This window comes from Microcaecilia unicolor, chromosome 5 (genome assembly GCF_901765095.1).
Source record: "Microcaecilia unicolor chromosome 5, aMicUni1.1, whole genome shotgun sequence".
NCBI lineage: Eukaryota > Metazoa > Chordata > Amphibia > Gymnophiona > Siphonopidae > Microcaecilia > Microcaecilia unicolor.
In genome coordinates, this window is record NC_044035.1 from 53,185,614 (window position 1) to 53,473,971 (window position 288,358).

A 288,358-nucleotide genomic window follows, 5' to 3' on the forward strand; every position below is an offset into this window, starting at 1 on the left:
GTGGAGTTCTGCTCTTATATTCTGTCCACAATGGCACAAGATCGGTTTTAAAAATGAAGTTTATCCTCTTGAGATACGTATGGCTTAGTCATCACAAGCAGACTACAAAGGAGCCAGTATGAAATTTAATTAGATACAAACACATTCAGCTGTCATGAAAATGGGAAACTTCTTTCATGAAGAATTCTTAGCAGAATTCTCCCTGAGCTCTTTACTTACTTATTTTCTTTAATTATTTTGCACAATTTAACTGCAGTCCATATTTCTTGGGAATCTGTACCTCACTTTCACTGTTCATGACAACTTTCTTGAGTAAGGCTTCTAACTTCCTTCTCGCAAGTGTTTTTGAAATGAAAATGCAGACCAGACCCACTTTCTCTAGGTTCCAAATGTACTTTCCAGTGTCTCTGGACATAATGTCAGGGTTTTAAACTTTATGGACTCTGAAAATCTCTAGGGCAGGGCCCCTCAGGTTCTCCTCTACTGGGCAGTCTTCTTTTTTCCTTTGCAGAGCAGCTCCATTCCTGGGCCCTCTGTGTGGCTTGCTCTACCCAGCTCTCATAGTTGTCTTCACTGCCAGGCACTGGAATGCTTTCTGAAAAGGTCTTTAAATGCTTATATACATTGTTCTCTCCAGCAGTTTTTAAAGTAATCTCCAGCACTTTTACCATAACTGGAATCGGGAGGCGGGGCTGATGGTTGGGAGGCGGGGATAGTGCTGGGCAGACTTATACGGTCTGTGCCAGAGCCGGTGGTGGGAAGCGGGACTGGTGGTTGGGAGGCAGGGATAGTGCTGGGCAGACTTATACGGTCTGTGCCAGAGCCGGTGGTGGGAGGCGGGGCTGGTGGTTGGGAGGCGGGGATAGTGCTGGGCAGACTTATAAGGTCTGTGCCAGAGCCGGTGGTTGGGAGGCGGGGATAGTGCTGGGCAGACTTATACGGTCTGTGCCCTGAAGAACACAGGTACAAATCAAAGTAGGGTATACACAAAAAGTAGCACATATGAGTTATCTTGTTGGGCAGACTGGATGGACCGTGCAGGTCTTTTTCTGCCGTCATCTACTATGTTACTACTATGTTACCAGACACTCAGCCTTATTCTTTCTTGCATCACAATTATGGAACAACTTGCCTCCTCTGTTGCACGCAGAACAATCCTTTCCTAAATTTAAAGTCTCATTGAAGACTCATTTTTATGAGTCAAATTTTAGGCACATGTTTTGATTTCCCCTGCTTATTCGCAGCTCTCCTGGTTACCTCCCCTTAGTATCTTTTGTTAGCATGGCTGATTGATTCTGTCATATATACTCAAAACTGGCATTCCTTTCTTTACTCTTTGATTTTGATTATGTGAACTGCCTTGACCTGTTAGATAAGGTGGTATATCAAATACTCATAATAAACATAATTCTGTGTCTGTAGGAACAGTTTCTGTTTGGCTTCACATTTCTTTCATAACGTTCAGTGTCCAGCCTTTTTGTATTTAGGAAGTTTGTAAGCATTTTCACTAAAGTGCTGCCACCTGGTGACAGTTCAGAGGTACCACTAGCTTCTTTCATCACTTGAGTTTTCCAGGGATGGCCTTAGTTTCTTGCATAGTCTCTTCTGTGAGTGTTTGAGGATCTGTAGTATGAATGCACACGTGACTCTTCCTGGATTGCAATATCATAAGTGCAATGGTTTTAACTGAGAGACCAATGGGTCCTCTATGAGCATATTTGGAGCCCGACATTCAGAGTGATTTAAGCAGACAAGAGAGGCTCCCGCCCATTTAAATCACCTGAGGCTGCCTAACCCCCGATATTCAGCGGAACTATACTGGGCAGTGCTGCTGAATATCGGTTCTGAGTGCCCATAAAAATGGACAGTACAGGGGGTAGCGTTGGGGCGGAGCTACCATAGCTAAGAAAGGGAATTTAGGACAACTTTGGAGCACAGGCACTGGCACTGAATATCCAGGGCTAAATTGTCCTGCAGTGTCCGCTGGATCTTATGTGGGTCCTCACATAAAACAGTTATGCGGGCCCCAGCAGAATATTGCCCGCATCCACATAACTTTTGTTTGTTTTTGAAGGCCTGTGATCCCCCTCTCAGCCACAATAAAAAGTCGACATCCTTCCCTCTCCCTCCCCCAGCCTGCGCCATGTAGAAGACACCCACTGTCCTGGAACATTCCCCTCACCCCCAACCTCCCCACAGTATGGGTAGGTCCTCTGGGCCTAACTTTGCTCCCTGGTTGTCCAGTGGGGCATTGAGCCCTTGTGGCTAGCTTGAGAAAATAGCTACCACAACCTCTCACAGCAGCCTTGTGGCACTACACAAGAACCGCAAGCTGCCGTGGGAGGTTGCAGCAGCCATTTTCTCAAGTCAGCTGCAAGGAGCAGGAGCAGGGAAGTTTGTTCCTGCCCCCAATGACCCACTGGACCACCAGGGAGCATAGGTAGGCCTACGGGGTTGGGGTGGAGGAATGATGTTCGGGGAGGGGGGAATTGAGGTCTTTTACATGGTGTAGACTGGGGGGGAGGGAAGGAGAAGGGCTTTTTCAGGGAACCAGGAGGGGAATCGTAGGCCTTCAAAAAGAAAAAAAAGTAATGTGGGTCCAGCTGATATTCAGCCGAGGCCTCTCTTTTATGCAGGGCCTGGCTAAATATCAGCTGGGAACCACATAAGCTCTGGCAGGCACTACAGAATCGCCTGGCACTGAATATCCATGGCTAAATTAGCTGACAATGGTCAGCATTTACAAAACTGCTCACCATCACCAGCTGAATATCGGTCAGTTGGACTTTAAATAGATAATTATCAGTACTTTTCATCAAAGATTCTTTGCATATGAATTCTATTTTCTGTCGACGATAGAATTGAGTCAGACATATAAGTCCCTTAAAACTTGGCTGTTTCTTCAGGCTTTTGGTGCACATCCATAATCTGGGCCCATATCTGCTTTCCCATTCCCCAAGTTGCTTAAATATCTCTCCCCTCCCCTCCCTCTCTATCCTGAAATGAATGCCCTCTCTCTACTATCTGACTTTGTATTTCCTTTCCATGTGCTGGTTTTTATCCTGTAAACTGCTTAGTTCTGCTAGTCAGAGGTATAGCAAATATTCTTTATAAAGAATAGCACACACAAAAAAAGAAAAGAATGGCACCATCTAATGGTGCCAGTATGGCACTGTTCTCCCACAGCAAAAAAACTCATGTAAAATTCTGAGTATAAGTGGCCCTTCCCATGCACAAGTCTCTTCAGAATCCTTGGTTTTGTTTCTTTCTTCCACACTGCTGAATGGACATACAACACAGTTGTCTCAAAAAATGCATTCCTTTGTTAATTTATTTCTACCATCAAATTTTGTCAATGTTTATCAGTACTGCAGGTACTTCGACTAAGTTTTGTTTCCCCCCAAAATGTTGTCTTTTTGTTGGTGCACCCTCTATGTAGAAAGCATCCACCTTGAGGACCTATATCCATTCTACATGGGCTGCAGGGGACCCAAAAATGACCTGGAAAACTGTTATGTTCAGCATGTGTCATGTCCCCTACCTCAACGCAAGAGGCGACCTCGGGCTGCGTGGGGTCCTGTCGACACACACACTTGACTGGCACTGCCTGAGCCATGTGTGTGTAGTCTTCTCTGGGTTTGTTCAGAAAGCGGTGGTTGCAGGCTCCTTAATTGCTTTGCTTCCATGCACCTGTGTCTGCTCTCTCTCTCTCTCTGCCTGGCTTCCAGGCTCCTTAATTGCTTCCACCCACCTGTGTCTGCTCTCCCTCTACCTGGCTTTTCTTGCTTCTCTCCTATTGGTCTTCTGGTTCCTCCTTCCCCTGCTCTTGTCCTATGGCTGTGCCCCTTCTCCCTGCTGATGTCAGATGCCAGCACTTTATCAGCTGAGCTCTCCCTGGACACCATGCTTCGGCTTCTATTTTGGTAGGTGTTTCTAACTCTGTAGTCTGCTTCTAATCTACTGGTCCCTCGTTGCTGACTTTGCCTGCACCTGGATTACTCTTCTGCCTGATGCCTGCCTACTGACTTTCGCCTGTACCTGGATTACTCTCTTGCCTGCTGCCTACCTACTAACTTGCCTGTACCTGGGTTACTCTCTTGCCTGCCTACTGACTGTCGCTTGTACCTGGATTACTCTCTTCACCTGCTGCTTGCCTGGCTGATACATTCATCACATCACCCCGCTTCCAGCTCCATCCCGTAAGTCCTGCAGGCCACCCGCACCTAGGGGCTCAACCTCTGGGGAATGGCGGTCAGCGCAGGTGAAACCCGGGGTTGTCCAGCCGCCAAGCAGAACCTGGTCTGAGTACCAGGCTCAGCAGCGCTCTACTTGGTTCAAGAACTCACACGTCTGACAGCATGGTCCATGGTCATGTTCACAGCCTGTGGAAATATAAGGATTCAACTTCTCTGTTGCATCGGGACCATCTTTATGACTTTCTTCCTGCAGTGGTAGTACACTAGACTATCTGAATTATAAGGGGATCAACTCTATCTCTCCCTGGCCTAGGAGTGGCAGCTCAGGTATACACCTCATCTATGCAGAGGCCTAAGAGGTCAGGATAGAAAGGAACATTTTACAGATTCTACTCCTTGCTCTGCTTCTGACTTCCACTGCACAGTCAGCTTCCTCATGCCCTGTGCATGCTCAGTGCAGTAATCTTACACACGGGCAGAGAGTCTTCCGTATTGTAATGGTGCTCTCCATGATTGTGCATCAGCATCCATCCACGCACGCAGAGGTCCAGACCTGAATTGAGTCTCTGTAACCTTCCACTGCACACGTCACTATTTTTGATGCAGCCATTCTGTGGAGATGCTACCAGCTTATCTCTTCTTGCAGGACATGCTGATTCCTCAAAAGGAGAACCTTCTTTCCAGTTTTGAGGAGGATTATGATCATTTGAACACTTGTAGCAAGACTCATTTTCCTCAGAGCTTGAATCAGCAACTATAAAATGAAATTACTGTACTAGAGATCAGAAAATGATAGTCTTTTATTGAGAGTTGCTTAAGGTATATTGTTGACAAGGAGAGGAATTTGGAGGAAGAAAACGCTTTGCCCTAAAAGTCACAGATCAGCATGACCAAGGTAGACATTAGGTAATCAATCAGTCTATACAGAAATAGCAATATATCTGAAATATGACTGAATATGTTGATATCTGGTATATGTGTCTTTAAATAAAGGAAAAAGGTTTCTAAACTAAACTAAAAAATACTTTTATACCACAATTGACCATATCAGTTCTATGTGTGTTTCTTCTGCTTTGTGCAAAGATTGTTCCCTCCCCCCATTTTTTTTGCCTTTTCATAAATACCTGAGTACCTATGTAGAAATGAAGATGTGTCTATATAATTATCCAAAGGGTTTACCTGTTTGTGGCACTTTCCTGTACACATTGGGGCCAATATTCAGACCATGGGAGGCAGCCTGGCTAACTCTCGCGGTCGGCAGTGAGCCCGAATATTCAATGTCGGGCCATTTCCGGTAACTGGCATGGAATATCCAATTTATTTCTAGCTGCTATAAACATATCCCAATTTGGAAAGTACAGGAAAAACAAGAAGAATATCTCAGGGATTCAAAAGCAGTCCTGTAAAATCATCCAAATTTTGACCAACAAAATTCCATAATGTCAGAAGTTTAAAGTTGTGTTTGAATTGCGTGGTATTAAAATGAATGCTATTATTGTTGCTATGAAGTTACTGAAGGAATTTGTAAGTAGCTGTAGGATCCCAGCCATCCCTGGGAATTTGTATAAATTGGATGTATTATCTCTGTGCTAACTGAAATTTAATTTTCTGGCAATGTCTCTCTCCATTTTTAGCTTTTTCCCCACTTGTGATTCTTTAACAGAACCAGATAAGTGAGTTTGAGAGTTTCAGAAAATTGTACAGAAAGAAATTTCAGGTTTATTTATTTATTGGGATTTATTTATGAAAAGATTCACCAAAGGTTGACAAGAAGGCATGCACACTGTAAGCTAATATGAAGGTAAATGAAGAGTGTGTATGTAAAAACTTTATGCAAACTATAATAAGCATTTTTCAGGATGGGTAAGAACTAAAACTGATTCTATTACAGATAGCAAAGCCAAGTTAATTGGACTTTTGCATCTAATGATTTACAAGTTATGAAAGAGTTGTAAAGCACACAGATCCGATAAAGCTGATCCAACAGAAAGCTTATACTATTTTAGCTACTGGACTGATACAAAGGTCAATAAGGACACTAAACAGAAAGGGGATAATAAAGCTTGCTAAACTTTGTGCACAGACTGTCCTGTGATCTGCCCTTGTATGAGATCCACATGCAATAAATGCTGGTGCATTTTAACTGATTAAGGGGCCCTTTTACCAAACTGCAGTAAAAAGTGGCCTTAATGCATCTTTATGCAGGACATTCCCAGACACTAAGGTCATTTTTAATGCAGGGGTAAAATAGCCAATTTTTCTATTTTCTCTATTAATGGCCATGTGTTAATTTTCCCATTAGTGCATGAGCCTCTACCACCACCTGTTTTGCAGGCGGTAAAGGCTCATGCACTAACCACATGCTAATTGGTTAGCACATGGCAATATACCTGCGCTAACCGATTAGTGTAGAACATGCCCACTCTCTGGCCCCAGACCTGCCCCCAGTGCTAAAAAATAATTTTTATTTTTTAGTGCGTATGTAGCACACACTGATCCCAAAATTACCACGGGGCACCTGCGGTAAGGCATTTCTAGCTGCAGTAAGCATGTGTTACTGCTTACTGCAGCTTAATTAAAGGGCCTCTGTTTTAGAACTATTGCTACACATTATTGCAGAACCTTCATTTAACGTTTGTCAAGGCCAACATTTGTTAAGGACTTCCATTCACAGTTCATCCCAAAGAAGGCCTAAAATCAGGACATGTGCAGGAACAAAGCAGACACAGAGTCCAGAAGAAGAATCTTGTCAAAAAGGACCCAAACGGTCTTTATTCAAAAGGACCCACTGGGGTTTAGCGCTTTCGTATTTTGTTTTTCCAAATATTAGTCTAGCTGCGGTGCTCTGAGTTGTTTGGAGTTTCTTGATGATATGCTCCTTGCAGCCAGCATAAAGCGCGTTGCAATAGTCTAGATGACTTAGCATCATTGATTGTACCAGGTTGCGGAAGATGGCTCTTGGGAAGAAAGGTTTCAATCTCCTGAGTTTCCACATTGATTGGAACATCTTCTTCGTTGTATTCTTTGCATGGCTTTCAAGTGTGAGATTTCAATCTATGGTAACTCCAAGAATCTTCAGGGTGTCAGAGATAGGAAGGGAAAAGTGTTGATGGAGGAGAATTTACTTGTGTTATGTTGTGACGTAAGTATAAGACATTGTGTTTTTTCGGTGTTAAGCTTTAGTTGAAAGGCATCTGCCCATGCATTCATAATTTGGAAGCTGTGATTGATGTCGTCCATAATTTCCGTTAGGTTATGTCTGAATAGGATGTAGATCGTGACGTCGTCTGCATATATGTATGGATTAAGGCCTTGATTGACTAGCGTCTTGGCCAAGGGCATCATCATTAGATTGAAGAGGGTCAGTGAGAGTGGAGATCCTTGGGGAACCCCGCATTCCGGTATCCATAAAGCTGATGTATTTGAGCTAGTCTTCACTTGGTATGATCTTGTAGTTAGAAAGCCTCTAAACCAGTTGAGAACGTTGCCTCCAATTCCAAACTATTTCAAAATGTTTAGTAGTATATTATGGCTTACCATGTCAAATTGTCCAAAGTGACTCAAAATGAATAAGAAAACAGCATTTAAGCAATCAAAACAAAGGTCCATCAAGCCCAGTAACCTGCTACTTATATTTTTCTATTACCATTTTCTTAAATTTCCACTCAATTTTGCATGTGTGTTGTTTTTCAGCATTGTTGTGATGTCTTTTCACATTTATTTCCACCATCCTGTGCAAGTGCATCTTCCTTCATCTTGAGTTTTTTGGACTTGAAATGGTCCAAAATTACAGGTCTATGGTCATGATTAAGAACAACACTGCAGGATTTACAAAATAATTTGTCACCATCCACACATAATTTTGCTGGACATTCTCGAGCATGAGTTGCAGACGTAGCTGTTTTTGATGCATGATGTGCAGGCAGCTCACGATGTGTAAAAGAAAGAATATCTCTTTGTCTTTTAGTAACTTGACCTGGTGGCTACATTGAGAAATACTTGGTCCTGACATTTTGTTTTACTGCTTTGTAAAATGACCTGTCATGATGAACTTTATGTTAGTACTCCAATTAGACGGTGATTCTCAAACATTTTTTATCTCTTATCCCACTGGAAGAAAAATACTTATGCTGCCTGTGTCACAAAGACCATTGACCATTTTTTTTTAGTAACCACCCTCTAAGATCGATTCAATCTCCTCCATCCCCATCCATCCCCATAACCTTCAGAAGTTACTTTTAATTTAGTTTTTGAAACTTTTTAGTAGGTTAACGTAAGCTTGGGCCTGCTCAGTAACAATCTAGGACCGGGAACAGAGGAGTGGCCTAGTGGTTAGGGTGGTGGACTTTGGTCCTGGGGAACTGAGGAACTGAGTTCGATTCCCACTTCAGGCACAGGCAGCTCCTTGTGACTCTGGGTAAGTCACTTAACCCTCCATTGCCCCATGTAAGCTGCATTGAGCCTGCCATGAGTGGGAAAGCGCGGGGTACAAATGTAACAAAAAAAAAGGCTATGGAGAATGGGACAATTTCTAGAAAAGGGTAAAACACAGTCCTTTGTGAGAGGGGGGTAAGGGTGAGCAGGGGCGGCCAAAGACAAGATGCTGCCCTTCCCGGGCTGAGATGCTGTCCCCCTTCTTTGCTCCACTCCGTTCACAGCATTTACCTTGTTGTTTTGTCACATTCCAAAAGCCAGAGATGGCAGGGATTCCTATACACTGCCCTGCCACTGGCACCTGCCTCTTCCCTTTACTCTAGCTGCCTGAGCCTTTGATGAAACAGGATGTTACATCAGAGAGGTGTCTGCAGTAAAGGGAAGAGGTGGGTGCCAGCAGCAGGGCAGTGTATGGAAATCAGTGCCACCATTGGCCTTTGGAACCAGGGGTGTAGCCAGACCTCATGGTGGGAGGGGCCAGAGCCCGAGGTTGGGGGCACATTTTGAGTGCCATCCTGCACCCCCCCCCCACTGCCTCGCCTTGCCTCCTCAGCCCCCCACCGCCTCGCCTCCTCGCCCCCACCTCGCCGCTTCATCTCACCTCCTTGCCGCTTCCCCTCACCACCTCATTGCTCCCCCCACAAAAACAAATACCTTTGCTGGCGGGGGTCCCCAACCCCCGCCAGCCACAGCCTTCTTCAGCGCTTGTCTCCGGTGCGGCCGCATTCACTGCCCTGTTCTTCTTTCTTCTTGCTCCTTCTGTGCACGTTGACGCTCCTCGGTTTCACGTAAAGGAGCGTCAGCGTGCACAAGAGGAGCAAGAAGAAAGAAGAGCAGGGCAGCGAATGCGGCTGCGCCGAAGACCGGCGCTGAAGAAGGTGTTGGTTGGCAGGGGTTGGGGACCCCCACCAGCCAAACCAGAGGCCCAGATGAAAATTGCGGGCGCCCAGGCCCCCGTGGCCCTCCATAGGTACGCCCCTGTTTGGAATATGACGAAACAACAGGTAAATGCCATGAACAGGGTGGAGAAAGGGGGAGATGCCACTCCCCTAAGAGTGCCGCCTGAGGCCCCGGCTGCCCCTGAGGGTGGGTATCGGGGGAGGGAATGAATTTTGAACTAGCAGAAATTACTGAAAGACTACTGCAGGACAACATTACTATAATTAAGACAATTGCACTGCACAGCTTTAACAGATTTATTTAATTGAAAGTAATTTGCTGGATTGGATTTTGAGTTAAAAGCAGTGCAATAGCAATGTCTTAATTTATAGACTGCAGCAGTCTTTCAGTAATTTCTGCTTGCTACTGCAGCCTCTGCCGAGGTAGCTGCAGGCTTTCCATGCAGTGCTGGGGGGGGGAAGTGTGTGTGTGTGTGTGGAGGGGGGGGGGGGGGGGGGACAAGGAAAGCAGACACAAGAAAAAAATAATCTTGACTGGTACTTTGAGGGCTCTATACCAAGAGGCTCATTTTCAAAGCACTTAGCCTTTCAAAGTTCCATAGGTTACTATGTACCTTTGTAAGTCTTTGTCCCTCTGAGTGCTGCATGCTGGTAAGCAAGGAGATGCCACAGGCACATGCCACTGGTTCATGTAACCTCTGATGCAACTGGTCTGTGCGTGTGTCATCAGCTCGAGCAGAGAGGATTCCCGTGTAGGATTGGCTATGGGCTCGTCACCTGGATTTGCCTGCTCTTCTGCTGTGATCCTCCATATCTCCAGATTCTGCGCACAAAATGTACAATTCTGCGCAAATTCTGAATTGTGCAGTTGTGCAGAATTCCGCCCATAGTTGTGTGATTCTGAGCTGGTTTTCAAGGGTCTTGGTGCCACCAAGTGGATTATAATAAATAGTGCAGGGCTTGAAAAGACGTCTTAAAAATAAAATAGATCAGCAGTTGGATTCTGTAAAAGTATAATTTGCCTATTTCTTATCTCAGAGATGCCAAGTTACCCAGTTCCAGGCTGAAGACATTTTGGCCAGTTCTGATTTTGAACTAACATCCCAAAGCAGTGTGGGATTTGTAGTACCTGATCCTGCACATGGAAATGAGTGCTGTAAGTCCCAAAATGCACCAGGATGGGGAGATCAGAAATCCAGGACGGTCCCAAGATTTCCAGCTTAGAAATGGGTAACTTGCCATCAGTGGCGTTCCTTGGTCAGCTGCCACCCGGGGCAGATCGCGGCTGCACCCCTCTGGGGTGCAGCATCATCCATCCCCCCTGGGTACAGCAAGATACCCCCCCGGGTGCAGCGTCATCCATCCCCACCTGGGTACAGCATGATAACCCCCAGGCACAGCGTCCCCCCTGGCGCATCACCCCCAAGCCCCCCCCCCCCCCCGGGTGCATTCTTCCTACCTGCTGGGGTGCTGGAAGCAGCCGTGCGGCTGCCGACTCCACTGGTTCCCTGCTCCCTCAGCCCCGGAACAGGAAGTAACAGCAGAGGGAGCAGCCGATAGCTGCATGGCATGGCTGTTCCCTGCACCCCTCCTGCAGCATGCACCCGGGGCGGACTGTCCCAACCGCCCCGCCCTTGGTACACTACTGCTTGGCATCTCTGCTATCTCTGTTGTTTCCTATTCTGATCTTTTCCCTAGGTCTCTTCAGTGGCGTACCAAGGGCGGGGCAGTGGGGGCAGTCCGCCCCGGGTGCACGCTGCTGGAGGGTGCAGAGAGCAGCTGTGCGCCTGTCGGCTCTGCTGGTTCCCTGCTCCCTCTGCCCTGGAACAGGTTACTTCCTGTTCCGGGGCAGAGGGAGCAGGGAGCCGACAGGCACATGGCTGCTCTCTGCACCCTCCAGCAGCCAAGAATGCAGCTGGGGGGGGGGGGGGCTTATTGTGCCGGGGAGGGGGGTGTCATTGCGCTGGGGGGGCTTGATGCACCGGGGAGGAGGGTGTCATTGTGCCAGGGGGGGGGGGTGTCGTGCTGCACCCTGGGGGGAAGGACGACACTGCACCCGGGGGGGGGGGGGGGTGCGCAGCAGCGATCCGCCCCGGGTGGCAGCCGACCTAGGATCGCCACTGGGTCTCCTTTCTTGGTTTATTTTTTATTTTATTTATTTTTGTTACATTTGTACCCCGCGCTTTCCCACTCATGGCAGGCTCAATGCGGCTTACATGGGGCAATGGAGGGTTAAGTGACTTGCCCAGAGTCACAAGGAGCTGCCTGTGCCTGAAGTGGGAATCAAACTCAGTTCCTCAGTTCCCCAGGACCAAAGTCCACCACCTAACCACAGGTCAACATACAAGGTGTAGATGATATCTTTATATTGGACTAAGGGGCCCTTTTATTAAAGCTTAGAGTGCTCTAAATGCTAAGAAGCCCATAGGCATATAATGTGCCTCGTAACATTTAAGGGCCATTTTACTAAAGGGTTGGTGCACGGCAACAGGCTTGCCATGCGCAAATCTGGAACTACCGCCAGGCTACTGCAGGAGCCCAATGGTAGTTCCCACCCCGAGCACGTGTCATTTCTGGCACTACAAAAATATTTTCTATTTTTGTACAGCCGGTGCTTACCTGCAGACTTGGAGGGGATCCCTGCCATTCCCGCTCCTGTGCAGCTCTCTAATTCACACCCAGGACAGACACACATTCATACCCACACCCAGAACCCCCTTACCTACAGACCTTCTTTCTCAGACAGCCATTCCATACACATCCCACTCCTAAGCCCAACAGAAGGACAGACACACATCACATTTAGAAACACACACAGAATCAGAGGGACACAGACCCTGAGACACACAGAAACAGTGCTGCAATACCTTTCTGCCCTGCTGTAAGCCTTTTCAATATAAAATACCCTTTTTCAAGCCACACCTGTGTGTTGTATTATTGTGCTACGAAGCCACTGCCCGTAAGAAGTGGACCTGGGACCAAAAGGAAAGGAACTCAGAACCAGACAAAGCCAAAGGCTGACATCCAACTTCTAGTGACTATAGACCGTAAGGAACAGTCAGCTCCCGATCTGTTTATCAATTGCATACAATCATACTTGTCCTTCATGTTATCGAATGGACTATTCCATGAAAATGATGGCAAAATAATTCTAACACCTATCCCAAGGTCAGTAGAAGCGAAGCATCTAAATTATAGACCTGTAGCCTCTATTCCTTTACTGGTAAAAGTGATGGAAGGCAGTGGCGTTCCTAGGGGCGCTGACACCCGGGGTGGATCGCCAATGCGCCCCACCCCCCCGGGTGCAGCGTGACCCCCCCCGGCGAAAGGACGCCCCCCACCCCGGCAAAAGAACCCCCTCCCCCCCGGGTGCACGCCGCTGGGGGGGGGGGGGGTACCGCGCGCCGGAACAGGGTACTTCCTGTTCCGGGGCAGAGGGAGCATGGAAACAAACGACACTGACTGGCGCGCGGCACCCCCCGGCGGCGTGCACCTGGGGCGGACCGCCCCACCCCCTTGGTACGCCACTGATGGAAGGTTTAGTAGCTAGTCAGCTCATGGAGTTCCTACAGGCCTTTTTCATCCTTCATAGTTCACAATCAGGATTTTGGCCATCTTTTAGCATGGAGACAGTACTCACCATCCTTACTGCAAATTTCAGAAAACAGTTGAGCATGGGCAGAAAAATCATAGTTTTACAATTTAATATGACCAGTGCCTTCGACACGGTTGACCATAATATATTGTTATACTTATTAGACCACTTTGTGTGGGACTGTCTTAAAGTGGTTCCACGGTTTCCTAATATCAAGATCCTATCAAGTAAAACAATCAGGTCATATCTTCTCACCCTGGGACTCTATATATGGGGGTTCCATAAGGCTCTCCTTTAACACCCATATTATTCAATATCATGATGGAACCACTGGGTTACTTAGTGAAGGCTCACAGATTTAATTCCTTCATCTATGCTGTCACCATTTATATCCCCTTCAAAAGGGAATTACTAGAAATTATACATGAGATTAAAACCAGTTTAGGTCTGATGGAATCTTGGGCATCCAGTTTCAAACTCATATTAAATCGGGAAAGATTAAATTCCTCATACTTACCAATTCTATCAACCCATTTCATTAAAAAACTTCATTAAAGACAACATATCATATGCCTTACTACTACTTATCATTTCTATAGCGCTACTAGACGTACGCAGCGCTGTACACTTGAACATGAAGAGACAGTCCCTGCTCGACAGAGCTTACAATCTAATTAGGACAAACAGGACAAATAAGAGATAAGGGAATATTAAAGTGAGGATGATAAAATAAGGGTTCCGAACACGTGAATAAGGGTTAGGAGTTAAAAGCAGCATCAAAAAGGTGGGCTTTTAGCTTAGATTTGAAGACGGCCAGAGATGGAGCTTGACCTACCGGCTTAGGAAGTCTATTCCAGGCATATGGTGCAGCAAGATAAAAGAAACGGGATCTAGAGTTAGCAGTGGAGGAGAAGGGTGCAGGTAAGAAAGATTTACCCAGTGAACGGAGTTCCCGGGGAGGAATGTAGGGAGAGATGAGAGTGGAGAGGTACTGAGGAGCTGCAGAGTGAATGCACTTATAAGTCAATAAGAGGAGTTTGAACTGTATGCGGAAACGGATAGGAAACCAGTGAAGTGCCTTGAGGAGAGAGCTAATATGAGCATAACGACACTGGCGGAATATTAGTTGTGCAGCAGAATTTTGAACAGATTGAAGAGGAGTGAGATGGCTAAGGGGGAGACCTGTGAGAAGCAAGTTGCAATAGTCTAAGCGAGAGGTGATAACAGTGTGGATGTGGGTTCTGGTAGTGTGCTCAGAAAGGAAAGGGCGAATTTTGGTGATATTATAGAGAAAGAAACCACAGGTTTTAGCAGTCTGCTGAATATGTGCAGAGAAGGAGAGGGAGGAGTCGAAGATGACCCCAAGGTTACGAGCTGATGAGACAGGAAGGATGAGTGTGTTATCCACAGAAACAGAGAATGGGGGAAGAGAAGAGGTTGGTTTAGGGGGAAAGATGAGAAGCTCAGTCTTGGTCATGTTTAGTTTCAGATGGCGCTGAGACATCCAGGCAGCAATGTCAGACAGGCAGGCTGATACTTTGGCCTGGATTTTGGCTGAGATTTCTGGTGTGGAGAGGTAGATGCCTTAGATCAATTGATGAAAATTATGGCTTCACCATTAACCAGCATTTATCATTCGAAGCTCAGGTCTCAAAAGTGGTCTTGAGTGTCTTCCCAAGTTTGCGGCCTTTCTTCCCAAGCTCCACAGTTCGTACTATCACCCAGTCTCTAGTACTATCTAAAGTTCCCACATGCCATCTTTTTCTTTTGATGTAGGCACAGGAAATAAAAAAATGATTTTAAATGCCCTCAGGTTTCAACCTAATTCATGTTTAATGTGGGATATAAATGTCATAAATAAATAGGTAGAAATACTGAATGTTGAGCACCTGATTCTCATAAACATGAAGTCTGTTTTAGTATCCCTTTACCAGGAGAAAAAAAAAATCTCTGCACGAATATAAATAACAGTGCTAGGGTGTCCTTATAATCAGACTCTCCAAATTGAGGCAGCCTGGACAGAGAAATCATATTTGTTAATTCTGTTTAAGTTTGGTTCAGTCCTGCAAGTGATGGAATGCCATCTGGGTTTAATTACTCAGAAGTCTAGCTTTTGCTAGACTAGAGGTTAGAAAGGTCAGTGAGAAATGAAACTTTCTTTGTCCCTTTGTGAGTGATGGATTGTTCATAGGTATTATTTACCACATCTGGATGCCATTCTGAGCAAGGCATACTGGACAGTTTCGCAGGCAGTTTAAAAGATTAGGCTGAATGTTGTTTAGAAGAAGATAGTTTAGATATAGATATTCTTGATAATTTAGATTTTGTCTTATAAGGAATTCTGATTTCTGCATATTTTAAAATATGTTTTATTCTGTTTAATAAGTTCTATCTCTATGTAAAATATCTTTTCAATTCAGTGTTACATCTTTGTCTGACTTTTCAAGTGAGATTTGTCTGCAGTTTAAGAGGTCATCATCTGGTTTGAATTATCCACAGTCCTAGCTAGGTGAAAGAGGTCAGGGAAAGTCAAGTCTTCTCCTTGATGGATTATAACTAAGTGTAGGACTGGTCTTCTGAAAGTAATAACAAACCATGTCTGTGTGCCATTAAGCAAGACTGGCCCCTTAGCCCCTCAATGAACCCAGTTTAAGCTATAACTGGGAATCTGAGAATTTAATAATAATAAAATGCAGGAGATAGGTGCCACATTGTCTAGTTTGAGAGGCCCCAGGTCATAGGTCAGTTTAGGAAATATCTCAAACCTATGTAACTGATATTTTTGAATAAATGTATAGAGATAATTAGTTCAAGACAGGGTAATCAATCTATTCCTTACCATCTGGTGAGAAAGGGGGGCTAGAAGGGTGTAGGACCCTATATAAATGGGAACAGAAGCAGTTTACGTTAGAAGAGAAGGAGCTGAGAAGAGAAGGAGCTGAGATGAGAGACACAGAAGGACAGGACACAGAGAGAGCTAGTGCTGATGTCCTACTTTGTTTGCTGGCAAATAAAGAAGATTCCTCTCTCATTCTGGTGTGTGGTGTTTGACTCCTGAAGTACCACAGATTCTGCTAACAATAGTGGTAATTCCTGCAACAAAATAACACACTGAGGGGGTCTTTTACTAAAGCTTAGCTTGAGATATCTGCAGCAGGGCCCATTTTATTCCTATGGGCCCTGCTGCAGATAATTTGAGCTAAGCTTTAGTAAAAGACCCCCTCAGTACGATGTATAACAAATTACTACCTATGAAAAGTTATTCCGTTATTATACATCCTCTGTGTACATCCGTAAGCTGCACAAGCCGGCATGTCTGAAAATTTAAGTGAGATTAAATAAAAATGCTACCAACAATAAAGAACAACAACAACATGGATACAGCAGCTCATATGTTTGCTTGCTTTGTTTTGAGTGTACGCAAACGGCTGAGCGGGGAAGGGGCTTCAACTTTTTGAGGTCATCCCGTCGCCTGTTCTTATCTAACCTCCTTGCCTTTGCTCCGGACCAGCTTCTACATTTTGATGTCATGCCATCTTCAGTCTTTATTAAACCTCCTTGGTCACATCAAGGTGGTTTAATAGACAGGAGATGAAGTGACGTCAGAACGCTGAAACCAATTAGATCAGTCTAAGTTTCCCCTTCCCAGGGCAGCTGTCATCCCCGTTCACTCAAAACAAAGCAAGCAAACCTATGAGCTGCTGCATTCACCTTGTCATTCTATATTGTTGGCAGAATTTTTATTTATTCTCACTCATTTTTTCAAACATGCCAGCTTGTGCAGCATACGGATGTATTTATTAATTTATGGTTCATTTGTATCCCACATTTTCCCACATATCCAGGCACAATGTGGCTTACAGAAAATTAGAAAAAATTACAAATTGTGAAGATACAGATAAAGTGAACAAAGGATATACAAGGGGAGCATTAACTAACAGTGGAAAACTAGGCAAGATGGGGAATGTATTGGGGAATATTAATCACACAGAGGAAGTATAATAATGGAATAACTTTTCATAAGTAGAGTAGTAATTTGTTATAAATCATAATCAGTGGTCATTTGGAGGGGCTGGTTACAAGGACACCCTAGCACGTGTTATATTCCTGCAGAGATTTTTTTTCTCCTGGCAATGGGCCACTAAAACAGACATCATGTTATGAGAATCAGGTGATCAACATTCAGAGTTTCTATCTTTTTATTTATTTATGACATTCATATCCCACATGTATTAGGTTGAAACCAGGGAGCATTTGAAAGTTTTTTTCCTGTGCCTAGATCAAAAAAGAAAGATGGTTTGTGGGAACTTGCTCCTTCTGTTTTGAAGAATGCAGTGGTATATTATAAAAATGCACTTAATATTGTTTATTACTATTATTTACTACTGGTTGATATATAGCAGAAGGTAACTATGATTGTGGTCATAACCCCTCTGAAGCTTACCTTTTTCCTGGTGGTCAGCTTAGCTGGCTTCTGTTTCTTTTGTCTGTCCTTTCTGAGCTGGCTCTCTCTCTCTGTGCTGGCAGCTTCCAGCAGCATGACTCTAATTTACTGCAGCTGTGGGGGTTGCCTGAGTTGCTCTGCTCTCTTTGGGTGTACTGGCTTCAAGTGCTTCACGGTGCTGCATTGGTGTGGGTTGGGCCTCTCTGGGTTTCAGTGTGCTCTCTGGGTTTCAGTGTGCTGCCTGGGTCTAGGGAGTGTGACATCATCAGGGAGGGCCTTGATAAGGAAGTGGTGTTCTTTCCTTCAGAGCCTTTGCAACCGTTGTGTTTGCTTTAGGTAGGGTGGTGCAGTGTGCACTTCTGACTTTGTGTCTACTTTCCCTGCTTGCTTTTGCTAAGGTCCAGGTTAGTGTTAGTGCAGTGTGCACTGGTGACTGTGTGTTTAGCTTTCCTCCTTTTCCCTTGTGGTTCCCCTGCTTTTCCCTCTTGGTTTTGGAAGCATTGCTGTGTGTAGGGCTTTGGAAGCTCTGTTGCTATTAGAAGTACTCCTGGGTTTGGTGTTGTTAGGAACACTGCAGAGTTTGCTGTTAGAAGTACTTCTGGTGTTTGTGCTGTTGGGAGTATTGCAGTCTTTGCTGTTTGTGTTTGGTGCTTTAGAAGCACGGTTGGGTCTGGTGCTTTGGAAGCACTTTTGGCTTATGTGTTAGCTTCCCTGCTTTTTCCTTGTGGCTCCCGTCTTCCCTTTTAGTGCTAGGAGCTCTTCTGGTTGTTTGGTGCATAGGAGCACCTTAGTTAGAGTGGTAGAGCACTGCTTGTAGCTTGGTGCTTAGTAGCACCTGTGTTAGCTTTGTGTTTAGTTCCATGCTCTGTTGGTTTAGGGCTTAGGAAGTCCCTTTGTTGAACAGGGCTTAGGAGCTCCTGTTTAGCAGAGGGCTTAGGAAGTCCTTTTGTCAGTTTACTGTTAGGAACACTTCTGCTGGTTTAGGGCTTGGGAGCACTTACGTCAGTTTAGGATTTAGGAGTACTTCTGTTTCCAGTCCTGGTCCCTGTGTCATCCGGTTTCCGGTAAGTCCTGCCGGCCACTCAAACCCAAGGGCTCAACCCTTGGGGGGGTAGTGGCCAAGCGCAGGTGAAGCTGTACGGACCAGTCCAGTGTGGTCCAGTGTGTGTTCCAGTCTGGTGCGCTCCAGTCCAGTGTGTTCCGGTCCAGTGTGTGTTCCAGTCCTGTGTCCTCCAGTCCGGGGGATTGCAGTCCAGTGTTCCAGTCCTGTGTCCTCCAGTCCGGGGGATTCCAGTTCGTGTGTTCCGGCTCGCTGTGCGGTGCCTGCAGTCCCTGCCGGTGCCGGTGTGCTTGCCCAGCGTTGGTTGGTGGGTTTTGCCTGCTGCTGTCGCTCCTTGTCAGCAGCCCAAGGGCTCACGTTTGCTCCAGAGCCCGGACCCGCGGGCTCTGAACCTGAGAACCTGACAGTAACCAAGTCAACTTCATGCTTTGTAATATAATTTTAAAAAGCATTTTCTCAGTTATTACCCAAATACAAATAAAATTATAATGTTAATTATACAACCTTGTGTCTGCCTCTTATGGTAAGGGAAGGGAAAGGGAAATGCCTTTGTGTGGTATTTTGCAACTACATTCAAAGTGGTTTACATATATACAGGTGCTTATTTTGTACCTGGGGCAATGGAGGATTAAGTGATTTGCCCACAGTCACAAGGAGCTGTAGTGGGAATTGAACCCAGTTCCCTAGGATCAAGGTCTGCTGCACTGACCACTAGGCTACACCAGGATAACCTGGTCTTGGAGTTACCCAAGGCAGTCAGGTTTGTCAGGATATTGACAATGAATATTCATGAGAGAGATTTGAATACAGTGGAGGCAGTGCTTGTTATGAAATACTTTGAGTCCTACTGATTCGTACATCTGTTGTGTTATTCTGGTGGGTGGGAACAGTCAGGTGGGCTTATAGGGAGGGGTTCTTGGGGTATGTTCTCTGTAAAAGATTTTATTGTGCCATGTTGGATGGTTTACTGTTTTTTCCTTGTTCTGTATGAAGCTTGTCAACCAACATGTTTTGCTTTTAATAAAGATGATTAAAACATAAAAAATAAGTTTGGGATCTTACTGAATTCTATTATTCTGTCTCACTGTATTTCCAGTTTTGGCACAATATAAGCCATCACAAGAACAAAATATAAGAAAACCAATGGACTGCATTAGGGGCTTATAGCACATTTAGTTATCTTTCAACAAATTGAGGCAGTGGGCAAAAGAAATTGATTAATTCTGAGAAATCATATGAAGGGTTAATTCTGTTTAAAGGTGCTCAAATACTATTTTAAATTCTCAGTCCTGCAAGTGAAGGAATGCAAGCTGGATTTAATTTACTTCAATGTCTAGCTTGGCTAAGCTAAAGGTTAGAAAGGTCAGTGAGAAATGAAACTCTGTCCCTTGTGATTGATGGATTGCTAATGCAAACACATATGTATCCTATTATGAACAAGGTATATTGCAGGCAATTTAAAAGGATTAGGCTGAAATGCTGTTTAGTTAGATTCTAAATAATTCTAGATATAAATGAGTTAGATTTTAGAAGTTCTTAATATGTAGATATGGCTTATAAGGAATACTGATTCTGCTTATTTTAGAATATGTTTTTCTGTGTAATTAATATGTAGAATATCCTTTCAATCCAGTGTTACATATTTGCCTGACTCTTTAAAGTGAGCCTTTGTCTGCTGTTTAAGAGGTCAAGCATGTGGTTTGAATTATCTGCAGTCCTGGCTGGTTTGATGTATGGAGCTGATAGGTGAAAAGAGGTCAGGACTAGTCAGCTCTCTTCTCCTTGATTAATTATAGGTAAATGTAGGAATGGTCTTGAAAGTAATAACTGATATGTATGCCATTAAGTAAGATTGGCCCTTGACCCCTTTAATGAATGCCAGAGTTTAGTTAGCAGTTAGTACTAGGAATATGAGAAATTAATCATAATAACATGCAGGAGTTCTGGAGCCCAAATGTCTGGTGTGAGGGGCCCAGGTCACAGGTCAGTTTAGGATGTCTGGAACCTATGTAACTGATATTTTTAAAGTAATGATTGGCTGAGGCAAGGTAACCAATCTATCCTTTACCATCTGGAAAGTAAGGGGGGCTAGAGCTTAGGACTGTATTTAAGTGGGAGCAGAAGCAGCTTACGTCAGAAGGAGAGCAGAAGGAACAGACAGAAGAGGGAGAGACAGCAGAAGAAGAGAAGCAGCTGAGACAGAAGCCACAAAGACACAGAGAGCTGAGAGAGAGAGAAAGAGAGCTAGAACTGATGTCCTGCTTTGTTTGCTGGCAAATAAAGAAGATTTTTCTCTCATTTTGATGTGTGCTGTTTGACTCCTGAAGTACCACAGATTCTGCTAACAATAGGGGTAATTCATGCATCCATTCCTGCAACAATTCTTGGTGGCAGCAGTGGGATTCGAACCCACGCCCCCGAAGAGACTGGAGAACATTCGCCGGGTATGTATTCTGTATTCTGTATTGTAATCCTAGCTAGGAAACTGTAAACCAGCCCCTCAAAAATTGAGGGAAGGGGAGTCTGATCAACTCTCAGCGAAGGCCCTAGTAGCTTCTAGTCGTGGGGACTAGCAGTGAAACCGCTTGAGCTTATCTGTATCTGAGAAATCTGAAATTGTTGGGTGGGATTTTTTGTGCAGAATGTGTGATGCGTGAATGTTAAATGAGTGCGGACTTCTTATAACTGCGTTTCCAATTAACGCGAGTTCAATTGGCCAGTGACCGAAGGAAGCGATTGTTGTCTGTCTTACCTTGTGTCTCGAGAGTGTGGACCCCTTACTGCACTCTCAAAAACTCCCTCCCTTTTGTGTGTTGTAACTGTAAGCATTATGGGAGGGAAATCGTCTAGACAAATTGATACTCCCCTAGATTGTATGCTTAAGAATTTCAAAAAAGGATTTTTAATTAATGATTATGGACAGACTTTAAGCTCAAGTACTCTAAGAAACTTGTGTGAAGTTGAGTGGCCATCTATGGGAGTGGGGTGGCCCCCTAGTGGCAGCTTAGATATTGAAGTAATCCGGAAGGTCTACAGCATAATTGTAGGAGAACCAGAATATTCTGAACAACTCCCCTATATAGATTCCTGGGACAGCCTTGTGACTGACCCTCCCTCTTGGTTGAAAATTTATATGGGTTCCCCAGTAAAATTCATGTTAGGCCGTGCTCAAAGAAAGATTAGAAAATCTAAACTGGAAGAGGGAAAGAGCCCCAGGAAGCCTACCACCCAATCGGTGGCTTCCGCCCCTACCCTGTCTGAGAAACCTATACTCTCTGATGACCCCTCAGATCTTGAGCCACCACCTTATGGCCCATTGTTGGGGTTCCGTGCCACTCCCAGAGATCCACGCCACCCAGCCCAAGCCTCTCCAGCACAGGCTTCTCCGGATAGCTCCTCTTCTGTGCAAACCCCGCCACATCCTAGGTTGGACTTTTCATCCTTCCCTGCTAACCTCTGTAGACCCGCTTTGGGCTCCACTCCCTGACTCCTCAACTCCCGACAGCCCAGCCTCTCCTTCTAATACCCCTCCCCACTCATCAGGGGCCCGGCATCCCTTTCAATGGACTGAATTACCTGTGACCACCTCTCAGTCTATGAGTACCCCTCCCCATCCCTCAGGGGTTCAACACACCTCCACTGAATGGGTTAGACCTGCTGCAATCACTTTTGAGCATGATAGGAGGGTAGCTCCTAGCTCTACCTCAGATTCCATTCCCACCTCCTCGAGAGTTCTGCCACTCCGACAGGTAACCATCACTCGACCGGATCCTAATAATGAGGGTCAGGTTATGCAGGCACAGGCCTACCAATATGTACCCTTCACAACCACCGATCTCCTGAATTGGAAGACGCATTACCCCTCTTATACTGAAAAGCCTCAGGCAGTAGTGGACCTAGTGGCTAGCATTATGGCCACCCATAACCCAACCTGGACTGATTGTCAACAACTTCTCCTGACCCTCTTCACAACTGAGGAGAGGCGGAAGATTTTGCAAAATGCTGAGGCCATCACGCGAGCGCGTGCCCCCGAGGGGACACAGAACCTAGAGGAATGGGTTAGAGCTCGGTTTCCTCGCGCAGCTCCAGCTTGGGATCCAAATAATGGGCAGCAATATAAACTGTTGTCTGGCTATTGCCGGGACTTGCTGGAAGGTATGAGGAAAGGCATAAAGAGGCCCATTAATCTGGCAAAGGTCTCTGAAATTCTCCAAGGGGCAACTGAATCTCCTGGGGCCTTTTTAGAGCGACTAATTGAAGCCTACAGAACATACACCCCATTTGACCCTGAGGCACTAGAAAACCAGAGAATGGTGAATAGCGCATTGGTGGCCCAGAGTATGCCAGATATCCGGAAGAAGTTGCAGCGTCAGGAGGGATTCGCAGGGATGAATACCACCCAGCTAATTGAGATCGCAACCAAGGTTTTCATTAATAGGGATCAGGAGGTGCGCCGAGAGGCTGACCGGAAGATGCAGAAGAAGGCCGACCTTTTAGCAGCAGCCATTACTAACTCCACCCTTAACCGAGGTCGACCTCTAGCTAATGGGAAGCCCAAGTGGGACCCCGGACCACCAGCCAGGCCCCGAGATTCCTTCAATCAATCCCGGCCAAGGGGGGAGAATCCCAGACCAAGATTGGAGAGGGACCAGTGTGCCTACTGTAAGGAAAGAGGGCACTGGAAAGATGAATGCCCCCAGAGGCGCCAGGGACTGAGAAGGGGACCAGGAGATCGAGGAAGCCGAGGCCGAGTTCGAGAGGGAAGATATGAGCCTCCTGAATCTGACATCATCGGGATAGCCGAGATGGCAGAATGGGACGAATAGGACAGACCGGGTTCCTACAAACTGGGCTCCCAGGAACCTATGGTCAAGTTAACTATAGGGAGCCGCTCAATTCCATTCATGATTGATACAGGAGCTGAACATTCTGTTGTGACGGAGCGATTAGCGCCTGTGTCTGGAAAAACTGTCCGAGTGGTGGGAGCCACGGGGGTGCAGAACCGGAGGCCCTTTCTGACGACCCGTAGATGCCAATTAGGCTCACACACAGTCACTCATGAATTCCTGTATATGCCAGACTGTCCAATCCCTTTGTTAGGTCGAGACCTGCTGTCCAAGCTTAGGGCCCAAATTTCCTTTGACTCTGATGGCCAGACTTCAGTCTCCTTTCGGCCCCCGACATCTAGCCCTAAGGGTATATTGAGTTTCTGCTGCCCCCTTGAAGAAGAATGGCGGCTGCATCAGTCGCAGGGCCAAGTTGACCTACCCCTGGCAGATAGCTTTCAGGTCAGTGGGGTATGGGCAGAAGATAATCCCCCAGGGTTGGCCCGAAATATTCCTCCTGTCCATGTAGACTTACTTCCAAGTGCCCGGCCAATCCATCTTCGCCAATACCCAATTCCCCGAAAGGCTCTGGAAGGGATCCAAGCACACCTGAATCGTTTGTTATCCCATGGAATTATTCGACCTTGCCAGTCTCCATGGAATACGCCACTATTGCCAGTTCAGAAGCCAGGGACTGAGGACTACCGGCCAGTCCAAGACTTACGAGTGGTCAACAAATCCACTATTTCATTACACCCTGTAGTGCCTAATCCATATGTCCTGCTAGGATTGATACCTTCTGGAGCTACCCATTTCACGACACTTGACTTAAAAGATGCCTTCTTTTGTATTCGGGTGGCCCCCGCCAGTCAACTGCTTTTCGCCTTTCAATGGGAAAACCCAGTAACAGGAAGGAAGCTTCAGTATACATGGACCCGCCTGCCACAGGGGTTCAAGAACTCCCCCACCATTTTTGGGACAGCCCTAGGGCAAGACCTTAAGACTTTTAAATCTGAGCCTTCCAGGCGAGTTTTACTCCAGTATGTAGATGACCTCCTGATTGCAGCAGTGACTCAGGAAGAGTGTTTTGAGGCTACCAGAGAATTGCTGGAGCTACTCTTGGATGCAGGCTATAAGGTCTCACGCTCAAAGGCCCAACTTTGTCAGTCAGAAGTGAAGTATCTGGGCTTTTGCATTTCCCAGGGAAGTCGGAGACTGGATGTCAGTAGGAAGCAAGCAGTTGCTGCAATTCCCCAACCCAAGTCCAGAAGGGAAGTTAGGGAATTTCTGGGAGCAGCCGGATTCTGTAGAATTTGGATTCCAAATTTTGCATTGATGGCGAAACCCCTTTACCAGGCCACAAAGGGGGGTGAAAAGGAACCATTTGAATGGGGACCTACAGCTCAACAATCCTTCATTGCCATAAAGAAAGCCCTACTCCAAGCCCCTGCGTTAGGCCTTCCTGATGTGGAGAAACCTTTCTCATTGTATGTCCATGAGCGACAGGGGGTTGCTCTGGGTGTGCTGACCCAGATGATGGGATCCTTGCAGAGGCCTGTTGCATACCTGTCTAAACAGCTGGATGGAGTGGCTAAAGGATGGCCAGCCTGCATGAGGGCTATTGCAGCAACAGCCTTACTGGTTCAGGAAGCTGATAAGTTGACCTTGGGGCAAGAACTGGTTGTTAAAGTCCCCCACGCAGTTCTCACCCTCATGGAGTATAAGGGCAACCATTGGTTTACAAATAACCGCATGGTTAAGTACCAAGCTAGTTTGTGTGAGAATCCACGGATACACCTGGAAACAGTGGCTACATTCAATCCCGCCACTCTTTTGCCAGCATCTGAGGGACCACCGGATCATGACTGTATCCAAACCATGGATGAAGTGTACTCCAGTCGACCAGATCTTAAAGATGTTCCTTGGAGGGACCCAGATGTAATTTATTTCACAGATGGAAGCAGTTATGTGGAGAACTCCAAGCGATTGGCAGGCTATGCTGTGGTGACAGAAGACAAGGTGATAGAAGCAAGAGCCCTGCCCCAAGGAACTTCAGCCCAGAAAGCAGAACTTGTGGCCCTCATACGAGCTCTGGAGCTAGCAGCAGGACTGGTGACCAACATTTATACTGATTCCAAGTATGCCTTCACAACTCTACATGCTCATGGAGCTTTGTATAAGGAAAAGGGACTCATAAATGCCGCAGGCCAACCTGTTAAGTATGGACCTGAAATACTTCAGCTGCTAGAGGCTGTTTGGGCACCTAAGAAGGTAGCTGTCATTCACTGCAGGGGACACCAAAGGATAGATACTCCAGTGGCCCAAGGGAACCGCCATGCTGATCGGGTGGCCAAGGAAGCTGCTCGAGGACCCCCAGCAAGTACTGTGACTCCCCTGTTCCAAATTCGACTGCAAGAATGGACGCCTATGTATACCCAAATGGAAGAGAAATGGGCTCAAGAGGAAGGTGCAGTAAGGAGATCTGATGGCTGGTTACATCTCCCTGATACCAGAGTTCTGGTGCCACGCCACCTAGCTTGGCCTGTAGTGTCTCAAGCTCATGACCTATCACACTTAGGGAAAACAGCACTAGCCCGCCTACTCAGTCGAGTAGTGGTGCTGGAAGGATTGGATAGACTGGTTGCCACTGCTTCTGCCCGATGTACTCTCTGTGCCCAGAATAATGCTCGTCAGGGACCCCGTATTCCACCAGGAGTTCAGTCTAGAGGACTAACACCCTTTGAGTCTCTAGTTATAGACTTCACAGAAATGCCCAGGAGCGGTAGGCTCCGATACCTTTTGGTCATGGTCTGTACCTTTTCTGGGTGGGTGGAAGCATATCCTACAGTCACTGAGAAAGCCACAGAAGTAGCTCGAGCCCTCCTTAGGGATGTCATCCCCAGGTATGGACTGCCCCTTGCCATAGGTTCAGATAATGGTCCCGCCTTTGTTGAAGCCACACTTCAGGCCCTGTCCCGCGCATTGCGCATTACCTGGAAATTGCATTGTGCCTATCGTCCTCAGAGTTCAGGGCAGGTTGAGCGGGCAAACAGAACCTTGAAAAATAGCCTAGCAAAGATTTGTCAGGAAACCCAACTGAAATGGCCACAGGCACTGCCACTAGCCCTCTTCCGCCTCCGATGCACCCCAACTAAAGGAACAGCCCTCTCTCCCTTTGAAATTGTGTATGGGAAGCCCCCAGCCATTTTGCATGGAATTAAGGGAGACATAGGGATTTTAGGGTCTGCCCAGGTGCAGGAGCAGGTAGCCCTCTTGGGCAGGATAATTTCTGAGCTTCAGTCTTATGTGAGAGAAATAAACCCTGTCCCCTTCCAGGCTCAGGTACATTCCTTCCTGCCAGGGGATAGAGTTTGGGTGAAAGACTGGAGGCTCCAGCCTCTGGGGCCCCGATGGAAAGGACCTTTTACTGTTTTGCTTTCTACCCCTACAGCTGTGAAGGTCGCAGGGATAACTCCATGGGTCCATTGGTCTCGAATCAAGTCTGCTGACCAGACTGAGCCCAGCACGGATCAGACGGAGCCTAGACAGTGGAGAGCAGAAAGAGATCCTGCGGAGCCATTGAAGTTGCGCTTGACCCGAACCAAAGAATCTACTAGCTGAAAAGAAGGGTCAACTGCATACTGCAGGAGTTGCTGAACTTCGGCTTCACACTGAGACTCTTTCTGTCCAGATTCTGGCTTTCTTGGAATTTGAGAGCTTGATCCTTGTCAGTTGAGGGTCTATCCCAACTGGTATAAGAACTCAAAGACTGAGAACATTATATGAGAATAATCTGTGATTAGCACAGACTGTTGAAATATTATTGCTTAATTAGTTTGCTGTATTTGTTTTAGATTAGGAAGAAAGAAAATGTTAGTAGTTTGGATGCTTTTGTTGTTTTCTACTCCTTGCCTCCTTTTTCCTAATACCCCAACTCGCTCCAACCTTTGGTTACACTCAGTCCAGGAACTAATTAGCCAGGCAAAGATTACTTCCCCTTGTATTGTGTGTTCCCGATTTTCTCCTTATACTACAGATGTCCCAGCTGTACCTGTCCCTGTGCAGCTCCCAGCTCTTATACCTCCCTACTTTTCGAGTTCAGGCCCTTGGAGCCAGGATTATACTTGGTGGTCCTTTTATAATGCTACTTCCCCCTCTGAATCTTCTCTAAGGCCAGTCTTTACGTCTCCCTATCCAGCTTCTGGAGTGTTTTGTTTAACAAGAGACATCTCAACTGTTCTTCCCATTCCCTGTAACTATACTAATGTTCTCCCAGAAAAAGGGGAATCTGTGTGGGTAGTTTCTCCAGGTACTCCTATGTGCCCTACTACCATACCTGCAGATTATGACCAGGGTGATTATCTGGCTCCTAACCTTACTACTGAGAAGACTATAGTGTCCCGGCCTATTTTCTACTTTCATAAGTCCCCGGGGTATGAAGGGGTTGCATCATATGAGCGGTCTGTCACAATTGGGGATTGGCACCTATGGTGTACAAAGTCTCCATTTCTTCTTAGTTCCCCCTGGGATAGGGGCTCGCATTATGGGCATCCTAGTGTCCATCCTGTGCCAACATTTATTGGGAACTTTCCTCGCCCTCTCCTTGGTCATTACTGGCTCTGTGATAATGTCCTCCACATGATTCTTCCCCCCAAATATGAATTTTGTGTATTGGTAACTTTGAATTATTTTCCTAAAGTTATTCCTCTCCTCAGGCCACCATCCCCGCACCGCTCTAAGCGAGAGGCCTTGTCCTTACCTTCCTCCGTTGCCACAGAGGATGAGGCGATTGAATTAGCCCTCCAGTATATTAACTCTACTTATCCTCTGACTAAAAAGAGACTTGTAGCCCTTTCTGCTACGGCCTGGATTCCAATTGGGGGCCCGGTAGCGGGTATTACTGAACTGGGCATGGCTACCCGGAGACTTCAGTCTCTACTCCATGTTTTAGTTCATGAGCTGAATGTGGTAGTCAATGCATTGCAGGATCAAATTAATGAATTAAGTATAGTTTCTCGGTATAACCGTATGGGTCTTGACTATCTCTTTGCAGCCCAGGGTGGCCTCTGCACAGTGCTAAATTCTTCAGAGTGCTGTACCATTGTCATAAATAGGACGCATGTAGTTAGGCATGCTATGGATAAAGTCCTACAGTTGGCCAGCCTTAATGTGGAGGATTACCGAGGAGGATTAGACCTTACCTCCTGGTGGTGGTCATTGACTTCCTGGATACGTCCCTTGTTCATTTCCCTAATAGTCTTAGTTTTAGCAGGGTTGTTGTTTTGTTTCCTGGCCTCATGTGCTTCGGCAGTATGCCGTCGAACCTTAACAAGTAGGGTAATGGTGGTTCATAAGTCTATTCCTAGTTAGGACCACTATAATCTCCAGAGTTTGAGTAGTGAGACTTATCTCTGCATAAGCTGATTTTAGTCTCAAAGGGGGGAATGAGGCAGTGGGCAAAAGAAATTGATTAATTCTGAGAAATCATATGAAGGGTTAATTCTGTTTAAAGGTGCTCAAATACTATTTTAAATTCTCAGTCCTGCAAGTGAAGGAATGCAAGCTGGATTTAATTTACTTCAATGTCTAGCTTGGCTAAGCTAAAGGTTAGAAAGGTCAGTGAGAAATGAAACTCTGTCCCTTGTGATTGATGGATTGCTAATGCAAACACATATGTATCCTATTATGAACAAGGTATATTGCACGCAATTTAAAAGGATTAGGCTGAAATGCTGTTTAGTTAGATTCTAAATAATTCTAGATATAAATGAGTTAGATTTTAGAAGTTCTTAATATGTAGATATGGCTTATAAGGAATACTGATTCTGCTTATTTTAGAATATGTTTTTCTGTGTAATTAATATGTAGAATATCCTTTCAATCCAGTGTTACATATTTGCCTGACTCTTTAAAGTGAGCCTTTGTCTGCTGTTTAAGAGGTCAAGCATGTGGTTTGAATTATCTGCAGTCCTGGCTGGTTTGATGTATGGAGCTGATAGGTGAAAAGAGGTCAGGACTAGTCAGCTCTCTTCTCCTTGATTAATTATAGGTAAATGTAGGAATGGTCTTGAAAGTAATAACTGATATGTATGCCATTAAGTAAGATTGGCCCTTGACCCCTTTAATGAATGCCAGAGTTTAGTTAGCAGTTAGTACTAGGAATATGAGACATTAATCATAATAACATGCAGGAGTTCTGGAGCCCAAATGTCTGGTGTGAGGGGCCCAGGTCACAGGTCAGTTTAGGATGTCTGGAACCTATGTAACTGATATTTTTAAAGTAATGATTGGCTGAGGCAAGGTAACCAATCTATCCTTTACCATCTGGAAAGTAAGGGGGGCTAGAGCTTAGGACTGTATTTAAGTGGGAGCAGAAGCAGCTTACGTCAGAAGGAGAGCAGAAGGAACAGACAGAAGAGGGAGAGACAGCAGAAGAAGAGAAGCAGCTGAGACAGAAGCCACAAAGACACAGAGAGCTGAGAGAGAGAGAAAGAGAGCTAGAACTGATGTCCTGCTTTGTTTGCTGGCAAATAAAGAAGATTTTTCTCTCATTTTGATGTGTGCTGTTTGACTCCTGAAGTACCACAGATTCTGCTAACAATAGGGGTAATTCATGCATCCATTCCTGCAACAAAATGAGAGATCTGTTTGACAGAAAATATTTTTATTATTTTGACTTATAAACCACTTGTCCCTGAAACATGCTTGAACAACAGAATAATCCATTTGTGTATCTAAAAGGTAAACTTAGAAGCATAGAAACATGATGGCAGATAAAGGCCATATGACTCATCCAGTCTGCCCATCCTCTGTAACCCCTAATTCTTCCTGTTCCTAAGCGATCCCACATGCTTATACCATGCCTTTTTAAATTCTGGAACAGTCCTTGACTCCACCACCTCCACAGGGAGGCCATTCCACACTTCCACCACCCTTTCTGTGAAATAATACTTCCTTAGGTTACTCCTAAGCCTATTACCTCTTAACTTTGTCGTATACCCCCTCATTCCAGAGCTCTCCTTTATTTGAAAAAGGCTCTCTTCCTGTACATAAATGCCCTTGAGATATTTAAATGTTTCTATCATGTCTCCTCTCTTCCAGCGTATACATGTTGAGGTTCATAAGCCTGTCCCTATAATTTTTGCATTCAAGACCGCTTACTAATTTCGTAGCTGCCCTCTGGACCGCCTCCATCCTGTTTATATCTTTCCGTAGGTGCGGTCTCCAGAACTGCACGCAGTACTCCACATGAGGCCTCACCAGAGACTTATACAACGGCACTATCACCTCCTTTTTCCTGCTGGTCATGCCTCTCTTTATGCACCCAAGCATCCTTCTGGCTTTGGCCGTCGCTTTTTCTACCTGTTTGAAAGCTTTAAGGTCGTCAGGCACAATCACCCCCAAGTCCCGCTGTTCCTTCGCACACTGTACCGTTCCCTCGGATTTTTGCGACCCAAGTGCATGACCCTGCATTTTTTGGGATTAAACCTTAGTTGCCAAATATTGGTCCATTCCTTTAGCTTCGCTAGGTCCTTCCTGTCATTCATATAACTTCTACAAAACAGGTGGAGATGTGATTCCATGTGCCACAATGAAAGGAGAGTCTAATTCTACTTCCATTTAATTTCAATATATTCTATCATCTTTATAACACCAGGCTTCCCAAGGCAGATTACAACAACATTTAAGATGAACCCAAAGGGAAACAGGATATCCTCACTGAAATTTGGCCATCTGTATTGTATACAATTTATTTATTTAGTTAGTTATTTATTTAGTTTTCAGTGTAGAAAAATGAGCACAAAATACAGAGTTTAAAATTGCTGTTTCCTTCAGCTATAATAATTTTTTAAGACGTTTTAGTGATATTCCAATTATTTCATGATATTTATATCTACATATGGGAAGCTTTCAAATAAATTAAAAAGCTGTCCAATACGTAAAAAAACGTTTTGTCCTCCACCTTTTAAGGCACTGCCTATCCAATTGAAACAGCTTTAGACCTGTTACAGATGGAGCAACAATAAAAAAAAAATATGACAATGTGGATTCAGCAGCTCATAGGTTAGCTTGCTTTGTTTTGAGTGAACGGGGATGACGGCTGCGCTGGGAAAGGGAAACTTAAATTGTCCTAATTGGCTTCTTTGCTTACAGGGTCACTTCGACTCCTGTTTTTTTAAACCTCCTTGGGTCACACACCTTACAATTTCTCTTTGACATCGCCTACGACGACCACAAGTCATGACAACCAAGGCCACAGTTTCCCAGCCTCCTGCCCTCCTCTGATGCAACTTCCTGTTTCTCCAGCAGCAGGGCGGAACGCCGCTGAGGGTGAGGAGTTGCGTCAGAGAGGGGTGGGACGCTAGAGAAGGAAGTCGGCGCAGGGCCGGTGGCGTACAACCTCAGGCATGAGTTTTAAGGTAGGGGAGTGGGTATGGCGGGGGATGGAGTGTTTGAGATTTAGGGGGAGGAGTGCGGAAGAGTTGGTAGGGGCCACGGGGAGGGGACGGGATGGGTCCACCGGTCCCCAGTGCATGTGAAGGGGGTGGTCAGCGTGTGACTTGATATCTCTGTTGAATGAATATACCTGAGGTTTATTAGTCAGGGAAAAAAGAAACAAACCTCAATTTGATATCTTTTCTAGGCATGTTCTCCCCTGCATTGATTGCTTTCTCTCATCCCTTCCTTTCCTGTAGCACTCCCCCCCCCCCATCTCTGTACCCATGCTATACTTTTTTTATTCTCGTCAGCGTCGTTCATCACCACTGGACTTCAGCGCATATTTCTCCCCAGTTTCACTTCACCAGGGGCTATTCCCATCTCTGTTATCACATTTGCCAGCTCTGAACGTATAAGGCATCTGTGGAGGAACAGCCTATTAATTGAGCTGCGGGCTTGGAACTAGAGAAGTTAGGGTTTAAATTTCACTGATGCTCCTTGTGAGTTTGGCTAATAAGTCTCTTCACCCACAGTTGCTTCATGCACAAACTTAGGGATTGATGCAGAAAGCCACACAGTAGTGCAGCACACCAATGGCTGATCCCTTGTAGCTTTTACTACATGATTAACAAAATATTATGTAGCAATGCAGTAAGCTAATGAGATGCAAATTCAAAGTGCGCAGAACTTGTGCACTAATTGGGGATAGCTTGCCTGATATATACACATGTTCTGTACAAAAATTTCTTTTACCTAACATTTTTGTGAGGCTAATATTTATGCACAGAACAGCGTGCACAGATGTACGCTAGTAACTTGTTTTCTTCAGGCACGAGCAGAGTGTAACTGCTATTACCTCCACACACCCTTGTTAACTTTTATTCTGTCTTTTAAAGTTGCAGGTACTTGCTATGGTCATAGAAAAAAACCCCCACTCTTAATAAATCCCCAAAGCTTTGATTACATCTCTTACACTACCACTAACCCGGTGGTGACTTTCTTGAGTTGTACATGTGTTAAAATCCTGTTCTGTGCATTGCAGAAGAATACTTAATGGCCTCATTACCATTTATTTTAATATACTATGTACCCACATGTACTGTACAGGTTAACTGCTGCAGTGAAACCCTTTCGGCATCATGTGGACAATAATATAGTAAATGTCGGCAGATAAAGACCTGCAAGGTCCATCCAGTCTGCCCAAAAGGGTGGCCAAAGCTGAAACTGGCACTCTGCACAGATTCCACTTCATGATAAAACACTGACACCTATCAATTTTGAAGCACAGGCCATAGAAATCTGTTTGGCACTGGTCCTACTTTCCTCAAAAAAAGACAACCTTTTACCCGCTGCAGTAAAAGGGGGCCTCAGCATGCCTCAAAACCACGAACTGATGCTAGCATAGGCCCCCTTTTTACCGTAGCTTAGTAAAAGGGCCCCTAAGTGACTTTGCCTAGAGCCACAAGGAGCAATAATGTACCATTAATCGCAATTAAAATTTTAATAGAAATGCAGCCCTAATAGGAATGTGTTTTAAAAAAAAAAAAAAACCAATAAGGGCAATTAGGTGCACCCTTCCATTGGCTCAGATGTTGCAGAAGTGAATTTCTGTTACCCTAGGGGAATAAGAGATTGAAAGTCTTTGGGAGAAAGGAGATTTTGAACAGATGCAGTGAGAAAGGGATGGTATGGATGAGGAAGGATAGTTCCAGTCACTAGGAATGGAAGCTAGATGGCCGCCAGAAATCATCCTATTCAGGTAGGTTGCGCTCTTGGCCTCTCAGCAGAGTGCTTCAGGACAGGGTAATTTTTTTTCAGCCATATTGCCTTCAATACAATTATTGTATAATATTCATTCCATACTAACTTTGGTGACATTATGATCATTCTGAAAACAGAAAGGTTTGATTTCCACCAGAAAATTAAAGTAACAGAAATGTAGACATGTGAAATGTACGTCCCGTGATGTGAAAGTTTTTCCCTCCTTCCTGATTTTTTCTTTTATTGTGTATATGTCACACTGAATAGTTCTAATCTTTCAACAAAATGTAATATTAGACAAAAGGGAACCTGAGTAAACACATGACCCAGTTTTTATTATTATTAGTTCATATATTTTAGAGTCAAAGTTATCCAATACCCCTGTCACCCATGTGAAAAAGTAACTGCCCCTTTAGTTAATTAATCAATTGACCGGATTTAATTGTTAATTAGATTCAGCTGATTGAACACAGCCAGGTTTGATTGCAGCCAGCCCTGTTGAATGTAAACCTCACTATATATTGAACATTACCATGAGAGTGAAGTGGTTAGCACAGGAACTTTTCCCTTATATGGCAGACTGTCCCCACCTGGAGTTAGCACGCATTAAAATCCACATTAATTGCTTGGTGCACTCCATAGAGTATATTTTGGGAATCCATGCTTTTTGGCAAGGAAGAGGGGTCTGTATAACATGGAGGTTAATGCCCTGTCGCCTGCAATGACTGATATATGTTGAGAAAACTTGTCACAATGTAATTTTTAGAAACCAGGAAGTTATTTTTCCTTACTTTCTTGTTGCTGTAGCTATTTTGCCTGACTTAGGGGTCCTTTTACTAAGCAGTGTTAAGCTCATTGCGGGCTTACCGTGCGCCAGTCCAGAACTACTGCAAGAACCTGGGGTTAGTTCCCACTCATAGCGCTTGCCATTTCCGGCGCTACAAAAATATGATCTATTTTTATAGTGCCTGAACTTAACCGGTGGTATTTGGGTGGCGCAGTGTGCTGCCCGGCTAGCACCGGGGTAGTGTGGGAGCCCTTACCGCCATTTCAGTGAGTGAAGGTAAGGGTCCCCCTCCCCCGAATTGGCTGCGTGGTATGTGTTTCACTTACGGCACGGCCATTTCTTTTCCTAAAAAAAGGACATCCTTTTACCCGCTGCAGTAAAAGGGGGCCAAAATGCGTGTCAAAAATACATGCTGATGCTTAGCGCAGGCCCTCTTTTACTGCAGCTTAGTAAAAGGGTCCCTTAATTCTTTATTATTTTTTTGTTTTGCTTTTATTTTTCAGTCTACTGAATTTTAAACACTGGAGGCCAGATTCTATAAATAATGCTCAAAAATGGACATGGGAAAAGATCACTCATTGTAGAATGGTGCTTCATGCCAATTCCCACATCCACATCCTAATGGACGCCTGCTGAAACCTGGTGTAAATCCTGGCACGATGATCCACTTTTAGGAACATCCCTGACCGCTCGTACATACCCCTCCTAAGGCCACACCCCCTTTTGACATACGTGCTATGGGAGTTGGGTGCCCAGCGTTATATAGTAGCGTGCAGCCAGATATGCTCAACAATCCTAATTGGTGCCAATTAACATTGGTAATTGGTTGTTAGCGTCCAGTTATTGATGTTGATTGGCTCATAATCTGTGTGTCAAAGCTAAAACCATTTGGACTCTGACCAAATGCAGAGAATTATACCTGTAAAAATTAATAAAATAATAATAAGAATAATAAAATTGCTGGGGTGATCCCCATAGGGTCCATTTATGTACTTGCTCTTATCATATCTGCACTAAACCTTTGAAGGCATTGAAAAAACTAAATCCAGTAGTGATTTTTTGAATCTAAAAAGAGAGCGGGAAAGAATTCTCAGGAAAGCGAATAAACACGTTCCTTCTTTCTCTAGTATTACAATGTGTTACTTCCAGTCCCAATGATCTGGAATGCAGAAGGGCCGTTTTTAATTTCCTCTGTGTCACAGCAAACACTGAGAGTTCCCCCAAAAAATCACATGATGTTTTGAAAAGCATTTTGAACACCACAGTAGAAAAGAGAGGCAAAGTTAGCAGGCTACAAAAACTTCAGAGTAGACCATGGATTTTTTTTAAAGGGAAAAGATAGAAGAAGCAGTCACCATTGTCTGTCATGTATTTATCTTTGCTTATGCATAATTTGCCCAAAAGCCACAACATCCTTTTGTCTACAGAAGTCAGATATCAATTTTTCAAATTTCATTAAATATAAACAAGTTTGGAACAGATTGATCCATTAAATGCATTCCCAGCCATCTATCCTTAATGTGGTCTTCACTATTGCACAAAGAACACATGACTGCTCAGAAGTTTGTTAATATTACGCTTTTTATGTCTAATTTACCTTGGGCAGTTAACATTTTAGCAACAAAAAAAGCACCAAGGGCCTTCAGGACTGAGGAAAGCAAATAAGTCTTTATTTTCAGACCTGACATGAATTGTATTGCGCACTTCGGTCTGTGCAAACCGGACTTCTGACGCACCCGGAATTGAATATTGAACTGCATCTTTTGATCAACTTTTAGATATTCATTTTTTCTGATTATCTACTGTAACGACCCCTGATGCGGGCATATTTGCTGAAACACAGCCTGTGTTGGGTCTGAAAATAAAGAATTGTTTGCTATCCTTAGTCCTGAAGGTCCTTAGTGGGGTTTTTTTGTTGTTGTTGCTGTTTATATTCTGTTCTTTGGTTTTCCTCTCTTTTGCGTTTAACATTTTGTACAGAGTATTTCATTTTCCTCAGTTTAATACTTGGCACAAAAATGGGCATAAACCCCCAGATTCTATACATTGCACCCAAACTTGCATGCGCAAATTTGGGCGTGTACCCAGTTTGGGCACACATTTGAATTGTGTAACGAGCCGATAACTACCAATAATTGGGCACTAACATCCAATTGTTACAGTTAATTGACTTCAATTAGGATTTCCGCATGTATCTTGCTAAGCTCAGTTCTATAAAGATGCATGCTCAAATCTTTCAGCACACATCTGAAAAGGGGGCATGGCCATGGGAGGTCCATGGGTGGGTCAGGGGCGTTCACTAAAGTTGCGTGCAGTTGTCAAACTTCAGGTGGATTTGAAAGAAGAGAGATTTCTCTTCCAGGCTTTCCTCCTTGTTGTCAACAACAAATATTATGCAGCTCTAATAAAAGACCAGTTTTACTGATCTCTTGTAGTGCAATGAATTTTATTTGTCAAAATGTATTTCTTTCCACATAGTATTGTAGAATTCAGGGTATCTGTCACTAATTTATGAGCTGGGATTTACACATGATTTTACTTGGTGTAAATCCTCGCGCCCAAAGAATAGCGCTCAGTGTGGATTTCTGTTCAGCGCCCAAATTTGGGCATCATTTACTGAATCTAGTCCAGAATGTGGGTCTTCAGTGGGAATTTTTAACAAAAATAATGGTACTAGGTCAGATCTAGTTGCAATTTCCACCTTCTACTCCATTTACATTGTGGAATACATGTCAAGTTCATTAAAATCTAGGCAACCGATGATGAAAGCCTGTACGGCAAAACTCGCTTCAAAAATACCACCGTATGCTATAAGCAGTGAGCGTGCAAATTACTGCTACATTAAAATCACGGCAGCTCATTGTGAAATGTTACCCTTCCTGTCAGTGCCTGAGCAGTGATTGGCTCAGACACTGACAGGAAGTGTGACATTTAAAAATGAAAGTTGGTGGTGGTCTTCATCGCCCGTGATCTTCCTCCCCTGCTTTCTGACCTGCCCCTGTTCCCTCCTAACCCCCGTGATATAAAAAAAGAAAAAGAATTGCCCTGATGGTATAATAAACATAGTAAACATAGTAGATGACGGCAGAAAAAGACCTGCACGGTCCATCCAGTCTGTCCAAGAAGATAAATTCATATGTGCTACTTTTTATTTGTACTGTCCTCTTCAGTGCACAGACCGTATAAGTCTGGCCAGCCCTATCCCCGCCTCCCAACCACCAACCCCGCCTGCCAACCATCAGCTCTGGCACAGACCCTATAAGTCTGCCCAGCACTATCCCCGCCTCCCAACTACCAGTCCCGCCTCCCACCACCAGCTCCAGCACAGACTGTATAAGTCTGCCCAGCACTAGTCCCGCCTCCCAACCACCAGCCCCAGCACAGACTGTATAAGTCTGCCCAGCACTAGCCCGCCTCCCAACCACCAGCTCTGCCACTTCCTCCCCCTCCTCTCTCCTACCCACAGTTCAAAACATTTCCTCCTCCCCTTTCCCCAACTGCATTCTAAAACAGCCAGTGCAGTCAAAATCCCATACTAATTGCTTAGCATTGAATAGGGTGGGAACTAGGTGGGGTGTAGTTGGAGATTAGCGTGTATATTGTGATATGCGCAGTCCGTACCCAATCGCTGTGAAATGTGCAGTTAATGCTGGTGCCCTTAACCCCACTTTTAAGAAATGGCATTAGGTGCATCTGTCCTGCCTTTCTTTCCATTTACTCCATAATAGTTTTTGCACCTAAAATGAGGTAAGTGCAAAAACCTATCACACTTTAGTAAAAGACACCCTAACGTTCTGATTTGCAAAGTCTTTCCTCCTGTCTCTTTGAGAAAAGATTTTGAAGAATCAGGCCTTGTGTTATCGTGAACGAGGGTGACAGACACAGGCAGACAAGGGATAAGAGTGAACAGAATAATTCTTTATTACTGTGTTCTAATATACAAAAAACGGTTGCATCACAGCTCATTGCAGTGCTACCAGTGTTCTTGTAGAACCCTAAGGGGCCCTTTTACTAAGCCGCATAGACGCGTCCTACGCGTGTCAATTTTGAATTACCACCAGGCTACCACGTGGCTAGGGCGGTAATTTAACTTTTGACACGTGTCTGCTATGTGCGCTGGCAATTGTTTTAAATTTTCCGATGCGTGGCGCTAACCACACAGTAATCGGCATTGTACGCACGCTGACGATTACTGCCCAGTTAATGTGTGAGACCTTACCGCTAGGTCAGTGGGTGGCGGTAAGGTCTCAGGCCCAAGATGCCCTCATGCCAATTTTCATTTTGCCACGCGTCCATTTTCGGCCAAAAATGAAAAAAGGGCCTTTTTTTGCAGGCGCGCTGAAAAAAGGATCTGCGTGCGCCCAATACGCACGTCTACACCAGCACAGGCCATTTTTCGAGGCACCTTAGTAAAAGGATCCCTAAGGGAGTAGTCTTACTAGGGCTAGCTTCTGGCCACATCCCAAACACAATGTTACTGTTCCAAACAAACAGTCCAACACAGGTTTGCCTTCAGCTTGGACACACAACATATGAGTCTTCAAGGTAATGACAGAAACTTCCTACCTTGATTGTCTTTCCCACATAGACTCTGGAGCTACAAGCTTGAGGACCACTCGGCTTCCCTGAGCCTCCCCAGGTACTATAGCCCAGCCAATTCCATGGGAGGATTCCTTCTTTTACAGTCTTTCTCCAGGAGACCTCTGTATTTCAGCTCTCACTCCTGGAGACCACTTGCCTTGGGGCCAGTGGCATAGCCACAAGGGGGGGGGGGGGGCTAGTACCTCAATTTGGGTTCAGGCCCCCCAAAGTTTGCTGGTTTCCTGCTGTAATATTTGCCACCATGCTGCCTGCCCTACTTCCCCCTCCCTCTTGTGAATGCTTGGTTTTAGTGAAATTGAGCATGCACGAGCTTTGCGCATGCTCAATTTCACTAAAACCGAACATGTGTCCTGAGGTGGGAAAGAAGAGCAGGCAACACTGAGCCGAGTATCGCCACAGGAAGGCTTCAGCTGGTGGGGACCTGAGCCAGCCCAGGTACGTGGGGGTGGAGAGTGGCGGGGAGGCAGGGCAAAATATGCCACCCCCTCCCAACAGAATCAAGGTCTGTCTATGCCTCTGCTCAGTGCCTCCCTGAAGAACTCAAATCCAAGGTGTTTAACCACTTCCTGGCCTGAGACCTGCCCCTCTGACTCAGCCTCTGACACGGCAGATTAGCACCAGCTGCCGTAAGGTGGCTAAACTGCAGCCTCAGTGAGGTAGTGTTCTCGGCCACCTACCGTTATATCACTCCCTCCCTCACAGACCTCTATGAATTCAAAATAAATTATACAAGTTTTTAGTGAGAAAAGATATTAGTTAAAAGTGCTAAATCAACAATTCTGAACCAGTCACTGCATATGAGGTTTAAAAGGCAAGAGGAGTGAGAGGTTTTTTTTCACTATTGCTATGTGCTACATTGTAAACCTTCAGCCCTTTCTCTCAGCTGCTGTATATTTAGGGAGAACTGTTAGACAATAGTTACAAATGTTTTGTCTTTGTTCAGCCTATCTAAGTATGTTACACATTTGAATATTTGCACAGCATGGCACAAAGGACAGGAGCATGCGCTCATTTATTCACATGAGACTTGTTCAGGAATAGCTTCTGAGACCACAGTATGATGATATTTTCCACAGTCACAAATGGTTAGTCTGCAAATTATTATGTACTTGTTTAATCTATTGTTAGAAACATTCATACAAATCAGAGCATGGAAAGGGAGCTCTGCTCAGTAGAAATGAAGTTTGTTCAGATTTGGTAGAAACTCGATTTCTTGACTTTTCCAAACCCAAACCACCAGGATTCTTAGTCCATACAAGCAGAGGCAATAAACTAAAAATGTTTCCATATCATCAAGCTGATCAATCCATAGACTGGTGGGTTGTGTCCATCTACCAGCAGGTGGAGATAGAGAGCAAACTTTTGCCTCCCTATATGTGGTCATGTGCTGCCGGAAACTCCCCAGTATGTTCTCTATCTCAGCAGGTGGTGGTCACACACAGCAGCAGCTCTGGCTAGGCCTCCAAGCCTAATCCTTAGGTTTTGTTGAGGCCTGGGGTTGAGGGCTCTTTTGAGCAAGTGCAAACCTGGTGGTGCCAGGTCCCTCCTTTTCTCCCCCCTCCCGCTGGCTCCGTTAAAAAAAAAAAAAAAAAAAAATTTTAAACGTCCTTAAAGGCGTTTATTTCGACGTTTATTTAAACGTTCATTGCAGCTACTCACTGGGACACCAGTTCGTTACAGCTCGGAGCGGCAAGCAGGTAATTTTACCTTTTTATAGCGGGCAGGGGGTTCCCCGATTCTTCTCCTCGTGGCATATGGCGTCGGAGGGCGAGGGCGCAAAGGGTCGCTCCCCGGATCGCTGGAGCGCTTCTAGAGGGGATGCGGGGGTTTTACAGCCTGATTCGCCCTTGATGGGTGACAGTTTAGTGACCGATGAATGTCCCGGTCCTTCCTCCGGCGTGGCGGTTTTTCCCGCCATAAACGCCCATCCCCCGCTCCTCGCCTCCGCCATCTTGGCCGGCCACGCGGCTCGGACGGCTTCTTCGTGGGCCGCCCTTGAGGTTGGAGACATTAATGCCATGAACGCCCTTAATTTGGGCGACGGCACAAAAGCGGCTAAAGTTAAGCGCCGTTCTTCCCGCGCGGCTCCTTCACGGAGTGTCGCGCCGGACGCCATTTTGGATGCGCAGCATGTCTCTCCCCCGCTCTTGCGAGCGCCGGTTGAGGGTGCGTCTAGGGCTGTTGCCCAGGCTGCGGAAGTGCACAGTCTGGGGGGTTTCTCCCCCGAGTTTGTTTTGCTGCTGCATCAGGCTTTCCTCATGCAAAACGCTGCCCCTGCTCCCTCGTCTGGTAAAGAGGTTGAGGTTCCCAGAGGTAACGCCCTCGTGTTGATTCCCAGGCCTTGGAGGACTTTGTCTCCTCCGATGTAGATGAGGGCAGCGTGTCTGAGGTCTCCCAACGGTCCTTTGTGGATTCCTTGGAGGAGATAGATCCCCGCTCGGATGGAGCGGATGACCCCTCTGCAGCGCGGCTTTTTAGCCCAGAGGATTTGCCCAACCTGTTGTTACAGGCCATGGACACTTTGAAGATTTCCTCTCCGGAGGACGTCTCTCCCTCAGCCCCTGTTGGCTCTGCCATTATGCTGGGGACGAAGCGCCCGCCTAGAACCTTCCACGTGCATGATGCCATGCACACCTTAATTTCGGCTCAATGGGATGTCCCGGAAGCGAGCCTCAAAGTGGCTAGGGCTATGTCCCGCCTCTATCCTTTGCCTGAAAGTGAACGTGAGGCCTATCTGTGGCCTACCGTGGATTCTTTAATCACTGCGGTGACTAAGAAAACGGCTTTGCCGGTGGAAGGTGGCACGGCCCTAAAGGACGCCCAAGACAGAAGATTGGAGGCGGCCTTAAGGTCGTCCTTTTAGGCGACTGCTTTAAGTTTGCAGGCCTCGGTTTGCGGTTCCTATGTGGCCAGGGCGTGCCTGACTATGGTGCAGCGGGCTTCCCCCTCGGATCATTCCTTGAGGGCTGATTGGCCGGCCCTGGAATCGGGCCTAGCCTATTTGGCAGACTTGCTGTATGATGTCTTGAGAGCCTCAGCTAAAGGCATGGCTCAGACAGTCTCTGCGAGGCGGTGGCTTTGGCTGAAACATTGGTCTGCTGACCACGCCTCTAAATCCCGCCTGGCTAGATTGCCTTTTAAAGGCAAGCTGCTCTTTGGGGTCGAGCTGGACAAAATCGTGACCGATCTCGGCACGTCTAAGGGCAAGAAATTACCAGAGGTCAGGGCTCGGGCTAGTACTCGTCCCGGTACCTTCAGAGGACGGTTGCAGGAAGCCCGTCGGTACCGCCCGGGCAAGCGGGCTCCTCTGCCCCTTCTTCCTTCAAGAGGAATTTCTCCCCCAAGCAGCATTCTTTTCGCAGAGACCGCCGTCCCGGAGGTGCTCCCTCCGGTCCTCCCCCAGGGTCTCGTACCCGATGACGGGGCCTTGGTCCACGCCCCAGTGCAGATTGGAGGACGGCTGTCCTCGTTTCTGGGCGAGTGGACCACAATAACTTCAGACGCGTGGGTGCTGGAAGTCATCAGAGACGGCTACAAGCTAGAGTTCTGCCGACCCTTAAAAGCGGGTTCGTACTCTCTCCCTGCAAGTCTCCGGTCAAAGCTGTGGCAGTGCAGCAGACCTTGGACAATCTGATCCGCCTGGGCGCGGTCGTTCCGGTGCCAGAAAGTCAGCTTGGCAAGGGACGTTACTCCATTTACTTTGTGGTACCAAAGAAAGGAGGTTCTGTCCGGCCTATCCTCGACCTCAAGGGGTCAATCGGGCCTTGAAAGTGCGGCACTTTCGCATGGAGACTCTCCGCTCTGTTATAGCGGCAGTGAAGGCAGGAGAGTTCCTGGCATCCTTGGGCATCAAGGAAGCGTACCTGCATATTCCCATCTGGCCTCCTCTTCAACGCTTTCTGCGTTTTGCAGTCCTGGGACGACACTTCCAGTTCAGAGCCCTCCCATTCGGGTTGGCTACTGCTCCGCGGACCTTTTCCAAAGTAATGGTGGTCATCGCGGCCTTCCTACGAAAGGAAGGGGTACAAGTCCATCCTTATCTGGACGACTGGTTGATCCGAGCCCCCTCTTATGCAGAGTGCGGCAAGCTGTGAACCGGGTAGTTGCTCTTTTGAGCTCCCTGGGATGGATCATCAACTGAGAGAAGAGCCAGCTGCGCCCGACTCAGTCCCTGGAGTACCTGGGAGTTCGATTCGACACCCAAGTGGGCAGAGTGTTCCTGCCAGACAATCGAATTGTCAAACTTCAGGCTCAAGTGGACCAGTTCCTAGTAGCCTCTCCTCCTCGGGATTGGGACTATGTGCAGCTGTTGGGCTCTATGACGGCCATGATGGAAGTAGTGCCCTGGGCCAGGGCTCATATGAGACCACTTCAACAATCTTTGCTGCGGCGCTGGACTCCGATGTCGGAGGATTATGCTGTGCGCCTTCCCTTGAACCCAGCAGTGCGCAAGGCGCTGAGCTGGTGGATGCAGACAGACAAGTTGTCTGCGGGAATGCCTCTGGTGACCCCAGAGTGGATTGTCGTCACGACGGACGCCTCTTTATCGGGCTGGGGAGCCCACTTCTTGGGAAGGACAGCGCAGGGGCTCTGGTCTCCTGCAGAGGCAAAGTGGTCTATCAACCTCCTGGAACTCAGAGCCATTCGGTTGGCGCTTTTGGAGTTCATCCCGGTACTGGTGTTGAAGCCTGTACGGGTCCTGTCAGACAATGCCACGGCTGTGGTCTATGTCAACCGCCAGGGAGGTACCAAGAGCGCCCCTCTAGCCAAGGAGGCTATGAATCTTTGCCAGTGGGCGGAAGCGAACCTGGAGCAGCTTTCAGCGGCCCACATTGCCGGAGTCATGAATGTCAAGGCGGTCTTTCTCAGTCGCCATACCTTGGAGCCCGGAGACTGGCAACTATCTGCTCAGGCGTTCTTGGACATCACGAAGCGCTGGGGCCAGCCGAGCCTAGTTCTGATGGCGTCATCGGCCAGTTGCCAAGTGCCGCGCTTTTTCAGCAGAGGACGGGACCCTCGATCCCTGGGAGTAGATGCTCTTCTCCAACAGTGGCCGACACAAGAGCTCCTCTATGTGTTCCCGCCCTGGCCCATGTTGGGCAGGGTGCTAGACCGGGTGGCAAAGCATCCCGGCAGGGTAATCCGGGTGGGTCCGGATTGGCCCAGACGTCCCTGGTATGCGGACTTGATCAGGCTCTCAGTCGACGATCCTCTGCGGCTGTCAGTGGAGCAGGGCCTGTTACATCAGGGTCCCGGGGTGATGGAGGATCCCTCCCCCTTTGGTCTTACGGCCTGGCTATTGAGCGGCAGCGTCTGAGGAAGAAGGGCTTCTCAGACAAGGTCATCGCCACTATGCTAAGAGCGAGGAAGCGCTCTACTTCTACTGCTTACGCCAGGGTTTGGCGTATGTTTGCAGCGTGGTGTGAAGCAGGCTCACTTTCTCCCTTCACTGCTCCAATTTCTTCAGTGTTGGCGTTCCTGCAAGAAGGTCTGGAGAAAGGCCTGTCGCTCAGTTCCCTTAAAGTCCAGGTAGCGGCTCTGGCTTGCTTCAGGGGCCGCCTGAAGGGTGCTTCCCTGGCTTCGCAGCCAGATGTGGTGCGCTTTCTCAAGGGAGTTAATCACCTGCGCCCTCCTCTGCACTCAGTGGTGCCTGCGTGGAATCTCAACCTGGTGCTAAGAGCGTTGCAGAAGCCGCCTTTTGAACCCTTGTCAAGGGCATCTCTGAAAGACCTGACGTGGAAAGCAGTCTTTTTGGTGGCTATCACTTCAACCAGAGGAGTTTCCGAGCTCCAGGCACTCTCATGTCGAGAGCCTTTTCTGCAGTTCACTGAGGCAGGAGTGACTATTCGCACAGTGCCTTCCTTTCTGCCCAAGATTGTTTCTCGCTTCCATGGGAATCAGCAGCTCTGTCTCCCTTCCTTTCGTAGGGAGGACTACCCAGAGGAGTACTCTGCTCTTAAATATCTGGATGTGAGGCGAGTCATCATCAGATACTTGGAAGTGACCAATGATTTCCGGAAATCGGATCATCTGTTTGTCCTGTTTGCAGGTCCTCGTAAGGGTCTGCAGGCTGCTAAGCCTACAGTGGCAAGATGGGTCAAGGAAGCCATTGCAGCGGCTTATGTGGCCGCAAGGAAGGTGCCGCCTATCCAGCTGAAGGCTCACTCCACGAGAGCTCAGGCGGCCTCGATGGCAGAGGCCGGATCAGTCTCCTTGGAAGAGATATGCAAGGCGGCAACTTGGGCTTCGGCTCATACATTCTCCAAGCATTACCGTTTGACGGTGGCTGCACGGGCGGAGGCCCGGTTTGGAGCTTCAGTGTTGAGGTCAGGGATTTCAATGTCCCGCCCTGGGTGAGTACTGCTTCGGTACATCCCACCAGTCTATGGATTGATCAGCTTGATGATATGGAAGGTAAAATTATGTATAATCATACCTGATAATTTTCTTTCCATTAATCATAGCTGATCAATCCATAGCCCCTCCCAGATATCTGTACTGTTTTTATTCTGGTTGCATTTCAGGTTCAAGGTTAGTCTTCAGTTACTTCAGAAAGACTTCGTGTTCAAGTTTTTTCACTTGGATTCTTCAAGAGTTGAGACGAGTTTGTGTTACAGTGAGCTGCTGCATTCCTCTCCCCTCCGTTTTACGGGGCTGGATTGAGATTTAAATTCTGCCGGCACTCCCTCCCGCTTCGTGCGGCTGTAGGGCAGCTTTGTACCCCTCCCGCTTCGGCGGTGTTAGGGTCAGTCAGCTCCTCCCGCGGTTGCGGTTGCAGGATAAGCCAGATCCCCCCGCATCGGCGGGTGTGGTGTCCCTCCCCCGCTCCGCGGGGATGAGCTGGACGGATTCCCCTCCCCCACTTGTGTGGGGATGAGCTGGGTTAATTCCCCTCCCCCGTTTCGGCGGTGGTGAGCTGGGCAGAGTGTCCCTTCGTGGGTGTAATTCTCTAAGTGCTGAGTCCTGCGGATGGAGCTTTGATATCGACATACTGAGGAGTTTCCGGCAGCACATGACCACATATAGGGAGGCAAAAGTTTGCTCTCTATCTCCACCTGCTGGTAGATGGACACAACCCACCAGTCTATGGATTGATCAGCTATGATTAATGGAAAGAAAATTATCAGGTATGATTATACATAATTTTACCTTATTACCATGAATTGTCGTGAAAAATATTGAACTGTGAACCATAAAACCAGGTGGAACAAAAATAACACATAATAACAGGTAACCGAATATGGATCAATTATAAAACTATCTAAATATTTGTTCACTACCTGAATAGTGCCCGGAGAGTACAAGTAATATAGCTGCTCACAGGTTATAAAAAATAACTTCACAGGGCCTCAGCAAAGAGATCTTTGTCTCTTTTCTCCCAGACTGAAACTGGAGAAAAATCTAGTATTTCCTAGATGAATTTGAGCTCCTGGGTCAATCAGAGCCCAGAACAACAAGTTTTAAAAATAGCTGGCCATATCACTACAGGTTACATCTTACCTGTGTTAACTAAAGAGGGAGCAGTCATTTCTCGGTAACAGCTTTAAACATAAACATGCATCACCTGCTGGCCAAACTAGAGAAATACACTCCAAGAAATAATTAATACAGTTTTACAGGCTTAAAAACCAACTGTTTTGTCACATTACCTTACTAGATGTGAAAACGTTGGCTAGGCTCCCACCTTCACTTTACATAGGATATTTGTCTCATCTGCTAACCCGTGTTAACATGTTGTAGTACAAGTTAATGCACAGGAGTGTAACTGATCCCATGCCGCTCCCTGGTGCCTCCACATATTGTACCACAGCCAAGAGGAGGTAGCAGTTGGGGAGTAATTTCAGCGTCCCGTGCAGTACTCCCCTATCTCAATGCGTGTTAGCCCAATGAGTTAACTCCCCAATTCTCCCTCCCCCCTCAGCAGTTACCAGGAGTGTTCTGGGGGGGGGGGGGGGGGCAAGAATGAACCCTGGACATGCCTGGCCAGTTTCCAGGTGACTGACCCCTAGTGGTGGTCTCACAGTACTGCTGCTAGGGAATCAAGCCCTTATTTAAGAGCTGTGTTGCTTAAGCATATGCCCGTCTCTGAAAGATAAGACATCTTTTGACTGTCATCACACATGCTGACTTACTTAGGTGTTAGGTTCACCAGAAATAAAGGTGCTAATGCAGCTATAAGGTGTGAATATGTTTTTAATTAAAAATCTTTTTTTTTTTTTTTTTTACTCCAACATTCACTAAATGATGACATTGTAGGACTGTATGGTCAGGTTTTCTTACACAGAACAATTGTAACTATCAAATTACTTTCCAGCATGCAAGCAACAGAAAAAGATGTTGGTGCTATGGATGGTGTGAACGGGCAAGAAGGGAGCCCTGCCATGGCAGATCCACAGATAGAGCCTCCTCAGACGTCCAGCAAATCTCAGGCCTTTGACCTCTTCAGCCTGGTTATATCTTACAAAAGACTTCTGCTTTACCTGGAGCCTCTCACTGATGCTTGGGAAGGAATTAAATATCTGCTCAGGTAAAAGCACATCTTAGCAAAGACTTTCTTTTGGTTATAGCACTTACACTCATTTGGTAAACTTTAGTCCAACAAAGAAAGGCTAACTCATGAAAATCACAAATAAAGTCAGAAAAGAATTTATTGATTTATACCACAGTAGTAGTAAATTGTTGTATTTAACTGTGTGCACACCTAAATAAAGTACATGTGTAGTTTCCTGCGTGGACTTGGACAAATTTTCTAAGCAAAAGCTCTGCTTTGAAAATTACTTCAGGAAACTTTTGCGCTTAGATTTATACCTACTCTGTGGTACCCACAAATTTTCCATGATGGAAACTTGTTTTTTGGCAGTAGACAACAAGCTCAGGAAGCTTGTTGCGAGTACCTTAAAATTTAATATATGTTCTTGGTGAAGGTGAGATCTTTGATCTAAATGAATTGTCAACTCTGCCCCAGCTTTGGACATTTAGCTAAATGGGACAATCATTCAACTACATCTTGTATACAGTGTTGCTTTTTCATGAGTTATTCATTACAGCTACTGGCTAGTAGTTAGCTACGACTGATAGTTCTTTATGAATCATGATCATTCTAATGATCTCCCTGGGAATATTGTCTAATTCATACCGGAAATAGGCTAGGTACCTGGTGAAAGTTTGACTACCTTGGATTTAGTTATCTCTCTGTGTTCTAAAAGTTTTTATGAGCAAGTCAACTGTGTTGGCTTTTTATTCAAATTTAAATAACTTGCAGGCTAATTTGGTAATAGGCTAACCAACTTAGGCAGTAAGTATATGCATAGCTTGCACTAATTATCAAAAGGAAAGTATGTACATATTGTCCCTTTGAAAAATTACCCTGCTGAAACTATGCATGTGTATTTACACCTGCTAATAAATACGCTTGCAATTTTACAGAACATTTATGTGCATACTTTTGAAAATCCAAAAGTCAGCATGCGAGTCCAAATCCCACCTCACCTCCACCCCCAGGAAGGCCTGCCCTTGATTTGAAAAAGTTTTTGCTCCCCCCCCCCCCCCCGATTTCCCCTATTATTTCATATATGTGACCATCTTTGGGAAAAGGTGACAAAAGAAACAAAAAAATGAGATTTTAGTGAATTCCGTTAGAGCAAACAATTTGTAAAACAACAGTCCAAACCCCATCCTTTTATGTGAAAAAAAAAAAAAAGTTACAAAAGTTCAAATATGTAAATTTGCAGACTGACATGAAAAGTTGGCCATTCTGAACATTTAGGGGCTCATTTTAAAAAGAGAAAAACATCCAAAAGGTGGCATAAAGCAACATTTGTCATAAAAACGTCCAAATTAGTATTTTCAAAAACAATTTTTTAGACATTTTTGTATGAAGTCCTTCACAAGAGGACATGTCAGGGGCATGTTAAGGGCAGGATCTGGGTGTTCCTAACACTTTGATGTTTTTCTGCCATAATGGAACAAAACAAAAACATCAAGGGCTATGTTGGATATTTTGATCTAGACCTGTTTTATTAACGAATAAGCCATAAAATATTGCCCTAAATCACCAGATGACCACTGGAGGTAATCAGGGATGACCTTCCCTTACTCCCCCACTGGTCACTAACCCCCTCCCACCCCTCCAAAAATGTGATTAAAATCATTACTTGCCAGTCTCTATGCCAGCCTCAGATGTTATACTCAGGTCCATCAGAGAAGCATGCAGGTCCCTGGAGTAGTGTAGTGGTGGGTGCAGTACACCTCAGACAGGTGGACCCAGGCCCATACCTCTCCCTACCTGTTACACTTGTGGTGGAAACTGAGCCCTCCAAAACACACCAGAAACCCACTGTACTCACATATTGGTGCCCCCTTCACCCATAAGGGTTATTGTAGTGGTGTGGGGTTCAGCAGACAAGGGAGCAATGATGAGACGTGTACCTGGGAGCATTTATTTGAAGTCCACTGCAGTGCCCCCTGGGGTGCCCCATTGCTGTCCTGGGATGTCTGTGTGGCCTGTCTTCTAAGAATGCTGGCTTCTTCTACATCCCAATGGCTTGATTTTCTGCTTTTTTCACTTGGACTTTTTTTTTTTTTGAAAATGGACGATAAATGCACGATTTTCACCTGCATACATACCTCAAAATAACTATTTTCTATCAACAAGCAGGACTATTAGGAACATAAGTGGGTGACATCTTTAGACAGTTCCGAGACAGAACCACTATGCTACAGCTGAGAACTTAATGTGAAGTTCTGAGCATGCAGAGTCCTTCTTGTGCACAGGCAGCTCCTTGTGACTCTGGGCAAGTCACTTAACCCTCCATTGCCCCAGGTACAAATAAGTACCTGTATACAATATGTAAGCCGCATTGAGCCTGCCATGAGTGGGAAAGCGCGGGGTACAAATGTAACAAAATTAGCGAAGATTTTTTTCACTCAGCTGAATGGATGCAAAATAAAGCTCTCCTGTAAAATCTCTGCTGTTTCGGCAATGCTGTTTTCACTATTTTTCCTTTTAGTAGTTTTCTTTTAAAGAGGCATTAATATGTTGTTGAATTCAAGTTTTAGACCCTGCTCAAAATGCAGTAGAAAGATCCAGAATTTTGATACACCTGCTAAGTACCTTTTCTCCGAGGACAAGCAGGCTGCTTGTTCTCACTGATGGGTGACGTCCTCGGCAGCCCCTCCAATCGGAATCTTCCTAGCAAAGTCCTTTGCTAGCTCTCGCGCGCCCGCGCGCACCGCGCATGCGCGGCTGTCTTCCCGCCCGAAACCGGCTCGAGCCGGCCAGTCCCTTCTTTCGTCCGCACTCGGTACGGCTGTGTTTTTTGTCGTGTCGAGCCCCGGAGAGTCGACCTCGCGCGTCCGTTTTATATTGACGTGTTTTTCTTCGAAAAGTTCTGTAAATTTGTCGGGAAGTGCTCCGAAAACCCCCTGGGGTCTCGTTTTCCCTTCCCGTATTTCCAGTTTTTGCCCCGGTAAGTTTTCTTTCGTCGTCGGGGTAGGCCTTCTTTCGGCCTCGGTCGAGATTTTTTCTCCCTTAAAGTTTTGGTGCTCCAAATTCGTCATTTCGGATTTTGACTTCGCCGGCGTGATTTTTCCGCCCATGACCTCGAAGCCTTCCAGCGGCTTCAAGAAGTGCACCCAGTGCGCCCGGGTAATCTCGCTCACTGATAGGCACTCTTCGTGTCTTCAGTGTCTGGGGGCCGAGCACCGTCCCCAGAACTGTAGTCTGTGTTCCTTGTTACAAAGGCGGACTCAAGTAGCGAGATTAGCCCAGTGGAACGTTTTGTTCTCGGGCTCTTCGTCGGCATCGGCACCGGGGTCATCGTGTGCATCGACGTCATCAGCGTCCAGACCTTCACCCTTGGCTGCCAGTGCATCGAGTGCATCGAGGCATCGGCCCTCTGCATCGGCGCCGAGACATCGGATAGCTGCATCGACGTCGGTGGTACCGGGACCTCGTCTCCTGATGTCGTCGGACGGTGGTGCATCGAGTGGAGTGCAGGTGAGGGCTGTCCATTCCCCTGCTGGTGGCGGTGAGCCCTCGGGTGGGTCTCCTCCTACCCTGAGGGCTCCTGCGGTACAGCCCCCCCGAGATCGACCCTCTTCGGTCTCGGCCCCGAGGAAGCGACGGATGGATTCTACGTCCTCCTCGTCGGTGCCGGGGAGCTCCGGTGACATGCTTCGGAAGAAGTCGAAGAAGCATCGACACCGGTCCCCTCCCCGTGTCGGCACCGAGAGCTCTTGGTCGCCGAGGGAGTCGGCACCCAGCAGGCATCGGCACCGAGAGGACCGCTCACCCTCTGTTCAGGAGGTGTCGATGCGCTCCACTCTGGACAGCCCGGAACAGCCTCCACGCCCGGAACAGGTTCTGACGTCGACGCCTGCATCGACCTCCATGCCTTTCTCTGCAGCCGCTCTGAACGAGAGCCTCCGGGCCGATCTCCCAGAGATTCTGGGAGAGCTGTTGTGCCCTACCCCTCCGGTACCGGCGGTGCTTGCGCCTCCGGTACCGTCGAGTGTGGCGCCGGCTGGCCCATCGCCCGGGGTGAGGTCCCCGACGTCAGTACCGCGTGCGGTGCCGACGGCGGCCACCTCCCAGGAGGGCTCCCCGACTACGTCGGCGGAGGGAGCTTTGCCGATGCGGGCGAGGGAGTCTACCTCTCGACGCCCCCATCGTGGACATGGCTCCACGGAGTCGAGCCGGGCGCGGTTGCAGACGCAGGTCCGTGAACTTGTGTCTGACACCGAGGGTGAGGCCTCGTGGGAAGAAGAAGAAGACCCCAGATATTTCTCTGACGAGGAGTCTGAGGGTCTTCCTTCTGATCCCACTCCCTCTCCTGAAAGACAGCTTTCTCCTCCCGAGAGTCTGTCTTTTGCTTCCTTTGTCCGGGAGATGTCTACGGCCATCCCCTTCCCGGTGGTTGTGGAGGACGAGCCCAGGGCTGAAATGTTTGAGCTCCTGGACTATCCTTCTCCACCTAAGGAAGCGTCCACTGTTCCCTTGCACCATGTCCTGAAAAAGACATTGCTTGCGAACTGGACCAAGCCACTAAGTAATCCCCACATCCCCAAGAAGATCGAGTCCCAGTACCGGATCCATGGGGACCCAGAGCTGATGCGCACCCAGTTGCCTCACGACTCTGGAGTTGTGGATCTGGCCCTAAAGAAGGCTAAGAGTTCTAGGGAGCATGCTTCGGCGCCCCCGGGCAAAGACTCTAGAACCTTAGACTCCTTTGGGAGGAAGGCCTACCATTCCTCTATGCTCGTGGCCAAAATCCAGTCTTACCAGCTCTACACGAGCATACACATGCGGAACAATGTGCGGCAGTTGGCGGGCTTGGTTGATGCTCTTCCCCCCGAGCAAGCCAAGCCTTTTCAGGAGGTGGTCAGGCAGCTGAAGGCGTGCAGAAAATTCCTGGCCAGAGGAGTGTATGACACTTTTGATGTTGCGTCCAGGGCCGCTGCTCAAGGTGTGGTGATGCGCAGGCTCTCATGGCTGCGTGCCGCCGACCTGGAGAATAGACTCCAGCAGCGGATTGCGGACTCGCCTTGCCGTGCGGACAATATTTTTGGAGAGAAAGTCGAACAGGTGGTAGAGTCTCTCCACCAGCGGGACACCGCATTCGACAAGTTCTCCCGCCGGCAGCCTTCAGCTTCTACCTCTACAGGTAGACGTTTTTTCGGGGGAAGGAAGACTGTTCCCTATACTTCTGGTAAGCGTAGGTACAATCCTCCTTCCCGACAGCCTGCGGCCCAGGCTAAGCCCCAGCGCGCTCGCTCTCGTCAGCAGCGTGCGACTCAGCAAGGCCCTGCGGCTCCCCAGCAAAAGCAAGGGGCGAGCTTTTGACTGGCTCCAGCAGAGCATAGCCGACATCCAAGTGTCAGTGCCGGGCGACCTGCCAGTCGGAGGGAGGTTGAAAGCTTTTCACCAAAGGTGGCCTCTCATAACCTCCGATCAGTGGGTTCTGCAAATAGTCCGGCAAGGATACACCCTCAATTTGGCCTCCAAACCTCCAAATTGTCCACCGGGAGCTCAGTCTTACAGCTTCCAGCACAAGCAGGTACTTGCAGAGGAACTCTCCGCCCTTCTCAGCGCCAATGCGGTCGAGCTCGTGCCATCCGGGCAAGAAGGGCTGGGATTCTATTCCAGGTACTTCCTTGTGGAAAAGAAAACAGGGGGGATGCGTCCCATCCTAGACCTAAGGGCCCTGAACAAATATCTCGTAAAAGAAAAGTTCAGGATGCTTTCCCTGGGCACCCTTCTCCCCATGATTCAGCAAAACGATTGGCTATGCTCTCTGGACTTGAAGGATGCCTACACACACATCCCGATACTGCCAGCTCACAGACAGTATCTGCGATTTCAGTTGGGCACACGCCACTTCCAGTACTGTGTGCTACCCTTTGGGCTCGCCTCTGCGCCCAGGGTGTTCACAAAGTGCCTAGCTGTAGTAGCAGCGGCGCTTCGCAGGCTGGGGGTGCATGTGTTCCCATATCTCGACGATTGGCTGGTGAAGAACACATCCGAGGCAGGAGCCCTGCAGTCCATGCAGATGACTATTCGCCTCCTGGAGCTACTGGGGTTTGTGATAAATTATCCAAAGTCCCATCTTCTCCCAGTGCAGAAACTCGAATTCATAGGAGCTCTGCTGGATTCTCGGACGGCTCGCGCCTATCTCCCAGAGGCCAGGGCCAACAACTTGTTGTCCCTCGTCTCGCGGGTGCGAGCGTCCCAGCAGATCACAGCTCGGCAGATGTTGAGATTGCTGGGCCACATGGCCTCCACAGTTCATGTGACTCCCATGGCCCGTCTTCACATGAGATCTGCTCAATGGACCCTAGCCTCCCAGTGGTATCAGGCTGCTGGGGGTCTAGAAGATGTGATCCACCTGTCCACGAGTTTTCTCGAATCCCTCTATTGGTGGACAATCTGGTCCAATTTGACTCTGGGACGTCCTTTCCAAATTCCTCAGCCACAAAAAGTGCTGACAACGGATGCGTCTCTCCTGGGATGGGGAGCTCATGTCGATGGGCTTCACACCCAAGGAAGCTGGTCCCTCCAGGAACGCGGTCTACAGATCAACCTCCTGGAGTTACGAGCGATCTGGAACGCTCTGAAGGCTTTCAGAGATCGGCTGTCCCATCAAATTATCCAAATTCAGACAGACAACCAGGTTGCCATGTACTATGTCAACAAGCAGGGGGGCACCGGATCCCGCCCCCTGTGTCAGGAAGCCGTCAGCATGTGGCTCTGGGCTCGCCGTCTTGGCATGGTGCTCCAAGCCACATATCTGGCAGGCGTAAACAACAGTCTGGCCGACAGACTGAGCAGGATTATGCAACCTCACGAGTGGTCGCTCAACTCCAGAGTGGTGCGCCAGATCTTCCAAGCATGGGGCACCCCCTTGGTGGATCTCTTCGCATCTCGAGTGAACCACAAAGTCCCTCAGTTCTGTTCCAGGCTTCAGGCCCACGGCAGACTGGCATCGGATGCCTTCCTCCTGGATTGGGGGGAGGGCCTGCTGTATGCTTATCCTCCCATTCCTCTGGTGGGGAAGACTTTGTTGAAACTCAAGCAAGACCGAGGCACCATGATTCTGATTGCTCCTTTTTGGCCGCGTCAAATCTGGTTCCCTCTTCTTCTGGAGTTATCCTCCGAAGAACCGTGGAGATTGGAGTGTTTTCCGACCCTCATCACGCAGGACGAAGGGGCTCTTCTGCATCCCAGCCTCCGGTCCCTGGCTCTCACGGCCTGGATGTTGAGAGCGTAGACTTTGCCTCTTTGGGTCTGTCAGAGGGTGTCTCCCGCATCTTGCTTGCTTCCAGGAAAGATTCCACTAAGAGGAGTTACTTCTTTCTGTGGAGGAGGTTTGCCGTCTGGTGTGACAGCAAGGCCCTAGCTCCTCGCTCTTGTCCTACACAGACCCTGCTTGAATACCTTTTGCACTTGTCTGAGTCTGGTCTCAAGACCAACTCTGTAAGAGTTCACCTTAGCGCAATCAGTGCATACCATTACCATGTGGAAGGTAAGCCGATCTCAGGACAGCCTTTAGTTGTTCGCTTCATGAGAGGTTTGCTTTTGTCAAAGCCCCCTTTCAAGCCTCCTACAGTGTCATGGGATCTCAATGTCGTTCTCACCCAGCTGATGAAACCTCCTTTTGAGCCACTGAATTCATGCCATCTGAGGTACTTGACCTGGAAGGTCATTTTCTTGGTGGCAGTTACTTCAGCTCGTAGAGTCAGTGAGCTTCAGGCCCTGGTAGCCCAGGCCCCTTACACCAAATTTCATCATAACAGAGTAGTCCTCCGCACTCACCCTAAGTTCTTGCCAAAGGTCGTGTCGGAGTTCCATCTGAACCAGTCAATTGTCTTGCCAACATTCTTTCCCCGTCCTCATTCCTGCCCTGCTGAACGTCAGCTGCACACATTGGACTGCAAGAGAGCATTGGCCTTCTACCTGGAGCGGACACAGCCCCACAGACAGTCCGCCCAATTGTTTGTTTCTTTTGACCCCAATAGGAGGGGAGTGGCTGTAGGGAAACGCACCATATCCAATTGGCTAGCAGATTGCATTTCCTTCACTTACGCCCAGGCGGGGCTGGCTCTTGAGGGTCATGTCACGGCTCATAATGTCAGAGCCATGGCTGCGTCGGTAGCCCACTTGAAGTCAGCCTCCATTGAAGAAATTTGCAAAGCTGCGACGTGGTCATCTGTCCACACATTCACATCTCATTACTGCCTGCAGCAGGATACCCGACGCGACAGTCGGTTCGGGCAGTCAGTTCTTCAGAACCTGTTTGGGCTTTAGGATCCAACTCCACCCCCCGAGGGCCCTGTTTGTTCTGTTCCAGGCTGCACTCTCAGTTAGTTGGTAAATTTTTTAGGTCAATCTCAGTTATGTCCTCGCCGTTGCGAGGCCCAATTGACCATGGTTCTTGTTTTGAGTGAGCCTGGGGGCTAGGGATACCCCATCAGTGAGAACAAGCAGCCTGCTTGTCCTCGGAGAAAGCGAATGCTACATACCTGTAGAAGGTATTCTCCGAGGACAGCAGGCTGATTGTTCTCACAAACCCGCCCGCCTCCCCTTTGGAGTTGTGTCTTCCCTTGAAGTGTATTGTCTTGCTACATACTGGACTGGCCGGCTCGAGCCGGTTTCGGGTGGGAAGACGGCCGCGCATGCGCGGTGCGCGCGGGCGCGCGAGAGCTAGCAAAGGACTTTGCTAGGAAGATTCCGATTGGAGGGGCTGCCGAGGACGTCACCCATCAGTGAGAACAATCAGCCTGCTGTCCTCGGAGAATACCTTCTACAGGTATGTAGCATTCGCTTTACGCTTGGGTGCTGATAGTGATCAGAGGGAATGTAAACTTTGTGATCAAATATTGCCACGAGCATGAAGAGATCCTCTCAATCGCCTTCAAGAGAATTTCAAAAGTGCAGAAAGAAGGCTTTCACCTGCTTCTTGAAAAGAACTTAATCCTTTAGAATATCTATTCAACTTTTGCATTTCTTTTGATCCAAAAAAATCTGGTATGTTAGATGCAGAAAAGGACTTTAGCAAATTAGCTTGCTCATGTGTACAGTTCTGCTTTGAACAAGTAAATGCTCTTCTCAACTCCAGGGTCAAGTCTTATCAAATTAAGAGCTAGTTAATTCCTGGAGGAATTCTACGCAACTGCACAATACAGAATTTTCCTCAGAATTCCCCACCTGTGCAGAATTTTGCATTTACTGCACAGATTTCTGTGCAGGCACTGGTGTGAGGGGCTTTTCTCATTCCTTCCCCAAGAAATTGCAGTGGCAAGAGGAGAAGGTGAGTGGCTCAACATCGGGTCACATCTTCCTGCTCTGCTGCCTTAGGTGGGTCAAATGAAAGTGAGGTCTAGGCAGAGGAAGAGAGAGTGGCCTGATGTGCAGGTGTTCAACTCATCTTGCTGCTGTGATATTGGTAGGGAGCAGTGGGAAGCTGGAGCAAGCAGTGGATAGGTGTGCCATGGGGGCAAGGTCACTGAAGTGAGGTAGGGTGCATGAGGGGTGAGGAGGCAGCTGAAGCAAGTAGGTGAAGTTGTAGCGTGGAGGTAGAGGTTGTTGGGGCAACAGGGACGGTTGGCCACTAGAGCAAGCTGAGGGGGTGTTAGGATAGGGGTTGCTGGAGCAAGGTGGGGGTGTGTACCATGGGGATGGGGGATTGCTTGTGCAAACTTGAGATGGAGAGTAACTGGAACAAGCTGGAGGATGTGTGTGTGTGACATGGAGGTGGGGATCTATGAAGCAAGCTAGATAAATAATGGGGAGAATAATGGGGAGGGGGAGAAATGAGGAGATGTGTGTGAGGGGAAGTATGTGTTGGAGGTGGGAGGGGAGTAAGATGGAGAAGTGGGGTCTATGTCTGGGAGATTGGGGAGAAGGAGAGGTGGGGTAAGTGAACATGAGAATAGCCATGTTCATTCAAGGGAACCTTGGGAATACACAGAATTGGAGATCTTCTTCCTGGGAGTTGGAGAGAGAATGGGGAGGCAGGGAAGGCTAAGGGGTGCACAGAGAGACTTGATAGAGGAATTCAGAACAAAAAATTCACAAATGAAGTATGCAGAATTTTCTACATTTTTGCGCAGAAATTTACATTTTTAATGCATAATTCTCCCAGGAGTGGCTAGTACAGCGATAGAGGCTCTGTTAAGTCTGCCTCATAGAATACCATCTCCAACATAGCTTACTTGTTCCTCACTTCATATTTAATACTGAACATTATTGTTTGGATCAAGCTTCAGCACAGGACATTACCTTTGGTCAAGTCTAACCCTACAAGCCAACAACTCTTGCAATTGATTATGTTCGCTGCTCTAAAGACTAGAATGATATCAAATGGAGCAGTCCTAAGCTTGGAAGTCACCCACTTGTGTTCCTCACTCAGTCCTGCTTGTTAATGGAAAAAGCAGTGTTGCTTACCTGTAACAGATATTGTCCGTAGACAGTAGAATTGATAAGGCACACAACTCTTTCCATCTCCCTGAGAGTTTGCTTATGCTGAGCTTTGAAACCAATGGAAAAGCTGAGGAGACCACTGTGCACTGGAAGGGCCAGGCATGCTTAGAACCTTACACTAAGTTCTGAAGTGTGGGAGAGCAGTTCCATCCTGGAACCATCGGATGATGTCAACCCCTTATATGATAGTATGTGGTATGCCTTGTAGTAAATCTCAAGCTCTTGATATACTAGTTTAAAAATGGCCTATGGTTTTATTTTGAGACCTTGTTAGATAATATTATAGCAATAATTCTTTCTTTGTAGGTGGCAGATGCCCATATGCTCTCTTCTGACTTGCTTTACCCTTAATTTCCTGCTGCTCACACTACATAAAGGTAAGAGTTTTAGCATAATTACAAATGGGTACAGAAGTGATTACCAACTGATTAGGTGTTATAGGGGGTTGGAGCCAGTATCTGTGTGTACTGCACCAGGGGAAGATAATTCCCCTCTTTCCCCTTCCCCTCTCTTTAAAATTTGAGCTCACTTTAGTTGTGAGGCGAGGAGGTAGCATGGGGCAGAAGTGCTGGTTCTCCTAAGGATCTTCTGGGGCTGGGTAATTGGTCAGTCAATATGGGGATGAGGAGGCCAGGGAGCCAAAGCATCTCTAGACAGAAATATTGGGGATGGCAATAAGAGGAAGGCCAGAGTGACATTTCTATACATTGTGTTCACCTCCACATCACTGCCCTCCCCCTGCCTTTAAACTAACCATGAAAAACACTAAAGAAAATCTCCCAAGAGCTTTCTGTGCAAAAAGAGCTCTCTCTCCCCCCCCTCCCCCCGTGCCTAGTATCAGCCATCCACGAATCTACTATTGTAACTGATGGTTGAATGATGCTAATTCTTCTACATGGGATTGAAGTCTGTATTCTATATAGGACTGGACAGCATCTCAGTTTACAATCTGCACCTTCAGTTCTGTAACACACAATTGCTCGACATTGGAGGTAAGACCATTACTTTTATAACTCACCATACCATACTCGTCTCGGGCACAGTAACACACTTGCCTGCCAGAACCTATACAAGAAACTTATAACATCATAATTTCCAGAACTCAAATTACAACAGCTCTGCTTTTGAAAAGAGGATACTGCAAATATTTCACCAGGTCCTAAAGCATTAATACACTGGCCATTGGGAAAACAAAGCAAGCATCACTACCCTGAGTGCCAGCTGTGTGGGTGCAGTAGGGGCTGAGCAGCATCGATATTGAGCAGACACCTCCGTTGTGTCCGTGAAGGGGTAATGACTGAGTTTAGCAACCCCTGTCAAATCCCTGTCATTTAAAAAAGTTGCTTCTTATGATCCTTGTTGCAGACTGCCTACACAAAAAACTATACATACAAAACATGGATAGATCCTCACTTAATACAAAATAAAGGACTGCAAATCAAGAATAAAAAAAGGAAATGTGAACCCCTCAAAAAGCTCACTCTAGGACCTGTACAACAATACTAGTAAAAGAGAAATAGAAATGCATTTCCTCCTGTACTATGCAAAAATAGATACATATCTCCTAAAGTTGACACATTCTAGTCATTAAGGGGCTTATTTTTGAAACAGAAAAGCATCCCAAAAGTTTTTTTTTTTTTTTTTGCCAAAACGTCCAAATTGCTATTTTGAAGATGTTTTTCTATGCAGTTCGTATGCATTGCATCCAATTCACAAAGGGGCATGTTGGAGGCAGGATTTCTGCCATAATGGAACAAAGCAAAAATGTCTAGGGCTAAAAGTCTACTCCTGTTTCAGTCACACCTAGGTCACAAAAAGGTGCCCTAAATGACCATTGGAGGGATTAAGGCATGATTCCTCCCCTTACTTCTTAGTGGTCACTGACCCCCCCCCCCCCCCCCCCCCCCCCCCCCCCCCCCCCCGAGATGTGAAAGAAACAGTGCATACCAGACTCTATGACAGCTTCAAATGTTATGGTGAGTCCCATTAGAGCAGCAAGCAGGTCCCTGGAGTAGCCTAGTGGTTGATGCAGTGCACTGCAGAGAAGGAGACCTAGGCCCATATCTCACTCTAACTGATACACGTGTGGTAGAAAGTGTGAGCCCTCCAAAGCCCACCAAAAACCTACAGTACCTACATATAGTGCAATTGGGCAGTTCAGGAAGGAGCTGAAATCACTCTTTTTTACAAAGGCGTTTCAAGTCACGATGTAGGAGGCTTCTCACTGTACACTGTTAGTTGCAGTGTTTGTCTTTTGATATGTGCTGTCTCAGTGCTGCTGATTACAATATAAGGGGGTAATGGTGAGATGTATACTTGGGACCTTTTATGTGAAATCCACTGTAGTGCCCCCTAGGATGCCCCATTGCTCTTCTGGGGTGTCTGTGTGGCCAGTCTTCGAAGAATTCTGGCCCCCCCGTACGTCCCAATGACTTGTTTTTGTGTATTTTTCTCTTGGGCTTTTTTTTTTTAATGGTCCAAAAAGATAGATACACTGAGCACAAAAACATCTTGCAAATGGCCATTTTTGAAACAAAAAGGTAGATGTTTTTCTGGTATAAAAATCGCTGTGTTTGCCACTTAATTTTTAAACGTTTTCAGCAAAATGCCCAAAATTGGATTTAGATGTCATATTGAAAATGCCCCTCTAAATATTTCTTTGGTTGTCTGGGCATTTTAATTTCCTAATTGGGTTGGTGCCAGTCTCTTTCACTTTCCTTGTGGTGATTTCCTAACTTTTTTTTCCAAGGTCTTCTTTCCTTTTCTTTTCTTCCCTCCCGTCTTTCCTTCATCTGACACTGATCCTCCCTTTTCTTTTTCCATTTTTTTATCTCTCCGCCCAGGGTTTTGTCCTCTAATCATCAATCCCCCACTTCCTTCCTTGATTCCTTTTCTCCCTATGTCTTTTGGCCACTCCCCAGTTCCCCTTTTCTGTCCTCTGCATCCACCCACTTCATCTGCCTTCCTCTAACTCTCATTCCCTCAACAGACCCAGCTCTTTCCCTATCACTGAACCCCTTCTGACATGTAGGCCTTTTCTTCTTTTTCTTCCCCCCTACTTAGCTTTCCTTTCTTCCTCTTTCAAATACACACACACACCTTTTGTAAACACAATTTTACCGGCTTCTTATACACACATTTGCACATATTTTATAAAGTGTACACATAACCGACAACTCCTCCCATGAGGATGCCTCCACTCAAGTCATATAAATTATGCGCATAAATTTACAGGCTAGAATTCTCAGTTTAGTGTTCGTTTTGGACCTATCTTTGACTTAGGAAAACCAGATTGGAAGATTGGTTAAAAAAGCATTTCCCTTCACTAAAATGAGGGTGCAGAGTGTGGTGGGAGCTGCTGGGCTGCAATATTTGGAACAATAGTGGCAGTAGTATGACCAATTTAATGAACAATACAAAGACGCTCCATACTTATTTTGAGCAAGTTCTAAAGCAGTGTTGAGAGGTTCTTTCATTGCCAACACTGCCCGGAGAGCTAAGAGGCAGATTGCTGCCCTGGTAAAGTTGATGGAGCAATTGTAAACCTTCTGGAAAGCCAAGATAAGGGGTTCTGTTAACTTGTAGGTTCTATGTAGGAATCCATAGCAGTCCAGCTTATTCTCTTCTCCCAATTGATTGACATTTCATAGGTAGGGTTGGTGCAGTTTGAGCTCTTAAACTTGGTGCTGGTATGGGAGGCTTCTGAATGTCCATGTGCAGGGTTTTGTGTCACACCAGAATTTGATTTTCTTTTTCTATGATGAGTTTTAAAGTGAAAGATCCTATTTTTACTCTTCACATGTTTATCGTTTATTAGCTTTTGCTATCCTGCCATTGTTGCAAATGCAAATCATAGTGGCTAACAAAATACAAATAACAGCATTTAGGAAAAGAACTCCATAATAATAATAAAAAAGTAAAAGACCACCCATAACATGCAATCATCATCCTTAAGTTACTAAGGGGTCCTTTTACAAAGCCATTGACCTAGCAGCATTCACAGTTTCGGGAATAACATGTATAGAATGTTTGTACATTTGGGAAGCTGCCAGGTGCCCTTGACCTGAATTGGCCGCTGTCGGGAACAGGATGCTGGGCTTGATGGGCCTTTGGTCTTTTCCCAGTATGGCATTACTTATGTACCCGTGCGGTAATCATGTAGTGTGCGCCAATGAGGCTGTTCTGCTGATTACTGCTGGGAATGCCCCCCACGGGAGAAAATAGAAAAATATTTTCTACCGCAGGATTCATCGTGTGCCAAACTCGTAATTACCCCGGCGGTAGTGCCGATTTGGCGCTCGCTACCCGTGTGTTAGTCCTCTCGCAGCTTTATAAAAGGGCCCTTAAAACAGTAACACATTAAAAACAAAGAAACAGTAATTATACATACATTTCTCAACCTCTGGTCTCTGGTAGTTCCCTATGTGTGCCATTGAATGAAAGCTTGACTCTGTTATTATCATTGGTCATAAAAAACCTTAATTATTTTTAATAAGTAATGTGCACCAAGATACATTTATGAAAACTTGCAAATCATCCTTTTTTTCTTTATCATAAAGTATTTTAAAACAAGAAAACCAAGCTCTTAGCTTAAATGTCAGAGTCCCAATGGGGATCTCCGTTTCACTTATTATAAGCTTCTTCAGGGAAACTAAGCGCAAGCCACCATAGATTTAAATCTTGATGATTTTTTTTGCAAACAAAGTGGCATATAATGTTTTCATAAAGGAGGTTTTTTATGACCAGTGATAATAACGGAGTCAAGCTTATGCTGACACATTGCTGACATAAGAAGAGTGTCACAGCAGACTTTTGAGGTCTTTTTCCTCTTTTTATTAATGAGATTTTTAATGGTTATTGTGCTGTTAGTTAAATTATGATTTCAGCTTTTATTTGGTGTTTTGATACTAAACTCTTTGAGGTTGCTGAAAAATGTCCCTATTTTTGCTTTGGATTATTATTAGTAATCACCATTTTTGGGGGTATGTAATTTCACTTTTTGATCCTTTGGTGTGTGTTCTGTATTGTAGGCCACACACACCGCACTGCTTTGCTTAGCATTGAGTTCAAAAAGTTTCCCTGTGATCCCATCAGACCACAAAACCTTTTCCCACATGGTTGCAGTGTCCCTGAAGTGATCTTTGCAAATGCTATGCAGCACATGATATGGGTCTACTTTTGCAGTGACCCCTTTATTGCTAGCTTTCCATACAACCCATGTTTGTGGAGTAATCTTGAAACTATTAAAGTCATTCTGGCCGATATTTAAAGCGAGTTAACTGGCTAGGAATGGCCGCTGAACGGTTAACTCGCTTGTGTGCATCTATCCAGTCATTTTCAGTGGCACTTAACCGGTTAGTATCGCTGAACATGACCGGTTAGTGCCAAAGTGGAAGCTGGCAACTTCGAGGGTGTTCCAGGGACATTTCAGAGTCGGAGTCCAGTTAGCTCCCGATATTCAGAGCTAACCGGCCATGTTTAGCGCATAAATAGTCGTCCTGTCTTTATGTGCTAGCTCATGGCTGGTTAAGTCTGAATATTGACTTAACCAGACATGCACTAACCAGTTTTTTAAAAAAGTGGAAAGTCAATGCCAAAACCCGCATAGGGCCCAGCATTGAATTTCCAGTTTTAGCACCAGCGGTGGACAAAAAAAAACCGCAGTCTGCCGCCAGCTGAATATCGGCCAGAATGTTTTCACTAGTCTCAGCTAGAGACCCCTGTAATTCTTTAAAAATAATTTTAGGCCTCATTGTGACCTTCCTCAGCAGTTTTCTTATCTCACAGTTACATATTTTGGAGGTCTTGGTGGTGCCCAAACTGTTTACCACTTTTTCTTTATAGACCTGAGAGTTCCTCAAGGGATTATCAAACACACTGAGATTTTCATATAGCCTTCTGCTAGTCTGTACTTTTTGAATGACTGTATCCCAGAATTATTTGGCATGCTTAGACTTTTGCTTCAGACTCACTTCATACATTAGAAACAGCTTGATTCTTTATTCAGGAGTATTTCAATGAGCTCAGCTACTGTGATTGGGCACAGATGGGCCCTACTTAATGCATTATCGACCTTGTTAAGGCAGCTTTTGGAACCACAGCTAATTTAGGTTTGCTATAACAAAGGGTGTGAAGACTTATATCATCAAGACTTTTGATATCTTTTTAAATATTTCTTGAATATTTCTATAATTGTTCTTTCACTAGAATACATTGGGCAGAGTAGTGAAACAAACTCCTTCTTTAGTGCATTTTGAATTGTGTTTTTTAGACGGTAAAAAGCAAACTACACACACGGGGGTGAAGACTTTACAAGAAATGGGAAATAGTTGGCACAGTGGGTGACTGGTTGAAGCCACATTACCAAAATATATGCATGTTCTGATGGGCTGAATAATTAACTTATTGGTGGACAGGATTCTTTTCCCAGTGTGGCATTACTTTTAATATTTCAGATGGGTATGTGCCAGTTTATTACTAGACTAGCTAATCTATTCGTTTCCTGTTGGATTAATATTCTAGGTGCTTGGTTCACTGTGTGTGCCCTTTGCATCGCAGTGCCTGCCTTCTTGACGTACCTTCAGGAGATTTCTCAAGCACATCTTTCTGAACCAGAACTGGCCAGAAGGAAATACTATAGTATCCGCCGTGAAGACCTTCAGAAAGTGAAACTTTCCCGTCAGGAAGCTGTAGCTGAGGTCAAAAGTTTGTAAGTACTTTAAATTTTTAAGTACTTAAAATATTTTTCTGAAGAAAAAGCTGAAATACCTAAAGACAACTTGATAAACCAACCTCTTTTCCTAAATACATCTAAAGAGTACGGGAAATTGTATGTTTTTCTACATAGATGTGTAGAATCCTTTTGAACTCTTGTTCTCCCTCTTCAACCTTATTGAACCCCCTCCCCCCTTTCTGAATTCCATTTGGATAAATTCTACATAACTGCATAGCAGAGAATATGTGCAGAATTCCCTTCGTATGATGACTTTTCCTATTTGGCTGAGGGGAGGTGGGTAGAGAAATACCGGCATCTGTAGACCTGTGGGGAAGGGAGTATGCAGAAAGTGTGAGTTGGGCTAGAAGGCCAGGAAGGAGATAGGCCAGGGGTGGCCCAAGGCAATCTGCTGCCTGAGATGGTGCCCCCAGAGTCCAACATCTCTCCCTTCACACACACCCTCTCTCTCTCCCCCAACTACCTCCGTCACCCCCCCCCCCCCCCCGGCCATGCACTGGGTTCTCCCCCTTCCTTTCTCATCCCCCTTCCCCAGGTCTACCTTTTTTTTTCATTTTCCAAAAGTCTGCGGTAGCAACGATTCCCATAAGCTGCCCTGCCGCCATCATCGGCTTCTTCTCTCTACTGCAGCCTGCCTCTCTTATATAATTTCCTGTTTCCTCAAAGGTGGGCCGCAATATAGAGAAAAAGCCAGTGCCAGCAGCAGGGCAGTGTAAGGGAATTGCTGTTGCTGAGAAATTTTGAAAAACAAAAAGAGAAGGTAGACTCGAGGAAGGGGGTTGAGAAAGGAAGTGTGTGTGTGTGGAGGGGGGGGGGAGAGAAGCCAGACTCTGCCCTCCCCTTCTTCCATGTCCAGCATTTCTCCTCTCTCCCCTCACCCTCCATGTCCAGAATTTCTCCTCTCCCATTCCCCTACATCTGTGTCCAGCATTTCTACTCTCACCCCTCTCCTCCATATTCAGAATTTCTCCTCTCCCCCTCCCCTCCATCTGAGTCCAGCATTTCTCCTCTCACCCCTCCCCTCCATGTTCAGCATTTGTCCTCTCTTCTCTTCCCTCCCCTCCCCTCCATCCATGTCCAGCATTTCTTCTTACCCCCTCCTCTCCATCCATGTCCAGCATTTCTCCTCTCTTCCCTCCCCACATCCATATCCAGCATTTCTTCTTACCCCCTTCCCTTCATCCATGTCCAACATTTCTTCTCCCTCTCCTTCCCTCCATGTCCAGAATTTATTCTTTCCCCTTCCCTCCATCCATGTCCAGGATTTCTTCTTACTCCCTCCTTTCCATCCATGCCTAGCATTTCTCCTCTTTCTCCTCCCCTCCATGTCCAGAATTTCTCTCCTCCTCCACTCCATCCATGTTCAGCCTTTTTCTTTCTCCTCTCCATATCCAGAATTTCTCCTTTCCCCCCTCTTCCCTCCATGTGCAGCATTTCTCCTCTCTCCTCCCCTCCTCTACATTCATGTCTAATATTTCTCCTCCCCTCCTCTTCATTCATGTTCAGCATTTCTCCTTCCAGCTCCCCTCCTCTCCTCTCCATCCATGTCCAGCTTTTCAACTCTCACCTCCCCTACACCTCCATCCATATACAACATTTCTTCTTATCCCCTCCATCCTTGTCCAGCATTTCTTCCCTCCATCCATGTCCAACATTTCTCCTCTTCCCTTCCTCTCCTCTCCATCCATGTCTGGCATTTCTTCCTTCTCCCTCCCTTCCCCTGCATGTCCAGCACTTCTCCTCTCTCTCCTCCCCTCCATCTATCAGCATTTCTTCTCCCATCTCTCCCCTCCATCCATGTCCAGCATGTCTCCTCTCACCCATCACCTACATCCAGGTCCAGCATTTCTCCTCTACTCTCTCCCCTCTCCTCCATCCATGTCCAGCATTTCTCCCCTCCCCTCTTCATCCATGTCCAGCATTTCTCCTCTGTCCCCTCCCCTCCATACATGTCCAGCATTTCTCCCCTCCCTCCGACCTACCCACCCAACCTTATCCACTTTCTCTATTTCCTCACCTCCCTCGGTCCAACATCGCCCCCTGCCACCCAGTATTTGTCCTCAAACCTTCCTCCCTCTCTTGCTGCCTGCCTCTAAGAGTCCGTACCCCCAGCAGTAAACAGACAGTACTAGGCCGGCACCATCGCTAACTTCAGCAGTAAGCAGCCTTCATGCCCACGCGCTCAGTAAGGTCCTGTTGGTTCCACCCTCTCTGACACGTATGCATCAGAGGGGTGGTACCAACAGGACCTCCAGGAGCGGATAGGCTTGAAGGTTCCTCTCTGCTGAAGTTAGTGTTGGTGCCAGGCCTAGTACTGTCTGATTATTGCCGGGGGCCCGTACTCTCAGAAGCAGGCAATGGGAGAGGGAAACGGGATTAGCCCTATGGCGACGCCTGTAATGAGGAGCAGGTAAAAAGGTCCCGGTACCAGCACAAAAAAAGCCCTGGATATATTGAGACAAATAAACATAAACAGCAGCAGAAATTCAAACTATGCTGTGCTGAAGAACAGGAGGATAAACTGGTGGTTGCTCTGGAGAACCTGCATATTAAAAGAGTATTTGTTATTGATCATCTCCCAGCCTCCATTGCCTATTGAGAACATGATTTCCAAATGTGATTACCTATGTGCATATTCTGACCACTTTCCTGTTCTTGTTCCTCTGTCATCCTTTCTGTCTTCCTACTGCAAGGTCTATTGTGTTAACTTTCTTTTGCTTGTGTAAGATCAACCTGGATTACAAGGACTAATAGTTGGAGTTAAAGGATAAGTATGTATGATTGGATAACAAGTTACTTGTTAGAATTTTTCATTGTCTTTTTCTTTCAGTTTAATTCAGCTGGAGGGTTTATTAAACATGATGTGTAGCAATTGCGAGATGGTGTACAGTCTCCTGTACTGGAAGAACCCAGCTTTATCATTTCAGTAAGTTGCAGGAATGTGGAATTTTGAAATCCCTATGAATAGTTTTAGCCTGTGTGACTTGCACTTTGTACTCTGGTCTAAATTCAGTGAATGGGCGCCAAAGAAAATGCATGCTGTACACTATTCTAAAAACAGTGCTCCGAATTGGGTGACAGGTATAGAATAGCGATCCATACCCAGCTTTTAGGCTCAAAGATTTATACTAGCTGAACACAGGTGTAAATCCCCGTACCTACATTAGGCTTAGATCCCTCGGATTCTATAATAGTGCGCGAATCTTTAGTGAATGCTCCGACCTGCCCATGCCCCTCCCATGGCCATGCCTCCTTTTCAGTTGTGCGTGCATCTTTATAGAATAGCGCTAGCAAGAGCCGTGTGCAAATCCAAATTGGTGCAAATTAAAGTCAGTAATTGATAGCACCCAATTATTGGTTCTAATAGGCTCTTTACTCAAATTGCACATGCAAATTGGGCACATGCCCAAATTTACTTGCACAGTTTTTTTTTAAAATTTGTATGAAGTCTTTATTTACCATTAAAACATAACAAAAGGCTCATTGAGCAAAGCTTACAGTGCACTGTTTCTTGGTTTATACAAGCAAGCAAAAGCACCTGGTGCACCATTATCCTACAGTTTTAACATCCATATAATAACCTCAATTAACTTCAAAATTTTTTTTATTTTTACACATAAATTTATCCCCTTCACTATACCTTCCCCTCCCCCCACCACATCCCTCCAACCCAACCGTCCCAAAGAAAAGCCTCTTGAAAACTTCCACCCATGCACAACTCTCATAACTCACACTAGTCACACTGAGCACTGAGAATGAAAAGTTTCCATACCGAATGCCATTTTACTTGTACAGTTTTAAGCAGCATTTATAGAATTTCCTTGCATGTTCCAAGCATAGGAGCCAACTTTTCAAAATTATTGGGGGTGCTAAGCCCAATGAAAAGAACACCTCTCTGGACACATACAAGGAATTTTCTCAATAGTGGGGGTGCTCAAGCACCCACAGCACCCACAGAGTCGGCTCCAATGGTTCCAAGTAATCATCAGAATTTTCAAATCTGCCTGTAACCACTGCATGGAATGGATCCTCTTAAAGGCCAAGCCAGCTCTTTGTATGCGGCGGTAAAAGTGGAAGCATCATGTTCTTTTGAAAATGTCTTCTTTTAGATGGCTTTGGGGCCTTAATGCCTGAATTAGCACTTAGAGGTTAACCTAGTAACACATAAAAACTACCATGGACCATCTAGTCTTACCAGCAAGATGGCTAGAATCAGAACTGCTGCTCTGTGCCTTTGTTCAGAATTGTACCTGCCGCTCTGTACAGATTTCAGCCCTCCATATCATTTGCTTTGCTTTGATCCCATTCTCTTACTGAATAGGGGTCCTCTGTGTGTATCCCACTCCAGCTGTTCTAAGCAGCCGCTTAGATTTAGGCATTCAGAATGCACGTAAATGCTAGTATTCAAATCATGTATGCATATGTTGACACACAAGTGCGTAAAGACCATGTATGCAATCTAGGCATGAGCATTTATACCAGCTCTATGGCTAGTTTAAGTGATTGCGCCTAAAATATAGCTACGCTTTTGACTTACACATATTCACTAGAGGGCATAAAGCTTTTTGAGCCAGATTCTATAAATGGCGCTGAAAATTAGGCACTGGGAAAAATTCACTCTCAGTGCTATTCAATAAGGGGCACAACGGGATGAGTGCCCTTTATTGAATAGCGGTTAGTGCGGATTTCCACACTCATCATTGGATGTGAGGACTTATGCCTGCTGAAACCTGGTGTAAATCCTGGCACTGAACTTGGGTGCGGATCTCCATTATTCTATAACACTGCGCCTAAATCTTGTGATCTGCCCATGGCCACACTCCCTTTTGAGTTGCGTGCGATCCAATTTAGACGTCCGTTGCTATAGAATAGCACACAGCCAGAGCTGCGCGAAGATCATAATTAACGCCAATTAAATGTTTTGTTAACTTCAATAATAAAATTATTGGAGCCTAGTAACGAATCTGGGATCAATGCCCAATTTTAGGTGCCAAAATTTGAGCACCCTTTATAGAATACAAGGGTTTGTGAATTGTGTTTTTAAGTGCCTACTTACTAAGCAGCATTAGGTGATTAATTTGGTTCATGGGCTAGATTCAGTAAATGGCATCCAAAGTTTGGCACTGGGATGATCTGCGCTAAAGTAGTATTCTGGAAAGGGTGCTCTGTTAGCTTGTAATTGACTAATTAGTTTAGTTGTGGATCTGGGATTTGCACCCAAATTTGGGCGACCTATACAGAATCTGGAGTCAAATGACTAATGCAGTGGCTCCCAAACCTGGTCCTGGAGGCACCCCAGCCAGTCAGGTTTTCAGGATACTTACAATGAATATTCATGAGAGAGATTTGCAAGTACTGCCTCCACTGCATACGAATTTATCTCATTGTGGATATCCTGAAAACCTGACTGGCTGGGGTGCCTCCAGGACCAGGTTTGGGAACCACTGGACTAATGTATGTCCAGATTCAGAAAATGGTGCCAAAAAGTAGGCACCAGGAAAAATTTGCACTCCGTGCTATTCTATAAAGGGTGCCCCGGGCTGAGCATTCTGTATAGAATAGTGCTTAGCACGTATTCCAGTGTCCAACTTTGGTTGCGAGGACTTACCACCAATTGAAACCTAGTATAAATCCTGGTGCACAATGTGGGCACACAGCCCCCAAATTCTATAACACTGTACATAATTCTTTGGAATTCTCCTGACCCAACCATGCCCCTTCCTTAGCCACACCCCCTTTTGGGTTGCACACGAGAGGATTTGGGCACGGATCTTTATAGATCTGCACACAAAAGTAAATGAGAGCCAATTAATGTCAATAATCAATTGTTAAAGGCTCATTCATTTATTTGCACATATAGCTCAGGATTGCGCACAATTTTGGGTGCCATTTATAGAATCCGAGGGTAAATGCCTAACATGGAATTTTATGAAAATGAGGAGCGTGTACACTGTAGCAAAGTTATTCACCTGTAACAAGTGTTCTCCGAGGACAGCAGGCTTCTCACATACCCTCCCACCTCCCCTTGGAGTTTTATTCTTTAGCTATTTTACATGACTGAGGGACCCATGCTTGCGCATGAGGCTGGAATGCACCAGTGCATATGTTGTGAGATGCTTCTAGAAAATTCTACATTAATCTCGCTAGTCAGTATCCATACTGGGCTCCGTCAGATGACATCACCCAGCTGTGAGAATACTTGGCCTGCTGTCCTCGGAGAACACATGCTATAGGTGAGCAATTTTGCTTTTCTGCTGTGGTATTAATGTGTGTTAGTGGTTTGTCCTACATATTAACATTGTAGCTGACTTCCCCCTAGTGCCAATCACTCCCCCATTAGTTACCACAGAGATTTTGTACCTATTATGCCCTGACAAACAGGTCCCTAAATAAGCTGCATTGTTGTGTATTAAAAATGTTTGTAAAGAGTAAGGGGTCATGGACTTGATATACAGCCTAGCTGTGGTACAACCAGTGCTTTCTTTGTAGGAAAAAAGGTACCGGTACTCATGGGCAGGGCCACCACCTATGGCTCCGTCCCTTTGATAGCCACACCCCTTATACCAACCGTGGTGCATATAAACAGGCATCATTGAAATATTATACCAGTATAGGAGAAAAAAATAACTTGAATTTTTTTATTATAAATAATTTCTGTAAGATGTTACAGCTGCAGTATATCCAGTGCAAAATAAGATAGCAGATGTAAATTCTCAAATTGGACATATTCCAAACACTAAAATGAAAATAAAATGATTTTGTCTACCTTTGTTGTCTGGTGACTTTGTTTTTCTGATCATGTCGGTCCCAGTCTCTGATTCTGCTGCTCTCTATCTGTTCCCTTAACTCCGTTTCCAGAGCTTCCTTTCCATTTATTTCTTTACTTTCCACCTTTCTTCTTCATTTGTTGCTCTACATCCATAGGTAAAAGCTGGGTCCTTCGCAGACTTAATTGGAGGAGGTATAGAGTGGATCCAGTCTTTGCCTGTTTTCTCCATCCATGTGCAGTTTTTCTCCTCTTTTCCATTTCCCTCATCTCCGTCAGTATGCATCTCCTTCCTATTTTTCCCTCCCATCCATCCATCCATATGCATCTTCTGTCCTTCCTCTCTCTTCCCTCTCATCCATCCATGTTCAGCATTTCTCCTCTCTCCACCCCTCCATCCATGTTCATCTCACTTCCTCTCCTCCATCCGTGTTCATCTCACTTCCTCTCTCTTCCCTCCCCTCCTCCATGTCCAGCATTTCAACTCTCTTCCCTCCATCCATGTCTAGAATTTCTCGTCTCCCCTAAATCCATGTGCATCTCTGTCTTTCCTCCCCTCCATTCATGTACAGCATTTCTCCTCTCCCCCTCCATTCATGTTCATCTCACTTCCTCTCTCTTTCCTCCCCTCCATCCATGTACAGCATTTCTTCTCTCCCCCTCCATTCATGTTCATCTCACTTCCTCTCTCTTTCCTTCTCTCCATCCATGTCCAGCATTTCAACTCTCTCCCCTCCATACCATCCATGTGCATCTCTTTCTTCTGTCTTCCCTCTCCTCCATCTAAGTCCAGCATTTCTCCTCTCTCCCTTCCCCTCCATCCGTGTGCATCTCCTTCCTCTGTCTTTCTTTCCCTCCAGCATTTCTCTTCCGTGCCCTCCACTCCATCCATGTCCAGCAGTTCTCCTCTCTCCCCTCCATCCATGTGCATCTCCTTCCTGTCTTCCCTTTCCTCCACCCATGTCCAGCATTTCTCCTGCCCTCCCCTCCATCCATCCATGTCCAGCAACTCTCCTCTCTCCCCTGCCCTCCCCTCCCATCCATTCCAGTGATTCTCCTTTGCCCCTATCTTTCCCTCCCATCCATGTCCAGCGATTCTCCTCTCCCCTTTCTTCCCCTCCCATCCATGTCCAGCAATTCTCCTTTCTCCCTTCCCTCCCCTCCCATCCATGTCCATCGATTCTCCTCTCTCCCCTCCCATCCATGTCCAGCGATTCTCCTTTGCCCCTGTTCTTCCCTCCCATCCATGTCCAGCGATTCTTCTCTTTCCCCTGCCCTCCACACCCATCCATGTCCAGCATTTCTCCTCTCTCCCCTCCCCTCCATTCATGTGCATCTCCTTCCTGTCTTCGCTCTCCTCCATCCATGTCCAGCATTTCTCCTGCCCCCCCATCCATCCATCCATCCATGTCCACCAATTCTCCTCTGCCCTCCCTTCCCATCCATGTTCAGCGATTCTCCTTTGCCTCTATCCTTCCCTCCCATCCATGTTCACAGATTCTCCTCTTTCCTTCCCCTCCATGTCCAGCGATTCTACTTTGCCCCCTATCCTCCCCCTCCCTTCCATGTCCAGTGACTCGTCTCAGCCTCCACCTGCCCCTGAGATCATTCCAACTCCATCCCCACCTGCCCGCCTCAGGTCCCCGACTTTCCGTTCTGCCCCCTGCAAATCTTCTATTTAGCCGAAGTCGCAGCGGTGAACCGGCAGCAGTGAAAGCATCAAGCAGGCAGGCTCGCCTCCTCGTCGCTTCCCTGCCCTCTCAGCGTGTCCCACCCTTGCGGAAATTACATCAGAGGAAGGCAGGACGCTGAGAGGGCACGGAAGCGACGAGGAGGCGAGCCTGCCTGCTTGCTGATTTCACTGACGCCGGTTCGCCGCTGCGACTTCAGGTAAACAGAAGATTTGCAGGGGGCAGAACGGAAAGTCGGGGAGCTGAGGGCCGGCAGGTGAGCCAGCCCTCAGAAAAAAGGTGCCGGTATGCCATACCGGCGTGTACCGGCACAAAAAAAGCACTGGGTACAACCAAGGGGTATACATATTCAGTAAGTTACATGGTCAATCTATTAGATCTTCTATCCAGAAATAGGTCAGCATCTTCACGAACATACCTTAACCTGCACCTTCCCAATTGCAAAGGACTAAAGTATAAAACATATCATGCATCTAACTTCCCCTACCTGGGATCCCAACTCTGGAATGCTCTACCCAGATACATTCGATCAATTAGTGAATACCTTCCCTTTAGGAAACTATTGAAACCCCATCTATTCAAACAGATTTACCCAAATGACTTGACCTACCATAAGCAAACATAAGCAACCCATCCATTTACCGGTTCATCTAATCATTAACAACAATGGCTCAGAAATTACTTCCTACCAATCTTCTTACCCTCCATGCTCTTCCCCTACCTCTTCTTCATCGCTCCACTTCCTTACCTATCCCTATCCTTTCTCTCATACCTCTTTTATCCCATTTACCCTTGTTCATTTGTCCAACCACACACCTCCTTTGTTGATTCAGATACTACAGATTGTATTCTCTTGTTGCTATGTAAGCCGCATTGAGCCTGCGATGAGCAGGAAAGCGCGGGATACAAATGTAATAAATAATAAATAAATACAGGTACTTTGTCCCTACTGGGCTCACAATCTGTTTTTGTACCTGGGGCAATGGAGGGTTAAGTGACTTGCCCAGGGTCACAAGGAGCTGCAGTTCCCCAGATTCTCAGCCCACTGCACTATTGGGCTACTCCTTCCAGAGACCAGAGATGCCAATCCCGAGCCAAGCCTCTCATTCTCATTCTCAGGCTAGCATTGGGTGTTTCTTTGCCATTGTGGACCTGCCTGTAAAGGTGATTTTATTCTGTTCCTTTATTTCAAAATAGTTTCTATAAACATGAATTTTATTTTTCGTCTACGCCAAGGTTTTCTTTCTTTGCTAGAGTATGTCATTTCCTTTTAAGCAACCAATGTTTATATAGTGGTGACATTATATAGTGCTGAAAACGTACCTCTTCAAACAAGCTTACCCAAACAACCCAACTTAATTCTTCACCAGCACTATCTATACTCCTACCGTCTCCCCCATGTCTCTACCTATTGTCCTACTCTTTATACCAGGGTTACCTCTGTGATACTTTGAACCAAACTTTATGTTGTCTACCTCTGTGATACTTTGTACCATACTTTGGGTCATCTCTGTGATACTTTGTACCATACTCTGTAAGCCGCACTGAACCTGCTATCGAGCGGGAAAGAGCGGGGTATAAATGCTATAAATAAATAAATAAGCTCTGATATGCTTTCTGGTACTTACTGTATCTTGCTTTACAGCATATAGTAACATAGTAGATGACGGCAGAAAAAGACCTGCACGGTCCATCCAGTCTGCCCAACAAGATAACTCATATGTGATACTTTTTGTGTATACTTACCTTGATTTGTATCTGTATTTTTCAGGGCACAGACCGTATAAGTCTGCCCAGCACTAGTCCCGCTTCCCAACCACCAGCCCCTTGATTTGTATCTGTCTTTTTCAGGGCACAGACCATATAAGTCTGCCCAGCACTAACCCCGCCTCCCAACCACCAGCCCCGCCTCTGCCATCCAATCTCCGCTAAGCTCCTGAGGATCCCTTCCTTCTGAAGCTTAGCGGAGATTGGATTGCACCCTAAACATTATAATGGCTCATTATGGTGGTCAATATGAATAGGTAACTGGCTGGACTCGTGATGGATATTAATCTTCAGAACAGGCCTTGAGTTGGGGGCAAAAGGCTCTATGACATTGATTTTGTATTGAAGTGTACATTTTGGTGTCAGTACAATATTCAAAGTGATCTAACCAGCCAGAAACGTCTCCTGACCGTTAAATTGCTTGATGGAGGCTAGGTGCTTATTTTCAGCAGTACTCACTGCTGAAAATATTCAGTTAACACCCAATGGCCCGGCATTGAATTTCCAGGCATAACACTGGCGATGGTCAGCAAAATGCTGAACGCTGCTGGCTGAGTATCGATCCCTTGGGCTTTGCTGAATTTGGGGTGAGAGTAGCTTATCTTTAACAGTTTCAACCCATCCCATTACCCTCTTTCTCATAGCTCATGTGCAGAGGATGGTTGCCTCAGGACACGTTCCCCTAAAGAGTCTGAGTAGGAGCTATGAACTTGTTTTTGTGCTAGGTTGACTTAGCAATTCTCTGCCCCAAACCATTTTTCTTTTTGATGAGCTTTTTTGCCAAAGATTTAACTGAGGCCTTCCTCGGTTGACCCCTGTTGAGCCTTTCATACACCAACCCCATCAGTGACTGCCTCTCTGCTATCTAACCCCAGGTGGGGATCTGTACCTAGAAAAAAAATTCTGGTTTTATTTTTAACTTCATGTTTCTTTGGTTGTTTCCTAGATTCTATGGAACTATATTAGGCTCTGTTTGCCTTTTATATCTCCTTCCCTTCTGTTGGGTTTTGGTTCTCCTCAACAATACCCTATTTTTCGGCACCAGTGATTTCTGTAGAGGTAAGAATGCAGCACCTCTGATTCTGACTAATCCTTTGCTATTTGGAATCCTGGACCTGTACTCCGATGAATTATTTTCTCTGCACTGTTCTCTGTGGTGGGGAGAAAGGTGTCTAGTAGTTAGAGCAATGGGTTAGGAACCAGGGAGTTCGAATCCTGCTTTTGCCACTGACACTTCTTGTGATCTTGGGTAAATCAGTTTCTCCAAGGACAAGCAGGATATTGTTTCCCACATATGATTGGATCCTAATGTCCGGCCATGTTTATAGTGTAAATTATGCTAAAAATATACCATTCTAAGGGGTTCACAAACATTCTCAACACTTAACTGCTTTGTTTCTACAGCTTTCCTTTTAGTTTAAGCAAATTAGAGAAGACAGACAACCTGCTAAATTTAAAATCCTAATCAAAAATAACTTGCAGATGAGGTGCCTCATTATTATAATGTTTTAAAAATGTATAGGCTCTCATATGCCTTAAGGTATGGAGACACACATTCCTTTTATATGACAAATCCATCTATCAGAATGCTGCAAAAGGGGGTTTGCAGCTGGTAGTCCAACTGAACGGAATAGACTCCCAGTGGGATTACAGGTGATGGGAAATACTATGGGCTTCAGGATACAACTGAAAGTATTTGGGTCTATATTCAGCTGCCGTGGTCAGCGTTAGTAACCACCAGCTGTGGCAGACAAAATTTATCTGAATATCCAATGCCACTATCTAGCGAGTGGCCACATAAGGTAGTCAGCACTGAAAATTCTGTATAGTGGCTATGTTCAGTCTGCTGTCCAGATAGGGGCCCTTTTACTAAAACTTAGCTTGTGTTAATGGACATTAGCGCACTAAGGGCCAGAAGCACTAAACCTAACGAGCCCACAACTTGCATTTTAAACTGGTTCCAGCCAGTTTAAAACGCAAGTAGTTTACCAGGGGCATGCACTAAGGGCATTTTCCCTGTCATGGTAGCAGGCAACGAAAACGGAATGCAAATTATACAAAGGCTATTATAATGAGCTGCACTACCGTTGCAGCTCATTATAATGAGATGCACTACCGTTTTTCCGATTCCCTTACTGTGGGAACCCTAACGGGAGGTCTGCACCTCTCGTTAGGGCTCCTGTGAGGGAATTGGAAAGGAAAAGGGCCCCAAAAAAAGGTAAAAAGAAAAAAAAAAAAGCAGCGAGCGCATGTGAGGGGCGTCCTTTATGGACGTACTCTGCCTGCGCTTGTGAGGGACGTCTTTTAATTGTCTTTTTGCCGTTTTTTTTTTTTTTTTTTTAGTTTTGTCTCCCTGGCGCTGCTCACCTTCTGTAGCTGTGCGAGGAGAAGGGAATCGGGGACGTGCGAGTCGATCCGGAGTTCGGGACGTCCCTTTCCATTATGCTTCTCTTCCAGGTCTCTTCAGCCAATCAGAGTGCATTTAGCTGACACCAGCAAGCTAGACGCGCTTGATTGGCTGAAGATACCTGGAAGAGGAGCATAACCGAATGGGACGTCCCGATTCTCCGACTGGCTACCGAGGTAATGGTGAATGCAACGGAGCTACAACGAGTAGCTCATTTGCATTCCCTTTCCTTAGTGAATTCTCATTCCCTACCGATTCACTATGGAATCGGTAGGGAATGGGAATTACCGACGACTTTAATGCATCTGGGCCTAAATGCTGCATGTCCTATTTTATACCTATGGGCTATGAGGCACTTTAGCGCATGCTAATGTCTGTTAGTGTGTGCTAACATTTAGTAAAAGGGCCCCATAGAATACTGTCCTAAGTTATCTGGTTAAGTTATACAAATAGCAGACTGAATATTTCCACTAACGAGAAATTCCTGGACTGTCCTGGTTCCTCCCTGGCACTATCTGCATAATGCCAAAGTGGTCAGTAAGGATATTCAGAGGCACTATCCAGATACAGATTGCTAAATTCTAGTCAGCAGCACTTGCCAGATAGCAAATGCTGTTATCCTCATAAATGCTTTTGAATATTGACCTAATTATTTTTTAGACAAGGAGGAGAGGGAACTCAGTACCAAAAAACAAAGGATACAAAGAATAGAGACTGGTATGGGCCACAAGCAACAAGAGAGCTAAAAAAACATCAACATGATGATGGTTCAGAAGAATTTTATTGACGCTAACTCAACTAGCACAATGTCTGCATCTCTCACCAGAGACAAATCCACTTCTTGAAAAAAGGAAGTGCATGTTGACAGCTGCTAAAGCACACACACGCACTTCCTTCATGTTTCAAGAAGTGGATTTGTGCTCTGGTGAGACTTGTATGTGTGACTGACCTACTAGGTTGTTTGAATTAATTTTGGTTTGAGGAATGCATTACCATTGATGCAGGCTTTGTACTGAAACACAATCATTGTTGGGTTAATTTCACAAAATATTTCTGAATCATCATCCAGTGGTTTTTATAGCCATCTTATTGCCTGTGGCCCATACCTGTCTCTCTTCTATATCTGAATATTTTTTACACAGACATTGGCAATACAAAGAAGAATCAATGCTTTTATATTTCTAGGAACTAGATATTGAAGTTACATTTGGGGGACTGTAAAATAGTCTTCAAAGAGCTGGAAATGTTTTGTGGTAATTAATATACAGTATATTGTAATTAAGTATGTACAAATGTTATCCACCTAGAAAGTGAAGATACTTACCTATAGCAGGTATTCTTAGAGGACAGCAGGCCAGTCATTCTCATATATGGGTGACGTCATCCATGTCACCCAGTGTGGAACACTTTTACAGCATATTATAGCTTTAAGAGCACGCACCAGCATCCCTACTGCATATGCGCACTGCTTTCCCACCTGTCGCAAGAGTGCGGGACCAGCATTCTCTCTTCATACATCATAAGGAGAGAAAGCGCTGTTTGTGGCTCCTCACAGCGTCTGGTGCGTTGCTGCTTTTTGAGTTCTTTTTGTGCCTCCCTTTTGGGTATTATTTGCCTGGTTTTGTTTTTTCCTTTTTTGGGGAGCTTTTCCTTCCCTCCCTTTATAGTGTTATTTAATTTTTTCCCACTTTTAAGTTTTTTTATTTATTCATGCTCACGAGGCCCACTTAGACCAGAGCTTCATTCTGGATTTTCCCTGAGTATGACATGGCCTGCTTGTCCTTGGCGAACTATGGATAGGTGGACTAGACATTTTTTAAATAAATTAGTAAGGAGATTTCCATCCAAGGAGAACTAAGTGACTTCCAGTACCCTTATTTCCTCACTTTGAATATTGCTTGCTGGTATTTCTATTTTCTTTGAATACTGTTTGTTATTGCTTTCAGTCTTTAAGGGTAAAAGGAGAAATTATGTCTTACCTGAATTTTCTTTTCTTTAGTCAGCGACACTGTTCTGAACAAATGGGTGTTATCCTTTCCTACTAGAAGGTGGAGGTAGAGAAAACTGAATTCTGCCAGTGACATCACTAGCATAAGCTAAGATGCTGCTTGGAACAATTCATTATCTGCCCAAGCAGTAGAAGGTCCCTTTGTAACACACCCATTCTCCATCAACCACTGTAGCTGCAGTGATAATCAAGCGAGCAAAATACCACAAAGTGGCACTCGCTACTCCGCAGGATATAGCCATAATCATGGGAACATGTATAGCTGCAATCACAAAATCAATTTCTCTCTTTTTTTTTTTTTTGAAGCACTGAAAAAGAGCACACCCAGAACCTCCGGGCTGACTTCAGAAAAGTGTCATTAACTAAAGAAAAGAAAATTAACAGATAAGAAATAATTTCTCCTTTCTTAACATCAGCTCCACTGTTCTAAACCAATGAGATATTCCAAAGCAGATCTATTAGGTGAGGGAACACAAGGCCTCCCTCGAATGACAGCTCTGCCAAAATCCAAGCGAGCTCTGGCCAGCATGTTCAATCTGTAGTGGTGGTTAGCAAAGGAATGAAGCGATGACAAAATTGCCACCCTGTAGATCTTTTTAGGGGACACTGCCCGGCCTCTGCCCAGGAAGCTGCCTGAGCCCTGATAGAGTGGGCTTAAAACTCCTGAGGTACTGGATGATTCTTGCTGATTTAAGTGAACTCAACAGCTGTCTTAATCCACTTCGTAATGGAGTCCTTTGAGGCCTCCGGGCCCTTCCGAGGACCATGGAAAGGTACAAAGAGGTGGTCCGTAAGATGACACTCATTCATCTCCTTGAGGTACCCGAGCAGTGTACACTGGACGTCCAGCTTGTGAAGCCTCCGATCCTCCAGCAACAATCCCTGTGCAACAAAGGAGGGCAAACAAATGGAATAGAGACACCACTTCAAAAGAAAGGGCGATGCTGTGTGCATGGACACGGAATCCTCCAAGAAGGAGAGGGATCCCGACATGACAGGGCCTACAATTTGGAAACCCTCCTAATAGTGGTGATGGCCACCAAAAATACTGTTTTGAGGGTAAGATTCTTGATGGAAGCCAAGTGCAGGGACTCATACAGAGCCTACACAGTGCCCAGAGGACCAGACTGAGGTCCCAAGAAAGGAAAAGGAAAGACAAAGAGGGGGTGCAGATGTGCCTCCCCCTTCAGAAACCGAAAGCTAGAGAGATGCCCTACACCTTTCCCTGAAACCTGGACAACACAGTCACCTGGACCCTCAGGGAGCTCAAGGCCAGCCCTTGTTTCAGGCCCTACTGCAAAAAACCCAGAACGTCAGGAACCAGTCCGCTGTTATTAAACGTATTCATTATGCACACATGGTTCGACCATGTCGCTCCCCTTCTTCATCTTGAACACTGGATTCCTGTCTCTGCTCGGATTTGCTTTAAGCTTCTTATATTGGTCTTTAATTGCCGCTTTCCTCATGCTCCAGCATACCTGAACAAACTGCTTATTCCTTACCCTCTCAGTGTTTATGTTCCTCTTATGATAACCTGCTATGTGGTCCCTTACCTTCAACTTTGCACCTATCTCTCTCCCATAACACTGCATTTAGCTACCTAGGCCCTAAGCTCTGGAACCGTCTCTCTTCTGCTCGTAGAGCACTTATGCCTCTACAGTCCATTAAAGTTCTCCTGAAGTCGCAACTTTTCTCTGATTCTGCTACTTTATAAGACTTATTTCCGCTTCTGTAGTTGGCCTCTCCTTGCCCTCATTTCTCTCTTTCCTTTCCTTCCCCCCTTCCCTCCCCTTCCCCATTCTTCCCTTTTATCAGCATTGTATTACATTTTATTTCATGTTGTAAACCGTTTAGTCCCCTTTCAAGGATCAATTTTGTGGTGTATCATATCTACAAATAAATAATAAACCTGAGCCCACCAGGGAGGTAGAGACTGTTCCCTGCACCAGGAAACAAACACATGCCAGATTCTGACATAAGCCAATGAGAGTGCAAAGGGAGTAGAGGCTGACCGTAGACTAAACCAACTCGGGAGGTGATGTATAAAAAACACTTTATTGAATATTCAAGGGACCTGACACGGACTGTGTTTCGACGCACAAGCCAGCAAGACACAGAGGACTCTGGAGCAGAGCAAGGTTGAAGTCACTGCAGGGGAAAACCTGCGCTTCTCTAACAGTTGCCTCTCAATGGCTATAGTGTAAGCCAAAATGGTTGGATCTTCCATCTCTACCAGCCCTTGCTGGAGCAGACCCTGACCCTCGGGCAGTGGAAGCAGGTCCCCAATAGACCCCAGAGATCCACATACCAAGGTTTGCGAAGCAAATCTAATGCCATCAAAACCAGATGAGGATGGTTCACAATCCTGAGCAACAAGTGGCCAATGGGAGGCCATGGAAAGAAGATATAGGGCGGCTCCACTACTGGCAAAAGCTGTACCAGGGCATCTATCTCCCGAGAGGCTGCCTTCACATTGACTCTGGATGGCATCAAGTCAAACTGAGGAGGCCTCCATTGGACCATAATGAGCTGGAAGGCCTAAAGTGACTGGGAGAGTCTACCTGCACATTGCCATTGCCCACAATATGGACCACTGAAAGAGCCTTCAGGGCTGCTGCTAGACTCCTGGTTACACCTGCTTGTTGATGTACACCACCGCCGTGGTGCTGCCTGACATCACTTTAACCACTTTCCCTTCCTAGAGCAGATGAAACTCCTGCAAAGCCAGATGGACTGTCCAGGTCTCCAGGCCATTGATGGACCAGGACATCTCATGGCTTGACCAGATGCCCTATGCCACATGCCCAAGACAGTGAGCTCCCCAACCAATGAGATTCACATCCTTGGTGACCAGCATTCACTGAGGAGGATCCAGAGGGGCCCCTCTCAAAAGGTCCATTGGACTGTCTCCCAGGCCAGACTGATCCTGACCCTGGGCATAAGCAGGAGAGAACAATGGAAGTCCTGAGAGGCTGGCACCCACAAGGACAACAGGGCCCGCTGTAGAGGGTGCATGTGAGTCCTGTTCCATGGCACAACCTCCAGAGTTGCAGCCATGGAACCCAGGAGCTGCAAATAGTGGATGGCAGGGGAAGAGAGGCAGAGGCAATGCTGGATGTGAGGAGAGAGAGAGGGAAAGTGAAGGGGTAATGGTGCCGGGGGGGGGGGGGGGGGGGGAGGGGGGTAAGAGAGAGGGCCAACACAATTAGAAAAACATTAAATGGCAAGACAGCAAAGGTAGAAAAAAGAATTTTAGTTTTATTTCCAAATATTTTATTAATTTCCAAGGATACAAATAACAGGAAAACAATGATTGAAAAACATAGGAAGCAAGAAACACAACAGGTGGGAAAGGAAAAAAGAGAAAGGAAAGAAGAGAAAAAAGGAGGGGAAAGCATCCAGGTGTTTAACAAATAAGTCCTTTGTACTGGTTTAAGGTGTGGCCTGAATAGTTTGGAGGTAGTTGTCCAAAATAGACCAAATGTTTTTCTTAGATACTATCATCCGACTTTTCGCAGCCATGGCGAGCTCAAACTTCTGATGCTGCAGGACTGTATTCCACCAGAAATGAATATTCAGCAACTGTGCGTTTTTCCAGTTTTGCAAAATATGCCGTTGAGCAATAGTGAGGAGAATGTCCAATAGTTTTGATTGCGGGGAGGTCAAATCAAAAGTTGCATGAACGGACTTAAAAATTACAGTTGAATAAGTCAGGTCATCAGTTATGGGCAAAGTTTTTGGATTATATTCCAAACAGCCTTCCAGAATTGAAAGATCGGAGGACACTCATATAACATATGAGAGAAAGTACCCACTTGCAGCGAACAGTGCCAACATTTGTCTGATGAGCTCAGGCCAGCAGTAGCAAGTTTTCGAGGAGTCTAATTGGTTTTATGATATAAAAAAAACATAGACTAAAACCGCTGCAGAGGAAAGAGGTTTCATAACTTTAGACCAGAAACAGAACCACATATTTTCATCTACCACAGACTCTGTATCAAGCTGCCAATTATGTTGAAGGGCAGTATTGAAGTTGTGTGTTGCGTTAATAAAAATTTTATAAATAGATGAAGCTGTGTGCTCAGCTAATACTAGTGTCTGGGCGTTGGCAAATAAAGAAGGCAGTCGAGATGACAATGATGCCAGCTCAACAGATGCCTTCACCCTATGAGTAAGTTGCATCCATTGAAAGAACATAGTAGGAGGTAGAGAAAATTTGGATACCATCTCAGAAAAGGACCAAAATCTATTATCAGCATTAACAATATCAGACAGATAGAAGACTCCCTTATCTATCCACTCTTTCCAAAAGAATGGAGCCTTATTTATTAAGATATGCGGATTATACCAAAGTGACTGATGACTTACTGAGAGGTATTGCTTGAAATCTGTCGAGGTCCAATAGACATTTGACCGTGGAGACTATAATCTGATTAACTCTATGTGATGGAAATGAAGAAGCAGTAAGAAGAAGCGGTAAAGTGAGAGGAGCTACCATGGCCTCCTCCAATTGCAGCCACATGGGCTTGTATTCAGAAGTGCGGAAGAACCATCTGCACCCCTTCTGTGAAATGTAAGATTTATGATAAGTGAGGAAGTCGGGAAATAAAACTCCGCCTTTTTCCCTGGTGCATTTAAGTTTCCTCAAAGCAATTTTTGGAGGCTTATTTGACCATAGAAAGGAAGATAATAATTTGTCAACTTGTGAGTAGAATGGAAGGGGGAAGAAGATCGGAAGCATACTGAGGATATAATTAATTTTTGGAGATATCATCATTTTAATAGTTTCAAGCCGGCCCCACCAGGACAAGTGTAGAGGATGCCAGGAATGCAGCAAAGCTTTAAGGGTTTTCAGGATTAAGTCGGAGTTATGATGAATAGAATCTATGGAGTTGGCGTGCAATTCTATTCCTAAGTATTTAATTTTTGGGGTGGCCCACAGCAAGTTAAAAGACTGAGCTATATTCGGAAGCGCTAATGCATTGAGAGGAAATAATTCCGTCTTCTGCTGATTGATTTTGTAGCCTGAAAATTTGGAAAAGTGAGCGATTAGGTCCAGGAGCGTTGGGATAGACTGGTTTGGATCAGAAATATAAAGTAAGACATCATCTGCATAGGCAGAGTACTTAAATTCTAGATCTTTATAGACAATTCCATGTACACATGCATGAGATCTAATTGCAATTAGAAGCGGCTCTAATGTAATATTGAAGAGGTATGGGGATAATGAACAGCCTTGCCTGGTGCCACGGAGCAAAATAATATTCTCTGACAAAAAGTTATTAGTGATTACCTTGGCTATTGGTTTTGCATAAAGAGACTGAACTTTAAGCACAAATTCAGAAGGGCAGCCGAACCAGGTTAGCACTTCAAAGAGAAAGTTCCATTCAACCTTGTCAAAGGCCTTTTCTGCATCCAATGATAAAGCCACAATTGGTTGGGGCTGGAAAGAGGCTATATGCGATAAATGAAGAAAAAGCCTTGCGTTATCGCTAATAAGTCGTCCAGGCATGAAACCTACTTGACAGGGATGAATAATTTTATGCACAACTTTTTAAAGACGGTTGGCTAGAATTTTAGCATATAGTTTATAGGCTGGTAATTAGACACCAAAAGAGGATCTCTATTCGGTTTAGGAATGACCGTTATGACTGCCTCTGCGAATCGACTGGTGGAGGTGGTTTCCGGAGACAGGTCATTGAATAAAAGTAAGAGAAAAGGAGTGAGGTCAAATTTAAAGACTTTGTAAAACTCTATAGGGATCCCGTCTGGGCCTGGGGACTTCCCTAGAGGAGAGTCTTGGATGGCCACTCTAATTTCTTTTTCAGTGATGGGCTCCAGAAGGGGGATGAAGAAATGTGGTAGCTGTGTAAATCTACTTTAAAAGTTAATGTAAATTTTTTAAAATGGAAAATAAGGTGACACCTTTTTTATAGCACAAAACAAACTTTTTGACTAGCTTTAGGGGGCCAAAATCTCTTCCCTCAGGTCTGAACAATATAATGTTATAGTATACTTGTCCTGACTTAAGGAAGGAGGCTTTAAATTTAATAAAGTTAGTGCAATTAAAAGGTATCACTTTATTTTCCAGAGCATCTGAGTGCATGCATACACATGCGTTTTGGCCCTCCAGATGTTACAAAATATAAAGTGTGGCTCCTGATAGAAAAAGGTTGGACAAGCCTGCTGTATACAATACTTTGCAATAATCTAAGAAACCCAAAAGTAGGGCATCTTTAACAAGCAGTTGTTATCCCTTCCTGCCTGCAGATGGAGGTAAAGAAACTGAACTTTCCCAGTGACATCACCAGTATAACCAGTATGCCTCTGCCAAAGCAGCAGATGGTCTCATAAAGCTCGCCCATGCCCCATCAACTACTGTAGCAATAATTAATCACATTTTCTTTTTTTTTTTGAGTCCCGACAGCTGCAGTCTTCCGACACAGGGTCTAAAGATAGAACAGCCTGACTAAAGAAAAGGGAATTAACAGGTATGACTAAATTTCACCTTTCCCAGCATCCCTGCCTAAGCCCAAACGGGATCTGGTCAGTACATCTAATCCATTATGTTTCACAAAGAACTGGAATGACAACCACCTCCTCCACTGAAGCCTGGCTCCAGAAAAGGACCTGAAAATACCTTAAGCATGTTGACTGAGCTGGCAGGAAAGACTGGCTCTTCAACCTAGTCACTTTCAACACTGCAGAGTGTTTCTATGTTGAGGTGAGAAAGCAACATCCAAGTTACTTAATTTAACCAACAAGGAACTAGTGCAGGCCGTGCAGCATCAACCTGCCAGCATTCCCGGCCACATGGAACCTTCCAGGCTGACCACGACCTGGGACCTCAGGGATCTCACCTCCACCTGTCTGGCTCCACAGGATGTGCTATGCCTTTTTTTCCCCTAAACAATTTTTTTTCTTTTTACTTAGCTGTATTCCCTATACCATGGAATAAAGCTACACTAGGCAAACGTAGCCCAATTTTGTTTACCTGGGGTTGCAGGAGAGACCTGGAGGGACCACACAAAAAGGCACAAGGACAGTGGGGGTGGGGGATGGGGACCCGCACCACTTGTGGCAGAACCCCATGAGGCCAAGCCGTATGCCTCACCCAGCGGTCTGCATCATATGATAACTGGGGGCAGCTGAGAAGTGCTCCGTGCTTGACCAGGTCCAGTCTGTGGATCCAGGAACTTGGGAGCTGGCCATTAAGCTCAACCAAGCTGTGTGAAACCTATCTGCACTGCTAGAAGCTAGGCCAGACACCAAAGTGGACTAACCTGAACAATCTACCATCTGCTGGAGATAGAGAAATACTGGAGCTTTCCTCTGAGTACCAGCAAGTTATATTGATGATGTCATTGGGAAAGTTCAGTTTCTCTTCCTCCATCAGCTGGCAGGAAGGGATAACATTCGATTCGCTGTTCTACTGGCAACCAATGGAGATCCTATCACTCTGGAAGAATAGAGTTATAATTTTGTTCCAGGAATTACCCGTGCAACTACATTTTTGAAGCAGTTACAGTTTCCACAGAAGATATTTAGACATACCCATGTCCAAAACATTCACCAGAGCATTTAAATCTGACAGTCAAAATACAAATGTGAATACCAAATAGTCCATGAATGGTACTGGTACTTCTCACCATAGCAACCACCTGTTTTTCAAAAGGTAAGGCAGGCAGGCATCCAACAATAATCCCAAAATCTTAATGTCATCCTCAAGGATCAAATCTGAACTCCCAGCTCAGTTCCTGGACTGCAGCTACTAACTATAGGACTAACTATAGTTTTGTGGAGCCACAAAAACTCTGTATGATTAAGTTTCAGTTTATTCTGCCAAAACCAGCCTTCCGCCCTCTTGAACCCCTCATGTAATCTAATTAACTAATTTTTCACTATTTGTTGACTATATACAATAGAGTTGAACGAAGGTGCCAGCTCTGTGGGTGCTTGAGCACCTCCAGTATTGAGCAAATCCCTTCACTGTGTTTGAGGGGCAATTTGTTTTGAGTTTAACATCCACAATCATGTTAAAAAATTGGCTCCTATGGAGTTGAATATCATCTTCTATTTACATAAAATAGGACAGGCCAAGGTCAATTAACAGCACTAGGGGCTGCAAATAAATATTAAATAAGACCAGGGATAGATCTTTGAGGGATACCACCTCTCAGTGGCCCAGTCAAGGAAAACTGAGCATCCCCACCAAACTCGGCTGCGTCCCATCTGGAAGAGGTAAAACAAAGCTAGTGGGGTCCACACCATCCCCAGTGCTTCAAAACACTACAGCAAAAACTCATCAACAGTACTGAAAGCTGCTTGAAAGTCTAATGATATTATTGTACCTTCCTGGTTCTGATCCAAACCCCTGCACAACTTATCTACCAGTTCCAGTAATGCTGATTCCACTCCATACCTTGCTGAAAAAAAAAAACCTGCCCTGAAGCAATACCTTGACCAACTCCAGGTGAGAAATCAAAAAGACAATAGCACTTACTTGCTAATAAAAGGAAACTAACTAATAAGCCTAAAATGTTCATTTGAAATTTGGTCAATGCCACATCTTTTGGAATGGATGTTATCACAGCCTCCCTCCAGGAACTTTGAAAAATTCCCTCACACAAAGATGTTTTCGTAATAAGCAATGCTGATGCAAATTGCACTTTGGCTTCCTTTATTAGCCAAGCCAGAACAATATCGTAACAGCAAATCCTTTGGTCACAGCCTAACCAGCAAAGTGTCCCAAAGCATTAGAACATTCAGCCCTTCACCTTCCTTCCTACCTCATCATCCTCTTCTGCTCCTGTTACCTGTTAATTTTGCCCCTCTGCAGCATAGCTCCCACAATATTTTGCACCTTATTCTAAAAGCATTGTGATAATTGCACTGCTCTCAAATAATCAATATTAGGATCCAGCCTCCTATGCAAGGAGACCTTTGGGGTTTTACTTCACCAATTCACTAGCTCAAAGAAATCATGCGATTTAGAGACTCCTTCAGATTGATTGCAAAAAAAAAAAAATGCCATTTTCTCTCTTCACCTCTCCTATTATAGTCCCTGGGAACCTAGCTATATGACTCTCTATACTTAGGACGGGGAGTATTAATATATTCTATGTCAAACAGCAAATAATTTGGTGGATATTTACTTCCAAACATATCCAGAATTGTGGTATAGCTTGTTTATAATGCTTTTTTTGTGCATGCAAAACTTCTACCTCCCTTGACAGTAAGAGGGGAAAAGGCAACACACTAAAAAAAACAGTGTTGATGAGATAAATTCAGCTGTACAGTGTCTTCTAGTTTGATAAATTTACAAGGATTACTTAAAAAAAACCTGCTTGTCAGTCACATGAAACCAATCATCATAGGAGCAGTGCACTTGCCATGTTGTTCTGATATTCCTCTTATCAAACCTAAGGCTTGCACATTGCAATACAAAAAAACTAATAATGAATGAGGTTATTGAACACACTGCAGAAAAAAAAAAGTTCACAATCTGAACAGGGCCAGACAGAACTGGAAAAGATAATGAAAACCTGACAATGCCATGTATTGCTGGCATTTTGTGATAGAAACCTGGGGCTGGGTGTTAATTCATAAGACTGCTCAAGGCGAGTGCAGTATAATGCTAGAAGCCTCAGTACAATTTGTTCTTTATGTAAAACTTTGACAGCTGAAATCTGTATGTAATTCGATAAGGTATTATGAAATACAGTGGATTGATCCACTCAAACTCATTAGAATCAGCCAGTCAACTTTCCAAATGCATAAACTGCAACAGACTTAGGGTTTTTCCAGGCTGGTATCTGTCTCCCTAGTTTTGCTCTGAAATGGCCTTCTTGCTTTTCTTTATTCAAGAGGGCAGGATATACAGCATAGATATCTGATGCACTTCCCATTTTCTTTTCTCTACATCTGTTGGTATTCTTTGATGACATGGGCTTGAAATAGGACCTTATTCTATGACTAAACTACTCGGGGGAACTCTTACTGCCAGCAGTGATCATTATCACATTCCCTCTAAGCTGTGTGACTGCACACATTTTTTTTTAAGTGTCCTGCACACCTTTCTACATTCACTTTGCTGGGCTACTGACTTTCCCTTTCTCGAGACTGTTTCCTGTCCATCACTACCTCCAGAGTATAGTATTGATTCATGCCCACTACCAAGTCCTTAGCTTCACTAACAGGAGAAGGAAAAGCTAGTAGTTAGAGAAGTAGCCTAGTAGTTAGAGCAACAGGCAGAGAACCAAGGAAGCTAGGGCTCAAATCCCACCATCTGTCCTTGTAATCTTAGGAAAGTCACTTAACCTTCCATTGCCTCAGGTACAAACAGACTGTAAGCTCTCTGATGGACAAGGAAATACCTAATGTACTTACAACATAACTCACCTTGAGCTGCTACTGAAAAGATGCAAGCTAAATCCATAATCCTGTCCTCCTCCATCCATGAAAGTGACTCCATGAGCTGTGGCAGCAGATGATGACATACACTTTTGTTGTTAGTGCAGCTTAGGGCTGGAGCAGTTCAACATGAGATAGGGAAAGGAGTATTTTTAGACCACTTGGTCAACTCAAGGCAACACAGTGCCCTCAGCAGCATTCCAGCAGCCATCACTACACTGTGGATCATCAAAGCAACTACAGGCTCCTCCTGGCCCTCCTCCAGTTTCCAGCAGCTTAGGAACCCCACATCTCCTCTCTTCTCACTGCAACAGCCTCCAGGGTGCAATCATTTTCATGATTCCCTTTTCCTTGCCACTGTGTTGATTCTGAGATCAAACAGCTAAATGTAAGACCCTGCCCTTTGCTTTAATGGTTGAGGAAGGGCGAGTTTTATGACAGAGAGGCAAATGAAGGCTTGACTAGGGAAGTAGATGTCAATGGAGAAATGGGAGGAGGGTAAAAGAGTGCCTAATGGGAAAGGAAGCCCTATAAATAGGAAATGTCTGGCTTCATGGGGACAAGACAGTAGATACCAAAATTACTAATCAGGGGATAACTCTTTTAATTCCAGAGTCACTTTTAATATCGACTACACAAAGACTCCAGTATTTTTTCTTTATCACAAAAACATTTTATTGTATTGCAATGCCCGCTAACCTCACTAGCACTGCTGCCTACTATTAAACCCTCACACATTCATTCCTCCGCTCACCTTGCACACCTGTATTTAATTTAAATACAAAACAGTTGATTTTACATTTTAAACTGCATACTTATACTGTTTCGTATTGTGCATATGTTTTGCCATGCTTATACATTATATCATACTCAAATAATCAAAACTCAGTCCTGCCAATCCTTTGTAGGAAAAAGACCATTTAGCTGGCAGGACTGAGTTTTGATTATTTGAGTATGATATAATGTATAAGCATGGCAAAACATATGCACAATACGAAACAGTATAAGTATGCAGTTTAAAATGTAAAATCAACTGTTTTGTATTTAAATTAAATACAGGTGTGCAAGGTGAGCGGAGGAATGAATGTGTGAGGGTTTAATAGTAGGCAGCAGTGCTAGTGAGGTTAGCGGGCATCGCAATACAATAAAATGTTTTTGTGATAAAGAAAAAATACTGGAGTCTTTGTGTAGTCGACAAGACAGTAGGCCAGATTCAGTAAATGTGCTCAAAATTTAGGTGCCAGGAAAAATCCCCGCTAAGAACTATTTGATAAAGGACGCTTTGGGCTGAGTATCCTTTATACAATAGTGCTTAGCGCGGATTCCCGTGCCGAGGATTTATGCCTGTCGAAACCTGGTGTAATTCTTGGCATGCAAGCTGGGCACATAACCTTGGTATTCTATAACACACTGCACCTAAATTTTGGGAATGCCCCGACCCACCCATGTCCCTTTTTGGGTCATGCATGAGACAATTTAGGCACACAGTGTTATGGAATAGTGCATGGGCATATGCGTGCACAAATCTAAATTAGTATCAATAATTGATGACACTTCATTAACTCAATTTGCATTCATATCTGTTCTGCATTCCCAAATTTGGGTGATCTATATAGAATTGGGGGGGAGTGTGCTTTGAGGGGGAAGTGGATACCCTTATGGGAAAGAAAATGGATAAATGGGGTGCTTTAGGAAGGAGGAGGGGGAAACAGGCTCATGGCAATTTAAATTCTCTGTCTAGAGCTCACTGGGCATTCTCAGCGGCACTTAGATGGATAGTGCCACTGAAAAAGCCCAGTTAGCACTCAAGCTGAAATTGGCCATTTTGAGGGCATTCCGGGAGCGGAGCTGGCATATAACTGGTTAAGATAACCACATAGATAGGGCCACATGAAACGCAGTTCTATCTTTATGCGGTTCTTCATAGATGGTTAATTGCTAAATATTGCAGAACCGGCTAGGGTTTAGCCGGCTCCCTATACCCGGAAATATAATGCTGGAATCTAGACATGGCCCCATATTGAATTTCCAGATTTAATGCCAGCAGCAGTCTGCAAAAAAGCTGATCACTACTAGCTGAATATAGGGCCCAACTAAGTTAACTGCTTTTACCGGCAAGGGAATCCGTGGGACCGTTAGATCATGAAGGAGCAAAAGACGTGTTCAAGGAGGACAAGGCCATAGCAGAGAAACTGAATGAATTCTTTGCTTCTGTCTTTACGGAAGAAAATGTAAAAGATCTGCCTGTATCCGAAATAGTTTTCAAGGGTGATGATGTGGAGGAACTGAAAGAAATCTCGGTGAACCTGGAAGATGTACTGAGCCAAATTGACAAATTAAAGAGTAGTAAATCACCTATACCGGATGTCATACATCCAGGGGTACTCAAAGAACTCAAGGATGAAATTGCTGATCTGCTGTTAGTAATATGTAACCTGTCATTAAAATTGTCCATAGTACCTGAAGATTGGAGGGTGGCCAATGTGACGCCGATTTTTAAAAAGGGTTCTAGGGGGTGATCCAGGAAATTAACCAGTAAGCCTGACATTGGTGCCGGGCAAAATAGTGGAAACTATTATAAAGAATAAAATTACAGAACACATAGACAAACATGGTTTAATGGGACAGTCAGCATGGGTTCAGCCAAGGGAAGTTTTGTCTCACCAGTTTGCTTCATTTCTTTGAAGGCATGAATAAATGTGGATAAAGGTGAGACGGTTGATGTAGTGTATCTAGATTTTCAGAAAGCTTTTGATAAATTTTCTCATGAGAGAGTCCTGAGAAAATTAGTCATGGGATAGGAGGCAAGGTTCTGGTGTGGATTAGGAATTGGTTATTGGACAGAAAACAGAGTGTACGGTTAAATGGCCATTTCTCTCAATGGAGGAGAGTGGAGTTCTGCAGGGATCTGTACTGGGTCCAGTGCTATTTAACATATTTATAAATGATATGGAAATCAATGATGAGTGAGGTGATCAAATTTGCAGATGATACAAAACTATTCAAGGTTGTTAAAACACATGTAGACTGTGAAATATTGCAGGAAGACCTTAGGAAATTGATAGACTGGGCATCCAAATGGCAGATGAAATTTAATGTGGACAAATAAGACCGAAAATATTATAATGCCTTTGTATCGCTCCATGGTGCGTCCACACCTTGAGTATTGCATTCGGTTCTGGTTGCCGTATCTCAAAAAAGATATAGTGGAATTAGAAAAGGTTCAAAGAAGAGCAACCAAAATGATAAAGGGGATGGAACTCCTCTCATATGAGGAAAGGCTAAAGAGTTTAGGGCTCTTCAGCTTGGAAAAGAGACAGATGAGGAGAGATATGATTGAGGTCTACAAAATCCTAATTGGTGTAGAATGAGTAGAAGTAAATCAATTTTTTACTCGTTCCAAAAGTACAAAGACTAGGGGACACTCAAGGAAGTTGCCTGGAAATACTTTTAAAACAATTAGGAGGAAATAGTTTTTCACTCAATGAATAGTTAAGCTCTTGAACTCTTTGCTGGAGGATGTGGTAACAGCAGTTACTGTATCTGGGTTTAAAAAAGGTTTGGACAAATTCCTGGAGAAAAAGTCCATAGTCTGCTATTGAGATAGACATGGGGAAGCAACTGCTTACCCTGGGATTTGTAGTATGGAGTGTTGCTTTGATTTGGATTGTGACCTGACTTTGCCACTGTTTGGAAAACAGGATACTGGGCTAGATGGACATTTTGGTATGACCCAGTATGACTGCTCTTTATGTTCTTATGTACCACATCCTCAAGCAATGACATTGTTTTATGTCAATGTTATTTCAATGTTCCTCTTTTTCTCTATCGATTTACGATATTATGACAAAATATTAGCACTAGTAAATTAACAGTATATGAAGAAAGCAGAATTAGATAAACTTAGAGCAGAAATTAATAAAACAGGGGGAGGGGGAAGTAAAAGAAAGGCAGAAACATATTAAAGAAAAGAAAATTAAAAGGAAACTAAAGATGAAGCCGGAAGATAGCCCAAGCTATTCAATAATACGGAATCTAGGAGGGCAATCCTTGAGGGTTGCTGAATGAAACCACACCTTCACCAGACAAGAATGCTAAAAGAATATTTGCCACAGAGGCAAAAACTCAGTAACAAATTTTTCAGGTATATCAGAAGCAGAAAGCCTGTGAGGAAATCTGTGGGACTGTTAGATCATAAAGGAGCAAAAGGGGCACTCAGGGAGGACAAGGCCAAAGTGGAATGACTGAATGTTGTTAAAATTGTCTGTAGTACCTGAAGATTGGAGGGTGACCAGTGTAATGTCAACTTTTAAAAACGGTCCAGGGGTGATCTGGGAAATTACAGATTGGTATACCTGACATTAGTCCCAGCCAAAATAGTACAAACTATTATAAAGCGTAAAATTACAGAATACATAGATAAACATAGTTTGATGGGACAGAGTGAGCCAAGGGAAGTCTTTCCTCACCAGTTTGCTTAATTTCTTTGAAAGTATAAATAAATATATGGATAAAGGTGTACCGGTTGATGTAATGTGTGATTTATTATTCCCTCCCTTCCTTGTCCCTTGGGAGGGGGGAAACACCTCAGCCTCGTGGGCTGTAAAATAAGAGAGAGAGAAGCAGACTTAGGTATAGGCGCACCAGCAAAAGATCTTTATTATGGTATATCACTAAGTCAGATACAAAATAAGTGTTCTCTCTCTCTGGAGCAGGTTGTCATACAGCAAAACAAATACTGACTAACAAAGTCTGCTCAGCTAACACTGTCCCGGACATCACATATATACTGTTGCAAGTTACATTTCTCATAAATCATGTGATTTCCCCTAAACTAGAATCAGAAAGTAGCCTGTACCGTATATGGGTATATCAGTCTCTCCTGACATTATGTGCACATGCACACTTGGTGGCCATTGGCTAATTACTTATCTGTATAGCGTGCACAACCAGAACAATACCCTTGTGTCCTCTCTCTGTCTATCTTCCCAAATGAAACTTTCTGGACATGTTAGGCTCACACTGTGTCCCCAGCCTGTCAGCAACTGCCAAGGTTACCTTATATGAAAGGCATGATCGCAGCTCCTGAGAAAAGCACTGTATGTTGCAAAGATGCTAACTTGTTAGGCCATCTTGTGAGAACCAAACTGAGGCCTTAGTAAAGGTCTTAGCCGTTAGTAATAGGCCTAACATAAGAAGGAATATACAAGTTTATCTAGATTTCAAAAAGCTTTTGACAAAGTTCATCATGAGAGACACCTTAGAAAATAAAAAAAAGTCATAGGATAGGAGGCAATGTTCTATTGTGGATTAGGAATTGGTTATTGGACTGAAAACAGAGGGTAGGGTTAAATGGCCATTTTTCTCAATGGAGGAGAGTGAATAGTGGAGTGCTGCAGGAATTTATACTGGCACTGGTGCTATATATATTTATAAATGATCTGGAAATCAGAACAAGTGAGGTGATTAAATTTGCAGATGACAAAACTATTCAAAGTTGTTAAAACACACGAGGACTGTGAAAATTTGCAGGGAGACTTTAGGAAATTGGAAGACTTTGCATCCAAAGAGCAGATGAAATTTAATGTGGACAAATGCAAAGTGATGCACATTGGAAAGAATAATCCAAATCATAGTTACCTGATGCTAGGGTCTACCTTAGGGGTCAGCACTCAAGAAAAAGATCTAGGTGTCATTGTAGATAATATGCTGAACTCTTTTGCCCAGTGTGCAACGGCGGCTAAAAATGCAAACAGGATGCTAGGAATTATTAGGAAAGGGATGGAAAATAAGACCAAGAATATTATAATGCATCTGTATTGCTCCATGGTGCAATCTCACCTTGAGTATTGTGTTCAATTTTGGTGAACTTATCTCAAAAAGATATAGCAGAATTAGAAAAGTTTCAAAGAAGAGCTACCAAAATGAGATGAGGAAAAGCTAAAGTGCTTAGGGCTCTTCAGCTTGAAAAAGGAGATGGCTGGGGCGAGGGGGACATGATCGAGGTCTACAAAATCCTGAGTAGCGTAGAACGGGTAAAAATAATTTAATTTTTTAAAAATCTTTCAGAAAGTACAGAAGACTAGGAGACACTCAATGAAATTTCATGGAAATACTTTTAAAACAAAAAGGGGGAAATATTATTTAACTCAAAGAATAGTTAAGCTCAGGAATTTGTTACCAGAGGATGTGGTAACAGCGGTTAGAGTATCTGGTTTTAAAAAAGGTTTGAACGTTTTCTCCAGGACTTGTCCATAGTTTGCTATTGAGAGAGACATAGGGGAAGCCACTGCTTGCCCTGGGATCAGTAGCATGGAATGTGCTACTATTTGGGTTTCTGCCAGGTACTTATGACCTGGATGGGGAACTGGTGGAAGAAGGACACTGGGCTAGATGGACCATTGGTCTGACCCAGTATGGCTATTCTTATGTTCTTATAACAAAAGAGCCGGAACCCATGGAACTACTACACAGCCTCCCAACAGGAAGTGTCCTCAGAACCGGCATCCACGGAGGACTGGGAGCCCAAGAGGACCCCCAAGACCTCCTATGCTCCCTCCGGAGAACCCAGCCCTCTTTCTACAGTACAGTTTATAGAATTAACCGTTAAACAAAGAGGTTGCAAATAAATTTAGGCACTTCTATTTGCACCAACGAAAATGTGCGAATTCCCACACCTAAATTTTATGTGTGGAGCACTGTTAATCTACTCAAAACCATGCCCATGACCCATTTCTGTGCCCCCTTTTTTGGGCCGCATGTAAATTTTAGGTGCTTAAGTCCCAAATGTAATTAGTACCAATAATTGCTTATTAAAAAAGCCAGTTGGCACTAATTGGCTTGTTATTCAATTAAATTTTGCATGCAAATTGGGAACACGCCTAAATTTGTGTGCACAATTTTGACAATTTTTATAGATTGGGGGGGGGGGGGGGGTAAATGTCATCTGCACTCAGAGACTGGGACACACAATGTCTTGAGTAAAAACAAGGTTTATTTAAAAATCACAAATGACTCAACACAATGTTGTGTTTCGGCCGGAAGGCCTGCTTCAAGAGCCTGAAACAATATATATATAATACATCAGAAGTCTGAAACAATATATATATAAATAATTCTCACCTCCAATGTTCAGTGAAACACTGAATCTACTGTTCCTAGGGTAGGCTGTCAGGACCACTCACCCTCCTAGGCTGTCACCACCACTCACCCTCACTGATAGACACACCCTCAGCCACGCCCCTTCCGGACATAATTCGCAACCCCAACTTTCTAATGAAGCAACATTTCTCATCTCCAACTTCCATCATGGTATAGATCGCAGTGGAACCATGACTGTCTGCCCCGCCCTCGCGTACAACGTCATGACGTCGAGGGCGGAGCCACGTAGGACCAATCAAACAGCACCCACAATGCTACGCTACCGAATGACACACACCAATACCTTACACGCACAAAGCACTGATTGAGGAGCTGCAATAATGCAAGGATACGGGACCACCCGGTGTCGGTATGTCACTCACTCCCACGAACATCACTCAAACAACAAAACATAGTAACATAGTAGATGACGGCAGAAAAAGACCTGCACGGTCCATCCAGTGTGCCCAAGAAGATAAATTCATATGTGCTACTTTTTTATTTGTACTGTCCTCTTCAGGGCAAAGACTGTATAAGTCTGGCCAGCCCTATCCCCACCTCCCAACCACCAACCCCGCCTCCCACCACCAGCTCTGGCACAGACCGTATAAGTCTGCCCAGCACTATCCCTTCCTCCCACCACCGGATCTGGCACAGACTGTATAAGTCTGCCCAGCACTAGCCCCGCCTCCCAACCACCAGCCCCGGCACAGACCGTATAAGTCTGCCCAGCACTAGCCCCGCCTCCCAACCACCAGCTCTGCTCCTAGCGCCCGTCTCATTGCTCTCCGAAACGGGCCACTTTTACTAGTATATAATATATAATACAACAGAACTTTATGTAACTTATGGATATAATATGAGAAGATAATATGTGCAGTCAGAATCTATATCAAATAGTACCTAGATATAAAATTCATAAATAAAGGCTAAATCTATATAAATAAGTACTATGTAATGTACACTTGAGTGTGAACTGGAACTGTATATAATTAATTAAAGAAATGAAAAGATGTGTATGTAGGATGAAAATACGGAAATATATTACTGACCTGTATATAAGTTCAGAACAAAACCATCAAAAAGATAAAAATCATGAAAACCGCAGTAAAAGACAAAATGGTCTGTACAGAGAAGAAAAGAGAGGGAGTATACCACATTTGGAACTAAAATAGCTGAAGGGAAAGACAACAATGGCAAACAGAGAGTGTAAAATGGAACACATAAAACGAATAAAAACAGAAAAGTACCGGTGCAAAAATAGGACAAAAAGTACCTGGTCTAAAAACACGGATTGAACACAGGGCATAGAAGAGTACCAGATGAACAGAAAAAAAACAAGACAAATGTCCGAACTGATGGGATGTGAAATAAATAGCCAAAAAGTGCCGTTAGCCTGATTGAAAATGTGAGAAAAGTGCCATATGAACGGAAGGACATGAAAAAATAACTAAAAACTATAAACTGCTTGTGAATGCCAAGTGAAAATGTGAAAAAACAAAGAAATGCCAACAAATGTGAAAGGTGGATTGGTAGTACGTGACTGTGAAGAGAAACAATGCAACCGATGTACCGTAGACAAAGATATATGTGTGTAAAATTACAAAAAAACAAGTGAGACCAGAAAAAAACAAGACGCCGAGAGCCATATAACGTAAGTGATGGAAGAAATATATGTATCAAACTATGAAAATCTAAACCCGCCTTACCTTTAAAAAGACAGTTAAATAATTCTGCTTCTTAATAATAAGACTAATATGCCTTATAAAAGCTGGAGACTGCGGGTAGGCAAACGCTTTATAAGCAAAAAAAGTGCGCCAAAAGTGGTGGGGGGATGTGACGTATGCGTGACATTTAAAACTATGTGGGGTAGTGAAAGAAAAATAAAATTAATAACTGGACAAATGATAATAAAAAAGAGTTCTAAGCTGCGGCACTGCAAAAGGGAAAAAGAGAGTGCGAACAAAACATAATGAGAGTATTAAAGTGTATGTAAATATATGACGTAAAAGCTATGAAGGTTTTTCCGAAAGTTGGCCAGGTTGGGTCCTCTTTCCATTAAAGTTGACATTTTGGATAAACTCTTGCTATGTTTGTCCTTCCTTGGATCACTGCTGCTGTTTGGTTGTCTGTTAATTGAAGTTAACAACTAATTATTAGCTTTAATCGTGTATTAATTGGTGCTTATTGTACCAATTTGCAGTTGTGCACGCAATTACCCTTACTTGCTATTCTGGAAGTTGGAGCTGGGAGGGCTGTGGATGTGGGATGGGTATGGGCAGGTAAGGGGCATGCCTAGCAGTTACGCGCCTAACTGCCAACAGTTAGACGGGAGTGCTTACACCAAGCCTTGACATGATGTAAGTACTTGCACCTAAAGTTAGGCGTGAAACTGCAGACGTATGCTGGTGTTCTATAACAGCACTTCCATGCAGAACTGTCATTATAGAATTGTCTTTAGCGCGCATCATCGTGGCACCTAAATTTTAGCCCTCTTTCTTGAATCTACCCCTATGCATGCATACATGTAGCTTAAAAATATTGCATGTACGTCACAACTCTGCCCAGTCTCCACACTCAGTGCTTGCATGCTGGTTGTAGAAAAGCTGGTATACATTTTCAGTGTTTGTATGTTTTTGTGCATGTATGCGGTCACACAATGTTATAAAAGCAGAAGAAGGTTTCTAAATTTACTCCATGAATGGCAGTTACTTTCATAACACGGTGGTAAAATAATAATAGGATACTGGTGAATTTGCAGTACTTTGTGTCGAGAATATTTATGGCAACATTTATTTGCGCTTCCTAAGTAAGCACAAGGTGGCAGCATATTCTCTTGCAATTGAAATTGTCATGTTTATAATTTTCTCTATAGCTAAATTTCTAGAAATGCCTGTTTATCACTGTTCTGTTTTGCAGTGTTCAGATTTATTGATGGTGGTTTATGTGTTGGACATGTCATGGAATTAGTTTTAAGCATTCTCCCTTCTTTGTGTGTCTTGAGGTTTGATGAGCTTTTCCAGTTTGATAATTCATATTTTGTATTTCCCTTGATTTTTAGGGGTATTGATCTTCTCCTTGGCATTGTTCTGTTCTACGAGCATTGTTGTTTGGGGCTTTTCTCTCGTTATTCCTAAAGTAGATCCTAATGAGATGAGTCTTGAATAAATTATGGATGTTGATTTCTTTATAATTTAGCTGTTAGAAATGTGCTGTTTAAAATGATAAGAAATGCTCAGCAGCTGCCATCTTAGCTCCATTGTCGGCACAGCCTTAGGTCTGTTCTAATATTGTAGGTTTGGATTAAAGCATAAAGGTTTCTTTGCTTTACCTTTTTTTTGTTTGTTCTATTTAAAGAATTGTTCTGAAATTTTTTGAAGCTCCAAGGGGTGCATATAATTGCCTTGTGTCTTTGCGTTAGAGAAGCTGGACAGTGTCAAATACAGAATTTCTCCCCTGGGTTTCAATCAGCAAAGTTGAAACTCCTTCTTTTTGACAGATGTTAGGTAGTTTTTTTTTACTTCATGCCCTCCCTTCCATACTAATGCACAAAAACCCAACGCTGTTAACTTTCTTACAAACTTCTATCATATGTGATAATTCCAACCAATAACCATACTGGAGCCTCGGTAGTGACTTGTTTCACACAGGGTACAAAGCCCTGTGGCTCACTCAAATCATCATTCGTTCCATTTGTATGGTATATTATATAAGCACTTCTTATTTATTATCTCACTTCTTAGAATAAAAAATTGCCTGAAACATCTTAAAATGTTCCATGTATCAACATGTACAGGACCTCCATACTGACTGTGAACTTGTGGTATGTACAGTGCTTACTGTCTGCCCTTTTTCAAATTGCAGGTACCATCAGGTGATAAAACATTTTGTGGCCACCAGCGGGGTCAGGGCTTAGACACCATATAGATTTTATCTATGTGATTTAGAGGACAGCTTTCAAAAGTATTCTCTGTGGGTAAGCAGGTTTATCAGTAGAGAAGGGTTTTTTTGACAATTGCCCCCTCGTATGAAGAAAAGAGGCAGGTGGCCGGTAAGTACAAGGATTTCGGTTTGAAATTATCGGCATCTGCTTTTTACAGGTTTACTCCGTTTATTTTTGCAACCTGCAAAGTATACAGGGTAGGAGCTCCCTGTGGCACCGGCTGGCCGTTTTAAATGAAACTCCATGAAGTGTCTGTCTTTAAAAATTGCCATACATAGTACCTACAGGCCTGCACGCATTCAGCATGGGCTGGAAATTAGCTTAATAATGTTTAGATATGTGAAACATAGAAACATCACGGCAGATAAAGGCCATGTGACCCATCCAGTCTGCCCATCCTCTGTAACCCTCAATTCTACCTGTTCCTAAGTGATCCCACAAGCTTATCCCATGCCTTTTTAAATTCTGGAACAGTCCACGACTCCACCACCTCCACCGGGAGGCCATTCCATGCCTCCACCACCCTTTCTGTGAAATAATACTTCCTTAGGTTACTCCTAAGCCTATTTCCTCTTAACTTTGTCATATGCCCCCTCATTCCAGAGGGGGTTCCCTTTTATCCCTGTTTTGGATCTCTGAATGTGATATTTTTATTAGCAGTGTTTCTCAACTATACCTATTAGATTGTAAGCTCTTTGAGCAGGGACTGTCTTTCTTCTATGTTTGTGCAGCGCTGCGTATGCCTTGTAGCGCTATAGAAATGCTAAATAGTAGTAGTAGTAGTAATATTTGCATGAATACAGTTTTCATGTGCGACAAATTAATCAGAATCAAGATCAATATGATGTGAGGTTCATATTAGGAGTCATAGCCCAGAAAAAGGATCTAGGTGTCATCGTTGATATATTGAAATTCTGTGCTCATGTGCTGCAGTGGCCAAGAAAGCAAATATAATGTGAGAAATTATTAGGAAAGGAATGGAGAATAAAATAGAGACTATCATAATACCTTTATATTACTTCATGGTGTGACTGCACCTTAAATATTGTGTGCAGTTCTGGTTATTGCATCTCAAAAAAGAGATAGTGGAATCAGAGAAGGTGCAAAGGAGGGTGACTCCCCTATGAGGAAAGGCTAATGAAGTTGGGGCTCTTCAGCTTGGAGAAGAGACAGCTGAGGGGAGATATGATAGAGGTCTATAAAATACATAGAGGAATGGAACAGAAAAGTCTCATAAAAGCGAAGTTACTTTCCTGTATCAGATGTTCTTCAAGGGCAGCAGGCCAATTAGTTTTACATGTGGGTGACATCATCCACAGAGCCCAGTCTGGAAAACACTGTCTGTTGTAGTTTCACTTTAAGAGTTTGAGGCAGCGCTCTCACTGCACATGTGTGGATGCCTTCCCACCCGAGTCACAAGCACAGGACCAAAAGTACTAGAACATAGCTAATAATAAATCCAGCTCCTAGGGGAGGTGGGAGAGTATATAAGACTAATTGGCCTACTGTCCTCGGAGAACACCTGCTACAGGTAAGTCACTTCGCTTTCTCTGAGTACAAGTAGGCCGTAATAGTCTTACATGTGGGAATCCCTAGTTTCCAGGCTCACCGAAAACAACAACATGAGGACAATAGAGACTCACAACGGCAACACCAAAAAGTCAATTAACCTGAAGCTATATACATACTGGTTGTGAGGTTGTAGCCCGGAAACAAAATAAAACAGGCCTTGGAGGATGGAGTTGGATTCTAGACCTGAACAAATTCTGCAAGATTGTCTAATCAAACTGGCTGTAGCATCTGGTATCCTGCTCAAGGCAATAGTGGGATGTGAATGTGTGAACCACATTGCAGCCTTGCAAACATCTTCAGTGGAGGCTGATCTCAAGTGGGCTACCGATGCAGTCATGGCTCTGATATTATAAGCCTTGACATGACCCTCTAAAGTCAGTCCAGCTTGGGCATAAGAAGAAAAGATGCAATCTGCCAGCCAATTTGAAAGAGTGTGTTTACTAATGGCTACCTCTGCCTAGTCTGCTCTAGGTAAAAGGCCAAGGTACTTGAGTCCAAGGTGTGCAGTGTTCTTTCACCATGATTGGCATGCAGTTTGGGAAAGAATGTTGGCAGGATGATTGACTGGTTAATATAGAACTTCAACACCGCCTTAGGATGGAAGTTAGGATGGGTGTGGAGAACTACTCTGTTGTGATGAAATTTCGTGTAAGGTGGAACTTCTACTATGGCTTGAAGCTTACTGACCCTGCAAGCTGAAGTAATTACCACCAAAAACTAGACCTTCCAGATCAAGTACTTCAGAGGACAGGAATTCAGTGGCTCGAAAGGAGCTTTCATTAGTTGGGTAAGGACGACATTGAAGTCCCATGATACTGGCGGAGGTTTGAGGTGAACCCTTGCAGAGTTGGTCTTAAGACCAGACTCAGAGAGGTGTAGAAGATATTCAAGCAGGGCAAGAAAAAGAAACTAGGGCCTTGCTCTCACACCAAATGGAAAACTTCCTCCATTTGAAAGTATAACACCTCTTAGTAGAATCTTTCCTGGAAGTCAGCATGGGAGGATACGCATATAGAAGACCTCTCCTCCAGTGAAGTAGGAAGGCATCCAAAACTAGTCTGTCCTGTAATCTGAGGCTGGAGCAGTACTGAGGGACCTTGTGATTGTAATGCTTGGCAAAGAGATCCACTGAAGGAGTGCCCCACTGTTAAAAAATCTCATGGACAACTCCCATATTGAATAGACCACTTGTAAGGTTGCATTATCCTGCTCAGTCTGTCAGCCAGGATGTTGCTCTTTGCCACCAGGTACATGGCTCTGAGGACTATCCTGTGCTGGACAGCCCAGTTCCACATACTTACAGCCTCCTGACATAGAGGGTAGGATCCTGTATCCCCCTGCTTGTTGACATAATACATTGCAACCTGACTATCCATTTCAATGAGTACAATTTGGCTGAGCAGCCAATCTCTGAAAGCCTTTTGAGCATTCCAAATTGTCCAGAGCTTCAGGAGGTTGATCTGTAGCTGCCTTTCCTGGGCTGACCAAGGACTTTGAGTGTGAAGCCCATCTCCCGACCATAGGTTGGATGCTTCCATTGTCAACACCTTCTGAGGTGGAATAATTTGGAGTGGTAGTCCCAAGGTCAAATTGGACCAAATTGTTCACCAGAGGAGGGTTCAAGCCAGCTCTAGAGTGATTTGGATGATGTCCACTAGGTTCCCCTTGGCCTGAGACCATTGGGAAGCTAGGGTCCGTTATCAGATCTCATATGGAGGAGATGTGCCATGTGAGTGATATGCATTGTGGAGGCCATGCAGCCAGACAACCTCAGCATCTGCTGAACCGTGACCTGCTGGCTGCTGATAACCTGCTTGGCAATGCCAACAAGAGTGCCCATGCCAGAGGGAGAAAGACTCGTGCCTGAACCATGCCTAGCAGGGCTCCTATGAATTCCAATTGCTAAACTGGTTGTAGATGGCACTTGAGGTAGTTGATAATGAATCCTAGTAGCTCCAGTACCCGAATAGTTCCTCAAATGGACGCTTGAGCACCCTTCTTTGATGTGCTGTTCCCCAACCAGTTGTCCAGGTAGGGAAACACGTGGAGGGGCATAATCGAACGGGGCGCCCAAGTTTTCCTGAGGACGTCCTCGCAGGACGTCCCGGCGAAGGGGCGGAGAAACCTGTATTATCGAAACAAGATGGGCGTCCATCTTTCGTTTTGATAATACGGTGGGGGACGCCCAAATTGCGAAAATTAGGTCGACCTTAGAGATGGTCGTCCCCGGTTTTTGGCGATAATGGAAACCGAGGACGCCCATCTCAGAAACGACCAAATGCAAGTCCTTTGGCCGTGGGTGGAGCCAGCATTCGTAGTGCACTGGTCCCCCTGACATGCCAGGACACCAACCGGGCACCCTAGGGGGCACTGCAGTGGACTTCAGAAATTGCTCCCAGGTGCATAGCTCCCTTACCTTGTGTGCTGAACCCCCCCAAAACCCACTACCCACAACTGTACAACACTACCATAGCCCTAAGGGGTGAAGGGGGCACCTACATGTGGGTACAGTGGGTTTCTGGTGGGTTTTGAAGGGCTCACATTTACCACCACAAGTGTAACAGGTGGGAGGGGGGGTGAGCCTGGGTCCGCCTGCCTGAAGTGCACTGCACCCACTAAAACTGCTCCAGGGACCTGCATACTGCTGTCAGGGAGCTGGGTATGACATTTGAGGCTGGCAAAAAATATTTTTAAAGTTTTTTTTAGGGTAGGAGGGGGTTAGTGACCACTGGGGGAGTAAAGGGAGGTCATCCCCGATTCCCTCTGGTGGTCATCTGGTCAGTTTGGGCACCTTTTTGAGGCTTGGTCGCAAGAAAAAATGGACCAAGTAAAGTTGGCCAAGTGCTTGTCAGGGATGCCCTAGTAGCCTAGTGGTTAGTGCAGCGGACTTTGATCCTGGGGAACTGGGTTCAATTCCCACTGCAGCTCCTTGTGACTCTGGGCAAGTCACTTAACCCTCCATTGCCCCTGGTACAAATAAGTACCTGAATTTACTATGCAAACCGCTTTGAATGTAGTTACAAAAACCACAGAAAGGCGGTATATCAAGTCCCATTTCCCTTTCCATTATTGCTCGAAGATGCCCATGTGTTAAGCACGCCCCAGTCCCGCCTTCGCTATGCTTCCAACATGCCCTCGGGAACTTTGGTCATCCCCACGAAGGAAAGCAGTTGAGGGCGCCCAAAATCGCCTTTTGATTATGTCGATTTGGGTGACCCTGGGAGAAGGATGCCCATCTCCCGATTTGTGTCGAAAGATGGGCGCCCTTCTCTTTCGAAAATGAGCCCAATAGAGTCCCAGTCTGCATAGCAACACTGCAACTACTTCTAGACACTTTGTAAATACCCTGGGAGCTAATGTAAGGCCAAATGGCAGAATGCGGTACTGAACGTGATGTGTCCCCAACCGAAATTGAAGATACTTCCTGTGACTTGGAAGTATTGGGACATGAATATAGGCATCCTTCAAGTCCAGAGAGCATTACCAATCTTGTTACTGAATCATGGGGATAAGGGTGCCCAGTGAAACCATCCTGAACTTTTCTTTAACCAGGTATTTATTCAGGGCCCTTAGTTATAGGATGAGATGTATCCCCCTCGTTTTCTTTGACACAAGGAAGCACCTGTAATAGAATCCTTTTCCTTCTTACCCTGGTGGAATGGGTTCGACCGCATGGGCCTTGAGAAGGGTGGAAAGTTCCTCTACCAGTATAGTCTTGTGTGGAGAGCTGAGGCAAGACGCTCTGGGTGGGCAATTTGGAAGTTTCTTTCGCCAATGTAGAGAGTAAATGAGATGGACTATTTGAAAAACCCACCGATAGGAGGTTACAAGGGGCCACCTTTCTTAATAAAAATTTAGCCTCCCCCTACCGGAAGGTTGTCTGGAACGGTCACTTTGACAGTGGGTATTCTCTCCTGGAGCCAAGTAAAAGCTCGTCCCCTGTTTTGACTAGGAAGCAGGGTGGGGTTTCTGTACATGCTGTTGATGAGAACGAGCGTGCTGGGGTTGAGCAGATTGAGTGGGGCAAGAAGGAGTGTACCTATGCCTCTGACAGTAGTAGGGACCTCGCTTCGACTTGCCAGAAAATCTCCTAGCTGAGGAGGGCACAGAATGTGTCCTCTGGGAGAGGGTGTTGATCAGGTCAGCAATCTCTTCCAGCTTTTCCCCAAAAAGTTTATCTCCATGACAAGTAGCATCCGCCAACCTCTGCTGGACCACGGGGTCCAAGTCAGAGGCATGCAACCATGAGAGTCTTCGCATCACAGAGATCTTGAATGCTATGCCAAAAGTGCCCCTGGCCAGAAATTCACAACACCTTCTGGTTCTTGGCCAGCTGCCAGAGTAACTCAACCTGCTCCTGAGGGAGAGTATCTGCCACATCTAACATACTGCACACCAAAGGCCACAAGAACAGGCTCGTGTAGAACTGGTATGATTGAATACGGGAGATGAGCATCAAGACCTGATACATCTTGCACCCAAACAAATCCAGTGTCCAGGCTTCTCTGCCTAGGGCAGCTGACACAAAGTTCCTGGAGCTCCTGGCCCACCTGAGCACGGATTGAACCTCCAAGAAGTGATGTGGAATTGTGACCTGTCAAACCCAGGTTGTACTTTGAATCCAAATCATGGTATCGGGTTTTTTGTGCATAATTGGGACAGACAGAGGGGATTCCCAATTCTTCACCTGAACGTCTCAAAGGATTCTATGAAGAAGGTCAGTTAGAGCCTCTGTAGGAGGTGAATTGTAGTCCAGAACCTCGAACATCTCAGCCGTGGGCTCATTCTCCATCTCTAAATTAATAGTGAGGGCAGTCGCCATCTGCTTTACAAAAGTGGGAGAAAGAGAGACTCTCAGGTGGTCTGATGGAATTTCATAGGACTCTTTGTCTAAGAAGTACCTTGGATCATCATCAGACTCCCATGAACGGTCTAAATCAGAGTCAGCAAAATACTCTGCTTGGATGGGTTGAGTCCACGCCTGTCTCGGACGAGAGGAACTGTGTTCATGCCTAGAATGACGCCGAGATGCAAATTCACCCCTGGACGCAGGTGAGGCTTCCTCCACAGAGATTGAGGGGATACCTACATGGGCACATGTCAATGCCAATGTCCCATGTGTCACCGGCATTGGTGACCACACCACAGGCTGAGGGCCCTATGAGGCAGAGAATGACAGAGTCAAGGCTGGTGCAAGTGCCCCTGTTGCCAATGAACTCTGCTCTTGGAGCGTGGCCCAGATCTGCTCATCGAGGGCCAACATCAGTAAAAGATGGGCACCAGGTTGGAAACAGCCTGTGAAGTTACTGGTGTTGTGGCAGAAACTGGGTGTCAGCTACCTTGGGGCTGGTACGAAGGCACATTTTCAATAGAGGGGGAGCGCTTCTCCCGGAGCTCTTGGCACCGTGTGTTGAGGGAGATCGATGCTTGTGCTTTTTGGCCTTTGCCCTATGCCGAGCATCAATGTCCATTGGTGCTGACGAGAACAACGTTGAATTCATACACCTCCTCGGTGTCGGGTCCTATGCTGACCAGTCCCAGGGGCCCTGCACAGTGGCTGGCGCCAAGGCAGGTGGAAGTCCACTCGATGCCTGTCCACTCCCAGTGTCTGAGATGGGTCTAGTAGCCATTGGGACTAATGCTTCTGATGCCAGTGCAGATGCTGAGGCTGATACCGATGCCAACGTCAATGATTTGGACTTGGCTCCAAAATCTTCTCTTTTTGAGCCTCTCTGGATTTCTGGGTTCTTTTCTGCATACACAAACAAATTACAGAGAATTGTGGTCTGGCCCCAAATACTGGATACACTAGGAATGGGTGTCAGCCCCAGAGATGGTCCTATTGCACTGGGTACAGCACTTAAAGCCACTGGGAGCTTTAGATGACATGGAAGGAAAAATGGCTGAAACTAAATCAAATGACTTAATGGTGAGGAAAAAAAGGAGCAAGATCACCTGAAAAAATCTCGATGTTACCCAGCTGATGCTGAGGCCTAAGTAGGCTTTCAGATCTGAAAAAGAAAGAAAACTTTAGAATGGGGGAAAAAACCCTAAGAAAGGGTATAGGAAGGGTATACTTGGTACAAAAAGAAAATTATGAAGAACAAAGCCAAAAATCCCTGCGAGGGAAGGCACGAAGAGAAAAAAAATCAACATGCTGAAGAGAACCTCAGACGAGTGTGACCTCTGTTCACTGCAGATGAAGAAAGACTGTTGGTCCCATGCTCACGACTCAGATGGGAAGGCACCTGTGCATGTGCGGTGGGAGCGCTACCTCAAACTCTTAAAGTGAAACTACAGTAGACAGCATTTTCTGCATCTGGCTCCATGGATGACGTCACCCACATGTAAGACTATTATGGCCTGCTTTTTCTTGGAGAATTATTATTACGGTGGATTTGGGGAAAATCCACTGCTTATTCCTGTGATAAGCAGCATGAAATCTATTTTACTGTCTTGGGATCCTGCCAGATACTTGTGACCTAGATCGGCCACTGTTGGAAATAGGATCCTAGGCTTTATGGATCTTCGATCTGTCCCAATGAGGCAATGTTTATGTATGAATACTTATGTATTTATGTATTTTCATCTGGATAGTTCTTGAATAGTTAAAGGAATATTATGTTATCTCCTGACACTCACAGTGACACTAGAAATTAGCATCCAGATGAAAAAAAAATGAATGAGCACTTTGTGGTAGACGTTTGGAAATTTGGCATATGATTAGCTTGCCATTTGTTTGTAGTATAGGTTATGCTGTGCCACAGTTTGGCGGTTTGAATTTGATATTCTTCTGGAGCAGCACAACAGTGTTGATATTCGCTTGTTGAAAAGTGATGATTAGAAAGGCATTGGGACCTTGTGTCTGTGTATTGGATGTAAAGCAGATGGCTACAGTGGAATTGTGTCCAAATAACTAACACATGTTAACACATTGAATGGAGTGTTGATAGGTAGAAGTCTCTGAAGGGGTTACAGTGGCATTTGCAAATGGAAATTACAGAGGCTTTAAGGAGAAGGGAGAACAGAGAGTGTCATAAGCTTGCTGGTAAATGTACTATTGATAACTGTTTCCTTTTCCTCGCTCTTTCATAACACTGAAGAAATGGGGGTGGGGAGACAGGTTGGGTTGGGTACTAAAAGGCTTGCGACTCTAATGGTTTCTGGCACCTCATAGGTTAGCTTCAGTGAAAGTGCCGAGAAATATTAAGTAGTATTAAAGAAATTCAAAATGGTTCACAAAGCCCCTGCCTTAAATCGCTGAATATGGTGAAAATGTGTAAAACTTTTAGGATATTATTTAATAATTTATAAATCACCCTTTGTGACCTCCAATATGAAGCCATTCAAGTCAGTGTACAAACAAATTTTAAAAATATACAGCATAAAACTGCTCAACTCTATCAACTTGGATGCTATATGCAACACATTTTTCTTTGACTCTCTTGCTTGCTGTCTCGCTTGCTCTCTCTTTGTCACCCCCCCCCCCCACCCCTCCACACACACATACATACACACACACACACATATGCATCTTCAGTTTGAAAGCTGGGATGTGTTATATCAAGGACTCCAGCGCTGATAATTGTGTAGTAATCTCAAATAAATAATTAAAGTCATACCTCTATAAATTGGTCTCCTATGTATTGTAACCTTTTAATAGCAAAAATAAACTAAGCAGCGGAGAGTCATCTCAGGGATGAAGACAATAAGACAGGAGCTGGGGGAGTTTGAACCACTACATTGCTGACATTATTGACTTGCTAAGTCCAAATGAGAGGATTTTTTTGAGGCTGAGTCATTTGAATGCAGTGCCAAATGAGGAAAGAGCTGTACATGAAAGAATTTCACAGTTCTCCCAGTAAGTCCTCAGGAGACAATGGGCTGGGGCAAAGCCCATGACAGAGTTAGAAAAAGAAAATGAATTTAATAGAACTGGAACGTTAAAGCAATGCTTTTATACCATGCAATGACATAGTGGTTCTTTTGTGTGTTAAAAAATGTTTTTCACTCAGGTTTCTGATAAGGGTTTCTAATTGTAATAGAATGGACCAGATACTGTACTAAAAGGATAAGGTTTATGGTTTTGGAAGAGGAGTAGCACAGACAGGCTATGGTATTTATAAGAGAGGGGCAGCAGTGCTAGATAGAACTGTGGAACTGAAGGGAGGTGACGTGGATAAGAATAGCCATATTGGGTCAGACCAATGGTCCATCGAGCCCAGTATCCTGATTCCAACAGTAGTCAATCCAGGTCACAAGTACCTGGCAGAAACCCAATTAGTAGCAACATTCCATGCTGCCAATCCTGGGGCAAGCAATGGCTTACCCATGTCCATCTCAATAACAGACTATGGACTTTTCATCCAGGAATTTGTTCAGACCATTTTTTAAAACTAGATACGCTAACCACTGTTACCACATCCTCTGGCAGCGAGTTCCAGAGCTTAACTATTCTTTGAGTGAAAAAATATTTCCTCTTATATGTTTTAAAAGTATTTTCATTTAATTTCATTGAGTGTCCCCTGGTCTTTGTACTTTTTGAAAGAATGAAAAATCAATTCACTTTTACCTGTTCTACACCACTCAAGATTTTATAGACCTCAATCATATCCCCCCTCAGCCGTCTCTTTTCCAAGCTGAAGAACCCTAACCTCTTTAGCCTTTCCTCATATGGGAGGAGTTCCTTCCCCTTTATCATTTTGGTCGCTCTTCTTTGAACCTTTCCTAATTCTATATCTTTTTTTTGAGATATGGCGACTAGAATTGGACAATGGAACAATACAGGTCTTATTTTGCATCCCTTTCCTAATAATTCCTAGCATCCTGTTTGCTTTTTTGGTCGCCGCCGCTGCATATTGGGCAGAAGATATCAGTGTATTGTCTACAATAACATCTAGATCTTTTCCTTGAGTGCTGACTCGGTAAGGTGGACTCTTGTGTCAGGTAACTATGGTTCGGATTATTCTTCCCATATGTCCACATTAAATTTAATTTGCCATGTGGATGCACAGACTTCCAGTTTCCTAAGATCTTCCTGTAAGTTTTCACAATCCGCTTGTATTTTGACAACTTTGAATAGTTCATAAGTATTGCCATACTGGGACAGACCAAAGATCCATCAAGCCCAGCATCCTGTTTCCAACAGTGGCCAATCCAGGTTACAAGTACCTGGCAAGATCCAAAAAAGTACAAAACATTTCATTCTGCTTATCCCAGAAATAAACAGTGGGCTTTCCCCAAGTCCATTTTAATAATGGTCTATGGGCTTTTCCTTTAGGAAGCCGTCCAAACCTTTTTTAACCCCCCCCCCCCCCCCCCATGCTAACGGCCTTTACCACATTCTCTAGCAATGAATTCCAGAGTTTAATTGCACGTTGAGTGAAGAAAAATTTTCTCCGATTTCGTTTTAAATTTACTACTTTGTAGCTTCATTGAATACCCCCTAGTCATAGTATTTTTGGAAAGAGTAAACAGACGCTTCGCGTCTACTCTTTCCACTCCACTCATTATTTTATAGACTTCTGTCATATGTCCCCTCAGCCGTCTTTTCTCCAAGCTGAAGAGCCCTAGCCACTTTAGCTTTTCCTTTTGTGTCATCTGCAAATTTACTCACCTCACTCCTCATTCTGATTTCCAGATGATTTATAAATATGTTAAATAGCACCGGTTCCAGGACAGATCCCTGCGGCACTCCACTGTTCACCCTTCTTCACTTAAAAAAATGGCCATTTAACTCTACCTTCTGCTTTCTGTCCAGTAACCAATTCCTAGTCCACAGAAGGACATTGCTTCCTATCCAATGATTTTTTAAATTTTCTGTGGAGTCTCTCATGAGGAACTTTGTCAAAAGCTTTCTGAAAATCTAGATACACTACATCAACCAGGGTAAGAGTTATCGTTGGGTCTTGGGCTAGAAACATTTTACTAAATAAAAAAATACATTTTGGAAGGAGAGGAACAAGGCCAGATTGGAGTGTTGGTACTTGAAGGGGGATTGATGTGAAAGGATGATTGTGTAAGAGAGGGAATGGTACAAAGGGGCTGCAATGTTGGAAGAGAAATGGCATGCAGTTATTGCTCATCGCTTCTCTTCTACTGCCACAGTCATTGCGTTGTAAGCAGAGTGGTATAGAAGGGCTCTGATTCTGGTATGCTAATGACATGGGGGGTTCTGATGCTGGAAGAGAAATGATATGCAGAGATTATAGTGGTAGAGGAGAAGTGACATGGAGAAGCATGGTAAGTTGCAGTGTTAGCATGACAGCTGATATGGAGAGATTGCAACTGTGGAAGCAGGGGGTCCTCACATGCTGCAAAGCTAAAGGGGGGGCTTTTCTAGTTATGCTATTTGAGAACTTGAGAGTACAAATCAGAGTTGCATAATTGGTGCAGTATTACATTTTCCTAAATTCAGGCTGTTGGCATAGGCCTTGATCACACTGTAGTCATGAAGAGCTAGGGAAATGTCTACTCTAATATCTTCAGGGTGGAGAGGAGGGGATGCTTTTCTTCACATCTCTGTCTTAATGAGTAATATTATATATTGACCATGTTTTCCATAATCCTTATTGCTATCCCTTATCTTTTCCTTTCCATCTTCCTACGCCTACCTTCTAACGCCCATTTCCTTTAAACAGAATTCCTCCTATGTTCAATTTACTTATCTATTAACCCCATTAATATTACGTTTACTACAAATTGTATATTCTTCTTACGACTTGTAATTCCTTTTTTTATTGTTACTATGTAAGCCGCATTGATCCTGCCATGTGTGGGAAAGCGCGGGGTACAAATGTAATAAATAATTCACTAAATACAACCAAATTTTGTCATTGAATTTGGCCTAGATCGCAAATGAAGTCAGTTTAATAAAATTAGATTAGTCTTTATTGTGGCAATGATTTAAGTTCCAGAATTATAATAATATAAGGTGCAGTGTTCAGGATGAACACTACCTAGACAGACTCATTCTTACTGGGATCTAAGTACAGATAGGTAGATATGTTAAACTTGTAACCTCTTCTGACTGAACTTAAGATCTTAAGCCATAAAAGAGTAGAATATGAATATCTTTGCACCCTTAGGGCCCTTTTACTAAGGTGCAGAAAAAGGGGTCATGCGCTAGCGGCAACGGCTGTTCTTGCTGTGTTCTGAGGCCCTTTTTACGGCAGCGGGTAAAGAGCCTGAAACAAAATGGCCATGTGGTAATTTTGCACTTACCATGCGGCCATTTCTGGGGAAGCACTTACCGCCATCCACTGAGGTGGCGATAGGGGCTCCCACTCTAATCTGGCAGTGACTGGGCAGTGCGTGGTGTTGCCTGATTGCCGCTGGGTAACCCCCAGTGGTAATATTTTTCTGGAATTTCTGGTAGCGCCGGAAATGCTGTGCGCTGGGGGCACAACTACCACCGGTGACTGTGTTAGGCCTGTGGTAGTTCCGATTTGTTATGCCTCAAGCCCGTTACTGCGTGGTAAACCCTTTAGTAAAAGGGTCACTTAGTGCGTAGTTTTCATTCACTTGATTTTGTTCTTATTGTAAACTGCTTTGAACTTTTGGTGTGCGCGATATATATACCGTAACTGTGTATAACTGTAACTTTCATGGGAAAACGTTTCCTCCCCCTTCCCACACTTTTTTTTTTGGAGTTGTATGTTTCAGTAAGTTGTCATGTGGATCTGTGTACTATTCCATGATCAATCAATATTGTGCCCTTTAATGCTCTCTTCCTTTCCGACTAGTCATGAGGGAATGCAGGACGGCCTTAAAACAGAAGAGCACAGAGCCTGTAGAGGCTGCACCAGATGTCCTGGATATAGGAGATGGTGGTGGAGGAGGAACTATTATAGATCGCACTTCTACCCCAAGCCCAACAAGCACAGAGGTAGGTGAAAGACAGCGATGAGCTTTGCACCGAATAACTTCCTTCACAACGTTTAGAATGCAGGAAATACAATGGTTCCTAAAGACACACAAGGTAAATTTTGTTAGGCATTCCAGGACTGGGGTGTGGTTCAGATATAGCAGAGAAACCTTCCTGAAAACGTATCCACAGCACCAAAAACCCCAGTGTATTACGGCGTGTTTCCAGGAGAAAGGAAATGCACAAGTGCATGATTAGTCAAATAAAACCAGTGTGTGCCCTGAGCTTTTGCAGCTTCAGATTAAATGCACTTATCTTTTGGTCTCTGTGCTGTCTCCTAGGTCTTTTTAAGGAGGATACATGATGTAACAATAAACAGTTAATCTCTATGTCAGGGAACATCTTGGGTTGTTAGTATGAATTCCCTACACCCTTAACTTTCTTAATGACTGTGAAAAGCCGATTCATCTCCTTGTTATTGTAATATAATTGATGCAGCTTATTACTGTAGGTACTACTTAAGACTGACATTGTGCAGGCACAGTAACCAAGTGAGAGAACATATGCATGTTCAGCTTGCATACATTTTTTAAAACAAGTGATAGGTTAGCAAGACAGAGACAGACTGCACATGGAGAGAGGCCCATAATTTTGTTATTTGAAGCCCTAAACTGTTTGAGTTGATGCTGATTAATATCATACATTTATCCACAGAACTATGTACACTATATGTCTAGGTGTCTAATAATGCCCTTTTTTCCCATTGTCTCCTTCTAATGTTTCTATGTTGATGTCCCATTGTTATACTCCCAATGATATTCGAATGTCTCACACAACTCTGTTCAATGTAATCCATAACCTAGTCGTAACAAATGTATTTCTATTATTCAAGTCTTATTGTAAGCCACACTGAGCCCGCAAATAGGTGGGAAAATGTGGGATACAAATGCAATAAATAAAAATAAAATAAAATATCCCACTGGGCCTGTTTACTAGTAGCACAGTATGCATGCTATTAGTAAATAAACCCCTTTCAGATTAATACAAGGTATGCTTAAATCAGCCTCTTAATGTGGCTTAATAAATAAACTGCTGTGTTGCCATGGCCTTGCTGGAATTTTCTTCTGTACACTTGGGGGTTGAGGGGATTTTATAACAGATTTTTTGTACATAAAAGACTTTTTAAAAAACCTACCCCAGGGGTTAACGTGTGTGAAAGAATGCATGGTGCCTATAATGCAAATTGTGACCCATGTGTAGGCATGTTCAGAGACGAAGTGCTGTCTGAACATTTAACATCTGCTCCCAAGCAGACAAATGTCCTGTGGTTTCAGTCTAGGCCTGTCCTGGGTTCACACCTAGCCAGTCAGGTTTTCAGGATACCCACAGTAAATATGTGAACTCATGAACCAGGGGTGTAGCCAGACCTCGGCGGGAGGAGGGGTCCAGAGCCCGAGGTGGGGGCACAGTTTAGCCCACCTCCCCCCCCCAGCCGCCGACCCCCCCCCCCGCCAATTTGGACCCACGCCACCACCACCCCACCCCCGCCGCCAGGTACCTTTGCTGGCGGGGGTCCCCAACCCCCGCCAGCCGAAGTCTTCTTCAGCGCCGGTCGACTCCGGCGCCTTCGCTGTTCATCTGTTTCTTTCGCTGTTCATCTGTTTCTGACTCCTGACGTCCTCTGTGCACGTCCTGTATGTAGCCCCGTGCAGGACGTGCACGCAGGACGTCAGGAGTCAGAAAGAGATCATCAGCGAAGGCACCAGAGTCAACCGACATTGAAGAAGACTTCGGTTGGTGGGTGTTGGGGACCCCCGCCAGCAAAGGTACCTGGCGGCGGTGGGGGTGTCCAAAGCAGAGGAGGTCAGGGCTTAATCTGGGGGGCCCATGCCCCCACCTAGCTACGCCCCTGATTACAGACAGAATTAAGGCACTTTTGGATCCCTTGATGAAGCTGTAGGTGAAACGGGTTCCCTGTCTGGATCAGTATCAGAGGTAAGTGCTGTCATGTACCCCACTTTTTGCACTATTTAAATATTTAACACACATTGGGAGTAGATTTTATCTGGTGGAGGTTTTGTTGATCAGTGATAGAAGTTAGTCCATTTTGGGGAGCAATAATGTCAGTCCTAGTCATAAAGGTGGAAACATGAATTGCTTTGGTCATGGAGCCAGCCTGAGGAGAGAGGTAGAAAAAAAAGAGGATATGAGGCAAAGAAAGAAAAAAGTCGAGGAAGAGAGCAGAGAAGAGAGTGACAGTCCTTCCACCAGTCCTTCATATCCACACACTTGTTCTCCTGTAGCCCCTCACGCCCCACCCGGTTACTACCTATACAATCCCACATCCACACACTACCCACCTACTCAAATCAATGAAATGTGCTTTTGTACAATGCTTGGAGCATGTATTTTATCATCTCTGTGTATGATTTGCTAAAGGGCAGTGAATCAGGCCACCTCTATATTGTGTGGTGGTTTACGTCTCCCACACAGGGATTTTTATTTGAATTCAAAATAAGACTGTAGAGAGAATTCATAGAAAAAGTCCTTCCTTGCTCTTTTTTTCCATTTTGTCACCCTGTCATTGCTTATGTTGCTTAAATGGCATTGAGTAATAATCACAGGAACAAAATTTCATCTCCTCTTTCCTCCTGGGAAAATATCTTAGAACATGAGGTCTAGGAATGTGCTGCTCACCTTGGAATTGGTTGTGTACAACTTTCTAATGTGATAATTTAGTAAAGTACATTGAGAACTTGTTTGGATGAAAGCTACTGCCCTACATCAATCTAAATGACAATAATGTTTGTTCTGAGCCTTTGAATTACTGTCATTTGCCTTGAGAGTAAGGTTGCCAGCTGGTTTCAGCTTTTTTTTTTTTTTTGCAGCTGCCTGATCCAGGCCTAGCTTTAATTCCCTTCTGGACATCAGGGCTACAGGTTCTTAATTGCTGTAAGATAACCAGGACTGGATTAGCCTACTGGGGGTTAAAGAAAATAGGACCAACTGGCAACCTCTCTTTTGAGAAGAGATTTGACGTGCTGAATTTTGTGAGCACTGTCCATATGCAAGTAGTAGTGAATGTTTATCACCATGTAGCTGTGATCAACTTATAGCCATATTTTGTATATATGGAGCGTAATTTTATAAAGGGGTCACAAAAAGATGCCTGTTTGCAGCCCATAGATGTCTTTGTGCCTTTATGAAACATTTAACCCCTCTGTTTACAAGTCGCGCCAGCGACTGCTGTGCGCTAATGCCCACACAGTCCATTCACTTTGAATGGGCTGTGTCGCTATTGCCGCACGACAGCCGCTAGCGCGGCTTAGTAAACAGGGACGTAAGGCAGCTGTGGTAGAAATCATGCCTAGATTGAGGCCAAAATCCACAAATTGAAATAATTACCTAGCAGCATTGTAAGTACTTTATTAAAAATATAGAAGGAGAAAAAGACCTGAAAAGTCTGCCGTGATGCTTGTTAGCAGTAATGTGTTAGCATAGGCTTAACTCCTTTACTATCATTGGTCATAAAAAACCTTCTCAATATTTTTAATAGTGAATGTGCACCAAAAGATCATTGCATCTGAATAAACATTTAATAGCAGACTGCACTTAGCTTTCATAATAAGGTTCTGACGGGGATCTCCATTTCACTTGTAACAAGCTTCCTCAGGGGAAGTAAGTGCAGCTCCCATGAAAAATCATATATCTCTAACAAAAAAAAAAATAGAATTATAAGACTTGACTTTGGCGCCTTTCATTGCTATAACAAAAAGTGCAATTTTTTGTGAGAGAAACACCAAATCTTATAATTCTATTGTTTTTGTTACCAGAAACATAACAGGATCCACACGAACATACCTAAATCTCCACTACCCAAGCTACAAAGGACTCAAATACAAATCAACCTATGCATCCAGCTTTTCCTACATAAGCACACAACTATGGAACGCATTACCAAAAGCCGTGAAAACAACTTATGATCACCTAAACTTCTGGAAATCATTAAAAACTAACCTGTTCAAAAAGGCATACCCTACCGACCCAACTTAAATGCCTGTACCCTGCAACACAACAAAACCAAAGCTCGTAATGGACATATAATAACTCTTCCTCTCTACGATTCTCTTCCTCTCTACGATTCCCTAATGTATCTGTACACATGAACCTTATTCTACCACAACATTACTATATTTGTTCATACCGGAATTGGCGAACGCCTTTACGGTACTATGTAAGTCACATTGAGCCTGCAAATCGGTGGGAAAATGTAGGATACAAATGTAACAAATAAATAAATAAATATATCATTTTTCATGGACACTGCATTTAGTTCCCCTGAGGAAGCTTGTTGCACGTGAAATGGAGATCCCCGTCAGCACAAAAGGGGGAGAGAGCAAGGAGGATCAATTTTCTTTTTGGTTGGTTGCCTTGTACCCCCCTGCAAGTGTCTCGTGTACCTCCTGGGGTACGAGTACCACATGTTGGAAAACACTGGCTTAACACGGCCAAGTTTTTAAAAAAGTTTATAATAATCATAGTATAATGGTACAGAATACAATACAAAAAAAATAAACAATATCATTCAGACTTACTAAATAATAAATGCTGATACTCAATAGATCTCCAGCCCATAGCTCTTCTCAAATAGCCAAGTTTCAGTGCCTTGCAAAAAAGTAAATGGCCAGAAGTGAGTTCTGTAATAATGGCTCAGCATAACAAAATACCCTATTCTAGTTGTTGTCAACTTAATAGAACTCAAAGAAGGCAATTGAAACTTGAATTTCTGAGAGGAATGAAACATATATTGAGACTTTTATTTTTGCAATTTGTCTGAAAGATGTTTTGGAACATCAATTTAAAAAGTTTTTAAATGAGACACAACAGTTTGAATGAATTCCTGCTACAATTGGAAGCCAATGCAATTCAACAAGAACAGTCGTTATATGGTCAAATTTCTTTTTTTCCTTTAACCCAGATAGCTGCAGTGTTTTGAATTAACTGTATCCTTTTCAAATTGTTCTTAGTCAGTCCTTGATGAATTACAATAGTCTAAGCGTGGATTACCTGTTCCAAATTTAACAGTGTAAGAAATGTCTTCAATCGACAAATCATTTTAATTTGGAAAAAAGAAAAAAAAAAAACAAGATCACACAACGGCACCAGTCTGTGAAGTAAACCACAGAGAATTATCACAATGAAATCCCAAGGTTACAGTCTCACTTAACAAAGAGAGTGTTTGCCCCCTCATTTCTGGTTTTGCCACCAATGACTCGTGTTTTCTAGATATCCACATATCAGAGGATTTATCAAGTTAATGATTTCATCAACTTTTGATTACAATTATACATCACATCTACTGTATATGATCATGATGCATAAAAATAACCAACTGTCAGCAAAAAAAATTAAATTCCATATTCCAAGATTCCAGTAATTCAGCTAGCAATACCAAGTAAAAATTAAAAAGCCCTGGTAATAAGAGGAATCCATCTAAGCACAATTCTGCAAATACTCGACTTACATAGCTTACATTTGCAAGGGGGCATGAGTATGGGCGAGGTTCACATGCACGCAAATTATAGAATTCTCTAATTTACATAGATATCTCTGGTATAGGTACTCGCACCTAATTGTTATAAGAACATAAGTGTTGCCATACTGCCACAGACTAAAGGTCCATCAAGCTCAGGGTCTTGTTTCAGTTCACAAGTACCTGGCAAGATCCCAAAACAGTAAAACAGATTTTATGCTGCTTATCCTAGAAATAAGCAATGAATTTTCCCAAGTCCATCTTAACAATGACTTATGGACTTTTTGTTTAGGAAATTATCCAAACTTTTTTTTAAAACCCGCTAAGCTAACTTCTTTTATACATTCTCTGGCAATGAATTCCACAGTTTAATTACACATTGCATGAAGAAATATTTTCTCCGATTTGTTTTAAATTTACTACTTTGTAGCTTTATTGCATGCCCCCTAGTCCTAGTATTTTTGGAAAGAGTAAACAAGTGATTCGTGTCTACCCATTCTACTCCACTCAGTATTTTATAGACCTCTATCATATCCCCCCATCAGCCATCTCTTCTCCAAGCTGAAGAGCCCTAGCTGCTTTAGCCTTTCCTCACCCATTCCCTTTATCATTTTTGTTGCCATTCTCTGTACCTTTTCTAATTCTGCTATATCTTTTTTGAGATGCACTGACCAGAATTGCGCACAGTATTCCAGGTGCAGTCGTACCGTGGAGGGATACAAAGGCATAACATTCTAATCTAATCTAAGACTTCTATATTGCCAAATTCCCAAAAGGGTCCAAGGCAGTTAACAATAAAAAAACGTTTAAAATTCAATCATCAAACTAATCAAAAGCGGTACAGTCATAAACAGATTAACAGTCTAGAATCAAGTGTTAACTAACCAATTTATATAATCAATCATCCCTCAGTTTAGCAAATAGAAGAGTCTTTAGACCTCTCAGAAAAGACATACAGGAATAATCTCCTTTTTGTTTTCCATTTGTTTCCTAATAATTCCTAACATTCTATTTGCTTTCTTAGCCGCCGCTGCACACTGTGCAGAGGGTTTCAATGTATCATCTATGATGACACAGATCCTTTTCCTGGAGAGTGACTCCTAATGTGGAACCTTGCATCATGTAGCTGTAATTTGGGTTCCTCTTTCCTGAAAGCATCACTTTGCACATGCTCACATTAAACATCGTCTGCCATTTAGATGCCCAGTCTCCCAGTCTCATAAGGTCCTCTTGTAATTTTTCACGATCCTCTTGTGATTTAACAACTTTGAATAACTTTGTGTCATCGGCAAATTTAATGACCTCACTAGTTACTCTCATCTCTAGATCATTTATAAATATGTTAAAAAGCAACAGTCCAAGCACAGACCCCTGGAAACCCTACTATCTTCTACCCTTCTCCATTGAGAATACTGACCATTTAACCCTACTCTCTGTTTTCTGTCTTTCAACCAGTTTTTAATCCACAATAGAACACTACCTCCTATCCCATGACTCTCCAATTTCTTCTGGAGTCTTTCATGATGCACTTTGTCAAATGCCTTTTGAAAATCCAAATACACAATATCATCTGACTCACCTTTATCTACATGTTTGTTTATTCCTTCAAAGAAATGTAATAGATTGGTGAGGCAATATTTCCCTTCACTAAATCCATGTTGGCTTTGTCTCATTAATCCATGCTTATGAATATGCTCTGCAATTTTGTTCTTTATAATAGTCTGTACCATTTCGCATGGCACCGACATTAAGCTCACCAGTCTATAATTTCTTGGATCACCTCTGGAACCTTTTTGAAAAATCGGCGTTACTTTGGCCACCCTCCAGTCTTTCGGTACCATGCTTGATTTTTTTTTTTAATCATTTTATTTTGTTCAGTGCAAGTACATTCAAACATCAAATTGAAACATCCAGCGCCAAAGAGAAGATACATGCCCAGTCACCACTTTAGAACCAGGTCATTAAATCTGAATAGAAACCCTGTGTGCACCCCCCCATTCAGCTCCCCTTAACCCTCCCCCCCCCCCCCCCGGTACCTCGTGGCTCTGTGTAAACTCTTCTGTTACAACAAATCAGGTATTAAGTAGATGGCTTCTGGCCACTGGTGTTAACACAGTCCAGAAAGGCTCCCATATCTGACTGAAGCGCTTGCCTGCTGTGGAGTCCACATCTGAAAACACTTGACGCTCCATAGAAACCTATTGAATCATCGAGGATCTTCACTGTGAGAATGTAGGCAGGTCTGCTGATAGCCACTGTTGCAATATACACCTCTTGCCGAGTAACAGAGCTCACTTTAGAAAACCAATATATCCCTTTGGCGCAGGGTGGGAACAACATTTAAATTGGTTAAAAAGCATGAGTGCCGCAGGACACCACATCCAGCACCAAAAAAAAGATACATGCCCAGTTACCATTTGCCATATCATTGGTACTGTGAAACAACCCCAAAACATATGACCCAGGGTAGCAGAGCTCTATACACATTTGGGACACCTATCTTCCACTCGGAGAGGACTAAATATGCGCCATGAGGGGACATGTACATCTACGTACATCTACAATAAAAATGTATATTGAAGTTCCCCATGTAGAGCATTCCCTGTCAGTTGCCCACAACAAAGAACACAGCTCTTAAACTACTCACATGTAAGCTGGATGCCCAAATTAACATTCCAATTTTGCATATAATGTTCATAATCCAAGTCCAGTAAACGCTCCTGCAATTCCCTGTGGTAACACTTAAGAGGGACCAAATTTTCGGCATCCAGCGAGTAGACCTCAAGTAACTTCTCATGAGAGGACAAGGACAATGAACTAGAGGGTAAGGACAACGTGTAATGACGTAGTTGCCAATATTAGAACAAAGCCATACAGGCGGATTACGGTTTGCCTTGTAAGTCCGCAAAAAGCTTGATATCACCGGCCTCATTTACCATATGGAACAAATAAATCAGTCCGTTTCACGTCCCGCTAGTAAAAGTCATATTTACTTACTTATTTATTATTACATTTATATCCTACATTTTCCCGCTGATTACAGGCTCAAAGTGGCTTACATAAATCTGTAGTAAGGCTACAGTTCAATAAAAGCAATTATACAAATTGAGAATATTTAGCATTTCCGGCGGACAAGCCATATAATGCTTGATTTTAAAGATAAATTACATATTACTAACAATAGTTCTGCAAGTTCATTTTTCAATTCTATCAGTACTCTGGGATGAATCCCATCCGGTCCAGGCGATTTACTACTCTTCAGTTTGTCAAATTGCCCCATTACATCTTCCAGGTTTACAGAGATTTAATTCAGTTTCTTTGACTCGTCAGCTTTGAATAACATTTCTGGCACTAGTATCTCTCCCAAATCTTCCTCGATGAAGACCGATGCAAAGAATTCATTTAATCTCTCCGCTATGGCTTTGTCTTCCCTGAGTTCCCCTTTTACCTCTCGGTTATCTAGCGGTCCAACTGATTTTTTTGCCAGCTTCTTGCTTCTAATATACCCCAAAAAGTTTTTACTATGAGTTTTTGCCTCCAATGCAATATTTTTTTCAAAATCTCTCTTTGCCTTCCTTATCAGTGCTTCGCATTTGACGTGCCGTGTCTTTTGCTGTTTCTTATTTTTTCAGTCGGATCCATTTTTTTAAGGATTTTCTTTTAGCTCTAATAGCTTCCTTCACCTCACTTTTTAACCATGTTGCTGTCGTTTGGCCTTCCTTCCTCCTTTTTTAATACATGGAATGTAACTGTCTTGGACTTCCAGGATGGTATTTTTGAACAGTATCCACACCTGGTGTAAATTTTTGACCTTTTTGCAACTGCTCCTCTAAGTTTTTTCCCCCACTGTTCTTCTCATTTTAACATAGTCTCCTTTTTGAAAGGTAAATGCTAGCTTATTGGATTTCCTGTGTGTACTTACTCCAGAGCTGTTATCAAATCTGATCATATTATGATCACTGTTATCAAGTGGCCCCAGCACCATTACCTCCTGCACCAGATAATGTGCTCTACTAAGGACTAGGTCTAGAATTTTTTCTCCTCTTGTTGGCTCCTGTACCAGCTGCTCCATAAAGCAGTCCTTGTTTTCGTCAAGGAAGTTTACCTCCCTAGCATGCCCTGATGTTACATTTACCCAGTGAACATCAGGGTAATTGAAATCACCTATTATTATTGTGTTGCCCAGTTTATTAGCCTCCTTAATTTGTGGTAACATTTCTACATCCATCTGTTCATCCTGACCAGATGGAAGGTAGCAGAAAACAACAAGGCAACCGATCTGCAAAATCCAACGTGGAAAACAAACTAGCAGATCAGTATAATATCCAACAAAAACTTTATTGAAGATACCGATTATCTGGCGTCACGAGTATCCAGAGATATGCTATCTTGAGCAGCTCATGCTGGTTTTTTATGAAGAATATTTCTCATATCCTTGTCCTGATAGATAATTTGATACCGCTCTTATTTAAAAATATACAGACTAGCCCCTGACGTAGCCCTATTGTTGGGCGAAACACGGCCTGTGTCGGTAATTCTTTTCATACACGGTATCTTCAATAAAGTTTTTGTTGGATATTGTACTGATCTGCTAGTTTGTTTTCCAGATGGACGGTAGTACACTCCTATCACTATCCTTTTCCTCTTTACACATGGAATTTCAATCCATAGGGATTCCAAGATGTGTTTTGTGTGCTGCAGAATTTGTTGTCTATTTGATTCAAGGCCCTCCTTAGCATACAATGCTACCCCCCCCCCCCAACAATTTGATTCACCCATTTTGGGCTCAGGCCCACCCAAAATGAGTGCTCCATTGGCATGGGCGGTGGGGATCAGCAAGCCCCGCTAGGCCAGCCAAAGACCTCCTTTCGGCAGAAAGAGCCCTTACACCCTCTGTAGTCAGCTGCAGTGTTCCCAAGCTGCTACCTCCCCACCCCTCATTCATGCTCAGTTTGCGCGCATGTGTGGATGCTGGCCATGTCAGCAACTCTAGGCACTGCTGGCAGCAACACAGAGTGTAAGTACTCTTTCTGCTGGGAGGTCTTTAGCCGGCAGGGTCTGCGGATCCTTCCAGTTCAGTTATGTCTTTTTTTTTAGGTTCCGGGGGGGGGGGGGGGGGAGAAAGAGATGAATCTCCGGGCCCAGCCTCCTCCTTGGGCTCAGGCCCACCGCAGATTGGCCCTCTAGCTACACCACTGCTCTAACGTAACTGCATAGGGGTAGACATTGCATGGGTACATGCTACAAATTAAAGCAGCTTCTTCATCTTCCAGATTTGTTTAATCTATCACCCACAAAGTGTAGAGAAGGTTATCTTAAGAACATCTGCCCTCTATGAACCCTACCTGATTACTGTTAATAAGTTTAGGAAGCACTTTCTCTCTCATGCCAAGACACTTGCTGTAAGTTTTACATTGATATATAAAAAAGAAATTGGTCTATAAGAAGCACATATCTCTAGGCTTATCTTTTTTATGTATTTCCAAATGGAGATTTGATACATTGCTTTTAGGAAGAATCTTAGTAGCTAGAAAGTCAGAATGCTATACAAAGTCTATCAACTCCTGATTATTTTCATGACTGCAAAGCATCAAGTGCTCCAGTATCCTCCATTTGGCTGATCAAATGTTTGTGTCTCTCCAGTTCAACTGAATAGTCATAATCCAGAACATTTTCCAGTAGATATTCAGCCTGCGGCAGTGTTTTATTGGTTTTTTTTAAACTGACTGACACACACAGAAACCCTGGATATTCAGTGCTGGGCCATGTCCAGGCATCAGCACTGAATATCCAGCACTGATTCTAACTGCAGTGGCCGCCAGAGCTTATGCGGGTCCCGGCTGAATATTGGCTGGGACCCGCATAGGTACTTTCTGTGTCTCTGCTGATCCTCCCACCCTTCCCCTCAAAGAAAAATAAATCCGGCCATGAGCCCCTCAACCCTCCACCCTTGTAGGCTCCCCTGAATTTACCTCAAAGTCAGTGGTTAATCAGGGGAGGGGGGTCTTACAAGTAGGAGCAGGCCCGCCCATTCTTGCCTATTAAGGTTCCAAACACAAAATGGCCACCATGACCCCTAGCAGCAGTTTCTTGGCACTTACGAGTACCGTGAGACTGCCACTAGGAGCTTGGCGACCATTATGTGGCTAGATCTGCAATGAGCAGGAGTGAGTGGGCATTACTTCTGCCCATAGGACCCAGCCCCCGGACCACCACTGACTTTTACATAGGCCAGGTCAGGGCAGGTTTTTTTTTTAAATTCAGGGCAAAGGGAGTGGGGATCAGGAAGTCTTGTTAGATTGGCAGCTGACGTTAGGACAGCAGGGGCAGTCTGTAATGATATTCAGCTGTACTATCTAGTTAAGTGCCGCTGAATATTAGTGCTAAGGCGGCTAGAGTGGATATAGCCGGGCAGGAGCCTCTCCTACCCAGTTAAATCACTTTGAATATTAGGCAATTTCTTTTTATTTTATCTACTACTACTACTACTTAACATTTCTAGAGCGCTACTAGGGTTACGCAGTCTTCTTCTCACTGTGAAATATAACGTGTTATTACCTACTGTATCTGAATGTACACTGCTTCAATAGCTTCGAGATTGCAGGTGGTATGTAAGAAATTTAAAATCTATTAAATTAAATTAAAATAGTCTGGCTCTTTGTCACTTGGTGTTCATTCATCTTGCTGTTGACTGTGGACTCATCACATTTTCCCCATAAGATGTAACAGTAGGCTTGGAAAGGTCTGCTTGTTTGCTGATGCAGGCTACTATGCTTGTCCTTTCCTTTCTAGGATCTCTCTCCAGGTAGCGTAGAAGAAGCTGAGGAGGTTGATCCAGATGAGGAATTCAAAGATGCCATAGAGGTGAGCCAAATAAGAGAAACTCCAGTTTGAGCCTGAGTACTCTTCCCTTCTGACTGGCTTCTTACATTTGGTGAATTTAGAGAAATTGTACAAGTGGAATATTAATGGTTGGAGATATATGAACTTCTTCAAATTAGGTTTGGTGAAACAAACCAGTGGAACTGGAAATATTTCAAAGGTAACCCAATGCAGTTTTTTAGTTTTTCAAACCCAATGGAAGTTGGAAAATGGTTATACAAAAGGAGTCAAGGATGTTGGTCTGGAAGTAAAATAACGGTGTGAAAATTTAATGGAATGTGATAAAACTTGGCATGTGGAAAAAGATGACAAAAAGACACAGAGCTTGAAAATGGGTCAAATCTGACTAGAGATTCCACAGAAAATATAACATCCCCTCCCCCCAACTCCAAAAAATGGAAAAAAAAAGTAATGTCTTATTGCATTTCTCTTGGAAAAGGAGTTCCAGATTCTGTAGCAGAGAAACATGCAGACAGGGAATTCTTCCTTCAAACTGCCTCTCCTTTTCACCCAACCCTCTACAAATTTTCCTCACCCTCAAAACAGACCTCTTCCAGCAACTACCCTACTATCCTGCAAATTGCTCTTACCCTCAAAGACTAGCCGCCCCCAAATAAAAAAACTTCCCAGCCATTCCCAAATACTCCACCACCCTATAAACTACCCCTATCCCCAAACAGTACCCCTTGCAACTGCTCCACCATTCCCAAACACTCCACCCTGTAAACTACCCTTACCCCCAATTGCACCACCATAACCTTCCAGCAACTGTACCACTATGCTCAAACTCCACTCCTCAATTACACTGCCACCCTGTAAACTACCCTTACCTCCAAACATTACCCCTCACAACTGCTTCACCACCCTGCAAACTGTCTACACTCCCAAAAACTACTTCCCGTGATTGACCCACCATCTCAAAAGCTGCTCCTACTCTCAAAAACTACCCTCACTATTGCACCACTACCCTGCAAACTGGCTTCTACCCCCCAAAACTGCCCTACCACCCCAGATACACCCCAGCAACACATGCAGAGCATACCTAGAACACCCAACAGAGAAATGCACATCACATCCGTGTGCTCAGATTACAAATAATTCCCTATGATGTACTGCATTTTAAGTATTCATATATTTAATTTCCTTTGTTGTGAAGCTAATGACTAAATGTTACAGCTTTCTTATTTGTTGCCATGTGTGTTGCCAAATAATAGCCACATTAAGGCATTGGCAAGCTAGGTATCTAACTAGGGTCCAGGTGTTTCAGGGGGCTGTCTCAGATGTCAGTGATAATATATTGAGTCCTGAGCACAACTCTCTGATTTTTAAGGATTTGATAGTTTTTTGCATTAATGTCCAAAGCTAGAAGGTTGGCTAATGTGTCTGGACCTTTTCTCAGAGTTTGGAGATATGAAGATAGAGGCTTTCATCTCCCGCCTCCCCCATCAGTATGTGTACCCTGCTTGCTTTTACTATAACTAGCAGCAGAAACTGTGGAGAGGATTCAGCCAATGGAAAGGCTGTCACAGTGCACCACTAGAATGCTGCTATTCTTACAGGAAGCGAGGAGCTTGCCATTGGTAGTTTTGAAAGAAAATGTTATTTTTTTTTCTATTTTTAACATTGCTAAGAACTGTAATTCTCCTCTAATTGCAGGACCTCTTGTGATGTAATCTGCATTGAATCTAATTGGAATAATGCAGAATATAAGACATAGTATAGTATAGGTGAGCTGGCAGACGTTCTTGTGCTGTGCGAGTGAGGTTTTTGCATGGGGAACGTTAGCAAAAATTTTCAAAAAATGCACCAATGCATTTCTATCAAAGAAATGGTTCCAACAGCTGTAGCATACAAACAGTGATTCATTGTATTATAGTAATTTAAGGAATTGCACCTTTTAGACAGCCATTTCATAGCATCCTATCAGACTAGTCCAGACCAAAGGATTGTGTCCCTCTACCAGCGGATAGAGACAGAGGAAGAAAATAGTTCTTGTGACTCACCCCTTAAGGATATTATGCAGCCTAGAATGTTCCATATTTCCTCTGTCTCCCAAGCAGATGGGTGATAGGCTAGCAGCCATTCTTCTGACCTGGTTTATAGCTAGTTACAGTTGAGCTTTAACTAACCTTTTGTGGTTTTCTGCTCCTGAGACAGTTTTATACTGAGATTCAGTTGAGCTTGTGGGTGCCTATTTAGCTTGTTCTCCTGAATCAGCTTCTCAGCAAATGTTCCAGTTGAGTTGGTGGGGTGCCCTCCTGGGCTTGTTCTCTTGACCCAGTTTAATGCCTGGGGTTCAGTTGAGTTGGGGTGCCTTTGACATAAATTTCTGTTAAAAAAGGCAGCTGTTCTATGGAGCTCAGGTATATCTCAGAGGTCTCTGAGATCCATACCAACCCTACCCCCAGCCCCCACCAGACCATTGGATCACCGACATCTCCTGTGGAAGTCAGCCTGTATTGGGTGAGCCTGTTCTAGGCTCACCCAATTTATTTCAGTGCTTTGGTATTTGTGCCTCTGTTCCTTATTAAGCACTCACTGGTATCTGGTTTGTCTTTGGGAGCCTTTGTTTTTCCTGTTTCTATAAGCAGTGAAATGTTCTGTGCGACTATCTGTAAGCAGCAAGTATTTCTTTGACTCTTATGTGGAGGATTAACTACTCCTGTTTCTGTGCTACATTAAATTTTCCTTAGTGTTTCAGTTTTTCCCGCCAAAATTATTTTTCCGTTTCTGTCAGCTGGTGTTTGTTTTTTTTTCAAGTGTTTCCTAGCTGTTTGATTCACAGTAAGCAAATCCAGACATTATTAGCTCTCCTCAAGTTAAAAAAACTGTTTTTACCCCTTACTAGTACATGTGCTCCTATTCTTTGGTTCATTGCTGTATGCTGCAATTTGATTTAATTTTGTAATTTCTGGAGCAGTCACCTTAATATTTATAGTAGTTGTCTGAATAGTAGATACAGATTCTACTACTTTTCTCTCTGTTTAATTTGAATATCAGTTAGGCCAAGTCTGTTCTTTTGTGCAGCAGTCAGTCATTAATTGCAGTTAGCTGTATTTAGTTTTTCCTGTATGAAGTTCCTAAGAATTAACTGTTCTTATCTTCTTGCTATATTGTGGCATAAATAGTCAAACTTGCTTGCCCCCCCCCCCCCCCAATCACCAGTATTATTCTTAAAAAAAAATTCCTATCTGACCAAAGCTATACAATGCAACTCTTGACTGTGTTGATGGGTGCACTCTGTTTCAACATGAGTTACTCATCTGGCTTGCCAGATTCAGGATCAGTTAGTTTTTTTCAGTTACGGAAATAGTGGCGCTGAAGAAGTTTAGTAGCCACTGATGATTCGGAGCTGGCCTAGTTGCATAGTGTTTCCATTCAGTTGTGGTTCACTTCCACATATAGTGCACAGTTCTTTCTATATCTTCCTGGGCTTCTCAGCCCCTGTGTGTGTAGTTGTCCACCTGGGTTGCAAATTGCACCAGGCACCTGAGTTGTACAGTTGCCTCACTGATACGATTGATCAGTGGCACTGGTATTGCACACTAAATACACCCACTGGTATTGCGCAGTGGTGACATCCAGCTATGTTGCATAATTTCAGCAACTGCCTGGGTTGCACACTTTCACCCAGTGGCACGGGAGATCAGTGGCACTGATATTACACACTAACTGCACCCACTGGTATTGTACAGTGGTGACATCCAGCTGTGTTGCATGATGGCAACAACCACCTTTGCATATTTGCAGCAACCATCTTGGTTGCACAGTGGTGGTGGTGGCCACCTATATTGCACAATGGTAGCACTCTTTTGGGTTGCTCCCCTGTAGCAGTAACCACCTGTATTGCTTTCTTAAAGCAGTTGCCGGTCTAGCTGTCCTGTAACATTTACCTGTGTTGCTCCTGCTACCATCATCTCCACATCTTCTTCCCCATTCCCCATTTTGTTGTTACCATTCTCTCACCATTCCTACAGTTTTCTTTCCCATCCTCATACCCAACCCGCATTTGAACGATCTTGTAAATTCAAGAAAAACAGAGAATATAAATATAGATGTTTAGAAAGCTAGTACACAACCAGTTATGTTTCCAAGATTGCAAGGATAACTGGTTATGTGTGGTTTGTCATTTGGGTGACGAAAATCTATGGAGGTATTACGGGGGCACCCCCCCCCCCATTACTCCAGTGGAATGCTGCTCAATAACAGCTGGTCACTAAATCCTAAACGTGCTTGGGAACAGATGTAACTCCCAACGGGATCTTTTAAGACATAGACATTTAGTCCCCTTCTGAAATGGGAACAAGGGGGGGGGATTCTATAATAGATGATCAAAATTAGGCACCGAGAAGATCCGTGCTAACCTAGTATTCTGCAAAGGGCACACACCCTTCATTGAATGCTAGTTTAGTATGTATCTTACACCTGACGTTTGGCTCCATACTTACACGTGCTGAAACCTGGTGAAAATGCTGTTACGTAACTAATGGCAGTTGGGTGTATAAGTGACCCTGTTCTATAACATTGTGCCTAACTTCTGGGAAAGCTCCTGACCTGCTCATACCCCTCCCATGGCCATGCCCCTTTTGAGTTGCACGCTTTATAATTTAGGCGCCCATTTTGTAGAATAGGGCACTGGGCAGATCTACGCCTAAACCCAAATGAGTGCCAATTATTGATTGTTAACGGCTCCTTAACTAAATTAGTTTGAGTGAGGATCTGGGATTTGCACCCAAATTTGGACACCTAAATTTTGGTGATCTGTATAGAATCTAGGGGTAAATATCTATGATTTTGCCACACCCTTGTCCCATCCAAAACACATCCAGGCCATACCCCTTTGCACACTCTTGGGTGTAATACATGCATATCCCTGTCTTTGTAAAATAGGGACTTGTACGTTTATGCAAGTGAAATGTTTATATGCTGGTTTCTGCACATATTAAACCCGAACAGGACTTGTAAAATGAGGGCCATAGTGAAGAAAAGCAAAAGTCTCTGAAGGAGTTCCTTTTATAAAGGGACTGTAAATCATCAGCGTACAGCCTGTAATGTATTCCCAGGTCGGCTAGAATACGACAAATGGGAATCATATAAATATTAACTCGAAACTGCTCAAAACACAGCAGCCAAGCTTATATTCGGAAAAACAAGATTCGAAAGCGCCAAACCTTTACGAGAAAAACTACACTGGCTCCCAATCAAAGAACGCATTGCATTCAAAATCTGCACCTTGGTTCACAAGATCATCTACGGCAACGCCCCAGGATACATGTTAGACCTCATAGACCTACCAACCAGAAACACAACAAAATCAACATGAACATACCTAAATCTCCACTACCCAAGCTGCAAAGGACTACAAATCAACCTATGCATCCAGCTTCTCTTATATAAGCACACAACTTTGGAATGCGCTTCCGACCGCTGTGAAAACAACATACGACCACCTAATCTTCCGGAAACTCCTAAAGACTTACCTGTTCAAAAAGGCATACTCAAACGACTCAACCTAAATGCCTAACCCTGCAACACAGCAATATAAATGTTCATATTGGACAACCTACCCTTCCCCTTGACCCCTAATATGTGTATCAATTCTGATCATTAGTCTGTCTTAACCTCACTTTGTATTTGTTCATGCCGGTATTGGCGACTGCCAATACTGCACTATGTAAGCCACATTGAGCCTACAAATAGGTGGGAAAATGTGGGATACAAATGAAACAAATAAATAAATTAAACAAAACTGGAGAAAGGGCCCCCAACCCCTTTAGTACTCCTGAAATGAGCGCCTTCCCAGTTGAAAAACTATGGCCATGTTGATCTTGCTGGTTTGATTTAAAAAAAAAAAAAAAAAAAGATGAAAACCAGTCTAATACCTTACCAGGAATGCCAGTTGATCTCAATCTATCAAGTACATTCACCTTGTAAATTCACTTAACATTTTCCTTTCCTGATTGTTCTCACATGAATGTTGTTCATGAGACTGCTGGCCCTGCAGCAGTGACACCCATGGCATTCCAAGCATCTTGGCTTGTTTCTCTGGGTGTTTCATTAGAATAACAGGTGTCACAGCCTGCAACCAGAGTGCTGAAGAAACTGGACTTCAAAGTGGAGGAAATGGTCCTAATGAGCCAGCCAGCACTGAAGAAGCAGGAGCTGGCTACTTGCTTCTTTAGTGCTGGCTGATTATTTTGAACAAGTATTTGTCTACCTTTCTGGGCTAGGAGAGATTTGACCTAAAGGTCTGTGCATGCTTCAAGGACCTTTGCAAAGTTTTGGCTATAACATATTAACCAGGGCCGTGCCTAGGGTCTCTGGCGCCCCCCTGCAGCCTATCAGTTGGCGCCCCCCCTGCAGACTATCAGTTGGCGGCGGCGGCCCCCCCCCCCCCCCCCCCGTGAAAATGATCGCTCACCACTTGCCACACTGACAGGAATTGTCAGCAATATTCTTAGAAAGAAATTGCTATACATTGCAAAATAAGATAGCAGATGTAAATTCTCAATGTGGACATATTCCAAACACTAAAATGAAAATAAAATGATGTTTTTTCTACCTTTGTTGTCTGGTGACTTTCTTTTTCTGATCATGCTGGCCCAGTATCTGATTCTGCTGCTATCTGTCCTCTTAACTCTGTTTCCAGGGCTTCCTTTCCATTTATTTCTTTCCTTTCCTCCTTTCTTCTTCATTTCTGGTCCTCAGCTTCTGCCTATTTTCTTCATCCATGTGCAGTTTTTCTCCTCTCTTCCTTTTCCCTCATTTCACCTCCTTCATCTCTCTTCCCTCCCCTCTATGTCCAGCAATTTCTCCTCTCTCCCTGAGCCCTGTCCTCCCAATCCATGCCCATCCATGCTCCTCTGTCCCCTGCCCTCTCCATTCATCCCTTTCCAGCAATTCCCCTCTCTCCCTGAGCCCTGCCCTCCCAATCCATGCCCATCCATGCTCCTCTGTCCCCTGCCCCCTCCATTCATCCCTTTCCAGCAATTCCCCTCTCTCCCTGAGCCCTGCCCTCCCAATCCATGCCCATCCATGCTCCTCTGTCCCCTGCCCCCTCCATTCATCCCTTTCCAGCAATTCCCCTCTCTCCCTGAGCCCTGTCCTCCCAATCCATGCCCATCCATGCTCCTCTGTCCCCTGCCCTCTCCATTCATCCCTTTCCAGCAATTCCCCTCTCTCCCTGAGCCCTGCCCTCCCAATCCATGCCCATCCATGCTCCTCTGTCCCCTGCCCCCTCCATTCATCCCTTTCCAGCAATTCCCCTCTCTCCCTGAGCCCTGCCCTCCCAATCCATGTCCATCCATGCTCCTCTGTCCCCTGCCCCCTCCATTCAACCTTTTCCAGCAATTCCCCTCTCTCCCTTCCATGACCCCCCTCGCATCCATGCTCCTCTCTCTCCCATGTCCCAGCCTGGCCCGCCCTCTTCTCCCCCCCACTTCGCATCCATGCTCTCGTTTCTCCCCTGCCCTTCCGCTCCCATTGTTCAACTGCCCGCCCTCTTCTCTCCCCCCAAAATCCCTTTTCTTTTTTTTTCTTTTTAAATTTACCTCCGTGGCGGTTCCGGCAGCGCAGCGTCAGGGAAGGAGGCGGCGCTCCCGACGTCTAGCCTTCCCTTCGCTGTGTTCCGCCTTCTTCTGACGTCATCCTTGACGTCAGAAGAAGGTGGAACACAGCGAAGGGAAGGCTAGAGACGTCGGGAGCGCCGCCTCCTTCCCTGACGCTGCGCTGCCGGAACCGCCACCACGGAGGTAAATTTAAAAAGAAAAAAAAGAAAAGGGATGTTGCGGGAGGGCGAGCGAGGTGAGCATGGTGCGGCGGCGCCCCCCAGAGGGAAGCGCCCCCCTGCCATGCTTACCTCGCTTACCATGTTAGCACGGCCCTGATATTAACAATGTATTCAGCACTTAGCTCAAAATGTGCAAACCAGCAAATAGTCATAATATAATACACAGACTGCATCACCACTTTTTCTGAACAGAGTTCATATCACCCTGGCCCATGTTCGGCAGTTAGACATTGAGATCTTTAGGCCACAGAGTCTTCTGCTTTCAACAATAATTCCATAGCTACACCAGCTCACCCCACTTGATTCTGCAGCATGATGGATGACAGCTCGAGGGGAGAAAAAACCCCATGTAAAGGGAGCAAAGTGTAAATGACAGGAAGTCTCTTATGGGGCCACCCTAAAATGTGACACTGAGGAGTCCACAACTGACCAGAAATTTGTCGGAAGATCCTGCCTATTGCTCCTGTGTACCCAAATGTTTGACTAAAGCTGCTGCCTGGGAAGGAAGGAGGTGGGCCTGTTTCTCATTACAATAAATCCTGGTCTTCTCGATAACTTTATTCCGTGTTGCTTTGGAACAGCCCATTCTACTTAATTTGCTCTCAAAGAGAAGCAGATTTACTTACAGTGGGTCACACCTAGTTCTGGATTTCCTTTCTATTGTGAGAATGATTTCTTTTCTTTTTGCTTCTCAATAAAATGGTTTTGTTGAATTGCGACCCCTGTAGATGTTCTTCAGTTTCTGTGGGTACTTGAGGCATTCTCCAAACAACAGGTTTCAATAGATCCTCCTCCCCAGGCATGTGTCAGTCACCCCTTCCAACTGCCATATCTATCCTGTGTGCCAGCCTTGCTAAATCCATCTCATTACCTTCTGTCCCAGCCTAGTGTCATCTGCCAGCATGACCTCCTTCACCTATAGAATTCTTTGTTTATTGCAAACTGGTGAGTGCGGCTTCCTCCTGTTCATAGCAGGGTCATTCACTGCTTATTCTGGCCAGCTGAGCACAAGGAATTGGTCTTCCCCCTGAAAGATTATGAAAGTTAAAAAGCCTTTACAGTTGGCACATATTAATGAATTGTATACTGATTTGCTAGGTCATGCAAATATTTTCTCATTGTAACATACATGGGTATCCAGTATTTTTATGCAAAAGCATCAAGTTTGATTTATGCATTGAAAGAACTGTGTAATAGCTTTGGTGTATAATGATTAATTGTATATGGATGCATGGGTATGTAGTCTAGCGAATCAGCCCCAGAATGTATATATATACCCCCTCGATATTCAGCCGGCAGCAAGCAGTGCGGTTAGCTGCTGGTGGCGCTAACCCCAGATATTCAATGCTGGGCCATATTCGGCAACTGGCATTGAATTCCAGTTTCAGTTTTGGCCACGGTAACTTAACCGACTAAGTGAATATTCAGCACTAACCAATTAAGTTAATAGCGGTTAAAGATAGGCCTGCTATATAAGCGGCCTATGATCTAAACCGCTGAACTTTGCCGGATTAGCGCTGAATATTTGCGCTTAGCTGGCTAAGTTGCGCGATGTAGCTGGTTAGCAGTTAGCCGCTAAGTGCTAATATTCAGGGGAGATAACCGGCTATCTCGCACTGAATATTAGCACTTAGCTGGCTAAGCACTATTCAACTGGCTAAGAGCTATTCCTAGCCAGTTAAATAGCGCTGAATATCGGGCCCATAGTGTAGACTATGCATGTTTCTCTATGTAACTCCAGCAGATCAAACCTACTTGAGTAAGTTCATATTCAGTAGAAGAGGCAGATTTCAGTCTTAACTTCTCTTCTTTTCTACTTGTTTGTTTTGCTTTTAATTTTTTTCCCATGCTGCTTGAGAAAGGAGCAACAGCTGATGGTGATGGTGAGTGCAGGCTAAAATTTTGTGAGGTAAGGGAAGAGAAGTTGGGTTCTGAAAGTGTGGTGAAAAGCCTTTGATGAATTTTTTAGGGAAGATTCAGTTGCTGAGTGTATTTTTTTTTGGGGGGGGGGGTGAGGGGTAGGGGCTACCCTAACTCTGAAAGTATTTACACAATGCTCGTCTTTTGTCATCTTAATCTACGATATACTTGGTATATTCTATAAATTGTTCTGACCTGTCTAAATATACAGACAGGTCAGTCCTAGATATATTCCATTATTTACCTGTTTTTTACCACTTAGCAGCTGCTACTAGCTATCCTTTGGGGGGGGGGGGGTCATTCTTTGAAAATGGAGACAGTGCAGTAGAGCACTTTCAGGTAGAATGATCAACCTAGCTTTATGTTTGATTTGACCATTGCACTTTCACCTATGTGATCTGGAGCACTGTGATGAAGGTCTTTGCTCCAGGCAGCCAACAGCAGGGTAATACCATGGTTTTGTAATAAGGCTGGCAAGTCTGAATTTGTTTGGTTTCTGTCTTGAACTGGCTTATAGGTCCTTTTGCTAAGACTAGCTCCTCTGTTGTATGTAGGAAGATGAGGATACATCCCAGTGCCCTGTGGAATATGACCTCGGCCTCCAAGAGAATGGCTTTCTGAGTAAGAATGAGGTGATCAGGAACAAGGTGTCCAAGCTAACAGAAAAGCTGCGCAAACGCTATCCTACTAATAACTTTGGTAGGTCAAACCTTTTTTGCAAGGATGTTTTTTTATATACCTGTAAGGAAACTGAGCGATATAGCTGAAACCCGTTTTACAAATCAGCATCAAAATATTTTATGTTTCTTGTTAGCATCCTGTTTCAGTGCTTTAATTATACTTCGTTTAGCTGATTTAAATACAGTTGGTGTTTAGTCATCTTTTGAATGAGAGGGTTGAATATCTTTGTAATTTTCAGTTTCCCATAATAAGAAATGTTGTTGGTTTGCTGAAGAATGTCCAGCAAAAGCAGATAAAATCAAGAAATGTCACTAAATACAATAGGAAAGGTATTTCTCCAAGGATAAGCAGGCCTATAATTCTCACATATGGGTAAAGTGGGTCTGTGTTGCTGGTCCCAGAGCTTGTAATAAGCTTTAAACAGGTCGTTGAGCACAAGATGCGCTCCACCGTGCATGAGAGAGCGCCTTCCCGCCCTCCACAAGAGTGCAGGACCAGCAGTTCTCTCTTTTCTGTGGTGAAGAGAGGATGCATTATTTCCCACTCCTCACAGCTGGTTCAGCCTTCGGTGGTTTTTTTGTGGCTTCCCATTTTTTCATTTTGTTATTTTTATACCTCTCTCGGGGTTTTCTTAATTTAATTTCTTCCCCTTATCTTCCTAGATTATTTTTTTGTCCTCATTTTAAAGTTTTCTTTCTTTTACGGTGCTCATTAGGTTGCGTTTAGGCCAGAGCCCTGGTCAGGTTTTTCCCTCCTCCATTTTCTGGTGCTTTGCCCTTTTTAGCACTTTTGAGTCATTTGATTTGGCTACGACTGTTTTTCCTTGCATGTCATCGAAGGATCCCAGTGGCTTCAAGCTTCACTCAGTGCAATAGGACCATCTCTAGCAAAGACACCCATTCTTGGTGCCTGCAGTGTTTGGGGCCTGATCATACACCTGCAAACTGTATTCTCTGTTTTAGTATGAAGAAGAGAACACAGTTGGCCAGAGAGGCTTGAAGAGAAAAGATTTTTGGAGCCTGGCCCAAAGCCTCAACAGTGTCAACATCGGTGTCTGCATCAGCATTGGGTGCATTGATCCATATGGCTATGAGACCCTTGCACACTGGGAGTGATCCTTGACCCTTGAGTGGGTCTCCACCTGTCTTGATGCCGACTGCTAAGCAGGCCCCCCAGAACTGATCACCATTGGACCCGACCCTGAGTCGACATGAGGACTCAACATCGTCCTTTTCGGCACCGAGGAACGCCGATGCCAGGCATCGGAAGAAACATCGGTATTTACCCCCTTGATGCATGATGCTAGGAGCTCTGAGGCACCGAGGGTTTCCCCAGTCCCCAAGAAGCGTTGGTGCTGGGAGGACCGCTCCCCCTCCATACAGGAGGTGCCGATGCATGGGTCTCCAGACAGCCAGGACCAGGCACCCACTTTGATCCCACAGATTCAACAGCCTTCTTCTACACCGGCACTCCAGCCTTTCCCGATGTCAGCCCTCGATGAGCGACTCCGGGCCTTGCTCCTTGAGATTTTGGTGGGGTTCATGCAGTGTGCATCAGCATCTGGGGTGCTTGCGCCAGCCATGCCTCTTGCTTCAGTCCCGCATGGCCACGAGCCTGCAGTGAAATCTCCGACAGTGAAGCTACTTGCAGTCACGGCGTCAACTGCCATTCGTGTTGGCACATACTCGACATCGGTGGAGGAAGCTTCGCCGGAGTTGAGGCCAGAGACAACACCTCAAACCCCCTCTTGAGTTCATGGTACCTTTGTGTTGAGGCGGGCTTGGTCTCAACTCTCCCATGAAGAGTTCTTCGCTGACACTGACGAGGAGCTTTCATGGAAGGATCCACGGTATTTCTCGGATGAAGAGTCCTATGGCATCCCATCTTATCCCTTCCTTCCACAAGAAAGGAGGAAGTCTCCACCTGAGGGCCTTTCCTTCCCATCTTTTGTGAAGGAGATGACCACTGCAGTCTCAATTCCTTTGGAAGTAGAGGACGAGCCCAGGGTTAAGATGTTCAGGGTCCTGGACTCTCTCCTTCTGTAGAGTCTGTGATGGTCTCGCTTCATGAAATCTTATGGGTCGTTCAAGAGAAGAACTGGGATGACTGTTCTCCTAGGGAGGCTGTGACGGTCCCGCTTCACAAGATTTTACGGGACGTTCCACGTGAAGAACTGGAAGTCCCCTCTGTGGGTCCTTCTCCTCCTCAAGAAGATTGACACCATGTACCAGATTCAGTCTTCACCTGGGTTTGATAGGCCCCAGTTATCTGATCATTCCCTATTGGGGGAATCTACACTCAAAAGGGCCAGGAGTTCTAGGGACTATGCTTCAGCTCCCCCTGGCAGGGAAGTTAGAACCCTGGATTCTTTTGGGTAGAAGATTTATCAGGCCTCCATGCTCATATTCTGTATCCATTTGTACCAGCTCTATACGAGCCTGTACTTGCGGTCCTTGGTGTGCAGTATATCTTATTTGGCAGACTTTGTCCCACTGGACCAGGCTGAATTTGTTCACCAGCTGGTCAAGCAGCAGAAGGCTTGTTGTAAGTTCTTGGCCAGGGGTGCCTACGATGCTTTTGATGTCTCCCCTAGGAACTCTTCTAAGAGTATAGCAATGGACCCAGTGGTCCAGTAGAGGTTGGTAGATGCCACGTGCTGGAGGGATAATATTTTTTGGAGAGAAGGTGGAAGAGTTCACTGACCTTGTTATGGTATAAGCCAATCATCAGAATTAAATGTGTAGCATGATGTTGTGTTGGATCAGATACATATATGTACACCAAAAATATATATATTTGACACTGCAGCAGAACTGGCTTTCATTCCAAAAGCCCTCTTCCCTCTCCCTTTGGGGAACATTAAAAAAACATTTAAAAGACATTTAAGAGACAAAAGGGTACTGTGCTTCAAAGAGAAATAAAACTCTCTCTGCCCTCCCACCTAAAAAGACTGAACAAAAGCATGACTAAGGTGGATACTTGAAGAATCACATAGACATCTCCACCAGCAGACAGATAGTCTGGAGAAGGCATAACTCCAGCTATTGATAACAAAGACTTCAGAGGGGAAACCATAAACAAGACATTTGATTGTCAAAGGTATACCTGCCCCTCCCATCAGCTTTCAGACATGTGCAGAAAGGAAGGACTTGTAATGTGTATCTGCTCCAGAGACTGAGCAGGAAGCCTTTTCACATCAAAAGACCATTTGTCAGCAAGATCCAGACAGCAAGTCTTGTGATGTCATAAGACATGAGACCAAGATACCATAATGCCTTGCAAGTTATCCAGTGCAAAAAACCAGGAAGCCAGCAACCAGATGCACATGGCCTGCTTCCCTGCAAAATAAGAGTATAAAAGGACAAGCTGTTTCCCCAAGAAGGGAACTCTCTTCTCTCTTCAGCACCAATCCAGATGCCTTGCTCCTGATCTGCAGTCCACCTGCCTCATGGCTCTTCAATGGACCACAAAATGCTTTGCAACAGACTGCTTTGTAAGTTATAACTTTTGATCTAGACCTGCTACTCTACTTTACCTTACTTAAGCACAGATTATCTGTAAAGATCTTTTAAAACCTACCTCTCGTGTGCATTTGTATAATAAATCAACCTTTTTGAAGCTAAAAATACGGTCTCTTTGTGTTCTGAGTAATTTATTTAATTTATTGCAATTATCACCTTTGGTGATTGGTGGAGAAATTAATATCCTAAAACTTATAAATACAGCGCCTGCTCTTAAATTATAAACAGTAAATCATTTCTTGTAACATATTTATTGGTGGAGAATGGGGGCAACGATCCCGCTATCTCTTGTCATTCCTTGTAACAACCTCATCAAGAAATACACTGATACCATTGATATGCTTTCCCGCCGGATGCCTTCTGCACCTACCTCCTCCTCTAGGAAGTTTTTTGGCAAGTCAAAGAGGAATACTAGCCTCAGCAGGCTCAGTTCCAGCGCGTTCCTTCTTGTCAACAGTGCTCACCTAACGCCCAGGTAGCAGGGGGCGAGCTTTTGACTGGCTCCAACAGAGCATAGCTGCTGTAAAAATGATATCCTGGATGACTTGCCGGTCGGGGGGGGGGGGGGGGGAGGCTGAAATTTTACCAAGAAAGGTGCCCCCCTGTAACCTCTGACTGGTGGGTTCTTGAAATAGTCCATCTCAGTTACACCCTGCATTGGCTACAGAGACTACCAGATTGCCCACCGAGAGCATATCACTTAAGCTCTCAGGACAAGCAGTTGCTTGCAGAGGAAAACGCACAATCTCAAATTGGCTAGCAGATTGCATTTCTTTCACTTAAGCCCAGGCTGGGCTGACCCTTGGGGGTCATGTCAGGGCTCACAATGTCAGAGCCATGGCGGCGTCTGTAGCCCACTTGAGGTCAGCCTCTGTTGAAGAAATTTGCAAGGCTGCTACATAGTCTTCAGTCTGCACATTCACATCTCATTACTGCCTTGAACTGGATACCCAATGCGACAGTTGATTTTAGACAGACAGTCCTGCAGAGTTTGTTTGGGATCTAGAGTCCAACTCTACCCTCCTAGGCTCATTTTGTTCTGTTCCAGGCTGCTCTCTCCCTCAGATTGTGTATAGTTTCTAGTTAATTGCTTTTTTGCCCTCGCCGTCGTGAGCTCCAATTGACCAGTGGTGGTTGTTGTGTAGCCTGATACCTAGGGATTCCCACATGTGAGAATTATAGGCCTGCTTGTCCTTGGAGAAAGTGAAGATACTTACCTGTAGCAGGCATTCTCTGAGGACAGCAGTCCTTATATCCTCACATACCCTACCACCTCTCCCTGGAGTTGCCTCCTTTTTTCTTATGCTTTATATTGTACTGCTGGTCCTGCACTCTTGCAGTGGGTGGGAAGGCACTCGTACATATGTATTGGTGCACATCTCATACTCAGAGACCTGTTTAAAGCTTGTTACAAGCTCCAGACCAGCAACGTGGACTCGCATTACCCACATGTGAGAATATACGGCCTGTTGTCCTTGGAGAATACCTGCTAAGGGTAACTATTTTTGCTATATGGCTTATAAACATGGGCCCTAGTTTAATTTGACAAGCTGAACAGTAGGGGATCTCAAACTGCAGCTCGTAAGCAGTGTTATTCCAGCAGTCCAGGAGCATCGAGCCACAAAGCGTTGGCCTGATACCCCCAAGCCAACTGAGCAGGGTTCCCCAGGCTTCTGGCCCTCCCCTCTCTGGATCAAGCCCCGCTTATCTCCACTCCCGCAAAGAGTCCAAGCCCCCCTGCCCTACTCCTAAGATAGCCCTTGCTCCCAGTGCCTTTAGAACAGTAGTGGTATGGGGGGTGTCTTCAGGTAGGAGTGATGCCCAGTTTGGCACTAGCTGCAAAATGGCGTCTTTTGCCCTGCTTTGAAAATTACCCCAGGGTAATTTACATCTGCTTTTCTCACACACATTTTCCTGCTTAATATATGCTTATGTGGTCAAATTTTCAAAAGTAATGCAAACTGTTCCCAGCCCTGGAACCTAAAGTTATGCGTATTCAGGCTGTGTATGGTACACAATTTGTAAAAGTCTATTTCTGCATGTAGAGCACAGCTTTATCCTCTCACAAATGACTTTGAAAGCTAACTTCCCTCTGAAGGGTTAGTCGTGAACCGAGGCCATTGCATGTTATGGTCTCCAGATTCTTCACCACTTTGGTGTCTGTCCATTCCTTACCCACTGTGTATTACTGCCTTGGGCTTGTGCAAGGTCTGTTGTAGACCTGATTGTCATTTTCTTTCTCATAAATCTTGTAGCTCATGTATAATGTTGATGAGTAAAGTACTTACTAGTCCCAACCCCATATTGCTTGTGAAATTCCCCTCCTTAGCATGAACCCTCTTTACTACTGGCCTTTCCAAATCACCACCATCTTACCTATCCCCTGTCCATAAGTCTCCAGTGTGCCACACTATTGATAGTTTTAATAGAGCACAATATAGTCTTGATTATGCAACGTAAACGGGACCGAGCCATTGTTGGATAAGTGAAAAGTTGGATAATACGGAAATTAATGGTAACCCCTTTAAAAAATGCACGGAAAACATGCTTATGCATAAAGAACAGGCATAGGGTATCTGTATTTAAAATATAGTATTGTTTGTTAACACTAACCAGCACAGTTTCAGATCAAACATGGCTTCCTTGCAGCATGTGGAGCCAGAAAACAGGAAGAGAACCTACACACTTCTTAACAGCAATGTGATGACATCACTGGGGGCCTGTCGGATATGTTGGAAAGTTGGATAATTGAGACTGTACTGTATAACCATAATTGGGCTATTAATCGGATTCTGTAGATGGTAAGCCAAGACCACATTGAAGTGATCTGGAGATACTGTTGTTTAAAAAAACTGAAAACAGCCACAGATGGTGGCTAGAGTTCTTGATGGTGATCCAGCATTATAATTATTTGATTTAGTTGTTAGCCTAGGTTAAAGTCTCTAAATAATGAGGTTTCTGCTCAAGTAGCTCTTACAGTAAGGGGGCAGGGTGCACCAAGGATGAAGTGAGCACACGTGCAGCTGTTCCCAGATTTTCTGGGGGCTCTGAGGGCCCTTTTCTAAAGTGTTGTCTTAAATTTGAATTTACTCCATCTAGTTTCTGATGTGTAATAAGTCCTTGTGGATTTAGACAAATGGCAGGACAATAAGTGAGGGACCTCAGGTGACATCCCAATGTGTAGACAGACCAAGGTTCCAGAATTATCGTTGGTTTCTCACTTGCTGTCACAATGTCAGGACTAGCAAGTGAGCCCTTGCGCTGATCCAGAGACCAGCAGTCAGAAATCCCAACGCTTCACCCACAGCAACCACCGTTCCCCAGGAGTTGAGCCCCTGGGTTCAGGCGGCCAGCAGGACTTAGAAGAGGGAGTGACAAGAGGACTAGGAGGCGGCCAGGAACAGACGGAAATCTAGGCAGGCAGCAAACCAGCAGAGAGGTCAGGTCCACGCTGAGGTCGAGGCAGGCGGCAATCCAGTAGCGGTCAGGTCCAAGCTGTGGTCGAGGCAGGCGACAATCCAGTAGAAGTTAGGTCCAAGCTGTGGTTGAGGCAGGCGGCAATCCAGTAGAAGTAATGTCCAGGCAAAAGTCAGAACAGGTAAAGGTCAGGAGAATCACCAGAACGCATCAGACACCAGGAACGAGTAGCTGAGGCAAAGAGAAGAGGGAATCTCCTGATTTAAAAAGGGAAGGCGTCTGATGTCAGGATAGGTGTGTACAAACGTAAACGTAAGAGCACACAAATGTAGGCATGTAGATAGTACAGAGTAGGCACATACAAACGTAGGCGTGTACAAAAGTAGAAGTCAGAAGGGAAGTCTTTAAGTACATTTGAGGGGAGAGCACCTGACTCCATGTTTGATGTTTCAGGTATGTGACACTTGCCTTTGGTTTACAGGATGGGAGTCATCAGCTCCTGTTTCCAAACTCTATGAGAGCAGTGACAGGGTAAAAAATGTCATTATTATCTGGCCAAGTGGAGCATGGAAAGAAAATGAATTCTATACAGAGAAGCCTGTCAGTATCACTAGGTAACACAGTTCAGTTGGGATCTGGCAGTCTGTTAAGATTAGAGGTTAGAGACAAAGCACAGGCTGAAGTGGAGTGGAGGTGCCAGTTTAAGAGGAAAAAAACCATTCTTTCACCAGGTTTTAAAAGAAATGGGCTGTACTAAAGCAAATAAAAGCTGCCCTGTGCTTTAGAAAGGTTCAGTCAGCCAGTACCAGTTACATTTGTATGATAATTGCAGCACACATTTTCTGTTCATTTGCCCTGAGCCAGTTAAAGATTTTCACTCCGCCAGTGACTTGGTGACCATAGCTGCAAAATACCATGTGAAAGGACCTGAGTTCAATTACCAGACCAGCTCTCCTGCTTCCCAAGTCAGCTGGCACTAAAGATGCTATAGAGCTGCTCACAGCTGCTTGGGGAGGAGGATAGGGTGGGAATATCAGTGACGCCCATTGGCTGAATTTAGGGCCCACATTTACAGGGTTAGAGAAGAAACTTTGCTTTGTGACCTCCAATCAAGGATAGTGATACATGAACTGGGAAGGTATAAAAAATAGGGGGAAGATCCATTGATAGTGAATGAAGGCTTTCACAGAGGGTAATTTATAACAGGTCAACTAGGTGGGGAGGCCAAGTAGGTGTGTATTTTGAGGCTATTTTATAATGATGTATAGGCACCCACGTGTCTCTAAAAATACCAGCACAAAAGTCTGACGTTGGTGCCGGGCAAAATGGTAGAGACTATTTTAAGAACAAAATTACAGAGCATATTCAAAAGCATGGATTAATGAGACAAAAGCCAACATGGATTTAGTGAAGGGAAATCTTGCCTCACCAATCTATTACATTTCTTTGAAGGGGTGAACAAACATGTGAATAAAGGTGAGCCGGTTGATATTGTGTATCTGGATTTTCAGAAGTCATTTGACAAAGTACCTCATGAAAGACTCCAGAGGAAATTGGAGAGTCATGGGATAGGAGGTAGTGTTCTATTGTGGATTAAAAACTGGTTAAAAGATAGAAAACAGAGAGTAGGGTTAAATGGTCAGTATTCTGAATGGAGAAGGGTAGTTAGTGGGGTTCCCCAGGGGTCTGTGCGGGGACCACTGCTTTTTAACATATTTATAAATGACCTAGAGATGAGAGTAACTAGTGAGGTAATTAAATTTGCTGATGACACAAAGTTATTCAAAGTCGTTAAATTGTGGGAGGATTGTGAAAAATTACAAGAGGACCTTACGAGACTGGGAGTCTATATGCCAGATGACGTTTAATGTGAGCAAGTGCAAAGTGATGAATGTGGGAAAGAGGAACCCGAATTATAGCTACGTCATGCAAGGTTCCACGTTAGGAGTCACGGACCAAGAAAAAGATCTAGGTGTCGTCGTTGATGATACATTGAAACCTTCTGCTCAGTGTGCTGCTGCGGCTAAGAAAGCAAATAGAATGTTAGGTATTATTAGGAAAGGAATGGAAAACAAAAATGAGGATGTTATAATGCCTTTGTATCATTCCATGGTGCGACTGCACCTTGAATATTGTGTTCAATTCTGGTTGCCGCATCTCAAAAAAGATATAGTGGAATTAGAAAAGGTGCAGAGAAGGGCGATGAAAATGATAAAGGGGATGGGACGACTTCACTTTGAGGAAAGGCTAAAGCGGCTAGGGCTCTTCAGCTTGGAGAAAAGGTGGCTGAGGGGAGATATGATAGAGGTCTATAAAATAATGAGTGGAGTTGAATGGGTGGATGTGAAGCGTCTGTTCACGCTTTCCAAAAATACTAGGACTAGGGGGCATGCGATGAAGCTACAAAGTAGTAAATTTAAAACGAATCAGAGAAAATGTTTTTTTCAGTCAACGTGTAATTAAACTCTGGAATTTGTTGCCAGAGAATGTGGTATAGGTGGTTAGCTTAGCGGAGTTTAAAAAAAGGTTTGGACGTTTCTTAAAGGAAAAGTCCATAGACCGTTATTAAATGGACTTGGGGGAAATCCACTATTTCTGGGATAAGCAGTATAAAATGTTTTGTACATTTTTGGGATCTTGCCAGGTATTTGTGACCTGGATTGGCCACTATTGGAAACAGGATGCTGGGCTCGATGGACCTTTGGTCTTTCCCAGTATGGCAATACTTACGTACTTATGCAGCTATAGTGCTTCTGTTTACATTTATGTCAGCTGTGGGCAGCTCAAGCCTGAGGGCTCGAGGAGGCAGTCACACCTGCAGTAAGTCATTGGGGACCACTAAAATAGCAGCAGATGTTTTCTCTGCCTTCTCTGATCCTGAGTGTGCCATCTTTATGGGTCAGCCAAGTCCAAGTGAACTTGATGGACAAATCTGGATCTCCAGCTAAGCAGTGTCCTGTGCTGTGGTAGGAGATTTTGGAATCAGTTCTTTATTTATTTTGCCTTTTTAATATACCTATAAATTCAAGCAGCCTCTTGGAACCCAATGTACATGAAGTACGCTACATTGGACTTTACTGGCATTTTGCCCACCAGTGTATGCTTTCTGACTTAACTATACTTGAAGGTTCAATAATACATAGTCCCAGTACAATGGAATACTCTTCTGCAATACCTTAGTTTAGATACTTCATGTACTTCATTTCGCTTAGCGTTGAAGACCTATCTGTTTCAGTTGGATTTTGATAACTGGTGACTGTATGTTTAGCTGGCTCATGATGGGAGCAATGGGTGACAGTTTCAGAAGAGTATTAATGTATATGTATGATTGGACTATTTCTCCTGGATGTTCATATGTAGATCTTTCCTTTTAAGCGATGACGTTCCTTTCTATATTTTAATTAATTGGTTTTAAAATGTATGTAAATCGCCTCAACTTTGCATGAAATGAAGCAGTATAGAAAAAGAATAAACGATGTACAAGTCAGAGCTTCTAGAAATCTCTACTTTGGTAGAAGATGAGACCTTTTTAGAGGAGTCTTTCCAATTCAGGATGGCCAAGAATGCTATCCGATGCCGTGAAATAATGCTGCCCAGGGGTCTGACTTTACTATCATAATTATCATAGATTTCTGCATAAGATTAAAGCAGATCTGAGTCTCTGGAAGGGGCTTTAGTTATATTGGTGGAGATGCATTGCTGTTTTGAAAATGAACATTTTACCACGCCTGCTGTTTTTGTTTCAAATTCTGCCTATTAGAGTCCCAAAGGGGATGTTATGAGGGCTCCAACAGGCATTCTCTTATTTTATTTGGGAAGGTAAGCTCTTAGACTGTGGAGCAGTCAGGAACAGATGGGTAGGGCAGTAACAAATAGTCACTGGTATTATTGTGCTGCACAATTGTGGCTTTTGTTAGATTGAGAGGTAGGGAAAGAGCATGTTACCAAAATTGAACAACATTATTATGCAGGTTTTGCAATAAAACATTTACTGTGGACCTCTACCAATATTAGATTGAAATTGATGGGTATGCTGAACCCCTTTTTGAGACATTTGTTGGACTTTTGGGAGTGGGGGGGAGACACACAAAAAATGATGGTCATGTAGGGAGTTTTAACGTTATCTCCCATCATATATGAACCTGCATTTGGAGTGTGCATTGACAAGAGGGCTTTTGAGCTATGGGAATAGGAAGAAGTAGTGCAATTCTGACTGTTATTGGACTATGTTGAGATGGTAGATTTTAAGGCCCCACAGGAGCAGTTTAATTTCCCCACTAGAGACCTTTTACCACACTTGCAGGTCCGACTCTTCATGTCTGTCCAGGGATGGTTGAAAGATGTTCCAGAGGACAAGGAGCACGTGGAGAATTAATGGGTAACCTTAGTGAAGTTGCCGAGACCTATTTCAGTGCTACATAAACATTTTCAAGGGTTTGAGTTCTTGCAACTTAACTTTATGTTGAAATGGGAATGGGATCTAGGAGTTGAATTTATTATAGGGGAATGGAAGACTATTTTTTTAGAAGTTAAAAAAAGCTGCTTCCTGTGTTTTAGTTAAAGAAAGTGCATACAAAATTGTCACACAGTGTTTAAAGGCTATGTTTCTAACAGTTTTAGATTGCTGTTGGAGATGTGGGATTAATGCATTCCCTAGTAATTAGTCAGTCAGACTACTGCAGTTTATTATATATGGCCTCTTCAGCTTGGAAAAGAGATGGCTGAGGGAGGATATGATGGAGGTCTACAAAATCAAGTTTCAAGTTCTACTAAAATTTACTATCCTGCCTAATGGGAAGTGCCATCTAGTGGCATACAGTCTAAAAAATTTATGGGGTTAGACAATGAAACTGGACAACATACAAAAGGTGAGAGTGGGGAGAACTCCAATAATTGATAGGAAAGAAAGGGGGATAAAAACAAAAAGGTAATCTGTGCTTGTATCGGGACTCGCAGAGATTCCATCGAATTCCCTAACATGTTACCGGTCAAGTGAGGTAATCATGAAATATTAGAAAATGCATCTGGAAACAGAGAAGTTTTGAGATCAGATTTGAATGCATCTAAGGAGGAACATTGTCGAGGGGAAAGCGAATTCTAAAGTTTAGGGGCTTGAACTGAAAAATTTTATGTCTGGTGTGTTCATATTGTATTTATAAGTTGGCACATTGAGACATTGAAGTTGTGCAAATCTAAGAGCTGGGGGGGGGGGGGCGGAAGATGAGGAACCAAATGCGCTAGGTACAGCGGTTCATCAGTAATTCAAATCTTGAATGCTAACAGTAATATTTTGTATGTGATACGATGCGTGATTGGTAGCCAGTGGGCATTCTTAAGATGGGGAGTGACATGATCAAATTTTTTAAGGTTGTTGATGATTTTAATGCCTATATTTTGAACAATCTATAACCTTTGGCGGTCTTGGAATCAGAGACCCATGTATAATAAATTGCAGTAGTCTGACTGACTAATTACTAGGGAATGCATTAATATATTCAGGGAGTGGGGCTATATAGAATTGTAAGCTTTCTTCAGACTAGTGTTCCTGCAAGCTCTCTGTTCATTAAGTGGCATACAAGCGAAAGAATTGGCATAGAGAGCAGAGCAAGATAGAATTGTGGAAACTATAATTTTAGATAAGTCCCTATATGGGACTTGTTTAGGAATAGAGTTGACAATTAGTGAAGCCATAGTATAATGGAATAATATCAAGGAGTGGTCTGACCAGGGAAGAGGATTTGATCTAGCAAACTGTAAGGAGTTATTCTCCTTACTGGAGGAAAGAATCAGGTCAAGCATATGACCTTCACAATGAGTAGGGCCTGTAACATGTTGAGTCAGGTTTTAGTCAAAGAAAATAGTAGAGCAATCCTGAGAGAAATGGGCAGAGGATCATCTAGATGTATATTAAAATCTCCTAGTATGATAAGATGTCTATTGTTTAGGTAGTAATTTGGCCTTAAAGCCAAAAGGTAGTTCAGTGATGTCATAGATGGGGGAGGGGGTGATAGACTAGTAAGAAGTCTAATGGGGCAAGAGAATTAACCTGAAAATGGAGAGGAATCGGTTATAGGAAGTGAGTCTGAAGCACAGTGAGAGATTGAAAGATCTATGGGAAAAAATACATCACCACCATGCCCCACAGAGCAGTTGCAGGAGTAGAATGGGTAAAAGTGAATCGATTTTTTTACTGTTTCAAAATGTAAAATACTAGAGGACACTCAATGAAGTAACATGGAAATACTTTTAAAACAAATAGGAGGAAATATTTCTTCACTCAGCAAATAGTTAAGCTCTGGAACTCTTTGCCGGAGGATGTAGTAACAGCGGTTAGTTTCTTGTTCGTGTCAAAATGTTTCATCATCTTAACCTCAAAGGCCTTATTATACCTAGATTGTTTTAAAGTCCCCTCTTAGTATTCTGACCATAAGGTCAGTACTGCAGTGCTCTAGTCCTGAAAATGCTCATCCACAGAAGTGTCAGTTTGATTTGCTTCGTGGTATCTGTGTGAGCTGATTTCTGGCTTTAACTTCCAGTATAGCACTGGCTGGAGGAGTAGCCTAGTAGTTAGTGCAGCAGACTTTGATCCTGGGGAACTGGGCTTGATTCCCACTGCAGCTCCTTGTGACTCTGGGCAAGTCACTTAACTCTCTATTGCCTCAGGTACTAAATAAGTACAGTATGTAACCCGCTTTGAATGTAGTTGGCAAAAACCACAGAAAGGCAGTATATCAAATCCCATTCCCTTTGCCCTTCTTCACATTTTCTGTATCAAATGATATATACTGCATTTAAAGAAGAGCATGTGTAGGATCCCTTTAAGTCGAATGTTTTTCCATTGTATTCAAAAGTGTATTAAGTTAGTCCAGTACAAAAGTATCATCTTTTCTTTTTTTTTGCTTTTTTTTAATATCAAAACATTTTTTATTAGAAAAAAATTTATATTTATATCTATCTATTTCTCTCTCTCTCTCTCTATATATATATATATCACAACAGAGTGCCATCAAAATAAATTGATCAGAGAATAGTACAAATTACACCCTAATCCCTGTCCCCTGAATCCCCCTCCCTCCCCTCCCCAACAAGAACAGCAAAAGACCATAAGAAAATTTTTTTGGCTTTGTTTTATTTATATGTATTATCTTTAAAGTGAACTAACACAACAACCACACCACTTTACTTAGAAACATGGTACTTTGTTTCAAAACAGTCTGCATCGGAAATAACTCCTCCTCGATTGTAGATGTGTACTAGCACCCAGGTCCATTAGCACTTTTTCATCATAAAGGCAATATAGATGCTTAGGACTAAAGTCAGTAAACAGTGTGCAAATTTGGATGCTGAAAAATATTCTTTGAGCGCTTTTCTATAAACGGCGCTCCAGGTTGGATGCCATTTATAGAATAGCAAGTAGAGCCAGGATCCGCGCACAACTTTTTAGGTTGGAGAGTTTACACAAGCTAAACCGTGGTGTAAATCCTCATGTCTAAATTAAGCACAGGTCTTTTTCTGCCGTCATCTACTATGTTACTATGTTACATCTTTACTGAACACCCCGATCCGCCCCTGCCCCTCCCATGGCCACGCCCTGTTTTCAGTTCCACGCTAAAGGATTTGCACGTGTGTCTTTATAGAAGAGTGCTTAGCAAGATATGCGTGTAAATCCAAATTGTTGCCAATTAACGCCAGTAATTTTTAGTACCCAATTATTGGTGCTAATAGGCTTACTAATCAATTAAATTTTGCATAGTTGTAAGTGCCGTTTATAGAATTTCCCTGTTAATGTTCATGCTCCTTTATTAAAATATGCTCCCACTGCATGCATACATCACTACCCTGCCCAAACTGCACCTCTGGGAATGTCTGTGTGCAGATTTGGAAAAGTAGATATAGAGGGTATTTTCGATAAAACGTCTAAGTCTGATTTTGGATGCAACTTGTATGGTTTTGAGAGAAAATTATCCTTCTGCCACCTTATGACATTTTTGGACTGGTTTTTTTTTTGTTTGTTTTGAAAATGAGCCCCATAATCTGTAAATGTGCTTAACTTTTATACTAGTATATATCCACACAATGTTATAAAAGCCATTCTCTTCATGTAAAACATGCTTTTTAGACATGCTTAAAGACAATATATACTTCTACATATCTTTATAAAACTGCACCCGTTCATCCTTCCCCCATCCTTGCAAAAGGAGACAGAGACATTTGTACCTTCTTTTAGGTAAGCACAAATGGTCTGCTTAAGTTTGTGCGGATTCATACACATTCTATAACGTCCATATGAATTTCAAAACTCTGCTCCATGGATGCCTACATGTATTCCATGTAAAAATGCATCGTATGTGTCAGTAGCTGTTTACCCTTTGGGCAGTTTTTAAGGGCCTATTTCTGCACACAGGGTAACTTTATAACAGGGCATCTAGGTTAATGTGGCAGGAAGGTGCCCAGTGGCGTACCAAGGGGGGGGGGGGCGGTGGGGGCGGTTTGCCCCGGGTGCACGCCACTGGGGGGTGTCGCGGCGCGTGCCTGCTGCGAGAGTTCGCTAACTTCTCTCGTTCGCTGCAGCTCCCTCTGCCCCGGAACAGGTTACTTCCTGTTCCGGGGCAGAGGGAGCTGCAGCGAACGAGCAAAGTTAGTAAACTCGCAGCAGGCGCGCGCTGCGGCACCCCCCTCCCAGCAGCATGCACCAGGGGGGGCTCTTTCACGGGGGGGGGGGTCTTTCGCCGGGGGGGTCCTGCCTGCATTGGGGGGGGGGGGGGCGCTGCACCCGGGGGGCGGGGCACCGCCCCGGGTGTCCGCCCCCCTAGGAACGCCACTGAAGGTGCCTATTTCAGAAATAGACGTTGGTGCTTATGTGTCTTTTATAAAATGGTAGCACAAATCCTGCAGAACTTGTGCCTAGATTGAAGTCAGAGACATTATACATTCCCCAAGAATAGGTGTGAATGTACATGTGTACAATACACACAATTGTGTGTATTTTATAAAATACGTGCATAAATCGTGACTCTACCCATGGTCTTCCCAAACTCTGTCCCTGAGCATGCCCCCTGTACAGTTACATGCATGAAAAATCATTACCCTCAAAAAGCTGTTTTATGCACAGAAAAGCTTTAGAACAATTACCCCCTAATTTGCATGACTGAGCCTGCACCTTCTTAGTGTTTACTGAGGATCATCTACTAATTCCCTTCATTTCTGGGCTACTATCTATTGCCTGTTCAGTGTTCTGAGTCAGTTTGGCCATGGAAGGACTGATTGGAGAATGATACTAAATACTTGAAATTTGATATGAATAACAACAATGACAGACATATTTCTAAACTGCCATGTAGTGGGATAAAAATGAGAAACAAGTTATTTTGCTATAAAATAGAAGATTCCCTTAAAAGCTGCTTCAAGCAGCCATGCTTTGCTGTGCTTGCTTAAAGCCATAACTATCCCGTAGGATTTAAGGCTGTGACAGCAGAATACTGTAACTCTGAGTGACAGTTTTCTAGAACATAAAATGGCAGCAGCCCAAATTATAGCACTGTCATGTTCACCTGGACCCCAGGTTGGCTTTGGAGTGTCAGACATGTGAATGTTCTCCTGGCTGAGCTGTGGCACTATGGCTAGGGGAGAGAGAGGAGTGCAGCTGGGCTCCATGTGCTGCTTGCAAGACCTGTTTATTGACAGGAGAAACTGGAATGTTTTCTGTACCTCAGGGAGACCATAGAGCAGCTGTCCTCCTGAATAACCTAAATTAGAGGGCAACAGACACTGAATCTGTGGTCAAAATATGCTGCTCGGTTTCAGATGAAACAAGGCTCAGTCCACGAACAGGAACAGCCCCCATCCCCTCTGAACCAAAGGAGTTCGTACTTCCTTCCCCTCTCCCGGACCCACCAGTAGGCCCCTCCTCAGCCCAACCATACTGCTCTGGTGGTCCAGTGGCTAGTTGGGGAAGGAGCAACTCCACTTGCTCCTGCCTATGTCAGCTCCAATCTCAAAATGGCTCCAATCTCAAAATGGCTGCCGTGACCTCCAGCAGCAATCTCTCCAAACTGTAGCTGGAAGTCACAGCAGCTGTTTTGATTGCAGAGATGGCCTGGGCAGGAGCAAGTGGAGATTGCTCCTGCCTCAACTACCCACTAGACCACCAGGGTGGTATAGTAGGACCCGGGGGGGGGGGGGGGGGGTCTTCGGGTGGGTTTTCTGTGAAATCAATAGCCTGACATCTGTCCCTGCTGGGAAGTGAGTGGGACATATTTACGGTAAGCACCTGCATTCTGCCAATAGCATGGACTTGGATGTTCCTACTTTAGACACATTTTTACTGGTTCTACTTTGCTACATTTTAAGTATACTGTGCCAATACTTGTCTAAAAATGCACAGCTCACTGGGGAAGTCTGGTCAGACTTGGCCTAAATACTTACAGTCCGTGAAATACCATATCCTCTGCTTGTCCCTATTACTCATACTTTTACATGCTTGAAATTTCTCATTTGCAAAGCAGAAAATACCCAAAAACCATTTCAGGGAAGAAATGATAATCCATCATAGAGGGACTGTTTCCTGGAGTCTTCTCTGATTGCCTGTAAATGAATCTCAGATCAAAGTTTATGCTCAGCCAGCATGGCTAGTTTCCACTGTTGAAAACTACTTAGGGGCCTGGTGTATTTGTCATTCTAATTTATACAGTACACTCCTTTACTCACCTAGACAGAGAAAATGTTACAGACACAGAACTGGACTACATGGTTATCTGAATAACACAGGTAAATATTTACCCTCTACTATTATTACATGTTGCTAGAGCACTAAAGGTACACATGAGAGACAATTCCTGCTGCACAGAGCTTACAATTTAGTGAAGACAAATATACATGACAAACAGTATAATCTAGGAGAATAAATGAGGTGGCTTTTACATCTCAACCACTTCTCTGTAATTAATGCAAAAAGGTGAGTTTTTAGTCTAGATTTCAAGAATACCAGAGAGGGAGCATGATGCACCAATTCGGGTAGCTTATTTCAGGCATATATGCAACAAGGTTGAAAGAGCAGTCGGGGGAAGAGGTGGCACAGCAGCAGTGTCCCGCCCCAAAGTGCAACTTGTACAGATGCATGCTGTGAGATTTCTGTAAATTGGACAGCTAAAAAACCCCACCATGCACTCCTGGAACCCCATGAGTATCTGCTTAACTCCTCTCTGTTGATTTGAGAGATGTCAACATGCAAATTTGGAATTGCCATACTGGGACAGACCAAAGATCCATCAAGCCCAGCATCCTGTTTCCAACAGTGACCAATCCAGGTCACAAGTACCTGTCAAGATCCCAAAAAAGTACAATACATTTTATGCTGCTTATTTATTTTTTTATTTTTGTTACATTTGTAACCCGCGCTTTCCCACTCATGGCAGGCTCAATGCGGCTTACATATTGTATACAGGTACTTATTTGTACCTGGGGCAATGGAGGGTTAAGTGACTTGCCCAGAAGAGGCAATGGAGGGTTAAGTGATTTGCCCAGAGTCACAAGGAGCTGCCTGTGCCTGAAGTGGGAATTGATCTCAGTTCCCCAGGACCAAAGTCCACCACCCTAACCGCTAGGCCACTCCTCCTAGAAATAAGCAGTGGATTTTCCCCAAGTCCATTTTAGTAATGGTCTATGGACTTTTCCTTTAGGAAGCCATCCAAACCTTTTTAAAACCCCGCTAAGCTAACGGCCTTTACGACATTATGCCCCTGTATAAGTCATTGGTGAGGCCCCACCTAGAGTATTTTGTTCAGTTTTGGAAGCCGTACCTTGCGAAGGATGTAAAAAGAATTGAAGCGGTGCAAAGAAAAGCTACGAGAATGGTAAGGGATTTGCATTACAAGACGTATGAGGAGAGACTTGATGACCTGAACATGTATACTCTGGAAGAAAGGAGAAACAGGGGTGATATGATACAGACGTTCAAATATTTGAAAAGTATTAATCCACAAACGAACCTTTTCCGGAGGTGCGAAGGCAGTAGAACGAGAGGACATGAAATGAGATTGAAGGGGGGCAGACTCAAGAAAAATGTCAGGAAGTATTTTTTCACGGAGAGAGTAGTGGATGCTTGGAATGCCGTCCCGCGGGAGGTGGTGGAAATGAAAACGGTAACAGAATTCAAACACGCGTGGGATAAACATAAAGGAATCCTATTCAGAAGGAATGGATCCTAAGGAGCTTAGCCGAGATTGGGTGGCAGAGCCAGCCGGTGGTGGGAGGTAAGGATAGTGCTGGGCATACTTATACGGTCTGTGCCAGAGCCAGTGGTGGGAGGCAGGGCTGGTGGTTGGGAGGCGGGGATAGTGCTGGACAGACTTATACGGTCTGTGCCTTGAAGAGGACAGGTACAAATCAAAGTAGGGTATACACAAAAAGTAGCACATATGAGTTTGTCTTGTTGGGCAGACTGGATGGACCATGCAGGTCTTTTTCTGCCGTCATTTACTATGTTACTATGTACATTCTCTGGCAATGAATTCCAGAGTTTAATTACATGTTGAGTGAAGAAAGATTTTCTCTGATTTGTTTTAAAGTTACTACTTTGTAGCTACATTGCATGCCCCCTAGTTCTAGTATTTTTGGAAGGAGTAAACAAATGATTCACATCTACCCGTTCCACTCCACTCATTATTTTATAGACCTCTATCATATCTCTGCTCAGCCGTCTTTTCTCCAAGCTGAAGAACCCTAGCTGCTTCAGCCTTTCCTCATAGGGAAGTAGTCCCATCCCCTTTATCATTTTCATCGCCCTTCTCTGTACCTTTTCTAATTTCACCATATCTTTTTTTAGATGCGGCAGACAGAATTGAACACAATATTCGAGGTGTGGTATAATGTCCTCGTTTTTGTTTTCCATTCCTTTCCTAATAATACCTAACATTCTATTTGCTTTCTTAGCCACAGCAGCACACTGAGCAGAAGGTTTCAACATATCATCAACGACGACACCTAGATCCCTTTCTTGGTCTGTGACTCCTAACGTGGAACCGTGCATGACGTAGCTATAATTCGGGTTCCTCTTTCCCACATGCAGCACTTTGCACTTGCTCACATTAAACATCATCTGCCATTTAGGGCCAAACCATACAAAATGTTGTGAATGATGGTACATAGCTTGAATGATATTCTATCTTTTATTGGTATCCAATGCGCATCGTACAGAAGGGGAGTTGTTTTGATGAAGTGTGTTAATCTGTATATGAGATGTGTGGCAGTGTTTTGAGTGGTTTGTAGTTTTTTTAGGAGATCCCTTTTAAGTCCTGCGTAAATAGAGTTGCAGTAACCAAATTTTGTGAGGACTAGGGATTGAACTATGGTACGGAAGACTAATTTTGTGAATAATGGTCTTAGTCACCTCAATTTCCATAATGAATTGAAGACACAAGACCATTTTGGAAATTTGGTTATCTAGAGTGAGGAATTGGTCAATTGTGACTCTAAGATTTTTGTAGTTGTGATGTTCTCAATGGTAAATGATTTAAGATTTATAGCATGATGAGGATTGGTAACTATTAAGAATTTAGTTTTATTGATGTTGAGTTTTAATTTGAAATTGGATGCCCAAGATTCCATTAGTGAGATACCTAATCTGATGATATGAGTAATTTCATTTATTTCTTTAGCCACCTGAAACTGAACATGGCCAAGACCGAGCTTATTGTCTTCCCACCCAAACCCACTTCCCCTCTCCCTCCACTCTCTATCTCAGTTGATAACACCCTCATCGTCCCCGTCTCATCTGCCTGCAACCTCGGAGTCATCTTCGACTCCTCCCTCTCCTCCTCTGCGCATATCCAGCAGATAGCCAAGACCTGTCGCTTTTTTCTCTATAACATTAGCAAAATTCGCCCTTTCCTCTCTGAGCACACCACCCGAACTCTCGTCCACTCTCTCATTACCTCTCGCCTTGACTACTGCAACCTACTCCTCACTGGCCTCCCACTTAGCCATCTATCCCCCCTTTAGTCCGTTCAGAACTCGGCTGCACATCTTATCTTCCGCCTGGACCGATATACTCATATCACCCCTCTCCTCAAGTCACTTCACTGGCTTCCGATCAGGTACCACATACAGTTCAAGCTTCTCCTACTAACCTACAAATGCACTCGATCTGCAGCCCCTCCTTACCTCTCTACCCTCATCTCCCCTTTGCGTTCCTACCCGTAACCTCCGCTCTCAAGACAAATCCCTCCTCTCAGTACCCTTCTCCACCACCGCCAACTCCAGGCTCCGCCCTTTCTGCCTCGCCTCACCCCACCCCATGCTTGGAATAAACTCCCTGAGCCCATACGCCAGGCCCCCTCCCTGCCCATCTTCAAATCCTTGCTCAAAGCCCACCTCTTCAATGTCGCCTTCGGCACCTAACCAGTACACCTCTATTCAGGAAATCTTCTGCCCCAACTTGACATTTCGTCCTTTAGATTGTAAGCTCCTTCGAGCAGGGACTGTCCTTCTTTGTTAAACTGTACAGCGCTGCGTAACCCTAGTAGCGCTCTAGAAATGTTAAGTAGTAGTAGTAGTAGTAATATAGATGGTAATATCGTCTGCATAAATGAATGCTGGGAGACCATTTTTCTCCAGTAAATTGCTTAATGGAATCAACATGATGTTATTTAGGATGGGGTACAATGGAGAGCCCTGGGGCACTCCACAAACAGGGAGCCATGCTGATGAAATTGTATCTGATTGTTTCACTAGGTATGATGTAGACCTCCGGAAGCCTGAGAACCATTTTAATACAGCTCCACAGATTCCACAGTGGTCAAGAATGTTTAGAAGGATATTATGATAAACAGTGTCAAAGGTATTGAACATAGCAAATTATAGTATTAATATTTTATTACCAAAGCTAAGTTCTCATCTAAATATAGCTACGAGGTGGTGAGAACAGTTTCAGTACTGTGAGAAGGTCTAAAACCATATTGTGAGCTATGTAGAATGGAGTGAAGTTGGAGATGTAATGGAATTGAAGCCACTGGTCTGTATTTAGAGATTACACTTGGTCTGGTTTGGGTATTCTTCAGTATGGGAGTCAAAATAATGTTGCCATTTTGAAGGGGAAATAGGCCCTGAGATAGCATAAAATTTATGTTTGAGTGCAAATAGCTTATGAGTAAATTAGGGGCTGATTTGAGAAGGTAGCTAGTGCATTCTGATTTAGCGTATTTGTGAAGAGTGCATTTGACTTCATTGGTTGTAAGTGGGTAAATGGCTGACCAGATTCTGTCTGCGTGGGAGCATAGTGGTGAAGGATCATATAGATTAAGAATGATCTGTTAACATTAAGGAGTTATTTAGTTCTTGTCTGATTTTAATTATTTTCTGCTGAAAATATGACACCAATTGATCAGCTGTTGGAGTGGGTTCGTTTGTAGTAGTTACAGGTTGAGTATTAAATAGCTTATTTACTAGTGTGTAAAGATTTTGTGGTTTAATTGTTTTTTTGCTTATAAGTTTTGAATAGTAAGTGGTTTTTGCTTTGATAGTCATGCTCTTGTGTGATTTTAGGAGGTTTTTTTTTTCAAATTAGTCCATTGTTCATTGGATTCGTTTTTGAACCAAATTCTTTCTTGTATTCTACATTTACGTTTCATTTGTAGGACGTCGTCATTAAACCATGGAGATAACTTCTTTTTGGCTCGGGATTTGTTTGTAATTGGTGCAAGTTCATCTAGAACAGTTTTGCAAGTGTCATCGGATGAAATAAGTAGATGCATTACAGGAAAGTAAGTTACCAAGTTGTTCATTTGACCAACATTTTGAGGGGTCAATGGTTTTGAAAGTATGTGATGTGCTAGTAGGCTTAGATGAACAGGTGGATTCTTTCCAGTTTAGCTTGAAAGAAAGGCTGCTATGATCTGACCAAGGTATCAGGGACCATTGTGGTTCAGATTTGTGAAAGTTAATAGGGTCTGTAAATTTGGTTGCTAATAAATCTAGCTGACGTCCTTTGATGTGGGAGGACATTCCATTGAAGAGTGAGAATTGCCAGACATTAAGGAAATCAAGGAATTTTTTTAATACGTAGATTAGTAGCATTTTCAAGATGTAAGTTGATATCTCCAATCATAAAGATATTGTCATTATTAACACATATGTTGGATATAAATTCAGTAAGTTCGGCCTCGGCCAGGTTCCTGCTATTGAGAGGATGGTATCTTAATAGGAGACGGATAGATATGGATAGGGAATTGTCTTTTATAGAGCATGCAACAATTTCTAGGTGAGAAAGGAGGGGCTTCAACTGCAAGAGGTGGAAATGTAGACAGTAGAGCATAAATCTTAGAGCCAAAGTATTGAACAAGGGTCACAGGTGAGAGGGAAGAGATGTAATCATTACATGATGGGCATTGAGTAAGTTTTGAAAAGATGGAAAATAACCGTTTATTCAAATTAGGGGTGGATCGGAAAAGATTGGAGAAGTGTTTTTTAGCTTCATGAAGCTGGTTAACATAAATTTATGATTAAATTTATATAAATAAAATAAAATACTTCAATCTAGAGTGTCTCCCTGTTTTGGTATTAGAGCAGTATATGACTTGATCGACTTACCAATTAGAAATACATCCGAATCAACATGATTTTATCTAAATCTGCACTACCCAAGCTGCAAAAGACTAAAATACAAAACAAAACTTACGCATCTAGTTTTTCTTACATAAGCACACAACTGTGGACTGCATTACCAAAAGCCTTGAAAATGACGTACGACCACCTAAACTTCCAGAAATCACTAAAAACCAACCTATTTAAAAAGGCATACCCTACCGATCCAACTTAAATGCCTAATCTCTGCAACACAACCAAACTAAAGCACGTAATGGACATAACACAACTCCTCCGTTCTCCGATTCCCTAATGTGGCTGTGCCACATGAACATGATCTTACCACAACATCACCCTGTATTTGTTCACACCGGAGCCTGCGAAAAAGGCCTCTCCGGTACTATGTAAGCCACAGGCAGCCTTTGAGTAGGGCTGGTGCACTGCAGGGATAAAGACTTTCTTGGATATTAAAAGGTACACTGGGGGGAGGGGACCTGAGAGAGCTGCAGGCAGGTACAGGAGGGTAGGGAGAGATGCCAGATGATCCAGAGTGGGGGGAGGTGCTGGAGAGAGGCAGACCTGACAGAGCTGGGACGGGAAAAGGGAGAGATGCTGGACTGTGGGGGGGGGGGGGGGGGGGGGGGGAGGGAAGGGGGAATTGAGAGAGAATTGTAGGCAGGGCCAAAGGGGAGGGGTGAGATGGTGTACTGTGCAGGGGGGAGGGGGAAATAGGGAGAGAAGCCGAACTGAGGGGGAGAAGGATGGAGGGAGGGTAGTGGAGGGAGAAGAGAGAGGGAGAGCTGTTGGGCTCAGAGGGAGGGAGGGGAGAGAGAGAAAGGTAATGGACCTGGGGTGGAAAGGGTAGAGGGAAGGAAGAAAAAGAGAGAGGTGTTGGATGAGGGGGGGTTGGGAGAGAAGGAAGAGAGAGAGAGTTAATGGACCTGAGGGAAAGGAGGATGGAGAGAGGGCAGTGGAGGGAGAAGAAAGGGGAGGGGAGAGAGAGATAATGGATCTAGGGTGGAGGGAAGGAAGAAAAAGAGAGAGGTGTTGGGCTTGGGGGAGGGAATTGGGAGAGAGGCAACAGAGAGAGATAATGGGCCTGGGGGTGAAATGGGAGAGAGGGGAAAAAGATAATGAACCCGAGAGAGAGGGCAGTGGAAGGAGACGAGAGAGGGAGGGAAGAGAAAGAGATAATGGACCTGGGTAGAGCGGGTGCTGAGGTAGCTGAAGCCCCATCAGTTGAAAAAATCCATTGCCAAAGTGGCTGCTGCTTCCTTCTGCCTCAGGAGTGAGGAAGTCAGTGGGGTTCCTCTAGCCACTGACTCTTGCACTCGCCAAGTTCGTATTTATTTATTTATTTAGATTTTGCTCACACCTTTTTCAGTAGTAGCTCAAGGTGAGTTACATTCAGGTACACTGGATATTTCTCTGTCTCAGGAGGGCTCACAATCTAAGTTTGTACCTGAGGCAATGCATGAACTGAGCATGCTCAGGGAGTGCCAGCACTTACAGATACCTATTTTGTAAGCAGTAAGGACTCTTGCATTATCCAGGTGCTAACCAGTTAGCGCACAGTAATGCAGATGCGCTAGCTGGTTAGTGCAGGAATGCCCACTCTCTACCCCTAACACACCCCCTAAAAAATCCAAATAAATATTTACCACAAGGTTAGTGCAAAGAAATGCAGAAACTAACGTGTAACACTAGCACGTCCCATGTTAGGCCATTTTTTGCTGTGTTAGGCGCAAGTTAGTGCTTAATGCAGCTTAGTGAAAGGATCCCTAAGTGATCTTCTGGTGTGCTTGGATCACTTCATGCAGGATGAGAACATCTTTTTGCCTTTTGTTATTCTACTACTACTACTGCTTAGCATTTCTGTAGCGCTGCCAGGGTTACGCAGCGCTGTACAAGTTTATTCAAGGCCAGCGTTTAAGATTATAGTGTTCACGGGTAAAAGACTGGCAGGAGGAGTTAGTGAGGAATCTAGGACCTCAGTTATTGAATGTTTTCAAATGTTGATACCTTGTGTTTGTTACCTATGCCTAAATCTGACCTTGACTTTATTTGAGAAACTAATTTGCTTGTGTTTTCTTTGCGTTTTTTCCCTACGATTTGCAAAATGTGTAGCTTTCTGCAAACTTAAAATATTTTGATTGCTTTTCAGCATCTCTATTCATGCTCATTTTTACAGCATTCATGCTTATTTTTACAGCAATCACTCTCATCCTCACGTTTCCCCTTCAGACTAAGCTTACAGATTTTCCTGTGTGGCATTTCTTGAAAATGGAAACTAATTATTGCACTCTTCAAGTGTGCTAACAAGGGGTTTCATTAGAAATTTTGGCTCAAGGAATCTAGTTTACATTCTTAGACGTGTGGTTTAATAAAACATTTGGCATAAATTACAGAGCAAATCTGCTTAAAATATTTCTGACAAATTGTCTTTTTTTTCCTAGGGCTTATAAAAATGAAATGCCAAGTGGGATTTTAGTAAATGAAGTAAAGAATTAAAATGAAACAGCACAGGAAATAGTGGTTGCCTTTTTACAAGCAACAAAACCAGACAGGAAAGGAGAGGAGGCAGAATAGAGTCTCAAAGCTCACAAAGGGACATCAAAGGGACAAGGAGGATAGCTCAGTTTGCTTGTTGTTTGTTTTAGATTTATGATTTTAATGAAAGGATCCGGTTGCAACCTGTTTTCACTTGTAATGTGGTAAAGAAATCGTAATAGGAACCGTCACACATTTGGGGATAATTTTATAACTAAGTAGTATTGCTCATAACTTTTCCTGGTGCAGGTACCAATGAATCTTCAAAAGTATTTGAATACCTTAATTTTGAAAATTACCCCGGGGAACATAACCTGTTTGACATGCAGACGTTTTCTGGGTACCTGGAAATGCCTCTACTCGGTTGCATAAAGGTGTGCATATGCAGTCTGTACAGCATAACGTGAGGCACATATCAAACAAGTGATTTTATAAGTACCTATTCTGTGGATAAAACACTCTTATGTACAAATGGCTTTTAAATTTGTCCTCTCACAGGGTGGTTTAGTAACAGCCCACCTACCTTGGCAGCTTCATCCTGGTGCATTATAAGACCCATAGTACTGATTTTCATGGGTAGAATCAGGAACTACAAATTCTATACCCTCTTAGGATGCAAGTTCAAAATCAGAACTGTCCAAAAAGTCTCCCTTCTAGAACTTGGCAGCTCTGCACTATGTGTGTATGTTATACCGGTTTTCAGAGGGAATGTATGTGTATCATTTCTTTTTTAAAATTACCCTACTGAAACTACATTCCAGTACATAGCTTCCCACTATTCCAGAACCTGTGGGATAGTTGTGTCCATCAACCAGCATATAGCGATAGAGAACTGAAAATTGAGCTGAGATGTATCTCTCTTGGCATCCAGTCCAGCTCCTTCAGTATTTTCTATCTCCAGTAGGTGGATGGACACACTTTTCCTCCTAAGCTTCTGAGTGATTTGCTCCTGGTCCAGTTGGTCAACTCGTCCCCAGTTGAGCTTTGCGAGTGGCTTAAGTCTGCCGAGTCATCTGGAGGTCTTCAGATCCCTGTCTCTGGTGTCCCGCGAATTTACTTCCCTCCCTTCACCTCTCCCTTATTTTCTGCGGTGCTTTCCTTTTCCGGCACAACAGCCTTAAAAAAGAGAAAGAAAGGAGAATAAGAGGTTTACTGAAGAGAGTGGCACAGAGTATCAGTCTTGATTCTTTCTCATCTGGGGTAAGATTTGTGGAGACCCTGAGCTTGAGGGGAGCAGCTGGCAATGGTAAATCTGACTAAAGTTTGACTCAGAACTGCTTGAAGGGGTGCAAGTTCTACTTGGTACAGGGGAGGGATCCTGACTCACTATTTGGGAATGCGTTGTGCTGCACTTGTGCCAGTCGTGGTGAATGACAACTACCATGGAGGCAGTTAAGCGGTTTTCCCTCTGTGAGACCCACTGGCTAGTGTTGGAGCATTGCTGGGAATCCTGTGAGATGTGGGGGAAATGGCAGCAGCACGTCTTTGGACTTGGTACAGCATCTGAATATGCTGGGGACTTCGGGCTGTCTGGCAGGGTTGGTGCAGTTTGATGCAGGAGAGCTTAGGAGTGGAAGCCATTTTGTTGGGGCTGACTGGCAGTGAGGAACAGCCTTTGTCTGATTACACATGGAGCACAGCCACCATTTTGCAACCTCAGGGCCCGACAGAGCATTCAGATGTATCGGGATCTTTGTGTTCTCTGGAATTAATATTGCATATCAGGCCTATTTACTGAAGCAGGGACAGTCAGAGTTGCTACAAGGTGCTTTAGTTTCTTGACCCACTGCTCTCTGGCTCCTAAGAGATCTTGTTTACCTTCATCTGTCCACTCCTGGAGGTCTATTTCTGCTTCTCCCTCTTTATCTGATGTAGCCTCTGTATACTCAGAGGAGCCATCATTGAAGGAGCTGTTAGAGGAGGGAGATTACCAAAAGTACTTTGGTTATTTTATAAAGAGGAGCTCAATACTCTTATTTCTGAAGCATTGGTGGTGCTTATCATTGAGGAGCCTTCTTCTTCGGTATCAGGAGTTCCATCTTTGTCGATCATGAATGGGCTTAGAGGTCCTTCTAAGGCCTTCCCAATGCATACAGATATTCAAGACCTGATTACAGCAGAGTGGGTCTCACTGGATGTGGGTTGGTTACAGAAGAGAAAGAGAAATTGCAGCTTCCCAGGGTAGACTCCATTGTATCCTTAGTAGGCCATTTAAAGCAATGCCGTTGGAAGGGGGCATTGCTTTAAATGGCCTACAGGATAGGAAGCTAGAAGGCTCGCTGGAACAAGCCTTTGAAGTGGCCTCTTTGGCCTTAAGCGATAATATGCAGGCTCTTTCATGGCAAGAACATGCCTGAAGTGGCATCAGCAGTCTGCAACACAGAACGGGTGCCATAACGCCCAGTTGGAAGCAGGGTTGGCCTACTTGGTGGATGCTATTTATGACTTGTTATGGGTTCTGGCCCGCAGTATGTATTTGGCTGACATGGCACATTGGCAACTTTGGTTGTAGCATTGGGCAGCAGGTGCAGTGTCAAAGTCACGTCTAGTTAAACTGCCCTTTTGGGGCAAGTTGCTATTGAGAGAAGATCTCAGTAACTTGGTGAAAGAACCGGGGAAAACTAAGCCACAGCGGTTGCCGGAGGATAAACCGAAAGCTTCTGTTCACCCATCTTCAAAGGGCTCTCAATCTCAATGCTTCGAGACAGCAGACAGTACCAGCCTGGTGGTCATCAATATGGTCAGAAGTCCAGCTTTCAAGCATGTTCCTTTTTTGCGAACTGGAAGTCCTTCTCTCAGTCAGACAGGGTGCCCAATGCTTCCTGAGCTTTGCAGTGATACAAGGCTGGTCCACTCTTCTTCCAGTGGGAGGACATCTTCTGGAGTTTCGGGAGGTGTGGGCCTAAATCATGTCAGACCAGTGGGTTCTGGATAATCTTACAGAAGGCTGCAAGTTGTAGTTCTCCTATCTGGTCACTCCTCTCTTCTTAAACGCTCCTTGTTGAAAAGGACCCAAGGCAATTGAAGTTCAGGCCACTGTAGATTCCTTGGTGGTGCTCTGGGCCTTTGTTCCAGTTCCCCAGGCCGAACAGGAACAAGGCAGATACTCCTTCTACTTCATTGTCCCAAAGAAGGAAGATACCTTTCATTCGGTTTTAGATCTGAAAGGTCTAAACTGCTGCCTCTGAGTGCTTTCACAAGGAAACACTAAGAGCAGTCATTGCCTCAGTTCAAGCGGGAGAATTTCTCACTGCCCTCAGTCTCAATGAGACATACTTGCATATACCATTATGGTCGCCACATCAGAGATTTCTACATTACAAGATGCTGGACTGTCACTTCTAGTTTAGGGCTTTGCCCTTTGGACTCACCACATCATCAAGAATGTTTACCAAGGTTATTGTGGTAGTGGCGGCCTTCTTTCAGCACCAGGGAATCGGAGTTCACCTGTATCTTGATGACTGACTTATTAATGCTTCATCCTATTCAGACGGTGTGGCGGAGATGGACAAGTTTGTCCATCTTCTTCATTCATTGGGTTAGGTGATCAATTTGGAGAAGAGCAGACTAACTCCATCACAGATGCTGAAGTATCTTGGCGTTCTATTTGACACAGCAAAAGAGAGGATCTTCCTTATATAATGCAGGAGATCGAAGCTGCTTCAACAGATTCATGTTCTCTTCAGTCAAGGCAGGCCTAGGGTCTGGGACTATGTCCAGTCTGGGGTCAATGACAGCAGCGATGGAGGTGGTGCCACGAGCAAGGACTCATATGCAACCATTACAGGAGTCTGTTCTCAGCCACTGGTCTCTGGTGTCATAGAAGTACAACCTTCATCTTCCTTGAATGCCGGTTGCCAGACGGAGTGTGCAGTGGTGGTTGTCACCTAAGAATTTGACCGTCAGAGCTCCCTTTCCAATAGCACAATGGGAGATGGTGACAACAGATGCCAGCAAGTCAGTTGGGGAGCTCATTGCAAGTTACTTCTGGCACAGGGCACCTGGACAGATCAGTGCCCTACTGCAGCCCTGGCTGGAGACACATCTACTGTATGTCTTCCTTCCTTGGCCTATAGTAGGCCATGTGTTGAAAAGGATTGTATTACACTGGGGTCGAATAATTCTCATAGGCCTTGGTTGGCTGCAGAGACCATGTTTCAACTGCTGGACGGGGATTTTCTCCATCTTCTGCAGGTACATGGCCTACTGAGGCAAGGTCCAGTGCTCATGGAGGATCCATGCCCCTTTGGTTTTGGGCTCGGTTGTGATGAAAAGGTTATTCTGATTTGATCATTGCATGTGCAAGGGCGTGGAGGATGCTTTTCAGGGCTGGTGTTCTGAGCACAGACTTTCTCCTTTCTCTGCTCAGATCACGCAATCCTATTGTTTCTCTAGGCAGGTCTTCAGAAAGGATTGGCATTGAATTATCTAAAAGTTCAGGTTGCGGCTTTGGCCTCACCCGGATATTGTTCAATTCTTGTAGGGAGTGGGCCTCTTGTGGCCTTTTAGTACGTTGTTTCCAAAGTGAAACTTTAATTTAATCCTTCTGGTTCTTCAGAAGCCTTCTTTTATGCCACTCCAGAAGGCCTTCATGAAAGATCTTAGGCTAAAGACTGTGTTGTTGGTGGTTATTGTGTCGGCAGATAGGATTTTGGAACTTCAAGGCTCTTTCTTGTCAGGATACCTTTCTCCGCTTTTTGGAGGCGAGGATCCCCCCTGTGCATGGTTCCTTCCTTTCTTCTAAATGTGGTGGCAGCATTTCATCTCAACCAATCTGTGGAGCTTCTGTCCGTTTGCAGAGAGGACAGAGAGGCTTAGTATTCTTCCTTGAAGCTTCTCAATGTGCATAGAGTCCTCATTAGATATCAGGATATCACAAATAAGTTTCACAAATCAAACAGACTGTGTATTTTGGTATGCAGAGGCTTGGCCTCAAGGCTTCCAAGCCCGGAGACTATCACGCCAGCTTATTTGCTTGCAGGGAAGCAGGCTTCTCAGGCTTTGTGGGCTCATTCTACGATGTGTACGGCGACATCCTGGCCCGAGACTACCTTCCTGTCACTAGCAGATATTTTCAAGATGGTGACGTGGTCAATGCTGCATTCCTTTGCCAGTCACTACAGGGTGAATGTTGCAGTGCACTCAGAAGCCAGTTTTGAGACTTTGGTCCTCAGCTTGGCAGCTCTGAGATCCCACCCACTCTAGGGATTGTTTTTAAACATCCCACAGGTTCTGGAATAGTGGGAAGCTATGTAATGAAGGGGAAATTAGGTCTTACATGATCATTTTCTTTCCATTAGCCCTTCCCACTATTCCAAAGGCCTGCCCAAGGTTTCTGAGATGTTTAGTTGGTGCAAAGTAATGGGTCAAATAACTACTGTCACCTTGTATGATGCTTCCTTCATATCTCTTCTTTTCTACAAGTTGTCTAGAGATGAGAGAGGTCCACACATGTTTGCTCATCCGGTTAATGTTAGGTTAGCAGGTTGTTTAAGGTTGTGTTTAGTCTGAGGAGCTGGACTGGATGCCAAAAGATATGTCTCAGCTCAGTTTTCAGTTCTCTGTTCTACCTGCAGGTTGATGGTCGCAACTAGCCCACAGGTTCTAGAATAGTGGGAAGGACTAATGGAAAGAAAATTATCAAGTAAGACCTAAGCTTTCCTTCATATTTTTTTGATGTGTAGAAAATGTTACCTGTATACTTTGGAAAATCCAAAAACCTGTGTAGGTCAAAAGCCTGCCCTAATTTCACCCCAGGACTTCATCTGCTCATCAAGGCTAAAATTGTCATGGAAGTGGCGGAGTAGCCTAATTTGAGCAGTGGATGAGAATTGGGGAAGCCTGGTTCAAATCCTACGGCTGCTCCTTGTGATCTTGGGAAAATCATTTAAGCCTCCATTGGTTCAAGTACATACTTAGAAATTAAGCCACGCTACTACTGAAATGCATGTTCTCAATCCAAAATCCCCTTTCCAAAAGAGCAGTGTGCACATTATAGCCCCATCAATTTTAAAACCAATTTTTTTTTAATTGCCATTTTAAATGCACTGTACAAATACAAATGCAATTTCAGAAATAATAAAGAGAAAAAAATATCCACCAAAGTATGGTGTCTAGACCACATTTTGACCATTTCTGCTTGTGAGTAAGTAAACAGAAAATCTTCCATTCGCTCTTCCATGTGGCCAGAACCTCCCTATGGACCCCCCCCCCCCCCCCCCCCATCACTGTCAGAACAGTCAGAAACTGTATCAGCTATAGGAAAAAGCTAAAAACCTTCATTTTCCCAAACACCGCATAGTAACTTATAATCAATACATTGCACCCTTACCGCTTTAAAGCTGTAATTGCTTCTACTTGATGACTTCTCTCGCGGTCTACTTCCACTTCCTGCTTCCCATACAGTGTATGATATGGCGTTAATCTAATTATTGCAAATTGCACTGAGTCCTAATAAGGGGATTTTAACAGTATATAAGTCCTAATTTGAATTGAATTGAATTGAACAGACAGAAGTTAAATTATAAGACTCCTTTAAATCCCTCCCAATCATAAACCTTCAAGTAACGTTACTTGAATAAACGTTTTCTAAAGGAGGTGGAGTTCAGAAAAACAAACCTATCATTTCCATATGTTTCTAGGCACTTACAAAGGAACCTAAGAAAAAGGAAGCTCCAACTATTAAAACTCTAGGTAGGAAAGCTTTCCTTCTGTGTTGAGTTTGCCTGCCCACGTCAGGAAAAATACTTATCTCCTGACCACAAAATAAATTATGTTTCTTAGGAAAATAGAATTTCAAAATATCCTTCTTTTCTGCTTTAGTTTGAAAAGTAACTAACAAGGTAGCTCATTTAGAAATAGCATTTTGTGAAGATTCAAGAAATTGAGAAATATCTAAGCTATATGGAGTTGATATCTGATCATGTTGCGCCTTCTCATTAAACTCATAAACCTTTAGGATCATTAAAAATATTTGCTAAAGAAATAGTGCCCACATGAGGGTATTGTAAAATAGCTGTCAAATTCATTTAAAAAAAGTTCCAAAAGAGACAAAAAATGAGTATTAGGAAAATGTAAGTAATCTCAGTTTTTATTTTTATTTTTTGCATGAGAGATTCTCAATAGCTACCAAATGATCAAGCTATCCTTTATACTAGAGGCTACAACAGATTGCAAATTAGTCACTGTTAATTCTACGGTACAAATCTAAGTACTTACTTCAGACAGTCGCTTCTCATGTTATGAGAACTTAACTGTTGAATCCTGAGAAAATTTGCATAATTGAGAGGTAGTACCTTGTATAACTTTTCCAGTCTGAGAGACAATCTGAGAGACATCCTGCAATGTTACTTGCTTTTCTTGTGAAGCAGCTCGAGAGTCAGGTTGAGAAAGTATGCTGGACACCATATGGATCTCAAATTCTGTTGATGGCTCTCTCATTCTCCCTGTCTCCTCAGCTCGAAACCTTGGGGTCATCTTTGACTCTTCTCTCTCCTTCTCTGATCATATCCAGCAGATTGCCAAGACCTGTCGTTTCTTTCTTTACAATATCCGTAAAATCTGCCCCTTTCTTTCCGAGCACTCTATCAAAACCCTCATCCACACCCTTGTCACCTCTCGTTTAGACTACTGCAATCTGCTTCTTGCTGGCCTCCCACTTAGTCACCTCTCCCCTCTCCAGTCGGTTCAAAGCTCTGCTGCCCGTATCGTCTTCCGCCAGAGTCGCTTTACTCATACTACCCCTCTCCTCAAGACCCTTCACTGGCTCCCTATCCGTTTTCGCATCCTGTTCAAACTTCTTCTACTAACCTATAAATGTACTCACTCTGCTGCTCCCCAGTATCTCTCCACACTCGTCCTTCCCTACATCCCTTCCCGTGCACTCCGCTCCATGGATAAATCCTTCTTATCTGTTCCCTTCTCCACTACTGCCAACTCCAGACTTCGCGCCTTCTGTCTCGCTGCACCCTACGCCTGGAATAAACTTCCTGAGCCCCTACGTCTTGCCCCATCCTTGGCCACCTTTAAATCTAGACTGAAAGCCCACCTCTTTAACATTGCTTTTGACTCGTAACCACTTGTAACCACTCGCCTCCACCTACCCTCCTCTCTTCCTTCCCGTTCACATTAATTGATTTGATTTGCTTACTTTATTTATTTTTTGTCTATTAGATTGTAAGCTCTTTGAGCAGGGACTGTCTTTCTTCTATGTTTGTGCACCGCTGCGTATGCCTTGTAGCGCTATAGAAATGCTAAATAGTAGTAGTAGTAGTTGATAGGTACAGGAGCCCTCACTGGGCTACTAACCCCTATAGCAGGACCAGAATTATAAGCCACCATATCGATCAAAGAAAAGAGATAACTGTATCACCTTCATTAGGAAGTGCAATCTGATTCAAAGTATTTTTGCCAGGTTGTGGGGCGTATACTTCATTAGAGGATAAAGAGCTTTGACCACCAAAGAACTCACAGTTCCAGAAGAAGTAGCACCAGCCACAGGTCGCACATGTTGATCTATTGGGCCTATAGTGGAGGACAATAAAACCTGTCTTCTACCACTACCTTTAGGCTTCCTTTTCCCCACTGAAAAAGAAAATTTGAAAATAATGGCATGCTGCTTGCTCCTCAGTGCTCCGAAGGAGTTTCAAAGGCTCTTCAAGCACGTACCCATGGCCACATACCACAGTGTTTGATCTTAAAGTTCCTCCAAGGCCCAGTCCTGTGACATCACCTGCCCACCACACATCTGCAGTGCTGCCTACTCTGCAAACTCCGACATAGCTCCAAATTTACAGTAGCAAGAAATGGTTCCCTTAAAAACAGTTTTATGCACATAAAAAAACCTTTAAAATTATCCCTGGGAAGTCATTTTCAAAGCCAGTTTACTGGTAAAGTAGTTCTTTAATGTGGAAACTACCCACCCTTTTTGCAGGTAAATTCATGTAGGAGATAATTTTATAATAAGATGCCTAATGTTTAAAATCCAAGAAGATGCCCATTATGATCTTATTAAGGTGTCATAGGAACCTATATCCCTTTATAAAATGGCTCTTAAAACCAGTCCCAGTAGCATGCAAGTTTAAATGCACAAATGTATATCTGGTGTAAATGTGTGCACTTACTCTACACATGTACCTCCCTATTTTCTAAGTACATAGTTATATCACAACTGTACCTGTACTCTGCCCAGACTGTGCCCCCAGGAACACCTGTGCATATTTGCAATCCTATAGGCATGAGTACTTGTATGCATGTACAGTAAATTGACACACAATTTTATAGATAGCCTTTTCTATGCATAAAACCAACTTTATATGGCAATAGTGCCTAGATATATGTAAATGTAACTGCATTCTGAAGATGTGTTTATGTGAACAGTGCTGAAGAGGAGTTAGTTCTTGTGCATATACAGTGAAACCTTGGTTTTCGTCGATAATTCATCCGAAAACTATCGACAAAAACTGAAACCGGCGAAAACCAAGGCAACAAGCAAAACAACGAAAATTTGGTCAAAAACCAGCAGGTACTTTTGTACAGGCACTCAACTAGCAGCAGCAGTAGTGTGGCAAAACAACGAAAATTTGGTCAAAAACCAGCAGGGACATTTATACAGGCACTCAACCAGGAGCAGCAGTATGGCAAAACGACGAAATTTTGGTCATAAAACAGCAGCAGTGTGATCCCACAACCGGAAACAACGCCCCAGAAGAACGACATGTGAGAACGCAAGATTAGCTGCGTGGGTATGCCGACGAAATCTGAGGCGATTGACGAAAACCGAGACGAAAATTTCGCGAAAGAAATCGACGATAACCGAAACTGACGAAATCCAAAGTCAACGAAAACCAAGGTTTCACTGTACTTTGAATTGTCAACAAAATGTGCATTTTTTTCATCAGAGTGGAGGAGTAGCCTAATGGGTAATGCAGTAGGCTGAGAGCCAGGGGAACCGGGTTCGAGTCCAACTGCAGCTTTTTCTGACTCTAGGCAAGTCATTTAATCCTCCATTGCTCCAGGTATAAAAACTTAGATTGTGAGCCACTAGGGACAGAAAAAGTACCTGTATATAATTTGTAAACCACTTTGTTTATACCATAGAAAGAGGTATATCAAGTGCATGACCCGTACCCATATACTTTTGAATTGTCAACAAAATATTCATATTAGTCCTCAGAAAAATATATATAAACAGTTCAGTAGATATAAATGTGGGTGCATGTATTTCCTATAGTAATTTTCAAAGGAAAGTGTGTTCATACTTTAGTTTTCACAGCTGCAGGGAGTTATAAAATTGCCCCTTAACGTGAAAATAATGGAAATGTATACCATACCATGTTAGGTGTACTATTAGGTATGGCATGACATACAGTGGGGGAAATAAGTATTTGATCCCTTGCTGATTTTGTAAGTTTGCCCACTGACAAAGACATGAGCAGCCCATAATTGAAGGGTAGGTTATTGGTAACAGTGAGAGATAGCACATCACAAATTAAATCCGGAAAATCACATTGTGGAAAGTATATGAATTTATTTGCATTCTGCAGAGGGAAATAAGTATTTAATCCCTCTGGCAAACAAGACCTAATACTTGGTGGCAAAACCCTTGTTGGCAAGCACAGCGGTCAGACGTCTTCTGTAGTTGATGATGAGGTTTGCACACATGTCAGGAGGAATTTTGGTCCACTCCTCTTTGCAGATCATCTCTAAATCATTAAGAGTTCTGGGCTGTCGCTTGGCAACTCGCATCTTCAGCTCCCTCCATAAGTTTTCAATGGGATTAAGGTCTGGTGACTGGCTAGGCCACTCCATGACCCTAATGTGCTTCTTCCTGAGCCACTCCTTTGTTGCCTTGGCTGTATGTTTTGGGTCATTGTCGTGCTGGAAGACCCAGCCACGACCCATTTTTAAGGCCCTGGCGGAGGGAAGGAGGTTGTCACTCAGAATTGTACGGTACATGGCCCCATCCATTCTCCCATTGATGCGGTGAAGTAGTCCTGTGCCCTTAGCAGAGAAACACCGCCAAAACATAACATTTCCACCTCCATGCTTGACAGTGGGGACGGTGTTCTTTGGGTCATAGGCAGCATTTCTCTTCCTCCAAACACGGCGAGTTGAGTTCATGCCAAAGAGCTCAATTTTTGTCTCATCTGACCACAGCACCTTCTCCCAATCACTCTCGGCATCATCCAGGTGTTCACTGGCAAACTTCAGACGGGCCGTCACATGTGCCTTCCGGAGCAGGGGGACCTTGCGGGCACTGCAGGATTGCAATCCGTTATGTCGTAATGTGTTACCAATGGTTTTCGTGGTGACAGTGGTCCCAGCTGCCTTGAGATCATTGACAAGTTCCCCCCTTGTAGTTGTAGGCTGATTTCTAACCTTCCTCATGATCAAGGATACCCCACGAGGTGAGATTTTGCGTGGAGCCCCAGATCTTTGTCGATTGACAGTCATTTTGTACTTCTTCCATTTTCTTACTATGGCACCAACAGTTGTCTCCTTCTCGCCCAGCGTCTTACTGATGGTTTTGTAGCCCATTCCAGCCTTGTGCAGGTGTATGATCTTGTCCCTGACATCCTTAGACAGCTCCTTGCTCTTGGCCATTTTGTAGAGGTTAGAGTCTGACTGATTCACTGAGTCTGTGGACAGGTGTCTTTCATACAGGTGACCATTGCCGACAGCTGTCTGTCATGCAGGTAACGAGTTGATTTGGAGCATCTACCTGGTCTGTAGGGGCCAGATCTCTTACTGGTTGGTGGGGGATCAAATACTTATTTCCCTCTGCAGAATGCAAATAAATTCATATACTTTCCACAATGTGATTTTCCGGATTTAATTTGTGATGTGCTATCTCTCACTGTTACCAATAACCTACCCTTCAATTATGGGCTGCTCATGTCTTTGTCAGTGGGCAAACTTACAAAATCAGCAAGGGATCAAATACTTATTTCCCCCACTGTATGTACATAGGAGGACCTGTGTTTATTACGAGTTAATGGCTATACCATTTTTGCTGTGTATCCCTATGTTCACTCTGAAAAATAAATAAATAAAATAAATAGAAGAACATGATCTGTCGCTAGAAGACCATACAATCCATCAATATTTGTTCTAATTTGATGCCAGGTAATAACAGATTATCTGTCTATATAGCTTTTCTGTTCTTGTAGCAACTAGATTGTGCATCCACTTTTTTCATGGTTTCTCCACCTTCTTCAGTTGAATATTTGACTTGTATTATCATTAACAATCATAGGAAGGGGTTAGCAAAATGTGAAGGTAAATGCTTGTGATGGAGCGCTGAGTACATAAATAGACAGGTGTTTCATATAGTGATTAACAATAGGGTGTTATCCACACCTGAGCTTTCATATCTGCAACTAATATCTGCATTTCTCTGAGTCTATTCTTGTATCCTGTGAACAGCACTCCAAATCACGGGAGCATAGTGTTCCCTCTCCATTTAAATGAACTAGAGATAAGGCAGCATACTGACAACACCTTGTATTTAATGTAATCCATGTGAATGTGGTATTTGACACAAGGCAGAAAGGTTTCAAAATAAGATGGTTTTCATTGTGCAGATGGAAATGCTCAGACCTTATATTTCAGTGAAGTAATAGTAACAAAGACATGAATATTTCTGAGCAATGTCGTCGTTGGAAAGATTTTGCTGGGGTGAGATAATTTTTGTCCTTTCATTTTTTGAATAGGTCTTTGTACTTAAAAAGGTTAAAGGGTGCTTTCATGTTGAGAAATCCTCTCTGATCTTGGAAGAGAATATTTGGCTTATTACAGTCTTTTTTTTTTTTTAGACTACAGTCCATTAGTGGGCTCTGGCATCACCACCAGTGTAAAGGTCAGGTGTATATCTTGAATATAAAAAGCTTACGCATTTTGAAACAATTCCGCGCTGGTAATTTGAGAAACAAAGTAAGAAAACAGGATTGCAGGGTAGATGTTGAAAACACTTCAGTGAAGCATAATATAGGTACCTATTGAATTAAAATTCAAGATTATTCTTGTATTTAAGGCCTTTTACACTGGGTTACCAACACTCTTTTCAATTCTGTGGCCTGTTGGTTCCCATTCATTGTTTGTGTTCAGCTACGGATAAGCTGCTGAGGATTCCTCTCAGGTGCAGTGAGCTTCCAGATTCTAACCTACTACATTTTAGACCCGTTATGGAACTCGCTTCCTAAAACTGTTAGGCTTGAACCTTCCTTGCCAAAGTTTATTTGTTCATTCAAAGCCTATCTGTCCAGTGAGCCATTGAAAGAGGACCGATCCACAGACAAGGGTTGGTTAAGTCCCTGGTATATTACTAATTCTCCGAGGACACAGCAAGACTTGGATATTACCACATGTGTATAACATCATCCAGTGGAGCGCGGCATGGATACTACCCGGCATTCTATTTCTAGAAGCTTTTGGTAGCCTCAACCACACTTGGCATGCATGTCTTCCTGCCTTCCTTTATCACGTGGGTCAAGCAGCCTTCTTTGTGCATGACTGAGAGAATGGTTTTTGTCTGTGCTGTCTTCAGTGTGTTTACCCTTCTATTTTTTTCCTTGTGAGTAGCACGGGACCTTTTTCCTCTTTTCTCATTTGGTTTCTTCCTTTAATTTTGTTTGTAGGGTTTTTTGGCCTTTTTAAGTTGCCTTTTCTTTTTTGCAGCATGTGGTCTGCTTAGGCCTGATCTCCTGGCCAGGATTTAATTTTTCTTAATTCAATAAATAATAAAGATGACATCATTGAGCAGTTTGATTTCACTTTGACTATTTTTCCCTCAATGTCACAGAAAAATCCCTGTGGTTTTAAGAAGTGGTCCCAGTGCATCACGATCATGTCTGTGGCTGACCATTGCAACTAGTGCTTGCAGTGATTTGGATCTGACCACCAAGCCTCTAATTGTAAACTCTGTTCTCAAATGTAGAAGAGAACCCAAAAGAGTCTTAAGGCCCTGGCGAGAGACCTTTTGGCTGATCTAAGTATGGTCCATCAGTATTGGCATTGGAGTCATCAGTCTCAATGGCTCCTGGAACTACATTTCACACTGGAAATGCACAGGCACCGAGACTGTCTCCAACTGTCTGGGCTGAGTAGCCTCAGACCTGAAACCAAGGAAGTGGAAGGCTTCGTTGTCGTCATCGGCACCAAGAGGTTCTGATTCTGGGCATTGAGCGGAGACGAAGAAGTACCAATATTGTACCTCCTTGAAACACAGTGCCAGGAGCTCCAAGATACAGGAGAAGTGCCAGTGCCAAGAGGACTGCTTCCTCTCCATAAGTCTGTGCCACTGCAAAAGCCTCCTCAGAGCCAGGACCAGACCTCTAATTCGGCCTCTTCATCTTCTTAGGCTGTCACGTCATGGCCCATCCTTTACGTATGCATGCCTCCGAGTGCCTTGTCAGGCATTGGAACTGGTGCTGGTCGAGCCAATGCTCCATTCAAGTCCATTGGAGGAGGAAGCTCCCCCAGTGTCAAGTAGTCCGAGGGGGGCACAGCCCCAGATATCTCTTGAAGCGTATTTTGCTGACTCTGATTTGACCTGCTTCTGGATGTCCGAGGTGGAACCAAAGGACCTCTCAGAGGAGGGTGTCCCCTGGTCTGCAATCAAACCCCTCCCCACCTCAGGAAAGGAGAAAATCTCCCTCCGTGGAGCTCGTTTGTCTCTTTTTTTTACAAGAAATTTTTATTTATTTATTATCTCATTTATACCCCACATTTTCCCAACAGCGTCAGACTCAATGTGACTTACAGCGCACCGCAGAGGCAGATGCCAGTGCAGTAAAATTAAGCTAATACAACAGAAAACCTACATAAGAAATAATGGGGAGGATGGGGAAGTGCTGGAAGGAGCAGGGAAACCAGGGGAGAGGAGGGAGAGGAGGGAAGGGTGGATGTGTCCAAAATTGGCACTAGATTGATGTGTATCAAGCAGAGGAGACACATGCTGAGTCCTTGGGATATGCTGAGTCCATCTTATTTAAGTTGGAGGTCAAGGGCAAGTCCATGGCCAAGATGTTGGACGTTCTCGACTATGATTCCCCTACCAAGGAGGCTGTGACTGTGCTTGTGCGTGGTATCACAGTAACATGATGATGGCAAATAAAGACCAGTATGGTCCATCCAGTCTGTCCAACAAGATAAACTCTTCTTGGTACATGTGGGCACAAATGACGTAGGAAAATGTGGGAGGGAAGTTCTGGAAGCCAAATTTAGGCTCGTAGACAGAAAGCGCAATTCCAGAACCTCTAGGGTAGCATTTTCTGAAGTGCTTCCCATTCCACGCACAGGGCCCAAGAGACAAGCAGAGCTCCAGAGTCTCAATGCGTGGATAAGTTGATGGTGCAAGAAGGAGGGTTTTAGATTTGTAAGGAACTGGACAACATTCTGGGGAAGGGGGAGCCTATTCCGCAATGATGGGCTCCACCTTAACCAGGGTGGGACCAGGCTTTTGGCATCAGAATTTAAAAAGGAGATAGAGCAGCTTTTAAACTAGAACCTGGGGGAAGGCCGACAGTCGTTCAGAAGCGCATGGTTCGGAACAAGTTATCTTTCAAAGATATCACCAAAACAGGGAAGATAGGGTATCCCGATAGCGAGGTTGCAGTAGAGACCATAGTAACCCAGGTGTCTAAATAAAAATCAGACAAAAGATTGCAAATTGACACTGTGAACTGCTGAGCAAGATGTAAATAGGAACAACAAACATAGATTGAAATGTCTATATGCAAATGCCAGAAGCCTAACAAATAAGATGGGAGAGTTAGAATATATTGCACTAAATGAAAAATAGATATAATAAGGCATCTCTGAGACCTGATGGAAGGAGGATAACTAGTGAGACACTGTCATACCAGGGTATAAATTATATCGTACTGATAGGGTAGATCGAATTGGTGGTTATGTTAAGGAGGTCTTTGAATCAAATAGATTGAAAATTCTGCAGGAAACAAAATGCATCTTGGAATCCCTATGAATTGAAATTCCACATGTAAAGAGGAAAAGGATAGTAATAGGAGTGTACTACCGTCCACCTGGCCAGGATCAACAGAATGATGTAGAAATGTTATCAGAAATTAGAGAGGCTAACAAACTGGGGAACGCAATAATAATAGGTGATTTCAATAACCCTGATATTGACTGGGTAAATATAACATCAGGGCATGCTAGGGAGGTAAACTTCCTTGACAAAATCAAGGACTGCTTTATGGAGCAGCTGGTAAAGGAGCCAACAAGAGGTGCTTTCTCTATCCCTAGAGGGCTTACGATCCAAGTTTTGGTGCCTGGGGCAATGAAGGGTTAAGTGACTTGCCCAGTGTCACAAGAAGCTGCAGTGGGAATTGAACCCAGGTTACCAGGATCAAAGCCCACTGCACTAACTATTATGCCACTCCTCTGTCGGTCCCTGTCCTCCCTAAGAAGATAGACATGATGTACCAGATCCAGAGCTCCCCTGGGTTTGATAAGCCCCAGTTGCCTCATCACTCCTTGGTGGTGGAATCCACGCTCAAAAGAACCAAGTGTTCTAGAGACTTTACTTCTGCGCCCCCCTGGCAGGGAAGCTAAAACCCTGGATTGTTTTGAGCGGAAGAAGTATCAGGCCTCTATGCTCATCTCTCACTTATTCAATCTTACCAGCTGTACATAAGCCTATACTTGCGGAACTTGGTGCATAATATGTCTGATTTGGCAGATTCTCTCCCACAGGAGCAGGCCGAATCTCTTTGCCAGTTGACCAAGCAGCAGAAGGCATGTTGTAAGTTCTTGGCCAGGGGCGCCTACAACACCTTTGATGTGGCGTCCACGATCTCTACGCAGAGTATAAAGATGTGCAGACTCTCATTTCTGCATGTCTGTGACTTGTACCCGGTGGTCTAGCAGAAGTTAGCGGATTCCACGTGCCGAGGGGATAACCTTTGTGGAGATATGGTGGAGGAGGCCAACTGACCTCATCAAGAAACACACTGACACTATTGATACTCTCTCCTGCCAGACATCTTCTGTACCTTCCTCCTCATCCAAGAGATTTTTGAGCAAGTCAAAGAGGGGTCCTTACTACTCTCAGAACCGTAGGTACTCTCCTTCTTCTTGCCAGTCTCAGCAGGCTCATTCCCAGTGCCCTTGTTTTTGTCAACAGCGTGCGCCCAAGGCCCAGCCAGCTCCCCAATCAAAGCCGGGGATTAACTTTTAAATGTCTCCAGCAGAGCATAGTCGCAGTAAATGTGACTATCCCGGATGACCTGCTGGTTAGGGGGAAGCTGAAATTTTTCCAGGAGAGGTGGCCCCTTGTAATCTCCTACCAGTGGGGTCTTCAAATAGTCTATCTGAGTTATACCTTGCATTGGCAACAGATACCACCAAATTGCCCACTGAGAGCATCCCACTTCATCTCTGATCACAGCCCATTCACTAGGGGAAGAAGGGCAGGGATTCTATTCTAGGTATTTCATTGTCCCCAAGAAAACAGGGGGGATGTGTCCCATCCTAGACATCGGCGCCTTGAACAAATTCCTGGTCAAAGAAAAGTCAGCATGGTTTCCCTGGGCACTTTTCTCCCCATGATTCAGAAAAATGATTGACTATGCCCTCTGGATTTAAAGAATGCTTACACTTGCATCCTGATACTTCCAGGATAAAGGAAGTATTTTCAATTTCGACTGGAGACCAGGGCTTTTTTGTGCCAGTACACGCCAGTACGGCATACTGGCACCTTTTTTCCCTTCCCCACTCATTTCCGCTTCTCTCCCACAGCCACAGCTGCTTTTCCCAATGAGCAGCAGCAGCGCCGCAGATACAGAAAGGAGTATCAGGCGCGGGGCTGCATGCGCTGTTGGCTCTGCCAATCCCCTGCCCTGGAACAGGAAGTTGACATCAGAACGGCAGGGGATTGGCAGAGCCGACAGCACGCATCTGAGCACTGTGGCCTCGCGCCTTTTACTCCTTGATTTTCCCGCCGCTGCTGCTCATTGGGAGAGGCAGCAGCAGCCCTAGGGGAGAGAGGAGGCAAGGGGAGAAATACTGGATGGGGAGAGAGGGGACAAGGGAAGAAATGATGGATGGGGAGAGAGGAGGCAAGGGGAGAAATACTGGATGAGGATAGACGGGACAAGGGAAGAAATGATGGGTGGGGAGAGAGGAGGAAGGTGAGAAATACTGGATGAGGAGAGAGGGGACAAGGGGAGAAATACTGGATGGGGAGAGAGGGGGGCAAGGGGAGAAATGATGGATGGGGAGAGAGGAGGAAGGGGAGAAATACTGGATGGGGAGAGAGGGGACAAGGGGAGAAATACTGGATGAGGAGAGAGGGGACAAGGGGAGAAGTGCTGATGGGGAGAGAAAGGGCAAGGAGAGAGATGCTGGATGGAGAGAGAGGGCAAAGGGAGAAATGCTGGATGGGAGAGGGGGCAAGGGGAGATATGCTGGATGGTGAGAGAGGGGTCAAGGGGAGAAATGCTGGATGGGGAGAGAGGGGAAAAAGGGAGAAATGCTGAATGGAAGTGGGGAGAAAAGTGAGGGGAAATGCTAGTTGGGAGTGGGGAGAAGAGTGAGGGGCAAATGCTGGTTGGGAGTGGGGAGAAGAGAGGGGGTAAATTCTGGATGGATGTGTAGAGGAGAGAGGGAAAATGCTGGATGGAAGTGAGGAGGAGAGAGAGGGGGTAAATGCTGGATGGGTATGGGGAGGAGAGAGAGGGGCAAGCTGTAGGTAGACACAGTCAAAAGAGGGAAATTGAAGATTGGATAGTAAGAAAGAACTAAATGTGGATAAAGGCAGAAAATAAAATCGAAGAAAGCTGAAAGAAAAAGGAAGACAGAAAAATGACAAATAGCGTGAAGAGAAGACGAGGAAAGTAGAAACCAGAGACTGGGACCAGCACAAATGAAAAGAAGTACATGGCCAGACAACAAAGTTAGAAAAAATAATTTTATTTTTATTTTAAGATAAAGTAGTGTGATAGCTTTGCTAATTCTTTTGTTTTATTTGTAGTTTTTAATTTGTAATGTAGTGAATGGAATATTTGAAATTTACGTCTGCTAAGGGGAAAATATTTGTTGTCTTTCTGGTGGTGTCCTGCATGCCAGTCTGGTTTTTGGGAGTTTCAGCTGATTTTTTTTGTCAACATATTTTATTAGTTTACTAGTAAAAAAGGCCCGTTTCTGACACAAATGAAACGGGCGCTAGCAAGGTTTTCCTCGGAGTGTGTATGTTTGGGAGAGTGTATGTGAGAGTGACTGTTTGAGAGTCAGAGTGAAAGTGTGAGTCCAATCCATGCTCCTCTGTCACCTGGCCCCTCCATTTTTCCCTATCCAGCATTTCCCCTCTCTGCCTGAGGCCTGCCCTGCAATCCATATCCATCCATGCCCATCTGTCCCCTCCATTCATCCCTATGCAGCAATTCCCCTCTCCCTGAGTCCTACCCTTCCAATCCATGCCCATATATGCTCCTCTGTCACCTGGCCCCTCCATTTTTCCCTATCCAGCATTTCCCCTCTCTGCCTGAGGCCTGCCCTGCAATCCATATCCATCCATGCCCATCTGTCCCCTCCATTCATCCCTATCCAGCAATTCCCCTCTCCCTGAGTCCTGCCCTTCCAATCCATGCTCATCTGTCACCTGGCCCCTCCATTTTTCCCTATCCAGCATTTCCCCTCTCTGCCTGAGGCCTGCCCTGCAATCCATATCCATCCATGCCCAGCTGTCCCCTCCATTCATCCCTATGCAGCAATTCCCCTCTCCCTGAGTCCTGCCCTTCCAATCCATGCCCATCCATGCTCCTCTGTCACCTGGCCCCTCCATTTTTCCCTATCCAGCATTTCCCCTCTCTGCCTGAGGCCTGCCCTGCAATCCATATCCATCCATGCCCATCTGTCCCCTCCATTCATCCCTATGCAGCAATTCCCCTCTCCCTGAGTCCTGCCCTTCCAATCCATGCCCATCCATGCTCCTCTGTCACCTGGCCCCTCCATTTTTCCCTATCCAGCATTTCCCCTCTCTGCCTGAGGCCTGCCCTGCAATCCATATCCATCCATGCCCATCTGTCCCCTCCATTCATCCCTATCCAGCAATTCCCCTCTCCCTGAGTCCTGCCCTTCCAATCCATGCTCATCTGTCACCTGGCCCCTCCATTTTTCCCTATCCAGCATTTCCCCTCTCTGCCTGAGGCCTGCCCTGCAATCCATATCCATCCATGCCCATCTGTCCCCTCCATTCATCCCTATCCAGCAATTCCCCTCTCCCTGAGTCCTGCCCTTCCAATCCATGCCCATCCATGCTCATCTGTCACCTGGCCCCTCCATTTTTCCCTATCCAGCATTTCCCCTCTCTGCCTGAGGCCTGCCCTGCAATCCATATCCATCCATGCCCAGCTGTCCCCTCCATTCATCCCTATGCAGCAATTCCCCTCTCCCTGAGTCCTGCCCTTCCAATCCATGCCCATCTGTCACCTGGCCCCTCCATTTTTCCCTATCCAGCATTTCCCCTCTCTGCCTGAGGCCTGCCCTGCAATCCATATCCATCCATGCCCATCTGTCCCCTCCATTCATCCCTATCCAGCAATTCCCCTCTCCCTGAGTCCTGCCCTTCCAATCCATGCCCATCCATGCTCATTTGTCACCTGGCCCCTCCATTTTCCCTATCCAGCAATTGCCCTCTCTCCCTGAGGCCTGCCCTCCCAATCCATTGCCATCCATGCTCCTCTGTCCCCTGCCGCCTCCATTCATCCTTTTCCAGCAAGTCCCCTCTCTCCCTTCCATGACCCCCCCCCCCTCGCATCCATGCTCCTCTCTCTCCCATGTGCCAGCCTGGGCCGGCCTCTTTCCCCCCCCCCCCCCCCCCCGCTCGCATCCATGCTGTTGTTGGCCACCCTCTTCTCCCCCCCCCCCCCCAACATGCGTTTTTTTTTTCTTCCACCCCCTCCCGCGAACCTGTCGATCCCCCCCCCCCCCCCCGCCGGAACGCCGAAAACTGCCGCCGCCGTTGTTGTACTACCTTCCCTTCCCGTAGGTTGTTGAATCATCTTCTTAGAAAGTTTAACTCCGTGCGTCTGACGTCAGACGCATGGAGTTAAACTTTCTAAGAAGATGATTGAACAACCGAAGGGAAGGGAAGGTAGTACAACAACGGCGGCGGCAGTTTTCGGCGTTCCAGCGGGGGGGGGGGGGGGATCGACAGGTTCGCGGGAGGGGGGGGGTTTCGGGGGGGCCAGAGCGCGGGGGGGGGGGGGTGACAGCTGATTCCGAGGCAGTAGGAGGAGTAGGGAAACACGCTGCGCGTGTTTCCCTACTCCTCCCCTTGCCTTGCAATCAGCTGTTTTGACGTCAGTGCGTGTCTGCCTCACAGACCACCTCCAGCCAAGGAGCCACGGTCCCAAGCACAGAACGTTGGAGGTGAGAATTATTATATAGGATAGTCAGTCTTAGGGGTTCTTTTGTTGGGCCTAGAGACTTGTGTACTATTTTCAATAATGCCTTTTTATTTGCTCAATGGCTGGAAAAATGGGTATGGCTACTGTAGGGGGGAACTACAATAGTCATCTTCAATAATTAATGGTTTATACTATATGCTTCAAACTTCTCCAACCAAACCAGAAAAGGGGGAAAAATTGGAGGAAAAAGCCTCAAAAAGACTCCTTTCTTTGTGACACTGCCTTCTTAATCAAGGGGCTGTCTTTATTGTCATTGGCTGCTGGATCATGAAGGACTGCTGAGACGAGAATGATCCGCCACGGACCCAGAAGAAGGTTCAAAACTTTGGCCATAGTTGGCTGTGGCGTTTGGACAATATCGAGCAGCATTCACAGATAAGTTTATTGTAAAATTTACTCAAGTTGATATTTTGTAAAAAGCATTCACATAAAATGTAAAGGAGGTTGAAGGGTTTTTTTGCCAATGATGATAAAGACATCTCCTTGATTATGAAGGCAGTGCCACAAAGAAAGGAGTCTTTTTGAGGCTTTTTCCTCCAATTTTTCCCCCTTTTTTGGTTTGGTTGGAGAAGTTTGAAGCATATAGTATAAAGACAACTGTTAAAACTGTTAATTATTCAAGAGGACTATTGTAGTTGCATAATTTATTATTATCCTTTCTAGCTCATACATAGATATAATAGAAGATACTGTAAGGGTGGAGCCATAAATAGTGACCCCACCCTTAAGGTTGGCACTGTATGAGTACCAGTACCTTTTTTCCTACAAAAAAACACTTCCAGTACTGCATGTTGTCTTTTGGCCTCACGTTGGCTCCCAGGATCTTCTCCAAGTGTCTTCAAGTAGTCACAGCGTTGCTGCACAGTGGAGGCCATGTGTTCCCCTATCTGGATGACTGACTGGCGAAGAGTATGTCGAAGGACAGTGCTCAGGAGTGTATGCAGAGAACTATTCAGGTGTTGGAGTTATTAGGGTTCATTTTAAACTACCTCAAGTCCCATCTACATCCCATTCAACAATCATAGGAGCCCTGCTAGACACACAGCAGGTGCGGGCTTTTCTCCCTGTGCCGAGGGCAGACAGTCTTGTCGCTTTTGCTACTCAGGTCTGAGCCAGCCAGCAGATCACAACTCGACAGATGTTGAGGTTGTTGAGCCACATGGCCTCCACTGTACATGGTACATCTTCACATGAGAACTACCCAGTGGACCCTAGTTTCCCAATGGTGCCAAGCCTCAGGGACCCTAGCGGATGTCATCTGAGTGACACCAGAGTTGGTTCAGTCTGTGCTTTGGTGGTGTGACAAGCAAGCTGATTCAAAACCCCTGGGATCCCAGAGATTAGAATTTAAACCTTGTGATCACTTGGGAAACCTATTCCTAGGGGAGTCAAAAAAAGAACATTCAGTAATATATCGTTATGTGCTTGCTTCTTTGTCTACGTCCAAGGAACTCCCTGTAATGAAGCAAAGCAGATCGTATGGGGGAGGGGTAGTGACAGGATGTAGCACGGAGAAGGTACCTCCAGCAGCCAGCTAGGGGCGCAGGGCAGGCAGTCCAGGAGCTAGTCTCTCCCCAGCTGGGGCAGATAACTCATTAGCTGCCTGGGCAGCAAGAGGGTGTGGTTGGAAGCACACGCTGCAGGCAGTATTTGAAGGAGAGGGACCGAGTACAGAAAGGGGAGCATATGCAGGCTGGAATTCCTTGGGTAGATAGACTGTATGAGGAACACAGGCAGGCTTGGGTATTGGGTATCCTAAAGCACGGAATCTATCAGGAAGGTAAAGAGGCTGGGAGAGAAAAGCCTTTGAGAAGGGTATTACAGCCTTGGGAGGTGGTAGAAAATATTAAGGATTTTATTGCAGCCTGGAAAGAGAACCTGGAAGAAGGTTTGGGCTGGGGGCAGCAAAGCTTTAGTTATGGAAAAACCTCTGTATGCTGAGCTTTGTAATTTAAGGGACAGTACTGATGGGCTGAACTGGGAAAAGGGTTTGAGAGCCTAGGTGTGGCACATGTTATACAGAAGAAAATATGGTTTAAACCTCTGTGCAGTGCAAACCATAGAGAGGGCACTGTTAGGCTGTACCTGGAAGAGAGGGAGCACCCACGTGGAACCAGAGAAGGACTTTGGTGGTAGTAGTAAGCCGTGATAGGTTCGATGCCCTACTGTTTGTAAAGAAAGAAGGATTTTACTTTTTTATTGGTACTTTTATATATTCTGAAAAACCTATAAGCCAGTGCCAAGAATAGAGGCTTGTATTTTCTGGTTTGTTATAACCACAATATAAAGCTTGGTTTGGGGAAATAGGAATTGTGGTCATTGTAGGAAAAGGTCAAGCCTCGGCCTGTGTCGTGGGACCTCAACCTCAGTGAAAGTTCCTTTTAAGCCACTCAATTCCTCACATCTGAAGTACTTGATCCGGAATGTCTTGTTTTTGGTAGCTGTTACTTCAGCTCGTATGGTCAGTGAGCTTCAAGCCCTAGTGGTGGATCCACCTTACACTAAGTTTCAACACAACAGAGTAGTTCTTTTCATACATCCTAAGTTCCTGCAGAAGGTTGTGTCAAAATTCCATCTGAGCTAGTTGATTTTTCTGCCAATATTCTTTCCCAAACCTCATGCCCATCCTGGTGAAAGCTCACTGCACACCTTGGACTGCAAGCATGCATTGGCCTTTTACTTGCAGCGAACCACCCAACTTTTTTTGTTTCTTTTGATCCCGACAGGATGTGGCATCACCATCGGGAATCTCTAATTGGCTGGCAGATTGCATTTCTTTCACTTGTGCGCAGGCTGGGCTGACTTCTGAGGGGCATGTCAAGGCTCATAATGTCAGAGCTATGACGGCATCTGTAGCCCACTTGAGGTCAGCCTCCATTGAAGAGATTTGCAAGGCTGCAATGTGTTCTTCAGTCCACACATTCACATCTCACTACTGCCTTGAGCAGGATACCCAATGTAGTAGTTGGTTTAGACAGTCAGTGCTGCAGAATTTGTTGGGGGGTGGGGCTAGAATCCAGCTCCACCCCCAAGGCCCATTTTGTTCTGTTCCAGGATGCACTCTCACATAGTTGTATATTGTTTCAGGTTAATTCGTTGTATAATTTTAAATGGAAGAGGGTTGCCATCTGGTATGTGGGCAAGGTCTTGGATCCCGTTTCCTGGTTAACACAAAAACTAAAAGTAGTGGTAACATTATCCCCCAAAATATGTTGTTTTATGTCCCCATAAAATAAACTGATATAGCTACAAGGAAAAGAAGTATTTGTGTTTTTTCTACCCACTAGAATTAAACTTGAGGTTTAAACATTAGGAGGATAATAAGCCAACTTGTATTTGTGTCTGCCTGCAAGGGACTGAAAGTACAACATCCCTGTCAATATAATTTGTGTTGATGAAAAATGATCATTTCTTAAATTGCTTCTAACGAAGAGATCATTCCACCATGTATGAGCATAATTTTATAGCAGGACACCTCCTACAAGGTGCCTATGTGCCTTTTCAAAATAGGCACTCAAATCAGCCCATTAACACGCAAATGGGGATGTACAGATTTACACCTGTTCCAAATGGTGTAAATATGTGCATGTACTCATGTACTCGTATAATAAATACAAACAGTCGTACGCTACTACTTTTGCGTATAAAAGCACCCAGATCTGGAACGCATTACCCATGGCCCTGAAAAATATGGACAATCTAACCAGCTTTCGCAAATCTTTGAAGACATATCTCTTCAACAAAGCCTACTAAAGACGTCCTTAATAAATCATTCCTCAAACTTGTCAGGTGCATCAAAAACACCACTCACTACACCTGCCTTCAGCCTATTATCGACTGTATTTAAGATCATGTAATGACTGCATCATAACAACACTCTGTAAGCCACATTCAGCCTGCAAAAAGGTGGGATAATGTGGGGTTCAAATGCAATAAATAAATATACATTGCAACTGCACACCAAGGAATGCCTACTTACATCCATGTATAATGCTTGCAAATTTATAAAAGGCTTTTTTTCCACATGTAAAACAGGCTTTATACTGAAAAACATATATAAAATTACCCCATAAATGGGTTAATAGAATGTTCATTTTTTCAACAAGTCTATCTGGAGGCTTGTATGCATGTTTTGGGATGCCCTAAGATTCCAAAAAGTATGAAAGCATTCACAGCTCTCATCAAAAGTGTAGCAGGTATATTTGTACTTGCTGGATAATATCTAGGAGGGAGAAAATATAACTCTTCAGCATAATGTGACTGTAAGCTTTTGCCAAATAAAACCTATTGGCATGAGTCTGTTTCTTTCCTAAAGGACATACAGCACAAGGAGTTTTGGTTTTCCGGGGAGAGCAACATATGAAAACTCTTTTCTACAAGGCCTTAGATCCATGTTACTAACCACAAAATGGAAAGAAAATGTTTGTCACAGCTGCAACTCCCTTTTTCCTATCTCCCACCTCGCTCTTCATCTTAAGAAAATATGATGGGTCAGTGCTTGAAAGGAATGTAGAATTAATTGACTCCGGATTCATAAAGCTGCCTGCAACGTTTCTTGTCAAGAGAGACCTTCCCTGGGTTTCTTTGTCTCTCATTCACTCGCTCTCTTCCTTCTGCCTGCTTCCCTCTCCAGGGATAAGAGATGTTAAACAGCTGATGAGACTGAATTGCTGAAGAAATCCAGAGATGGTGGCAGCTGTGTGGAGCTACTCAGCTTTGACTCACTCTTAGCTGGCACTGCAGATAATGTGTGTGCACATTGAATCTGATAGTCCTACAGTAAGAGGCTAGTTGCTTATTTGAGTCATAGGTTTTCTAATGTGGTTTTCTCAGCTGGAAGAGGTGAAGAGAGAAGGGAAAAGAAATGTGTGGACATGGGACAGTTTCCTGTTGAACTCTTTAGTTACTGGAAATGTCCTTCATGCAACCTGAGTTTCTCAACAGGCAGATGTTCCAATACACTGGATATTAAAATATTTTCCCATCTTATGCCCATGGAAAAAGCTTTTATTAAATAAAGGTCCTAGGTTTCTGTTTAGGTATTCTGCTGAAGTGATAAGCAAGCCAACTAAGGTATAAGTTTTGCCCAAGTGAAAATAACACGTGAGTCAGCTTTTGTAAAATGTCTTAGTCCACTACTAGAGTGAGCTTTATTTATTTATTTCTCAACATTTATATTTCACACTATCTTTACCATTCTGGACGGATAACATCTTAACATACACAATGCAAAAACTACATTAAAATATAAAAATAAATGATAAAAATCATATACAATCAAACAATACAAATCCCACATACCAAAACAACCATGTCATATATACAATCATAATTCATCACTGGAGCAAAATGAAGCTTTAAAACTTCCTGCTTGATGATGTTCCACTGATACCAAGTGGCAAATATCTGGATAGGAGCAGCTCCTACCCCAATAAGTACCTCTCCCGAGCCATACCCGGATTTTCAGCATCATTGTCCAGCTGAAAATCTTCTCTGACCACTCTGGAGCTAACAGAGTAGTGTTGGGGCTTGTCTGAGGATAGAACCAAGGTGGAGCCAGAAGTTATCGTGTACTGCGAATAGCTGTGCTAAACTGCTGAAATAGTTTATGATGCCCATACTAGTGCCTTTTATCTGTCAACACCGGAGTCTGCAAGTGCTGCTCCGGAACTATGTAAGCCACATTGAGCCTACAAATAGGTGGGAAAATGTGGGATACAAATGTAATAAATAAATAACAAAGAAATACCAACAGTACCCGGATAACTTCTTCCAGTCAGTGTATACCTGAGTAGCGCTGTATTGGGGTATCAACCAGTGCTGAATATTCAAGCATAGATTTAAATGTTGTGGATGGCATTTAAATCCAGTGTTGCCTGCGATATTTGAATATCAGGGGATAATTTTATGTCTTTTATTATAATGTTCTGGATTCTAACACTAGTTCAGTTTGCTAAAGCCACAGTCCTGCATAATTTTACTTAAATCGTTGGACTCTGTAAGTGTGTTTGGTCCTCAGTGGGGAATTTTGTGCTTTACAGCTGATGAGATGCATACCACATAACTGTGAACTGAATTCCTTTATATCAGAAAATGATGTCCCGTGGTGAGAAAAACAAGGAAGAATCCATGTGCGGCATTGCTAGTGTACCCTGGAATTTTGTGTTCCTCTCTGACACAACCCTTCTTTTATTCTCCTGCAAATTAGATATTGGCACATAATAATTTGGATTTCTTTTACATCCACAAATCTGAGGGTCTAATATTCTGCAGCTGCCAGATAAAACAAAGTACAAAATAATAAGACCAGTGACTGAAGCCAAAAAATATATATGTATGTAACTGAAAAAAAATTATAAATGAGAAGGAGCTTCAGAATAAAGTTTCTCTGAGGTATGACTCCTTACTTGAGAGAGTCTATATAAGATGAGAATGTATTGTACCTTTCATAGAGTAGTCCCTTTAATCTGCAACCAGTAAAAGTGCCTCTGTATTCTCATGCTTTCTCATAAGCGTTCAGTGCATGAACTAAATATTATAACATGAAATTTAAACCAAATGTGATACAAAATTATCATAAGAAAAGCACTTGATGTTGAATGATAAAAATCACTTATCTGCTCGTTGATCAGCGCCAGTGTCAACATACATATTTAAACTTCCATATCATCAAGCTGATCAATCCATAGACTGGTGGGTTGTGTCCATCTACCAGCAGGTGGAGATAGAGAGCAAACTTTTGCCTCCCTATATGTGGTCATGTGCTGCCGGAAACTCCTCAGTATGTTCTCTATCTCAGCAGGTGGTGGTCACACACAGCAGCAGCTCTGGCTAGGCCTCCAAGCCTAATCCTTAGGTTTTGTTGAGGCCTGGGGTTGAGGGCTCTTTTGAGCAAGTGCAAACCTGGTGGTGCCAGGTCCCTCCTTTTCTCCCCCCTCCCGCTGGCTCCGTTTAAAAAAAAAAAAAAAAAAATATATATTTTTAAACGTCTTTAAAGGCGTTTAATTCGACGTTTCTTTAAACGTTCATTGCAGCTACTCACTGGGACACCAGTTCGTTACAGCTCGGAGCGGCAAGCAGGTAATTTTACCTTTTTATAGCGGGCAGGGGGTTCCCCGATTCTTCTCCTCGTGGCAATGGCGTCGGAGGGCAAGGGCGCAAAGGGTCGCTCCCCGGATCGCTGGAGCGCTTCTAGAGGGGATGCGGGGGTTTTACAACCTGATTCGCCCTTGATGGGTGATAGTTTAGTGACCGATGAATGTCCCGGTCGTTCCTCCGGCGTGGCGGTTTTTTCCCCGCCATAAACGCCCATCCCCCGCTCCTCGCCTCCGCCATCTTGGCCGGCCACGCGGCTCGGACGGCTTCTTCGGGGCCGCCCTTGAGGTTGGAGACATTAATGCCATGAACGCCCTTAATTTGGGCGACGGCACAAAAGCGGCTAAAGTTAAGCGCCGTTCTTCCCGCGCGGCTCCTTCACGGAGTTTCGCGCCGGACGCCATTTTGGATGCGCAGCATGTCTCTCCCCCGCTATTGCGAGCGCCGGTTGAGAGTGCGTCTAGGGCTGTTGCCCAGGCTGCGGAAGTGCACAGTCTGGGGGGTTTCTCCCCCGAGTTTGTTTTGCTGCTGCATCAGGCTTTCCTCATGCAAAACGCTGCCCCTGCTCCCTCTTCTGATAAAGAGGTTGAGGTTCCCAGAGGTAAACGCCCTCGGGTTGATTTCCAGGCCTTGGAGGACTTTTGTCTCCTCCGATGTAGATGAGGGCAGCGTGTCTGAGGTCTCTCAACGATCCTTTGCGGATTCCTTGGAGGAGATAGATCCCCGCTCGGATGGAGCGGATGACCCCTCTGCAGCGCGGCTTTTTAGCCCAGAGGATTTGCCCAACCTGTTGTTACAGGCCATGGACACTGAAGATTTCCTCTCCGGAGGACGTCTCTCCCTCAGCCCCTGTTGGCTCTGCCATTATGCTGGGGACGAAGCGCCCGCCTAGAACCTTCCACGTGCATGATGCCATGCACACCTTAATTGCGGCTCAATGGGATGTCCCGGAAACGAGCCTTAAAGTGGCTAGGGCTATGTCCCGCCTCTATCCTTTGGCTGTGAGTGAACGTGAGGCCTATCTGTGGCCTACCGTGGATTCTTTAATCACTGCGGTGACTAAGAAAACGGCGTTGCCGGTGGAAGGTGGCACGGCCCTAAAGGACGCCCAAGACAGAAGATTGGAGGCGGCCTTAAGGTCGTCCTTGGAGGCAGCTGCTTTAAGTTTGCAGGCCTCAGTTTGCGGCTCCTATGTGGCCAGGGCGTGCCGGACTATGGTGCAGCGGGCTTCCCCCTCGGATCATTCCTTGAGGGCTGATTGGCCGGCCCTGGAATCGGGCTTAGCCTATTTGGCAGACTTGCTGTATGATGTCTGGAGAGCCTCAGCTAAAGGCATGGCTCAGACAGTCTCTGCGCGGCGGTAGCTTTGGCTGAAACATTGGTCTGCTGACCACGCCTCTAAATCCCGCCTGGCTAGATTGCCTTTTAAAGGCAAGCTGCTCTTTGGGGTCGAGCTGGACAAAATCGTGACCGATCTCGGCACGTCTAAGGGCAAGAAATTACCAGAGGTCAGGGCTCGGGTTAGTACTCGTCCCGATACCTCCATACCGCCCGGGCAAGTCGGGTTCCTCTGCCCCCTCTTCCTTCAAGAGGAATTTCTCCCCCAAGCAGCATTCCTTTCGCAGAGACCGCCGTCCCGGAGGTGCTCCCTCCGGTCCTCCCCCAGGGTCTCGTACCCAATGACGGGGCCTTGGTCCACGCCCCAGTGCAGATTGGAGGACGGCTGTCCTCGTTTCTGGGCGAGTGGACCACTATAACTTCAGACGCGTGGGTGCTGGAAGTCATCAGAGACGGCTACAAGCTAGAGTTCTGCCAACCCTTAAGAGACGGGTTTGTACTCTCTCCCTGCAAGTCTCCGGTCAAGCTGTGGTAGTGCAGCAGACCTTGGACAACCTGATCCGCCTGGGTGCGGTCGTTCCGGTGCCAAAAAATCAGATTGGCAAGGGACGTTACTCCATTTACTTTGTGGTTCCAAAGAAAGGAGGTTCTGTCCGGCCTATCCTCGACCTCAAAGGGGTCAATCGGGCCTGGAAAGTGAGGCACTTTCGCATGGAGACTCTCCGCTCTGTTATAGCGGCAGTGAAGGCAGGAGAGTTCTTGGCTTCCTTGGACATCAGGGAAGCGTACCTGCATATTCCCATCTGGCCTCCTCTCCAACGCTTTCTGCGTTTTACAGTCCTGAGACGACACTTCCAGTTCAGAGCCCTCCCTTTCGGGTTGGCTACTGCTCCGCGGACCTTTTCCAAAGTAATGGGGGTCATAGCGGCCTTCCTGCTAAAGGAAGGAGTACAAGTCCATCCTTATCTGGACGACTGGTTGATCCGAGCCCCCTCTTATGCAGAGTGCGGCAAAGCTATGGACCGGGTAGTTGCTCTTTTGAGCTCCCTGGGATGGATCATCAACTGGAAGAAGAGCCAGCTGCGCCCGACTCAGTCCCTGGTGTATCTGGGAGTTCGATTCGACACCTAAGTGGGCAGAGTGTTCCTGCCAGACAATCGGATTGTCAAGCTTCAGGCTCAGGTGGACTAGTTCCTAGTAGCCTCTCCTATTCGGGCTTGGGACTACGTGCAGCTGTTGGGCTCTATGACGGCCACGATGGAAGTAGTGCCCTGGGCCAGGGCTCATATGAGACCACTACAGCTATCTCTGCTGCTGCGCTGGACTCCGATGTCGGAGGATTAAGCTGTGCGCCTTCCCGTGGACCCAGCAGTGCGCAAGGCGCTGAGCTGGTGGACGCAGACAGACAAGTTGTCTGCAGGATTGCCTCTGGTGACCCCGGAGTGGATTGTCGTCACGACAGACGCCTCTTTGATGGGCTGGGGAGCCCACTGCTTGGGAAGGACAGCGCAGGGGCTCTAGTCTCCTGCAGAGGCAAGTGGTCTATCAACCTCCTGGAACTCAGAGCCATTCGCTTGGTGTTATTGGAGTTCATCCCGGTACTCGTGTTGAAGCCTGTACGGGTCCTGTCGGACAATGCCACGGCTGTGGCCTATATCAACCGCCAGGGAGGTACCAGAGCGCCCCTCTAGCCAAGGAGGCTATGAGTCTTTGCCAGTGGGCGGAAGCGAACCTGGAGCAGCTTTCAGCGGCCCACATTGCCGGAGTCATGAATGTCAAGGCGGACTTTCTCAGTCGCCATACCTTGGAGCCCGGAGAGTGGCAACTATCTGCTCAGGCGTTCTTGGACATCACGAAGCGCTGGGGCCAGCCGAGCCTAGATCTGATGGCGTCATCGGCCAATGGCCAAGTGCCGCGCTTTTTCAGCAGAGGACGGGACCCTCGATCCCTGGGAGTAGATGCTCTTCTCCAACAGTGGCCGACACAAGAGCTCCTCTATGTGTTCCCGCCCTGGCCCATGTTGGGCAGGGTGCTAGACCGGGTGGCAAAGCATCCCGGCAGGGTAATCCTGGTGGGTCCGGATTGGCCCAGACGTCCCTGGTATGCGGACTTGTTCAGGCTCTCAGTCGACGATCCTCTGCGGCTGTCAGTGGAGCAGGGCCTGTTACATCAGGGTCCCGTGGTGATGGAGGATCCCTCTCCCTTTGGTCTTACGGCCTGGCTATTGAGCGGCAGCGTCTGAGGAAGAAGGGCTTCTCAGACAAGGTCATCGCCACTATGCTGAGAGCGAGGAAGCGCTCTACTTCTACTGCTTACGCCAGGGTTTGGCGTATCTTTGCAGCATGGTGTGAAGCAGGCTCACTTTCTCCCTTCACTGCTCCAATTTCTTCAGTGTTGGCGTTCCTGCAAGAAGGTCTGGAGAAAGGCCTGTCGCTCAGTTCCCTTAAAGTCCAGGTAGCGGCTCTGGCTTGCTTCAGGGGCCGCCTGAAGGGTGCTTCCCTGGCTTCGCAGCCAGATGTGGTGCGCTTTCTCAAGGGAGTTAATCACCTGCGCCCTCCTCTGCACTCAGTGGTGCCTGCGTGGAATCTCAACCTGGTGCTAAGAGCATTGCAGAAGCCGCCTTTGGAACCCTTGTCGAGGGCATCTCTGAAAGACCTGACGTTGAAAGCAGTCTTTTTGGTGGCTATCACTTCAGACAGAAGAGTTTCCGAGCTCCAGGCGCTCTCATGTCGAGAGCCTTTTCTGCAGTGCACTGAGGCAGGAGTGACTATTCGCACAGTGCCTTCCTTCCTGCCCAAGATTGGTTCTCGCTTCCATGTGAATCAGCAGCTCTGTCTCCCTTCCTTTCGTAGGGAGGACTACCCAGAGGAGTACTCCGCTCTTGAATATCTGGATGTGAGACGAGTCATCATCAGATACTTGGAAGTGACCAATGATTTCCGGAAATCGGATCATCTGTTTGTCCTGTTTGCAGGTCCTCGTAAGGGTCTGCAGGCTGCTAAGCCTACAGTGGCAAGATGGGTCCAGGAAGCCATTGCAGCGGCTTATGTGGCCGCGGGGAAGGTGCCGCCTATCCAGCTGAAGGCTCACTCCACGAGAGCTCAGGCGGCCTCGATGGCAGAGGCCGGATCCGTCTCCTTGGAAGAGATATGCAAGGCGGCAACGTGGGCTTCGGCTCATACATTCTCCAAGCATTACCGTTTGACTGTGGCTGCACGGGCGGAGGCCCGGTTTGGAGCTTCAGTGTTGAGGTCAGGGATTTCTATGTCCCGCCCTGGGTGAGTACTGCTTCGGTACATCCCACCAGTCTATGGATTGATCAGCTTGATGATATGGAAGGTAAAATTATGTATAATCATACCTGATAATTTTCTTTCCATTAATCATAGCTGATCAATCCATAGCCCCTCCCAGATATCTGTACTGTTTATATTCTGGTTGAATTTTAGGTTCAAGTTTAGCCTTCAGTTACTTCAGGAGGACTTCGTGTTCAAGTTCTTCTTTCACTTGGATTCTTCAAGAGTTGAGACGACTTTGTGTTACAGTGAGCTGCTGCATTCCTCTCCCCTCCGTTTTACGGGGCTGGATTGAGACATAAATTCTGCCGGCACTCCCTCCCGCTTCGTGCGGCTGTAGGGCAGCTTTGTACCCCTCCCGCTTCGGCGCTGTTAGGGTCAGTCAGCTCCTCCCGCGGTTGCGGTTGCAGGATAAGCCAGATCCCCCCGCATCGGCGGGTGTGGTGTCCCTCCCCCGCTCCGCGGGGATGAGCTGTACGGATTCCCCTCCCCCACTTGTGTGGGGATGAGCTGGGTTAATTCCCCTCCCCCGTTTCGGCGGTGGTGAGCTGGGCAGAGTGTCCCTTCGTGGGTGTAATTCTCTAAGTGCTGAGTCCTGCGGATGGAGCTTTGATATCGACATACTGAGGAGTTTCCGGCAGCACATGACCACATATAGGGAGGCAAAAGTTTGCTCTCTATCTCCACCTGCTGGTAGATGGACACAACCCACCAGTCTATGGATTGATCAGCTATGATTAATGGAAAGAAAATTATCAGGTATGATTATACATAATTTTACCTTCAATTAGCTGTTCCATTCTTCGGCCAGAATGAAGCCCCCCCCCCCCCCCCCAACACGGTGGGTTTTGTTGCCGAAACTGCTTCAGGGGCTTGGGAGGTGGCTAAGATACACAAATGTCTTGCTGCTTCAAAATTTGTAATTCATTATTAAAATCGCTGGTAACTTCTAAGTATGGCACTGCGGTGTTTATGGGTCTTGTTGAGGTCCTGACCTAGAGGTTCCTGGGAAATGACTTCAGCAGTTAAACAAAGCAATCTTTATTAAGCTAGTGGAGTGTCAAAAATCTCTCAGAAATCCAATTAAAGGACTAGCAACTGAAAAACTCCAGAGGAGCTAGAGAAATAAAGCAGTTTCATGAAAATTCTAATATCAAATAAAAACAAAACAAAAAAGTGTCCACCCAGCCACCCAGTGTTCACTTCTGTCTTACAGAAGTAACCTTCTGAAAGAGTAAATCTTTTACTTCCCAGGCAAGAAAAACTCTGGCGACTAAATAACTATTAGACATAATAAATGTTTATTCAAATTGTCAAAGAAGCCAATTAGTATTTATTGAAATAGTAACAAATAAACTCCCAATACAGTATATCATATAGCAAATGAAAACAGAGTTTTCCCTGGGAGCTGTCAATATGTCCACCTGCTATTGTAGGCACATTGAGGCTCTCCATCCTCAGTTCTGTCTTCTGTTAAATACTTTTGTCTTCCTTTCATCTTAATTATAATTACCCTTCCTACCTAATGAATATGCATCTTTCCAGAATATTCTGTTCCTTTTATGGCAAAAATCCAGTTCCAGCCTTTTCCAGCTTCTGACAGTTTAAAATCTGTCATAAAAAGCATAAGTTTTTATTTGATATGAGTTGACCTAATGTCCTTGGTATGCCCAGTCATCATACCAGCCCCCTCCACCCTTTGGTTTAACCTACAGTGTTACCCACACCCCTTACTTCTCCCTCTGATTGTTTATCTGGATACAGCAGGCGCCCTTAGTCATAGGAGTCTCTGGCTCTTAGTTTGCTGACCAGCAACTTATCACAAGTTAGCATAGGCCAAAATGTCAAACCACAAATTTCTACAGCTTTAGAAAGGTATTTACTAGAAAAAAGCACATTTGCAACTCTTTAAGTCTGCTTTCAGCTTAAGAAAAACAAAAATAGCATAAAAAGAATCACTTAGGATTACTAAGTTACAGCAAAGTAAATCATTTTCCCAAGATCCCATAGGGCATATTTATTGGCCCTACTGTGGTTTGTAAATCATATTTCATCTACCTATGACATTGGTCACTTGCTCGTGTATTGTCCTGAGAATTTATGTTCTATGGGCCAATTCAACTCATTTTCATGTTTGCTTTTCAGGAACCTGTAATAACTGTACTGCTACCTTCTCAGTGTTGAAGAAGCGGGTGAGTAGACTTTCTTTTATATCATGGCCCATAAAACACTCCAACCCTCATAGAACCTGAGGAGCAGCAACTTTGTAATAATTGTCTTGATGCTTCTTATTCCAGTAAGAGATTGCCCCCCCCCCCTTTTTTTGTTAGTGAGGAGAAATTAGATCTTACCTGCCTGCACAGAACAAGGGATCTTGTCTTCATCCCAACCTCCAGTCTCTGGCTCTCACAGCTTGGATGTTGAGAGCCTAGAATTTGCTTCCTTGGGTCTTTCGAAGGGTGTCTCCCAGGTCTTGCTGGCTTCCAGGAAAGATTCCACTAACTGATGCTATTCTTTCAAATGGAGGAGGTTTTCCTTCTGGTGTGAGACCAAGGCCCTAGATCCCCTTGTTTGCCTTACACAGACCATGCTTGAAAACCTTCAACACCTATTAGAGTCTGGTCTAAAGACCAACTCCATAAGGGTTCATCTTAGTGTAATTAGTGCTTATCATCAATGTGTAGAGGGTAAGCCCATCTCTGGACAGCCTCTAGTTGTTCGCTTCATGAGAGGTTTGCTTTTATTTATTTATTTGCTGCATTTACCGTATTTTTCGGACTATAAGACGCACCGGACCATAAGACGCACCTAGGTTTTAGAGGAGGGAATTTTTTTCCCTTTTCCCTCCTCTAAAACCTAGGTGCTCCGGTGCGTCTTGTCCGAGTTCGGGATCGCCCTCCCCTACTTACGTCACGCGATGTTCCCTGGTGGTCTAGTGACGTCGGGGCAGGAAAGAGCCCCCTCTTTCCTGCCCAGTGCGCTGCTCTCCGTCCTCCTGAATGCTGCCTGACGGTCTCGGCGAGATTCAAAATGGCCGCCGAGAATTGAAGTCTCGGCGGCCATTTTGAATCTCGCTGAGACCGTCAGGCAGCATTTAGGAGGACAGAGAGCAGCGCGCTGGACAGGAAAGAGGGGGCTCTTTCCTGCCCCGACGACACTAGACCACCAGGGAACATCGCGTGACGTAAGTAGGGGAGGGCGATCCCGAACTCGCTACCTTCGGACTATAAGACGCACCCCCCATTTTCCTCCCAAATTTTGGGGGAAAAAAGTGCGTCTTATAGTCCGAAAAATACGGTATATCTTACATTTTCCCACCTAATTGCAGGCTCAATGTGGCTTACAATATAATACAACAACAATCACATTGAAGGAATAAGAAGTCAAAATATAGATAACAGATAAGGTGCATAAGAATATCATGGCAGTCATATTAACGAAGAAGAATTTCAGAATTGTTGCTATTAAGTTGCATAGTAAAATTATGTAAATAAGAAGTGGATAAATAGTTGTAACATAACATAATGATATCATGACAAAATAAATGTTTAGTAAATTAGGGTGTAAATTAAAATAGACAAATTAGAAAAGTTCCAATATAATTGTATCTGGTGAAGCTTAGGTGTCAAAGCCCCCTGTCAAACCTCCACCAGTGTCATGGGATCTCAATGTCTTTCTCACCCAGCTGATGAAGCTCCTTTTGAGCCGCTGAATTCCTGCCATCTGAAGTACCTGACCTAAAAGGTCATTTTCTTGGTGGCTGTTACTTCAGCATGTAGGGTCAGTGAGCTTCAGGCCTTAGTAGTGGATGCACCTTATACTAAGTTTCATCACAACAGAGTAGTCCTCCGCACCCTAAGTTCCTACCGAAAGTGGTGTCAGAGTTCCATCTAAACCAGTCAGTTGTCTTGCCAACATTCTTTCCCTCACCTCATGCCCATCCTGGCAAAAGCAGCTTGCACACCTTGGATTGCAAGAGAACATTGGCCTACAACATGGATTGGACAAGGCCCTACAGACAGTCCGCCCAGCTTTTTGTTTCTTTTGATCCCAACAGGATGGGGGTCGCAATTGGGAAATACACCATTTCTAACTGGCTGGTAGATTGCATTTTCTTCACTTATGCCCAGGCTGAACTGGCTCTAGAGGGTCATGTCACGGCTCATAACATCAGAGCCATGGCTGCATCGGTAGCACACTTGTGGTCAGCCTCCATTGAAGAAATTTGCAAGGCTGCGACGTGGTCTTTCTGTAGACACGTTCACATCAAACTACTGCCTTGAGCAGCATACCCGACACGACAGTTGGTTGGGCAGACAGTGTTGCAGAATCTGTTTGGGTTCTAGAATCCAATTCCACCCTCCTAGGTCCATTTTTATTGTGTTCCAGGCTGCACCCTCATTCAGATTATATATAGTTTCAGGTTAATCTGTGTTATGTCCTTGCCATTGCGAGGCCCAATTGACCAATGTTTGTTGTTTTTGGTGAGCCTGGATGCTAGGGATGCCCCACTTGTGAGAATTATAAGCCTGTTTGTCCTTGGTGAAAGTGAAGGTACTTATCTGCAGCAGGTGTTCTCCGAGGACAGCAGTCCCTCCTACCTCTTCTTGGAGTTGTCTCTTTCTTTTTCTTTTTTAACAATGTTTATTAATGAATAATAATAAGAACAAATATGGCCATTTTCAATACAAAACAGCAAAACCCCAGAAAATAGTCAATGGACATAGCAAACAATAATACTTTAACATAATATCCCTCTCCTCCCCCACCCAAAATCCCCCCTTCCCTCCAATAACTTTGCAATAATCGATCCAGGTGAGACTACTCGTCTGCCAATGGGTCAAACTGATCCACCCGACGATCCATTAATTTTTCTAGTTCTCCCATCAACTTTAACCTCAGGATCCAACTAAATAATGTAGGGCCTTTATCCTGCTTTCAATGGGCGGCAATTGCAGTCTTTGCTTCAGCAAAACAGAGGCATTTAAGCCTACGCTGCCATTTCAGACCCTTTCGATTGCCTAGACCAAGCAAACACCACTTAGGATCACATGGGCACTGTGTGCCTAACGTTGTGGCATATGGAGGCAGTTCACTTCAAGTGGCCACCCCCAGCTAAAGACAAGATGCGTCAGTAGAAAAGAAAGCAATGAAAACAACAATCTTAGCAAATCACTTCTTACCAACACAGCAGGACTAAACAAGAAACTAAACAGAAGATAAAAATTCTACTGAAATGTAGATGGAAAGCGTTGACCACAAATGCTCGCAGTCTAAGCAATAAAACTCATGACCTTCAAGCCCTGATGTTGGAGGCAGACTTAGACGTTGTTGCAATCACGGAGACATGGCTTAATGGTTATGCAAACATACCAGGCTATAATCTATTTAGGAAGGATAGAGATGGTCGTAAAGGTGGAGGAGTAGCTCTGTATGTGAGAAATGATATCGCAGCGACTGAAATGACAGGTACTTGGGGAAAGGAAGAAGCGATATGGATCACCTTAAAAAGAGATGATAGAACCTCTGTCCACGTGGGTGTTGTCTACAGACCTCCGACACAATTGGAGGAACGACATAAAGATCTGATCGCAGATATTCAAAAGTTGGGAAAGAAGAGAGAGGTGCTGTTGCTGGGAGATTTCAATCTGCTGGATGTAGATTGGAAGGTTCCATCTGTGGAATCGGAAAGAAGTAGAGAGATCGTGGATGCTTTTCGAAGTGCTCTGCTCAGACAAATGGTGACGGAACCCATGAGGGAGGGAGTGACGATGGATCTGGTGCTCACAAATGGGGATAAAGTGTCAAATGTCCGAGTGGATGCCCACATGGGCAGCAGTGACCATCAAACAGTTTGGTTTGGTATGACAGCTGAAGTGGAGGGGTCACTCAAAACTCAAAGTCCTGGATTTCAAGCATGCTGACTTTAGTAAAATGGGGGAATACCTGAGGAAGGAGCTGATGGGCTGGGAGGACGTATGAGAAGTGGAAGGACAGTGGTCCAGGCTGAAGGAAGCTATAAATATGGCCACAAACCTTTATGTAAGGAGAGTAAATAAAAGCAAGAGAAAAAGGAAACCTATATGGTTCTCCAAGCAAGTGGCTGAGAAAATAAAGGCTAAATAGTTGGTGTTCCTGAAATACAGAAAAGCTCAAGAAAAGGAACATGGAGAGGAATACCGGATGAAACTGAAAGAAGCCAAGAGAGAGATACGTCTGGTGAAAGCGGTAGAATAAATGGCTAAAATGAAAGGAGGGGTGACAAAAATTTCTTCAGGTATATTAGTGAAAGGAGGAAGACTAAAAAGGGAATTGTGAGACTGAAAGATGCTGTGAACCACTATGTAGATAATGATGAAGAAAAAGCAAATTTGCTAAATAAATACTTTTGTTCTGTTTTCACAGAAGAAAATCCTGGAGAAGGACCACGATTGACTGGCAGAAGTACATATGAGAATGGAGTGGATATAGCACCATTCACGGAAGAGAGTGTGTACGAACAACTTAAAATCTAAAGGTGGACAAAGCCATGGGACCGGACGGGATCCACCCCAGGATATTGAGGGAGCTCAAGAGGTTCTGGTGGAGATGATAGCGGGGATGGGACGACTTCCCTATGAAGAAAGACTAAGGAGGCTAGGGCTTTTCAGCTTGGAAAAGGGACGGCTGAGGGGAGACATGATAGAGGTATATAAAATAATGAGTGGAGTGGAACAGGTGCATGTGAAGCGTCTGTTCACGCTTTCCAAAAATACTAGGACTAGGGGGCATGCGATGAAACTACAGTGTAGTAAATTTAAAACAAATCAGAGAAAAAGTTTCTTCACCCAACGCATAATTAAGCTCTGGAATTCGTTGTCGGAGAACGTGGTGAAGACGGTTAGCTTAGCAGAGTTTAAAAAGGGGTTAGACGGTTTCCTAAAGGACAAGTCCATAAATCACTACTAAATGGACTTGGGAAAAATCCAGAATTCCAGGAATAACATGTATAGAATGTTTGTACATTTGGGAGCTCGCCAGGTGCCCTTGGCCTGGATTGGCTGCTGTCATGGACAGGATGCTGGGCTCGATGGACTCTTGGCCTTTTCCCAGTGTGGCATTACTTATGTACTTATGTCCTCTTAAAGATTTGTTTAGTAAATCCTTGGAGACTGGAGAAGTTCCTTGGGATTGGAGAACAGCGGATGTGGCCCCTCTTCACAAAAGTGGTGCTAGGGAAGAAGCTGGAAACTACAGGCCGGTAAGCCTCACTTCGGTTATTGGAAAAGTAATGGAAGCTGAAGGAAAGGATAGTGAATTTCCTGGAAGCCAATAAGTTGCAAGATCCGAGACAACATGGTTTTACCAAAGGTAAATCGTGCCAAACGACTCTCATTGAATTCTTTGACTGGGTGACTGGAGAATTGAATCAGGGACGTGTTATAGACGTAATCTACTTAGATTTCAGCAAAGCTTTTGACGCGGTTCCCCACAGGAGGCTCTTGAATAAACTTGACAGGCTGAAGATAGGACTCGACGTGGTGAACTGCATTAGGAACTGGTTGACGGACAGACGCTAGAGGGTGGTGGTGAATGGAATTCGCTCAGAGGAGGGAAAGGTGAGTAGTGGAGTGCCTCAGGGATCGATGCTGGGGCCGATTCTGTTCAATATATTTGTGAGTGACATTGCCGAAGAGTTAGACGGTAAAGTTTGCCTATTTGCGGATGATACTAAGATCTGTAACAGAGTGGAAACCCGGAAGCGAGTGGAAAACATGAAAAAGGATCTGCAGAAGCTAGAAGAATGGTCTAAGGTTTGGCAATTAAAATTCAATGCAAAGAAATGCGAAGTGATGCACTTAGGGAGTAGAAATCCACAGGAGACATATATGTTAGGCGGTGAGAGTGTGTTATGTACAGACGGGGAGAGGGATCTTGGGGTGATAGTATCTGAGGATCTGAAGGCAACACAACAGTGTGACAAGGCGGTGGCCGTAGCTAGAAGGTTGCTAGGCTGTATAGAGAGAGGTGTGACTAGCAGAAGAAAGGAGGTGTTGATGCCCCTGTATAAGTTGTTGGTGAGGCCCCGCCTGGAGTATTGTGTTCAGTTTTGGAGGCCGTATCTTGCTAAGGATGTAAAAAGAATTGAAGCAGTGCAAAGAAAAGCTACAAAAATGGTATAGGATTTGCGTTACAAGACATATGAGGAGGGACCTGCTGACCTGAACATGTATACCCTGGAGGAAAGGAGAAACAGGGGTGATATAATAGACGTTCAAATATTTGAAAGGTATTAATCCGTAAACAAACCTTTTCCGTAGATGGGAAGGCAGTAGAACTAGAGGACATGAAATGAGATTGAAGGGGGGCAGACTCAAGAAAAATGTCAGGAATTATTTTTTCTCGGAGAGTGGTAGATACTTGGAATGCCCTCCCGCAGGAGGTGGTGGAGGTGAAAATGATAACAGAATTCAAAAATGTATGGGATAAACAAAAAGGAAACCTGTTTAGAAGGAATGGATCCTCAGAAGCTTAGCGGAGATTGGGTGGCAGAGCTGGTGGTGGGAGGCAGGGCTAGTGGTTGGAAGGCGGGGCTAGTGCTGGGCAGACTTCTACGGTCTGTGACCTGAAAATGGCAGATACAAATCAAGGTCAGGTATAAACATAAAGTAGCACATATGAGTTTATCTTGTTGGGCAGCCTGGATGGACCGTACAGGTCTTTCTCTGCCGTCATCTACTATGTTACTATGTTGTGGACGTACATTGCGTAATAGTCTTCCAAAACCCCCGCACAAGGTCACATGTCCACCAAATATGAAAAAAGGAACCCACTTCTTTGCCACATCTCCAGCATAGATCTGTGAACCCAGGGAACATGACTTTGATTTTGTCTGGTGTATAATACCACCTACTCAAGACTTTAAATGCATTCGCTTTTATGAATACACAAATAGAGGCTTTTTTTTTACCTCCAAACACACTGCCTTCCAATCATTCACACATAATTCACAACCCATATCCCCCTCCCAAGCCTTCATATAAGGAAGCTTAACAAACACATTCCTTCTAAAAAAAAATTGGTAAATGTGAGTGGTAATCCCTTTTAACTTCCATAGGGAACCCCACAAGTTTTCAAAGTGTTCGGTATCATCCAGATCCTCTCTTAACCACCCCTGACTGCACATATAATGCTTAAGTTGTAAATATGGAAATACATCAGATGGGGACAACCCATGAGTTTCCCGCAGCTCTGCAAACGAGTGCATGTCCCCCACATCCAAAAAGTCCCTAAAACAAGACCATATTGGGCCCAAGTAAGAAAAAGCGGCCTCCTAACCCCCACCAAAAAAGCTGGCTCCATAGTAACATAGTAGATGACGGCAGAAAAAGACCAGCACGGTCCATCTAGTCTGCCCACGATAAACTCATATGTGTATACCTTACCTTGATTTGTACCTGTCTTTTTCAGGGCACAGACCGTATAAGTCTGTCCAGCAGTATTTCCCGCCTCCCAACCACCAGTCCCGCCTCCCATCACCGGCTCCGGCACAGACCCCGTATAAGTCTGCCCTCCCCTATCCTAGCCTCTCAACCACCAACCCCTCTTCACCCCTCCACCCAATTTCAGCTAAGCTTCTGTGGATCCATTCCTTCTGCACAGGATTCCTTTATGCCTATCCCACGCATGTTTGAATTCCGTTACCATTTTCATGTCCACCACCTCCTGCGGGAGGGCATTCCAAGCGTTCACCACCCTCTCCGTGAAGAAATACTTCCTGACATCTTTCCTGAGTCTGCCCCCCTTCAATCTCATTTCATGTCCTCTCGTTCTACCGCCTTCCCATCTCCGGAAAAGATTCGCCTGCGGATTAATACCTTTCAAATATTTGAACGTCTGTATCATATCACCCCTGTTCCTCCTTTCCTCCAGAGTATACATGTTCAGGTCAGCAAGTCTCTCTTCATACGTCTTGGAACGCAACTCCCATACCATCCTCGTAGCTTTTCTTTGCACCGCTTCCATTTTTTTAACATCCTTCGCAAGGTACGGCCTCCAAAACTGAACACAATACTCCAGGTAGGGCCTCACCAACGTCTTATACAGGGGCATTAAAACCTCCTTTCTTCTGCTGGTCACACCTCTCTCTATACAGCCTAGCAACCTTCTCGCTACGGCCACCGCCCTGTCGCACTGTTTCATCGCCTTCAGGTCCTCAGATACTATCACCCCAAGATCCCTCTCCCCGCCCGTGTCTATCAGGGTCTCCCCACCTAACACATACGCCTCCCTTGGATTTGTACTCCCTAAGTGCATCACTTTGCATTTTTTCTCATTGAATTTTAATTGCCAAACGTTAGACCATTCTTCCAGCTTCTTCAGATCTTTTTTCATGTTTTCCACTCCCTCCGGGGTGTCCACTCTGTTGCAAATCTTGGTGTCATCCGCAAAAAGGCAAACTTTACCTTCTAACCCTTTGGCAATGTCACTCACAAATATATTGAACAGAATGGGCCCCAGCACCGATCCCTGAGGCACTCCACTACTCACCTTTCCCTCCTCCGAGCGAACTCCATTTACCACCACCCTCTGGCGTCTGCCCGTCAACCAGTTCCTAATCCAGTTCACCACTTCGGGTCCTATCTTCAGCCCTTCTAGTTTATTCAAGAGCCTCCTGTGGGGAACCGTGTCAAAAGCCTTGCTGAAATCTAAGTAGATGACGTCCATAGCACGTCCTTGATTTAATTCTCCTGTCACCCAGTCAAAGAATTCAATGAGATTTGTTTGGCACGATTTCCCTTTGGTGAAAACATGTTGTCTCGGATCTTGCAACTTATTGGCTTCCAGGAAATTCACTATCCTTTCCTTCAGCATGGCTTCCATTACTTTTCCAATAACCGAAGTGAGGCTTACCGGCCTGTAGTTTCCAGCTTCTTCCCTATCCCCACTTTTGTGAAGAGGGACCACCTCCGCCGTTCTCCAATCCTTCGGAACCTCTCCCGTCTCCAAGGATTTATTAAACAAATCTTTAAGAGGACCCGCCAGAACCTCTCTGAGCTCCCTCAGTATTCTGGAGTGGATCCCGTCCGGCCCCATGGCTTTGTCCACCTTTAGCTTTCCAAGTTGTTCATACACACTCTCTTCCGTGAATGGTGCTCTATCCACCTCATTCTCAGGTGTACTTTTGTCAGTCCCTCTCGGTCCTTCCCCAGGATTTTCTTCAGTAAAAACAGAACAAAAGTATCTATTTAGCAAATTGGCTTTTTCTTCATCATTTTCTACATAGCGTTTTGCTGTATCTTTTAGTCTCACAATCCCCTTTTTAGTCTTTCTCCTTTCACTAATATACCTGAAGAAGTTTTTGTCTCCCCTCCGTACATTTCTAGCCATTTGTTCTTCCGCTTGCGCCTTCGCCAGACGTACCTCTCTCTTGGCTTCTTTCAGTTTCATCCGGTATTCCTCCCCGTGTTCCTCTACTTGAGATTTTTAGTATTTCTGGAACGCTAACTCTTTAGCCTTTATTTTCTCTGGCTCCTGAGCAACATGTGCAAACGATGTGGAGCCACGAGAACCCCGCAACCTAAGCTTTAAAAAAAACCCACAGGGATAGCAAATGAGGCACAAATGGGTTGAGTGACAGCTGATTATAAGCTGGAGTGGAAAGGGAAGCCCATAGAACAGCATCCAGAGAGAAATCCATCACAAAGTGTTGTTCCAAGATAGCTGTGGGAGATTGAGCCCCGTGGCTCCAAATAGAAATAAGCTTTAATTGTGCAGCCCAATAATACCACACTAAATTAGGCATAATCCTACCACCCAGATCTACCAATCCCCACATCACGTTCTTAGGTAACCGCGATGGACGCCCCCCCCCCCCCCCCCCCCCCCCCAGACAAAACCAGAAATTTCCGACTGTAACCTCAAAAGCTCCGATCTCGGCACCAGCAGAGGCAAAGACTGAAACATAAACAGCAGATTCATTTTAACCATTGCTATCCTGCCCCACCATGAAATCCATCCCTCTTTCCAACCATGCAAATCCAGACGTAACTGTGTTAACAAAGGGGTATAGTTCAAAGCATATAATTTAGTGAGATCTTTTGAAATCTGAATACCTAAATACCAAAAACTAACTCTTGCCCTATGGAAAGCAAAAGAGAGCAGCAACCTGATCTCCTCTGCCTCTGGAATGGTAACCCCTCAAAATTCCGATTTATCATAATTAACTTTAAATCCAGATAGATTCCCGAAACTAATAAGTTCTTGGGTTATAATGGGCAGAGTTAGATGAGGCATGTGTACATAAAACAAAACATCGTCAGCAAACAACGCTATCTTGTGTTCCACTTCTCCAACATACAGCCTCCGTATATCAGATTGAAGCCGAACTCTGCTAGCAAAAGGCTCAATAAATAATACAAATAATAATGGCGAGAGTGGGCAACCTTGCCTAGTTCCCCTCAAAACCTGAAACTGTGGGGAATAACCCCTGATAATTTTGATTCGAGTGACAGGGTCCTCATAAAGATATTGTAACCAACCCAGAAATTTAGGTCCAAAACCCATTCTACGCAAGACCTCCCAAAGAAAGGGCCACTCTGCCCTATCAAACGCCTTCTCGGCATCTGCTGTCAACAAAGCTAGAGAATCTCCCTGGGTCTGCGCTGCCCAAATAATATTCAAGGTCCTCCGTATGTTATCTGCCACCTGTCGCCGGGGCACAAATCCAGATTGATAAGTGTGAATAAGTTGGGGAAGCACCCTACCTAGCCAGTTAGGCTTGAGCTTTGCCAATATCTTTACATCCACATTAAGTAAAGATATCGGCCTGTACGAGCCACAAACTGAAGGGTCCTTCCCCGATTTTAAAATCACTGAAATCCCTGCTTCATGCATACTAGGCGGAAGTAATTTACCTTCAAAACAAGCATTACTCACCCTCCTCAAAAGTGGGACCAGATCTGTAGCAAAAATCTTATGGAAGTTTGCAGTGTACCCGTCCAATCCAGGTGCCTTGCCACCTTTAAGATCTTTTACCATGCTTTGAATCTCCTCAGCAGTTATGAGGCCCTCTAATCCTTCTCGATCAGTATCATTTAACTCCTCTAATCCAGCCAACTATATATTCTGAAATCATGGATAGTAGAACCTCCATCTCCTTAGAATATAATTTGGTATAAAATTGAACAAACTGTTGCTGAATGTCTACGTCACGGAAATAAAGAACATCTCTAGGTCCCTTAATTTTTGTAATAGTGTACATTAACCAATGCTTCTGAAGATGATGAGCCAACATTTGTCCTGCCTTATTACTAAATTCAAAAAACTGTCTGACCATACGCCTATGAAATTCCATCTGCTCCACCTGAAACTTGTAATTCACACTGGCAAGCCAACAATTGGGATACGATTTTGTGGTCATCCCTCTTTTGGTGCAGTGTCTCTAAACGTACCAGCTGTGAGCGAAGGCCAACTCCTTAACTCACTGTTCTCTTTTTCTCCGCGCTCCCCACGTAATAAGGTGTCTCCATACCACTGCCTTTAGGGCATCCCAAAGAGTACCATCAGAAACTTCTCCCGTGTCATTAAATTTCAGATAGGATTTAATAACCTTCTGTATCTCCTGACAAATCTTCACATCATCCAGAACTGATTCTTTAATCCTCCAATAAGTAAGGCGCTTTTCACACTGCAGACCACATAATTGAACCCAAACTGGGGCATGGTCAGAAACATGTATACTCCAAATTTCAGCATCCTGCACTTGGCCCCACAATGACCGGCCACACCAGAGAATATCAGTCCTCGTGTAGGTTTGCTGCGCATGAGAGTAAAAAAAATAAGAGCTTTGACCAGGGTGCTGCAATCTCCACACATCCAACAAATCTAGTTCTTTAATCAATTGTGATAATTTCTCTCTATGAGCTAGAGCTGTCCCCCCACCCCCCTTTGGAATGGTCTAGGGTAGCTAATGTTAAATTAAAATCCCCACCTAGAACTACCTCTCCAGAAACAAAATTACTACTACTACTACTTATCATTTCTATAGCGCTACTAGACGTACGCAGCACTGTACAGTTGAACATGAAAAAGATCCTCCCTCACAGAGTCTAAAAATTCCCCCTGCCCCTACGTTCAGGGCATATAAATTAATTAAAGTAACTCGTTGATCGTATAAACGACCCACAACAGCAAGACACCTCCTCTGTGCATCCCGAAATACTGATTCTTTAACAAAGGGTAGTCCAGTTTTAATATAAATTGCCAAGCCCCCTGTTTTACCCCCCCCCCCCCCCCCCACACCCAGGGGGTCTGCATGTGCATAACAAACATTATAATCTCTACTATTAAGCAATGCTACATCTTTTTTCCTTATGTGAGTTTCCTGGAATAAGACCACATCCCATTTAAAACGTCTTAACTCTCGAAAAATAATACATCTCTTACCTGGATCATTCAAACCCACCCTAAACCCCCACCCGACCCCCCTCCTTGAACCCCCAAACAACTGACCACCTCCACCAGTCAGTTGACTCCCTAAGGTAGGACGCCATCACCGGGGCAAATTCACATCAACACAATGAACATCCCTCACTACTCCTATAAATCAACCAAAGCACCCCAAAATGAGCTCTATACCCCCCCCCACACACACCTTCCGTCACTCATCCACACTCCCAGCTAGCCTCAAACAACAGAACTCCCCAAATATTACCAAACATTTGAAACCGTTTCAGATAATCCAACTGATTCAACACAATAAATCCTCCAATTGAGCTGCACCACTTCATAGTCATGGTCACTCAGGTCACAGAATTAGTCAGGTTTTCTGGCTCTCCATCCTCTGACTTCCAGGTGAAGAGCGACCCTTGCCCACACCGACCTTCTGCCAAGTGAACTGCAGATTAACAGATGAGCTCGATGTCCATGTCATAGTGGCGGAGGCCAGGAGGTCTGAGCTGCCCAATTCTGCAGAACTTTCCAAGCCTCTACTGAAGCCTGAACCCTGCGGGTCTGGGCACCCACTGTAAACTGTAATCCAAATGCAAAGAGCCCATAGTATCTCAGGCTGGATCACTGTAAGTAAGAAGTCACCTCATGGAGCTCCCTGCGTCGCTGAAGAGTGGCCCTGGCCAAATCCTAAAAAATCTGGACTTTACAATTATTCCACAGAATTTCCCCCAAGGATCTCGTCTTTTTCCACACTGCTTCTTTCACTAAATAGTCATGGAATCATGCAATAATATCACGTGGCACAGCATCCCTCTGGGGCCCCAGACTCCTATGAGCCCTGTCTAATGTAACCTTAACCCCCTCAGAGACACCAGGGGTGTTCTCACCAGAGTTCAAAATGAAACTGCAAATCTCCTGCACCACTTGTGCACTGTCTTTAAACTGTGCCTCCTCAGGCACTCCCTTAAAACGTAAATTGCAGCGTCGGGATCTGTTTCCAAGATCCTCAATAGCAACTTGTAAATCTTCCCACTTCTTGCGCTCCATTTTAAGCTCTGCTTGAAGTGTTTGCACCTCTTCAGCGAATCCATCCATCTGCTCTTCCGTTAGCTCTAGACGGCTGCCAATATCTCTCAACTCTCCACGCAATTCTGAAATTGTTGCTTGAATATCCTTTTTTACCGCTCCCAGATCAGCTTTTAAGTCTTTAAACAAACCAGCGACATCTTTTTTGGTGAGTTCAGCGTCAATCTCCAGCAGCTCTGCGTGGTTGGGCTCAGATTCTGAATCTTCATCTGCCACCTTAGAACGGAACCTCACCAGCTTCTGCTGCACAGCTGAACCGCTGCCTCACTTCTCCGCTGAGAATTTAAATTTATCAAGTTTCTTCCTTGCTGCCATCTCTCCACAGATCTGGGACATCCTTAGACCAAGTAATATCACAATTTGAAAGGGTGTAGCATATTTTTTAATCCCGCTCCGATGGAACTTCAGAATCAAGCTGTCATGTCCTAACTGTGACGTAATTTCCTCCCGGAGTTATCTCTTTCATAGTTTTTTACTTTATTTTTTGCTGTATTATTAAACTGAGGAGACCGCGTTCTTGCAGTGGGTGGGAAGGCACTCATGCATGCACGGTGGAGTGTGTCTCATGCTTCACAAAACTCTTGTTAGACTTTGGTAAATTCCGGACCGGGCGATGCGGGTCGGCGTCACCCACTTGTGAGAATATAAAGCCTGCTGTCCTCGGAAAACACCTGCTACAGGTAAGTGCCTGTGCTTTTGTTATTGCAAAATGATTTGAGGTTGCTGCAGGGCTGACGTAATTACCCATGCAGAAAGCCTTTTGGCAGAATGTGATGGCCTTTTGTTCATAGCCTTAGATAAATTCAGTTTTTCTGAGTGTTTAGTGGCCTGGGTGAAGATTCTTTATGCACACTTTAGATTCCCAGGGTCTAGATGAATGGATGTCTGTCAGATTTCTGCTCAGTTCTGAATGATGCTAGAACAGAAGTCAGATTGTGGACAGTTTGGGATATCCCTTGCTGCCTGGGGCATTATAAATTGACAAAAAAGTCTGTAATATTCTTAGCAAAAATTCTGATATATACAAGAATAATTATGTCCCAGTTGTAAACAAAATTCAAAAAGACTTTAAAAATGCATTCACATTTTGAGCTGGTCATATTGCTGTGCTAAAAATGAATATTCTGTCGAGGCTTTTTTACCTTTTCCAACATGTACCATATTCACTATCTCATTTTTTTTTTCACAAAACTCAATTCATGAGTTGTCTAGTTTTATCTGGAATCATAAACTGATTAGGGTTGCAATGAAAATGCTATGCAAGCCCAAGGTTAGAGGGGAAGTGGCTTTTATCCAACCTACTCAGCTGTTATTGGGTAGCTTAATTAGTTTGCCTTATTTAGAGGCTTGCCAGGCAGATCCTATGAGGCTTCCAGCTCTGGTGGCATTGGATCCCACTTCCCATCTGGTGAGGGGGATATTCAGAGCTAGTTAAGGTGTCATCATTGAACAGATACCACAGGTTTCAGGCATGGGACCCTCTCCCATTTCACGCATTAGAATCTGTCTCTCTCTATTCATACCTTTTTAATCCTGAGTTGCAGGAGTGGTGGGATGCTGGCTTAGATGCCTGGGCCATCTCTGGAAAGAGAAAGGCATACAACATATGAAGACTTGTGAATTACACAAAGCAATTGCAAGGTTTGAAGTTGGAGATGAAGTTGTAGGCGTCTGACAGAATATGAGCTTGAGTTTATGCAATTAGAAGGCACCAGGAAAATTATAGCAGAGCTCTATAAAGTTTTTGATTGGGAGTAGAGGAAGCTGGCTTCCCTGCTGTTTTTGATGGCACAGTGGAATAGAGGATTAGAAAGGTCTATAGAGGGTTGACCCAGATTAGAGTTAATGTATGTTATTTCAAGTGATCTTTATTGCATGTTTAAATTTGCTTATCGAACCCTTAATTTATATCGGAGAGTGGTGAGAAGAGAACTTGTTAGGGTTATATTTGGGGCACATGCAAGAGTGTGGCTGTGCGAATATCAGAGTCTATTTGCTTCTCCCAGCAATTCTTTCTTCTAGGTTGTTTTTCATGTTCTAGGGTTGATTATTAAAAATGGAGCAATGTGCAGCTATCTGATTTCCCAGCCTATATTAAGCAACAAGTTGGCTGCTTTCTCATGTTGAAAGCTCTGATGAGGGCAGACTCAGGAGTAACATCTCTGTATATGATACCCTTGGCTGTGAGCTGTCTAACGCAAGCTCTTTTAAAACTACACAGTGCCAAAAACTGCAGCTGCATTCTTGGAGGGAGATATGGGATAGTCAACCAGCAAAGAATGTCCGTCCAAGTTGCATAAGTAGGAAGGGGAATGAGAGAATGAAGAGTTAGGGGATAGGGAATAACCTTGAGAGTGGGAGAAGTGTTGGAGGTGGGTTAGGGAAGTAGAAAGGGTCAGATATCCTCCAGTGAATTTTTAGAAGGTCACAGTTATAAAATATTTATTCATAGAACGAGTGATGAATGCATAAAACAGCCTCCCTAGGATGGTGATGGAGGAAAAGCAGTAACAAAATTACAAAAAAGAAAAGCTAGGTTTAAGCATAGAACATCCTTATTGTGAAGAAGTGAAGGTAAACACTTTTCCAGGAGAAATAAGACATAATGATAACTACCTGTCCTTCTGCAAATCTCCCAAAACTTTCTTGTTCATAAAGTATTTCCATTGACCATCATAACGCTGCACTAGTTGCAAAATTGTTCTCTCGTTTTGTAATCTTCAAATCTCAGTCTCTGTAATTCAACTTTTGTAATGTATGTAAGCCACATTGAACTAAAATTGTTTTTGGATAATGTGGGATATAAGAACAAATAAAGAAAGAAACAGAGGTCACGAGGGCAGAAAAAATTCATACAGCTCATCCATTCTCTCTATCTATGCCAAATGCTCAACTCAGATCCCATTTGCTCCTTCAGAGATCTTCTATGCGTATCCCATGGTTTCGTGAATCCAGATAATGTCCTTATCCCTACCACCTCCACTGAGAGACTGTTAAACGCATCCACTGTCCTTGCTGTAAAGAAATATTTTCTTTTATTATTTCTGCAGCTACCTCCTTTTGCCTTCATCCTTTGATCTCTTCTTCCACATTTTCCTTTTCGATTGAAAGAGGCTCACCTGCTTATTTATACCTTGGAGGTATTTAAATACCTCCATCGTATTTCCCTTATTCTGCCGTTCTTCTAAGGTACAGTTGAAAAACTTCACTTCCCTCTTGGCAAATCTCTGCTGTGTGTCATTACATTCAAAAGCACATCACCTATCCCACAGTCCTGACCATTAACTCCTGCTGATCTCAGCAGTGCAACTTGCTGGTACAAAACTCAAACTGCAAGATTTACAGCACCCACCTCACTGATCAGGCAGTGAAAAATACCTTCCCAATATATCTCATCTTAAACTTGAAACTTTAAGTTTACATAGAATAGCTAAGTACTCATTGTCTTGAAAGATTGTCGGTGGGGGATTACTGTCAGACATGAATCATGTTTCGTGCCATCTGTCTCAAGGACTTCCCCCTGCAATAAAGTAAGCTTATATGATATATAATGCTAAAATTTTCCACCAAACCAACTATTAAACATACCAAAAATTTCAAGGGTCAGCTCACTGGTTAACATTTCTTTCTCCAGTTATTATGGCGCCCACGTTTGCTGTATTTAAATGTAATACCACCCTTATGATATCACTATCTCAAAACTCCTCCCCTCACTCCCGGCTAAACTGCCATCATCCACACAATCTCTGCATTAAGCTCTGCCAGCATTATAGATCACAGTTGAAATATCCAGCGTTATTCCCAATAATTCAGAATTTTCTCCAGGGCCACCCTCCCACCTCTCAATCAGCTTATCTATAACTCCCCATCGAATGACTGAAACAGAATGAACTTTTGATACCCAATATTGTACTAATGGTGCCTGTAAATTTTGAGAAACAATCCTAGATTTGTGTTCTGTCAAGCATACTCTTATGGGACGGGTACTCCGCCCCACATAGACTAAATCACATGGACAGATGATAATATATTCTATGTTCTGACTACTACAAGAAGTGTTACTTCTAGCTATTATCTGATAATGAGTCCATGGATCTATCCAACTCTGTCCCACAATAGCTTGTGAACACCACTGACATCGACCACAGGATTAATTTGTATAGGTGGTTTCTTATAAAACAGATTGATCAAACTTCATATTCCCCAGCAATTGTCGAAAACTTCTCCCCATTCATAAGCTATAATGGGAAATGCTGAAAAGATATATAACTGAATAACATGCCAATGTTGCCGCACGCTTTTAACCAGTTTTTGGCCTGTTTTAGAATATGGCAAAACACATATCAAAGATTGACTTGGAGATGATACGGATTCTTGTAAAAGTAATGTCCTGTTTGCAAATCTAGCCTGCAAATAGGCTTGACGAACCTCCTTCCTAGGGTAACTCCTATTCAAAAAGTGCTCTTTCAAGCAGTTCGCATGGAATTTAAACTCTTGCAAAGATGAACAGATGTGACGAAGGTGCAGGAACTGGCTCACTGGAAGGTCATATTTTAACCAATATGAGTGAAACCTCCCAAATTGTAAAAGAGTATTACGCTCAACTGACTTTCGATAAATTGAGTCTAAAAATTCTATCCTAAATCTATTAGTTGTCATTGTAAATTTAATTTTAGGATCCACGGTGTTAAAAAATTGCACAAATGTCTTCAATGAATCCTCCCCTCCAGACCATATAAAGAAAAGATCATCTAGAAACCTCTTCCATAGAATAACTGATCAAAATCCTTCTAAAGGATAAATAAATGATGTCTCCAAATAGTCCACAAAAGGGGCACCATGGAGGGGGCTAAAGATGCTTCCATTGCCACTCCACTGATCTGTTGATAAAACTTTCTGTTATACCAAAAGTAGTTCTTTTCAATCACCAGCCTTTCCAATTGGACCAAAAATTCTGTAGGTATTCTTCGTGGTTGTATGCGTTTCTTCATTACTTCTGCAATAATTTGTAATGCACTGTCCTGCAAAATATTTGTTTAAAGTGAATTGATATCCAACATAACCAGGATGCATCTGACAACTGTGATAAAGACTCTGAAATTCGAAGCAATTGAGAAGAATCTTTCAAAAAGGACTGCACCTTCCTCGCTTCTTGTTTCAAAAATACATCCTCAAATTTTGATAATGGTTCCAATATTGAGGACTTAAGGGAAACAATAGGGTGTCCCAGATGATCCAGTAAAGTCTTATTTATTATATATTTTAGGAGTACGAGGGTACAATTCAACCAGAAACCTAGCCTCTTTTGAAGTTTGATAGAACTGAAAAATGAGCTTCCGGAGCTACTGCTAGTGATATACAACTTATCCTTAAAATCGAGCGTGGTACCGGAAGATTGGAGGGTGGCCAATGTAATGACGATTTTTAAAAAAGGCTCCAGGGGAGATCCGGGAAATTATAGACCGGTGAATCTGACGTCAGTGCCGTGGAAAATGGTAGAGGCTATTATTAAAAACAAAATTACAGAGCACATCCGAGGACAAGAATTACTGAGACCAAGTCAGCACAGCTTTTGTGTGGGGAAATCTTGCCTGACCAATTTACTTCAATTCTTTGAAGGAGTAAACAAACATGTGGACAAAGGGGAGCCGGTTGATATTGTGTATCTGGATTTTCAAAAGGCGTTTGACAAGGTACCTCATGAAAGGCTACAGAGGAAATTGGAGGGTCATGGGATAGGAGGAAATGTCCTATTGTGGATTAAAAACTGGTTGAAGGATAGGAAACAGAGAGTGGGGTTAAATGGGCAGTATTCACAATGGAGAAGGGTAGTTAGTGGGGTTCCTCAGGGGTCTGTGCTAGGACCGCTGCTTTTTAATATATTTATAAATGATTTGGAGATGGGAGTAACTAGCAAGGTAATTAAATTTGCTGATGACACAAAGTTTTTCAAAGTTGTTAAATCGCGACAGGATTGTGAAAAATTACAAGAGGACCTTACGAGACTGGGAGACTGGGCGGCTAAATGGCAGATGACGTTTAATGTGAGCAAGTGCAAGGTGATGCATGTGGGAAAAAAGAACCCAAATTATAGCTACGTCATGCAAGGTTCCACGTTAGGAGTTACGGACCAAGAAAGGGATCTGGGTGTCGTCGTCGATAATACACTGAAACCTTCTGCTCAGTGTGCTGCTGTGGCTAGAAAAGCGATTAGAATGTTGGGTATTATTAGGAAAGGTATGGAAAACAGGTGTGAGGATGTTATAATGCCATTGTATCACTCCATGGTGCGACCGCACCTTGAGTATTGTGTTCAATTCTGGTTGCCGCATCTCAAGAAAGATATAGTAGAATTGGAAAAGGTGCAGCGAAGGGCAACTAAAATGATAGCGGGGATGGGACGACTTCCCTATGAAGAAAGATTAAGGAGGTTAGGGCTATTCAGCTTGGAGAAGAGACGGCTGAGGGGAGACATGATAGAGGTATATAAAATAATGAGTGGAGTGGAACAGGTGGATGTGAAGCGTCTGTTCACGCTTTCCAAAAATACTAGGACTAGGGGGCATGCGATGAAACTACAGTGTAGTAAATTTTAAACAAATCGGAGAACATTTTTCTTCACCCAACGTATAATTAAACTCTGGAATTCGTTGTCGGAGAAAGTTGTGAAGGCGGTTAGTTTAGCAGAGTTTAAAAAGGGGTTAGACGGTTTCCTAAAGGACAAGTCCATAAACCGCTACTAAATGGACTTGGGAAAAATCCACAATTCCGGGAATAACATGTATAGAATGTTTACGTTGGGAAGCTTGCCAGGTGCCCTTGGCCTGGATTGGCCGCTGTCGTGGACAGGATGCTGGGCTCGATGGACCCTTGGTCTTTTCCCAGTATGGCATTACTTATGTACTTATGTAGTTCTTTAATATGGACCAACAACTCTTCTAAGGTATACATGTTCAGATATTTAAGTTTGTCTCCGTATGCTTTATGACAAAGACCATTGTAGTAGTCACTTTCTGGATAACCTTCATCCAGTCTTCATCCTTTTGAAGGTGCACACAGTACTCCAAATCAGGCTTCACCAAATACTTATACAGAGGCACTATTACTACCTTTTTCCTGCTGGCTGTTCCTCTCCCTATGCCAGTGGTTCCCAAATAGAGAGTTGCACAGGGACAGAAATCTAACCCGTCTCCACTCAACCCTGCTGGAATCTTACCAGTCCTAACCCGTTCCCACCTGTCCCCGCAAGAATTTAACCTGTCCCCACAAGAATTTAATAGTATCTAAAAAAAAAAAAAATTCAGGTCGGTTCTCTGTCTCTCTTTGGGTTTTAGCCGTAGCAATGCAGGCAAGAAACAGAAGTTGGAACTTGGAACATTCTGGTGCGCACATGTAAGACTTGTCTCTGATTCGTTGACGGTGTGTGCTGAGAGGTTGCCACACGTGTCAGTAGGTCAGATGACCTCTGATGCTTGTGCCCATGTCAGAGCTGAGGCCTGGGCATCAGCCAGGGAGCAAAGAGGATTAATAGAAGACTTTCTGCATCTGCTCTGCTTGTTCTTTATTTTAATTTTTGGTCACTTTAAGATCGTCAGATGCAGTCACCCCAAATCCAACTGGGTTTTTTTTTGTGTGCACAAAAGAACTTTACCCTCTTGAATGTACAAAAGAAACTCTCACTTGGTTTTTATAGCCCACTTGTATGATCTGCATTTGTTTTACAATAAATCTTAGCTTCCAAAGTTTAAAACATTTCTTAAGCTTGACTAGATTCCTCCTTATATTTTTCATACCTTCCAGGATGTTAACCCTAGTACATAAGTACATAAGCACTGCCACGCTGGGAAAAGACCAAAGGTTCATCAAGCCCAGCACTCTGTCTCTGACAGCGGCCAATCCAGGCCCCAAGAACCTGGCAAAAACCCAAAATTTAATAACGATCAATGGACTTTTCCTTCAGGAATCTGTCCAGACCCCCTTTAAACTCAGCAAGGCCAGCTGCCGTCACTACCTTCTCCGGCAATGAGTTCCAGAGTCTAACCACACGCTGAGTAAAGAAAAACTTTCTCCAATTTGTTTTAAACCTACCACATTCTAATTTCATCTTGTGTCCCCTAGTACTATTATTGTTAGAAAGCGTAAACAAATGCTTCACATCTGTCCGCTCTACCCCACTCATTATTTTGTAGACCTCTATCATATCACCCCTCAGCCGCCTTTTCTCCAGGCTAAAGAGTCCTAGCCGTCTTAACCTCTCCTCATAAGGTAGTCGTCCCATCCCTTTTATCATTTTCGTCGCCCTTCTCTGCACCTTCTCCAATTCCTTTATATCTTTTTTGATCTGTTGCAGATTTTAATATTTATCCACAATAAGTCAACCCTTAGCCCTTCCTCAATATCACTTATGAAAAATGTTGAAAAGAATCAGGCTATGGAGAAATCTTTTCAGCAGCAAATCACAGGTAACACCCCTTTCCTCAGTTTAACCCCATTTGCCATTATCCTTTGTTGTTTACCACAGAACCATTTTCTAACCTAGGATCATAACAGCGATGCTTATTTTATTTCAAAGATGTCTATGCAGAACGGTTTCAAAGGCCTTGCTGAAATCTAAGTGTGCCACATCTAATGCTCTCCTCCAATCCAATTATCTGGCTACCCAGTCATAAAAATTGATTAGAAGACATACCATTGTACCAGGAAGTGAATACAACAGACTAGATCAGCTTTATGGACCTAAGCTGCCGTCAGATTATTTGCATGAAAGACTTGGTGGTAATTAACACTTAATGTTGCTACTATTTGGGTTTCTGCCAGGTACTTGTGACATGGATTGGTCACTGTTGGAAGCAGGATACTGGGCTAGATGGACCATTAGTCTGACCCAGTATGGCTATTCTTATGTACTTAAAGTACTCTGTTTTGTTCTGTGTAGTGGTTTCTTAAGGTCATCAACCATATGAATTATATTCCACTGCAAGCAGATCTAGACGTAAACTGCACTAAGTAACTTGTTAACCTTAGATAGAGTGATCTCGTCAATACTTTTTGGGGCTGCTGTTGGTAGCAAAAAAATGAAACTCATTAGGTTTGTCTACAGTGTTCTGTTTTGGTGGCTGTTTGTTCTTTTCATTTTCTTGTTCTTATGTGCCACTTGTCTTCACCATCTTTCTCTTTAATCTCTTGAAGTCTTCAGGCCTAGAACTTATACTGTTGTATTTTGGTGGTCCAAAAGTTCTGACTGTAGGTATCAATATTAATACCAATGTAAATATCAGACTGCTTGTCTGACCTAGTCTCTCCTTTTTTTCTTCAGCGGAACTGCAGCAACTGTGGAAACAGCTTCTGTTCCAGGTGCTGCTCTTTTAAAGTACCAAAGTCCTTCATGGGAGCTACAGGTAAGTGTGTGGTGGAAAGGGTGAATACCTCCAAGGGCTTGAGTGCAGCATTTGTTGGCTGCTATCTGACAGGAACCTCACCTTACATTCCAGCATTGAAGCAGAAGAAATTTGTAAGATGTAACTGAGGTCCCCTTTTACCAAACTGCAGCAAAAGGGCGCCTGCACTGGCATTGGCGCGTGTTTTTAATGCAAGCCGAGATCCCCTTTTATCGCAGCTGGTAAAAAGGTAGTCTTACTTTTCTGCAGGAAATGACTGTGCAGCAAGTAAAGCATTTGCCACGCATCCATTTGGGGGGGGGGGAGCCCTTACCGCTACCTCCCTTTACCACCACCCATTGAGGTGGCGGTAAGGGCTCCCGCGCTAACCCTGCTGTAACTGGGCAGCGTTCAGCACTGCCTGACTACCGCTGGGTACACCTCGGTGCTACAAAAATTAATATATTTTTGTAGCGCTAAATATGATGGCACGCTGGGCGTGGGAAATACCACCGGGCTGCTGCGGAAGCCCGGCAGTACTTCCTATTTAGTGAGCGGTAAGCCCGCATTGGGTTTACCGCCGCTTTGTAAAAGGGGCCCTGAGTGATCCTTATAGCTGTGAATAGTAAGGGTTAGTATCTGGATCTGGAAACAAAGAAGAGGTGGGATTTTTAGATTTACTACTACTACTGCTAATCATTTCTATAGCACTACTTCCCTATGAAGAAAGACTAAGGAGGCTAGGGCTATACAGCTTGGAGAAGAGACGGCTGAGGGGAGACATGATAGAGGTATATAAAATAATGAGTGGAGTGGAACAGGTGGATGTGAAGCGCCTGTTCACGCTTTCCAAAAATACTAGGACTAGGGGGCATGCGATGAAACTACAGTGTAGTAAATTTAAAACAAATCGGAGAAAATTTTTCTTCACCCAACGTGTAATTAAACTCTGGAATTCGTTGCCGGAGAAAGTGGTGAAGGCGGTTAGCTTAGCAGAGTTTAAAAAGGGGTTGGACGGTTTCCTAAAGGACAAGTCCATAAACCGCTACTAAACGGATTTGGAAAACTCCAAAATCCCAGGAATAACATGTATAGAATGTTTGTACGTTTGGGAAGCTTGCCAGGTGCCCTTGGCCTGGATTGGCCGCTGTCGTGGACAGGATGCTGGGCTCGATGGACCCTTGGTCTTTTCCCAGTATGGCATTACTTATGTACTACTAGATATACGCAGCGCTGTACAGATTATTTGCAGGTATTTTCTGCTTCTAGAGGACTCACAATTTAGCATACAAATTACACCAGTTTTATTAAGGTTGAATTATTTTATTACCCAATCTAATTCCTATTTGTTGAAAAAAGCGTCACCACCCCCCATAGGTCTGCATTTCGATAAAAATTGAAATTGCAATTAATCGCTCAATTAAAAGTGTGTTATTTCTTTATTTATTTTCCCACTGCAGCTCCTTGTGACTCTGGATGAATCACTTAAGCCTCCATTGCCCAGAGTCACAAGGAGCTGCAATGGGAAAATAAATAAAGAAATAACATACCTTTAATCGCAATTACAAATTTTAATCAAAATGCAGCTCTAAAACAATTAAAGAATGAAAAGTAATGAAAAGATAAGATTTTGCTTGTTATTTTTTGAATATTGTATACTCCATTGCCTGTTATTGTCTTACTAGCCGTTAAGCCCGTTAAAACGGGAGAGATTTATGTTTTGCAAAATGTAATAATTCTCACCTCCATCCATCCATCCATGTCCAGCAAACCTCCTCTCTCCCCTGCCCTCCCCCTACATGTTCAGCAGCCCTCCTGTATCCCCTGGCCTCCCCTCGTCCACCAACCATCCTCTTTCCCTTGGCCTCCCCCCCCCATCCACCAACCCTGTTCTCTCCCATGCCCTCCCCCCATGTCCAGCAACCCTCCTCTCTCCCCTGCCCTCTCCTCTATCGATCCATGTCCAGCAACCCTGCTCTCTTCCCTGCCCTCCCCCCCATGTCCAGTAGCCCTCCTGTCTCCCCTGGCCTCACCCCGTCCACCGACCCTCCTCTCACTCCTGCCCTCCCCCCATATCCAGCAGCCCTCCCCCCATGTCCAGCAACCCTCCTCTCTCCCCCCATGTCCAGCTACCCTCCTCGCCGCCGCTCCCTCCCCCCTACGTGCCGGGCCCCCTGCACTGACATGAGAGCGCCTCTCACCTCCGTGTGAAAGCGCTGCAGGCAGCAGCAGATCGCTCTGCTGCTGCCTGCAGCGCTTCCACACGGAGGTGAGAGGCGCTGTCATGTCAGTGCAGGGGGCCCAATACGGAGGGGGGCAGGAGCGGCGTCGGCGTAGGGGATGGGGGGTGGAGGTTGGTGTGCTGGCGATGTTGCTTCGTCTCCAGGGCAGGCTCCAGCGGCAGCGGCCGTTTCCCTCTCTGTTCCGCCCTCTGACATCATCACGTCTTGACGCGAGGGCGGGACAGAGAGGGAAGTCTCTACTGTGCATGTGCAGGTGAGTCGGTCACTTGTCATTTATATGTTTGATTGTTTTTTTATTATGTATGCTGATTTGTGGTCCACCTAGTTGTAGGCGGACTAGACATTTTAAAATAAATACAAAATACAAACTGAAATATTACAAATTAAAGAATCTAAAGCAGCATGCAGACTAGCTATAAATAGCCTTACACTTTTCACAGACTACTTCAGAAGAGCAGATCTACCCCCTAATTCTATAAACCCTAGCGCCTAAATGTAGCACAGTAATACTTATGAGTGTGGATATAACATTCATGACCATAAGTGCTAGGCATGCATATAGCGGTATTCTATAATGTGAGCGAGCAACTCACATAGGATCGGATTCAGTAAATGGTGCCAGGAAAAATTTGGGTGATTGCTGTTTATAGAATAAGCATATTCCAGTACCCAACTTTGGGTGTGAGGACTTAACCAGCCGAAACCTGGTGTACATCCTGGCACACAATCTGGGTGCATAGCCCTCAAATTCTGTAACACAGTACATAATTCTTTGGAATGCCCCTGACTTGCCTATGCCCTGCCCATAGCTACGTCCCCTTTTGGTTTTTGCATGAAAGGATTTGAGTGCGGATCCAAATCAGAGCCTGTTAACATCAATAATTGATTGCTAATGTTCCTTAATTGATTTATTTACACACAGATCTTAGGATCATGCACAGTTTTGGGTGCCATTTATAGAATCCAGGGGATACTGCATAAATGTAAGGGGTACGCACGATGGCGGGGGGGGGGGGGGGGGCATGGGTGAGCCATGGGCCTGTCAAACATTTGCACATGTTGATTATAGAACACGCTATATATAATCAACTCAACGGCTCAATACTTCATTGCCCTTGAGCTTTACATCCACCTCATCACAGGTCCCCTATATTCCTTAATTGTTCATTATTTCTTATCTCCACTAGAATCTTTCATAACAAATATGACTTTTACTTGATATTTCTCCTTTATATAAAACAACAAAGAGTACTCATGCTATCAGAGAATGGTGATGAAAATGATAAAGGGGATGGGACGACTTTCCTATGAGGAAAGGCTAAAGCAGCTAGGGCTGTTCAGCTTGGGAAAAAGGCGGCTGAGGGGAGATATGACAGAGGTCTATAAAATAATGAGTGGAGTTGAACGGGTAGATGTGAAGCGTCTGTTTACGCTTTCCAAAAATACTAGGACTAGGGGGCATGCGATGAAGCTACAAAGTAGTAAATTTAAAAAGAATCAGAGAAAAAGTTTCTTCACTCAACATGTAATTAAACTCTGGAATTCATTGCCAGAGAATATGGTAAAGGTGGTTAGCTTAGCAGAGTTTAAAAAAGGTTTGGACAGCTTCCTAATGGAAAAGTCCATAGACCATTATTAAATTGGACTTGGGGAAAATCCACTATTTCTGGGATAAGAAGTATAAAATGTTTTGTACTTTTTTGGGATCTTGTCAGGTATTTGTGACCTGGATTGGCCACTGTTGGAAACAGGATGCTGAGTTTGATGGACCTTTGGTCTGTCCCAGTATGGCAATACTTAAGTACTTATGTACTTATGAAGGTTTCTAACATCTTTCTCAGTTGGTCAGGGGAATGCATCCAACATATTTCGCTCTCCAGGCTGCATCAAAGAAATCCCTTTAAGTTACCAACTGTACCCTCCCGACTAGATCCCTCGAAAATTCTTGTGGAGGTAAGAAATAATGAACAATTAAGGAATATAGGGGACCTAAGATGAGGTGGGTATGTAAAGTTTAAGGGCAATGAAGTATTGAGTCTTTGAGTGACACCACTGAGGTCCATGATAAAGTAAGAGAGAGAAGAGTTGATTATATATAGAGTGGATATGTTTATCTCTTCTGGAACTATTATTGCCTTGGAGTTTATGGGTTATACATTTGTTTATGCACTAACCCCCCGATTCTATATATGGCGCCTGAAAATCCGCGTGGAAACTGAAACGTATTCTAAAACGATTGACATAACTTAGTTGGTTAACTAGCTAATCAGTGCTGTTGGATATTAACAAGCAATTAGCACTAATTGGCATTAATTGAGATTTATGCACACAACTCACTATGTGTATCCTATAATGTGGTGCGCCTTAATTCTAAGTCACATAGAGGGGCATTTTCAAAAGGGACGTCCAAGTTGCGATTTGGACGTCCTTGCAAAACGGCAAAATCCAGGGGCAGGGAAACCCGTATTTTCAAAACAAGATTGCTATCCATCTTTTATTTCGAAAATACCGTCAGGGATGTCCAAATCCTTAAATTTTGCCGTCCCTAGATTTGGATGTCCCTAGACATGGACGTTTCTGACTTTCATCGATTTTCAAAACCAAAGACGTCCATGTCAAATACGGCCAAATGCAAGCCATTTGGTCGTGCGAGGTGCCAGCATTTGTACTGCGCTGGTCCCCCTGACATTCCAGGACACCAACTGGGCACCCTAGGGGGCACTGCAGTAGATTTCATAAATTGCTCCCAGGTACATAGCTCCCTTACCTTGTGTGCTGAGCCCCCCAAAACCCACTGCCCACAACTGTACACCACTACCATATTTCTTATGGGTGAAGGGGGGACACCTAGATGTGGGTTTGTGGTGGGTTTTGGAGAGCTCGCTGTTTCCTCCACAGATGTAACAGGTAGGGTGCGCCTGTCTGAAGTGCACTGCAGTACCCACTAAAACTGCTCCAGGGACCTGCATGCGCTGTCATGGACCTGAGTATGACATCTGAGGCTGGCATAGAGGCTGGCACGACATATTTTTAAATATGTATTTTGAGGATGGGAGGGGGTTAATGGCCACTGGGGGAATAAGGGGAGGTCATCCCCGATTCCCTCCAGTGGTCATCTGGTCATTTCAGGCACCTTTTTGTGCCTTAGTCGTAAGAAAAACAGGTCCTGGTGAAAACGTCCAAGTGTTCGTCAGGGACGTCCTTGTTTTTTTAGATTATGGGTCAAGAACGTCCAAGTGTTACGCACGCCCAAGTCCCGCCTTCGCCATGCCTCTGACACACCCCTTTGAACTTTGGCCGGCCTTGCATCGGAGTACAGTTGGAGACGTCCTAAATCGAGCTTTGATTATACCGATTTGGACGTCCCTGGGAGAAGGACGTCCATCTGCCGATTTATGTTGAAAGATGGACGTCCTTCTCTTTCGAAAATAGTTGAAAAGGGGGCGTGGCATGGGTGTTTTAAAAATCTATGCACATTATTAAAGAATACACCTGCTCTGCACCTAATTTAGGCATTAGGATTTATCCCAAAACGTGGCCTAAATGGATGCAACCAAATTTAGTCGCATGGCGAGCCACTTGGCGTATTCTGTATGCCTCACGGAAATTTAAGTCTATTCTAAAAAATGTAGGTGTACTTTAGAGAATACGCCTAGATGTAATTTTTTTGCATGTGGATTTTTCAGGCGCCATATATAGAATCTAGCCCTATGGTCCTACATTTAGGTGTGAGTATTTACACCTACTGTTAACATAGCATAAGTAGGCATTCCTAAATGTGGGTATGTAAATGCCAATTTATGCTAATATTCCATAACAGAACCTGGGCACCCAGATGCCATTCTAGAAGTCACACTTGGCGCACACTGCATTTTGGTGCATTTCATAGAATTAATTTCCCCCTTACTGTGCATCCTTTATTGCTTTCATTACAGCTACAATTTGGGCTTAAGAGGAAAATGGAATAATCTATATTTTGTGACAAATTCACGGTTTATAACCAGGAGGACATATGAAATAGAGTGAGGGGACTGGTCTTATGGCAGAGTCAACCGCTTATAATACGAGACGCTGTAGGAAGGGCCATAGAACGACTGGTCACCTGAGTAATGTATCTTTGAGAAATGATATTAATTGCCATTTGTTTCTTTCCAGCACCAGATGCACAGAGAGAAACTGTGTTTGTCTGTGCACTGTGCAATCAGACTTTAAACAAGAAGGAATGAGTGTCCCACCTTGATGGATGGTTGGAAATGAGACTGACTGTAGAGCAGTAGGCGCATGCTTCAACCTCATAGCCTTCTAGTACTTCAGGATGCAAGATACACATTTCAAAGAGGCAGAGCTCTTCAATCCCATGTTCTCGACACTATATGCAGTATCCAGAGACAGTATAATTTGGGTTTTACTGCGTCTTGAGACCAAAAATGGACAATCCAATATTATTTTTGTTTGAATTGAATTATCATTATTTGCCTTCTGGCCTCATCTCATTGCGCCCTTAATCCTGAGCTCGCTACTGTTCAGGCTTATAATTAACAAAAGGTTTTTCAACTCATGAGTAGCAGAAATAGAGTGAGTATAGTATGCTTCATGGGAATGTAATATGGGTAAAAAAGTAACCATGATAGCCTGCAAGTTGGTAAGCAGGCATCTTTCTTTTATCTCTGTCAAATACTATGTATATATAGAGAAAGTTTTTATTTTCTGTTCTGCTCTTTCTGTTTGGAGCAGTTTGTTACAAAATGGCTGCCCTTTAAAGTACCTTGGTTTGGGGGTCTAAATATTGTGATATCTGTTGGATAATTGGAGGTGGATCTTCTTTGTTATCCTTGAATAGGATTTGGGGGTGGGGTGGGATGCAGGGCCGGTCCTCTGTATTGTCTTTGTTCTCACAGCACATAGTTCTCATGATGATGTTGACTGTAAAGACTTTTTGTGAGATGTCTTTTAAGAAATTTGATCAAGTCCTCTAAAAACAGTAGTTCTTCTTAAAACATATCTAAAATGTTGTTAAAACGTTTCTGCTAACTCCTGCAGGACGTTTTCTGGATTTCTTTTCCTTGGTTTTTAATATTTGTTTTTAGTTGTATAATCCTCAGTGAAATCTGAGGCTGCCGGGTTTTTGGGTTTTTTTTTTTAATTGCCTCATAGCACATCTGTATTCCCATTGGACCTTTTTCCATCAGTCTCGCTGTTTAGCCAGTCAGCATGATTGGATCAGAAAGAGACTTGGCTACAAAAATGACTGCCTGTGCAGCTATCAGATTTTCACATGTTCAAAGTGCCTCTTGAAAATTATTTTCCTATCTTGTTCCAAGAAGAATAGGATAAAAGATCCAATATTTATCTCATTGACCAAATGAGGACACTGCTGCTTTAACGAGACATTTGCTACATTCCGAAATCTGTAGTTCTGCTCTTTGCTCAATTAGGGCTATCAACATTAAGATGCGGTTTGGGAATAAGTGATTCAAAACAAAATCTTTCTTCCTTTTTCAGAATATGAGTCAGACACAGGCAGCACAAAGCAAATAAAAAACGATTATAACAAATTTTATTGAACAATTATGTATAATGTAGTTATTCCCTGCACTGCATACAAAATTTAAATGTGCAATTAGAGCAACTCATTCTTAAAATACTCAGGTCAGTAGAATAAATGTATTAATGAGTGTGTGCCCTGCATGTAGCCTGTAAAAGAACATACTTTGGAAGCCTCTGGCATTCATGATGTATTTTTGTAGTTATAGAGAGAACAATAGGTGATACACGGTGAGGAAATGTCTTAAGATGTATTAATTTCTTAAAATTCTATGGTAGTAATTCCGAGGATTGGTGTATATATATGGCAAAATGTTTGGAGGGCTACCAAATCAGTGTCCACAAAACAGATCCCTGTCTCCATGTGGTGGCTGTATTCCTCCTTCCCACTGATTTCCCCCTACAAAGGCAACATTTAAGGGCTCTTTCGCTAAAGGGCGTTAAGTTCTTAACATGGCATTAGCGCGGGAAAACAGGTTATCGCAAAATGTGTTAAAGCATTCTGCAGTAATTTGCCTGCTTTTGTATAATAAGCATGTGTTAGGGAGGGCGTGTCCTGGGTGGCGAGTGGGCATTCCTACATTATTCGGCTAGACCGTTATGATTAGCATATGCTAACCTGATAATGCATAGTTAACTTGGGATTAGGAGGCACTAAGTGCTCCCGCATTAATATTTTGCAGGTCTCACGCATTAATAACCTTAATGCATAACCTGCACGTTAAACTAACTAAATAAATAAAAGCTCTAAAAAGTGCAGCGTTAAATCTGAGCGTAGATAGTGGGAAAGTCCCACGTGAGAATCGGTTAAGCCCGGATTTCAGCCCTTTTTAGTAAAAGATCCCCTTAGTTTATGTAAGCGGTCTGTGTTGTGATGGGAGAGATTTTAGTAATGATTTCATATTGGCTTGGAGCTAGAATGTGCTTTTAAAAGTCTGTGATTTATTATTATTTGTTTTTGTGCGTCTTTTGAATTGGAGGGATTCATTCTGAACAGGATGAGGTGCTTCTTTCACTGCCTTTTCTTTCCTCCCACCCTTTCCTTTCATCTGCCCTACATCTATTTATTTTAAGTGCCTTTCTTTAAGACGTGGGAGAGTTAAATTGGTTTTAAGCTTGATATAAAGGAGGGAACACAATGGATCTGCTGATTTTCCATACAAGCAACACGATGTATTGTTTTATTTGAATCTGCTGTCTAATATATTTGTGGAAGAGGGCAGTGGGGGAAGAAGAGGGAAATAGGACTGTCTTTGAATTCTTTTGAAATGACAAACAGAATTCCCAGAGGGAAAATGGAACTGGAGCCCAGGTGTACAGACAAGAAATGTGAACTTTTCCCTCAGATTCTTGTTCTACTCACCTGCCTGTCTGTCTTATGTTTTTATTCTGTGTGATGTTGTAATAATAAAGTGCTTTACATGAAAAATACCTGTGGATAGCTGAATAAAAGAAACTGTATTAGCAAGATAAGTATTTGTCATCTTTAAGTAGCAGTTTGAGAGTTCATAAATTTTTGTACTTGCAGAGTAAGGGCCAATGCAATAAAATTTATGCAAAACCAATTTTAGCATGAACTTGCAAAAAAAAATAAAAAAAGAAACTATAATGGGCACACTAAAAAAAACTATTTAATGCAAAAGAAATATGTAGCATGTCATTTTGTCTGTTGTGCTTACGTACTTGAGTATCTGCTATCTTATTTTAAAGATTGTTGATAACTGAATAAAAAATATTTAAATATAAAAAATAGCATGCTCAAGATATCGACTAAATTACATGAACATGTTACCTAACAAGAACACGCTAAATAACCTGGACATGCTATACTGTGCGTGTTTGGGTGTCTTTTCTCCTTGGTTCCTTCTGGCTTCCAAAGGGCATACAGCTACCCTTAAATATGGGGCTTGCTTCTAAGTGCAGAGGGAAGAATTGGGAGTGGCCTATTTCAAGTTCTAGAAAACTGACAAATTGTGTGCTTAAAAAATCTCTGTCTATATCAGAGGCATAGCTGGGGGGGAGGGCGCAAGCAGAGCAACCACTCCCCCAAACAGATTTGGATAAAAACAGCGCCTACTTCTGCTGCTGCACCCACTCCCTTCACCGGTTTCTCTTTTCTTCCCCTCTCTCCTGATCATCCTGTTATACCATTTCAAGGTTGGTGGCAGAGCGACACCAGTATCAGCTGTAAAAACAAAGTGAAAGCAGGTGGGACCATTTTCCTGCACACACCACCTCTGCTCTGCTAGTCACGCCCCCTCTGATGCAAACGCCCTGGGTCAGAGGGAGTGTGACTGGCAGAACAGTGGTGCATATATGCACCCAGGAACATGGTCTCGCAGATGCTTTCACTTTGTTTTTGCTGCTAATGCTGTGCTGCTCTCCTGCTGAACTTGAAAGCTGTAAGAAGATAATCGGGAGAGAAAGGGGATATCGCTGGATGTTGGGGTGAAGAGACAGAGACAAAGGGGGCCTTACTGCATGAAGGGCAAGGGATAAGAGAGATTCAGAAATGAGGTGATGCTGGATAGGGAAGAAACAGAGATGGGGTGTTTGATTTCGGGGAGGGGGAGAGACAGACACTGCACTAGGCTGGATGGGGTAGCAGAGAGAAAGAGGGAGACAGTAATGCTGGATGAGAGAAGAAAGAGAGAGAGAGAGGGTGATTCTGGATAGGGAAGAAGAGGGAGAGATGCTGGATGGGAAAGAGAGAGAGAGAGAGACAAGGAGATGGTAGATGGGATGAGAGATAAGATGGGGTGATGCAGAATTGGGTGGGAGATAGAGTAATGCTGGATAGGGGTAGATGGAATGAGATATAGATGGGGTGAAACAGAATTGGGTGGAAGAGAGACAGAGGTAGAGCAATGCTGGATGGGGGAAGATAGAGATCACGATGTTGGATAGGGGAGAAGAGAAAGAGAGTGTAATACTGAACAATGGAGGAGAGAGAGATGGGGTAATTCTGGATAATGGAAGAAAGAGAGAAAGATGGGGTGATGTTGGATGGGGGAAGAGAGATGGGACAATGATGGTTGGCAGGGGGAGAAAAAGATAGAAACAGGGTGGAGATGCTACATGGCAGGTGGAAGAGAGAGATACTAAGAAGAGATGCTGCAAAGTGGGGGGGGGGGGGGGGGGGAGGGAGAGAGAAAGAAACAGAGAGGAGATGTTATATGACAAAGAGTTAATGAAAGACTGGGGAATAAGAGAAAGAGGAATGGATGGTTCACGCTGGCCAAGCCCTGCCTCCTTGATGATGTCACTGGATATGACATCATAGCCCTGCCTATTCCCCCTTTTGTGTAACACCATCCATGGCCCAGCCTTATTTGCATAACCTCACCCTGAATTCCACCCCTTTTACATAATCCACCCCTTTTGGTGACATCACAAAAAGTGATATAGCCACACTCCCTTTTCCAAGATGGTAGCATGCACTGGACATACCAGTCACCACTGGGGCCCACCCACTTAGGGCTCAGGCCCACCCAACAGTAGCACACATTTAGCAGTAGCTAGTGGGAATCCCAAACTCTGCCAGCTGAAGTCTTCCCCCTGATGGTAACGAAAATGCTACTCTCCATGATACCGGCATCTTTGCATGTTCAGTTTTTAACACATGCCTGCTGCAGACTGCCAAGGTGGAAAGAAGCGTTTTCCCGCCAGCTGAGATATTTTTTGGTGGTTGGGGGGGAGGGGGAGAACACTTGATGCCCACCCACTTCTTGCCTAGGCCCACCCAAAATCTGTTGTCTGGCTATGCCCCTGGGGACATACCACATCACTTCCTTTCACACTACTCACCATCTTAGATGGGGTCATGTTACAGGAAGTGATGTCAAATGCCCCCGATATTACCCTCTACAGCCTTGGATTAATGTGCACAGCTTAACCATTTTTTCTCACAGAAAAGAAAATAGGCAATTCTTTTAGCCTTCAGACTAATTGTTTCTTTTTTTATTTTTCTTTCAAAAGGATACCATGGTGTTTAAACCACAGCTCTAACGATTTTAAGCCCTAAAGTGTGTTTGTTTTAAGCTGGATCGAGTGAGATCTGTCTGTCACACATCACAAAATATTTTAGACAAGCAATCTATCTCTTTTTTGAATGCCAGGATTTTGTATACTTTTTATATATTCCTTAGAACAGCAGTACAGCTGGCAGTTAGGGCACCTCTTACCTGAACCGCGCATGTGTTGGATAAACATAGATGACAGTGCAATTTGCATGTGTGATTACAGCTCAGTTCGTCTTTCTTTTAGGGCCGTTTTCAAAGGAAAAATGTGCAAGGGAAAATGCACAAAAACAAGCCATTGGGATGTCTGGGGACCCGCAGTTCTACTAGACTGGCCAAACAGACATCCCAGCAGAGCAGTGGGGCAGTCTAGGGGGCATTGTAGTGAACTTCACATACAAGGTCCCAGGTATACCTCATATCATAACCCCCTTATATTGTATGGTGAGCCCTTCAGGAATAGCAAAAATGTACTGTACACCACTACAATAGCCCTTATGCCTGCAGGTGTCACCTATATGTGGGTTCACTAAGTATTTTATGGTTTTTTGTGGCACTCACACTTTCCACCATAAGTGTTGTACTAGTTAGATTGGGATATGGGCCTGGGTCCCCATCTCTACAGTCCACGGCACCAACCACTAGGCTACTCCAGGAACCTGCTGCTCTAAGAGGAATGGTCATTATATCTGCAGCTGTCATACAGTCTGTTATGTACTGTCACTTTCACCTCTTAGGAGGGTGGATGGGGGTCAGTGACAACTGTAGGATTAAGGGAAGGTCATGCCTTTATCCCTCTAATGGTCATCTGGTCAATTTGGGCACTTTTTTTTGGCTCTTAGTCATTATTGAAACTGGTCTAACCCAAAAGTCCTATTTTTTGCCCTGGACGTTTTTACAATGTTCCATTCTCATGTCCAAATCATAAGGCCACCCTAGTCCCGCCCAAAACATACCTCCAACATGTCCCCATGAGATTTAGGTAAACTGCATAGAAAAAAGTCTTTAAAAATTAGTTTTGAAAATAGCGATTTAGATGTTTTTTGTGCCATTTGTTTAAAATGTTTTTTTGTTTCGAAATTAGCCCCATAGTAGAATTAGAAAAGGTACAGAGAAGACTTAAATGATTAAGGAGATGGAACAACTTTCTTATTAGAAAAGGCTAGGGAGGTTAGGGCTTTTTAGTTTTGGAGAAGAGATGGCTGAGGAAAGATACGCTAGAGATCTAGAAAATCCTGAGTGGAACAGGTAAATGCGACTTGATTGTTTACAAAGGCTAGTGAACACTCCATGAAGTTACTAAGTAGTATATGTTAAATAAATCTGAGAAAATACTTTTTTTTTCACTCAATGAAAGTAAAATGGTTAAGCTCTGGAACTCGATGCTAGGGGGATGTTATAAAAGCAGTTAGTGTATTTAGGTGTGGACAAATTTCTGGAAGAAAAGTCCATATACTGTTATTAAAGTAGACCCGGGGAAAGCCACTGTTTATCGCTGGGAATAAGTAGTGTAGAATCTTGCTGCTTTTTGGGATCCCGCCATATACTTGTCACCTGGATTGGCCACTATTGGAAACTGGATGCTAGGCTAGACGGTCCTTTGCTTTAACCCAGTATGACAATTCATAAATTCTTATGAATTTCACTATCCTTGGAAAGCTTGCAATATGTTTGTACCTGAGACAATGGAGAGTTAAGTGACTTGCTTAGGGCTTTTTTAATTATTCTGGTTTTACGTGATTATGTATGTACCTTGTAATTCGCCTAGGAAGGTAGGTGAAATATAAATGTGATAAATAAATAAATATGTATTGTGGCGACACTATCCAAGTAGCTATGTAGTTTAATTTAGGCCAGAAAAAGGCTGTCCTAAAATAACGATTGTTGTGCTATTTTACATTCTTTCCTTTTGTTCTTCATTAAGTGTTGTCCAGTTTTATGGGGGGGGGGGGGGGGGTTTGTTTGTGTTTAGGCAGGTATTGTTATATATTGTAAACCACCTTGATGCATAATTGTTGTATGAAAGGCAGTATATCACATTTGGTAAATAAATAAAATAATCCACTTTGCTATATGTATAGCAGCTACACTTGTGGAGGCACATTTTAGATAGGTCATCTATCTCCCAAAATAGACATGGAAGTACTAAGAGTATATTTTGGCCATCGTTTTGGAAAGGCAGGTGTGCACATGCAGGTCCCATGTAAAACTGAAATACTGACACCCATAGGAAAACACATATAGGTTAAGACACCAATTATGTGTAGGAGGATTATCAATTTTACAAATTTAAACATTGGAAAAATACATGAGGAAAGCACCAGGTCATAACCTACATCTGTCTGTGGCACTACCTACATGTGTTTTGCAAGCCTATACATGTAGCACCTACAAAATAGAATTGATGAAGATAATAAAAACAAGAACGAACTGAGAAAGTCAATCCAGTAGAGCTCCCAAACTATGTACTTGATCCTTTGCCACTATAGTAGATCCATCTCATGACAGGGTAGGATGAGAATAAGGACAACTCTCTTTATGGACCCCAAAAATTAAGTTTGTGATAAAAGTAGTGGATTTGGACTTATGATTGGGAAAGTTAGAAGGGCCAGAACAGAAAGAGTGGTGGGTGGCTGAGGAAGGGACCAGAAAGGAGAAAGACAATGATGGATCAGGCTGGAGTAGAGTGAGAAACTAGTGGATTAGACTGAGGGGAAATAGACAAAATGGGTGTAAACAAGCTAGACAGAGAGAGGGCAATTTATGGAGCTGGTCTAGGCTAGGCTTAGTGGAGCACAAATATGACTGGTGGGGAAAGGCTGAAGGGGAAAGTTCCAATGACTGGTGGGGGAGAGGCTGTGAGAAGAGTGAGGGAGACTATTGGCAGCATGTTTGGGAAGAGGAGAAGGCCTGGTCAGGATAGACTAGGATGAGAGCACAAGGGACTGGTTAGGACAGAGTGCTGGGGGGAGGAATGGAACAAGTGGAAAACTGGTGGAGACTAGCTGGGATGGGACAGAGCGAGAGGGAGAGAGTGTTGGGGACAGGCTGGGGAAGAGGAAGAAAAAGGGAACTAATTTCGGAGTACAAGATAGACTACTGAGGACAGGCTGATAGATGGGAATGAAGAGTGTGCTTTCAAGAAGTGATCTGTCTGAGGGAATCATATATAGAGAAAAATGAAGGCAGATAAAGATCATATGGCCTATCCAGTTTGCCCATCCGTGTCATCTACTATCCCTTCTTCTCCCTTAAAGTTCCTAGGTCCCTGTCCCAAGCTTTTTTGAATTCAGACACAATTTTGGTCTCCACCACCTCCACAGGGACGAAGATCCATGAATTCACCACCTTTTTCGTGAAGAAGTATTTCCTTGGTTACTTCTGATTCTGTCCCCTTTCACCTTGAGGAAAATAAAAAGTAAATGGCTAACAGTAGCATAGGATTAATTCACTAACAAATTAGTATTACAGAGATAAGTAGTCTGCTATTTAGATAAACATGGGGGATGCCACTGCTTGCCCTGGGATTAGCATGAAATGTTGGTACTATTTGTGTTTTTGTCAGGTACTTGCAGTGCTTTTTTTGTAGAAAAAAAGGTGCCGGTACTCATTGTGGGCGGGGTCACCACACATGGCACCGCCCCTATTATAGCCACACCCACATTAGTCACACCCCTTATACCAGCCATGGCGCATATAAACAGACATCATTGAAAATATTAAACTAGTATAGGAGAAAAAATAATGTGATTTCTTTTCATTATAAATAATTTCTGTAAGCTGTTACAGCTCCAGTATACCCAATGCAAAATAAGACAAATTCCAAACACTAAAATGAAAATAAAATGATTTTTTTCTACCTTTGTTGTCTGGTGACTTTGTTTTTCTATCCATATTGGTCCCAGTCTCTGATTCTGCTGCTATCTGTTCTCTTAACTCCATTTCCAGAGCTTCCTTTCCATTTATTTCTTTACTTTCTTCCTTTCTTCTTCTTTTGTTGCCCTGCATCCATAAGTAAAAGCTGGGTCCTCCTCCATGGAATTGACTGGAGGAGGTATAACATGGATCCAGCTTTTGCCTATTTTCTCCATCCATGTGCAGTTTTTCTCCTCTTCCCTTTCCCTCATCTCCATCCATGTGCATCTTCTTTTTTCTTTCCTTCCCTCCATTCATGTCCAGCACTTCTCCTCTCTCCTCCCCTCTATCCATGTCCAGCATTTCTCATCTCTCTTCCCTCCTCTGTATCCATATAAAGCAATAATTCTCTCTCCCCTCTCCTCCATCCAAGTCAGCATTTCTCCTCTCTCCTAGCCAACTCCTCCATCCATCCATGTCCAGCAATTCTCCTCTATCTCCTGCTCTCCTCTCCATCCATTTCTAGCATTTCTCCTCTCTCCCCTCTCATCCATGTCCAGCAATTCTCTCTTCCCTGTCCTCCCCTCCCTGTCCAGCGATTCTCCTCTCTCCCCTCCATGTCCAGCAATTCTCTCTTCCCTGTCCTCCCCTCCCCATCCAGCGATTCTCCTCTCTCCCCTCCATGTCCAGCAATTCTCTCTTCCCTGCCCTCCCATCCCATGTCCAGCAATTCTTTCTCCCCTGCCCTTCCCTCCCATCCCATGTCCAGCAATTCTCTCTCCCTTGCCCTTCCCTCCCATCCCATGTCCAGCAATTCTCTCTCCCCTGCCCTTCCCATGTCCAGCAATTCTCTCTCCCCTGCCCTTCCCTCCCATCCCATGTCCAGCAATTCTCTCTCCCCTGCCCTTCCCATGTCCAGCAATTCTCTCTCCCCTGCCCTTCCCTCCCATGTCCAGCAATTCTCTCTCCCCTGCCCTTCCCATGTCCAGCAATTCTCTCTCCCTTGCCCTTCCCTCCCATCCCATGTCCAGCAATTCTCTCTCCCCTGCCCTTCCCTCCCATCCCATGTCCAGCAATTCTCTCTCCCTTGCCCTTCCCATGTCCAGCACTTCTCTCTCCCTTGCCCTTCCCTCCCATCCCATGTCCAGCAATTCTCTCTCCCTTGCCCTTCCCTCCCATCCCATGTCCAGCAATTCTCTCTCCCCTGCCCTTCCCTCCCATCCCATGTCCAGCAATTCTCTCTCCCTTGCCCTTCCCATGTCCAGCACTTCTCTCTCCCTTGCCCTTCCCTCCCTTCCCATGTCCAGCACTTCTCTCTCCCTTGCCCTTCCCTCCCATCCCATGTCCAGCAATTCTCTCTCCCTTGCCCTTCCCTCCCATCCCATGTCCAGCAATTCTCTCTCCCTTGCCCTTCCCATGTCCAGCACTTCTCTCTCCCTTGCCCTTCCCTCCCATCCCATGTCCAGCAATTCTCTCTCCCCTGCCCTTCCCATGTCCAGCAATTCTCTCTCCCCTGCCCTTCCCATGTCCAGCAATTCTCTCTCTCCTGCCCTTCCCTCCCATTATTTCCAGCGATTCTCCGCCTCTCTCCTGCCCTCCCATCGACGTGCAGCGATTTTCCCGTCCCTCCCCTGCCCTCACCTCTCCCATATCCAGCGATTCTTCGTCCCCCAGCGTCCTCCTTCACCGCCTGCCAGCCAGCGTCGGATGCAGAAGTGAACGGTGCAGGCAGCGATTGGCTGGCAGCGTCGTAGCTTCCCTCTGCAAGTCCCGCCTATGCGTAAACAGGAAGTTGTAGGCGGGACTTGCAGAGGGAAGCTACGACGCTGCCAGCCAATCGCTGCCTGCACCGTTCACTTCTGCATCCGACGCTGGCTGGCAGGCGGTGAAGGAGGACGCTGGGGGACGAAGAATCGCTGGATATGGGAGAGGTGAGGGCAGGGGAGGGACGGGAAAATCGCTGCACGTCGATGGGAGGGCAGGAGAGAGGCGGAGAATCGCTGGAAATAACGGGAGGGGAGGGGAGGAGGAGAAAAAGGTGCCGGTACGCCGTACCGTTGCGTACCGGCACAAAAAAAGCACTGGGTACTTGTGACTTGGATTGGCCACTGTTAAAAGCAGGATACTGGGCAACATGGACCATTGGTCTGACCCAGAATGGATAGTCATAGTCTTATGTTTTTAAGTAGAAGCAAATAGATAGATAGATAGATAGATAGATAGATAGATAGATAGATAGATACACATTAGTTAATATATGAACTGTACAATAATATAAGTAGATTAGAGGTTAGGCCATGAATAGCACAACAGGCAGAAAAGTCTGCAGTTAAAGATTGCAGACCCAACTCCTCTACTTAAGATAGGAAAGTAAGTTCTTGCCAAACTCCAAGTCTAACAGATGGCCAGCCCAGGTGGGGAGCACAGAGGTCAAGAGGGCAACTCCTAACCAACCGCTAAAAAGATGTGCACTATTAAGATGAGATAACAGACTAGTTTATGCCAGGGCAAGCTAAAAGACTAGGATCAATCATGAGTGTCAGTCAGGTGACCAGGCATATTTTTAAAGTATATAATGCAGAGAGAAACTTGTATTCATTAGAAGTAGGTTTAATCTTTTAGACTGCTTCTCATTTGTGGATCCATATCCTAATTAATTAAAGCTTCCCTCACTCTGTACCTCAAATATTGTTTGCATTGTATTAAATTTGTCTATTGCTGTGACTAATAAATTACCAAATTTGATTTATGGGCGCCCACTAAGGTTGCCTCAATTGTGTTTTGTTCCCGTCTTTGCCGACAAATGGGTAAATTCAAACTCAAAACTTAGAAATACTTGCAGGTACAATTAGGCCCCAAGTATAAGTCTTACCAGATCCGCAGGCGGGACGCTGGAAAGGCCACACACAGGGTTGGTAGAAATGGGTACCTGATGGATTAAAAAGGATGCAGTAACAGAAAATGTGTGCCCCTATGGGAAGGGGACCCCTGTAGGAAAGATGTTCAGGAAATGGGGACCTGAAACCTGAAGTATATAGCTAAGTGGCATGTGTATACACAGGGAAGTCCATGGCAATGGCCAGATGTGGGAAGCTTTTCATTAGATAAATTGGAATATTTGCAAAATTGTATGGTGAGTAAAATACATGTGTTCTAATATAAAATCTGATGAATGGGTACAATTTTGGAAATGGTCCCATCCAGTGCTTTTCTTTAATAGGAAAAAAGGTACCAGTACTCATGGGTAACCTTAGGGGCGTGGTCACTGTGACTCCACCCATATGATAGCTACACCCATAGTAGCCACATCCCTATTACCACCCATGATGCATATAAACACGCATCACTGAAAATATTACACCAGTGTAGGAGATTTTTTATTTCATTATAAATAATTTCTGTAAGCTGTTACAGCTCCAGTATACCCAAAATGACACAAACCAAATTAGCACACAGACCAGGAATTAGGAGAATAGTCCTGCCAAATCTGAAACACAATGTGTTATCAAAATCTCAGAACCTAACAAACAGATCCCTATTCAGACACTTGGCCTTGCAGTCACACATGCAGAACAGAGATAGCCCTTGTTCAAATTCTTCAGAAATTAACCTGAAATCCTAACAAACTAGACTCTGCGTGCAGCACAATACCAGGAAAACTAAGTGCAAAATAAGACAGCAGATGTAAACTCTCAAACTGGACATATTCCAAACACTAACATTAAAATAAAATGATTTTTTTTTTCTACTTTTGTTGTCTGGTGACTTTGGTTTTCTGATCACGTTGGTCCCAGTCTCTGATTCTGCTGCTCCGTTTTCAGGGCTTCCTCTTCATTTATTTCTTTACTTTCCTCCTTTCTTCTTCATTTCTTGCCCTATATTCCTAAGTAAAAGCTGGGTCCTCTGTGGACTGAATCCAGCTTTTGCCTGTTTTCTCCATCCATGAACAGTTTTTCTCCTCTCTTCCCTTTACCTCATCTTCATCCATGTGCATCTTCTTTTCTCTTCTCTTCCCTCCATCCACATCCAGCATTTCTCCTCTCCCTTTGCTTGCATCCATGTCCAGCATTTCCCCTCCCCTCCATTATGTGTATATCCTTCCTCTCTCTCTCTCTCTCTCTCTCTCTCTCTCTCTCCCTCCCCTCCTCTCCATCCATATGCATCTTCTTCCTCTGTCTTCCCTCCCCTCCATCCATGTCCAGTGATTCTCCTCTCTCCCCTGCCCTACCCTCCATCCATGTCCAGTGATTCTCCTTTCCCCCCTGCCCTCCCCTCATCCATCCATGTCCAGCAATTCTCCTCTCTTCCCTGCCCTTCCCTCTCATCCATGTCCAGTGATTCTTTTCTCTCCCCTGCCCTCCCCTCCCACCCATGTCCAACAATTTTCCTCTCTCCTCTGCCCTCCCTGCCCATCCATTTCTAGCAATTCTCCTCTGCCCCCTGTCCTACTCTCCGATCCATATCCAGCGATTCTTCTCTCTCTCCTGTGCCCTTCCCTCTCATCCATGGCCAGTGATTCCCTTCTCTCCCCTTCCATCCCACCCATGTCCAGTGATTCTCCTCTCTCCCCTGCCCTCCCTTTCCAACCACGTCCAGTGATTCTCCTCTCTTCCCTGCCCTCCCCTCTCATCCATGTCCAGCGATTCTCGCCCACCTGCCCTGGATCTCCAGCAGTAATCAGCCAGTACAGGCCCAGCATCAGCGCTGAGGAGCCTTCACACCCAACGCTATGCGCTCAGGAAGGCCCTGTTAGTTCTGCCCTCTCTGACATGTATGCATCAGAGGGGTGGTACCCACAGGGCTTCCACGAGTAGATAGACTCGAAGGCTGAGTGTGCTGGTGCCGGGCCTTGTACTGAGTGATTGGGTGCCTGGAGTCTCAAGCAGGCAGCAAGAGGAAAAGGAGGTAAAAAAAAGGTACCGGTACACTGTACTGGTGCGTACTGGCACAAAAAAAGCCCTAGTTCCATCAAGCATCTACTAATGATTTGGCTGACAAGTATAAGAAACAATTGAATGAAGCTAAAGATTGAGTTGAAAATTTGGAAAGCAAAACTAAATATTTTCAAGAGAATTGTTTGTATACAAAATATACAAATTCAGTTCCCACAGCTTCTCTGACGGCTTATGGTCCTGGTTGTGGGCACGGACAAGGAAAGAGAATTTGAGTTACAGTGTGCCGCAGCCCTCACAGCTGCATTGCCAAGGTCAGTAGGTGCTGTAGGAGGTGTTGGGGAAATGAGTCAGAAAGGGCACTAGGTGGTTCAGCAGGGATAGTGCAGCCTTCATCCTCAACACCTGCAAGAGATGGATGGGGGAGAGGGGTGTATTCTGGTAGGAGTGTCTCGGCAGCAGCCCCTGATACTGGGGAATAATGTTGTAGTAGTGGAGACAGACCAATCTATAGTTATAGATATTGAAAGGGAATCTGTTGAGCTTTTATCCCCTCTTGCATGCAGAACCAGAGGTCAGACGCAGGAGAGGGGCGTTCGGGATGAAGTAATCGCTGTTCCCCCCCCCCCCCCCCCCCCCCCCCGTGCCTGATGCTAAACCTGGTCTGCAGGAGAGGTACGAGCCATCAGTAAAGAATTACCCCAGATCCAAGAGAATCCCAGGAAACAGCAGAAAGAATTGGATACTCTAGTTCGGTATTATGATCCCTCATATGAGGACAGAAAGAAACTGAAAAAAGAGGTGAAGTGGCAACAGCAAACCCATGCCAGACCCTGCTACCGATGTTCCATTTAAAAGGCTCACTCTGGTCTTGTAATAGCAGTCACTACAGCATTCCCCATTAAAGCAAACTAGTCTAAAATCAACTCCTGTAAAATTAAACCTTGGAAAAGTGTGGATGATTTATTTGAGCATATGTCCCATGCTCTTGCAGCCCATTTGGGATTTAAGGATGCAGTTACAAATGCAGAATCAGGATCAGTGGCTGCATTTGTGAATGGATTGGAACCTGGAGTTCAGAAACAGTTTAAAGCTGTCAGCATAGGATGGGAAGCAGCCACAGCAGAATGGATGTTATCTGTCGCAGGACACTGTGTTGATTTGATTGATGCTATCCAAACAGCAGCTAAGACCTGGAAACAGCAGAAAGAGGAGCAATTACTAAACCTGCAATTGAGATCTTTACAGCACACTGCTTTTTTAGAGGGAGAGGACGTGGACATTTGATTTTTAAATCATCACCCTTCATCCTATGCTCCCTTATTCCAGAACTTTCTTTCAATTGAAAGAGACTCCCCTCCTATATACTTATGCCACAGAGGTATTTAAACATCTCTATCATATCTCCTTTTCTCCTGCCTTTCTTCCAAAGGATACATATTGAGATCTTTAAGTCTGTCCCCATACACTTTATGATGAAGACCACTGACCATTTTAGTAACCACCCTCTGCACCGACTCCATTCTATTTATATCTTTTTGAAGGTGCGGTCTCCAGAACTGTACACAATATTCTAAATGAGGTGTCATCAGATTCTTATACAGGGACATCATTGCCTCCTTTTTCCTACTGGCCATTCCTCTCCCTATGCACTCAAGTATCTCTCTAGCTTTCACCCATGCCTTTTCTCAGACCTGTCAAGTCTCCTGCATTGAGTGGGAGACTCCTGCTTTGGTGGGTCATCTCCCGCACTCCCGCTCACTGCTGAGACACTGCCACCGCCTCTGCTGCTTCTCCTGATGAGCAGCAGCTGTGGCAAAACAGCAAATGTGGGGCCTCAGCCTTCAGGCATGCTGTCGGCTTTGCCGGTCCCCTGCCCCCCGTAACGTCAACTTCTCATTCCAGGGCAGAGAATCGGCAGATCTGACAGCGCATGCCTGAAGACTGCGGCCCTGTGTTTGCTATTTGTTGTTTTCCTGTGGCTGCTGTTGGTTATCAGGAGAAGCAGCAGTGGCCAGGAAACCGAAGATGCTGTGTTTAAAGGGGGAGGCAAGGAAAAGGAAAGGGTAGGGGAAGGGGGGAAGTGTGGAGAGAGAGGCAGGAGATGCTGAATGGAGAGAGGGGAGGAAAAAGAGAGAAGAGTGGGGACACTGGATGGAAGATGGGTAGACAGAGAGAGATGATGAGTAGAAAGATGGGGAAAGAAAGGGGATATGTATGGAAAAGGGCTGGGGAGAGAGAGAGAATATGCTGGGCAGAAGGAGGGAGACCCTGGCTGGAAGGATGGAGAGAGAAAGAGAAGAGATGATGGATGGATGGAAGGAGGGAGCGAGAGAGAAAGAGGGAAGATGCTGGAAGGATGGGGACAGAAAGAGGGGAGACGTTGGATGAGAGGATGCAGAAGGAAGACACTGGAAGGATGGGGAGAGAAAGAGGGAAGGTAATGGATGGGTAGGGAGAGAAAGAGGGAAGACACTGGATGGAAGGTTAGGGAGAGAAAGAAAAAAAGACACTGGAAATATGAGGCAAAAAAGGGATGACACTGGATGGAAGAGTAGGAAGAGAAAGAGGAGAGAGAGAAGGTGAACAGAAGCTGTTTGGAAGGGGGAGAGAAGGTGGGTGGGCAGAAGCTGGATGGAAGGGGGAGAAAAGGTGGACAGAAGCTGGAAGGGGGAGAGAAGGTGAGCAGAAGCTGGATGGAAGGTAGGACTCAATACCTTCGGCAGCGGCAATTTCTCACAGTTTGCGATGCTATTAAACAAGTTGGAATAGTTTTGTGTCATCTGCAAACTTGATCACCTCACTCATTGTTCCAATTTCCAGATCATTTATAAATATGTTAAATGCACTGGTCCCAGTAGAGATCCTCGTGGCACTCCCCTATTCACCATCCTTCATTTAAAGAAATGGCCATTTAACCCTACTCTTAGTTTTCTATATTTTAACTAATTCCCAATCCATAACAGGACATTGCCTCCTTTACCACAACTTTTTTCATTTTCTCAGGAGTCTCATGAGGGACTTTGTCAAAAGCTTGGAAGGCGTGGAATGGGGGAAGTTTGTCTCTCAAGTGCCTACCCACCCAGTCTTGGTGTCTTGTAAAGAATTTAACTTTGAAATTAAGCAGAAAGCTGTCGGGTGAGTAGGAAAATACCTGTTTGGCCAGACTCGCTATATTTCAGGGCTGCTCAAAGAACCCAAAACTAATTCTAAGACATATGAGCCTGATATTGAAATTAAAAGGTCTGTGGAATCAATGCCTTGATGATAAGATGAAGAAGATTCCAGGAAATTAACATTTACTAGTGGAGAACAATTTGCTGCTTCACAGCAAATGAGAACATTTGGATAAAGCAGTGAGGTGCCATAATGTGCACCTCATTAACTTCCCAAGATTCCATCAGTTATTATAGCAGATACGTTGAAAAGATATCTTTCAAAAATATTAAAAACACTGTCAGAGTCATTTCCTTTGGTCTGCAGTTTTTTTGTTATTCATGATAAAGGAACATGAGGGAGACACAGCTGCCTTTTTCATAGCAACCTATGGATAGTTTTAATTTAACTAATTTCCTGGAAAAGTCAGAAACAGACCTGATTATTCTTTCTACTGTGACTACAAAATAAACGTATTTGTTAAGATTTTATTAGCCTTTATGAAGAGATTCTCCTAAGGCGGTATATAGCAGGTGAGGCTTGATTAGAGAATGACATGGGGACGGGGAACCGCTGTAACCGCGGGGATGGGGACAGAGCTCATGGGGATAGGGTGGGGACAGATTCCACGGGAACGGGGCGGGGACAGGGAGAGAGCCCACAGGGACGGGGACAAACTTTGACCCCATGTCATTTTCTAGTTGGAAGGGTAGAGGGTAGTGGTGGGAAGGAGGGTTATTATAGCTGCTCATCATTATTGTTTTCTATTTGCAATTTATACACAACAGTTGCACAGCATATTGTTCCTTTTTATACTTTAGAAAATAGATTTAAATATAAAATCATAAGTGTTCAAGGCTTCTGTAGATGTGGACAGAGCCCACGGGGATGGGGTGGGGACAGGAACAGAACCCGCGGGGACGGGGTGGGGATGGAGACAGAACCCACTGGGACAGGGCAGGGACGGTGACAAACTTTGCCCCCGTGTCATTTTCTAGGCTTGACAAAGACAACTTGCATTGTAGTATTAACAAAAGTAAAATGACCAAGTGTCAGCATAATGCACAGTTAGAACAGAGATGTAATTTTGGGAATAAGCAAATTTAATTATAGCAAGAACAATATGATATTGTCAGCAATGTAAACATTAAAACAACACAGTAGAACATTAATATAACAGAATTATGATACATCAGGACAAAAACAATTAAACATTTTAAAAGGCAGCAAATGGGACACATGCAGTTGGGTCATGTGGAGAGGCATTTTGGAGAATACTATCCAGCTTATAATCGAAAGAGAAAAACGCCTATATTGCGACCCAAATCGGGAGATAGACGTTTATCTCACAAAAACGAATATATCGGTATAAGCCAAAGCCGATTTTGGACGTTTTCAACTGCACTCCGTCGCAGATGTGGACAAAGTTGATGGGGGCGTGTCAGAGGTGTGGCGAAGGCGGACCTGGGGTGTGGTTATCGGCTGAAGAGAGATGGGCGCCTTTCGCCGATAATGGAACAAAAGTATGCGTTTGTAGCTAGAATTTAGGGCACTTTTCCTGGACCCTGTTTTTTCATGAATAAGGCCCAAAAAGTGCCCTAAATGACCAGATGACCACCGGAAGGAATCGGGGATGACCTCCCCTGACTCCCCCAGTGGTCACTAACCCCCTCCCACCACAAAAAAATGATATTTCACAACTTTTTATTTTCACCCTCAAATGTCATACCCACCTCCCTGGCAGCAGTATGCAGGTCCCTGGAGCAGTTGTTAGGGGGTGCAGTGGACTTCAGGCAGGTGGACCCAGGCCCATCCCCCTCCTACCTGTTACAATTGTGCTGCTTAATGCTTAGTCGCCCAACCCCCCCCCAAACCCACTGTACCCACATGTAGGTGCCCCCCTTCACCCCTTATGGCTATAGCAATGGTGTAGACTTGCGGGCAGTGGGTTTTGAGGGGGATTTGGGGGGCTCAACACACAAGGGAAGGGTGCTATGCACCTGGGAGCTCTTTTACCTTTTTTTTTGTTTTTGTAAAAGTGCCCCCTAGGGTGCCCGGTTGGTGTCCTGGCATGTGAGGGGGACCAGTGCACTACGAATCCTGGCCCCTCCCACGAACAAATGCCTTGGATTTATTCGTTTTTGAGCTGGGCGCTTTCATTTTCCATTATCGCTGAAAAACAAAAACGCCCAGCTCACACATTGTCGAATAAAACATGGACGTCTATTTTTTTGCGAAAATACGGTTCGGTCCGCCCCTTCACGGACCCGTTCTCGGAGATAAACGCCCATGGAGATAGACGTTTTCGTTCGACTATGCCCCTCCATGGGTTTCAGGATACAACTGAAAGTATTTGGGCCTATATTCAGCTGCCGTGGTCAGCGTTAGTAACCACCAGTTGTGGCAGACAAAATATATCTGGATATTCAATGCCACCATCTAGGGCCACATAAGGTAGTCAGCACTGAAAATTCTGAATAGTGGCTATGTTCAGTCTGCTGTCCAGATAAGGGGCCCTTTTACTAAAACTCAGCTTGTGTTAATGGACATTAGCGGACTAAATGCTGCATGTCCTGTTTTATACCTATGGGCCACGAGGCACTTTAGCGCATGCTAATGTCTGTCAGTGTGTGCTAAGATTTAGTAAAAGGGCCCCATAGAATACTGTCCTAAGTTATCTGGTTAAGTTATACAAATAGCAGACTGAATATTTCCACTAACGAGAAATTCCTGGACTGTCCTGGTTCCTCCCTATCTGCATAATGCCAAAGTGGTCAGTAAGGATATTCAGAGGCACTGTCCAGATACGGCTTGCTAAATATTCTAGTCAGCAGCACTTGCCAGATAGCAAATGCTGTTATCCTCATAAGTGCTTTTGAATATTGACCTAACTATTTTTTAGACAAGGAGGAGAGGGAACTCAGTACCAAAAAACAAAGGATACAAAGAATAGAGACTGGTATGGGCCACAAGCAACAAGAGAGCTAAAAAAAACATCAACATGATGATGGTTCAGAAGAATTTTATTGACGCTAACTCAACTAGCACAATGTCTGCATCTCTCACCAGAGACAAATCCACTTCTTGAAAAAAGGAAGTGCATGTTGACAGCTGCTAAAGCACACACACGCACTTCCTTCATGTTTCAAGAAGTGGATTTGTGCTCTGGTGAGACTTGTATGTGTGACTGACCTACTAGGTTGTTTGAATTAATTTTGGTTTGAGGAATGCATTACCATTGATGCAGGCTTTGTACTGAAACACAATCATTGTTGGGTTAATTTCACAAAATCTTTCTGAATCATCATCCAGTGGTTTTTATAGCCATCTTATTGCCTGTGGCCCATACCAGTCTCTCTTCTATGTCCGAATATTTTTTACACAGACATTGGCAATACAAAGAAGAATCAATGCTTTTATATTTCTAGGAACTAGATATTGAAGTTACATTTGGGGGACTGTAAAATAGTCTTCAAAGAGCTGGAAATGTTTTGTGGTAATTAATATACAGTATATTGTAATTAAGTATGTACAAATGTTATCCACCTAGAAAGTGAAGATACTTACCTATAGCAGGTATTCTTAGAGGACAGCAGGCCAGTCATTCTCATATATGGGTGACATCATCCATGTCACCCAGTGTGGAACACTTTTACAGCGTATTATAGCTTTAAGAGCACGCACCAGCATCCCTACTGCATATGCACACTGCTTTCCCACCTATCGCAAGAGTGTGGGACCAACATTCTCTCTTCATACATCATAAGATTACTCTCTTCCTATACCATATTGTTTAATTTTAATATGCAATCCATGTTCAATATGTGATACCATTTGTATATTTTCCCTTTTTTACCTGACTGTTCATTTAGCATTCATGTTCTATATATATTACCAATTGTATATGTATTCTGAAATGACGTACGTCATGACAGAAAAATTGTAAGCCACATTGAGCCTGCAAATAGGTGGGAAAATGTGGGATACAAATGCAACAAATAAATATGACGTCTACGTCCGACTTTGGATGTTTTGCTCAAAACTTTCAGAATCCAAATAGCAAATATAACCATTTTCAAAACAGCAAAACGTCTCTTTTGTTTGAAAATGGCCACTTGCTAGATGTATTTGTGCTCTGTGTGTGTATCTTATTGGTACATTTTTGGGGAAAAAAAGTCCAAGTGTAAAACGCACAAAATCAAGTCATTAGGATGTAAGAGGAGCCAGCAGTTAGTAGACAAGAGCACGCAGATATGGAATGCATTACCTACAGACCTGAAAGCAATCAAAGAAACATCTATCTTTCGGAAATCTCTGAAAACATTCTTCTTCAACAAGGCCTACAAATGGAAAGGCTCACCCTTTAAGGGGAGCCGATTACAACCGGGCTGAAGGCTCAGGAAGAACCTGGGGTGGGGGGGGGGGGGGGAGAGGGAGGGAGGAGTGGGAGTGGATAGGAAGGATAAGAGATTGAAGGGTGATGGGAAAAGGGGCGGGTAGGGAGGAGGGGTGAAGAAGGGCTGTGAAGGGAGACACAGCGCCATTTGGATTTCAGCAAGCAGAGGGAGCAGTGTTGAAATTGGTGTGGTATCAGCAAGCTATTATCCATTATCTGTTTGTGGCTGTTGGGACAGTGAGGATAGCGCTTTCTGTATTTGTGCTGTGTGAAGCTGTCAGGTATAGTGTGGGCAGCAAGTTTAAATTAAAGGGGAGAAAAAAAAAAAAAAAAAAAAACCTATTCATTGTATCTGAGGGAATATATAGAGGGTAGGAAACGGTTATAGGGGGGGCATGCGAGTGCTGGGAGTAGTGCTTGGGGGTTTTGGGAGCGGTTTCAGTGATTGGGATTGTGCTATGGGGAGTTTGGGACCTGTTGAAAGTTACAATACTGAGCGAAATGTTATGCCTGCATGCGGGCAGGATTACAGAACAAGATGGACACGGCTAGTCTCCTGGCTTGGACGGCCAGGGGGCCAATAGCTTTGGTGAAAGTGGTAAATGCATCCTTGTACGGGATGCATTTAATTGGACAGCGTGCTATAGCAGACAGCACTGAGGAGGAACAGGGTGCTTGGACGGCACAGCCTGTAGTAATATAAGCAAGAAGGGCTGTGTACTCGGAGGGAGATGTTTATCAATGATGTTTATCAATGATGTTTACCAATGGTTGTTTATGTGAAGGTTTACGGTAAATAAAATTTTGGGACCTGGCTGCGGCCTAAATAAATCCACATTCGTTAAAGAAATTGGCTTCTGGTGTGGTGTTTGGATAGAAGGGGGTGACTGAGTGAATGCCGAATGCCCGTGTTGATGGAAAGGCTCACCCTTTAAGGGGAGCCGATTACAACCGGGCTGAAGGCTCAGGAAGAACCTGGGGTGGGGGGGGGGGGAGAGGGAGGGAGGAGTGGGAGTGGATAGGAAGGATAAGAGATTGAAGGGTGATGGGAAAAGGGGTGGGTAGGGAGGAGGGGTGAAGAAGGGCTGTGAAGGGAGACACAGCGCCATTTGGATTTCAGCAAGCAGAGGGAGCAGTGTTGACCCGCCCTCCCGCCCATGAGGTACGGGGGAAGGGTCGTTGTCGCAGCAAGGCATAAGCTATGGAACTTAGGTAACATTAGCGACGAGTACACAGCACCTCAGCGGATAATATGGCAAAGTGAGTTACTATGTATATGTTAATGACCTGTTGAAAGTTACAATACTGAGCGAAATGTTATGCCTGCATGCGGGCAGGATTACAGAACAAGATGGACACGGCTAGTCTCCTGGCTTGGACGGCCAGGGGGCCAATAGCTTTGGTGAAAGTGGTAAATGCATCCTTGTACGGGATGCATTTAATTGGACAGCGTGCTATAGCAGACAGCACTGAGGAGGAACAGGGTGCTTGGACGACACAGCCTGTAGTAATATAAGCAAGAAGGGCTGTGTACTCGGAGGGAGATGTTTATCAATGATGTTTATCAATGATGTTTACCAATGATTGTTTATGTGAAGGTTTACGGTAAATAAAATTTTGGGACCTGGCTGCGGCCTAAATAAATCCACATTCGTTAAAGAAATTGGCTTCTGGTGTGGTGTTTGGATAGAAGGGGGTGACTGAGTGAATGCCGAATGCCCGTGTTGTGAGAACTTATAACCTCACTAAGTCCACTCAACTATGAGCGCACACCTCCTATAATTATTCTAACAACTCTCTTCCCTCTTCCCTCACCCCTTCCTAAGCGCTACACATTACTAATTGTATCCGATATCCTGTTATGACAATGTTATCAAATCTATGCAAGCCACATTGAGCCTGCAAATAGGTGGGGGAATGTGGGATACAAATGCAATAAATAATAATAATAGACTGGCCACACAAACACCCCATCAGAGAAGTGGGACACCCTGGGAGCACTGCAGTAGAGTTCACCTAAAAGCTCCCAGGTACACATTTCACTGTTGCTCTCTTATATTGTATAGTGAGCCCTCCAAAACCCACCAAAAATCTACTGTACCCAACTGCACACCACTACAATAGCCCTTATGGCTGCAGATGTCACCAATATTTTATTTTTGTTACATTTGTACCCCTTGCTTTCCCACTCATGGCAGGCTCAATGCGGCTTACATTGGGCAATGGAGGGTTAAGTGACTTGCCCAGAGTCACAAGGAGCTGCCTGTGCCTGGCCCTTGCAGATCATCAATGTGGCCGCGCAGGCTTCTGCTTCTGTGAGTCTGACGTCCTGCACGTACGTGCAGGACGTCAGACTCACAGAAACAGAAGCCTGCGCAGCCTTCTACATGGAATGTTGCTAGTGGAATAGCAACATTCCATGTAGAATCTCCAATAGTAGCAACATTCCATGTAGAATCTCCAATAGTAGCAACATTCCATGTTGTTGTTACATTTGTACCCCACGCTTTCCCACTCATGGCAGGCTCAATGCGGCTTACCTGGGGCAATGGAGGGTTAAGTGACTTGCCCTGAGTCACAAGGAGCTGCCTGTGCCTGAAGTGGGAATTGAACTCAGTTCCTCAGTTCCCCAGGACCAAAGTCCACCACCCTAACCACTAGGCCACTCCTCCACAATATGTGGGTACAGTAAGTGTTTGGTGGGTTTCATAGGGCTCACACTTTCCACCACAAGAGTTACAGTTAGAGTGGATTATGTGCCTGGGTCCCCTTCTCCATAGTGCACTGCACTGATCACTAGGCTACTCCAGAAACCCACCTGCTGCTCTAATAGGACTGGCTATAACATCTGAGGCTGTCATAGAGGCTGGTATGTACTGTTTATTTACATCTTTGAGGGGAGGGGTCATTCCTTTTCCCCTCCAGTGGTCATCTGGTCATTTAGCACACTTTTTGTGGCTTAGTCACTGTTAAAATAGGTCTAGCTCAAAACTTCTTAGTTTTAGTCCTGTACGTTTTCGTTTTGTCCCATTATGGCTGAAAAATGTCCAGGTCTTAGGAACACCCAAATCCCGCCTTTAACACCCCTCCTGACATGCGCCATTGATATTTGGACGCACTGCAGACAAACTGCATAGAAAAATGTCTGGAAAAAGGGTTTCGAAAATACCAATTTGGATGTTTTGGTGAGAAAAACATCCAAATGCTGCTTTATGCCACTTTTTAGACGCTTTTCTCTTTCAAAAATGAACCCCCATAGACAGAGAAGAAGAGTAAGACAAAGGCATTAGTATAAATAGAAGTTGGTGGCTAGACTGAGGGTAAATGCTTAACCTAGTGTGGATGCTACCCTGGAGAAGGCCCGCTAGCAGTTGTCACATAAAATTATATCCTTTGCTGAGGGAACCTTTAGGGATACTTTTTGTAAGAACTATAGAAGCTTTGAAGATCAGGGATAAAGTTTTATGTCAAATCTTTTTACTATTCTAACCTCATCATCATGCTTGAAATGGACATGTGGACATATCCTCAGTCCAGTCATCATTCAGAAGCATATAGTAACATAGTAGATGACGGCAGAAAAAGACCTGCTCGGTCCATCCAGTCTGCCCAAGAAATGTGCCACTTTTTTGTGTATACCTTACCTTGATTTGTACCTGTCTTTTTCAGGGCACAGACCGTACAAGTCTGCCCAGCACTATCCCCGCCTCCCACCATCGGCTCTGGCACAGACCGTATAAGTCTGCCCAGCACTAACCCCGCCTCGAAACCACCAGCCCCGCCTCCCACTACCGGCTCTGTTATCCAATCTCGGCTAAGCTCCTGAGGATCCATTTCTTCTGAACAGGATTCCTTTATGTTTATCCCACGCATGTTTGAATTCCGTTACCGTTTTCATCTCCACCACCTCCCGCGGGAGGGCATTCCAAGCATCCACCACTCTCTCCGTGAAAAAATACTTCCTGACATTTTTCTTGAGTCTGCCCCCCCTTCAATCTCATTTCATGTCCTCTCTTCTATTGCAGATATCTCTAAATCCCACCCTAAGAAACTCTTAAAACGTATCCAGTCGCCAAATCACAACGCTCCCAAAACTAATCCACTTCTTCTTCCCCTGGAAAATTTCAGATCCCTTCTGTCTCTTCCTCACAATAAAAAAGAAAACATAAATAAATAGTAAGCTAATCTACCCCTCCACCCCCTGAGAAATTCAGATCTCTGCCAGCTCTTACAAAAATACAAATAATAAAAACATAAAATGAATCCACCCCTAGGAAAGTCAGATCCTTGCCAGCTCGTCCTCATATAAAATTAAATAAATAAATAAATAAACACACACTGTGGTACATGGTGCAGAGACAGCATTTTAAATTTGGACCTATAGGATACTGGCACAGTTTTGCAGGAAGGACCTCATGCCATGTGCATCCCTCTATCAGTTGTGCTACAGCATTCAGACCAATGTACAGGACATTGTAATCATCTAGCCATGGTGTTCTCACAGAATGCAAAATAGAACAAACAGCGAAGTAGACTAAAATAAATGACGCTCCAGGTCAAAAATAAAAATTACAAATTACAAATTTATTGATTGATGAACACGACTTGACACAGCTGTGTCATTTTCGAATCCAGGTTTACTCTAGAGATTAGAAAAAAACTCCAAAGAGCATAGCTTCAAATTGAGGCGCAAGATGCTACAGCTCCATTTCAACACCATCTACTGAATAACGAACACAACGAGTGAATTCTAGATCACACAAGACTCCTGATGCAGGCCCCTCAGGCAAAACACAGCTGTGTTGAGTCGTGTTCATCATTCAATACATTTTTAATTTTAATTTTTTATTTTTGACCTGGAGCATCATTTATTTTAGTCCACTTCGCTGTTTGTTCTATTTTCTATATCCCTGCGAAGATTTGTTTCTTCTGTTTTTGCATCGTTCTCACAGAATGCACCACTGTGTTCAGACTCACATTCTCAATGTATGGAGAGACATTTCATGGCTGTTGCAGGTGATAGAATCAGTTCTTAAAGGTGGCTTGAAGTTGTGGGATGGCAAGTTATAGCCTAATATTCAAAAGCACTTATCTGTATAACAGAACCTGCTCTAAAAAGTAGACAGTCTACAGTTTAATAGGTGGCGAAATCATGACTTGCTTGACCAGATATTTTTGTTACGCCCCCTTGTGAGCGCCTCTGGGTACACAGCCAACTTGACAGGGAGCCAACTTGGCAGGAGTCCCCCTCTAGCAGGCTCTGTCGGTCCCTTGTATACATGGCACCTGGTGCCTCCACCTGAGGAAGAAAAGTGTTAGACAGTAGGATTTCTCTCCCTTCTCCCTATGAAAAAAATATATATTAAAAAAAACACCATTGTGAACAAGGCTGGCTTAACTGTGAACCCAATTTATTCAACTGATACAATTTGGAATAGTAGTGCATTAACACATAATTTAAAATCTTAGCAGACAGCTGAGGCATTGGCTTCCCCACTTCGGACCCAAAAAGCCTGAGTTGAGACCCAGTTCATCCACGAGGCTCCTCCACCGAGCATTAGCCACTGTATACAGCAACCAACAGGGGAGCACACTAAGCAGTGATGTCACTTCCCGCTCCATTTCAAATCTTAGCAGACAGCTAATGCGTAACTCACCACCTGGCTTCCCCACATCAGACCAGCAAAGCCTGTGTCAAGCCCCAGTTCACCCAGGAGGCTCCTCCACCAAGCAGCAGCCTCTTCACACAGCAACCAAAAGGGGAGCATGCTGAGTGGTGATGTCACCTCCCGCTCCATTTCAAATCTTAGCAGACAGCTGAGGTGTCGCTTATCATCTGGCTTCCCCACATCAGACCTGCAAAGCCTAAATCAAGCCCCAGTTCACCCAGGAGGCTCCTCCACTGAACAGCAACCACTGCATGCAGCAACCAACAGGTGAGCATGCTGAGCAATGATGTCACCACCTGCTCCATTTCAAATCTTAGTAGACAGCTGAGGCATCGTTTCAAAGGGGCATACCGAAGGGGCATGACAAAGGGGTATACCCTGCCCCTTTGTAAACCCCTTTGTGAGCAACTTTCTAAACAACTTTGAATTTAACATCATAACAAGAACTATAATCACTTTAGCGATAATTAAACCAACTATATTTATCTTGATCAATTCACATATGTTAATGCTTCTAGTTTCATATATATACAGTACTTATTACTTCCTTTCTCATATGATTTTCATTTGTTGAAAATGTATAGTATGTTAATTTCTTGCTCCTCGTATTATTAGAGTTGTAGCTCAATCATTTGCAAATGATCATTATCATCCACAACTCTGTAAATAAACACTTTTATCCTCTAGACTAATGTATGGTATAAAATCAACTCATATATAGCAATATATACTGTAGATCAATAAATGACTCAGATCCAAACACACAATAATGAAACCTTTCTTCAGACTGGTACATTGATTAGATGTCATCAATTTCATTTTATGGTTTATGTCTTCAATCACATGCTTATAAAATATTCCATAATATCCCATTACTATACACTCCCAGACAACACCTCAACTGGATCCCATTTAGGGGAAAATTATGCTTTAATAATCCAAACACAACTAACTTTACTCACAAGGATAATTCATTTTTTCACACAGACCACACTCTTAAAAAGAAACTGCCTCAACTTAGACACTTAATTAATATTGTACTCTCTCATAACAACTCAGACTCCTATCTACCACTGCCAATAGGATACATTAATGTAAGATCAGTTGTCAATAAAACTGATGTAATCAAAGATTGGATAGAAAATGCACAATTCGGTTTAGCCTTAATTACCAAAACATGGCTGCACTCTCATGATGACTTGATTTTCTATAACATCTGTCCCCCAGGATACACCTGTTATGATTCTACTGAGACAGGCAGGGGAATGACTGGGACTCGCTTCTGATTGGCCTGTCAGGGATTAAGCTGACATCTGAAGCAGCAGACGTCAGAAGTCAGACCTATTTAAACTTACCTCTCCCTACAGCGTACGCTCTAGCGTTAATTCCTGTCAGCTGAGCTCTGGTTCTCTTTCTCTGTCTGTGCTCGTGGCACAGTGTGTATTTTGGGGAGTTTTACTTGCTCTCCTTTTGTTTGTGATCTCCGTGTGTGTGTATGTGTGGGCTGGTTGTAACCAGCGTGTCCTTGATTGCTTCTTGTGGATACAAACAGAGCAGATCAATCAGTGGTGTGGTTCACAAATTTATTTTAAGATAATTGCCTGATACAGACTGTGTTTCGCCCACAAGGGCTGCGACAGGGGCTTGTGATCGAGACAAAGCTAAAAGCGGTTCCAAAAAACCATGTCTTCCTCCAGAGTCTATGCGTGCGCTCTGAGGACGGGCATCATATGGTCGTGTTCATCAAGTGCTGGAAAAAAAAAGCAGCCTTTTCCTTCAGCCTGTTTTTCCCTGTTTAGCCATTCCTGTGGAGCTTCACTCTTGTAGAGTCCGTGTCTATAGTATCCCATTCTGTCCCCGTGGTCAGCCAGTGCGGGGCCTTGAGCATCCTACTGGCTCTCGCCTTCTCCAAAGCTTCCTGCTCATACTCAGACTGGAAGGAAAAAAAACAAGTCACCCTCAACTAATGATTTTGTGTCAGTGTCAGCCAGGAGAGGGAGGCAATTGCTGGAGAAACCTGGGTCCTTCTGATCCAGGTCTTTTTAGCCCATACCTTTCAGCAGTAGCCCCTTTCTCCTACCTGTACAGCAGCTTTAAATCACCCGCAGAGTGATAGGAGTTAAACAATAAAAAATAAATAAATAAAATTACAATGCAGAATACAGAGAGTTCCCATTAACACATTTTATTTGCCAAGAAATTTTATGTTAATCTGATATTGCTTAGACATTTGTGTTGCAGGAATGACATGAATATGTTCCTGATAGAACTGGAATTTACACTGATGTGCTGTAAGCATGGCCTGATGGTACTAATGTGTGATAGAACTTGCAGTAATGTATTCCTGGTATAAATAGAGCTTCCTGTACAGTGCTGCAGGCTGGGAAGAGTTTGAATTGATATTTTGCTGGTATGAGCAAAGCTTGTATAAGCAGAAGATTTAGGAAGGGCTGATTGCAGCATTTTGGGAAGGGGGGGCAAGCAGGGACAGCAATTTTCTCATGCTACTTTGGGCTTCCAGCTCAGTCAGAAGTGGGTATAAGATCTGGTGCCATAACCCTGATTCCAGATGACCTAGGTGTGGTCTGCTCCATGCAGTAGCACTTAAGCAGGAGACTCTGTTCATCTGTCTGTATGCATGAATATTTAGTTTCCAAAGTGCATGCATTTCTGAAATTAAAAGTTCAGCTAGTGAATGGGAGCGAGAGGTTTGTCCAAAGGTGGAGAAGGAAGATGGTGCTATTGGAGTCTCCAAACCCTGCCAGCATAAAAGGAGGGTAGACCTGCAGCAGTGGTGAATGACAGTGTGCCAGCAGGGAACTCAACCCGTCCAGTAGGAGGAGACTCATGGTGGCGGACTTAGAATCAGTGTACTGGCAGGGAACCCAAAATCCCCCTAGCACAAGAAAAGAAGTAGATCCATGGTCTGATGAGATGCCATTGAGGTGGGTAAGAAAGGAAAGTAAGGAGAGGGGAAGGGAGGGAAGAGAAGGAAAGGGGAGGAGAGAGCTGATTTCACATGATCCTATTCTTGAACCCATTCCATCTTGTCACTCAGAGACACAACCGTGCCCCTCACATAAACAGTTACTCCTATGCATTCACACACTCATCCCCCCCCCTCACTGATTTGCTCAGCAAATGTGTCTTTATGTTATCATAAAGGGGGGAGGGGGGGGGGAGAGAGATGATCAGATTCAGGTGTCACAGTGTCACTGTTGCACAATGATTGGAACTTATATTTCCAGCCTTGGCTAGTCCATGGTAGCAGATGTAGCATAAGATACATTTCTTAGGTGCTGTGGCTTGATGGATCGGGGATAGAATTGCACTACACACTGAGATATATTTTCAGTAGTTCTGCAGGGAAATCCTTCAGCAAGATTGACTGAAAGTTCAGGATTTAAACTATTTTAATACAGCCCAGTTCACAAGTCCCTCAGGATCAGCATTTCCTTTGGATTACTGCACAAGTTGTGGCCAGACAAAATACTGATTCACTTCTAATGGCAACTCAGAATTCCTCAGTAACTGGGAAGGGATTCAGGCATTCTTGGACTGCTTTCTTAATGTCTTATTTTTCAAGAAGTAAACTTTTTCTTGTGAGATGGACTGAACATAGGTATTTAACTATTTGATAACTGGAATTAGGATTAAAAAATAGGCACAATGCATTACAGCCAATGCTTTGAAAGCATGGCAAAAATGTATTGTTGATCCAATAAAAAAAGGTATCACCTTATTTTCCTCTCTTTTGTTTTGTTTTATTTCTATTTATTACCTTTAAAGTAGAGTAACATAGCAACCACACTACTTTATCCTAGCTAATGCTCAGAAATTATAATCATATTACTGAGCATTGAAAAGGAAGAATAGACATTATATTTGAATGTGGAGGAGTAGCCTAGTGGTTAGTGCAGCAGACGTTGATCATAAGGAACTGGGTTTGATTCCCCTCTGTAGCTTCCTTGTGACTCTGGGCAACTCACTTAACCCTCCATTGCTCCAGGTACAAATAAGTACCTACACATAATATGTAACCGCTTTGAATGTAGTTGCAAAAAAAGAAAAAAACAACCCAGAAAGGTGGTATATCAATTCCCATTCCCATTATTGTATAGCCATTAATATAAACTACCACCAAAAGCACTCTATAATTTGCTGTGAGAGTATGTAACTTTGGACCTAAAACTGTTGCAGAAGAGAGAAAAGTATGTATTCATTCTACCCTTTTTTGGGCAGCTGGTCACTTGGGCTCCAGGAGTAAGTCCCATGGGTTAGAAGATGAATGTACCCTTTGTGAAGGAAGAGCGGGGTACCACAGGTCTCCCAGGAGGGCTCAGTGAGCTGCAGAAAAGGTAAAGAAGCATGAGGTAAAACTGGCTATGGAGCTGGCTAAGGAAAGCAACAACCACCTTTGAGGTGCTAAATGAAACAAACATACCTCTATAGTCCAGGGCATGTCAAGCAGAGTTTATTTAGAATATGCTCTATGTAATCTACTTCGATTTCAGCAAAGACTGACACGATCCCTCACAGAAGGCTCTTGAATAAACTTGAAAGGCTGGAATTAGGGCCAGCAGTGGGGAACTGGATTAGAAACTGGTTGACGGACATATGCCAGAGAGTGGCGGTCAATGGAATTCACTTGGAGGAAGGAAAGGAGAGTAACAGATCGGGATCGGTGCTGGATCTGATTCTGTTCAGTATATTTGTGAGTGATATTACTAAAGGATTAAAAGGCAAGGTATGCCTTTTTGCAGATGATACCAAGATTTGTAACAGAGGGAGTGGCAAACAAAAAGGGATCTGCAAAAGAGTTAGAAGAATGACTTAATGTTTGGCAATTAAAATTTAATGCAAAAAAAGTGCAAAGTGTTGCATTTGGGGAGTAGAAACCCAAGGGAGATGTATGTCCTAGCAGGTGAAAGGCTGATATGCACAGATGGGGAAAGGGACCTTGGGGTGATGGTGTCCGAGGACCTTAAAGCGAAAGAAACAGTGTGACAAAGCAGTGGCCATAGCCAGAAGGATGCTAGGCTGCATTGAGAGGAAACACCAGCAGAAGAAAGGAGTTGATGCCCCTGTACAAGTCACTGGTGAGGCCCCACCTGGAACTGTGTCCAATTTTGGAGGCCGTATCTTGCTAAGGCTGTAAAAGCGGCCCAGAGGAAAGCATAAAAATGATATGGGGCTTGCGCCATAAGATGCATGAGAAGAGACTGGAAGACCTGAATATTGTCACCAGGGAGAGCGCTCCCGGTACAATCAAGAAACAAATGTCCACCAGCAACTTCAATCTTAAGGCTTTTATTCCATGCAGGTTTCTAGTAGACCTGATACACGGTTCCAACAGCAGCATTCACCTTCAATCTTAAACACATGTAAGCCACCTGAACGTGTGTGGCAAATAGTCCCCTTTAAGCAGTAGACTACCAGCACCTACCAGGATTCAATACAGGCTCACAGTCAGCTTCAGTCTGGGCTTTTTATCCAGTGCACAGTAAACAGTAGTTCAATTCCCAAGACAAACAGTTCATTCAGTTCATCATCCCAGTTAAATCACAAAGCAGCCTTTACTTTCAGGAGGTTTCAATACTTTAGGGACTTCTCACACCCAAGGGATTTTCCCTGCAACTGCTTCTCTCTCACTTCTTCTCTCCTCCTGAACTGAACTCCTCTGGGACTCCTTCCCACCTGCCTAATCAATCCCTGGCTTCTGCTCTCACAACCAATCATTCTCTTTCCACTAGCTTCCCCCACACCCTTACCAGCTGAGTTAAGCATTAGACTAATGATGAGCTCCTGCACACAGAGTTTCCTATCTCTCTTTCCCTCTAGTGGCAGCCAATCTACACATCCTGCCAGCTTACACCCATGTCTTCCCCTGTTGCAGCTAGGAGTCCAGTCCGGGTTCTTCATCTCACCCCCTGGCTCCTTGCCTGCAATGCCTTCTGGGACTTGTATTTCAAACTGAAACTGCCTTAACCCAACTATCCTGGATGAGACTATCACAATATGTATAGCCTAGAGGCAAGAAGGGAGAGGGGTGATATGATACAGACATTTAAATAGTTGAAAGGTATTAATATAGGAACAAATCTCTTCCAGAGAAGGGGAAATGATAAAACTAGAGGACATGAGCTGAAGTTGCAGGGTGGTAGACTTAGGAGTAATGTCAGGAAATTATTTTTCACAGAGAGGGTGGTCGATGCCTGGAATGCCCTCCCGAGGGAGATGGTAGAGGCAAAAACAGTGACGGAATTCAAAAAGGGTGTGGGATGAACATATGGTAGAAAAAAAAAAAACTTAAATGGCTGCATGGGGTGGATTTGTGAGTGACACTTTGACAGCTACTCCTGCTGTAAAGAACTAAGGCTATTCCAGGCAGACTTTGTAGGTCTGTGTCTGTATATGGCAATTCGGTTTAGGATAAGATGGAAAAGGCTTCAGTAGCAACTTCAGTAGCTAAAACCGAGGACAGTGCTGGGCAGACTTTTATGGTCTTGGTCTTGCAAAAGACAAGATGGATTTGGACAGGCTGGAGTGGGCTTTAATGGCAACTCCAGTAGGTGGAACATAAGGATAGAGTCGGGTGGACTTCTATATGGTCTATGTCCCAGAAACGCCAAAGACTCATGATAAAGTATATAATATCACATTCATTGCTGATTTAATCATGAATTGATAATCAGTGTGACTGCTGGGCAGACTGTATGGACCATTCGGGTCTTTATCTGCCATCACTTACTATGTTACTATCACAGAGCTCTGAGGAGAAAGAGAGTTAATCTCACCTTCAGATCAATGTCCCATTTCTAACCACCTCTTGCAGATTACAGTTTATGTAGACTCATTTCATTCCTTCCTTCTAGAGTGTTCTCAAAACATGTAATTCCCAAAACAGCAATGAACTAATAAACATGTAGCTGTAAACTAATGATTGAGACATAATATTCATCTAAGACTTCTGGTTTCACAGTACTAAAGAGGATAAGACACACAATTCTTCATTCTTCGGAGTGACCTCCTCCACTTACTCAGGACTTTATTGATACCAACCCAGTTCTCACTTCTTGCATCATAAATAACAACAAGTTTTCACTTGTACACGGACCTCTTCCTGACTCTTGATTCTTTTAATGTGGGTTATTGGTGGTGGTGGGAGGAATTTATTCCTTCTCTATCACTGTACTATACTACTAAAATTTATTGCCCTTATTTTATGGCCTGAACTTGCATTTGTTTTTGTTTTTCTGTGTTTGTTTTTTGCCACAGACTGGTCTAGATATTTGTTTTGAGGAATGGTTATGCTTGCTGAGGGCCTTGAAACTTGTATGCCCCCAACCAACACGTGCTGCCCTCTATTCAAAAAGACATCCTGGTTTCTACCACAGAAGAAAACCATGGCTACATTTATAATATTGGTTCACAGGGATCTGTTAAGTCCTGTCTGCATTTTAGGTATCAGACTTTTTGTATTGTCTGAAAATAAGAGGAATTAGAAGGTGAAATGCTTCCTGTACATGCAGTAAAGTCTTTCCTAAAACCAAATTTCCTTGAGAAGGCCTCCCCCAGTCTCCACAGTCTCTTAGAAATGCAGATACTTGGTTCACTTTTAGTTGATTAGTCTCAGAGAGGGACCTGCTGTGTGACTTAAGATCTCTTCCAAACTTTTTAAAACTTTTTAGCACATTCAAGACAAACAAACAATCCTGTCTAGCCTAAATTACTTTGAGAGAATGCAATGTGCAGAAGCCCATGTGCAATTTGGAAGTGATACAGATGCAGTCATACCTAAAGCATTAACACTATGAAAAATGTCACCTTTGAGATTCAACTTTTCAAATGAAATACCATGTGTGATTTTGGTATAAATCTGTATGTGATGTGTGTAACCCCTAAAGAGCTGGGGACACTTACAGCTGTTTTCTTTCTGCTGTATGGCAGGCCACAGGGCACAAAGCTCAGGAAGGTAACACTGGTTTGCAGCGTTATGTATCTGAGAAATTATTCTGGGTTTCAGGTCAAGACCAGAATGGGATTCTTTCAGCACCAAAATCCACTTTCTCCACATCTTCCTCTCCCCATTAAATTGGTCCAGGCCAGATACTGTTCTGGACCAAGGATTTACTTAAATTCTTATGAGGTTGTTGACAAAATCAAATCATGGCAGAACAGAAAAATATTAAACAGTTACAATCACTTAGGTTAGATTTGGACTCTCCCTTTCATGTGGAGTGCCCCTCCTCCTTAACGTCTTCTCCGGAAGACCTCATAGGGCTGGAGTCTGAACTCAGATGTGGTCACAGGTGCAGTACAATGGTAGTTCCTGATCCTCCTTGTCAGAGATTCAGGGAACATCCTCTGCATATTCCCCTTCCTTCTGTCCCAGGGTCAAGAACATAAGAATTGCCATATTGGGTCAGACTGATAGTCCATCTAGCCCAGTATCCTGCTTCCAACAGTGGCCACTCCAGGACACAAGAACCTGGCAGAATTCCAAAGTGTAGTAAGATTCAGTGCTACTAATCCCAGGGATAACTAACAGCTGTCTCCATAGCTATCAGCAGATTATAGACTTTTCCTCCAGGAACTTGTCCAACCCTTTTTTAAACCAGATACACTAACTGCTCTTACCACATTCTCCAGAAACAAGTTCCAGAGCATAACTATTTGTTGAGTAACAAAAATAAATCTCCTATTTGTTTTAAAAGTATTACCAGGAAACTTCGTTCAGTGTACCCTAGTCTTTATTATTTATTATTATTTATTATTTATTGCATTTGTATCCCACATTTTCCCACCTATTTGCAGGCTCAATGTGGCTTACAGAGTGTGGTTATGACATAATAATTTCATGATAACAGGTACAGTGCTTAATGTTTAAAGATTAGGTAAGGGAAGATCTACAGAATTATTTCATGATAACAGGTACAATTATTGATGTTTGAAGGTTAGGTAAGGGAAGATAGATGGAAGGTGTTAGGTAGGATAGAGGTGAACTGTAATAACTGTGTGGATTGTTGAGGTAGTTTTGTAGGCTATGTGTTTTCTTTGTAGGCCTTTTGGAAGAGATGTGTCTTCAGAGATTTGCAGAAGTTAGTTATCTCGTCAGTAGCTTTCAGGTCTGTAGGTAGAGCGTTCCACAACTGCGTGCTCAAGGAGGAGAAGGTGGTGGCATGTATCAGCTTGTATTTTAGTCCTTTACAGCTGGGGAAGTGCAGATTGAGAAATTTGCGGGATGATCTTACAGCGTTTCTGGGAGGCAAGTCCACAAGGTTTAGCATGTAGATTCGGGCGTCTGCGTGAATGATTTTGTGTACAATCGTGCAAATCTTGAACGCAATGCGTTCTTTGAGTGGGAGCCAATGAAGTTTCTCTCTTAGGGGTTTTGCATTTTCATATTTAGTTTTTCCAAATATGAGTCTAGCGGCGGTATTCTGGGCTGTTTGGAGTTTTTTGATAGTTTGTTCTTTGCAGCCGGCGTATAGTGCATTACAATAGTCCAGGTGACTTATTACCATTGACTGTACCAGGGTGCGGAAGATATATCTCGGGAAGAAAGATTTTACTCTTTTGAGTTTCCACATGGAGTAGAACATCTTCTTCGTTGTATTCTTCACATGAGTATCGAGTGTGAGGTTTCGGTCGATTGTCACTCCAAGAATTTTTAGGTTTTGTGCGACGGGAAGAGAACAGTATGGTGTGGTTATTTTGGAGTAGTTGTTTTTGTTGTGTTGTGAGGTTAGTACAAGACATTGTGTTTTCTCTGCGTTGAGTTTCAGTTTGAACACATCTGCCCAGGAGTGCATGATTTGGAGGCTTTGGTTGATCTCGTTGGTGATTTCGTTTAGATCATGTTTGAATGGGATGTAGATCGTGACATCGTCTGCATATATATATAGGGATTGAGGTTTTGATTGGCTAGAAGTTTGAAAGCATAAACAATCAATTCACATTTACCCATTCTGCTTCACTCAGGATTTTGTAGACCTCCATGATATCTCTCCTCAGCCATCTCTTTTCCAAGCTAAAGTGCCTTAACCTCTTAAGCTTTTTCTCATATGAGAGAAGTTCCATCCCCTTTATCATTTTGGTTGCCCTTCTTTGAACCCATTCTAATTCCACTATATATTATTTTGAGATATGGTGACCAGAATTGCACCCAATACTCAAGGTGAGGTCGCTCCATGGAGCGATACAGAGACATTAAAATATTCTCTCTTATTTTCTATCCCTCTAATAATTCCTAGCATTCTGTTTGCTGTTTAGGCTGCCTCTGCACATTGAGCAGAATATTTGAATGTATTATTCACAATGACACCTAGATCTTTTTCTTGGTTGATAACCCCTAAAGTGGAACCTAGCATTAAATAACTGTGATTTACATTATTCTTCCCAATGTGCATCAGTTTGCATTTGTCTACATGAAATTTCATATGTCAGTCTTTCAATATCCTAACATCGTCCTGCACATACAATTTAAGTCCACATACAATTTAAGAACTTGTTTTGTGTCATCTGCAAATTTAATCACCTCACTCATGGTCCCCTTTTCCAACTAATTTAGAAATATTTTAAGTAGCACCAGTCCTCGTACAGATCTCTGTGGTACTCCTCTAGTCACCTTCCTCCATTGAGAGAATTGACCATTTAACCCTATTCTCTGTTTTCTATCTTTTAACCAGTTCCCAGTCCACAACAGATCATTGTCTCCTATCCCATGTCTTTTTAATTTTCTTAGGAGTCTCTCATAAGGGACTTTGTCAAAGGCTTTCAGAAAATCTAAATACATGACATCAGTTGGCTCACTTTTATCCACATGTTTATTCATGATTCAAAGAAATTAAGCAAATTTGTGAGGCCAGATCTCCCTTGGCTGAATCAGTGTTGATCCTATTAAACCATGTTTGTCTGTGTGCCTGGTAATTTTATTCTTTATCATAATTTCTGTCTTCTTGCCCAGTACTGACATCAGACTTACCACTCTGTTATTTCTTGGTTCACCACTGGAACCTTTAAAGAAAATTGACATTACATTGGCCACCCTCCGATCTTTAGGTACTATGGACAATTTTAATGACAGGTTGCAGATCACTAATAGAAGATCAGCAATTCAACTGTTGCTCCTTTATGTTACAGAGATAAGTATTTTCTCTTACTCCTTCACTCCCCTATTATCTGTGGTGCCTTGGCTTATCCAGCCACAGACCCCATCTTCTTCTTCTGAGATGCTGATTTAGACAGCCCCAGTCTGGCACCTTAGTGGTTCAGTGGCCTAGCCAGACAATGACCTAGATAGCTTTTGGCTCAGCGGTTTTACATCAGTCCCACTTTCCCTCCAAAAAGGTCTGTGTCTGCCACTACTTCACTGATCAGGAGAGCCCCCCACCCTGTTCTGGAAACTGCCAGGGTGTCAATGTTTCATAATACAATACTTTAGTACAGCCACTAGAGGACTCTGCTTTCTAAGTATGGCAGAAGCTTAGCTGTCTTGACATGTGGAATTCCTGTCCAGCAACCTGATTAGCAGAACATGTTGAAATGCATTGCAATTAATATACTTTTGTGTCATAATTACTCAGTCCTATCCTTCAGGCATACGTATAGTGCTACTAGGCATATGCAGTTCTATACACTTGAACATGAAGAGACAGTCCCTGCTCGACAGAGCTTGCAATCTAATCAAGACAGATAAACAGGACAAATAAGGGGTAAAGGAATTACTATAATGGGAATGATAAAACAGACAGGGGTACTGAACAAGTGAATTGGGTTTAGGAGTTAAAAGTAGTGTCAAAAAGGTGGGCTTTTAGCCTAGATTTGAAGATGGCCAGAGATTGAGCTTGACGTACTGGCTCAGGAAGTCTATTCAAGGCATATGGTGCAGCAAGATAAAAGGAATGGAGACTGGAGTTTGCAGTAGAGGAGAAGGGTGCAGATAAGAGAGATTTACCCAGTGAACAGAGCTCCTGGGGATGAGTGTAGGAAGAGGTAAGAGTGGAGAGGTACTGAGGAGCTGCAGAGTGAATGCACTTGTAAGTCAATAAGAGGAGTTTGAACTGTATGTGGAAATGGATAAGGAGCCAATGAAGTGACTTGAGGAGAGGGCTAATATGAGCATAGTGACTCTGGTGGAATATGTCGTGCAGCAGAATTTTGAACAGGTTGAAAGGGAGAGAGATGGCTTAGTGGGAGACCTGTGAGAAGCAAGTTACAATAGTCTAAACAGGAAGTGATAAGATTTTCATATGCACTTATCCAATTAGCAGGTGCTACTAACCGGATAAGTGCCACTGAGAGAGATATTCAGCAGCACTAACGGATAGTGCCACTGAATATTTCCTCTGACCACCTTGCCACTATGGTGACAATTCTATAAACTGGCACCATAAATTAGGTACCACAAAAAAAAACAGTGCTTAGCACCAAATTCTATTACAGCACCTAGGCGCACCTAGCTGTTATAGAATACAGCACCTAGCTGTTATAGAATACAGGCATAAGGTGACAATGGCACACCAAAACATAGGGGTGGCTATTTACAAGTATGTCAACTCAATGCGCTATGTCACACTTGCAACTTATATTATTCTATAAGTTGTGCACATCACTAGGTGAAATGCCCATGAAAAGCTCATGCTCCACCCACATTAACGCCCCCATACAGTTGTGCACTAAAGAATAGATTCTATAAATGACACCTATATAATTGATGCTGAAAAATAGTGCTTAGCGGTATTCTATAAACCACGCTTACATTTAGGCTCAGTTTATAAATAGCACTTATCTCCAGGAACCACAAATAAGTTTAGGTACAACCATTTATACCAATGAAAATCTGGTGTAAATTCCCATGCGCAAATTAGGTGTGGATCTCGCATTACTACTACTACTACTACTACTACTATTTAACATTTCTAAAGCGCTACTAGGGTTACGCAGCGCTGTACAATTTCACATAGAAGGACATTAAGCTTAGAAATGCCCCTGACCCACTCATACCCCTCCCATGGCCACGTCCTCTTTTCAGATCTGCACTAGAATTTACATCAGGGGCGTAGCCAGACTTCGGCAGGAGGGGGGTCCAGAGCCTGAGGTGAGGGGGCATATTTTAGCCCCCCCCCCGGCACCGCCACCCCCCCTTGCTGCCGACCCTCTGGACCCCCCTCCCGCCGCCAACCCACCGTCACCTACCTTTGATGGCGGGGGACCCCAAACCCCCGCCAGCCGAGGTCATCTTCTTTCTGCAAAAGGCTTCCTTCTGTTTCTGACGTCCTGCACGTCTTCGGCAGGGGGGTCCAGGGCCAAATCTATGGGGGCCCAGGCCCCCCAGGCCCCAAGTAGCTACGCCACTGATTTACATGCACCTTTTTATAGAATATGCCTAAAAATATGCGCACATAAATTCTAATTATTGCCAATTAGTGCTGATAATTGTTTGTTATTGCTCAATTATTGGTGCTGATTGGCTCATTATTCAATTAAGTTGTGAATGCAAATTGGATGAATGGCCAAATTTGCACACACTACTCAAAGTGCCACATATGGAATCTGGGGGGGTAAGGGACTTAAGTGCACATTTTATAGAACAGCACCTAGTGTTTAACTGTCAATTATTGGCCCCAATCATAAGCGTGAGTTCTATTATTCTATAAATATTGAACGTTATTGGCGCCTAACCTTATGCACATCAAATAGAATTTCTCTTTATGTGAACAGAATGGGGATTGGGTGAAACTGGAGGCACCCTTCTCCTCCACTGCTAACTCCAGACTCCGTTATCTTGCTGTACCATATGCCTGGAATAGACTTCCTAAGCCTGTAAATGAAGCTCCATCTGTCCATCTTCAAATCTAGGGTAAAAGCCCACCTTTTTGATGCTGCTTTTAACTCCTACCCCTTACTCACTTGTTCAGCACTCATTTTTATCATTCCTACCTTAGTAATTCCCTTATCCCTTATTTGTCCTGTTTGTCTGTCCTAGCTAGATTGTAAGCTCTTTCGAGCAGGGACTGTCTCTTCATTTCCAATGTACAGCGCTGCATATGTCTAATAGCACTATAGAAATGATAAGTAGTAGTAGTATCCAGTTAGCAGCCATATTCAGTCCCCTTACCAGATAAAGTTAAGACAACAAAAAAATCTTTCCTAACTCTATCCAGGTATCTATCTGGTTAGCGATCTGAATATGGCCACTAACTGAATGGCACTGAAACTGCATATTCACTGCTTTCCTGTAACCAGGTACTGCTGCTGAATATCCATTTTCATTTCAACCGTGGCAGCCAGTGTTTTGTCTAAACACTGACCACGATGGTCAAATATCAGGCAGTCTGTTTTATTTAAGAGAGCCTCAATAAATATACATGAAAGAAATTTGGATATACTGGATCTCCAATGAACAGAAGTACATCTAATCAGAAAAAATATGATAATGAGTGGAGTGGAACAGGTGGATGTGAAGCGTCTGTTCACGCTTTCCAAAAATACTAGGACTAGGGGGCATGCGATGAAACTACAGTGTAGTAAATTTAAAACAAATCAGAGAAAATGTTTCTTCACCCAACGCGTAATTAAACTCTGGAATTCGTTGCCGGAGAACGTGGTGAAGGCGGTTAGCTTGGCAGAGTTTAAAAAGGGGTTAGACAGTTTCCTAAAGGACAAGTCCATAAACCGCTACTAAATGGGAAAAATCCACAATTCCAGGAATAACATATAAAGAATGTTTGTATGTTTGGGAAGCTTGCCAGGTGCCCTTGGCCTTGATTGGCCACTGTCGTGGATAGGATGCTGGGCTCGATGGACCCTTGGTCTTTTCCCAGTGTGGCATTACTTATGTACTTATGCACTGAAAAGGGCAAGGAAGATGGAACAATAAGGAGTGAAATATTTGTGACACCAGGGATAAATTAATTGATTATAGGTGATAGAGTGTGAACCTGCTAGTATTTTTCCTTTTAATTTACATACGGAAAAGAGATGAGTAATCTGGGGTAATTACTACATAGGCAACAGAGTCTTGTGATGATCATATGCTGGAGTGTTGCATATATGATTGCCCTTTTACTAAGTAATGCTAGAGGAGATAGACATGGGGGAAGCCATTGCTTGTCTCTGGGATCAGTAACATGAATCTTGCTACTATTTGGGATTCTGGCAAGGTACTTGTGACCTGAATTGGCAACTGCTGGAAGCAGGATACTGGACTAGATGGACCACTGGCCTGACCCAGTATGGCTATTCTTATGTTCTTAAGTAGACCTGTACAAAGGGTTAGGTGAAATTATACCACAGTGGGTTCAATTTGGGGATCAAACCTTGATTTGGGCAGTTATGCTCATCCTTTTCCCAGTTCTTGAATTCCAGGAGTTCTCAGTGAGGGCCTCAAACAAGTTTGGTTTTCAAGATATCCTCAATGAATATTCATCAGATATAGTTATGCATTTATTGGGATTTATTAACCACCTCAATGAACAGATTAATTGAAGGCAGTATACAGCAGGTACAGCTTGACACCGCTACAATAGCCCTTATTAGGAAACTGTGGGGTATAAATGTGTTAAATAAAATAAATAAATAAATTATAGATGAAGGGGGCACAGTTTCCACCACAAGTGTGACAGGTAGAGGGAGATAGGGACCTGGGTCCCACACTGAGTACAGCACCGACCACTAAACTAGTCTATTAGACCAGACTTTAACATCTGAGGCTGTCAGAGGCTGGTGAGTACTATTTTAAATCACATTTTTGGGGGTGGGAGGGGGTCACCATTGATTCCCTGCAGTGGTCATCTGGTCATTTAGATTTAGGGCACCTTTTTGTACCTTATTCATTCTGAAAATGGGTCTAGACCAAAATGTCTTAGTTTTAGTCCTGTTTTGTTCCATTATGGCTTTAAAACATCCAAGTAGATAAGATAAGTAGATAAGTAATGCCACACTGGGAAAAGACCAAGGGTCCATCGAGCCCAGCATCCTGTCCACGACAGCGGCCAATCCAGGCCAAGGGCACCTGGCAAGCTTCCCAAACGTACAAACATTCTATACATGTTATTCCTGGAATTGTGGATTTTTCCCAAGTCTATTTAGTAGCGGTTTATGGACTTGTCCTTTAGGAAACCGTCCAACCCCTTTTTAAACTCTGCCAAGCTAACCGCCTTCACCACGTTCTCCGGCAACGAATTCCAGAGTTTAATTATGTGTTGGGTGAAGAAAAGTTTTCTCCGATTTGTTTTAAATTTACTACACTGTAGTTTCATCACATGCCCCCTAGTCCTAGTATTTTTGGAAAGCATGAACAGACGCTTCACATCCACCTGTTCCACTCCACTCATTATTTTATATACCTCTATCATGTCTCCCCTCAGCCGTCTCTTCTCCAAGCTGAAAATCCCTAGCCTTCTTAGTCTTTCTTCATAGGGAAGTCGTCCCATCCCCACTATCATTTTAGTCGCCCTTCGCTGCACCTTTTCCAATTCTACTATATCTTTCTTGAGATGCGGCGACCAGAATTGAACACAATACTCAAAGTGCAGTCGCACCATGGAGCGATACAACGGCATTATAACATCCTCACACCTGTTTTCCATACCTTTCCTAATAATACCCAACATTCTATTCGCTTTCCTAGCCGCAGCAGCACACTGAGCAGAAGGTTTCAGTGTATTATCGATGACGACACCCAGATCCCTTTCTTGGTCCGTAACTCCTAACTTGGAACCTTGCATGACGTAGCTATATTTCGGGTTTTGCACACTCTAATCCCACCTTCAAAATGTCCCCGACACACCCCCTTGTGATTTGGATGCACTGCAGATGACTTGCATAGATAAACGTCTGCAAAATAGGTTTTGAAAATACCAATTTGGACATTTTTAGAAGAAAAACATCCAAATGGTGCTTTATGACACTCTCTCTTTTGAAAATGAGCTCCATAGTATCAGATATATAAACATTTAACAGCACTGCAAACCCATCTCATAACAGAAATATGACAAATGTCATATAATACAAATGACACCATAATAGACAGCATGGAAGAACATTCATATAACATACATATGATACAATCAATCAATGTCAGCACAATACAAATGAAACACCTTAATAGGCACACATTAGGACATTTAAATAACACAGATATGATGCTAATGCTGTTTGTACAATACAATGCAACATCTTAATAGGCAACTGAGGGGGCAAGTGCTGTTGAGACATATAGATGGGGCAAGATGGGTACTACGTTACAAAGTCATTGGGATAAATAGATTGGTGACTAAACTGAAGGCAGATTATATGTATAGTTTAATAAGATATGAAGAACAGATCTAAGTTACAGTATGTGTGGCAAGTTAACAGCTGGAGAGATGAGCCATGCTGGAGTTAGACGTAACTCCTCTGGGAGAGAGATCCAGAGTGTGGAGAAGACTTGTTAGTGGGTATCACATCATTAAGGTACCATGTATGTATGCACCTTATCGCAATTTTACCATTTGTAATTCTGTTACCCGGAAATGGCAACCACCATTACGGCAAATGTAAGCCACATCGAGCCTGCAAATTGGTGGGGAAATGTGGGATACAAATGCTACAAATAAATCATGTAATTTATTTCAAGGAGGATACAGATACCTGGCCTAAGAAGAAGGTCAATTTCCTTATCTTATCTTGCTTATCTTAAAAACCAGACCTGGTTATAGCCCTCTGAGAGTGCAGCTGAGATGCTTCTCCTACCAAATTTTCTATATGGAAACGTCAGCAGAGAAAACACAAAGAATGTGAATAAACACATCTACTTTACGACATCTTTTAATTTTTTTTAGTTTTGCTTTATGCTACTTTAGCTTTTGAGGCAAAAAAACTGCTGGGATTAAGATAAATTTGTGTCTTTTATGAGCTGTGCTGTCTTTGGGATCTAATTTTAAAAACTCAACTTCTGAGAAATTCGTAAGCTAAATCCAAACCCCCTAGTAGGCAGATTCTACCTCTTTGCTGCAGCAGGAGTCTGAGCTCCTACTATATTGAGGTAGATAATGTACAGCTGATTGCTAGTTTTGAGAAAGTTAATAAAATGGTGTGGTATTAATGTTAGTCCACCCCCAAAGGCAATAAATAGAAATAAAACAAATCAAAAAAAGAAGACAAGATGATACCTTTCTTATTAAACTAACAACACATTTTTTTCACAAGCTTTTGAAGGTAGTACCTTCTTCTTCGTGCCAGAAATGAGCAAAAGATGACAAATATCGGAACATATTAATAAAACATAAGCACATTCCACTGAATTCTCACAAGGAAAGATAGGGAAGAGGGGTGAGAAACAGGGAGAGATGGATGGATAATCACACAGTGATAAAGCATAATGTGAAAGGAAACCCAGACCTTTGTTCAGTCAAATTCATTCTAACTTAGTGATTTCTCCTTCAACAATATTATCTATCTGTAAATCATGGACACTGCTATGGGCACCAGGATGAAACAGTAATATGTGAACCTGGAAGAAACATTTTTTAATACGTGTTAGATTAAACCCCGTAAATACTACTGGTATATTGATGACATTTTTATGATTTGGACTGAGGAAGAAGAGACTCGCAAACAATTTTTACAGTTCTTTCACTGCATATTATCCTTCAATCAGATTCAAAATTGACTGCTCCATATAAAAAAAATCAACTTTCTAGACAGCACAGTTTCTTTCAACAATGCCTGTATACAAACACTTATATACAGGAAACCAACTGACAGATGCAGCTACCTCCACAACTCCAGCTTCTACCTTCACATAACAAAAAAAAGTCCATTATACTCAGCCAAGCCTGACTGAATTCTTCAAACTAAAAGGCTACAACCCCAGAATAATCCAAGATTGTCTCTTCCCTTAAAACATCCAGGGAAAACCTACTGCACTGCACAGAAATGAAAACTACCTGAGTCCCCTGTTTAGTGATATACAATCTAGAACTTGAAAAACTGCTTGATCCGATTGTTTGTTTGTTTGTGTGGCTCAGCCTCGAGGTCTGCCTTGCCTCCAGCTCTGCCTAGTCTGCTCTGCCTTGTCTCTTCTGCCTTCTGCACGCAATAGTGAGGGACAGGCACACTCTGCAGGACTTCAGGGAACCTATCTATGCCTAGCAATGCAGTTGGAGGACTCCCGATCAGCTTAGAGGGAACAGTGGTAGCAGCTAAGACAGTCAGTGACTGTATTGGACTGAGTCTGTTGCTTTGGGATGTGAAATGAATTTTTGTTTAGTGCTCTGGGCTGGATTATGCATACTGATTATATGGGGGGGGGGGAGAGAAGGGCAAAACAAGAATCTTTCCAACAAATGCTCCAGGGCAATTTAGTCACTTGGGGGATGCATCAGATTGCCAGCACATTTCCTCTGTGCACCTTTAATGTTCAGCACAATGAATACACAATTGGTATGGACCATCAGGGCTGGTGTTAGACATTCAGGGGGGCCGGGGCAGAAACCAGGGAGGGGACCCAAAAGCTGGCCTTCAGCCTATGTCTCCTTTACTTGAGGCAGGTTTGGAGACCCCTATAGTATGGGGACCAAAGGCAATTCCCCTGTTTGCCACCCTCTAACTCTGGCCCTGGGGCCATGCTGCTGGCTGCAGCTTGTTCGTTGTTGTTCATAAGATAATCACAGTACACCAAGTTAACCTGTATAAGCAAATTCTGTTATTCTGCTAATGAAGCCCATTAAAACAGGATATTTCACATATGACTCTTGTCAGCAGCAGCTTCTATCAATTGAAAAGCATCAGTTGATCTTCTAAGATGACACCCTCTGTACATATCTCAATAACCCCATAAAAAGGGGGGAAAAAACCTACCTGCTGACCACTGCCGGAATTAAACTCAGAAATTCAATGTCGAGTCATGTCCATGTACTAGCATTGAATTTCTGGGTTTCTGGAGACAGCTAATGCATATGCCCTTTTACTAAAGGGTTGCCCATCGCAGATGCCGGCAGTAGTTCTGCCTCAAGTGCGTGCCATTTCCGGCGCTATTGAAAATAATTCCATATTTTATAGCATAGCGCTAACCCTGGTGCGCGGAAAATACAGCCCCCACCACTACCGCAGGCCCTTTTTACCACAGCCTGGTAAAAGGACCCCTTCGTGTGCTATTCAGCACTTAACTGGCTATGGGTTACTGCATAAAGATAGGACTGACTTTTATGTGAACCTATATATGCGGTTAATCTGGCTGGTTAAGTGCTCACTCCGCCCTCAGAATACCCACAAAACAGCAAATTTTCAGTACAGTGCTAACCGGTTATTTTCAGCAGGCCCCAAACAGGTGATTTAACTGTTAAGGAGCCTTTTACTGGCTGGAAAAATTGCTTTGCATATCGAGCCCTAATGTTTTATCTTCAGAAGAAAAACCCAGATATTACCTTTCTTCAAAAACTCATTTGAAGTATAAGGAATCTTTTAAATTATCTTCCAGGATATATGGAAGATAATTTAAACTGAGTGGCTGTTAAGTGATTACTCATGGTAGGCATAAAACTTGATGGCCACGGATAATGAAGGTCTCTGGGTTAAATTAACTTTGGATTTCGGAGACACTCCTCTTACTCTTTGTAATTTATATGCGTCTACCACTGATTATACAATGTTCTTTCAATCTCTAGCCACCATTCTAGTAGAGGACAAAGGTGAAATTTGGTGACTGGCAGGTATTTTAACCAACCCTTGGATCTGGTTCTGGACTGCTCCTCCTTACATATAATGAAAACCTCATGCACATGGGCTGTGTTACAACCAGTGTGATTAAGAAGCTAGATTTATCATACCCTTGGGAATTACTCTATTCTATGGGTAATCAATAGAAATCAAACAAAATAAAACATGGAAAATAAAATAAGATGATACCTTTTTTATTGGACATAACTTAATACATTTCTTGATTCTATTCTATGGGGAAATTTTTTTTTCCTACTACTCCTTACCCCACAGATCCTATTTTAGAATTGATTACTTCCTGATCTCTAAAGTTTTAATGCTGCCAGTAGAGAAGGCTACCATCAAAAGTATATATTAGTCTCCGATCATGCTGTGGTATTGTTAAAGGTCCTCACCCTCACAAGATCATTGTAAACCTGCCCTTTGGAGGTTTAATTCCAGCTATCTGGCAGACCAAGACTTTATATCTCTCCTCAAACAAGAGTGAGAGAAGTATTTTGTGATAAACTGGTGGGATGCCTTAAGGCGAATACAAGGGCAGTAGTTGTCTCATATTCTATTAGCAAAAATAGGCTGCCAATATACGCATGAGCCCTTAAGAATATTAACCCATCTGTTCCATAATTTGCTTGTATAGTGCTGCTGTTTTCCTTTACAACTGCTTTTCACAGAACGATGCCATGACTGTGGCATGGATTTTTTGATCCCCAGTGCGGCAGCCCTGTTCCTAAGAACTGGCACAGTACATAAGTATTGCCATACTGGGAAAGACCAAAGGTCCATCAAGCCCAGCATCCTGTTTCCAACAGTGGCCAATCCAGGTCACAAATACCTGGCAAGATCCCAAAAAAGTACAAATCATTTTATACTGCTTATCCCAGAAATAGTGGATTTTCCCCAAGTCCAATTTAATAATGGTCTATGGACTTTTCCTTTAGGAAGCCGGCCAAACCTTTTTTTTAAACTCTGCTAAGCTAACCACCTTTACCACATTCTCCGGCAACGAATTCCAGAGTTTAATTACACGTTGAGTGAAGAAATATTTTCTCCAATTCATTTTAAATTTACTACTTTGTAGCTTCATCACATGCCCCCTACTCCTAGTATTTTTGGAAAGCATACACAGACGCTTCACATCTACCCGTTCAACTCCACTCATTATTTTATAGACCTCTATCATATCTCCCCTCAGCCACCACCTTTTCTCCAAGCTGAAGAGCCCTAGCCGCTTTAGCCTTTCCTCACAGGGAAATGTCCCAACCCCTTTATCATTTGAAGAGAGGCAAGACTCTTCAAATAAGTGGTGAAAATGATCTCTGATTACAAGTTACAGTTTATTTTAGGAGATTTTCTGTGTTAACCCTTTAGTCTCATCAATCTGTTCCCATATGGCTTATTACGGGAACATTGGACACTAAATGGTTTAAGCTGATGCTCAGTAACATGCTTAAACAAAACATGGAACATGGAAACAGAAAAAAATAGACATCCAGAGGGCAGAGGGAGAAAAGAGGTCACTTGCCTTGCATACACAATTATTGTTCTGAAACAGCAGTGGTAAGAGGTTCCCTCTTGAGGTAGATGTCTTCCTAGTGCACTGGGTATTCATCCCAGAGTGGAGTGTGACCCAGTCACTAGCACTCCTATAGATAATGTGATGAAGTTTTTCATATTGTAGTCCCCCATGGGTTCTCTTCTGTGCTGAGGATCCCCTGGTGGCTCCTGTCCAGCATTTCAAGCCCATAGCCAGGGCTCACTAGAACTTTGCCTCTAAGACTAAGAAAGGTTCAGAGACAATTCTTCTCTACAGCACCCTGTAATCCCAGTCTCAATGTTTGGGCACCCCTTCCAACTTAGGGTGACTGTTCCTCATTTATCACCAATTCAGGGAATCCTTCCCTGATGTATCCTCAGGTAACAGGTCACATTTCTGGTACCCATGAGGGGCTCCAAGTCATCTTGCTTGGGAATATAACCCTGGTTTCTCAGCTTTATCAGCTATACAAATTAGCTATACCAGATACAAATCCACTCCATTAGCATCCCTGATCCAGTCTAGTGGGGAACAATTTTTCCCCCAATAGTTCCTCTGGCTTTCCTCAACTGAGCCCACTTATTTGGGAGACCTGGGTCTCAGTTTAAAACAGCCTCCTCCCCTGGACAGGACTTTCCACTCTCACTGTAACTTTACAGTCCTGTCCTCCACCCCACGGCTGTTAGTCCAGTTCAATTAATATTCAGTTCCCTCTGGCCCAATGTTCCTTCCACATGGGCTTCTACAACAGTTATTGGCTCCATTACTACAATATCCATAGCAAGGTAAGTACCTTCTTGGTTTTTAGAGGGATCCTTCTCTCTCAGCTTCAAGGGGGTCTCCGCCAGCAGGTTTCCTTCCCCCTTCCCCCTTCTCCATCCATTCAGGTCCCCATTTCCTCCCCTCCATTCTCTTTTTGGAGGGTGCTCTTTATAGGGTGGCTAATAATCCTCCCCACCTCTTTAGGCCCCTCACCCTGGCTCTAGAAGGGTCCAGAACCTTCTCCTGGGTGCCTTTTCTCTTAAAGGGGAAATCTCCTTCTATGGGTCCTCCCTAATCTCTATATGCCTGGCCTTTGCTGGAGCTCCCTCTAGTGACTCCTTCCCCATATTTCACCGGTGTCCACTTTGGAGCTCCTTCTAGTGGCCAGTTCCTGGCATTTTACAGGGTTTTTCACTACAGGAGTATCCTCTGGTGGCATCTTTAGAGTAGGACAGTCCTGTGTTTATCACAATATGCCTTTCAGGAATAGAAGTGCCCTGTAAACAGCATGAATGCAGAAGCTCCTAGAGTTTGGTTTTACCACTCTCTCAAATTCTCTCTCCCATTCTCTCTTGCATCTCCAGTTCTCCATGTTCTATTCCTCGTTCTCTCACATTTCACTCTCCCCATGCGTACTCCTCCACCCTCTCTCCTTATTCTCTAAAAACTTCTCCGCAGCAGTCCTCCTTGCTCTCTCCCCTCATGCTCTCGCATGATCCACTTCATTTCCCCACGTTCATACCTCCTCAAACTCCATCTCATTCTTACTTTTCCATGCTCTCTCCCCCATTCACTCTGTCAACTCTGTTTAATTTGGAAACACCAACAACCAGGCTGTTCTAACCTTGGATCTTCATCTTTTGATTGGCAGGGAAAAAGGAACCTTTTTAACTCTACTGCTCTGGCTTTGGCTACACCTCCTTTTCTTTTACTGGTAGAACTTGGAGAAACCCAATAGCTCCAGTGCTCCATCCTGATTTCACCTCCTTTTCAGGTGTTGGGGCCTAGGATATCCTACCAGCTCTGATGTTCTAACCTGTGACACCATTATGCATTCAGGTTTGTCCATCTGTCAGTCCCTGCCTTTGATGTGTTAAAAAAGCAAAAAAGACAAATTTTTTAAACATTGAATACCATGGATCTCCACTACCAGTTCATAATGGACGGACTTGCCAGAAATAGAGAGCTTTCATTTTTAGCTTCTAGCAAGAAGGAACACTAAAACTAACAAATAAATATCAAACCAAACCAAAATCCAGATGAAAATATGTTCTTGTTCCCCTCTTGGAGATATAGCTTTATTTTGAAATGGGATTCTGAAAAATAAAGGACAGTCTTCAAGAGTTCCTGCATCTGGGTCAGTGTCCGATAAAAGTGCAGATTAAAACCGTGTGTGCTGAAACTGCTTGCTGGGATCTACCAGGAGGAAAAATAAACAGGGTTATCTGGAGCTTGCAGAGGAAGAACGCTGTGGAGGCACTTCAGGGAACTTAGTTATTTGGATAAAAGAAAAATAATATTTTGCTCATATTTATGAAACTGTTGCTAATTTACACAGGGTTCTTCATTTGTTTGACAGACATGATGGTGAAGGCTTTACTTGCTGAACAGTTAGCCATTGTTGGGAGAGAGGATGGGGGGGGGGGGGGGGTGGCCCAGTGGCTTTCTGGCAGTTAGAAGATCTGGGTTTGAGCAATGGGTCAGACCATCTATCTCCCAGACTGGCTGGAGGCAGGGAATGCTACAGGGTCGAGTCCCAGTCATTGCCCAATGTTGACACCTAGTGGCTGGATTTGGGGCCCAAGATTGGAAGGAGTGTTTATGTTTGTTTGCTTTTTTTCTTATTTTTTTACTTTCACTGTGATTGAAAACATTATCAAAGTGTAATACAATAAAACAAAAAGAGGCATTAAAGAGGGGAGGAAGCAGTGCAGGTGTCTGACTCCCAGCTCAGGACAGTCATATCTTACATATCTTACCATTACCAAGATCTGCCTTTATCCTGGATGTCTTCTTGCTTTTCCTTTTCAGATTCTATTTTTGATTATTTCTTCTCCCTTTATCCTTATGGCAATATTGACGAATATGCCACTTCTATCCATTTCTCATTTTTGTCTTTTCCTTCCATCACCATTTTCTCAGTCTTTTCCAAGACTTCAAACATGAAAACAAAGCTGAAAATATTCTTGACTAACAGCACATTGGATAATAAAATGATTTTTTAAAATTGTCATATAAAGGGGGAAAAAGATTTCAAAAGTTAGCTGTGACACTTTAATTATATTGTGTTAACACTATGTCAGCATAGGCTTGACTCCGTTACTATCATCAGTCATAAAAAAAACTCCTTTATTATTTGTAATAAACAACGTGAACCAAAAGAGTTCAACATTTAAACATATTCAAGTCATCTGCAAAATTTCACAATAAAGACAAAAAGAAAGGAGCAAGCACTTAGCTTAATAGTTAAGGTCCCAACAGAGATCACTGTTTCACTTATGTCAAGCTTCTTCAGGGGAACTAAGTGCAATGCTATTGAAAACTCACCCTATTTTTCAATCTTGGCAGTTTCCTTACATACAAAATGGCGTATTATGTCATCCTGAATGCCAACTTGCTCCCTGTAAGGAAACCGCCAAGAGTCAACAGAGTCAAGCCTATGCTCACATATTGTTGATATGATATAATTAAAGTGTCACAGCTGACTTTTGAGGTCTTTTCCCCCCTTTATATGAAATTTTTAAAAATAATTTTATTATTCAATGTGCTGTTAGTTGAGAATATTTTCAGCTTTGATTTCGTGTTTGTATTGTATGCTATTTGTATACTTAGCTGAAATTTTCCCTAAATTTTGTCTTTTCTCAGACTTCAACATCTCACACATCTTTTACCTCTCTCCTCTCCATTCCTGTCTTTTTACCTCTTACGTTTGTCATTTTTCACCTCATACTTTGCCTCATCCCATTCTTTCTTCCAGCCAATTTCCTTCTCTTTTCTTTACCCTGTCCTAACTCTTCATCTTATACCTTGCCTTTCTTCCCACCCAGTCCTCCTTGACTTCATCTTTCCTTCTTCCCTTACCTTAAGATCTATATTCCCATTTCATCCCCATCTAATCCTCTCCTCTGTCTATCATTGGGCCATGGACAGGGGCAATAACAGTAACAGGCATAGAGTCTGGTAAGTAATGTTTTTAATCACATTTTTGGGGAGGTGGAAGGGGGTTAGTGACCATTTGGGGAGTAAGGAGAGGTCATCCCTTATTCCCTCCAGTGGTCATCTGGTCAGTTAGGACACTTTTTTTGTGGCTTATTTGTTAATAAAACAGGCTTAGACCAAAACGTCTAACTTATAGCCCTGGGTGTTTTTGTTTTGTTCCATTATGGCAGAAAAACATCCAAGTGTTAGGAACGCTCAGATCCCACCCTTATCATGCCCCTGACACACTTCCTTGTGATTTGAATGCATTTCTGAGGACTTCGTAGAAAAACGTCTAAAAATTGGTTTCTAAAATACCAATTTGGATTTTTTGTGAGGAAAACATCCAAATGCAGATTTATACTTCTACTACTACTTAACATTTCTAAAGCGCTACTAGGGTTACGCAGCGCTGTACAGTTTAACAAAGAAGGACGGTCCCTGCTCAAAGGAGCTTACAATCTAAAGGACGAAATGTCAAGGTGGGCAGTCAAGATTTCCTGAATAGAGGTGTAGTGGTTAGGTGCCGAAGGCGACATTGAAGAGGTGGGCTTTGAGCAAAGGATTTGAAGATGGGCAGGGAGGGGGCTTGGCGTATGGGCTCAGGGAGTTTATTCCAAGCATAGATTTATGCCACTTTTTGGATGTTTTTCTCTTTTGAAAATGAGCCCAAAGTCTTTCTAGGTTTAGAACTTTTTCCTTACAACCCCCAATATGCCTATCACACTTGATCATTACTCTGCCATAACCTCACTTTGTTCATACCGCTATTGGCGATTGCCTCTACTGTACTATGTAAGCCACATTGAGCCTGCAAATAGGTGGGAAAATGTGGGATACAATCATACAAATGTAACAAATAAATAAAATAAATAAATAACCACAGCAAAGCTGCTGCTCAGACAGTCCATAGAATTCCTTTGCAGCATACTGTCAGATCAAGAGTACCTGTGTTTGTGCCCTTCTGCCTTTATTTTAAAATAGCCTAGACTGCTTTAGATGGAAGTCTCATAGTTTGCTAGTCACACACAAAACTTCCAAAATACTTCAGAATTATGCTCAGTCATTCAGTCTTAAAGTACAGTTCAGTACAGTGCCAGCTTATATCACAGGCAAAGGACAGAATGTAAACTTTTCCAGGTTTAAGCAATCAAACATTAAAGTTTTTTTTTTTCCTCTGGAGCACACTTGATATTTTATAAACTCTTTATAAGACAAGGGACACTTTTCACAGACACTCTCTCTTAAGTTCAATTCATAGTCAATTATAACATCATTCTCCTGACTTCAAGGAAAAGCCAGTATGGAGATAAAATGTTTTTCTCTCTACAGCTACCAAACTAGCACACAGCGTCTGTCCCTATTTCTCTTACGGGAAACACAACAAATCTTTTAGTAAATCTTTTATGTTACAATACACAACACATACTCACTGTCAGGTACACCCTCAGTTTGAAGAAATCTGTCTTTCTCTCCGAAAATCCTACCTGAGAGGCTGTCAGAGTTACAGCACCTTCTATTCCCAAACAACCAATTTGACAAAACTGTCTCATACATGTCATAAATACTGTTCTGCAGATCTCTCTCTCTCTTCCCCCCCCCCCCACTGCCATCTTCCTGCCTTTGCAAACAATCAATTGTAGTGCCCTTGGACTGACCTCTATGTTATGCAGGGGGCTCCTTTTTTAATATATACCTCCACTTCAGAAAGCAAGTGAAAGCCTGGCTCTTCTCCCAAGCCTTTAATAAATGTGGTGATTGACCATACACTCATTCCGCACATGGACTAGCTTGCTGCATACCCTGTAACTTAGACCAGTTCCTATTATCAGTTTAGGATATACACAATGATTATACATGAGTTAGATTTGCATGCAGTTCAAGGCAGTGCATGTAAATCTATCTCATGCATATTCATTGTGGATGTCCTGAAAACCCGAAGGTACTAGGTGTGCCTCAAAGACTGGGTTGGGAATGGCTACCATAGACATTCATTCCCCTTCTGAAATGAGGAATAAATGTTCATTTTTAAGGACAGCACCAGCCCTACCCAATATACACCCAGATCCCATCTCATTTCCATTTGCTTGTTCTTCAGTTTTAGACATTTATATCCTGGCTTTGTAAAATTAGAATTTAGACAGTTATACAAGATAAACATAAAATTGGCAGTTTCTGCATGTCTATAATGCAAATGGATCTTCTAAAATAAACACCGTTGTCATCTAATCAAGACAGCACTTTGCCTGACAACAAAGAATGGACATTTTAACATTCTCATACAACAGAAAGATCTTGAAGCCTGTTTACTAAACAGTGCTAAATTTTTGCTCTTAGCATGTGGCTGATATCTGTCGATGTAGTCACTGCACAGGGCAGACATGTTAAGTGCCTTGTTAATAGTACAGTTGCAGTCATGCGATCGGCAATTCACTAAGGGGCTGGTGCAGCAACAACTCCCGTACCCTTGTGACCTCCCAACATGATTCTAGCATTCTCCCAGCCCCTGAGACCCTCTCCATCTCAACACCTCTCTTGGCTCTTACTGGAGTCCATAGTGTCTAGTAGGAATCAATAGTGATTCCCAGCCACTCCTGTCCCTTCAACGGCCCAGGATCAAAATACCACCTCTGTCCCCTAGTGGTAGTCTTGCAATACTACAGCTAGGCATCAAGGTACCAAATAAGAGTATACCTGGGATCTGGAGGATTGTTGGCAAAATATTTCAGGGGGAGGTGTTGAGGGGGCTGGGGGATTCTGATATCTATACTGGCTATGGCAGGTGTATTGTGGATAATGCAGATGCACTTACCACCTCCTCTTGAAGAGCAGTAGCACACCCCTGCAGCAATGACTGCTCACAGTGCAGCCCTTGCTCATTTTTTGCCCATAACCAACCATTTCCCACAGCATGTAGTTGACTCATGAATTCGCGTGTACTGTCATGCCAACATGGTAACAGTTTGCTTGCGCTCTAACAGCACACACTAATTCACATGCTAACCATTTAGCACACCTTACCTCCCTGTTTGCCATGCTAGTGGCTGTCACAGTAATGAGGCAGCTTAGTAAACAGGGTGGTTAGTAAGCAGTCTATCTTTATTCAGTATTCTTTAGAAACATTAGTTCTGCAGTTTGCTTGTGATTACTTTGAGTTATTTTATTATGCGCAGAAAACCCATCTGATATTTGCCATTCCTTAAAATCAAAGCTTTAGCTGATCAGGCTATACAGTAAATTTATCTTTGCCTTTCATGTTTATACTCTCTCAAGATCGTTACAAAGATCTTTTGCCTGTGTGTCGTTGCCTCAAACTGACCTTTTTGTTTATCTTTATTAACTCCTGTTATCATGTCTAGAATTATTTTGCAGGAACAAAATTGAAAGTTCAGCTCATTTTCGATAATGACAGTGCTGGGAAATTTCCAAGCAGTAGATTACAGCATGAGAAATGAGCAGACAAATGTGTTTGTGATGACAGAGGAGGAGCAGAAAAAATTAATGTGGTCTAGGAATGAAGTTGATAGTGATGATGATGGCAATAATACTTCTGGCTCTGATGACTGGAGTAATGTATGTATTTATAACCTGTATTTCTTTTTTTTTGGCGGGGGGGGGGGGGGGGGGGGGGAGAGCACCATCCCATACTAGGGCTTAGACCTGATTCACTTCTTTAAACCCTCGCTTGGATCCTCTGACAGGGGGGAAGAATTGAGCTTCAGGGTCCATGATCTGAGACTGATTCAGTTGTCACACATTTGATGATGTTCCAAAATGAAGTCTTCACTGAAAAGCTCTTCAGTATAAAGCAGGTTGCAAGTGAAACAGGCTTACTGGCAAATTACAGAATGGCAGACACAGAGGTTTCTGTGCAGCTTACTGGGATCCCTGCACCTTTTGCTGGAATTTAGGATCCTTTTCAGTGGTGTGCTGGAGCGGGCTCTCACAGGCTCGTGAGAGCCGTTTGTTAAGTTTTTAAGAATTTTGGGAGCCGGTTGTTAAAGTAGGCCTCCCCATGGCTACTTTAACAACTGACTCCCAAAATGTGGGCTTGGGTCCCCTCCTGAATTCTCTTTTACTTTGCTGGCAGTGATGCTGGCCCCACCAGCCAAGTAAATAAACTGCTGCTGCTCCCTGCTCCTTGTTTCTGACTCTGATCATCAGCCTGGGACTTTTCATGCAAGTGCAAGAAGGTTCCATCATGTTGCTCACAGCCAGAAACAAGCAGCAGAGAATGGTGGCAGTCCATTTATTGGCTGGTGGGGCTCGGCAAAGGTATGCCTAGCGTGTCTGGACAAGGGAGAAGAGAGAGAGGCATGTATTCCCACACCCCACCCCACCCCCAAAATTTCAGGGCCAGCTATGCCCAGAGAGAGAGCACGTTGTTAAAAATTTACCAGCACACCCCTGATCCTTTTGGACTTTTAGTGCTGGTCATTTGACTCCCTGGTGACCCTTGTTGTACCTTTTATCCAAATATATGAATCTTTGCTCTTTTCACGGAGCAATGCTCTTTCTTTTCACCTATTTTCACCACTCCTACAAAGATTATGGGGGCATGTTTACTAAAGAGCTTTAGGCTCTTGCACTTAACATGTGTTAACAGCCAAAAGTAACATGCTTTAAATTTATTTAGATTTTGCTCACACCTTTTTCAGTAGTAGCTCAAGATGAGTTACATTCAGGTACTCTGGATATTTCTCTGTCCCAGGAGGGCTCACAATCTAAGTTTGTACCTGAGGCAATGGAGGGTTAAGTGACTTGCCCAAGATCACAAGGAGCAGCTGTGGGATTTGAGCTGGCCACCTCTGGATTGCAAGACCAGTGCTCTAATCACTAGACCACTCCTCCACTCCCTACACAGGACCTACAAAAATCTGTTGGAGGTGTGTCCAGCATTGTCCTGGCAGTTTCCACAAAGATACTTTCAGGTGCTGTGAGCAGATGTACGTAATACTGTCTATTGAGGTGGTGTTAGGTGGACCTGCATTAAATGTATATTTGACAGTGCATGCTACAAACCTTGGCACACTGGTTTTTACTCCTAGCACTACAGCTACAGTGGAAAGATCTTTCTTTTTAAAAAGGATTAGAAACTATTGCAGGAATACAACAGGACAAGAGAGATTTTCATCTCTAGCAAAGCTATCAATTGAAAAAGAGCTACTCCTGACTTTAAAGTCAAATACGAAATTCTAATGGTGATGTCACTGAGCATGTTATAAAAAAGGAGAGGAGAATGGAGTTTCATTTTAAATGAGCATTTCCAGAAAGCTCAGCTCTACACACAATTCATCCCAAGCCCTCATTGACTGAAAGCTTGTTAACTGGTTCGGTTTCATGTGTTCAGGAAATTTTCATGGATGTTGCAGGCAGCTGTACCATCAGTTCAGCCCAAAGCTACAGTGATTCAGATCTTGTTAACTGGTTCTATTTCTAATGTTAAGGGCATTTTCATGGATGTTTAGGCAACTGTACCATCAGTTTGGCGCAAAGGAACAATAACCTTGCATTGTCTATTGTCACTCCTATTTGAGTATGACCTGAAGAAGGAATGGGTGACAAGGCAAAGATTATTTTGTCATATGTCTGCTGCTCTCTGCTCTTGTGTCTTGTTTGTGGGTACACATCAACTTGATGCTTTAGTCTCACAATATCATGGAAAGCCGCATTGTTCAAGTATTTTGTTTTCATGGAATCTACAGTTCTATACCACATAATGTCAATCTGTGTATAACTCCAAAGGTTAGATTTCAGGAAGGTGATGGTGGTGCTATAGAACTTAAATGTCTTCAAATCAACACAAAAGTCAAAAGAGAAGTGGCAAATGTTATAGGTGACTCTCAGAAAAAAACCCAAGATGTGACATTGTTCAGCACAAACAGTGAAAGCAATAACTAAGTTTTGTGCAAATGTTTGGATATTTTGTGTTATTACAGAAGTTAAATTGAAATTATGGTAACTTTAATTGTAAACTTGAACCTCTTATTGCCTTTGTAATTTATTGCAAAGTATTTAACGCCTTGTACTGTTTTCTTTAATACCATCAAAGTTTAACAGTTGGGACCAACTTAAAGAAACATAGCCAAGTGTTTCCATGTATTACTACTTAATAAAATATCTGAAATCCCTTGGTTGGGTGGAGTTTATTTGGGAACCCTACCAGAAACCTTGACATTTCTATCAAACTAGTTATTTATAGTAATTCTCTACTCCACGACTAGGGGGTTTACATTCTCTTCCCCTTGAAAAATAGACCCAAGCAGAGAGCTTTATTCCCAGGGATCTGGATAATCTCCAGTTCACTGTTGGATCACTCAGGGATAGTCATGTCTGTGCACTGCCAGAAGCTGCAGTACAGAGACTGACTGTGCAGCCCACTATACACACTGCAGGAACTCAGAGACAAGAGGCAGACTTCCTCCCTCTCTAAGCTCTGACCTTAGATGTGAGCAGAATCTTTGCTTGGCTCTGTTGCCAAATCTGAGGACTAAACCATTTTATCATAGCAAATGGTTCAGTCTGCTTACCACTCATGGGAGGAACAAATGGCTCAATATGTGGCAGTCGCTAAACTTGTAAACCCTCTAGCCATGAATTTTCAGAAGCTCAATATAGACAGTACTGCTGAAAATTCTACTAGAATACTCCGGCACTGTTCAGGTAGTGTCAGGGCAGAGTAAGGGCTGACTGTGGATGTTCTGTTTAAGTCTACAGATAGCTGGTGATAGTCATCCACAATGAGCCAGATTCAGTAAATGGTGATGAAAAAATCGACGCTGAATGGTATTCTCTAATGGGCGTTCAAAGATTGGTGCCCTGTATAGAATAGCGTGTTGTGCCAAGATCCACGACCAAAGTTACACCAACTGAAACCAGGTGTAAATCCCGATGCCTAAGTTGTGTACCGATCTGCACCATTCTATAACACTGCATGCATTTTAAGGGAACGCCCATGACCCGGTCATGCTCCTCCCATTGCTACACCCTCTTTGCAGATCTGTGCAGAAGCACTTATGTGCATTGATCTGCTGCTTCTGCCCCATTTTTGGCGCCTTGCATCTGTTAGAACACTTTTCCGCACCAATAATTTGGAGCAGAGATAGCGCCTAACGTTCAGCACTATAAA

At 44.1% G+C, this 288,358-nt stretch overlaps 1 protein-coding gene across 1 annotated transcript; it reads left to right on the top strand.

Moving 5' to 3' along the window:
- Positions 1-31,797: 31,797 nt before the first annotated feature.
- On the top strand, positions 31,798-230,638 carry ZFYVE27 (zinc finger FYVE-type containing 27). The gene is made up of 12 exons (XM_030202901.1): positions 31,798-31,874; positions 47,358-47,570; positions 58,329-58,399; positions 64,545-64,731; positions 67,586-67,681; positions 75,926-76,038; positions 114,207-114,349; positions 126,654-126,725; positions 137,007-137,151; positions 198,505-198,551; positions 221,195-221,276; positions 227,654-230,638. The coding sequence occupies exons 2-12, from the start codon at positions 47,359-47,361 to the stop codon at positions 227,722-227,724; spliced, it is 1,239 nt and encodes a 412-aa protein (XP_030058761.1). The 5' UTR covers positions 31,798-31,874; position 47,358; the 3' UTR covers positions 227,725-230,638.
- Positions 230,639-288,358: the final 57,720 nt, after the last annotated feature.

Coding starts and splice junctions, on each gene's coding strand:
- ZFYVE27 (XM_030202901.1), top strand. CDS start 47,359: ATGCAAGCAACAGAAAAAGATGTTGGTGCTATGGATGGTGTGAACGGG. Junction 67,682..75,925: donor AACCCAGCTTTATCATTTCA/GTAAGTTGCAGG, acceptor GTTGTTTCCTAG/ATTCTATGGAACTATATTAG. Junction 126,726..137,006: donor AATTCAAAGATGCCATAGAG/GTGAGCCAAATA, acceptor TGTTGTATGTAG/GAAGATGAGGATACATCCCA.